This window comes from Cyclopterus lumpus, chromosome 18, assembly GCF_009769545.1.
Source record: "Cyclopterus lumpus isolate fCycLum1 chromosome 18, fCycLum1.pri, whole genome shotgun sequence".
Taxonomy (NCBI): Eukaryota; Metazoa; Chordata; class Actinopteri; order Perciformes; family Cyclopteridae; genus Cyclopterus; species Cyclopterus lumpus.
Window position 1 is genome coordinate 9,493,601 of NC_046983.1, and position 250,000 is coordinate 9,743,600.

At 40.0% G+C, this 250,000-nt stretch overlaps 2 protein-coding genes across 2 annotated transcripts in view; both read right to left on the reverse strand.

The window, feature by feature from the left end:
* Window positions 1-29,505: 29,505 nt before the first annotated feature.
* On the reverse strand, window positions 29,506-151,904 carry LOC117747635 (phospholipid-transporting ATPase ABCA1-like). The gene is made up of 49 exons (XM_034557023.1): window positions 151,839-151,904; window positions 148,052-148,145; window positions 147,653-147,794; window positions 147,374-147,501; window positions 145,285-145,412; window positions 144,198-144,395; window positions 141,639-141,725; window positions 141,331-141,505; window positions 133,468-133,607; window positions 132,602-132,718; window positions 128,965-129,162; window positions 125,822-126,027; window positions 125,128-125,304; window positions 116,005-116,227; window positions 114,917-115,138; window positions 111,296-111,500; window positions 110,925-111,041; window positions 110,008-110,179; window positions 109,045-109,176; window positions 108,250-108,389; window positions 107,367-107,504; window positions 101,904-102,118; window positions 100,795-100,873; window positions 98,750-98,952; window positions 96,621-96,669; window positions 95,604-95,711; window positions 95,394-95,426; window positions 94,631-94,770; window positions 91,142-91,269; window positions 87,235-87,333; window positions 86,408-86,597; window positions 76,399-76,493; window positions 75,827-75,932; window positions 73,088-73,162; window positions 69,494-69,663; window positions 65,107-65,284; window positions 63,886-64,001; window positions 62,195-62,339; window positions 56,744-56,867; window positions 55,679-55,808; window positions 55,121-55,241; window positions 50,989-51,051; window positions 49,371-49,477; window positions 47,484-47,625; window positions 46,419-46,553; window positions 44,397-44,500; window positions 43,183-43,275; window positions 34,733-34,976; window positions 29,506-29,634 (listed from the first exon to the last, which is right to left on the reverse strand). Exons 1-49 carry the CDS (start codon window positions 151,902-151,904, stop codon window positions 29,506-29,508), a joined length of 6,726 nt encoding a protein of 2,241 aa, XP_034412914.1.
* Window positions 151,905-186,212: 34,308 nt separating this feature from the next.
* LOC117748153 (adhesion G protein-coupled receptor L3-like) overlaps window positions 186,213-250,000 on the reverse strand; it is a 122,186-nt gene continuing 58,398 nt past the window's right edge. The window contains exons 8-24 of the mRNA XM_034557787.1: window positions 245,637-245,984; window positions 242,614-242,717; window positions 239,160-239,345; window positions 237,161-237,199; window positions 228,623-228,806; window positions 224,581-224,703; window positions 223,329-223,534; window positions 220,811-220,987; window positions 212,432-212,641; window positions 209,831-210,051; window positions 205,013-205,079; window positions 202,550-202,641; window positions 195,868-196,036; window positions 195,564-195,689; window positions 193,462-193,558; window positions 190,068-190,193; window positions 186,213-187,292 (exon numbers count right to left, since the gene is read on the reverse strand). Coding sequence (XP_034413678.1) covers window positions 186,346-187,292; window positions 190,068-190,193; window positions 193,462-193,558; window positions 195,564-195,689; window positions 195,868-196,036; window positions 202,550-202,641; window positions 205,013-205,079; window positions 209,831-210,051; window positions 212,432-212,641; window positions 220,811-220,987; window positions 223,329-223,534; window positions 224,581-224,703; window positions 228,623-228,806; window positions 237,161-237,199; window positions 239,160-239,345; window positions 242,614-242,717; window positions 245,637-245,984 — 3,422 coding nt within the window. The 3' untranslated portion in view covers window positions 186,213-186,345. The remainder of the gene's footprint in view (window positions 187,293-190,067; window positions 190,194-193,461; window positions 193,559-195,563; window positions 195,690-195,867; window positions 196,037-202,549; window positions 202,642-205,012; window positions 205,080-209,830; window positions 210,052-212,431; window positions 212,642-220,810; window positions 220,988-223,328; window positions 223,535-224,580; window positions 224,704-228,622; window positions 228,807-237,160; window positions 237,200-239,159; window positions 239,346-242,613; window positions 242,718-245,636; window positions 245,985-250,000) is intronic.

Below are 250,000 nucleotides of genomic sequence, written 5' to 3' on the forward strand. Positions count from 1 at the left end.
CCGCAAAAGCCATCATACCCACTGCCGCTGCTCATCTACATCGTTCAGGTTTTCACGTTTCAAATCAGACAGCACTATCCTCAATTGTAATGCATGTTTATGTGGAAGGAATTGACAAAGGAATGTGTGGTCAAATGCTAATGACACACGAGTAACACATGTTTGCAGCACTCAGGCAACGCCAATTATTATGCCAATAAAAAGATGTACATGTAAATATATAATGCATTGTGCATTACTCATAGACAATATACAACTGTGACTTGAAACATGAAACGGTGAAATTATAATTGTACATCGGTAAAATATGGCGCACGGATGTTTTTCTGTGGATATTCGTTACCAAAAGATAAGTTCACAGATATGATAACACTCTCTGACATGATCACAAAACACTGCGGATAAGATTGCATTTGAAGGATAGATATCCTCAGACAGGTTTGTGTTTAAATATAACAAGATAACATTCAACAATGATATCAACAACCACACAGAGAGCAACACAATCCTTATATGCCCGAAACAATCTGTTAACTTTACTTAAAGAACCAAACGATCCCCCGTCTGGGGCAGAATTAAATTACATTTCCCTCATAAAACACACTCGTCAGTATGTCATCCTTATTGCCACAGAGGTGGCCATGCGTTCTTCTTTAGCTGGACCGAGACACAACGGTTTCAAGGTGGTGACGACACCAGCAAGTTGTAAATCACTCTAATTGGCTTACCCGCCTCCGCCTAAAAAGGAGGCAGGAGCCAATGCAATGGCTGCCCGGGCGCCATGGCGACAGCTGTCTCCACATAATGCAGGTTGTTATCCTGATGCCATCCGCCAAATTATGCAGTGTATATGGTAGGAGGTGAGCATCGATCACAATCACATCAAAATGTGTTTCCTTTGCAACATCTGCTCCCATGTGTCTGGATATCACCTCGTTAAAAGGGCAATGATGGAGCAGGCCGCTGGTGATGGGGACATTGCATTTCGAGAGCCATGAAAAGGACCCGAACAAAACAACCGCATTCTGGATATGAGACTGTTAATTCAGAGACGTGTAGCAAAACCAATTTTACAATTACGGAGCAGAGTTTTGTGATAAGAGACATTTCTATTCACAATAGCACATTTTTGCATTTGTAAATTAGAGAATGCTCATAGAAATAGCATTTCATGATTCTCACGTCGTCTTCAATAGATTGTCTGTCAAAAACACATTCAAGGCTCTTTTGTGTCGTGAGGAAATGTGTCTAATCAAGAGATATTTTGCTAGTTTCTCTCATTTGATTTAGTTGCAAAATGCAAGTACAATGATGAATCACGGAAAGAAGCCACAATTGGAAATATTTCAAGTGAGATTAGAAAGCTGGAGGAGCTCACACCAAAGAAAACAAACAACGAAGTAAATTGCACACAAAAAAACATAGATTTTTTTTGTTCAAAAAACATTGAACAAAAAAAGCCAACCCATTACAAAATACATTCAATTCAATCTGGAGCAGGAAAAAACAATGACGTGATGTGTGTTGCATGTGTCATGGGGGAATCTGTATGGTGTTCAGACCTTGATTCTTTTTAAGATTTTACAGCTGTACACCTTTGGACTTTGCCCTTTATATTTAAATAAATATACATCTAAATATACATTTAGCATTGTGTGCAGAGTCATTACAGACAATTTCCCTAGAAATTCTGTGTTAATTTAACTTGGAGCACACAAATCAACCACGTTCTCGTGCTCCTGTACATCCACACTCGTGACAATTACTCATCTCAGCACTCGTGAACACCTTTCTTGAAGCCATATAAGTGTTAAGTGTGAACAGGCGACTCTCACATCGACACCTGTCCTTGACAAATCAACAGCGGGATTGTTTGGTGCAGAATAACAACTTCTCTGCCAGCTGAGAGGAGAGCCGAACTGTGGATCAGTTGACACAGACTAAGCCTCAGATAATGCTTTGCTTTAAAGATTTTTTTTATTTGTTTTGCTAATTATACCCCTAAATATAAAAAAAACACCTCTTGTTTTTTCTGCCAATGTGAGGTGTGAACGATTTGTATGCGCAAATGCATCGTTTTATTCAATATTTGAAGATAGGCCAAGTAGCAATATACAATTGTAATCAAAGAAATCGTTTGGGATTGTGAGTACAATAGTTGATTATTCAAAACGTATCCATCCCATGATGCAATCCAAACTGTTCCCACGCAGTCTTCCCGCTGGGAATTTCTCATGCGGTCTGTTTTGCTGTGTCTTTGAAAAGCGCGTCTCATGTCTAGTCCTTTGAGAATGAGTTCTTCTTCACGGACGTTGAGACGCCGTATTATCATGACACTGGCTCAAAGTTGTATAGCTATACAGATAATTGCCCTTCACTGAAGGGTTTGGAGATGAGTCTTCCAGAAATCTCCTGCTGTGGCTAAAGAGTCCACAGCGAAAGTGAGAAATGCTGCAGGTTTTTGCACCAATTAAATTTAACCAAGGTATATGAGTTGTCAGTAGGTGTGACATTTTAATCAGTGGACAATGGATTGTCTTAAAAAAACACTCTTCTCCACTTTTTTTTAGAAGTGCTTCTTTTGATACTCCCCTTGTATAAACTTCAGTTAATGGCTATGGACCACAAACGGTATCAAATAGCAAATGATAAAACAATTTTCACGACGTGCTCTGCAGGAAACCGGCGGATTGCTCCCTCCAGGTGGGGGCAAACTGCCTACCCCAAGCGAAGGAGTTCAAGTATCTCGGGGTCTTGTTCACGAGTGAGGGTAAGGTGGAGCGGGAGATCGACAGGCGGATCGGTGCGGCTGCAGCAGTAAAACAGGCGCTGTACCGGTCCGTCTTAGTGAAGAGGGAGCTGAGCCGGAAGGCAAAGCTCTCCATTTACTGGTCGGTCTACGTTCCAACCCTCACCTATGGTCACGAACTCTGGGTCGTGACCGAAAGAACGAGATCTCGGATACAAGCGGCCGAAATGAGCTTCCTCCGTAGGGTGGCCGGGCTCAGCCTTAGAGATAGGGTAAGGAGCTCGGACATCAGGGGGGAGCTTGGAGTCGAGTCGCTGCTCCTTCGTGTCGAAAGGAGTCAGCTGAGGTGGTTCGGGCATCTAGTCAGGATGCCTCCTGGACGCCTCCCATTAGAGGTTTTCCGGGCACGTCCAACTGGTAGGAGGCCCCGGGGAAGACCGAGGACACGCTGGAGGGATTATATCTCCCGGCTGGCCTTGGAACGCCTCGGGATCCTCGGGAGATGTTCTTTGTGACGTCGGTGGAGGGCAAAGTCGAAGTGTCTTGAACTACATCAGATGTGTACTCTTCAGTTACTTTATCTGCAATCTTGGCAGCTTCTCCTCGATGTTCCCGAGGCAGTCATGTCTCAAAAGTTTGCATCACGACGATCTCTCGAGGCTTTGTCTTATTCCAACAAGGCTGTGTGCACACTCGGTGCACTTTAACATGTCGAATTCAAACCTCGGCAGGCTCATGAATATTTTAAAGACACGTCCGCTGTAGTTTACACCGGCAGTAAAGAGAGTTTCTCTTTTGCCTTTAAAAACCCACCTGATTCAAACAACCTTCACTCATCAATGACCGCTGTTCCCGATGAGCTAGTTCTCCTACAAATCAGTGCGAGGTAGTTAATAGATATTTAATACACATCTCTGCCTTTCATTACTCAAGGCAACAACTGTGTACACACTGCCTTGTTTTCGCAGTCCTCTAACAAGCTGCCTTGCAGCACCGTGGAGAAAAGCTGCAACTTAAGTGAGAGCAATTGATGTTTAAGTTAACAACATGCCGAATGAGGGAAGCGGGAGAGCTGTTGTATTGTGACCCTGAGCCAGAAAGAGAGATTGGTTCTAGAGTGCCATTATGCAGTGTTTTTATGTGGCGCTATCAGTTGTTTTTTTAAGTCAGTGGACATTGAGTTGTCACTATTGTTTCTGAACTTTCAGAAAGATCCACAGGAAACAGTAGCTGACTCAAGTAAGGTAGCATGGCATTGCATGTAAATGGCTTCCCGTAACGTTCTTCCTCTACTCTTAAATTTCAAATTTGGTTTGCCAAACACCGTAATGCATTACTTTGACTGAGACCGACTTTTATTATATCTCCTGAGAGTTGGAGCAAATCCACGCTTCATTCCTCCATCCCAAGGAAAAATCTTCTCGAGAACATCCTTCTTAAATCTCTGGTGTACCCAAGGAAAATAAAAAAGAGGCTTTTTTCACATGCTGGTATGCATTTCACATACACCAGTCAAGTGATGTCAGTCATACTCATATTGCAGCTGTCACCACAGTAGTTTTTCTCTGCTGGGATAAGCTGCTCCCTACTCGGGCTATAAGCCTTGAAATTGTTTACTAAATAATAAGATAAAACAGTGCATTTCTTCACAGGACAGGCAGCGAGATAACGGAGTGGAAGTGGGATGAAAACGACACTGACGTGTCTCATCTGCACATGTTCATGTGGGAGCAGCTTAGGAATAAGCAACATGTAAAGGAGTGTGTGGGGAAAAGATATCTGGAACTCACCCCATCTGCACGCCTGCTGAGAAGGAGCAGTGAACTTTGGAGCTTCTTTGGAGCACAACCAGCAGCTCACTTGCAAAGGTTCCCATGAGCCGTGTTCGCCGTGCGTTGGAGTTAGCGAGCGTGAACAAGCAGGGAGAGATATAACCTGTCGGGTAGCAGGATAAGATGAGGACCAAGCACAGGATGGGATTTGGTCTTCCCTTCGCTTTGGCTTCAGTAATTGAGGGCTAAGACTGGGAGGGAAACTGACAGTATCTGGGCCCTCAAGGGTCAACCCTCAGCCTGCCAGACTCTTCGGGTACTGGTTCATTCCTGGGACACTCGGCCGAGGTTGAGCCCATACATTTCTCATTTAATAGACAGCGTAAATGGACTGGGATGAGATCCTTGTTTTCCGCTTGCTTTGAGATTGCCTGAAGCTACACACCACCTGGCTGCCTTCTTCAGCCAAAGTCAGAGCAACTTTCTCGGAATAAAAATAAGGTTAGCTGAAGAAAAAGACTAAACTGATTGGAGAGTAGAGACACCAGCGAATTAAGACATTTATGAATCCCACTGTTTCACCCAACACGCTGCATGCAAAATGTTTTATATCCACTCAACTCTATGACAAATGTCATATAGAGTTGTTAAATGTAGCTGTAATGTAGACAGAAACTGCTATCATTTCATACAATATTTGTATCAATGAACTGTAAAATTAATATTTGCAAAGAGAGAAAATCCATGTGTTAAGCCTGGTCATATCTTCTGTATAACTTGACCTTGTCACTGTCTTTTAAAAAAAGCAAACTGTAGCTAACAGGCACAACATGTTTTTCACTATTATCTTAAACAATTAAGCTCCAAAAAATTGTCAAAATATAAAAATACAAAATGCTCTGTAAATCCTTGCTGTAATGTTAAATGGTAATAACAATTTAATAAATACAAAAGAAGACATGTTTCGAATCCCCTTTCCACTCTATCAAATCAAGATTCACCATATAAAACATTTTAATACTTTTTATTATACCATCGTGTGTACTCATTCACTGGCAGGAATGCTGCAAATAACAGAAAAGTGTGATGCATCCTAAGGTAGCGTAGAAGGGACAAGCTTTTGCAGCAACCTTAAAGTATGACTGACATCAGCCAAGTCTGACATATTAGAGTCACTTCCAACTGTCAGAAGAATATTTACAGTCACATAAGCTCTGGATTTACCCATGACTAATTCTTTGAGCAATTCCTCCCCTGGCTCTATCTCTCTCAAATACTTTCTAAGAGGAAATGTGAATATATATATATATATATATATATATATATATATATATATATATATATATATATATATATTCCGCTTCAGCATATCTAGAGAGGAAGATATGTATTAAAGCTTTAAGAGGACTGGCATGGGTTCGTCTGCATTAAATATAGGTCTTACACTCAGAATTTCCATAGATGGCACTGTTTCATCGCAGAAGACAGAGTCTGGCTCCTCTTTGCTGCCCAGAAACAATGATGATGATGATGATGATGATGATGATGCAGCGGCCGACTCCGGTTCAACACGAGTATGATGTCATGCTGTGACAAACACTGAATCAACCTTTCTGGTGGTTCATGCAAGGTGTTGTTTAAAAGAAATGAACATGAAAATGCTTATAAAAAAACAGAATTATATATATTAATATGATTCCTGTTTGTCAGAGGCCTATCAAAGCGGTGGAAGAGAACAATTATTGTTCTCCCATGAGGCTCTGCAGATGGAAGAAGTGGGAGTGACTACTGAGGAGTCTGGTCAGTGTCTGGACCAAAATGTCTTTTGTGCATCTCAAGTGTATATTAATAGCCCCTCTGTATTAACTTTAGCGTACCATTCTCAGTTTCATTTTTGATTGAACCGAATGGCTATAAAACAAAGTTAATCATGGTGCAATTGATTTGCTTTAAGTGTTGACTGTGGCTGAGTACAATTTGGTGCTAACCGTGCAGGGCTGACTCATGCCATTAAGATTTATTTACAATATATCACTCCTGATATATTAAAAAAAAACCATCTTACTCATTGTAGTTTGAACTTAAATATTTTGTTGTGGATGCAATTAAGTATTTGTGGCATAACTCAATTTGCATCATGGATGTATTGAGCTTTAGCTGTACTGTGTTTAGTGCTAATTAGTGTTGCTAACATGCTAACCCTGAACTGGTGAACATGCTACCATTGTCATTGTGAGTATGCTAGCATGTTGACGTTAGCATTTAGCACAAAGCACCATCTGTCCATAGTGGTCTCAGTAACATTAATATCAATTCAGTTGGTAACAAAAGTAATAATAGTTACAACACTTAAAGAAATAGCATTGACATAAATTAAATACTAATGAATATGATGTGCCACTTTTGACTGTTGTATATAAGTTATAACAAGCAGTAATTTAATTTGGGTCTTTTTTCTTCAGATACAAATTGAAATTGTACTATTGCACAATCAGGATAGCAAAACATCGATAAGGTCTAAGAATCGATGTAGAAATAAATGTATGAATGTGTCACTCAAAGGGGAATAACTACATAATGATTGAATGCAAAGAGAGTGGATAGGAGCCCAGAGTTTTCCCCACCCTTAACATTGGTAGTTAAGGTGCCATTGGGCAGGACACACACACACACACACACACACACACACACACACACACACACACACACACACACACACACACACACACACACACACACACACACACACACACACACACACACACACACACACACACACACACACACACACACACACACACACACACACAGAACACACGTTATAGGGCAATATCAAATAGGCAGGACCTGGGTCTGTCATGCGCTGTCTATCAGCCGCCCTTCAGCTTTTTGCTTGGAGGAACAACAACAAAAAAGCCTCCAGTGAGCAGGCTGATGACTGATTATGCCTGACAATACCATTTCAAAAGCATCACGCCTCCTAAATATGACACAGCAAAGCGCTGGGTGTGGGCTGCTGCAATTCCCAAACTACTTTCAACTTCAACTGAGTGCTGCAAAACTACAAAATGCAATACATCACTGATGCTTTAACTATTGATGTTCTCCTGTCACTGGTCCACTGTGTACCCTCATCATCCATCACAAGTTCTTACCTGTCTCTTCTCTTTCTCCTTACACCTGTACTCTTTACAAATGAGCTCCCAGGATGGAGCCTGTCTATTCCCACCAATATTATACGTTTCACACTATTCCTCACAGTGGAGCTGAAGTGTTAGCTCAGATAAAACTGCTCTATATCTGAGCCAGTCAGATCAATATCTGCGGCGGATATGAATGTGGATAATGCTTTTGCGTCACTGTGAAAATGAAAAGACTCACAAATGAAGGCTAACAAAAAGCATTTCAGCTCATGACCTGAAATAGCACATCCTGATTTTGTTTTTACAAACAGAACTGCAGATTATAAATCTGCATATTAATCTGAGAAAACACATCACGAATACGCATTAAGAAACCTGATAATACTTCACTGGATGTGACCTCATGTGTTTCTACATTTCAATCTGCTGTGGTGACCAATTTTGAGGCCCATCTAAATTGTAAAATACAGATGTCTAAATTGGGAACATATTTCCTGTGGTGTTTGCACACTTTTCTGTTTTTCACACACAGAAATGGTGCCAATTCCCAAAATAAGGTATCAGTAAAAGGCAAAGTTATGGGTGGGAATACCTTCAAACAATTAAGAATCTGTGATGTCTACAAGTTTTCGTCTTACTGTTCATTTACTAAAATGGAAGAGATCGGGGAAAAAATGCACATGCAAAGATTTATCTGAAATGTTGCTGAAATTTGCTAAAACAAATTAGAGGCTTCAGCAGTTGAGTTAGATAAATCAAAAGGATATTTTTAGAACAACATTTTTTTTGTGTCTGATGTCATAAAATAATGGCTGCTCTTAAAACTTTTTTCAATATTTGTATCGCATAGTTTATGGTGTAATTTTTCAGGCTGTCATTCTTTTAAACCTGGGTTGAGTGAATAAAACAATTGACGCTACTGTATCGCCAAAGTGACGCACCCATTTCAAATGTTATTAGCCGATCAAATGAGACTTATCTGTGGTGATCACTTTCATTCTAATGCTTCATACGGGCTTAATGGCACCTTCCACGTTGTGAGAGTGGGTCTGGAACGAGAAGGACAGACAGTGAATACGGAGTTTGAGAAAGAAAAGTGGGATGAATTTCCTGTAAGTTAAACACTTGTTTCATGGAAAATTATTATTTTGTTGCCGCCATGCCACGGATACATAGTTGGATGACTTGTTGATCTTTTGATATATTTTCACTGCAAAGGTCTCAAGATCATACTGACCAAATTTTAAATCAATTGGATTACATCTCCATTGGGAGTTAGTTAAAATTAGTCAAGGGTCAAAAAACGTTAAGAAATTCCAAATGGCCGACTTCCTGTTAGGTTTAGGGGAGACCTCTAAGAGCCTTTTTTGTAGGTCCCATTGTGTTACATATAACAACCATATTTAATGCAGCTTGGTGAAACGCAATGTTAGGGCGACTCAAAAGGGAGCGTGATCGAGCAAATTTGTTACACTCCACACCCAAATCAGAAGGCTATTTGAGTTGCCCAAGTACTTAATGTTCACGCTCAAATAAAAAGAATAAAAACATTAAAAGAACAATAGGTCCTAATAATCTACTGTACTGATACCGTCCGCAAAGCAGACGGGCGTGGCTTCACCCCATTGACATGGCAGATCATGGCTTTGATGGAGCAGCCTAACCTAATGTCCCTGTGTCCTACACCGCTTGGCATGACCTGCTCATTAGCAGGTCCAAGGGTCCAAACCCGCCATCTGTCCTGAGTTCACAGGGGCACCCCACTGTGCCCCATTGCACTCTGCGTGGCCCTTCCAGTCGAGATGCCAAGGAGCAGAAGGTGACATTCCAACTTTCTGTCTCTCTCGCTCAAACTCTATTCAACTCCGGGTTCGAAGTATTCCGAAAAAGCTTGAATCCAAGTGCGGCATTGCACTGCACTGACTACAAAAAGAGGTGGAGAGAGTCTGGTGTGTTTGTTTACGATTTAAAGAGAGAGCAGGGGAGGGTGCGTCTCCTCACGAGTCTCAAATTGACAGCATCTGGCTTTGAAAGTCTCAATGCGTGTTCCTGTGAACATGCTCTCCCTATGCACATTTACTTGTATCCACTGGCAGTGTCTACAGGGTGTGATGAGGATGGACCGAAAGATGTTCAAAATACCTCTCTTTTCCCGAAAACACTTTCCTGAGGGCATTGATACTTGATAGAGATGTGCAAGCCTAGCTCAGCAGGACAACGCTCGCTCTCTCCTCTAAAAGTCACACAGACTGACAGAGGGGAGGTAAGAAAAAGAGGAGGACCAAAAGTGGTGGGAGGCAAGTGAGGGATGGGAGACAGTGCTGCAACTCTCCTGTCAGAGCCACAAGCCTGACTAGTGCTGACGCTCATCTCATGTGTCACCCAGAGTGGAATTAAGATGGGCTTTGACAGTCATAAATCCGGGGCAGAGCCTTTGCAACTGTTGCGGCTATAAATTAATTTCACCATTTAATCACTTTTAATCTTCCTTCTCTACAGGTACATCCTCTCCTCAACTGGTCTTAAACTGAAAATAGATTTTATAACGAATGTAAGTAATGTCTTTAAAGGACAGTCCAATTCATTTTCCTCACTCCATTAGATGTGATAGAGTTATCCATTTGTTTGCAATCACAGTAATGAAGGATTTGAATGCTACTGTAAGAAGTAGAGGGAAAAACAACCTGTCCTTTTGGGAAGTGTTTCCTTGCTTTGCTGCCATGTGCAGTAGGTACAGCATGTCCTGCTAAATCACCAGCGATATAAACTACATTTAAAGAGTTTCACATAAACCCTAATGTATTGGTTATCCAGCAGAACTGCTGGATAGATTTCCCAGCAGAATACAAGTTTACATTCTTTTTCGCTGGACAGGTCAAGAATGAGTGCTTCAACTTTCATACTGTATATTCACTTCTTTCCTAAACACCATAACCAGCCTACTGTACAGTACAAAGATGATCCACAGTGTATCCACACTTACCACTGCAATCTCATTCCTGACCTGAACCACAAGGGGCCAGTAACAGAACATCTAATCAATATGTGCACAGCAATTTAACAATACAGAATGCACCTCAACACCTCTCACTGGTGGACAGTTTACAGAAGAAGAGCTTTTTTTCCAAAGTGATTATCTGAAATGTACAAAAGTGCACAAACTGTACTTCTGATGTGTAAGATGTATGGTTATTGTCCAATTCTGTTCATGATGTCACATGAAAACAATACGGTGTATCCCTCACTATGACATATTCTAGTGGTTAGCGCAGGTATCCAAGCCAGGCCGGCAGCAGGATGAGAGGATCTGATGGGAGGATGCTGTGCCGAAAAGATGAAATGCAACACAGCATCAATGTTGTGTTGCAAATGACTCCACCTTTGATTCCAAACGGCCTCCTCTTTGTCTCCCTCTCTCTCCTGTTTTCTCTCTGGTGACAAACTCCAGCCCAAGTCTTATATGTGAGGTTTCTATAGCAACCAGCTGGCATGATCTCATCAGTTAATTTCCCCAAAGGCTGTCTGACAAAGAGAGGAAAAACAAAAAAGACTTAGGACATCAGGTTGACTTTGCAGTTGAGAGGCCTGCTTCTTGAACTGTCACTGTTATCCAGGGGAAAAAGGCGCCCTGGGAGATAACCAGTTTTTGATTAATTCAATCACAAGCATCACAGCAAAAACAACCCAAAGAAAGAAGCAATGTCAGCAGTCACTGCGAGATTGAAAATAACTTTGTCTGGATTTGTTCCCGTAGGCGCCTCAAAGCAACGATGCCACGTCAGTCAGCTCTACCCAGGAAGAGCATCGAGAGAACGCAGTAAACAGTCAACAAGAGTGTGAGTGCAGAGGACAGGGCACAACCTGCCTTGTTAATGTCTCCATGACAGCGGGAGATGCCTTATGTGGGTGGAACACACACAGCCTCGGCATTGATGGGCATTCAAGGGGGTCGCTTACACGACTGGAAATCCGGCAGCTTTTAGGCTCTGGCTGTGGCTCCAGAGGTCTTTGGAAATGTCAATCATGTGCCCTTCGACCCACATGCTGGGACCAGGGCTTTAAAACTGAACGCTGCCCTGCAATTCTCTTGCAATCAAAAACACCTCGACAGGAAACTTCTTCTAGTGGGCAATTGGAATTGGCTTAATGTTCAATTAAAACAATTAGGAGAATCTTGAGAATCCTTCCAACTTGATGAAGTGCCCTACCAGTGAAGTTGTCGTTTCAAAAAGTAAGAGCACAGAAATCTTTTCTTGGAAAAGCCGTTTTGCAGAGTAACTTCCAAGACTATGCCGATTCTTCAAATACAGTTATTGGAGGAATAGTTAGGCCTTTTGGGAAATATGCTCATTCGAGTTTCTTGCATGGAATGAGAAGATTAAATTACATGATTGATACAACTAGCACCTGTTGTATATGTATAAAACAAGACAGCAGCTATAGTTTCCACTATTACCAGTCTTTTATGCAAAGCTAACTGTCAGCTGGCTGTAGAGTGGGTTCAATCTCCTCCTCTAAAACTGGGTAAATATGACAATTTGTACATTTCCCAGAAAGTTGAACTTGAATCATTTATGTGTAATTTCCTAAAAATGACAAAGCAAGTTTCCCTGAAAAAAACTACGTCACTTGGCAATGATTAGGAATAAAATAGAGCCAGTGTCTTGGAGTTCTCTCTGCATATAAACCTCCACAAATAGCTAAAAAAGGAGGAATTTCTAGAACTCATAACATTTTAAAAGAAAGAAGTAAGTGCTTTTGAAGCATAGTTGTCATTAAACAATTTAAAAACACTATAAAACTTGAGAAAAGTGGCTGCATGGTTGAAATAGTCCAATAATCCTAATCCAAATGCAGGCCAATATTTTTTGTGTTATTGATTTTGCACTGCCGTTTTTTATGGAGCTTTCCAATTTTCCTGCAAGTTGACAAGAAGAAACATAAATGTGTCTGTGTATAATCACTGTGACTCCATTTGTTTCCACATATAAAGTAATATTGGTAATACTTATTGGAGCTCAATCATTTTATCTGCATCTGTAAATATTTTAAAACATCCGCCTGCCACTTGTCATAAATGATGTAGCCTAATAAGTTCAAGGCCGAGCCAGACACTCACATAGAAATTCTAATACAGCAGGACTAAATGGTTGTGCAAAAGTTATTAGTGCTGAAAGCTGGAATATGAGCATCGTAGAGGTGAGCTTTTAAAACGGTAGGTTATACATTGTTTTTCAAACGTGGGATTCATCAATGGAACAGCTATTTTGAACACATCTTTTCTTTCAGTTGGCTTCAAAATAAAATATATTTATGCTGTGTGACTCCACCTGTTTACTAATGTAAGAACAGTTATGTATGAGCTGCTGTCAAAGAACACCAATTAGTAAAAGCTCTGATTCAGAAGGAGGCAAAGTTTGCCATCCGTCTTCATGATTGTTCTCAATCGAAACAGTTTGGGTGAACAGAGCAAAGTCTCTTGGAAGTGCTATATTTCTCGGTATCTGCCTTTGGAGAGTGCTCTCTCCTTTGCCAGGGAAAAAGGCCTAATATAATCATATCGAGCCATGACAGTACTTCAAACCAAGCAGAACAGACAAGACTATAGAGGCATCAATAATATTCCAGTGCAAGGAAGACAGGAAAGCTTCTTAGACCTTTTACATAAATATCCAAACAATTTCATCACGAGTCTCGTATGGATGGCTCGGTCATGCCAGGTAAAAGCTTTGACATTGCCACCGGCGCATCATAATATAAACTGTACCGATGTGCTTCTGCCTCTGTGGCCGTGACACCGTCATCTCCATCTTTTCCGTTGTGGATGGTGCTCCCACTCTGCGCTCCCCGCCACCTGTCAATCACACGTTTCACCGGCACATTAATGACCCTCATTATGTGGCTTGTCCATATGGCACTGTGCTCTCTGTGTGTGTGTGTGTGTGTATGTGTGTGTATGAGCATCCATGCCCATGCCACCGTGCATGCTCTGCCGTCCTGAAAGCAGATTGCACTGGAGACGAGGCCAAGCTCTTGGTCACCTCCCTCAGAATCTCATCGCCCTGGTTGCACTGACAGAGGAAATATTGCTGCAGAGCTGGGGGGCAACAGTAATGGACTCTTTGCATCTGCTTCAGAATGTCATCCCAGATGTCCCCTTCTGTGTGAATGAGCAACGGGCAGAGTCGTATAATCTCCACGTGAGGCCACCGAGGGGTGACTGGAAGCATCTGAGTGGTACTGAGGGTGCAAGTCATAGTGAACTTTTAACCCTTTGAATATTAAAGTGTCAATCTCTGTGACAGTCATTTCTGTTTGAAAAGGGGGGTTTATGTGAGTTCTGCATCAGAAAATGATCCAACTGGAGGTGCGTCAATCAGAACGGCACAGCATTTAACCTCCAATATCAGTGTCGCCTACAGAGAAGATTAAAACTGTTATTGATTTGAAAATTGGTCAACCCTGTGGACACCCCTGTATCTTACACTTTGCTTTGCAACGGGAAGTCTTCTTCTTCCTAAAAAAAAAAGTTTTAGAAGTTCCACCGAGACAAAAGTTTTCCTGGAAAAATAATTCACACGTTTTCTTTTTGCAAAGCAAACCGCAAGATATCCGGATTACACCCCTTATTAAAAACCCGGTTATTCGCATTCCAGCAGGGAGTTAGATGAGAAGATCAATGTGTATGTGCAGTGTCTCCCCTGATTGCTTGGTAACCTGCAGTGATGACAAGTAAATGTCCCTGGCAGTCTTTATGCTAAGCTAGGCTAATTGCCTCCAACACCCCACTGTGTCTTCACGGCTCCCAAAGCAAAAGCAGCCCCTTCGCAGGGCAGCAGCTCCGTCTGTGTCTACACATGATGTGTTCAGGCACAGTACTGAGCATAGGTTATCCGTGTTTTGGCAGCACTCAGATTCCAGCCCACAAACACTAGAGTAAGGAAAATTGCGTACAAATATGCTTCCTTGGAATTACGCAAGTAAAACACAAGCCTTGAGGTGGCCTGTGTAGACAGTTGGTTTTAATTAAATGAAGGCACACCGTAACTAAGTGGTTTCATCTTCTCACTTAACTAATTTCACATTTAAATGTGCTCCTCAAAATGTAGAACTATTCCTTTAAAATACTGAGGTTCAGATGCATAATTAGGTCACATGAGGGCATGGCTTGCATAGCAGTTCAGACAAATAAGACTTGTATGTATGTCATCACTTAATGGTACAGCTAGATGTCTATTAAGAGTTTTAATTTGTCTCTTAATTATATGATGAATTAAATGTTTCTGTAATTGTCCAACACTGTACAGCTCTCATTCTTTAACAATTATACAGTACATATTTATAAAGTGTGTTTCTATAATAGATTTTTCTTTTCTATCCTATTTGTGTTATTTGAAGAATGTAGTACCTCTCCAGTATTTTTATTTCCTCTAAATAGATTATTTGTATGCACAAATGACTGAGGCAAATTCCTTGTAAATGAATAACCTACTTTGATATATATCTTATTCTGATTCTGACCAAAAACCAATCAGTATATTTTATTCTTCTGAGAGAAACATAGTGGTTCCTGTCTGTGATACTTGCTCCAGGCTGTTGGAAATGCACAGGAAATGTCCTGGAAAATTAATTCTCTGTAATGCGTTTGCTTTTTGGTGGATTCTTCTTCTAAAATAATAATAAACAAAATTAAAACCTCTCTGTCTAGTGAAGCAGGATTTCAGGCCCATTGCAGCCAGACGTAATGACTCCACTGGTCAGATTGAACTATGCTGACTGACTTCCTCCTTTCAAGAGGATTTTACTTCGCCAGTCCTATTTCATCTGTATGTATCCTCTAATGAGCCTCATCTGTCTCCTCTTATACATTGAATGCTGCTTTAACATTGTGGATAGTATGAAAAGCAAATACACATACATTCGTGCAACCTGGTACTCATTTTTCACTGAAATAGTATTGCGAGAAGAAACACATCTTGGCTGGCAGAGCTGATCCAATTCCATGAATAGGCTTTCTTTATTCACACCAATTTAATTATCTGCTAAACATACCCTGACAAGACATTTTCAATTTAAAAAAAAAGAAAATTGACATTTACACTGTTAATTTAGTGTCAACCGGATATGGATTAGAAGTCAGGTTGTCATTACCGTTGACTTGCGCCTCATGATGCCACCAGTGTGTTTATTTTTAGACCCCAGTATCAAAAGTGCGTATTCCTCTTCAGTGAGCCTTGTCCTCAGAGACAAGTACACACAGAGGAGCTTCGCCTCCTCTACTGTCAATAATATATTCCAGTGATTTGGGACACCAAGTGGGCTAGAGCGGCGTAATCAAAGCAGCCAGAAACACAAACAACCAGCAGCGAGACTGAGACCAGATATTCAGGCGTTGCAGAGACCTCAGGGCCGTGAGCCATTGTGCTGGGTTGGTAGCTGAACCATTTGATAAGCAAAGTGGTTTGATTAACTGTCTGACAGTGAGGTTAAGATATGTGCAGGTTGTAACACTCTGTGAATGACTCCAAAAATGTGGTTTCGGCTGATAACGAATGACCTGACTCTGAGAAGCAATCAATTGCTGGTAACAACTTGAAAGTAGGTTTGTTGGCTAACGACATTTTCAGAAGAAGAAAGTATTTTTTGGTTGCAAATATCCAACCCGCTTCCCTTCAAAACACTAAAAGAGTTCATGATATGTGAGATTTTTCTTTATCTACATAGTGGGTTTTTTTTTACCATCAAAATATATCACAATCTTTTATAGATAAATCAGTGACTCAAGCACAAGGTGTCAACAATAAAAACCTGCTAGGATTTGGGCCACGACCCCTCACTGGAGCTGTGCTCAGGCCACATGTTTCTTTACATTCTTCAGATGCAGTAGGACAACTCGTAGGCGGTGAAGAGAGAAGACTTGCTGAATCCAAAAGTCCACACTTACCCAGACTTGCTTCGACTTGCGGGCTTTGCAGAGGGGTTAGGGCAGGCCTTTGCCAAAATGCATTTAGTCTGCAAGGGCTCTCATGCGAATATTTGGTGTGGGCTGTCTGTGGACCTCCAGAGACTGCTAGCCTGTACACAGTACACGTTAGATTTCTCACAGATCACTGCTCTGCTGATATGATCATAAAAGACATCAGGTAGGGGCTCCCTGGTAGCTGACTAGGTACTGTAGAGCTTGTACCATTAAGGCTGAGTCCTTACCGCAGCGGCCTGTGTTACAGTTAGGCCTGAAGTTAGCTTTTTCATTCTTGCTGAACAAAACATGTAAGTATCAGAAACTTATGTTTGCCACAGAGCTCATTGGCAGGTTTGTGGATGCAATAATCAAAAATCTAGTGTTTTTTTTGCAGAGGGAACCGGTGCAATGTTCACTTCTTGGGTTGGCCTACAAAAATGTGTCCCTGCAGCACTCGATGGCGGGGAGCTATAGAATACATCTGTTGTTCTGTAGTCCGAACATTGAACTGTGAGCCGTGGGGATGCGTCTGTATTGTTTTCCTAGGGAGGTCGCGTCCGCCATTATTGTCGCTGTTTACGTGCCACCATCAGCTGACGCCGAGGAAGCAGTGGACACCATCCAATCTACTGTGTCTGGACTGCTGAGTCAACATACTGGTGCATTTTTGGCAATCACTGGTGATTTTATCCACACCAGCCTGGATAAAGCCCTGCCAACTTTTCACCAGTATGTTGACTGCCCCACACGGAACAATACAACTCTGACCTACTGTATGCCAATGTAAGGATGCAGTGCCACTGCCACACAACACAACACAATAAATATGTTCCTCTTGTGCAGAGGCTGCCTGTGACCACCACGACTGTTAGGAGGTGGTCTCGGGAGGTTAATGACGCCCTGCATTGTTTTGAATCAACGGACTGGGATGTGCTCTGTGGAACACATGGGGACTGCAAGACCAGAGAGATGGTGGTCGACTTTAGGAGGAAGACGACAGCTCCACAACCGCTGAGCGTTCTGGGAGAGGATGGTGGAGGAGTACAGGTTCCTGGGTGTCTCCATCGACAACAGACTGAACTGGAAGGCCAACATCAACACTGTGTACAAGAAGGGGATGAGTCGACTCTTTTTATTGAGGAAACTTCAATCCTTCAATGTGTGCAGCAAGATGTTGGAGATGTTCTACCAGTCTGTTGTGGCGAGTGCTCTGGACTTCTCCGTAGTCTGCTGGGGGAGCAGCATTGGAGCCGGAGACACCAACAGACTCACTAAACTGGTGAGGAAGGCCCGCTCCATCATTGGCTGCAAACAGGACGGACTGATTCAGCTCCGCTGTCACAAGGACAGATACAGGAGATCATTCCTGCCAACTGCTATAAGACGTTATAATAAATCACCTCTGGCCAGATCCTCCTCCAATTGAATCAACATCAATAACCCTTGCACCCCTTCACTTTATATACTCACTTGTATACACTATATACTTATTATATTATTATTATTATATATTATTATATTATATTTTCTTCTAATTTTCTTTATTATTTAATTGATAGATGTCCTGCTCTGCTATTTTATTTTAGTGTATTGTATATATTGTAAACTCGTTTGCTGCTGCTACAAAGAAATTGAATGCAGTATCTATCTATCTATCTATCTATCTATCTATCTATCTATCTATCTATCTATCTATCTATCTATCTATCTATCTATCTATCTATCTATCTATCTATCATTAAGGTTCCCTTTGACAGCTTTGTAAAACTCTTAGGTTAAAATGTGTGATCTGTATCTATCATGAAATGCAAGCACGACAGAGAGAAAATCCTTTAACTCCTCGACACGCTTTTGACCTTCATCAAGGCAGCATCTTAGAGCAGCCTTGCATCCGTGCAAACTAACGCTTTCACAACGAGCACTTCACTCATTGTCAGACGCCCTAAAATCTTAGTCCACCAGGGCTCAGTCTGCGCATCCTGAGTCCATTTGAATTCACCAATAGAACAACCACGGCACAGGAAGCCCACAGCGCTGAGCAGCAAGCCGAAATGTGCTCTTTGACTAGAGCTGTTAAGCCCCTGCTGATCGATTGGCCTGGCCTTTTATTGGCACTGTAAACACACACACACACACACACACACACACGCAGTAGGACATTGTTCCCTCTCGCCCATACATGCATGAACAGACCCCGATACAAGCGTGCACCCACGTCAAAACGACCCTCACCCTGACCCAACACCACTGTTGTTCTGAATACCATTCAACACTCTCAACAGCTCATCTACCCATTCAAGTAAGTTGTCTGGGTAGGATCTGTTGACGAAGGAGTGGTGCCAAGGACAAGGCAGCTACAATGATACTTGTGCATTCAACATTACGGCTGACATAACTAACAATTTATACCTTTGCTCTGTAGAGTTGCTCATCAGGAGGGAAACAGAGTGAAATGCAAAAAAACAGAGCAAAAAAGATGTTGGCAGGGCAATGTCTAAAATAGTTCTAGTCAACTGGTTTTGGGATGGAATTTAAATCAGAATCCAAATAATAATCCACTTATATAAAAGGTATAAAAAGGACATTGGCTTTTGATGACAAGGATGGCAGACTTACCATCATGACTTCTTCATTTGTTTTTTTAAATAAACTCATTCAGAGGTGACCACTAAAGTAGCATTGGGATTTTGATACAGCAAAATATTTCTTATATTTCTTTATTTAAACTACCCTTACATTTCTTGATGTGTTTTTATCAAAAATATCAATACTAGCCTCTGCCTTTCATTAAAAAAAATAAGGCTCATTTGACGGTGTTTGTCCAGCTGCCGCAGCATTTTCAAGGTCAGCCTTTTTCTGTGTCCTTAATTTTTTTTTCCCTGAGGCAGCGAAGTCTAGTGATGGTAAACATATGTATCTCTTTCTTTTTTAGCCGACTTTGCTTATCTGTGAGAGTGCAGGGTGCTGATACTGTTTGTTTCCAAGCTGTGGCACCCCACTCAGATATGGCTTTAAACAGGGGCCCTCTGTCTCGCTCACTTTGTATTCCAATGACAAAACTCATTGGATTTAAGGGAGGAGGAAATATATTTAGATATAAAATCCCCCCTGGTGTTTCATGAGGGGACTCGCGCCCAAAGGGAGACCAAGGTGGCACTTCAAGTGTGGCCCTGAATCGCTCCATCAAAATAAAAGCCTGGGTGAATCATCCTGAGCTCAATGACGCTTTGCTGATCAGTATGCACCTGCAGGCAGATGTGTGTGATGCATTAATAGGTTCTTTCCTGGCTTTCTTTTTTTTTTTAACCTCATAACCATGCACTGCATAACAATTAAATTGGGAATAAAACGTTGTGTTTATTTCCCCTGTATGGGCTGCGTTTTTTTGTTCTGGCTTGACTATTGTGTCATCCCATCAGCTATGATTCTGTTCAGATAAACACTGATCCCAACACCAACCAGCTAATTTGTCTCTCAGTTTATTTACTACAGAAGTTTAGTGGAAGATGCTTCCTGAGTCAGTTTGATAACAGAGCCCCAGCTACAGAATCAAGCATCTGCTCATGCTCCCAGAACAAGTCAGGGCGTAGCTGCTGGGTCATACAACCCTGTCAAAGTGAATAATGAGGTGGTCTCCGAGGCTGAGTCCGTGCCAGACCAGGTAGGTGACGTGCTGGGGGCAAAGCATGCTAGGAGCCGCGTGGTTCTGCCGACAGGCTCAGCAGCGCTTTGTCATCTGCCGAGTTGGCTTATGTGTGCACTCTGAAGAGTTTGGGCTGTCATTGGAATCGAGGGAAGTCGAAACCCTTCATGATGTCAGATAAACACTGGGAGTGCAGTAGGACGCTCAGCTACAAAACAGATTGGAAAGCGCTGGGAGGCTTTGGGAAGAGAGAGAAGAGAGAGAGAAGAGAAACAGCCCGGCATGAGAGGGTCCGGGCCGTAAGCTCTCCTTTAGTTTTCTTTCTCCTCTCTTTTACTCTCCTTCCCCCCACTTCAGCAACCTTGTTGGCAAGCCGAGCCTCTTCACCAACCCATTAGACGGTGAGGATTTGAAGTGGCAAAAGCCGGTGAGAGCCTGCTCGTTATTTCACCTTGTCCATTGTCAACGAGATCACTGGCACCCTTTTCAACCGAGTGCATCCCTTTCCAGACAAGATTACATACAAAGACTCGACCACGACTGAGACTTCAAGGGACCCTTTAGGGGACAAGACAAAACGATACACGGCCAACTAGATGATAGAGTAGGATTCTAGGATTAAAAAACAGCGATACGGCTTCCAAGCACATGTCAGCATGCTCAAAATACTGTTTAAATCCTCAAACCGGCCTGATTGGACGGACAACATAACTTTTTTATGATCTATGTATTCGTGTGTTCAGGCTTGGACGTCAGCCCGCAAAGGTCCATCATGCATTTCTAATGTTACAGTGACTACATTCAGATTTGTTTCGACTCACCCAACTGCCAAGCATCCCAACCTTACTGGGCTATGAGCAAAACAAACTGTCCAGGAAATTAATTATTTAAGTGAGCTTTGTTGCTGAGCCCTCGTGGCAACATGAATTGAAACAAAAAAAAAGCTCACACACACTCAAGCAAAGACAAAACCAATCACAAATTCAACCCTGTCTCCTTAAGTATGTTTGTACACGTTGTGTTGTATTGGGAAATGCCATTTCTGCTAGGATAATGTTATGTTGTTGATTGTGTTAAACAGGGACATGTTGTTATATTTTCACACTAAGGTCTTGATGAGGATATGTAAGGTTATGTAAAGGACCTTTCAACAAGGAGATCATTGTGTATTGTTGTTAAATATTGAAAGAAAACCAAATACAATGTTACCATGTTTCTATTTATCTTCATTATCCCTCATTTATTTGCTTTACATGTGTTGTTTTTTAAGCCTCAGTGTTGCATGTCTTAATAGTACTTGACAATGTAGTATAAGTGTGTCCTAAATGCTGTTTCTACTAATATTAATATTCTCTCTTCTTGTATTTTTATAGCTGCATGCTTAGAAAGGATAGATGATGGGACTACAGATGAAAAATAGCATCTTGGCTAACTGGCAAATTTTTTAAGATGTTTTATTAAGCTGCAACGTCCTTACCAAAAACACCAATAATAAATTTACTCATTCCTAGTCCCATATCATAAAACTGCAACTTGCAACTGAGAATAAGCTGAGAATTGAGGGAACAGCTACAGCAGCAATTGCAATTGACATAAGCAAGTCCAAAAGGAGACATGGCGTATTGTGGGAAGGAAAAGTAATTCACCATTGTTTGCAAAGTAGACTTAAAGAAAGCTGAATAATTAAAATGGCTATAATCAGTCAGCTCACCAGACAAATCCATACCTGATGCTACCGTGACAGCGAAACCCACCTTCAAAGACAAGCAGGACTCTGGAGGCGTCGGCCGGGCAGGAAAATAATCGCTTGAGGTTGCTGAGAAATGTCTTCGCAGCGTTGTTGAAGCATTCATCGCGGCGAGAGATGCTAAATGAACACCAATCAAAAGGGAGTCTGAACCCTCATCATCCCTCAGCATGCAGCCCCAGAGAGGTGGGTGGCTGTTGAGAAAAAGACATATGGTGTAACTTAAATAGCCCGGGACTTTAAAGCGTGACAATACTCGGGTCATAGCAGATATTTCTTGAAGATTAGAGATTTGATTAAAGTGAACCCTGTCACAGAAAGTGTCATCACAACCCCCGAAGTACCTCAATACCGCAGCTTCCACAGAGGTCAGTCAGCCACATATAGTAATAGACACTATGACGCTCTGAACCAAAGCAGCGCCGAGTACAAATTACTGACTCGCTCAGCGTGAGCTTTGCTGTGTCTGCAACACGTCGGAGGGGAGCATGGGAATTAAACCAATGCCACGAACTTAATAAAACAGAAATATCAGTAACAAAAACTATAATGGCCGCCATAAAAGAGAGGCTGTGAAACAGCAGTTATTTCCTATCTTAAACTGGGAGAGAAAAAAAAGAACAGTGAGGGAAAAAAAAAAAAGAGGAGATGTTAGTTTCGTCCCTTTAAATCAAACCGGGAGACAAGATGGAGGGTTCCGCGTGACGGGTATGCATAAAAATGTCAACAAAGGCAATTAACTGCAGGAGGAGAGGAGACGCCTTTTCCACAAGGCAACAAAAAGCAAACACAATGTTTTACACAATAGCACACATTGGGGTTTGACGCTGTGTGAAATGCAGGGGCGCCAAAAGTCCAAAGTTAAAGTTATTTTTCCCTTTTTCTTTTGTCTACAAGATGCTGCTGACATTCATTTCCACAGAATCCGCCTGCACACAGATTTGAATATGCAACATTCAAAACATACATACCTGATTTTTAAACATTGGCCATCATGAAAAGGACCTACTGCACACATGAGTGATGTACAATTCTGAGCGTAATAAGCCTGTTTTGTTTTCAGCAATTATCATAAAAAGAGCTTGATTCAGCTTTGAGTGACTGCGTGCACGCCGTTCTTATGTAGATGCTTTTTGGTGTCCCGGTAAGTCATGACAGTGTGACAGTGAGCAGACATAATACACCGACCCGGAAACTAAAGCAGCTCAATGAACTTTAGGAATTATTAATCTCATTATTTACACCTGTGTCAAAATGTGGTCTCACTATAACATGTGATCACTCCCCCTCCCCGCAAACCTTCAGCGGTTTCTTTGAAGCTCAAAAGCGCAGCAGTCGATATGGGCTTCTTGCTGAAATAACTTCATTAATAAAAATAGAAATATGTGCAATGAAAATGTCAAATCACATAAGAATAACACAATGTTAAGAGATTTCATGAGGTCATTATTTACAAACAGGCCCGCCTTTCTTCTCTAGAAGAAAGTCGAGACATCATTTTATCAAGACAAAAAAAATGTAATACATAATAAAACATCAAACAAATACCTAAAGTAAGAACATAAATATGCAACAACTCCGAGCCATAATTAGGTTTTAAAATAGTTTCCTGATCACAACAAAGGCTTTAAAAGGGCAGATTTGGGGAACTTGTGGAAGCTATTCCCAAATGTCAGCTTCTTTCTTTAAAGTAAGGAACAGCTTCAGGCAGCAGATTGTTATAGCCACAGGTCATATGAATATCATATTTGTCTTCAGGAGATATAGAGCTTTGGTTGCCTGCAAAGATTTACCATCTTGGCATTGGAGTGAGTCTCCTACATCAAACCTGATTTTCAGTTTTAATATATTAGTGAGCTGTAATGCATTTTTCAACATAAGAAAGGTTAATATTAAAACCCCTGATGAACACTCCTGAAGACCTTAAAAGCACGAGGCCCATTGAAAGAAGATCAGCCCACTGCTTACCCTGCGGAGACCTCTCAATTCTGAAATTGATGAGATGTTTTTCTTATATCTTTTTTTTAAATGAATGCAATTGCTATAAGTTCAAGGACTTCCAGTATGAAAGTCAATGTGTTTTTCAGAAATTACAGCACTTTGTTGTTGTTGTTGCAGTATTTAAATGCTTAAGTTAGCTTTAGCACAAGTTCAAAGTACAGTTGTTTCACACTTTACTGCCCCAAACTACACCCTGTGCGCTTTAAAATACATTTAATTTATGCAAGTGTGGCGTAATATACAGTAAACCTACTATATGTGCCAGTCTGTTTCACAACGCAGAGACATAATATATTAATAAATGCTTTTTTTGTCAGCTTTGGTCTGAATGAGCAGACTGACAATCACTTACATTAGCTGGCTCCATTCGTTTGTCATGACTGACAGATGAATACTGTTTTTATTGTGGTAAAAAGAGTCATTATGACATGAAAAAGTTATAAGGAAAAATTAGGTCGTGAAATAACTTAAGTCTGAAAATGAATAAAAAAGCATTTTAAAGCATTGATTGTGTTTACAAGTTCACGGTTATATGAATATATTCTGTCACACTATTTTAAAACAAGCATCTTAACATTTTCCAAGATAAAACATTTTGAAAGATTTATGACCTACATCTTTCATATGCCACAGGTTTCACATGTTTTCTACCCACAGTCCAAAGACATGCAGGTTAGGTTAGCTGTTGACTCGAGGTGCGAATGGTTGTCTGTCTCTATGTGTCAGCCCTGTGATAGGCTGACAACCTGTCCACGGTGTGCCCCGCCCCGCCTTCATCCAATGTCCGTTGGGACCGATAATGGATGGATGGATGGATCTTTCTAATGAGTCGATGTAAGTTCATGGTTTCCAAATAACCCAAAGACTGAGACAAGTAATGGAAGCAACACGAAAACACAATCATTAAAAAGAAAAATATATCTAAGAAAAGAAAAATCACTCCAGACAGGCAGAACATAACAAGGTCCTCTAGAGTTGAACTGCAGTGAGATAAACAGGCAGCCTCTATCACAGGAAGCCCGAAGCAAGAACAGCAATCTCAGTACAGAAGGGTGATTACAGTCTGAAAGGGAGGCAGGAGCTCTCTGTAAAGCTCGCCCGTTGAGAAGATCATTGATCACAGATCATCTCCTCTAACTCCTGTAATCTTCCCATTCCGGCTGACAATGCCTTTCGTTTATTCTGGTAACTTGACACTGAGACTGGCAAGAAGCCAAGTCCTGAGAAAGATTATGTATAGAATGAGCTATAACATCATATTGTCGGCATAATGAGTGGTGGTTTGCGAACTAAACAAAATCAAAGCCAAATAATTTGAGGAGAAATGAGGATACACTCCAAACATATTTCTGCAGCATTCAATTTACTGAAATGGAAAATACCTTTCATGTGTCATCCTCTGTGTATTTTTCCATTCTCTATCAATCAATCAAACTTTTATTTCAGACTCAAGGTCCAGATAGTAACACACATTAAATAGAATAAAATACATACAAAATCACAAGTAAAATACATAGACCTAGGAATGCCTTATAAATAGACAGCTGTACCAATGTCTCCAGAGCTGGGACTGGTAGAACTAAACTTTATATTTGATAAAACCATGATTATTTCATTTTTGAAGTCATTAACCCGGCAGATAATTTTCTACATAAGATTTCTTAAAACAGCTTGGAAAGTATTAACTCCTGCAGCCACAAACATATCACTGGCACTACTCCATCTTTCATTTCATAGCAAATAATAATGCTTACTACTGCACCAAAAAAGAAGACATTTTCTTTTACAAATGGTCACCAAGGACAACCAACTAGACATAAGGCCACCAATAGCTCTGAATGGGAAAAAAAAAACCCAGGTCTGGCTCTGGAAATCTAAATCTCTCTCTCTCTATATATATATATATATATATTAAAGAAACATTCAGTGATTCAACGACTCAAATTAATTAACAGCCCTCACACACTCACCACTCCTGCTCTGTAATGTAATGTGACCTCTGCCTTCGCAGTATTACACTCAGACGTAAAGTGCAAGGGAATAATGGCGGAATGTGACAAGTAATCTTACCGTAGGACGTGTTTTTTATCGCCTCCGTGAAGTTCCCACCTGACTGATTGCCTCTGGCGGTGTGCCCCAGAGCGTGGCGCTCTAATGAGCAGAGAGACAAGAGGTGTGATACATGCAGAAAAAGACCAAACATCAACTCAAGATACTGCAGTTAAAGCAACAGTTTGCCAAGATTAAGCCTTCTTACCGCACAAGGGAAATATGAGTGGTGGATTTGAGGGAGCCATCGAAGAACAATAGAGATCATTTTAGAGTCATACAATTAGAGGATTTGCTAATTCTTGTAGACCGTTAATGGCCCTTGAAATCAAGCTCTTCACTTAAAATAATCTTAAGGAAATTCATAACATTGCATATCAAATTTAATTATATTGTATATAAAGCCTATTGCATATGTAATTAAATGTCTTTATATCACACAATTAATATCATATTAATGATTTTTTTTTTCATTCAGACTGGAGCTTTGTACATCTTGTACATCATGACACAACAGAGAAAGTCATTAAAACTTTAAGAAATAAACATGACACATACTTATTAAAATAAATGAATATATATTGTATAGCTCTGAGTCATCATGGATCTCTTTTATTCAGATGTGCATCCCAAGAAGATAGGGAGTAAATACTTCATCTGGGTGAAAGACAGAAAACTTACAGAGGATCGCAGCTATCCTCAACCCCCTCTGACTGCCACTCACAAGCAAACACAAACACATGTGTAGCTGAGAGGGAAAAGAAAACACATATACATGTATATCTATAATTTAGACGTAAAAGTAGAGCAGGCACTTAAATAGATCAGGCGAGCTTTGTCTGTCTAATCCAGAAGGAAAAAAAAGGCAGGAAATCAGTATAGGAAATGTTTAAAAAAAATATACAGAAAAATGAAACGTCTTCATGAATTATTGGAAGGAAAGCTGCTCCAAAACAAGAGCTAGATATGTTGTGATATATAAACAAAATCGAGAAAAAGAAACCTAAGGAATACTGGTTTTGAATTTGCTGGGCTAAAAGGAACATAAAAAAAGAAACACAGTAAAAGCATCCGTGTAATATAGTTTGACAAGAAATTGAATTCATGCTCAGGCATCTGGCAGACAGAATGTCCCCTCCCATCCCACTAAATGTGACATACAAAATGCCTTCCCCACTCTGGTGCAATCAGTATCTGGCATCCCACGGTCTCAGCTAAAGGATGGATGTGTGATGGAGTCTGCAACTTACCGCTACACTCAAAGTGAAAGACACGAAGGAGTGAAAAGAAAGACAATAAAACTGCAACGTTGAACTCAGTGTACAAATAAAGCAATGTGCAAAAATCGAAATCCAAGTCACGTTACAATTTGTGCAAATGTTTAATTTGTCTTGGCAGGATTCAGTGTAGATAGGATTCATTATTCTTTGCGACCGGCATGACAGTCAAATGATGTCAAGTTATCAAAGAAAACCAGAACTGACGAAGGATTTACATTCTGGACTAAGTGCCAAGTAATGTAAGCAGCATCGGGTTTGTAATCAAAGGCCATTTACGGTGTCTCACCGTTACACTACAGAAGATAATGTTGAAAAAGAATGCAGCAAGAACTATTCTCGACATTTAAATGTAGAGATTCCTGAGGCAAAATTGCACATATTACAGATATGTTGTGTAATTTAATTAAAACATCGATGACATACATTCCATGTTACAGTTTCCAAAAAATTGCAAACATTATCATTTTTAACTGCTTTATGTAAATGGTAAAAAAAAAAAAATAGCAACAGGAAATAACATCAATATAATGTTACACATCTGAAAGGTACACTTCACCCACAAAATGATTGTTTTTAAATCAATTACTCATCCCGTCTAAACCATATTACAACATCCCTTTACAAACTCTCACACAACTCGTGCAGTATATTCCAAGTCTCATTAAACTAGTTGCATGCGCACTATTTCCCAAACATGAACACACAATCACACGCGGTGAGTAACTGATATACAAATGGGTTTTGTGGGCGAAGTATTTCTTTAACATGGTAAACAAGACGTGCTGCTTGGGCCCATTTCCACACGCGCGGGTGTTTAAAAGGCACATTGTGACAACATGTATCGACTGTAACTGCAGTTACAGTCTCAAAAGCGCTGAAAATTAGTTATCTGTAAGCACACATGGGATGTGTTGTCTTTCTTGCAGCCCCAACATGTTTAACAGCTGGCTGACTCATCGTTCCTCTGCTGTAACCTCAATGTCTTTGATTGAACACCATCTACAGCTGATTGGAGGCTCATTAAATTGTTCAAAGCCATCACATCAGAGAGAGTTGCTATTATTCTCTTTTTTTTTTTAAACAAAGTCAATCATTAAAGTGCCTTTCAGAAAATCACAATATGAGGTAGGACCTAACTGTGGATCAATGTGTTGACAAACATTCCTACATGTAGTCGCTTGTTGATGTGTATTAATATGTATATGTGTGTAACCTATCTAAAACATCAGGGCAAGCGCCTCTCTATTACACCGTTTTACATTTCAGAATATGATCATAATAAGCAACAAAACATCTCAAACATAATTCAATTTGAAGTTCAACCCTGAGGTGTCCTAAATAATCTGCAAAGTGTGATGCTTTTGGAAGATCATTTGGTCCTTGCACTCTCCTCCACTAATGCTGAGGTCAGCGATATATTCCAAACTAAATCCAAGTGGCGTCGTCTTGGTTGTTGAATATAAGGATCTAGGTGTCTGCATGTGACCGGTAGGGTCGTGTCCCTATGTATGTTTGGGAGGACAGAATCATCCCTACCAAAACCTGAGCTAACTTGTTTGCATTATCTTTGTTTCAACAGTACGGGGGTTGGATCTTTATGCAACACACACGTTTGAATTATATTAAGGCTTGAAGCTGAAATGATTGAGGGCAGGTGGGTGCCGGTTCCCTAGCTGTAACTTATCTGCTGCATCACCTCAGTTCCTCTGACGAGCCACGTCTTTACCCAAGTTGGAGCCTGCCTGAGCCACACACTTTGAGCTTTACAACAGCTCTTCAGAGACCTATGGGAGAGGTTACGGAGACTACATCCATATTCTCTAGTCTATGGTGTGGACTTTGCAGAGACAGCATTAACTGAGAAAAATATGATCTGCAGGAGAATAAATATTTGAAGGCAATACAAAACGCCTGAAAGCATAAAAGTGTTTGCAGTGTACTCACTGCAACTCGAGATATAGACGAGTTGTGTTAAAGATGGTTATGGAAAACAACACAAACAATTACAGTCTGTCGCCAATGGTGCACTTGGGGACTGACCAATGCAAAAGAGGTTGAGCCCATCCTGGCGCCTGTGGAAATGACACAAATGTACGCTTGTTTGAAGTAGATTGCCAGCCCGCTGTAAGTGTAATGTGTGTCACGCGTATGATGAGGTGTTACACCATCTCTGCTTCTTGGGAGGTCTTCACGCACTGCATTGGCATCTCATCTGAAGTGTCCACTGCGTTGTCATAGGCCTGAGAGTTCTCTTCCCCGTGCTGGTGCCTCGCAAAGTTAACAAAGACCTGGAATATCAACGGGGACAAGAAGGTACTTAAAGTCAAATGCAAGATAAAAAACGTAGAATACACACAAGGCTGAAGGGCCTGTGGACATTTCTCCACCCATCTCATTTTTGCTCTCCCCCACCCTCTGCCTCAAAAACAAACAGAAATAGCAGTACAGACAACGGGGTGCATGTGAATGAGTTGCCAGACAAGGGCTATGGAGCATCAAGTCAGCGTCGAGGCTCACACAGTGAATGTCAGTTTGACATCTTTGACCAGCTGAGAAGGAGAATAAAACAATCATTCTTCTCTCTGTGATACCCATTTAATGTCAGAAGAAATCAATCCTATGGCATTCATAAAAAGCGCTGTGTATTTTGCCGTCCACATCGCTGTAGTCCAGGCTTTTTATTCTCTTAGCATTAGCTGTCTGTTGTGATAAAGCCACACACAATGTTTTAGTCCACAGGAAGAAAAGAGGGTCATAAAAAAAATGATAAGAGCATTGCTTTTTCATTCAAAGATTTGTAGTGGCTGTGTGAATGTAAAAGGATATGCCAATTAATAGATTGTATTAACATTTTCACTGGAGGAAAAAACATCATCCAGACCAATTCAAAATGAATGTTTTTTCATAGCTGCATCGCCAATAAATGAAATGGGATGGAAAGTAAATACCTGCGATAGAGCATAAATGAACAGGAATAAACAGTAGTGCCCTTTCAGGCTTTTTTTGTTTTTGAGAGACTCAGCTAATTAAAACAGGGTGAGAAAGATCTACCCTCTCAGTCTTTGAAGGTTCGGTTTTTAATTAGCCAATTTATATAATCGGTTCCCTTAAAATGTAATGTTAATGATAAAGAAAAAGCCTATAGACTTAAAAAACTTTGTTTTCTGAACAAAGGAAGAGGTTTGCCTATTACTCTGAAGTTGTACCGTTGCTGCTGCAGCAAAAATATGGACAGGAGGCATTTGTTTGCTATATTATTGTATTTACATCGGAACCTTTAAATATTAGTCGGACATTTTGAGAAACATGAATTTGTTAAACACAAGACGGACAATCTCCCTCTAATGTCTGTGCATTAAATATGGACCTTGAGCACTGAAACAATTAACTTAGCTTAGCTCTCTGCTTACAAACTAAAAACTAATAATAAAAAGCAAATATGTGTACCGAATAAACAAACACCGTACAAACTATACATAAACACATTTCACTGGTGCTTGTCGGCACACTTTTAAGTATAATGTAATTTGTAAAGTACATCTTGGGTGCATGGCAGTAATAAGTGTGACAATTTATAATTGACCATCAAACATAAAGTCCTGCTCACAGCCTTGACAATATGGTCCTAGTGTTATTACAGTTGATACGTTTAAGTAAGTAAGTAATTAAGTTTACTGAGCAAACATATTTGTTTACAGGAAAAAAACACAGCACACTCTTGGAAGCAACCCAGTACAGACAAAGCCTGAAGCATATCACTTATTCTACTCAGGGTCAAGGGTGGGCTGGAGCCAATCCCAGCTAACATAGGACAGAGGTAGGGCACGGGGGGGGGGGGGGGGGGGGGGGAGAACATGTAAACCCCACACAGAGGAGCCAGCCAGAGGGTTCAAACACAGCCTGCTTGCTGTGTGGAGATAGTGGAGTTAAAGGCATCGCTCAAGGGCTGCTTGGTGGCAAATTCTGCTTTTTTACTAAGGAGTTTGATTGTTTAAACTAGGGATTTCATTGAATCTATTTGGGTGTTTCCATTCAGGATTTGTAATGCACAGATTATGGTCCTTTGTTCACGCCAATGTAAAACAGGCTTTTGCAACTTTGTGTACTGTACATCCAAAGCTTTAGCAACATTTTCTTTCCCCCAGACAAATACAAATACTGTTTGTTCCATTTAATTGGAATTTGGTACCTACATATGTAAAGCTTCTTGACCTCAAAACTCGTGGAGCTGCTGGCGCGTTAAAAGTAAAACAGCAGACTACTTTGTAATGGAAGAACAAGCTACGGCTGCAGAATGCCTGAGGCTAAAGTATGCCTCTGAGTGTGTGCGGACCATCAGCGGTATGTATCAAGGTCATAGATGTCAAGGCATCTTATCAGGGGAGAATGAGTTGGAGGACAAGAATGACAGTCGCTACAAACACAGCCTCCACCCATCTCTCTCGGCCTCTGACCTTGCCACTGGCTTGATGTGCTGAGGCATGCAAGGCATTTCATATTCATAGTCATGGCTGTATAGTTTTGCAATAGAATTACGAAGTACTGTTTGTATTTAAGTGTTTATAGGAATCCTAATAGGGTTGAAAAAAAGTGCTACCACGGTTAATTCATTGCTTGACTTTCCTCATAATCTACACTTTCTGTATTTAGCCAACCACTCATGACCTGAATGTCATACAGCAGTGCTGTCGAGTGCTGTTTTCTTAATAACAGATGGATGCCGCCATGAATTACATTGCAGAGGCAACATTTAGGTGTTTATTTAATGCCTGTTGAGACAGAACAGAGGAGGGCAAGGACGTGAATCACCCAATAATCCTCTTCTGTATGTTAAAGGAGCTTTTGCAGAATGAAATATGGTTATTCTTACATACACGTCATCCACATGTTCATGCTCTACTGCTTAATACCACACAAACTTTGCAAATGTTCTTTAGCGGCAGAAGAGCTTGTTTTTGTTAGAGTGGAAAAAAATAATTTCACAATGCAGTCGAGGTCGTTTGTACATGCCGAGTCCATCCATTGAATGCTATTTGGCATTTGAAAGTAATTTTTTTTTGTGGGTAATTTGGGGGCAGTGCAACAAGTCTTAAATACAACTTTGACATATTATCACTTTAAACATACACTTGTCTTTTTTATATGCAAATATGAGGCAACAATATCATTGATTTGGCGTTGTGTTCCTGGACACCTGTAAGTAAAACCTGTCAAAATGTAAGATAATTATCTACAGGTTTTTTACAACAAGCAACCCTTTCTACAATACCTTTCCAAATGATGCATACTACATGTAGTAAAATGATTTCTAAATACTTAAAGTTCACATTGGCTTGTAAGCATCATTACACCTTATCATTTACCCATAATTGTTCATTCTCTAGAAAAATGTACACATTTATATTAGGGTTGCGTCTTTTCTATAAATAAGAAGTAATTGGACGTATATATTATCTATACAATACTCAGTGTGTGAGCATGTGAGGGGAAGGAATTCAAATAGCACTTTATAACTTAATTAATTAAAAGATTTAATAGACAGGATAGGTTTGTGTCCCATTAACTCTGAGGGTTATAAAGAGGACAGGTTACTTTAAATTATTATTATCATATAGTGTGTAATGCAACTATATTGTTATTAAGGTTGAATACAATTTTAGTTAGGACCACATATAAAATGTAACTTAAAGGTTGAATGTGGACCATTGTCAACACGTAAAGCAGCAAAGTCCTTCCACACAATCTGCTCCGATAAGACCATTTAGAAAGTCACTTTTCCTTTCAAAAGCTCCATCTGCTCTGCTCTGTCTCGGCCATCAGTGCTAATGCCTGAGCTGCAGGCTGTGTGGATCAATATTAATTGTAGTGCAAGTCTTGTGTTATACTATAGGTCAAGGCTCCTCTCTATAAATCACCAGCTGAAAGGTGACAGTCTGGGTCTCCACAGGTTCTCCAGTCCTCCCCTATGTGTTTTAATAACGTGACCTCCTGGTCAAAGTATGATTTATTTACTACCTCTTATCTGGTAAATATTGACCAGTGCCGAATGTGGGGTTAGTTGACGAAAAATCTTAAAACTAAAATCACACGGTTGGAGGCGGCAGTACGGCTGAACACCAATGATCTGTGAGTTCTGTTAGAAATCCTGAAAAGAAACCAACCCGACTGTAAACGGGGCTCAGTTAAAGCATTTAGCTTAACGAATAAATCCCTTCACCTTCCGTTCTCTGAAGGGCATATTCTACTTAAATAATGTTACAAAATATGGTTTTAGCTTCAATTTCAGGTTCTCTGCAGGGAGATCAAGTTGATAATGAAATGCTTAACATTCCTGGAATTCTTTATATCACATCATTTGATTCAAATACAACAGTGCAAATACACAGATGAATTTGCATTACCCCCTCCCGCCCCGCCCCCCTTTGAACCCATTGTAGAGTGGACCGAGAAGTGTCTGGACCCCTCAGAGGTCATCTCCCACCTGGTCTACTGTTGCTGAGCTAATGCTGGGCTTGCAAGACCAGACACACTTTCCTCTGAGCGGCTGATTGCATCAGGTCCCTGGGGCCATTTGGAAAACACAAGGTGAAGCCAGCCCGTAACCTGCCAGGGCTCCGTTTATCTCACCATTCAGGGGGTCTAGCTAGTGCACTTGGACTGGAAATAATAAACAACTGTCACTGGCTGGGGGAGCTTTTTATATAAAAAAAGGACACCTCAGTCCAGATTCTTGATCAATACTGGGACCTGGCAGCTGAACTATCAGTCTGACAGCCTAAATGGGAGAGGACAAAGCGTAGGCAATGATAGATCTTAAATCTTATCCTAAACTGAGCAGACTTGCATTAACTGAGAGCACTTAAAATGCTGCAGGCAGTGACACTTGCCCTAATGATGTGTTAAACTGAGCTGGCAGTCCACAGAATTACAGTGGGACAAAGAACATGGCCAGAAGTGAAATGTGGATTCTAATTGTGCATCCCCTGCTACTGTACAAGCATAAATCAGCAAACACTGATGCTCTTCTGCCAAGAATACTACATTACAGTACATCTGGATAAAAGAACATGTCACCACCAACTCTTTGCTGTGAATAAACCTTTGGAAACAACCAAATGCATGGCTTGTTTGTTCTACTTTTGTTCTTTTGAGAGCCTGCCAGGTCCCCAAATGCATAGCCACAACTGTGCAAAGCATGTGTAAACATGGACCCCGTGTGGGTAAAGCATTATTAACATGTTTTGTAAATATATTGCTTGAAAAGATGATTGATGAATAAATGCATTGCCGAATTTGTATAGTAGTAACAATGGAATGATACTATGGATTGCTGGTCAAAGGAACAGTATATCAGTTTGAGAAATGACAGATTTGTTGGGGCCTTACCTGATCGAGCGTGGTCTGGGACACCGAATAGTCCTCCACACCCAGCCTCTGCTGATGGCGAGTGAACTGGCTGAAGATGTTGGCCAAAGCTCCCTGTGTGTACGGGAGATGATACTGCAGAGTGTTGTGATGCGTCTCCTTCAGGACGCTGCCCAGGAACGACTGCTGGACGAAGTCCTCTACTGGCTTCAATGCAGGAGAAGAGCCACCAACCTTCACAATCACCGTGTAGCCATCACCAAATCTAGAATAAGAAGCCACAATTAACCCTTACGCATGACGAGCGGCACTTTTGGCTTGGTAACATTTTAGGATGTTAATGGTTATTGCATATGGCAATCATTTTGGCAAGGGTGTGAATTTTTGAAGTTCAACCTCAGCTCCAATAATAAGTACATCATAAACAGTGTAGAAACTGGTACCAATATGTACTATCTTTACAGCGGTTATATGAAGGGAACACTTTTGTCCTCTCAAAATCCCCCAAAAATCAGGGGTGTTCCCAATCGTTGACATAACCGAGCTTGTGAAAAAATTAATCCCCCTTGAAATTAGTATACAGAAATAAATAGACATTTTCAGCATTTTTTAACAAAAACAATGTCAGTGAAAGTGGAAAATAATTGTATGGCAATTCTTTGACAGACATTTGTTGTCCTCTAAGGACATAAGAGCTAGACATCAGGTTAAGCTTTCTGTAATTGCAAACATGAATGCCACGCCAGTGCCAAATTGCTCACGGCTGGTCATCTAAATAATGAACTTTTCTTTTCTTCTGTGATCACGGCATGGGGATGAATAATAAGGTGGTGCACTGGAAGGAAGAGACGAGACGGGAAGCAAGAAAGATGACAAAATATAATTGGTCTTCTATTCTCTGGATGTGGTGAGCTAGAGGAGCTGGTGAGACGCAAGCACCTGAAAGCAAAAGCAGCTTGACTTCAACAATACAAGAACTGGATCAACTTTGTGAGGTAATAATAGGTTTCAACACAATCGTCTGCACCAAATGTCAAAGAAAGCGTCAATTTGTGTCAAGCAAAACAGCCAAAGGAGACAGAAATTGCTTTTAAGGGCCGACAACCTATGAAAACTTAAAAGCTAACTATCAAAGGAACAAGAAACTCCAAGCGTTAATATCCTCTCTGCTTTACTTAGTATACAATATACTACCCATGGCGTCGAACAGCCACAGTTTTGAAAATGTGTCAACATGCTACTGGTATAGCTCTACAACATGAACAATATGCCCGGACATAAAATATTGTCACAGCTAAGCTCTAAAGCTAATTTGCATTCTGCATCTTCCTAGCTGTATGCAACGTCTGGTGAGTTCCAAATAAGACTCTGTGCCTTGTTATTCTGTCGTTAGCACTCTTATGACCCATTGTTTTCTGCCTAATTAATTCCCTAATGTTGGATTTACTTATGGAAATGTCCATTGTGGGCTAGTACAGAGCAACAAGCAATGAGAATCAGAGGCTCCCTTAGTGGCAATTAGAGATATGGTGACTAAACTGCATGCCTACACGATCCCTAAGGGAGTGAGAGTGGAAGTGAGGCTCAGTGCTGGTACTGAGAAGCACAATGAATGGAGCCTGTGGGCAGCAGAGTCCCTTTAGTTAAACATGACTGCTTGAAGTTGAAGAGCAACAAAGCAAGACTAGTGTGACTCTGCATTAATTGTATATGGGAATGCTTATTTAATATTCATTTTCATTGAGAATGCATGAGTGTCTCTTTAATGCGACTTTTAGAATCACATTGACTGGCAGGTCTGAACCCTGCTTAGCTGGAATTTTATGGTATTATGATTGGACGAGCCAGACTTCTATCTTCTACTAGAAGTCAGAAGTGTGTTGACATAAATCTACAGCTGGCATTTGAACCAATCAACCGTGCAATATCATTATGTAACCATGCTCAGTGACTTCTTCCTCCTGCTACAAGGAGTACGTTAGATTTGGTATTTGTTAGCATTGTGGTCTGATACCAGAGTTAAGCAAATAATATAAATAAACAACAAATAACATAGTTTAAACATACACACACTTAGATTGGCTAAAACCCAAGGGAGAAATTAAACATTAAAATGCACACACAAATGCAGACATGGCTTCTTCCCATTTCGTGATGCAGCTGACCGAACTGCATGCTATCCACAACCACTATATAGGGAGGATCTGAGAATTACGCTTGTACTCTGATCTCTTAAGGGGCGGCACACCACGGGTGACCAAAAGCATCCCTGTGAACCTCGGAGACATATTATTAATCACACATCATGTGGATAAAACTATGGGTGCCCTGCATGTATCAGCGTTTTAGCACTTCATTAAGCAGCTGCCCTTTAGACAGCCCTTCAACCGTTCCACACAATACTCCACACTGACCTGAGCCCTGCTCAACCTCGCTATGAAATGCCGTGCTTTTGAGGGTCGTTTATTGTGTACATATAGCCTCATCATCTCAAAGTGCAAATGGAAAAGCAGGATTATCATCAGAGGAGTAGGGGTCTCAGCAACTCTGGTATTATAGCACCAAACAGCCATCGCAGCAGTGCTTTGTCCTTCTTTAAGATGCTCCCTTTAGTTGAAATTCAAACTATTTAATTTCTTATTTTCATGTCTTCATTCCATTCTATTCAAATGTTTATGATTCATATTTTCTAATGAAATTATGCATAAAGGGACTATAATAATTAGGAATATTAGTAGGACTATGAACTTGTATGTACAGTAATTATTTATAATGGGGAAACACATGCAATTATTGGCAAGGTACTCATTGAATTTTTCTTTGAATAAATCTCCTATTAGAATGTTCTACATTTTGAGCCCAAATTGGCTTTGTAAGGTACAGAGTAGTCCTGTGCAACATTGAGAGTCCTGTAAAAAAAAATCTAATGATTTTTATTTCCTACTGTCAAAAACAAAAAATATAAAATATTCAGTATAATCGTCGTGCTTTGATTTGCACACGCAGCACCATCTTCCATGAGCTTAATGTTTATCCAGGACGCAGCCACATCATTTTTGATGATTTTTACAAGACTCCACAGTCTGTAATCAGACACCACCACCAACACATCACAGCCATCCTCACAGATCGAGCTTAATTCATCATCCAATCAAGACTGTGACCATAATCCTGTTGTGTTTATTATAGCTGCCGGCTCAGGAAATGTGCTTTGTCCAAGGACTGCCAAGATTCAACAAACATTTTTGCAAACATCCAATAATGCCAGGAAGCCTTGTGGCTAAAAGGGTTGGCGATATGGTTTGGGGTGTACGTGAGTAATGAAATGCTGCTCCTCAGCGAAGGTAAAAGGGCTTAGCGATTAGCATTCTGTCATTCTTTCTTCATGCTTAACTTATTTATATTTCTTCTCTGTCTGCAGCCACACAGGGGCTTCAGGCAACACTTTGGAGAAAATATCTTTCTTTTATATTCATCATTTTTACTCTCCCTGTGTATTCAAAACAAAACAAGATCTTTCATCTTTGATACACTGCCTGTCTCTGCTCTCCTCGAATCAACTCTGCCCGTGTAAGGAAAGTTTTGCGGAGATATCTTTAAACAATCGTGCAGCAAGCTTGAAACAATTAATAAGCTTTCAGCCGGCGACTGGTGATTTTAAAGCTAAAAGCAAGATATTTGCAATTTGGGGTTGGACATAGCAAAGAGGAAATAATGAATGGATTATGTCATTGCTGCACCGCATTGTCACAACTAATCCGTTCATATTGTTTTACATTAGGGAAATGATACAGCAGCTCAACACAGCATGGCAGAGACACTGTAATAGCTGCAGTTCTCTCCTTCATTTTCATTATTCTGCCTTGATCCTGCTGGAAAGTCGTTCTTCCATGTAATTTAAAACAAACAACAGCCAGACACAGAGATAAGGGCATGACAGGCAGAAAATAATTCTGCTGCCTTCCTTCATCTAACGACGTCTAGAAAGGTCACCCTCGCCACTGCCAAACCTTGTATTTGTGTCCGCAGGGGGGAAGGGCGGACGCGGGGCAAGAGGTCACGCCGTGGCTACGGGTGTTCGGACGCTTTGATCAGGCAGGAAGTCATCCAAAAAACGTCCTTAGTTCCTGGAGGGGGAGCTAACAGAGCTCTAAGCCGAGGCTCCACGGGCAGTGGGAGGGGAGTCCGGTGGATGAATGGATGGAGGGATTGATGGATAGGTTATCTTTGTCCACTCAGAACATTGTTATTATAGCTTTGATCTTTCATCTAAAATGAATGTGTACAAATTAATGATGTGCTTGCTAACCGGGGGCCTCTGGCACTGTAACACATTGGAGTTTTCAGTGTTATCATTGTGGTTGGAGTGGCAAGTGTGCTTTAAGTCAGGGCCTTCAAGCAATCATGAGATTTCTGTGTGAGATTGCGAGCGGCTAAAGTAACCAAGAATGAAACTTCATTCAATAATGAACTTTGTCTTTGACCTTGGATATAGTCATAGTGTGCAGACACTGTGTTAAGATGCAGTTGACAGCTTCACATAAAAAAGTAGATTGGACCTTGAGTGAAGATTATTGTGTTCAAATAAAACTGTTAAATCTGTCCTTGCTGTTAGTTTTCAGAAGTGACAGTCTGCTTCTATCTACAAGGCATATTTGTTTATGTCATTGTGTTTTAAAAGTAATCTCACATGAATGCCATCATCTGCCCTGTGCAATTATTAGTACAGGATTTTCAAGCGTGCATGGTTCATCCAATGAAAAGGCATCTAGCCATGTAGCAATTTCTGTAGACCATGAAGGATCAAATATAGATGCTAGCCTGCCTTTAAAAAATAAGCTATGATGAAACTGATACAGCAGGTATATATGGAGAGCTCTCAGATATGTATACTACATAATACAGTGTACCATCTGTGTCTGTCAGTGTTCGAGCAGTCCTAATTACACCTACTTTGCTGATGCATCATAAACCGTAGAGAGAATTATTTTGTCATCCATCTCCGCCGGTGACACACACTTAAAAGCCATACACTATTTAGTTAATGGCACACCTGCAGAGCGGATGCAGAAGGAGTGGGAAGAAGTTTATTGGACTTCTCAACGTCATCTTCAGGGGATTGATCCAAACTTTTAGACACCACTCTTGTAAAAACTCTTCAGTGCCCACATCACATTACCTTAATGCACTTAAGGCACTTTTACCCTCCACTTTTATATCATGACGTGCTTTAAGGAAGGAGTAAATAAGACTCCAAGCTGTGGTGTGTGCTTACTGCAGGTACTTTATGAAGAGGGGATATGAATGATATCAATCAGTGAAAAATCCGCCACCGGCTAGCGGGTGTCCTTTCTAACTGACATGATTATAGGGGATCTTTGAAGCCACTTTTATTGGTTCCTCCACTTCATTTGGGTTTACTTAACACCTGGGAGCTTTCATACCAGCACACTGCTGTACTAATTTACAGCCTCTCATACATTTTTTTTTTGCTTATATATTCCCCCCCTTCTCTGTCAGCTTTCATAAATTCCTAGGAGTGTGATTGTTGAGGGATGGAGGACGATGTTTTTAACAGCCATGGAGGACAATAATGAAAGGGCTTCTTAAAATGGCCGCCCTAATGTTCAGAATTCACCGGCTAAACCAATTCTTCAGCCCCTCTCTCATGCTGACCACCTCTTCAGCAGTTTGAATGGACTATGTGGGCTCATTTGGGCCTTGATTGATATGTAGAGGCGGGGGTTGTTAAAGTAGCAGAAGGGCATCTCAGTGATAAAGACAGGGTCACAACTGAACTAAAGGGGGGCAGCACTAACAAGCACTTGCATGGCTGGGTTGGAAGCCTTGCCACCTGAGAGTAGCAGAGGGAGGAATAAATAAGGGTAATATGGTGAGAGGTTTTTGAAGGAGAGGAGGCGATGGGGGAGCAAGGGGCTGCGAATGTGGGAGAGTGAGCAATAGGGGGTCAAAATGTGAGCGCTTCCCCCGCGGTGAGATTCTGCACTCCTTCCAGGGGCCTGTGATGAAAAAGAGATGGAGACGTTGGGGGTGGGGGGGGGGAAGGAGCGCGAGCGCCCCCCCCCCTCCTCCAGCCTCGCAGGTCAAGCGCTCACGACGTGTGACGATGGCGTACAGCACCTGCCTCTATCGGCATGCTTCCCCTCTCTACTTCAACCCCTGCTGTGTGATGGAACTCTTCCCATCTGCAAACTGGCAACAGCTTGTGCATTCATGAGAAGCAGCCCCTCCATTCTTATATCATGGAGTCAGATGTGGAGACAAACATGACATGTTCAGTGTATACCCTACAAAGCTGGATTAATGAGGCTCACAACGACTTAAATGATGGTGGACCACATACTAAACCAGTGTGTGTGTGTGTGTGTGTGTGTGTGTGTGTGTCTGTTGTTGTGTGTGATGGGTGGGGGGGGGTGGGGGGGGGGGGGGGTGGGGGGGGCAACATAGCAGTGGCAGAATAGTGACGAGAAAAGAAAACAAATGGAAGACGGCCCTTAATTGCCTTTTCAGTCATTAACAGGGTCCCACACCTCATGAAACATTAATTACATCAAGCGTTGAGGAGATAGGGACGCTTAATTAGAAATTATTCACTGCGTGGCAAGAGCTGATAGCATGTAAATTGTCCGTGTGAGATCTAAAATAAGCACGGCAAAAATCGGTGTCGACGTCATGCTTATCTCATGTCTCATGTCTTATGACGTGTGATTCCCTTTTACCCGATAGCATGCTAAGTGAAGTAGGACATGTGTTAACCCTCTGTTCTCCTCCCTTGTTTCGCTGCTTTTTACCATCACCCCCTTGCTCCAATGGCTCTTACCTATATCCCCTGCATGGTTCATTCATTATTTACACCACCATGCTCTTCCCCCTACAGACAGGATGTAATTGACACATCGGATCTGTCAATTACCCTAACATCTGGGACGGACTGATTGGTACGTCGCTCTCCCACTTTAGCCCTTTGCTTCTCAACTGTCCCTCCTCACTCCTTTTTAGCCCCATCCACAATCTACCTCTTCTCTCTCCACAGTGAGACAGTGGCCAGTGATATGACATTAGTACTCTTGAAGTGAAATACCCTTGATACGGTTGCACCCCCCCACCCCCTTGTTGTTCCAGGCCTTTCCCCTAATCCCCGGCCCAACTTTTAAAAAAATGGTCTGCTCCTCCCCTCATCCCAGGTGTATTGATCTTTCTCTCCACCCAACGATTGCCACCACATCTTCCTGTTGTATGTGTGTGTGTGTGTGTAGAATCATAGAACATCGCACAATGGAGTGGTAATAATGTCACCAGACTGTACCTAAGGTAATGGATCGGTCTCACTGCTACTTGCAGGGCCCCGGGACATAAGTGCTGGCCTTGGGAAATGTCAGATGAATATCAGAGAGGAGGTCCGAGTTCTAGAAGTTAGGGGCGAATGCACAAAGCCTATTAAGGATGTGCATAACGACAAGCATGGTGGAAATAGAATGTATGGGTTTGGAGAGAAACACATGTGAAATTGAGATAATGGTGAAATACTTGGGACACTAACCTGAGGCCGATAGACCCGACTGTCTGCCCATTTGCCTCATATATGGATCTTTTCATGTAAAATCAATACAATCAAGTTGATGAGTCTCGAAACGTCCACCAAAATATATAGGGCATATATGTGGGTTTATTAAGACGAAGCTTCATGGTAAGCAAAACAAATGAATACACTATCATTACATAGCCACTGAACCTCGAAAATCAGATTTAGAAACTTGGAGCTGTATATAATATTAACATATAAAGTTAAACAGTTTCACATTTTGGGAGATACCTTAATTGTTATTGTTCGTATGATTGACAGTGAGATGAGAGGACTGATGACATTATCATGCCAAGCAGCTGGTTAGCTTAGCTTAGCATAAAGACTGAAAACAGGGCAAAGCAGCTAGCCCGGCTCTATCCGGAGATAAACAACATCTACCAGAACCTCGAAAGCACTTTGATGACATAGTATATCTGGTTTATTAACTTTAATTCATACAAAACCAAAGTATACAAATATGCCAGGCTCGTAGTATTCAGTCTTTAATCGAAGATAAGCTCATTTGTTTCTGCTAGGCAAGAAAGCTTATATAAAAATGTTGAAGCATTCCTTTTATAATGACATTGTGAAGTTTAACTGCAAACCTTTTGATGCATTCTGTTATTCTTTATGTATCTCCCATAGAGTCTTTCTCAGCTGGAGTAATACAGGATGAAAGAAAAATATGCATTTCTTCCTTTTCCTTCCTGGAAAAACCTGAATAATTGTCTTGTTATTACCAATACACATGACCTTATATATAAATAACATAACACCTCAGTGGGACACAGAGATGTCTTTCATCTCAATTCAAGGAGCTGCAAAGATAATTTGTTTTAGTCTCCTCCTGGTGTAACGGACGCGGTCGTAAAAGAAGGACGCTTACCTGCTCTTGAGATGCTGGATGCTTCCGAGACACTTGAAGCGTCCATTGACCATGATGGCCATGCGTGTGCACAGGGCTTCACACTCCTCCATACTATTGAAAGAAAAGAGGCGATATTGCATTGAAGAGAAGCAGCAATAATATCATATGCTTGAGCCTCCTGCTTACCAGATGAAATACAATATCCTAAAACTAGTCTTCTTAGTATGATGGGGGTATTTAAAGGATTCTTGTAATATCTTACCTCATTCAAGCTCTAAAATGTTATGTATTTAAGACGAGAACATTCATCGCAGAACTCAATCAATCTCACATTATTTTTGCTGAGAAATATCTCCGCTGATTTACTGTGACCTCTTCTTCTAATGTTGGAGTTTGGATTAGAGCATTTGTACATGTTTACTTTGACACCTTAAATGGACGACAAATCTGGTTATTAGAGGGATGGGAAAGGGCCATCTGTAGTTCTCTTTCTGCATTGGGCTGGAGCAGGATTCATTTGTAGTGGAGGCAAAACCTGTGAAGCCTTTCTGAGGAATGGTCCAATTAGGATTATGACTTTGTAAAACCTGGTGAATCTGCCACTTAACAAAACACAACCACCTGGTCATGCCATGGACGATTGGATGCGGCTCAGCCACATTGCCATGGCGGAAAACAAATGCTTTCATTTCTCCATGAAGGGGAAAACATGAAAGAAAATAAATAAACAACAGCAGATTATTCATACGCACTGCTAGGGGCACAAATTATTTAAAAAAACCTAAGCAATTTAGGAAATAGTCAAATGAATAGGCACGTCAATTGTTAAATCTTTCATATCGACCCGGGCCATCAAGTTTTAAGTTCCACAAAAAAATAGGCATTCAATCTTTTTCTCCTCTCTCGTCTAAAATATTGGGAGTAACTTTGCTCCAGGAAGTCTTGGATAAGGAGAGGACTCCAGTAAGGATATTGACAGTTTCTCTTTTCATGGAGGCGGAAAAAGCTGCAGTCAGTCAATATGCCCTCATGCCAACCAGTGTGTTTCCAAACATTAACACAGGAAACAATACCTTGCAACTAAAGTGTACCTCAATCAATTCAAACTACAATATCTGCAGCTCACGTTCATTTTATGGTTTTCGGTTGCTCTGCTATATCCTGGTGAAGGTTCAAAATATTGAAGTGTGAATCCATCAGAGAAAATGTGAAGATTTAGAGTGACGTCGCACCTGTGTGATGTGAGAATGACTGAGCGTCCCTCTTTGATGACGCTGAGGATGCAGTCCCACAGGAAGCGCCTGGCTTTGGGATCCATCCCAGTCGTTGGTTCATCCTGTAATGAATGTACACTGTTTACTTTCACAGATCATTTAAAAAACATGCGTGTTTGAACAGACATGAAGACGGGAAATGAAAACACCTGAATAGATGTGTGGATAAACATAATGGGCACCTTACAAGCAACATAAAGCACATCTCAACACAGCTGAAAGATTACGGCTTTTGAGATACCGTCAACAAAACATCAAATGGAGAAACTTTTTTTTTTTTTTTTTTTTTTTTTAAAAGAAGAACGGTGTTCAATCTGTCCAGCGAAGGCCCAGAGACTTGTCCAACTTGGCCAAGGTACGTTGAAGCTGTTCTGACCCGATTACATTACATTTAGCTGACGCTTTTATCCAAAGCGACTTACAATCATGTTACATTCATACACCGTAGACACCGCTACAGGGAACAATGCTGGGTTAAGTGTCTTGCTCAAGGACACATCGATTAGGGCGGGGATTGAACCACCAACCCCCTGATTGAAAGACGGACCTGATAACCACTGACCCACAGTCGCCCCAACACATTAATAACACACTTGCTTTGTCAATCTTATGTTGCGTGTTTACAAACACATAAGTAAGATATAGAAGTGTAAGGAACAATACACATATGAGTCTGGGAGAATTCTGAGTATAGCCATGTACACATATCGAAAACACATCCTGGAGCACTCTCCCACATAGCACCACACACACACACACACACACACACATAGCACCACACGCACACACACACACACACACACGCACACACACAGTCTCAGTGACTTGGTGTTTCTTCTTCCTCAGGGCTAGTCTGTCCATGCATGATTAGAGAGTGACAGTACTCAGTCCATTGGCTGGTTTCGTTCCAGGCCTGGTTCTCTCTCACTAGCAGAATCCTACAAATCCCATGGGGCATTTCCACCACCGTGCCCAATGTGTCCCTGTGCAAACCCTACGTGGCACAGCCTCAAGGCCGCCTCGACTCCCCCTCGGCTAGCACACAATACTGAAATTGACACAGACAACACATTATCCCACAGCCTCAAAGTGAAGGCTAGCCTGGCTCAAGGCGGGTAAACAAGTAGGTTTGGAACAGTGCAGCTCGATAGGCTAAGCACTGAGCCAAAAAGGAGACATGGTTGGAAAGATTATTCTGTAAATGAACAGTAAACTTCATTACCTGACTAAAATTGTTATTAGCAGCATCATCTGATGGGTTACTTTAAATCATGCTAAGTAAAGCATGTATTGCAGTTTCCAGGCACCAAATCAGACTACAATAATGTGGCATATTGGAAGATATCTGTGGGCTAGAAGTTATGTTAAGATATATTCATATAATGCAATATGTCTAAATTATTGGACCGTGTGAAGTGGTGGGTAGGACATGGGGATAACAAGTCCAAAATCTAACTTCCCTAATGCACATTAAAGCTGCTTAATTGAAGGCATGTGATGCAGTGTATTCTGAGTCACGCCTTCATTAATCTTCCATCAGCCAGAAAATGCTTTTGCCCTCAGTTTAAGTCCTGATGAATACGAAATTAACACGTGCAAATACTGTTCTGTGTGCTCTGCGTTTTTTTAATTGCTTCTCTCTTGAAAAAAAATCATTAAAAGAGGACCAGTGAGTGACCGCTGAAAAATACACCTTTTCGTCCACAAGTGATTCTTCCAGATTAATCCAAAACGTGTCTTTTGCTACTCATTTCTGAAAGCGTACATTATCCCAAATGCCTGTTCTCCGTCAGCTTCTCACTGCGAGTCGCGTCTTTGCGTGCTTGTTAAAGAGAAACAGAACTGATCTGCTCTAACCAAACATCTGCACCACATCAATATTGATTTACAGTATTACACTCGTAAGTCTCAATAAAACAGCATCTCATAGACTATCACATTTTTCCCCACGTACAACACATCAATAAATATATATCTCACCAGGAAAATTACTTGCGGACAACCGATCAGGGCTATCGCTGTAGAAAGTTTGCGTTTGTTCCCACCACTGTAGGTTCCTGCCGACTTGCTGGAATATTTGACCAGCCCCAATTTCTGGATCCCCCACTCGGCCACCTTTTGAAAAGAGAAATCAAAAGTGACCAAAGCTATTATGGTGTCAAGAAGATTGTTCACATAAATGTTTTGACTTAAATCTCCAATGTATTTAAGCGTTCTGGTTGTGACAGCTGGCATCACTTCAGGACCTTAACCACAGGTTGTCAAGGAACTATTCTCTTTTCTGCTTAAACAGCGTCTTGTCGAACATCTGCGATAAGCAACATTGGCACAATATCATGTCGAGGTGTCACAAAAAAAAACAGGCACTTGCATTTGGCATCTAGTACCTTTCTTGATTATACGTGTGACATTTCTGTTTACTGATAATACAAATGTGAATTCTCAAGGCCTCAATTTGGATCGAGCATTGTCACCAAAAACAAAGCGCATCACAATGGGCCACATTCAAATGAAGAGTTATTCTAGCAGCGCCAGAAATTGTATCCATTTTGCAGTGCAGCTACGAGATCAAAGCCCTGGCGCCCGGGTCTGAGGACTATGGTCGCCGCCAGCCTATTCCTCTTTTGATCTTGTTGTAGAAGAGGGCGGTGGAAAAGGAGGGCAGGGAGGCCGCATAGGACCGGCCACACCACTGGGCATGGTAAATAATGTAGAGCCATAACCCACAGCTGATACTTTTCCACCACTGGCCATTTTTCATTATGTATGGCTTCTCCCATTGAGGTTTTCTATCACTTCGACATGTACTTCAGCTTGCCCTGCATGTATTCTAGTTGAAATCATTTGTTGGTAAAAAAAAATATAGCAAAAAACATTCTGGAAGCAAAGTAAGTAGCTGTGCTTTTTTTCTGAAATAAGCACAATTCTACATTTGCTAGTTATTTTAAAAACATAATGCCTCACAGCAGCAGCCATTAGTAGAGCAACGCCTTACCCTGTTTACAATGTACATGGACAAGATGTAGAAAAGGATGTAACGGTTACCATGGTGACCTCTTTTTCTGGTACCCCTCGTAATCTGGCGTAAAACTCAAGGTGCTCTCGTCCAGTCAGCAGGTCATCAATAGCATCAAACTGGGGACAATAGCCCATGTTCTGGTGCACCTCGCTCATTTCTGTTTGTATGCTGGGGATGAGAATATAATTAGAGAGAAATGGATTTAATCAAGGTTATATTAAATGCCTTTGCCTGACGGAGTATGATATCAAGTAGACAACAGTTAGAAGGCCAAAAAGCATGCAAGTCAACTATGTTGCCTATTTAATTTCAAAGAGGACTGAGATTAAAATTGATTTGCTTGGAGAGATTCCTCAAACATTCACTATCTTGATACGAAAGAAACAAATATTGTAAACTAATACAGAGCAAAAGAGTGGTTCATTTTATATTCTGTTACCTATCTATCTATCTATCTATCTATCTTATATTATGTTTTATATTTGATAAAGCATATTTAATGCGCTTCCAACTATTAATACAACGTCAACAGTGCAGATGAATATAATTGAATACAATCTATCATACAATAGGTATCAATGTTGTCCCAGCCATACAACGGGTCCTAAACTATTGGCTAACATTTTTGCTATCAGCACATTTCAATTTTCAATGTGCTGATAAAAAAATGCTTTTAGACAAACAATAACACTGTTTGGCTAAAAGCATACCGGCTAAATTTGACTTTTTTATAAATCCAACGCTTGGAAAGAAAGAGTAGAAGAAAAATAATAATGGTAAATGTGTGGCTGAGAGGCCACTTACACACACGGCAATCATTGAAAAGGTGTTAGAAATGTATTAAACACAATCACAACCGAGGTAATAAGTTTGTTTTTTAGGTTGTTTTTCAGGTTGTTTTATATAACAAGAGACTGCCAATGTTACACCGGCAAGCTTTTGTCTTTTGCATTCTACAGACAGAAACACACCAGGTGGTGAGGAGATGCCGAATGCGGGTATGAAAAACTATTCCTTGTGATAAGACAGACAGTCGTCAGGAGAGCAAGAACATCCATTGAAAAGATGCTGCTTCTTCTCTTCTGACGATCATTTTTCTTGCCAATGCACAGAAAGACAAAAACCGAAGAGTAGGCGTACTGCCATCTGTTTTTTTTTAAACTCTTTTCAGTTTTTATTCCCCCTAAAGGTCTCTGGATTTGTCTTTGATCTTCGTTGCCCACATTCATCAACATTAACACAGTTGTGTTAAGCCTTGCTTTATTCAGCTATCTTCCTTTGTTGAACACCAAGTCAATTACCAGATGTATAAATTAACAACTACAGGAACCGTTGTGATGCAAAAAAACCAACCGCAGCTACACAACGACCATGTTTCGGATGTGCAGCCTGAGAGATGCATGTCGAGGCAAAGAAACACAGTCGTTTCTTTCTAAAAATAAAGAAGAGCAAGACTGCCTTCGCTCAAGCCTCATATGGTTGGTGTCAAGGTGTTTTTCTTTTCTTTTTTTTTTTTGGCAAAGATTTCTTATGACTGATTCTGTAAGGCAGAGACAAAAAAAAAAAAAACAGCAAGGTACAGGGCGAGGATGTGAAAAGGAATGAAATATGTGCAAGAGGCAGAAAGAAAGCGAGTTTTCAGCATTTCTGAGAATATCGCAGTGAGATGACATGAGAGAAACCAAAGTTGAAAAGGCAGAGACGGCAGAACCTATAAAAGATATCAAAACTACCAAGAAAAAAGAGAGGGAGAAATAGAAAGCTGAGTTATGCAGAACAAGAGAAGCGAAGAAACGGTGTGAGCTATAAAAGAAGAAGAAAAAACACCTCTGCTTGATCCCCATATGAGCAGCCATCTTGGGTGGCTAATTATGATGAGTTACTTGGTGCGCTAGTGGGAGTTAGCGCCTCACCTGTATCCATTTAGGAAGGCCTCTCCACTGGAGACCGGGATGTCTCCTGTCAGCATCTTGAACGTGGTGGTTTTCCCAGCCCCGTTGATTCCCAGCAAGCCGAAACACTGACGGAGACAATGGGGAGGCTTCACACAGTGTTTGGTGGATACAGACAGCAGACAATGCTGCTGGATGACATTTCAAATGCTCTGCATGTACACACGTTTTCTTTTGAATAAACACAACCCATTAACACCTTTAATGAAGTGTATCTATATACTGTAAATATTTGCTCACGACATACAGAATACTTGAACCTACAATATATAGAGTATGCATGACCGGTTCGGTGTTTAGCAAAAACAACAAATTAATGTCCTGATTTCTGTACGTAAACAAGACAACAGACACTAAATCAACATGGCAGGCACACAGGAATTAATACTGTAAAAAAAACAAAACAACGCCCACCCCCAACAACATTTCTACTCCCTTTACATTTCTACAACAATTCTCTCTCTCTCTCGCTCTCTCTCTCTGATGCTGCTGATTTTTACCTCCCTCTGGAGGGCATTGGGCAGGAAGTCTTTACGCAACCCCGCGGTCATGCGACCCGCCTTAGGTGCTCTGGCTCCGGCATAAATATTTGATTTCTGTCATTCATTGATCCCTGCTTGTTTGTGACCTGTGCTGTGAATGCATAGTTTGAGGACTAAGCTCGATGTAAATAATGCATGGAAATGCAGTGTGTGATCAGTCGAGCCCTGTGAATCACAATATTCCACTGGCATTTACATTGGGCTTTGAGTAAACAGTAGCTGGGAGGATTGATACCACCGGAAAGCCCATCGAGCACGACTGCCTGTCAGCATTTGAGATTATCTTTAAATGAAGCTTCCAGCGGTGTGTGTGCGCACGCACGCGCGTGTGTGTGTGTGTGTATGGGTATGTGTAATGTATAACATGTTATAATGTATAAGGATGCTTTACATTGATAGAACACCAATTTCACACAAAGGTTCCGGAGTTAAAAAAAAGTGTATTCTTTGTTGTATTTGGTGGATGTCGTTTCCCACTGCTAATTTGGCAGTGCTTTGAAGTCAACAGCACTGGGTCCTCATTCCTTTGCTTGACAGACTGCGTTGCTCTGGCAATGCTCTTCTACTAGCCTGCTTGTGTGTTTTTAGCACACACATGCTTGGCAGTAATACAATGGCAGAAAACAAGCCCGATAAGGAGATTAGTGTTTCTCCTAACGCCTCCTGTAATCAGCATTTGGAAGATATTTTTATTCGACTCAGTAAAAACAAGACGGAGCCAAACAACAATTCAAATCTTCAAGAAATAACTGGAAAAATGCAAATCAAAGCGCAGACAGCGTAAATCTGCTCATTGCTCCCTGCTCTCGTGTGTCAACATGTCATTATTATACAATTTTACTCGAAGATGTATACTTTTTGTCAATTCGTATTCAAATGTTATTTTCACAGCCAACAGAGAATGGAATGATTGGCGGCTGGTGAATTTTGAAAACTAATCAAATGTTGAGGTGCCGCAAAGTCGTCTTGCACGGACAAAATCAAAGGGACTCTCGGCTTGAAGAGGTGCATGTGGGATTCGGCAGCATTTGGCTCACCTCTGCGGCAGCTACTCCAACACATAGCCCGTCCACAGCAGGGCTGCTCTTCCGAGAGTATACCTGCAGGGAGCCGACAATAAAATGAATTAACCAGCCAGCCAGAGGAAGAGAAGGCAGGGGGAAGGACCGGGTGGGGAGCAGACAATAAGGAAGACAACAGAGGGGATAGCCTGACGAAATATGGAGCGATAGCCCAGAGCAGCAGGGAAGAGCAGAGATGGAGGGAGCAGGTGGGAAAAGCAGAAGAGAGAGAGACAGAGAAAGAGGAGGACAATAAATGATCAAGAAAGGATCATTTGCAACATTTATAGCCATCCAGTTGGGAAAAGGTAGTAAAAAGTTAAGACACTTCCACAAGGGAGGAGAAGAGGAGGACCTAGACATTAGTATTTGTGACCGCATGACAGTATTCATGAGGAAATCTGTCTCCACTTTGAGTACCACTTCAGTAGCCTCAATGACCTTCAGCACACTCACAAGTCACCCAACATCCTATGTATGGACACCAGCTTTACTGCAGCTGCATTTAGTGGTGTCAATATACAGAGATGACTTTGGTGAAAAAGCATGTTGTCCTTAATCTTAAAAAGTACTTTATGAAATCTAATACAAATGGTATAAGTCTATAGCCAAACCATGGACAGTGTAAGGACGTGATGTCGAACTTAAACAGGTGCCTGTTGCTGCTGGAAATGCCCCTGATAAGAGCGTAACACTGAAAGAAAAACAAACAAACAAAGTCACAGGCGGTGAAGCCAAACCATTGAGCTTAATGAAGCACATCGCACCCTTTATCTGTATGAAAATCTGGAAAATTGCAGCTATGATAACTAATACATTTAGCATATTGTTGTTAAGATTGTAATGTAAAGACAACATGAGCGTATTAGCATGCTATGTTGACATTAGTGACAAAAAAAAGGCTGATTTTAGCTTTAGAGATTTCCTGTTATGAACCGTTGGTAGTAAATCTCATCCGTTATTAAAACACAACGTCTAGTGACCACGAATATGTACACCATATTCCACATTTATCCAATTGACATTAACCAAACGGAAGGACGGTGCGGCGGATGAACACCGCCATCCCTAAAAATCCAACCTTTGCTAAAAAAGAAAACTAGAAAACTAGAAAAGAAAAGGAAAAGGCCATCGGAGTCCCATCTCTCAGGGGAAAAAGAACAACACTTCTCACATTCTGATTATTCGCCAGCATCCCGCTAAGACCATTAAGTGACACTGGAAACGAGAAGGTGATGTTGTACCACATCTTTCCATGCTGCATCCCTCCCCCGCTGACCAGCCTGATTCATGCACATTTGCATTCTAGTCTGCATCATCCAAAACATTGTAAAAAAAAAAGTAACTCCCACTTGAAGCGGCCAGGATTATTATAATTAGTTTGTGTATTTTTGACAACCGTAAGAGAATTTCACCAGTCGAACATTCAACAAAATGAGATATTTAGTGCATGAGGTATTTCTCCACATCCAAGACTACCAGCGGTGTTAGTGTTTGACATGTTTTGAAAGCAGCGTTGTCTTACTGGAGCACAAAAAGACAAGACAAGACAAGGCCTTTGTTGTTGCTGACTGTGACAGTCAAGACATTAACTATTCTAAATCAAGGACAGCACTGTGCCCCTTTGGGTTATGAAAGAGTGACTACTGTTGGCTGTTTCTCGATGAGCGCTATGTGTGTTTACAAGCCCGTATGTGAGTGTCAGAGGCTCAAAGTGTGGATGTCAAAAGAGAGAAAGTGACAACGTACATTTCCAAGTATGAAGGCTACATTTCCTGTATGGAATCTCCTGACTAAATAGTATCCACCATTAAAGAAAAAGAAGAAGTTAAAAAAAAAACATCCCAGATACATTCAGAATGCTACCAGGCAAACATATTAATTTAGAACTGCCACTTCAAACCTGACAAACAATGACATTGCATTTATTACACAGTTGGCACATCAAAAGCATTAGATAAAAGCAGGAGTTGCATAGATCCACCATTATTTCAGTGCCATCTGGCAGCTGCACTCAGTACTTATCAACCTGGATTACGCATACTACTTTTTAGTGACAGTTTGGAGTGCTAAAGCCACATCAAAGCAACATATACGTGTATGGAGGAAGGCAATTAAAGGATAATTCCCCTCTGACTCGAGCACCACAGCAGCTGTCAGGATGAGCAGGCTGACGTCTAATCAGATGAGATAGTTGGGAGAACGTGATGGCAGCAGTTGTGCAAACCTAAAATATATATATATATAGAAAATCACCAGCTTCAAATGCCAAATGCTACAGCTGAGGTAGTAAACCATGACATTGACACTGCTGTATTCATAAAGGACCCAAATAATAAAAATATTAGTTCTGAAAATGTCATTCAAATACATACAAGTACAAGAAAAAAAGACCAGTATCCAGTAAAAAAAAACAGGCTGTAAACACTGTTTTTAACAGATCATATATCTATACATAAATATATGCCCACAAAGGCAACCGTTATGTCACCATACGGCACACAGCTCTCGTCTCAATCAAACCACTCATATGCCCAGAGCAAATATAATAACATGGGTACACTTGAAGTATTTCAAGGTGCAACTCATCACTCTTTAGTCTCCTGGACTCAAACAGCTGTCACAAGGTACTGTAAAACTTCCCTCTGTCAACTTAGTGAGTGACTGGAAGGTTAAAGCGACAGCTCTGGGCCTGGAAAATGCTCACAGACGGACACACTTCCATTACAGTCTCCATCGATTACAGTGCCGACGCTAATGCAGCAGCTAAGTGGAGGCTAGCAGGTGGGGTGGCGTTGCAAAATGCTCGTGTTCAGAGCAGCAGGAAAAGGAAGGGGAGGAGCAGGAATCTGACAGATGATTGATAGGCTGTCGATCGCTTCAGAGGCATGCTTAGATTAATGACAGGGCTCAGCCTGTGGCGCATGGCCACCGAAGCCATGCGCTCATTGATCAATTTGTTATCTACATCCCCAATGGATGGGGCACAGCTGTGGTGGGAGTCAATGGGGGCACTGCAGGTACAATCCTGATGCCTTCTGCCACTGCACTGCTGTTTTGTGTGATGACGGGCCACTGGGTCTCATCTCAGGCATATTGAAAACAAAAGGTGTGCCTGTCAACAGCAGACAAGCACAATCCAATCTAGTTCTTAACATTTTGTCATCATTTTGAGCTGTATGTAGAGTAGAGATTTGAGCATTTTCACAAGTTTGGAGAATATGAAAAACTTTTCGCTGCTAAAGGATCATTTCACCTGGCGAAATGATTTGTCAGACATTACCCATCCAACTGATTTACCCAGCGCTTGTTCGGTAATTACCCGAGGGAGTGTGGAGCACGTCTGTGTCCGTGAGCAATGAGTGAAAGATTAAGTATAGTGAGACTGCGAAGACAGAGGGAGTCGAGGAGCGAAGAAGGGTGGTGAGAAAGCAAGAGGCTGTTAGATTGTCCAGCTGTCGGCAGTGGAGCTGCAAAGCAGGCTGCTGCAGTGACACTTCCTGCTGCCATGCCGCCCGCAGTGAGGAAACATCTGCCGATGGATGAAGCGTTAATCTCAGCTGTGTTAAGGCATGCACCATCGCGGCATGCTTGACTTCACCTGCTGCAATGTGGGACGGGCCTGTATAGCAGTGCGGACCTTTACGCCCTTAAAAGGCAATCTTAGTTTAGTTCTGAAGCCCACTCATGATGTTTGGGAAATGTCCACAGCTGCGCGGTCGCAATCTGTCTTTCTCATTTGCCTTGCAAACTGAATTATGCAGGTGGAAGGAAAAAACTCCTCCCACCCACTTGCACAGATAAAGTGGATTACGGCCTTTTTAAACGCTGTTAATTACAGGGGGGAAAAACACACACTGTGTAGTTTGTTTTCTTCTTCTTCAAATTTATTTTTTATGCTCATAAAATATGTATCTCTATGTTGGTCTTTTCACAAAGTTTAAAGCAAAGTTATAAACTATTTCACATTTCACAAAAAATAAGGAAAATCAAATAAAACAATCAATGAAAAAAAACATAAAATAAAGGACTGAATAACAAAGTTGGAAATGCGCACGACAATCCGTGCAATACTTTAGCAATAACTCAAATATGCACGACACAATACCTTAGTGAGGTCACAGATCCTCAGAAGGTCGTTCTGGGCCTTGCCGTCATACAAGCGCTTGCGTTCCCGAGCAACATCAATATCCTCTTCCTCTGAAGACAATGATTTTCCTGAAATAAGCCTGGCAGAAAGAAGTAAACCACAGTTGGCATAACACTATTCATTCAAATTAACACGGTCTCACATGACAAATTATCTCGGTGAAAGTTTAAACTCAATGAAACCATCTCGGCAAATTTCACAGGCATTAGCTTCCATGGCAACCGCACTATTGAAATAACTAAACACACAAAAAAAGGAAACAAAAATCGTCGTACTTTCCAAACAGATTCACAGTGCAACATGTGTTTGTTTTGTATGAAATCACAATGAAGTACATTACTAATTCAAATGGGAGAGAATAGGGGTATGTTTTATCTGACTGAAACAAATACCAGATGGAAGTGTACTGAAGACATGAAGAAAATGTCAGAAATATGAGTGTCGTGTAAGGAACTTTCTTCGGACAGTTTTGGACACATTTTTTCTGAAATAACATATTTTGACAGCTTCCTTTACCTTGGTTTGCAGAAAAACTTATACTGGATGAGGATTGTGGTGGTAAACATGACAACTCCCTGGATGGACATCGCACAAAGGTTCTTTCCCACCATGTCCCAACTGAGTGGGTCCTTGAAACGGTCTTCCCCTGAAAAAGTTTTTAAAAAGTAAAAAACAAAGATATGGTGATAAACAATGCCAATACACACTGCAAATGGGAAGCAATTAAATGCTGTATTGCTGGGTGTCAATTCATGTTAATATCCAGCCCTTATCTACAAGCTCAGAGTAGGATTTAGCAGAAATGTCTTTAAAAAAAAAAAGGAATTTGAAAAGAAGATGTGTGTTTTCTTTCATGGACAGCCAAATATGTCTTTGTCAAAAGTTAGAGAGCAGGAATTTGTCAGCACTTTGAAGTGTTTTGAGACATATTCATTGCTGAAAGCCAGCAGTTTAAAATGCCACTTAGCCTTAAAAAATAAAATGTAAAAAGGTGCTGTCATGTATCTCATGTGCGGAAATCAATGATAGCCAGTCCTTTTCATGTTGAGGCCTTTTTTGGTCTAATTAACACTCAAGTAAACCGGTGACAGCCCCACACTCTGATCATTTTAAATTCTTCTCTCTGTCTTTCCTCCCTCTTTCAGCTTCTACAACCCTTGAGCCTGAGGGGGCAGAGTAAGTAGACAAGTAAAACGAAAGTGTTTGCAGTCTCATCCTCTGGTAAATAGCAGTTCTCCACACTAGCCCCTTTAGGTTGTGATTGCTTTCCCGTCCTGCTCTCCGCCACCGTCTCAAATGATTCCTCAAGCCACTATTTCCTGCTCCATCTCTCACCAGATAAGACTCCTCTTCCTCTTTCATGTGCCTCTTCGCCTCTTGATGGCCTCATCAACCCTGCCTACGCCTCTACAAACCTGGTCCCCTCTTCTCCATGTCTGCTGTGTAAATGTAACACATCTAGGGTGGAATAGAGCTCTGCGGGAGGTGTGTGGATCTGTGGTAGTGCTCAAATATTGTTATGCTACAAACATGCTGATGATGAAGACCAGTTATGCTGTCATAGTGGCGGTGGCTTCTTACCAAAACTGCTGAAGAGGGTGGCCATCGCCTGGTTCTTGGACATGTCAATTAAGCCTCTGCCCAGACAGAAATGTGGGAATATGAGCAGCACGTTTTTCACAATGTCATTGATGCGGGAGACATTCTGTTGAGGAAAATGCACACAATCACACAAATAAGATAAGAATGAATGGCAAGTAAACACTTTGAATATTTAAGCCCAGACTGGGAATTAGCCAGCAGAAGCCTAATATGTTGACTTGAATCAGCAGGGCCAGTGGTGCAAGAGGCCACGAGCGCAGATAATTAAAAAAACATCCTGCACTACATTTGCACGCTGCGAGCTGCTGTGCCGGTTCTAAATGGCCCGCTGAGGAAGCGCAGAGCATCTAAGTTCATCTACCTTCTTGATGTTGGGATTCAGCGAACATTAGGGAACATACTGTGTGATCTGTGAGGTAGCACACGGACAGAATGTGTAAACACAAATTGATGAAGTTGTGCTCAGGTAAGCAGATGTTCATCCTTAAAATCCTAACTAAGGGTAGAAGGAGCACCCTGAGACCAGACATAGCTGGCAAAAGACCAAAACTGTGAAAACACCGACAGCAACTCTGTGTCTGCCTCTGTTCTTTATTCTGATGCTGTATACAAGAACAAAGAGATAAATACACACAAACACAAAGCCAAAGCATACTGTTTCACAAGGCATACATAAAACGCTAGTCTTATCTTGACAGGGCATTTCCCGGCTACAACTTGTCTCTCCCCCAAACATTGTTCCGTCCCTTTCTCACGTTCCTCCTTCCTGAGGCTGCAATTCAAAAGGGCCAGAGTAAAGCACAAAGGAAATAATAAATTTAATGAACACACAATGGAATGGGCTATAACAAACTGGCTCAACTAAGGAAGGAAGTACAGTAAGTCAGGGAGGAAGGAAGGTATGTGAGAGGGAAGACTAAATATGACTACATTTGGCATGTTCAAAAGCAACTTCATGCATTATGCATGATATACTGCTTCATTGCAGCATAGTCTTCAAAGCTCTTGCATATATGGAGGAACAACATAAATTCATCATTTCTGTTTTTCGTCGAGCGCAAGCAAAGAGTCGGGGGTGGCTGTGCATTTTGTTTAGGCTGTGTGCAATATTTCCAGATGACAGCAATGGTTGTCGCAACATATATTCATGGGTATGTGTACCTGCTCTGTGATTTATGAGTTTCACTAAGTAAGACTTCAATTGGCAGTTAACGATGAGTGCATGAAGCCTGTCTGCCTAAAAACAATTGCTAGAATAAAACATATTTTTATCGAATAGTAACTTTACTGCATCTCTGACATTTTTGTTGAATTATTTGCTTTCTTGCAAAGAGTGAGATGAGATTGAGAACACTACTCTGTCTCTACGGTGAATATCATAGGCAGCAGCTGGTTAGCTTAGCTTAGCGAAAGGACTGCAAATAGGGGGAAGAACTAGCCTGGCTCTGTCCAAAGGTAATAAAATCCCTTAACCAGCACGTCTAAAGTTCACTAATTATCATATTATATATTGTGGTAGTAACTTCCAGGTGTTTTCCACAGGTTGCCTGGCAACTGGTCCCTGCCAAGAAATAGTCAGGCCGTGAAATGGCTAATTGTCATTTTCGTGAATTGCCTATGGGTGGATTTTGTCACCCTTGGAGAGAGCCAGGTTACGTCTTGATGCTACTTCATATGTCCATAGTTTTATATTATATTATACAGCAGGCAGACATAATAAGGTCTTGATCTTCTCAACTAACTCATACATACATATATATATATATATATATATATATATATATATATATATATATATATATATAATTTTTCATAAAACATCATACAAGGGCTTCTATGTCGAAAAGAAGAAAGAAATCAAACTTGAACAGACACGAAAGCGGGCACATGCATATGGAGAGATGACTACGTTTCTCCAAGGGACATATGAGAGTGTGATAAGAATGCCTCATTGATCATGGTGTCAAATCAAACCGTCATATGTCCGCCAATGTCTTCAACAATAATGCATCACTGCTTTTATCTTCGTTTAACCATTTTCTTAAAGACGAAAGGGTACAAACAAATGAAATTACAATTCATATTAAGACTAAAATAGGGCGCATTTAAAAAAAAATGTATCTCTGCCTCTCATCAATGAATGAAAACATAAATATTCCTAACATTCAGAACTAGAGACCAGATTGTGATAGGATCACACAAGCTGCGAAGCCAAATCGGGCCAGCGGCCAACTTCCTCCTGCCTTACTTCCAAGCACCCTTGCTCGGACCACACCCATCTTCAAAGTCGGCTTTCATTTTGATCCAAACTACACACCTGGAAAGTGTTGTGTATGCATCTATCACGGGGACAATATCTGACCAAAGAAAGACAGATACATGGACATATGGCAAACCTACAACAAACAATTTGCCATGATGACTCACACAGAGACTCACAAGGTGAAACAAATACCAGCCACACTCTGCCTCGGCTGACAATGTTTCAGATAATGCCAATAACAGCACAACGGTGACATATTCTATGTCTAACTATTCTAATAGCTCATACTATTTCTAGCTGAGGTGCGTTCAGGCACATTGTCTGACAAATCCAATAAACAGATTAAATATGGAAACTAAAACAATCTTTGCATCGGCAGTTCAATGTAACAGAGGAATGAATACCTCAAAATGCGTTAACACTATCTTTCCCTAAGGTTTGCAAACATTTAATGTCAAACATATTTGTATCCCTGTATGTAAATATTGAAATACACACACGTCTTGGGATTTGTTGAAGACACCTCTGTTCTAAACATTCAGTTATACTGAGATAAATAAAGTTGAATAAATCAACAGCAACGACCTTGGCTGAATGCGGCCCATCTGTCTGGCAGAGGAATGCGAAGAAAGCCAGACCTAATTTGAGATCAGTACATGAAGTAAAACATCTTCATTCACTGGGTGTTCATCAAGAAGACCTGACAGGCTCTTGGTTGGGGATGATGAAATGCTAGACAATCTTCCTCCTTACTTTTTGTGCCGTATGCCTATGAATCATTTTCAAATGGTTTTAAAGGTGGTATAGTGGGCGAGGCACGCATCTGACCCATATCGCTACATGTGCTTATTCCCACAACACGGCTCCATTCGTAATGCTGGGAATTACAAGGAGAGCAAACTGACACAATATATGGCTCAACTGTCTAGTTTGATATTTCTGCTGACGATATTCATGTTTTTCTAAACTACTGCAGCTTCTTTGGAAATGTGGCAGCGCTATCAACCACCAAGTTCAAGAATGTTGATGTAAATCTGGCTAAATTATTGCTTTTCTTGTGAGACTATACTTAGATATTTAAAATGGGGTGGAGACTTAACTGGAGCAGCATTGCTTCTGTAATGCTATATAAAAGGACTGATTATAATGCCTATTTTAAACACCCTGCTGATAAAGGATAATGGACTTCACACAATTACACTACATGAGGTTGGTAGTACCTGCTCCCTCCTTTATGTTTGTCCAGGAAAATCTATCTGTGCCTGTGGTTATCTATGAGTGGCACGTGGTGGAGGTATTGACTCAGACTGCTTCAAGCATACAAGGCAGCCTGGGATTGCAATCCACAGGGAGCTGGACAGTCCTGAGGGGAAGAAAATCTCCCATTGGTCTCGGGACAAAACTGGGGCATCAAGTCTGTAACACTGCAGCTCTTCTTCCTCTCTTGGAAAAATAGCGCTATGCCCAAAAGGGATCTAAATTTACCCTGTGCTTGAAAACAGAGAACATATTGAGGCCTGTGGCTTTACTTTTGAGTGACATTGTTTGACTAATGCCACCGCTGAGGAGTCTAAAAATGACGAGACAAAGAAAAACAGTCGAAGTAGCAACAGGGGAAGACTAGGTTGATCTGTCAGATGGAGGATCTGTCCTTTCTGGCCAACTTGGGCACACTGTCGTACTGTTGTATCGAAGCTAGAATTTTTTGTGAAGAGTCTTTTCCCCGAAAGAGATCCACGCTGAACATGGAAACTTGGAGAGTTGTGACATTTGTTGATTGATGTTGACCCATCAGGCTCTCTTATCGGCAGTGAAATCAAGTCAGATTAGCAGAATTACCACGGACCTTTGTCACCGTCAAACACTTTCCCTCACGCCTTGGACAAGAGAAGAGCACAATAAATATGTCCCTTTACACTGCCAGTGGGCAACATGCTGTCCATTAAATTATTACCAATGGCACCCTGTATGAAGAATACGCTCCTCTAAAGTCGTATCAATAAATAAAGTGGATGCAGAGACAACCAAATGGAAATAATGACAGACAATGACGGACAAGACTTGCCAGATGAACAATACAAATTGATAATGGATGTTTGGTGATAATGAAATCCCAATGCAAATGAGGCCGCCTCGTTAGGAGACAGGAAACCGCCATGCCATAGACGAGTGGCGCCAGAGGAAACATCAAGTCAGAGGCAGGCGTGTCGGAGGGGACAGAGTGTGCAGAGGCAAAGTCTTCCAGACAACATTATGCTCAGTCTGAAGTGTGCGATCAGAGCTGTGGGAGACATTCCGATGAAGCATCAGATGGATAAGCAGCTTGTCAGAGAGCGAAGTGACATTGTGTCTGTTGACAAGCAATGACGGATCAGCACATGGCTAAAAATACAAAGTGAAAAAAACAAACATCCTGAAGTAGGTGATGTATGCTAATTGCGCAAATAACAATCAAGTCTCCAAATCGAATTAGTCGCATTTAGTTCAGAGACCAACATAAAAAGACAGAGAGCGAAGAGGATAATTTTCTAAATCATTACAACCTGTAAGGCACATTGAGGGCTCTGGCTGTGACACAAATTGTAGAATCAGAATAGACTAATTTCTCACCGTTTATATATACATATTTAAATGAAATGTCACTTAAATTCTAATGCTAAGTAAAATGACTGACAGTCAACATCCTTGTTTCTCGCTCTCTTTCTCTTCCTAAGCTCCCCATTACTTATGCAGGTCTTTTTTGGTGTCTTTGTCTTTTGATTCCCCTGAGACCGAAGCAGCTTGCAGTTAAAATGAATACTTGCTGAAAGATGGATGAGGAAAGTTCTCCAAAGACCCAATTCTCACCAAACGATTAAACATTAAAGAGAATAGGGAAAATAACTCCTTTGAAAAATCCTTGAGAGGATAAAAGAAAGAAATTAAAAGTTATACCAGGTGGGTACACACTTCACCCACATGTATATGGAAGCAGCACAGCATTTATCTATGATTCAAGTCAATAAGCCATCCACTGCTATAGCCCCTAAATATATTGTTCATGCAGCTATTGGAGCCTGGATGCCTGTGCTTGCTGTTTCACAGGAAGTGTGGCTTCCAACCTGTTAAAATTGTGCATATATACGTGAGTGTACGTGTATGCGTGCTTGTGTGTGGCAGCCACTCACGTCATCGTCAAAGAGCTCCAAAACAAAGGTTGCGATGCTGCCGTTAATACCAATGAAGAGGTTGATGCAGGTTAACACCACGTAGGCCGTGCTGGGCACGCTGAAGAAGAAGGAGGCGGGGTACATCATGGGGGTGATGGCCCACCTAAAGAACACAAGACACTGTCACACAAACAGACGGAGAGGGCCAACAAGGATCCTCTGACAGGATTTAGTAATACTACTGTATAGACAAAGTCAACATTTAAATATATTTAGGAAAAATAGCCCGAGTTAGAACTCTAATTAAACTCAACAACCAGTGACAATTGCCATGTTAGCAGTATTTATAATTCATAAACCAGGTAGATTACCAGGTCAATTGTACAGTTTCATGGCATCACCAAACAGCCTCTTGTGGTCATTTGCATGTACAGTAAGTGACTCATAAAACACTGCTGATCAATAAAAGCCACCCACACTTGGCCTGCAGTAGCTCAAGGTCAATATTAGAGGTAGTATAAGTGAGGATCAGCTCTAAGGAATCCCTAAAGTAGTTAAACAACAGCTCAATATTTCATATAACATTTTATGAATGAGTTCAGTATGATGATGGGCGCGTAGGCAGGAATACAAAATCGAATTGACCACAGAACTTTACCTGTTTAATAATATTTTATCTGTAGATAAAACAGAATGTAAAGGTCAGTCTCCAAATCTCTCTGATACTTTTTAGACATCATGTGACCCATTAACGTGATTCATGATATGGCTGGTCATGTTGGGTGCTTTACGATTAACACCTCGTTAACTTATTGATTTTCATTAGTTTTCACTTGGGAACTCCAACATACAATGATGCATTAACCACGACGTTGATCAATATCTCCAACATCTAGATGTACTTTGACAATTTAATTTTGTCAACCAAGAACTCATATTTGCCCTAATGCCTGTCAAAGTATGATCATTTCTTCCACTCTGCATTTTATTATTTCATTAAATATACAAAGTGTAGTGTCAATTTGTAGCTTACATAAAGTGCTCAAACTAGTGGATGCATAATACATTATACAGCAGTGGTCGCCAACGGTTGGAAGTGTTCTCCACCGAATGAGGATTCTTAAATTGAACGTGCGTTCTCGTGCACCTGGATTTGCATACAAAACGCCCCGCCAGCTCCTTATAAGGGCATGCAACTGAGAGACTTGTGCACAATCGACAGACTCCACAGGTAACACGAGAGCAACTTCAGACAGATTAAAATCATGTCACAGATATAAGCCACGCCCCCTCTCCTCCGTTAAAGAGAATGACGCGAATAAACCACAAATAGTCGGTCGAGTAAACTCACGCGAGTAAAGCGACTTGGAGATGGTTGATATGCACAAAGACATAGAGCTTAAAGCCAGGTCAAGGGTCATGTGACTCCAGTCAGTGTTCAGTGACTGGAGTCACATGACTTCTGATGGCATTGTGATGGCACACAGAGCTGAACTGCACTTACATTAGTTGCACTGACTGAGAATGTTGTCAGTGTTGTGTTGTAACTTCAGTTCATAATGAGTTCATCCAGCCTGCTCATTGCAAATGGCTTTTTTCTTGTTCATAATTGTGGTTAATTTAATTTCCTTTTCATGTTGCACTGAAATAAACTGGCTGAAAGGAAATTTAAGATGGTATTGAAAGTATTGAGCTTGTGATTGACTTACCCATACAAAATAAGCAGCAGAATCAAAGCAGGCAGGTTAGGAGGTGAAACGTAGGCTTTTTGTTGGAAGCAGAGGAAGATCACGATCACAATCAAGCATGGGATGATGTAGTTACACTGCCGGAACAAACATAAATGAGCACACACAAACATAAGCAGCTACCCCCATCAGAAATAGAGGCCAGTGCATGATTAAGAAATACATTTTTCTTCAAGGCATTAGTGACAGCATAAAAACATATTCAATCATTGACATTATCCATTTTCTTTCACACAGAAAGGACGTGTACTTATCATTAGCACTAAAATACATCCCCCTTTAATTTTCTAATCAATGACCTGAATAATAGACCCATCCAATTCTCTTCTTTGAGGACAAGTGTCCCCGATGATTTTGAAAGAAATTTCAACTAAGAGACTTATATTGATTAAATATTCAAAGAAGGCTCGAAACAAGAGCTTTTAATTGTAGGTGTAATATTCCAATAGCTGCCGAGCTCTTTAAAAACAAATCTACATGTTCCCACAGGTAACAGAGTAAACTATGCAGTATAGATACAATAAATAGAATGTATCAAGATACAATAATACATATTTATTTACAATTCACAGAAAAAGTTTAAACTAAAACCTGGAGTCCCTGTAATATCACCCTTTGATAGAGTGTGTATATTAATAAAGATAGCTTCGGGCTAAACACTTTAGACTGGCTCGTTAGGTGCATTTTGTTTTCCACTCAGACAGCATTTATCCACCATAATGATGAGCGTCCTGGTGCCTTTCTTTACCAAAGGTACCTGATAAAATGTTTACTCCCATTATGCCTCAGGGAAACAGTCAGTAAGCCTGTTGAGTGTAACCAGCGGGGGCAGCCAGCATCAATAATTACGCCTCAGCCAATAACTGTTTCTCAGAGGAAGCTTTTTCCCAGAAGCCACCGGTGTCAAAGCTACATTATCAATTACAGCAAATCGGTATTTTTAGTTGTTCTGCCTTAAATGGATACAAATCTGCTGGATAGTATAGTATAAAGTAACAAAATAGGGTAAATTGAGGCCCATGGCACTGAAACCAGAGTTGCATGAGATGCATTATCATGCATATCTTGCAGTTTTGACCCAAATTTAATTAAACACGTAACAAACTGTCAATGCCAAATGTGGCACCTCAAGTTATGTTCAATTAAAAGGTGATAAAGCAGCCTGAAAAAGCTGATACTTACCATGTCCCATGCAAAATTGGCCAGCCAATAGACAGCTGGGTTTACTCCACTGACAAATTGCAGATGTTTGGCTTTGTTCACCCTCTCTTGGATGAGGAAGAGGACAAAGCTGGCAGGGATGAAGGACATGGCAAAGATAACGCAGATGGACACCACCACGTCAGTAGAGGTTGTGGCCCTGTGATTGAATGGAGAACAGCAAACAGGAAGTTGAGTGAAGAGCTATTAGTGTGTATCAGGCCACTGACAATAAAACACCAAAATAGAAGCAGAGATGTCCATTTAAACTCTCAACAGAACGTTTCATTTCTGTGAAGACTCTGACGTACAGGATGTGTTTTGGATCCTAAAATATCCTTTTTGATGTGAACAAACAAGGTCACGAAGACGGAAATTATTTAATTACAGCACAGATGAATTGGATGATCATATTGTTTCCACTGTGTTTACATACGATATGTAAGCCGTTACCTCAGGCTACTGTAAGTGGATCAAACCGTAGACACGGATTGGAACATGAAATATCTTTAGTAATTACAGGACCTAAGTCAACTGAAATCGTAATTAAATAGTCTTGTGCTTTCAATCCGAGTGATAAAAGCTCTAATAATAATAATAAACTTCATTCATATAGCACCTTTCAAAACACTGTAACAGAGTTCTTTACAATATAAATAGAACACATTTAAAAAACAAAGAACTAAGTTAACTAAAATCCAGGAGCTAAACGCATCAAAAATTACAACAAATAAAAACACAAATAAAATCACTGAGGTGTTTTTACAAGTTATTTAAAAGACGAGACAGAGAAAGCAACCCGAGTCCCTTTAGGCAAGTGAAAGGCTCTCTATTTGAATCTAGACCTTGTTACAACAAGGACCGATATAACTGAGGGTGTCAGGTTGGGGAAGGGACATAGGGCAATATGTGATCCGACAGATAACTCTCAGGGCTTTGTACATAATCAATAATATCTTCAAATCAATTCTAAAAGTAACAGGTAGTGTAAGGAAGCAAGGATCGGTTAATGTGTTCATATTTCCTAGATGTCAAAATCCTCGCAGCAGAGTTTTGGATGAGTTGAAGGCGGGAGAGGGATTTTTCTGAAAAGTGAAAAGTAATTGCAGTAATCTAATCTACTAATTATGAAGGCGTGGATAATGGTTTCTATGACTTCTTAACTATCATTTCTTAGGGCAGACTGGTTCACACTGTTTTCAATCTCAGTGGTGCATTTCTTATCAGTGTATCCCAAAGCATTAACAGTCACCTCTTTTCACAAAAAGACCAACACTGCTGGTGTAGGTGAGAAAAATAGAAAATGGTAGTGTACTGTGTTTAGGAAAAAGGGAACGCAAAATTCTATGGGATAAAAACATGATTTAGATGACACTTTAACAACGTCGAAGCAGCATTTGGCTCTTTTCCTGTAATGCAAAAAACACATTACATTATTACTTTGCAATAATTATGAAGCCTTTAAACACATGTTGTTACACCTACAGAAATAATCTATAAAACTAATGTTTCAGGTGTGTGTCAGTATTAATGACTTCAATAGACATTAGCACTACATTAATGGAAAGCATGGAAAATGCTGTTTATATATAATAAAAGGGCTTTTAAAGTTCATTAACCTTCTGAAACAATGATAAGTTCACCTTCTAACCGTATCTCCAGGTAAAGAGAATGTAGGAGCAGATTATTTAAGTCTTCGCCAGACTTCTTTCTATGCAACAGTCTCCTTCTTTCATGTTCGGAACAAATTGTCCCTTTCACCTCCAAGACGTTGACCTCCGTTTCACTGTTGTGTCTTCATTTATGCCATCCTAGCTTTGACAACGTCCTCCGTGGTGTCTGCCCAATTAGCATTGGATAACACTGGGGTGTATTCTTTAAACCCCCACGGTCATCCTCTCCTTTAACCGACATAATCTCTTCGGCAATCTCCTGCTGCGTAATTAGCATATTAAATAAGTTACCCTGTGTGGCAACATGGCTGTATTTATCATCGGCAACGAGACACAATTAAAACATATAAATATGAATAAATGTACCGTAGTGAGTCTACATTTCAACAGGTTTCAATAGGCCATGCTCTGGTTGGGTGGTTTGATAATGAAGGGGACAATGCTGTGAATGATCTAACCCTAAATGCTTGAAGCTGGCTAATTGCTGTGAAGAAGAGGACAAGCAATCTGCTAATTAACTAATAATGGGAGAGCAAGAAAGATGAGCAGCGGGACTACAGCTTTACAGGATCTATTGCTTTCCTTTAGTTTTTTTTAATGACAAGGGCTGCAGGGCTCAGTCTTCAATGTTAAAGTGTAGGAGGTCTGAAAGCATGAGCTAATTATCAAATCTGAAGCTCTTGGCACAACATCCGGGTTGTCGTTTGTATAGTATAGTATTATGTAGAACCATTTCCATTTTGATAGAAGCATATGACAAATAATTTGGATCCTCAACCATATAGGGTTTTTAAATGGGATATTTTTTTGCAGATAGCATGCGGCAATCAGAAACAATATTAATTTGTGTGTAACCAAATTACACATCAAATTCAACCGGGGCGGAGGAGCAGAAGTTTTTGTCAGTTGCCAAATTGATATTCCTGAGCAATTAAGAAGTGATACATACTGTGTATCTCCATAATGAAATGGTGCCAAAGCCTGACATTTCTGAAAATTAATTGGAATGTCCTATTTTTGCGCCGGTGCAGATGAAGCACAGGGACCTTGCGCAAATTAAGTGAGAATTTTCGTAAAGTTGTATGGATCGCCTTTCTTTCCCTCTGCATATGTTCACATTTTTAACGGCTCGTGACGTCACCCGCATTGAGGGTGCACTAGACGGGATGGTCACTTCAAATTAGATGGTGCAGTGCAATTTTTGTTATTCGTGTCAAAGGAATTATTAAACAACGGCTCAAACAATTGTCTATATATGACTGATTTTCCATCAAAGTTACTCCAAAGAACTTTTATTTTGTGTTGATTTTGTGAGCACGAGCTTAGCTTTGTTCTTCACTTCTATAAAAGATCTAAATATTGAAGACTTTCTTCAGATCTTTTTTACAGATAAAGCTACTACTAAAAATCAGATAAAACGTAACAAAAATCTTAAACAGGCTAACTCTAAAAACAACAGTTCTTTATGGTTTTATCTTTTCTCACATTACACATTGTCATTTCATCCACTGCTCAAATGAAACTAATTGAAGTGGAGCTTAAAACATCTCATCTGCAACCTGCACACTCATTCAACAGTGAAGAAGTGTCCAAGCCGATCTGGAAATCATAGTTCATAAATTGTAATTGTCACACTCTGCAGAGAGAAGTCGAGAGGGAAAGAGGCTCATCCTAAATCTGTGGCAGCCAGGCCATCGTAATTATCTCTTAACTATGCCGCAGTCTCCCTCTCTAACTCAGGGCTGTCGTCGGCACCTGATCACTACATAAATACCTGAGGATTGGCCTGGAGCGACGGCGGAGTACGGAATAAAACTGCTCCTACGTGGTGATTGGTAGCCGCCGCTGGATTGCCTTTATAATGTCAGGAGTTGTGGCCACGACACTGTAACAGTAATTGGCTGCGAGTTGGATATATTCCAATTTCCTTTGAAAGTCTCGATCAAAAATCTCTGAACAGACCAAATGCATAATATCAACAGCAGATCACAAAACAGTACACAGCACACAGAGAACTGTTAGATCCATATGTTGTGATTTAACACACCATTAATCTCTGCCTCTCATGGGGAGCTGCTCTACTGCAAGCCCTGGGATAAAGCAGAAAAAAGGGCATATCCTCATAAAGGGCTCATACAAATCCCTCATCTATCCATCTGTCTTGCGCTTTCTATTGTATTGTCTCCTACTCGTCTGTTCTCCCTTTGTCTATGCTGTCGCCACTTTTCTTTCTCCCACTCCATTGCTCTGTCCCTCTCACTGGGCTTCATCTCCCTCAGTTCCCCAGTCACCAACAGTCTCTCTCCTCTCCATCTCCTGATGTATTGTTAGAAAGTCAAAAACTCTGTCTTCCAGCGAGATAAAAATAGTATGTAGCAGCACGAAATATTGAATTTAGGAAAAAATAGGATGCAGTTTCTGGAAATAAATGCAGCATACACTGTAGACACCATACACCATTTCATTCAACACGATTAGATCCTGAACACATGTTATCCAGATAAAATACGTTTTTTTTTCAGAGGCCTTGTTCCTTCCTACCGTTTTCTCTGAACTGGACCACTACGAGGCACATGTGATGTATTAATAACTAACAGCGAGGAATTTTCAAGTTGCGCCTTTGCTCCACACAAAGCTAAAGCACAGCAGCATCTTCCCTTCATCGCAGGTTTTTTCCCCCAAGTCAGATGACTCACATGGCTACAAAGGAGAGCTGCTCCTTGGTGAGGTTGAGGGGGTGATTGGACACAGAGATGCCGTACTGGCTGGGATCCTGTCCTGTTGGCAGATTTCCCCTCAGGATGGCGTTGTTTGACACACTGAGGAAGGACGCCATGCCGTGCCATGCCTCGTTGTAGAACCACACCTGGAGAGGTAGAGACACGCATTAGAACTGAGAACAGCATTTTTGCGCTCGCTTTGGATGTCTCCAACGGTAACAAACTACATCCAACATCGATTCATTTGACTCTGGACGTATAATGGAGAAAGATTTACCATGCAGGTTATGAATTAGGAGACATTTATTTTTAGAGATTGATGTCTTCATCAAAAAGGTAACCAAGACATTTGTCCAATTGTTTTGCAGCACTGAGTCCCAATTCAAGTCGTCTCAGTTTATTAAAAGACATGGCTTTGTTTCTTTGCTTTGTTGGATATCTGACTAGCCAGGAAAGTAGCCCAGACAGTTACAAAAGAATGGTTAAGCAGCATCAGTGTGCTAGTTGTAAAGCAAGTTGTAAACAATCAGCTTTTTAGAAGGGCTTATAAGACCTCTGTACCGCTTTTATGGCAAGAGAAAGTATGTAGAATCACCTAATTCACAGATGAAGACATGGAGAACACATTGCCATTTTAAGATACACCAAGCTTCTTGTGCAATGGGGAAATGTCCAGCACAGTGTTGGGCTACGCTGAATTCACCTGTATATTTTTGTCTCGGAATGATAAAGAGTAAGTGATAACAATTGATTAGTGTCCACTTAGTGCACAAAACGCACTCCGAAGAGCGAGGGGTCAAATAATCACTCAAAACTTTTTTCAGGACAACGTGCTGATCTATGAGATTAAGCAATTGAGCTGAAAAACATTCCTTTTATATTCAACAGAAGATAAAAGCCCTGCAATGAATGCCAAATCCCAATGCGAACTGCAGAGCCAGAGAAAAAAACACTTTTGCACAAAAAAATGTATGTAAGTGATTCTCTGACTCTGTGGCTGCTGGGGTTGAGAAGAAAAAGAATGTTATGATAGAGAGTGGGAGTGAGAGGAATCCCTGCTGATAGTGCATTGCTAATTAAGAGTGGATGGTGGTTGAATGTCAGACTAACATAACACTGCATCACAGAGGAGGATATGGAGTACACCAACAGATGTGAACGCACACACACACACTTGCCTTTCCGTCTCTTCTCGTTGTATCTCAGATACACACATCGACCAATATTTATATTATTTTCACTCTCATATTTTCTTCAGCCTGTAGTTTCTGAAAGGTCTGCGGATAAAATATAATTTGATCAAATCAGTAGAGATTTAAGAGCACATGCTTGGAGAGGAAATCTTGAGAAGATATAGGATAATGGCAATCCACATTGCATTCCAGAAATCCGGAATGGAACCCGGACAATCTGGAACAGAACTCTTAGACACTTTAAACTTTAAACAGAAGCCTGATATATTTGTAAGATTTAATGAAGGTAAACACAGTGACACTGTGCTCAGATGTGGCACTTTTTTCAGAGGCTGCAGGTTTATCAACACTCCATGTTTTATGGGGCCAAACCACCCAATCAGATTTTAGGAGAGGATTGCTGAATCGATGAAATCAAAAATACCTTGGAGAGGATATTTGGTGTTGGTGGGGCAGACTTCGCTTGTGATCCTACAACTGCATCATTGTTAAACCTAGATTCATCTCAACCAACTTACACATTGATGCATTAGCAATCTAATAATGTCATATATAATAATATATCAGTCACAAGGGCCACCTTTCTACTAAGTACTTTTTCTTTTAATAGAAACAGCAGTGAAATAGTAGCAGTGAAATAGGCCTACAGGTAAAACCAACAGGGGCAGACTGAACCAACCTCCAACTAAAAGGGCCCTAAACAGCTATAGATGTATGATGTTTAGATATATACAAATAGTATTATTCTAACTCATTGTACCCCCCAAAAAAGGCCCCAACAGCACGAAAATAAATATCACTTGAAGTTAACGTTTGAATGCAGGACTGTTACTTCTTCTACTACCACTGCCAATACTAACATTCCCAGTTATAGAAAGGGTGAAAAGTATAGCAAGATACACTGGATCTGTCCAAAACATCACGGTCAGCCTTTACTAGAAATGTAAGCAACTGTAACTCAATATTAATTTAACTATCGAGCATTAGAAATTGAATGTTAAACCTTCAACAGACGGTAAATATATTTAAGCACATTGAACTGATAATGCCTCTCTTTCAAATTGGAATGGAACGGTATTCAGAGGACTACTTTTAGTACTGTTAATAATAAAAGCTATACATATCCATCCATCCATTTTCAATACCGCTTATCCTCATTAGGGTCGCGGGGGCGCTGGAGCCTATCCCAGTTGACATAGGGCGAAGGCAGGGGACACCCTGGACAGGCCGCCAGTCCATCGAGGGCACATGTAGGGACATACAACCATTCACTCTCACATTCACACCTATGGGCAATTTAGAGATCAATTAACCTGCAGCATGTCTTTGGACTGTGGGAGGAAGCCGGAGAGCCCGGAGAGAACCCACGCTGCCACGGGGAGAACATGCAAACTCCACACCGACCGGGAATCGAACCCGCGGCCCTCTTGCTGTGAGGCGACAGTGCTAGCCACTACACCACCGTGCAGCCAGCTATACATATGTCATATTTAATTAAGTTTTGATATGTTTCCATGCGAGAAAGTAAATGTTTAGATTCAATATGTGATCAGTTTGTCCAAATAAAGCCTTTTCTGAAACTTCTCCTAACATGTAGAAGAACTACAGTGGCGAAAACAAGACTGGCCCTATTTAGAGCCAGTGTGTGTCTGTTCTGGCTCCATGTAGAGGACCTGCTCCATATGTAAATATAAACAGCTTGTTCTAAGGTTGTTGTTGTTAACGATTCTTAGTTAGTTACGATTCTTATTTTCAGTTGATTTTACGGAAGACAAAGTTGTGAATATTATGTTTTATTTCTGCTAATAGATCCCTAAATGCTACATACAGTTCCTTTAAGTAGGAATTTGAACACAGGACTTCTATTCGTAGTGGAGTGTTTTTAGATTGTTGCATTGGTACTTTTACTTAAATAAATGATGTGTGTACTTCTTCCACAACTGATATAGTCAAAGTACACACTATCCTAAGCTTTGAGACTGCGTGTTACGTCATTGCACACCCTTTCCCATTCTGTACAAAGATTAAGGACACACTATTTGCATTAGTAGACTGAGCCATCGTGCCGTATCCTACCTTTACAGTAATCTACTCATGAGCCAAGGTGTCATTATTAACCCGCCACCGTATGATTTTTTTATTATGTCGGCATTAGAATTTCTAATTAAGTAAATTGCACGAGTAGAAAGATGAGTAGACACGTTTTATGTGGGTATGCACCTTGACTGGCTCCGAATACATCCCGTTTCTCATAATCACCAGTGTTCCTCCGTAGAAATCTGAACTGCAGCTGAATTATTTCACCTCAGAGATCATTAAACTTTAATCTCATCATAATCCCAAACAGCAGAGCAAACGGGCGCACTGCAATTACTACCTTTAGGTTGTCTCTGGTTCCCAGCTTCTTCAGCAGCGTCGCAGACTTCTGGAGGATCTGGTCAGTCAAATTATCCTAATGAAGATGAGGAAAACAAGACAACAACAACAACAGTTGGAGTCTTAATTGGATACACTTGGAACACCACTGCTCTTTGAAATGCAAAGCATAAGGCAGAGGGAGACAAGAATTAAGACTTCCCGGGAGCACTTGGGTGCTGAGACACCCAATTTTCCTCAGACTTGTGAGAAATGTACTCCACTCATGTTGCATATGAAATGAGCCTTGGGATGAGGGCTTGAGATGACAGGCGATTTCCAAAGTGTCATGTTGATACCATGCTGTTCAGCATAAGAGCTCTGAGCACATTACTCATGTGATATAAATGCAAATGGACCCCCTGTTGGACCCTGCCCTCATAGGGGCGGGAGTGGATGTGGCATGGTGAGTAGTGGTCGGTGGAGGGAAAGTGTCGGTGACATCTGGGGAGAGAGGTTGGGGGTAGACGAAATGAGAGGAGAAATATCAAGAGAGACATCCCAAGAATGCAGGAGTTTGCTCAGGTGCAAGTGCTTGTCCCCTCTGAGTGAGAGTGGAAAGGAATAGACACAAAAGATATCGCAGTCCCCAGGACGAGGACCATCATGCCAGTCGAGGTCTCACTTTTTCTACCCGGCAATCCTTCACTCAGCCAATCCTAACCGACATCCTGACATTCTCAGAAATTTGACAACATTTAAAGTGTATTCAGATGCTTTTTATCTGCCCTGCCATACATCTAGTATGCTTTCAGTAACATAGCATAAACTCTTCATCACTTTTCCATAACACCGCATAAAAGCTGGGAACCCTCCTCTGCCCCCGCAAAGAAAAGCCTCCATCAAATAACATCAACTCTGCTCCAAGACATAACCTATTCCTACACCGGGCACAGAGCAAGTCTTCTACTCTTGCCTGCAATGCTAACCTTTACAGCATTTATATATTTTTTTTTTTTGACTTCACCCCGGTTTGCATTGTGCCAAGAAGCAACGGGCAGCGTCATTAGGCGGCCTTACTGAGGATTAGCGGAGGCTGAGACAAGATGAGAAGTGGGCAAGCAGCTGCCCGGGTCTAATCCTTGACAAACTCCTCCCCGCTCAAGGACAATGACAAGGCTGGTTTGGCCAGTGGACCTGCCCCGTGCCACGGCTAACGACACAGCAATAAAGCCACTCGAGTGTGTGGCGACTTTCTTGGCTTCTATTCCAAAGTGGCCTGCACAGTTCAGTGGTCAAGTGCTCCCGGTGACTGACTGGTCACATGGTCCGTGGGACCGTGTGGTAATATGTTTCTGCATGTGTGCGTGTGTGTGTGTGTGTGTGTACTGAAAGCTTGCCAGGAAGGAGAACTTTTGTTAATTAAGGGGCTTATTTCTGGGAAAACTATAAATGGGGAAGAAAATGTTGTTTGAGAAAATTACCATAGATTACAGGGAACAGTAATGACATTAATACCATCTACATAACACACATTATGGGATAACATTGTAGGGCCTAATTTGACAATTTCCAGCACACAGGCTTTCTTGTTCTAACCGTCCCCTTCACTTCTTGCAACACCAAACCTTCTTTCTCCACAGGAAATGCAATTCAACTGAACTTTCAGAGCTCGCTTCCCAGCCTGCACAGGTGGCTCAGAAGAGAGCCAGACACATGCACTTTAACAACATGGAATGCAGAGCTGGGACGGTTAATGCTCGGCCATTAGGGTTACATCATCGCTGCTGCACGAATTAAAGTCACATTAGCGAGGCGATCCAAGAGACAGAAAAGGGAGTCTGTGTAGGGATGAGACCGGAGACGCCTGAGGGCAAAGCAATGTGCTGATCTCAAAGTAGTTTGAGGGTCCAAAAATCTGAAATGTTAATGAGAGACTGTGTGTATGCAAGAGAGAGATACAAGGTGGGGACAAGTGCGTTGCCGTGTAGATCACGAAACACGGTGCCGAATTAAAAGTGTATGGATGTAATGAAATGGGTTACATTTCATTACATCCATACGAATTGAGGTGGTGAAAGTAGCAAAAAGGTTTGCAGGATTGCGTGTGTTCTTGTGCGATAAAGACCAAGGTTCCTTGATTTCTTCAAGGCAATGCACATACAATCGGAGCCTGTTGCCATGGACACTCAACAGAATGGATTTGAAGAATGTAGCCCTCCTCTCCTCTTTGCTTTCATTCTTTTTTGTCAATCATTCAAGAATACAGCGGGGTCCAAAAGTCCCCAACAAATAACATCACCTGTGCCCGAGATACAAAGCGAACTGAACAAAGAAAGCCATGCTCCAATTCGGAGCAACTGGCAAACTGCAGAGTTGATAGGATAAAATTTATTTCGAACCACTTCTTCAGGCACTAAACTAGTTAAAACATTCAGTGTTGGAGAAGGACTTACAATGCAACAGAACAACCAACCCACAAGGCCAGATTCCGCCGACATGGGTGAGAAATCTCAATTAAAATTCAAAAACCTAGGTGTATTATCTTGATTGAAGATACAAATGTGGGTTTCTTTTTGAAAGGTTAACCTTTTTTTGTGGTTTCAGGGAATCTATAAACAACACATTTAAAGATCAGCACAATGGTGCCATGAGGGAGGTGTTATTAAAGTTTTAGCGTTGCAGATGAACAAATAGACTATTCAAATAATGCTTTGGTATCAACAAGTTCGCCTTGCGAATGCCAATATATATTACATACCTGAGAGGAACTGAATAGGTCTTTTAGATCCCTGAATGAAGCTTCGATTGCTGCCTCGCTCATACGGACTTGGGAGTTGACACCTCCGACAGAGATGCCGCCGTACCTGGAGTGGGGGCAAAAAGCAGAAAGAGAGGGAGGTTCAGGTGGAGCTAAGGGCATGTGAGTAATGTCAAGGATACACACACTCATGGATGTTTTACACTTGCTCTGTATAGCTACACACACTCTCTTTGTGATAAGAAAAAAGACAGCAACCCACAAAATGCCTGAGGAAAGTCACTCGGTTCTAAAGTGCGACAAGAATAAAATATTATTTAAGTATTTAAAACCTTAAATGCTGCGGCATATTTAAACGAGAATTACCGCCACATGTCCGTCCAAAACCATAATGTCATAATTAACATACAAATTCTGGAGTGCCCTTGACGTATGACCACCCAATTCAAATCAGTTTATCCTTGAGTATAATATGTTAACACAAATGGGACATTCATATATGGGGACAGACAACCAGACAACAAAATAAAAACTCTTGAGAAAAGTTGATATTCACAATATCCTTAAGTTACCTTGTTTTACCCGAGTGTTCAAAAGTCTTGACCAAGAAGTCTGTCATGTTCCGTCCAGTTAGATTCAACAATGTGTCTGTTGTGTTCTGGATCCTCTGTTAGAAAGAGAAAAAAACAAAAAGAAAGAAGTTGAAATGTTGGAAGTCGAAAAAAATAAATCAACACTATTGGTTTGCCATTTGTTATTGTAATAGTGAGGTTAAACCTTAATAGATTTTTGGGGCACTCGCTTTAAACACATAACTGACATATTATCACCTTATTAAGTTTATATATCGGCTGAATATATAAGCTTTCTTCTGCTGAAAACATGAATCAAAACAAAACAAAATAAGTTGATAGATGCCAAAATGCTCCGCAGTGTAACGCCTTTCACATTATACATAGTCAAATCATCCAAAGGTATTACAACATATTGCTTAGAGCTACTGTACATTTAATATTGCTTGCTACATTTGAAGTTTACATGCTGTGATCGAGGGATTGCCTCCACACGGCAGAAAAATTGTTTCAAAACGTTGGTTTGCAAAGCTAATCTGAAGATTTTCGTGCAAAAAGCGACACTTTTTCTTTTACTTATGGAAGGATCTAAAACGTGCGCATGCACTGCAGCACTTAACTGTGGCTGTAGTGCAGCATCATGAGCAGAGAGGCTCACCCCAGAGACACTCAGCTGCTCAGCCACCCATGAAAACTCACCCGGTAGATGTAAAATCAACAAAACTTAACAGAACATTTGGCAGGTGATATCTGTTTGCAGTACTATGGAACATATTACCCTTATCATAATAGTCAGTAATGCCTGGCTAAGGGAGGACTGGCTGAAATCGAGACCCCCCCCAGCCAATGCTGTGTCTAATGTCAAAGCACCCTTATTAGATGCCCTTCTGTGGATAAATGGGTACATTCAAACATCCAATTAAGGGAGGGTGCGACTCACCACCCTGAATGCACTCTACGATGCGTGGACTGATACTTTACACACACACACACACTCCTGCTGACACCAAGCTGCTTTAGCCTTGCTTATTCAGAGAGGTAACGCAATGCTAATTAGCAACGTGATCCTTGATAAAAGAATTGAGACCCCTGACTGCAAGGCAATTTACCAGCAACACCCCCTAGTTATGCTGGTTATCTATCCTTCTGTACACACAGCTTGATGTGCATGCTTTGGGTACACACGGTGTGTTGTGTGTTACGTTTGTGCGTAGACCAATTCTTTATCACATATAGCATCTAGTAGACACATGGCATGGCAGTGTCAAGGGCTATAGAAGCAGCATTAAAGCAAAAAGAGGAGATGAGAATATGCTGGAGTAAATCAAGGAGGAGGAGACGAATAAAGAGAGTTTAGAGGGTTAAAAACAAATAGGATGAATAAGAAAGCAGAGCAAGAGCAGATTGGTGATAGAAACGTAAGTTACAAAGAGAGCACATGGAGGAAAGAGAAAGAGGAGGTGCACTGGAATCACAAGGAAAAGAACAAACAGAAGGAGAAAGCAGAGGAAGAAGAGGACCCATCTGGCTTATGAATCAGAGATAAGGAGAAGGAATGGCACATCCACCTTGGCTTATCTCTGAACAAACATGCTTCTCTTTCAAAAAGCCACAGGAACTCGGGGAAACAAATACAACCAAAAATAAGAGCTTTTACACTCCGCTGTGTGTACATTGAGTTATACAGGAGTATACAGTCAGTGTGGGTCTAATTATATTGGCCGTGGTCCATATCCCCATCAAAAAGACTGAAATTGGAACACAAGGTGATTGCACAATACCCGGTCCTCTATCTCTTGTTCATTACCTGGGAACAGCTTCATAGTGCTTGGCATTCTGTACATGATATCAGTTCCCCACAACACAGTCGTAGCTTGATAGCTCGGGAAGCAAACAGGGGTGAGGGAAATGTAAACTAAGGAGTAATCAAATCTGTTGAATGAGCTGGCATACTGGAGCACTGACGAGATAAGAGGCCGTGCTGTGTTCATATTAATCTTGGCATTGTTTACGTCGCGCTGCACCTCGAAGGTAAAATTAAAATGTTATCTTGTGTGCGAAATAAAATAGAAAAAGCAATGTCGGGAAAGCTGAATCATCTATAATGTTATGTTAAGTTGTCACTGTATGATGATCAGGTTAATTGTTTTGTTGTTGCTGCAAAGCAAATAGATTTCTGCCAGTCTGAAGTTGTTACTAATATTTAACTTATTATAACATGATGTGTTTGTAGTGACAGTGACAGGTGGCCCTCTGTGAATGCGTGTGTATTAAAGGAGCTGCATTTCATTGTGTTGTGTGATCATACCACAACGATCCGTTCAAAACAATACCATTCGATAATAGCTGGAGTAGTGTGGGATGCGCTCGCCGGGTAGCAACACACAGTTATTAACCACAGCTAAAAGCTGCTCCGGCTATTCTGTCCGAGATCATGAGAGATTGAGTTGCACACATCCACGCCCGATGACAGATTTTCCTCCGGAGCCTTTCTGTTCCGTTTAGCCGTAACAAAGGGAAAGCGCCGCCTCATCAACCATGTGCCTCACCTCACAATTCAATGACCTTTCTGCTTTTGTTTGAGCATCTCTTGCCTTCCAGTGAGAGGGTTGCTCTGGACAGGTACTTTTACACTAAAATGGATCTGCGGGTGTTGAGAGTGAAAGTGACAAATCAACAGGGCCCAGCAGAGAAAGGATGTGTCAGCCTGTTGTGTTCGCCAGGTTGAGTATCGGCCGGCGGGCTTTGGAACTGATCTGCAGTTAGTTGGATTTGTTCTTTGCCAACAGCTGTTGTTGGAGAAAAAAAAACGCTATCAGATTTCAAGTTTACAAGTTTGTTGTGGGTTCAGTGAATACGTTATGACATTAACTGGCAAAAATATGTCTGCTCTGCTCTAAGGATTTTTTTACATTGTAAATGAATACTAATTATGCTGCATTGTACAATAATCACTTTCTTTTCTGAAGGTACAACAAATACTCTTGCTGTAAAGACTTATTTCCTGTTAACAAGGTTTTTCTCCCCCCTCAAACTGACAAACTATAGTAGATAATGGTGTTTGTATTTCCTCTGCAGAACTTCTCTTTTTTCCCACACCAATGGTCAGCCAATGGCCAACTTCAATACACTGATTGATGAGACCAAGGAGAGTAATTTGTAAGCAAGCTCTCTTGTTAGGCGAGTCTCCAAATGATAAATACATCAATCGTAATTCTGTGAACGTGGCGGCTTTATCAATTCCTCTGCACACATGATGGCCTATTCATCTATGAAGGTTAAATATCACCAGTGAATGGGAGTCAATACCTCAGAATTGATAATGGGCTGTTGCCTGCCATTTCCATGGAAACACTCCCTCCTGTGGTGATGTGTCTGTGTTTTTTTTCCCCCTTTCTCGTCTTTTCTCAAGGGCATATTCGGAGGATGGGCAAGATAAAAGAAGAAATTTTTTTTTTTTAAAAGTAAAGTGCGAAGCTGGTACACTTTGTCAAGATTTATTCAGCAGGGGAAGCTTTCAGGTCAAAGGGAATACATCCTCACAATGTACTCGGCTTCTGTGGGTGGTCTCTGCCTTGGATTTGTATTGAATTCGTAGCCCCCGTGTGATGGGCCACAGTCTACAGGTAAGCAAAGCATATATGTTCCCACACACATGAAATAAACTCAGTGCATATTTATATCAAGCAGCCTGTCACAATCCATATCTGTAACAATATTCATCCTACCTCACAAGCAACGCTTCTCTGCAAAAATGATATTCTCAGAGTTCATGCTGTATATCTGAGCATGACAGCCACACTAAAGTTTCTATGCCATGACCTTACACTTCATTTCAAACTGTAAACTGTAGGTTGTGGCCCACTGGTGGATTGCCGTTAAAAGCAGGGAGGCAACGCAAATCGGAGAAGTGTGGAGGGTTATGGTCTACAGTTACTCACTGAACCAGACCAATGCGCCGGGGTCTTTTCACTAACACTGGGACAAACAAGTGACCACGAGCAACCATTTCACCTCATAATCACACTGTATGTTTCTGCCATATTAACTCACACACCCCAGTGGTGTAAATCTTTCAATGTTTCAGATGAAGAAATAAAAGTCTGCAAAGCTTGCTGGCTTTCTGTGTTACAAAGACTGACCCCACTGCCACATAAATAAAGTGTTTCATTATGCAAAATGATGGTAATGAACGGAGAAATGTGACTATTGGAAGTATGTGCATTGCATACAAATGCTTTCCCTTTCTCACTTGTCTTCTGCTATATTCTCTTTTCTTGTAGAAGCTTCTTATTCTTCGTCTACAGTTCTTCTCACACAGCGGGAGATGACCGGCAATAATCTTGTTGCATCATTATGACTCAATGTCCTCAAGGTTGTTACCATGCAAAAATGAGAGTGCCATGTAATATCCTTTTACAGGATCTGGATTGGAAGTTGTAAATAAAAGAGCAATGATGCAAGTGAATGTAACAAGATGTAGACAATAATTGGCCTTTGTAAATGGTCTTTTTTATTGAGGCTAAGTGTACTAAAAATGCCAGCTACATGTAAAATGACACAATAAAGAAGAAATCCAGCAAAGTAGTGAAAACTCATAGAATAACAGAAATTGATTCAGGCTGAGAAACACTGAAATGAAAGAATGAGTGAGGTTGTATACAATGGGAGAAGCAGGTGGTAAGGAAAATAGCAAAATAAAATAGAGGGTTAGAAAAAAAAAAAGACCTTGATGGCCTTGCACGATAAAGAATGATACAAAGATACAAGTAGCGCCTCAACAAATGGGGGTTTCCTTGACAGTGCTGTCATGAGCTAGGAACAAAAACGTCAGGGAAAAGAAAAAGGTTACACAAAGGGCACATCTCTTGTTTGGCTGTCTCAACAATCATCCTATAACATGATACCTGGACAGTTGCTCCTTTAAAGTGGCCCTTGATGGCCTTGTCACAGGAAGGAGCACACAGCAAGACTCATACAAGTTCAACGAGCCATTACAGATCTGTAGAGAGTGCGAAATGGCACATAACATAGTGTTGGATATTGTATAGAGGAGGTATAGGGGGTGGGAAAGAGTGGGAGTGAGTGGCATATGAGTGCAGCAGTTTCAAATTGTGTCATTTCACATCCTGCCTCTCTGTGTGTCGTCTTTGTTCAAATATTCGGTGGGCAATTCCATGACAACTATGAGACCAAATTATTTTAGATATATCTCTATTTGACGGAGTGGTTTCTAACAGGGCAATCTTTTTTTCTTTTTGTTTTAAACACTCCCTCACTTTCCCCTTAATAACTGAGATATAAAGGCGCTTTGCTACTTCGCAACTTTGCTTTGCAAATTAAACTTACAATGACGTTTAAAACTTATATAATATGCATAAAAGAGCTGACAATTAAAAAACAACTTGTAAGGCTATTTCATCCACAGTGAGGGTTGACTTTGTAACTGTCCATTGTGTCATTAGACCCCCTGACAAAGTGATACATTTATTTGATATAATGGTATTTTAAATCTATAAATACAACTATATTACCACAAAAGGCTTTAGGCCATGTTGCTGTATTTTAATTGTAATTATTATGTTTAATTAAAGTAAGTAATAAAAAACTCAAATAGTATCGCTGGAAAGTGAAATATATAACCACATTACTACGACACATTTTTGTTAATGTCACTTGAAAATGTGGTTCAGACTAATTAAATTGTATGTAGGTGAAGTTCGAGTGGGAAGCGTTGATAAGGTTGTCTGCTCTTGATGTGCAATCGAAAGATAAGTGTTCAACTTCATTATTATGAAGTGCTGATGATGACAACTGCTAGCTGTAGCACCAACAACCATCAGACAGCAGGCATTTAAATGTTCCTCAAAATAAAGGTTGACACTGTGGTTGTTGTTTATTCACTGAAGTGGAAATTCCTCTGGAATAATAACCCATAATATCCATTCAAAGTTGAAGAACACATATCAGGCAATTTTGTTAACGGGCATGTTAGAAAGCACAAGAAAGAGCTAGTTATACCGCACTTGAAATGTCGGGAGAACGGCAGAAAGAAAATCAACCTTTTTGAAAAGTGTTTGACATGATGAATATTATAGTATTTCTTTTTAAACCTGATAAAAAAAAAAGAAAAAGTGAAACGTTTGGAAACAGTGTGCAGACATTAGTCTTTAGCATAATACTATCAACGCGTCTATGCCATTTTTTACACCGACCTACACACACAGGATCTGCCACACCCTCCCACATCTGCAATCTGATTACACTGAACCAAGGCCCTCACGTTTCACATGTCACATGCACAACAATTACAAAGTGGCAGTCCAAGTGCCAGTCATTACCTTATGTCCCCAAATGAGGGATGATTGAACGCACTTGAAATAATTTGCTGAGATGTTATTGAAGTATGATGATCTGTTATCATTTTCAAACTGTTTCATAATAGCAGTTTGTCTGGCATGCTATTGCTTGTGAACGAAAAGCTATCCAAAGTGCACCACGACTGCACATTATCTATCTGTCTGTCTGTCTGTCTGTCTGTCTGTCTGTCTGTCTGTCTGTCTGTTCAATTCAATTCAGTTTATTTTGTATAGCCCAATATCGCAAATTACAAATTTGCCTCAGAGGGCTTTACAATATGTACACATACGACATCCCTGTCCCTGGACCTCACATCGGATCAGGAAAAACTCCCCAAAAATAACCTTTCACAGGGAAAAAAAAGGGAAGAAACCTTCAGGAGAGCAACAGAGGAGGATCCCTCTCCCCGGATGGACAGATGCAATAGATGTCATGTGTACAGAATGAACAGCATTACAGAGTTACATAAACACATTACATGAATATGACAATGTATGAATGGAACTCCAATCCATGAAACAGAAGGAGGTCTATCTATCTATCTATCTATCTATCTCTCTGTCTGTCTGTCTATCTATCTATATATCTATCTATCTCTCTGTCTATCTATATATCTGTCTATCTATCTATCTATCTTTCTTTCTATCTATCTATCTATCTTTGTATCTGTCTTTCTATCTATATATCTATCTATCTATCTATCTGTCTATCTATCTATCTATCTATCTATCTATCTATCTATCTATCTATCTATCTGCCTATCTATCTATCTATCTGTCTATCTATCTATCTATCTATCTATCTATCTATCTATCTGCCTATCTATCTATCTATCTGTCTATCTATCTGTCTATCTATCTATCTATCTATCTATCTGCCTATCTATCTATCTATCTTTGTATATATCTATCTCTCTGTCTATCTATCTGTCTATCTATCTATCTGTCTATCTATCTTTGTATATATCTATCTATCTGTCTATCTATCTATCTATCTATCTATCTATCTATCTATCTATCTGCCTATCTATCTATCTATCTGTCTATCTATCTGTCTATCTATCTATCTATCTATCTATCTGCCTATCTATCTATCTATCTTTGTATATATCTATCTCTCTGTCTATCTATCTATCTATCTATCTATCTATCTGCCTATCTATCTATCTATCTTTGTATATATCTATCTCTCTGTCTATCTATCTCTCTGTCTATCTATCTGTCTGTCTATCTATCTATCTATCTATCTTCTATCAATCTATCTGTCTATCTATCTATCTGTCTATCTATCTATCTTTTTAGCTGTCTATCTATCTATCTATCTCTCTGTCTATCTATCTATCTATCTATCTGCCTATCTATCTATCTATCTATCTTTGTATATATCTATCTCTCTGTCTATCTATCTGTCTATCTATCTATCTGTCTATCTATCTTTGTATATATCTATCTCTCTGTCTATCTATCTGTCTATCTATCTATCTATCTATATATCTATCTCTCTGTCTATATATCTGTCTGTCTATCTATCTATCTATCTATCTTCTATCTATCTATCTGTCTATCTATCTATCTGTCTATCTATCTATCTTTTTATCTGTCTATCTATCTATCTATCTATCTATCTCTCTGTCTATCTATCTATCTATCTATCTATCTGTCTATCTATCTATCTTTGTATCTGTCTTTCTTTCTATCTATCTATCTATCTATCTATCTATCTGTCTGTCTGTCTGTCTATCTATCTATCTATCTATCTATCTATCTATCTATCTATCTATCTATCTATCTTTGTATATATCTATCTATCTATCTATCCGTCTATCTATCTATCGTTTTATCTGTCTATCTATCTATCTATCTATCTATCTATCTATCTATCTATCTTTGTATATATCTATCTATCTATCTATCCGTCTATCTATCTATCGTTTTATCTGTCTATCTATCTATCTATCTATCTATCTATCTATCTATCTATCTATCTATCTATCTATCTATCTATCTATCTATCTGTCTATCTATCTATCTATCTATCTATCTATATATCTTTGTATATATCTATCCATCTTGCTGTCTATCTATCTGTCTGTCTATCTATCTATCTATCTTTATATTTATCTATCCATCTCCCTTTTTCTCTATCTACCTATCTAGTTTTATCAAAATGAAGTTGGAAGTGCACAATTGTGAATTAGCTATCTTGTGATGTTTTGCAGCCAAATCTCAGGTATCAGACAAAAATCCGTCCTGACCGTGAATCAACCTGCACAGATTTTGTCAAAGCCGACCCAAGCCTGAACCACAGCTGCAGTTTCTTTAAATGAATACAAATGAAACTGTAATTTGAATGGAAACTTATCTTACCAAATGCATAGCACAGCCCCAAAAGTGTTATTTGCTTCATTCAAGGCCAGGGGAATTTTGAGAAATTACAGCCCGGCCCGGTGGGTCGAGCCCAATTGGTTTCTGGCAGAGAATCAAAGCTCTAATCAGATACCAGAACTCCCCCGCTGCTTTCCTCTCTTCATCGGGGGAAAAGAACGACAAATGAAATGCTTAACTGTCTCCAAGACGAAGAAGATATTGGCAGATTTAGGTGGGGTTAAGAAGTAGACTTTGAAATTAAAATCCCCTAAAAAGGCAGGCACATGCCATAACGCCTGAGTATGCAGACGTAGCCATTTGTAATAAAATGACTTTGGATGAAGGTGGCGAGTTCTCCTTAAATTCTCTCTCAAGCTTATATTCCTCATTATCATTGGGAGACAACAGTGCAAACCATTTAGGTCGAAATGAGCTACTTTCTCTTCTTCTTTCTCTCTGTGATGTGATTAGTTCAGCCAGCAGATGGTGGCTAGTAGGCGGGGATGCAGGGTCTCTCACTTGCCCATCTCTAGACCATGCAACAGTTGTATATATTGTTCAAGTAATATCAAAGATTGGTATTGACTTCTGAAGGTTAAGTGACCCAAACCTCCCAGAAATCATGATGTAAGCAGAAAAGGGGAAGTCCTTTGCAGAGTCTATACTGGCAGTGCATGCAATACAATGTCCTAAAAGGCTTGACAAAGTGAGAGGTCGGCATGTACCTGGACATGACAAACTATGGATATATTGTAACTGAATTTTTAGCAGGAATTGGGAACTGGATGAATCCCTGGCAATGTCCAAATTTAGGGTATTTGCAGTGGAATCAATTTTGGCCCTACCTTCATGCATGCGCGCTAGCTCAGAAAAGGGAGCACAAAAGGCTAATTTACATTTTGCAATGCAATGCAAATTCCTTGTTAGTAAGTACCTTTACATTTTCAAATCAAAATGATGCTGACTGGGACTTTCAGACAGCAAGCCAAAAGCTTCCTTGATAAGCATTTTTTATTGTACTGTTTTGTCATTGATTTTTTTTTTTTACATTAAGACCATTCCAATCTCTTGCTGCAGTATATCCTACTGTGACACACATACAGGGTGCACAGGAAGCCAGGATCAGTTCCCCTGGTTCAGGTCTTGCTCAAGGAACCTAGGGCAGAGACTGACACACTGGCTGTTGCAGGGCACCAAATAGATGACCCTATTACATAATGGTGGCTCCATTTACAACACCACCCTGTCACCAAATGGTGCACGCTCCAGATTAAGAGACTTACCTGAGATGGAGGGCGCCCTCCTGCACCAGGTGGACAGTCAGGAAACATGATTGTCCGTTTGGGCGTGCTACACTGACAGGGGGGGGAGGGGTTAGACATGCTCCAGTTCCCATTGAGAAAGATGTCAGTGACAGACTGATCCACGGATGGAGTGAACCAATCTGAGCCAGTGGAAGAACAAGGTAACGTCCTAAGAGCAAACAATGAAGGGGATAAGAGTGTTTAACTGGTAACAATGCCAACCACACCTGCTGAAACACAATATGTTTTCTAATCTTAACCAGCCTTGTAATGTTTGTGAAGGAGGAAAAAACCAACAACGTTATAAGTAGCGAAGGTATTATATTCACTTGTATGCCATTGTACATGAGTAACAAGTAATATATTAACATATGTGTGGTTTGTGAAGAACTTCAGCAGAGTAAAATGCACACGCTCGTGTGAACTATGTGGGCTCCAAGATAATACTGTAATTTCATTTCGTTTTTAGGTTTATAAAGGTATTCATTATTAAACGTATTCTGATCAGGATGATCTGGAGAGTATGAAAAGCTAATCATTTATTGATCAAATGGATTCTCAGAAATATCATGCAGAGCACTCCTTTCCAATGCTCTGGGTTATTTTGCTTTTTTACAGCTGGTTCCATTTCTGCAGCACTTCTTGACGGAGGCAGAGACATGCTCTGACATGCATGCCTCTGTGTGTTTACACTTATGTGACCAGTAGCCACACATACAAAGCATGCGAAGATGAACACTTTACAAGTGCCATTTGGCATGACTGCATATGCATATTATTTTGGCTTCTTGAGTATAAACACTTACGGTATTGGGTCTCCATTCATGCAGCGACTCCCAAAGCCAGGCTTGTTAACCAAGGTTTCCACCACCTTAGACACCTCCACATTATCTGGCCCATCATTGCTGTAAATATTGGGGGATATTATCAATACAAATACAAATTCAAACATTTCAGTGTGCAATAAGGATTTCAGTTGTATCTCTCATGGCAGGTGCACGACAGTTAAATCCTAGAGCATCAGTCAATCTGTCACAATGTCAATAAAACAAACTACAATGTCTCATTTGGGTATTATGCTCTGACATAAGCACAAAAAAAAACTGTTGGTAGATCCGTGGTAGAACTGTCCTTATTAGAAACTGATATTATAAAAACAGGAATTTAAAGGTTAAATGCGAAGTGACACTTGACGTAGTTTATTAAACGTGCTGTAGCATTGATTGGTTCAAGGAGAGCTTGAGCAAGACAACCTCTCGCCTGAATCAAAGTGGAATTACCCAAATAGACGTTCAAAATGGAAACCCTAATCGTGGTCTTGGTGGTCATGATCTGTGATCGCTTCAGATCTATCAGTCCATTGGACCATCTTGGAGTCTATCTTAAACAGCTGAATCGATTTACAGAATCATCTGTACAGCCTTTATTTCATCTAAATGCTTGATATTTGCAACCAAACATCTTCAAGGTTCTCTATTGGAGACCACACATTCACTTCCAAAAGAGAAGACTGTCAACAGTCAATAAAAGCTGAGTTAACAGAAAAGTGAGATATTCTGACTCACACCTCTACTACTAGGATTATTTGAGATTACGGGCCCTGAAATATCCAACCAGAAGAAGTGAGTGATATGTCTCCACAAGTTTGGGCCAAAATGCATTGTCACTATTAGTTCAGTTTTCTAAGTATTCTAATCCGTCTCCAATCACAATTGGTTAGAATTTTACACGTTTTATAATCTGTTTCCCTTCACAAACGATTAACATTTTACAAGCCATCTAATCTGTCTTCCACATTGGCAGAGCACAGGAGTTTAGATGATCATTAATCTTAAACGTGTCTTGACATATGAGAAGGCCTAAAAGGAAATGGCGTGCATCAGTGGTGCATTTCAAATAAATACTCTCTGGCAATGCAGCATGCGAATGGGGCAATCTCAATCAAGATTGAGAGAGAAATCTTTGAGTTCGCCAGCTTTTTTCTTTGGGCCAAGAGTCAAGACATGAATTCCCAAAACACCGTTGACAGTTCAGTGATCCACACTGTTTCTCTATGGTTTGAGTCCAGCTCTGCCCTCATGAGTGTGCAAGCACGTTCCAATATGAGCCTGTTCAATATTCTGTGTACAGTAAAGGTTCTTCCCAGCTTTTCATTATTATCTGAGTGTCCTGTGCATATCTACGGCCAGTGTCTCAGTTAAACAATCTTCCATTTCCAATTTCATTCTCATTACTAACCACACACATTCTGCCCTTTATCTTAAAGGTGCCATGGGAGTTAAAGCACAGTATTTCATAAAGACCATTGTGATGGCCTTCTGCCAGCAGTGGCCACAGCCCAGCCAGCCATTTGGATTAATACGGTGTTCACGCTCTCATTTAGAGGCGTCTCCATGAAGGTCACACAGTCACTTCCGTGGCCACCAGTGAGCGCAATTGAAGTAGCCCGATTGTAAAAATGGATTATGTGCAGCCATCTGTTTCACAATTAACAATGGCTGGGTTACCACGTTATTTGAGATAATAAAACTATTGGACAGTTTCAAAATGAAGACTTGTGCATACACATAAATAGTGGAACTAATGAGAAGAAGTATGAACTGAGACAACAGAAAGTCAAATTAAGGCTACACTATATTACATGAATAACCCCTTTGGAGAATAATAAACCAAGGAGTATTATTCAGTGTAAATATTACTGTTCATATTCTGATATTGCATTTCAATTTCTAAAACAAGAATTACACTAAATACAAACTAGAAATACCAACGGTAATTAATGGACATTGTTGCCACAGTTGTACATCATACAATAGTGACCTACAACTTCTAAATCAGATCAATCGTTATCTTCAGTCACTCTCAGCTCAAATGGATCATTGGCATGCATGATGTACATAATGCCGAATGCTCCTCTGAATAAACCGTTGAGATGAAAAGGCACACTACTTTTAATCACGCTCTCATCATCAGGCTGTGTGTTTTAAAAGTGACTTAAGAAAAAAGACTATATTTACTAATTGGCCAGAGGGAATGTCAGAAAAATTAAGAACACTCCAGTTTTATAATGCATGATACAAGAACCATTCCAAGGAATTCCCAAGAAAACCAAATGTGCAGTTCAAGTTTAGTCACAAGAGACTATGTGACAAAGTAGACAAGTCAGGCTCTACAAATCCCATTTACTACAATGAAATCATTATTGGATAAGTGACTCCCAAGGTGTTGTTTTCTTGGTTGTTTTTTAGTGTATAGCTTTGGCTCTGCTAGGTTGTTGCTAAGTGCTCACGACAACTCGTTGTACACCATGCATTGGTCATAAAGGCAGTAATAATACTTGGTAGCGAATAAACTGGATTTGACTATTTCAGCACCAAGAAGAGAGACAGACTTGAATGTTTTAACACTGTGGACAGTAGTTATATTACATGTCTGACAATGGTAAAATACAGTCAAAGAAAAGCACAGCGTTGTACTTTTAGACATGTAATGACATTTTCTAAAAACAAAGTGTTGTGGATTGTCTCAAGATTCTAGCTTCAACTTCAAAAGAGAGTAACAATGTTTTGCTTCATATTGAACCTTTTACAGAGTTGCACAACAAAAAACTATCACATATCAATATAGTGGACTGGTACTATGTGGTACTAACCAAATACATGAAAGGTTCATGAAGTGTTTGTCGTTTGCATTAAGTATCATTCCACAACAAAGTATTACATATATCCACCACGATGTTGAATGGAAACAAAAGTGTATAAATACATAACGAAAAATGCAATAAGGTTTCCAGTAACAGTTTATTGTGTCTTGACATCTTCAAAGTGCTGCCAGGGGAAATGAAACACCTGCAGGGTGGATAAGCAACGACAGCTTCATGTCCAAAAGAACATAGTATGAATACGGTGTCAAGATCTGTTTGATGGTTTGGACAGATGCGGTAACGATTGATGCATATTAGAATTCAACTTTTTCCACCACTGTTTTTCCACCACTGCAATTCGGAGCCTACTAATGGGAATATGGAGACATTTTCTGTAAACAAATTATAATAAAAAGACAGTGGAGAAATAAATAAAATAATTTATTAGATGGTCATTATTATGCACTATACTTTCTACGGAATTTTTTTTTTTTTCGATAAAAAAATCCATTTACAGTGTGGCACATCTATGTATTTTTTATGTTTGTGTCCTTTGCAATAACTCAAGCTTGTATTCAGTGGGTGTTGAAGTCCACCAAGGCCGTGCTCTGCCACCACATATGTGTCTTCTCAATGACAGAGTAGCAAGCTGCCACCAAGGAGGGGACAGTGTCCAGATTGATGACCTCAGCAGTGTAACAATCCCTTGGTGATCACACAGCACTGTGACATCTTCTTCCTTTGATTTTCTGTCATCAAAGCTTAAGTTTCTGACAGCGTATTGTTCATCTATTCGTGCTACTATAACTAGGCAGCTCTTCTCCAAAATGATTTACGCCCTCTCTTCCTCTGATAATAGTAAACATCATTCTCTAGAAAAAAATATTTCCCTGGACAAATCTTGTTGCCTCTGGGTAATTATATTATTTGGTGTTTTACAACATTCTGCAATATTAAACTTGAAAACATTCACTAAATTAAAACCAGTGCTGAATTGGGTCAACATGCCATAATTAACTATAACAAACTAAACTGACAACTCATTCTAGGCTATATCATAAAGTGGTTACCTGTAAAAGGTGGTTTGAGGCAGATCATACATCCAGGGTTGCAGCTCCAGACTCGGATATTCAGTGAATGGTGGGATGATGAGCGAGAAGATCAGAGACAGGCACACAAACACAGCAGGCAGGACAACCTAGGAGGATGGTAACAATGCCAAAAACTGCTCAAGACATTTATCCTGTTACATCTGAAGATCTCTGAGGTAAAATGCGATAGATGTGGTAGAAGTCACGAAATACAGAGGAAACTTCACGAAAACTAGCACATTTTGATTTCAATGTGTACCACCTATACCAAATGAACAAAACAGTACTTGCAACTAAAAAGAAAAAGTATCAGAATGCAACCAAAGAAAAATTTAATAATTTGACTGAAAATCCTGATCATGGACCTACTGTGCAGGGCAGCAGTACAGTAATATGTTTGTCATTTAAATGATTAAGACCTTTGTAATTACAACATACAATGACATCATTCTCAGCGATAATATTAAAGGTGGCCCCCTGAAAAGAAAGAAAAAACGTTGACATGGGCGTTACAAATGTTTATCAGTGCACTTGGAGGCACATCAGCACAAGATTCAATGCAAGATCAATTTGATCCTACCCTACCCGAGCCTCCTCGCTGTCATTATGTGCTGCAAAATGACTGATGCGATCCACAATAACGCGGGCTGCTGTGATAATGTGTGCACATTAATATGCTCGACGCACACTTGTTTGGGCTCTTCTGCATGCTTTATGAGTTTGATTAAACACTTCCACCATCATCTGGCCACTCAGATATAATTAGTTTCTCAACATTCAGTTTGATTTTGAATTCTTTAACCAGACGCTGCCACGCTTCTCCTATCCTCCTCCCCCCCCCCCCCCCCCCCCACACACACACACACACACACACACACACACACACACACACACACACACACACACACACACACACACACACACACACACACACACACACACACACACACACACCTCTTTTCTCCGTCATGTAATTCTCTTTTCAATTCTCTTTTCATTTCCTTGTACGAGCTGACAAAAAGGTCAGTGGGAAAAATGCAAGCTATCTTTAATGTTTAATCACTTGTAGGTTGGAGCGCACTTGGTAGCAGGGGGAGGTTTGCGCACACTTGATTAATTGCAGGGCCTGCAATTTGCCAGGCCAATTCAAGATGCTACAATTGAAAATTCTAAATTTACTGCACGGAGCGACGGCCATGGAAATGTGCTTGGAAGAAAGATAAAGAGAGTGCAATGAGAGTGAAAAAGCTTAATGGCATGCCGCAAAAGAAATAACTCTTTTTTTCTTGTTGCCCTCCCTCTATTTTTATTTCAACAGTAATTGCAGGTGACAGCTGGCATTTATGCCATTGAGAGAAATCTGGGAAAGAAGGGGAGAAGTTCTTATGCGCACTAAGCCAAGGCACTCCGATGAACAATGTGTGCGTTTAGCGCATTTTAAAATTCAGTGGGGATTTAAAGAGGAGGACAGGATTATATGGAAACTGGGTAAAAACACCAAAATACAATTAAGATATGTGTTTTATTTCCTAGCATGTCCAACGGCTCATTAGATTTAGTTTGTTTCCTCAACAAACAGTCATGTCTTTCCTATTTTATTTGTGAAGTCAATGCTGGAGCTTGCGTTACAAGTGCATAATAGCTTTGGATATTTTCACTGACGTGTTAATGTGGTCTTTTGTGTTCATAAAAAACATGACAAATACTTTGTCTAAACTTATTGTTAAGCGTAAACACAAATAAAACAGAAACAATTGAATGCGTCATGCTGTAGCTATGATTAGGTTGAAAAACAACATACATTCTGAATTACGAAATGTAAATCATCTGCAACCTCAAAGCAAGGTGGCTGGAAAAAGCTTGGTAGTCAGTTCAGTTTGAGCTCCAAACACTAGAGCCCTTCAACTCATCCACCGTAACACAACCACTAACGGCTTCTCCCTGATTCTGACATTGCCAGCACTCCAATGTCCCCAACTTTCATCCCCATAAATCACTGCTTTTGTGTTACATGTCATAATCTCTTTTATATCCCCCTAACCGCTTGTATTCGAAGAGATTACCTCACCACACAATCATATCTGCTGACAATGGGAGCTGTTGACATGACGGGAAAGAAAAACCTTTCGCCAAATGAATAAAGAGGTAGGAGGTGCGCCGTTGCAGACAATGTGCACCTTTGTACATCCACACTCACACACTTATCCCGCTACCCTGCTCTGCGTCCCCACTAAAGAAGGACGTCCAAGAATGACAGTGACGAATGAGGATTGGTGCTGCAGCAAATTAGAAGCAGAACCCATACACCTCAGAAAGGTGAACATTGCTCTCTCTCTCTCTCTCTCTCTCACCCCCCCCCCCCCCCCATCCCCCCCACCCACACACACACACACACTCACACACACACAGCACAAAAGAGTGAGCTGCGTGAACTTTTTCAGTTATGATAATTTTAGCATCATGGCAGCTGTCATAACTGATGGCATTACAAGATATTCACAAACACTCTATGAATCTAGATGGGTAGTCTGTCAATACAATTTAAGTCAGAACACACCTTTTAGAACTTGGGGGACAAAAATCACCTAAGTCCCTTGGAAATTGCTACTTACCAAAATTGTTTTTGACTTGTTTAAATTAGGCCTGTTTATTGGTTTTGACTTTTTAAATTATGTTTATGAGGAACAAAATGATATAGACGTGCACTTAATAGGCTAATAGCAGTCTGTCATCTCTGTAATTGTTAAGCGGTCACATTTAATACATAGCTAACGAAAACACATGATTAGCATACAGTGAAATGAAGGGGAAACAAATCATGTGTCACTTTGCGTTTCTGGTGACAATCACAGTATCAGGTGAAACTAAAGGAACTCTAACTGAGACCTATAATAGACTGACTCTGTCCCAAATGTATGAACAGTTTCTTGCCAACACCAGGCATGGTGTCAACATGCAAAGGTGAAACCTCATGAATTGACCCTACTTGAGCTTAAACAAGTCTGGCTCCAGCTATCGACACGTTTTCCACTCACAGAAAGTGATTTATGAAAACCAAAAAGGAAGTCTCCTCCACAACAGCAATAAACACGTTGCTCATGTCGTCTCCAGCCTCTGTAGTCCCTCAAGTATTCCTTTGGGAGTAATGATGATTATTGTACGTGCAGTTCACTTATGATATTACATCATCCTTGGTGCTGCGCTTCACATTTTAAAAACTTTTTTCCTTTTCGATACACTACCCTCGGTGTCGAGTTGCTTCTCACACAACTTAAATTCCACAACTATTGAGCAAATCAAGATGGATGACATTTCCCTGAAGATCGTAAATGAGCTTACTCTGTCATATTTGTCATTAACTGATTTCGAAAGGCAACATGTATTTCATACGATCCTACCTTGATCCTCCTATGCAACCCTCCGTCTACAAACCTTCAATTCATCAATATGACAGACTGAGGCCATTACCTGGGCAATGAGTCCCTTGCGGCTCCTTCTGGCGTGGTGGAAGCGCTTGATAAAAAGCGCCAGGAACTGCCTCCTGATCAGCTCCCAACCGGTGATGACCGTGGATCCCTTCCCATTGACACTGGCGTTCTTCTTGAAGTCTGGAGTGGACATTAACCCACCATGTCATTTATCATCAATGCATATGTAAAATAGCTGGAAAGCACACTAATTGGCTGATCAAATATAACTTAAGTATAAAACCTGCCGGCTTCACGAGCAAATTCCACAGTGTAGCAGCTATTTTCTTTTAATAGATCATGATTTGTTAATTGGGCATTACTAAGAAGGGAAAAGGTGATCAACAAGGGTTTTGAAGACGCCTTGGTTTTATGTCTCACATTCTCCAAGAATATCTGCTAGAAAGGACTATTTTACCACAGTAGTTATTAAAAGAATAAAGCATATTCTGATTGAAAACCGTTTTCATGACGAAGACATTGTATGAAAGTGAATTTCTTTCATTAGGGCACAATTGAAAAACTGAAGAGACAGGTTAGATAATGTTGTACTGATTTGAAGGAAATTATGTTAGAGAATTCAGACAGAGACAGAGCCCTTGTTTATTCCCTCTTTTCAAAATGCCCACTGAAGTGAAACAGTCAAATTGAAGCCAAAGTAAATTAGGTTATTATCTGAAGAATAAAAGGCGTATGGAAAACAGACATTTGCGAGCATAATCAAACTAAGATTGTCAGTACAAAGGATGAAGTACAGTACCTACCTTCCACTTTACTTGTGAACCTTTCCTTTAAGTCTGCATGAGAAAGAAACAAGCCTCAAGCAGGAATTATGGTTCATTTTAAGTTTCTTTTTGAAATAGCACCCATACATATTAGTATTAGTCAACTTTCTGCATTGAGCAAATTCACAAATGTTTAATTGAGCTTCCTTCATTAAAACATAACTGCGAGATAAATGTGGATAGACTTGCCACTCCTTCCAGAGACCGGCTCTGTTTTCATGTGGACGCTGGCGATGCTGTTCCGCTTGGTTGTGTGGGAGCCTCTTCTGCAGTCTCTCACCAACAGCTCCTTTGTTGCTGTGGGAATACAAATAAGATATGTTGTTTTGGCCTGACCCAATTTAGGGTTATAAATAACAATACGAATAGCTACCTGGACTGCAAGATGCTGTATTGTTGTCTGAAAAAGCAAAAATCCATGTGTTTTAGGAACGTGAGGAAATGGGTTGTTAGATTAAACTGAAAAGGGAAGTTGTTTGCTGATAGATGGTAGATGTATTCACTGAGATCGATCGATGAGAAATAAGAACGGATTGGTAACCACAATATCATTCTGTATGAGTATGAATGCATCGTACTATATACATTGTCATATTCATGTAATGTGTTTATGTAACTCTGTAATGCTGTTCGTTCTGTACACATGACATGGTTATTTTTGGGGAGTTTTTCATGATTCGATGTGAGGTCCAGGGACAGGGATGTCGTATGTGTACAGATTGTAAAGCCCTCTGAGGGAAATTTGTAATTTGCGATATTGAATTGAATTGAATCGTGTATAGGGGTAAGAAAAGCAGCTGGGAAAAATGACTTTTTCCATTGAAATGGTGAGCTAATATCTTTAAACATTGCCACAAAGTCTGCCAGTCACCTGTTGTTTACTTTCACTCCATAATAAGTTTGACTGTTAATGCAGTTTGTTTGTGTTCAGCTTTTTTGTATACATATTTGCATATTTTAAATGCTATTTTCTGTTTGTATGTTTGACTATTTGACTGCAGTGTAGACGCAACTGAACTGGCCTCTCAGACAGTGTGAATGTATTTTCTCATCACAGATATAAAACACAATGTTTTAAATATGTTGTGAATATTACCAACATTTTAACAGTGGTTGTTAAGCTACACGAGTTTCCTAAAAGATGTTATACATCACACCGTTTATCCCCGTAAGAAGTGATAGCATGCAAACATCTTGTCACCTTACTTGGTATTTCTGCATCCACTCCAGTATCTTCTGCCACTTTAAGAAATATCTGTGAAATTAAGAAATTACGAATTCATAAGGGAGCCACAGTATGTTTCCTGTCATCTTATATGTAAGCATGCACACAAGCAGGCAAACTAATGATACATAAGTCACCTGTTGTTTACTAAGCTGTTATAATATATATATATATATCATTTTTTTGTTACACTTAAAAGCAAACACATAATGTATTCAATAAGTGATGCAGATGGAAGTTACACTTCTAAGTTTCTGCTGAGAATAAGATCAAGGTTGTGCATCCACAGAGATCCTAACCTTTGCTTGAGCACCTGCCAATTGGCCTCTCCCCAAGAGAAGTGCCCTCCTTGACATCATTTATTAATTCAGGCCATATGTAAAAAATAAATAAATCTGCATATTTGAGAAACATCTCAGAGTGACCTTCCGTTATTTTATTCTGCTGTCTGGGTTAAGCCCCGTTTCAACATCTGCCTTCTAAAAAGTATCTGAATACCCCTGGCAAGGCCTACAAAATGTGTACTGAATGTGATTTTATGTGGTGAAGTCAAAAACATAAAATCTAACTGCTGACATCAATAAAAAGTCAAAGAGTCCTTTAAGAGGTTATTTATAACAATAACCAGGATCAATTGTATTATATGACCAACTTCCATGAAACATCCCATTCATCAGCACTTGTTTATTAGTGCCTTAACTTGAAAATCACTGCGTATTTCAACTGAAGTGTAGTTGGACTTCAAAGAAAACAAGGATGGATGAAATAACCTTGTCTTGTCTGAATTTTAGAAATGCAAAAGGAATAATTTAGATTGCTTGCAGGCCATGACTGTCTGATTCATGTCTGAGTTACACAAAGAGTTTTAACCAACAGTCACTCAGTTTTATGATCCAAGATAAGTCTGAATGGCAAAATACTGTGTGAGTCATAGGAAAAAACTAGACTGTGTATATCGAGACTTTCATTGCACTTCCTTTTGCTGATATATGCAACACCTGTTTATGTCTCATGGATGCTAGATATACTAACGCAACAACCAGAATCTTCTTCACTTTCCTAAAGTCAACACAGACGTCTTTCAATCAGTAGATCGGCATGAATGGGTGTGAGAAGTTGACACCTTGCATGGTAGCCCCTGCCGTCAGTGTATGAATGGGTGTCAATGGGTGAATGACATGTCGTGTACAAGCACTTTGAGTGGTTGCTAGAGTAGAAAGGCTCTATACAAATACAGGTCCATTTACCATTCAAACACAAGCAGATAGCCAACGGGAAGCAGAAATAAACCAGAGTGTTTCTGATTGTGAGTAGGCCGCGACTTGGGTGTGTTTTCCTACATTTCCCTGGTGTAAATACTTAGAACACTAATGATAGCATAACAATAATACCTTTACCACCTGCAAAATACAGTACCTCTGCTATTTGAACCGCCCGTTAAGTGTATTGTCACTGACTGCAAGTAACCCCGACCTGGGTGTGTTTTGTTTTTCAGGTACAGATTTAGAGATGATTTGGGGCACAAGGCAAACATTGTCTTGCTTTACTTTCAGCCATTATTCGGAATGTTGATATTGGGAGTGGTAGAAGAAAAAGGCTCTCAAAACTTTCTTTCTGAAGTCAAACTATTAAGTTTCAAGTACAGAGGGAAAAAGAGGTATAATCGGCACAATGTACTAAAAAATCTGTTTCAGGTGGAGCTTTCAATTCCAATATGTTGTTGGTTAGTTTAATGACTAATAATGTATCATATGGCAATTGTTATATTTTGTGAGTCAAATCTGAATTGGTAAGTTAAGTTGACTTCCATTGCAATACTTATTTTGGGGTAAAGTGATAGCTGTTAGGGTCCCTTTTAGTTGTTGCCTAGTAAACCAGAAAGTATTTTGTCCGTGTTTCTGACCCAAATTGACTCGTTTTCTAGTTGCTTGTTCTACTGCATGACGCCATTTGAAAACTGTCCATCAACATTTTGGATGGGGAGGATGAGGAGAAGGAGTAAAAATAGTACAAAGCATAATAAAAAAAACCTGTGTGTGTGGAGGCAGCCGCTCTATATGTGTGCATGCTTATATCTTTAGCTAGGTTTTCAATCCCACGCTTAGTGTACCTCCTCCAGCGTGGTGTCAGAGATCCCGTAGCTGGTCAGGCCAAGGTCAGCCATGCCCAGGTCAAGCCCTTGGAACAACAGAGCAAAGGTCCCATCCCTGGCTCCGCCATAAGGCAGTATGTAAGTGATCTCCTGACCGATGCTCTCCAAGAAGACCGCCTCAGGGACATGGCGCCGCACAATTTGATCCAGAGCTGTCAAATCTGCCGGACGAAGAGCTGTAAAATTACACATTAAGAACAACAACAAAAGGATGGTAAAATCGCACGCACACAAACACATATTTATATCCCTCCTTTCAACCCTCCTTCATCCTTTTTAATTAAGTTGTTTGTTAGATTTATGTAACACGGACAGGGGATTCAAGAGCAACCCCCACTAAAGGCTGAATACAGGGACTAACAGCACATTTCTAAACCCAATTTCCAAACATACCTGATGCTGTGACCTTTAAACATACTGAAACAGATTAGTGGACATAATTCTCTTGTCTCATCCATTCTGAAGCTGGGTCTTAGTGAGAATCAATCAAGGACAGTGTTGCAGAACACATCACATCCATTATCGATCCAGAACCTCTCATACATAATTACTCCAGCTTAACAACCAACGGCTTGGTACTTTATGAAGAAGTAAATGGATCGGCCTCACACATAAGACTGAATTATTTGTGAAAATGAGCTTGTGTTTCTGTCTGTATTACCGGTATGTGCTATGTAATACAGAGAAATGTGCTGTCACTTGTAGAAATCTGATTTTTTTTACGGCATTTTTCTATCTTATCTTATCTTTTATATTTAACCATCTTGTGTATACTCATTGTGACAGTATGAGCATCGATTTTCCATCGATAATAAACTTTAGCCGACCTAAGATTTTTCTTAGTACTTTTGTTTACTTGCTCAAGGCTGAAGATAACAAAAACAAATCCAATCACCAGCATCACATGTTTTAAGTTGTGTCTATATCTGTTCCGCTCCTGAGGTGTCATTTTATTATTCTTAATTGAGTCAATCCAGAAAAACTGACGCGATGTTCTGGAAAATCTGATCTGATCATTTACCCGACACACTCAACTGTAAGGTCAATGCATATTTGGTTGATAACTTGTATGAGGATTTTGTCTGGAAATGGTGTGCAAAATCCACAATTCCATTTACCCTCCAACATTACTGTAGAACACAGGAAAAAGTAATTGGGTTTAATTAAAAAATGTAAAAGACACCTAAAGGAGAAATAAATCAAACTATATTACAACATCCTAGACTTAAAACCTGCCATATGATTTTTTTTCCAGGCCTCTTTGGGGCAAGTAAACATATTATCTCTCTTTTACTAAATTGGCTAACTTGTTTTAAAAAAAACAAACAGTTGCTTATTTAAACATCCAGCAGAAAGTCATCACTCATTTTGAGTCATGTCTCATGTCATGACTGGACGTCCATTATTCACTCTCCTGTTCGTTGTGTTTTTGCTCACCACCAATTACCTTGGTTAATATCTGGCTCTTCAGCTCTAAAATGCTTTTGATCAAGAACATCATTCAATTGCAGGGCATTTGTCATACTTTCAGAATATTATGGTCAATGTCCATAATTTTCTATTTTCTATTTTTCTATTTCAATAAAGGGATATCACGAACAATTCTGCAGAGAAAACTTGTTATTTTACAGATTCTTCCTGTATTATAACGATCAAACACCTTCAATAAAGGGATATCACAAACAATTCTGCAGAGAAAACTTGTTATTTTACAGATTCTTCCTGTATTATAACGATCAAACACCTGCAGCAGCTTCTTTACTACTCCTGTGGTGTCTGTTGGTTTCACATTGAAAAGGTACAAAATAAATCTATAAGCACATGGATCATCAGATCACACAAGTTCCAATAGTCTTGTGTTATTTAAAAGAAGGTTGCCAACTGTATAATACTGTTATACAGTATACTGTATACAATATACTGTTGATTAAGTGTAGATTAACAGGTACGGTTAGGTGCTAATCTTGAAATACGACTGGCACTGACAGAGATAACGTTTCTACCTGAGGGATCACAGTTGTCCCAGATCTGGCTGCCGATGCCATCATCCAGGCTGCTGTTCCTCGAAGGACAGTCTTCCTCCTGTTAATCAGAATTGGATTAGAAGAGTCTTATCAGCCATTGCCACTTAGAATAATGAACACCGCCTCCCTGACAACTCCTTTCTTACATTAATGTAATAAGGGATGCCATTCATGACTTTCTATTTAATTGCCCCAAAAAAACATGCATGCATGAGACATCAGCCGGTAATGCAACACTCTTTTCAGTCTAAGACAACACACCAAAAGGAAAACTACATTTTAAATCCAACAAAGGTTGAATAAACCTCACTGCGAGAACTTTATGATGTTCATTAAATGGAGTTTAATCACAGTAAATGAGAGCAGGACAATCAAACTTTATCCAGCTCTTTTTCAGAGTTATATCGCCCGTGTAATTGCAAAATCTTCCACTGGATTACAAAGTCGTCATCTAGAAAAGGAGGGTTCTGTTCTACCTCACCCACAAGGTGTTTGCATGCTTAGTTATTTATTTCAAACAAATGGCTCTGCTCACCTCAAAGAGACTGCATACTAATGGTAATTGCTCTAGCCCTGCTGGCATCAGTGCATCTTGTTCATTTGCTCCTATTGATTAAAACTAAATGTGCAAGGCACCATAGGCGAGAAAAAGCGAAAATCACCCCTCTCCCCGGTGACAATTAGTATCATCCAGCATGTAGGCATTTGCCAATTCTCATGCTGGGAGAGACTAAACACAGATCATTACAGGGGGAGGGCAGCAAGGGAGACAGAGAGCACTCAGGGAAGTCGTGAGAGGGAGCCATGTTCAAGACCAGACGAGAGATGGGTTACTGTTGTGTCAAGTTCTTTTCTTTACACGTGAAGCCAAACTATGATCCACTTCCAATTACAGCAGGTTTATGTAAAGTTATTTCAATGGGGATACAACTAATTGTCTGGTTATCTGGAAATAATGAGATCATACACAGCCAATCTTTCTGTCGACAGCCATATGCACAAACATAATGTTTTTTGACTGAGGAATATTGTGTTTGATGAGTCCCATCAAAATATTAGTAACCAGTAACTACACATTCTGTTCGTACCTCTTTGGCCTGATGGTGTATGATACCATTACGCTGAGCTGTCATCTTCTCATTCCCATCTCGGACCAGAGTGAGGTAGTAGCCGCTGCCAAAACGTTTCTTTAGGAAGAGGGAGGAGCCACAGCAACGCATCTTGCCGTGCGAGATGATGGCAATGCGATCCCCTAAGATGTCTGCCTCATCCATGTGGTGTGTAGACAATATTATGGTGCGACCTGAAGAGAGACAAAGAGTCATGGCCATGAAGCGAAGTATAAAAACACTGGATTGCGAATATAAAATAGTTGAGGCACAACCTGGAAATTCAAAAAAGAAAGAGCACTTCTGAAGCATTTTTCTCTTTAGAATTTGCTTGTTTTGACAACTGTGGTTACGAATGGAAAGCCTGACGCGAAAAGATGCTTCGGATCCAAAGTGTTCAAAATCAAGCCAATATCACAATCTGTCTCTGCGTGGTAGTCACTTATCTTCTTATTGCCAATTTCAGTGTTTTTCTACCCAACAAAGAAAACTCCAGAGGAGTGCGTGGGCATGAATCTGTGACTAAATTACAATTATGATAAAGGCCACCCTCAGCCTACTTTACAGGCCACATTTTATTTCAGCTGTCTTTGGCGCTGCAAGTCCTTTGATTGGAGAGGCATCAAACTGAGCACAATTGCAATGACAAATACAGCATGCATTGCAAGGTTATTCACAGGTGTTCTAATCCGTTAACATAACGTTGCATCTCATATCACATATTAATTATCACGTACCCCAGAAATCAGAAAAACAGTACTAGATCTGTAATGAAGTCACAGCATGGTTTCCTGTCTGCAGTCGACATGAAAGCAGTATCACAGAGCACTGGGTAACTTTTGATCCATTCAATTTTAAAGCGGCAAAAACATTTAACCCGATGCCTTTATCATTAATTGACAAAGAGAGCAACGTGCTTAGAAGTCAGTAACTGTGAAAAGAGAGTTAACGCAAGAGAATTACATTTTTTACAGCTAACAAGTTCAAAAGAGTCAACAAATGTTAATTACAGATCTTGTTTTTGTTGGCTATGCTGGTGGAATGGTTGCGTAGATGGCAAAGCCAGGCTGGCTTTAGGCGGTTTCTGAGTCCACCACTTTGGTCTAAGTATCCTAACTACTGAATGGAATGCTATGAACTTTATTACAGATGGTGGCCAGAGGATGACTTTACTGATCTTCTATCACAACAACGTGTCTATAATTGTAATCATTATTGCACCAATTCATTATCATTCCCTATATCAGTACTCACTCTGTGATCCCTTGAATTTGTGTAGAAAAGTAAAAAAAACACATTGTCCAACAGCAAAACTATGCATTTGCAAACACTCACATAACTCATACAGTACAATCCAGGTCTCATTTCTTCAGTCGTATGCTAACTACCCCCCCTACCCCCCCCCCCCCCCCCCCCATGCGGAAGTGTGGAAATGAAAATGAACAGGTGAGCATACGACTAGATGAATGACACTTAGATTATACTGCACGAGTTGTGTGAGAGTTTGTAAACAGATGTTTTTATATAGTTTTACTGCTGTTAGACAAGTCTTTTCTTAGTCTTTTGATTCTCTGTTCACCATTGAGACATGCGAGACAAGCGAAGACGAGTAATTGGTGAAGTATGACTAATTAGTATCACTTATGAGGTCAAAATTTAAATTTGGCCAATCATTTAGTTGCGAAAACTAATGACATTCCCATCGGCCTTAGCTGCACTGTACCGTGTTAACATGCTATATTAAGATGGTGAACCATACTGGGCATTAAGAGATTGCTTCTTAATGTGCTCCGTGTAAGTACAGGGGGATAAAAGAAGATATTTTCCAAAGATAATCAGAAGCTAATATGATTCTTTAACCGACGGTGAATGTTAGCATTTCCATTGCGAGCATGCGTTAGCATTTAAGCTGCCGACTCTTTTGTTTTATTTTTGAAAAGCAAGTTTAAGATCACATCAATTCCCTTCAGAGATTACAGGTGTGTCATATCAATCATATCGACCTCAAAACATGGCAAGGAGATGTACACTCAGTATTTGGCTGATTGGATAGAGTTTTCATTCCGTATTCATTTAATAAGGTGTTTTTTTAAGTCAGGTGCTTTGCTCAGCTTGGCTGCTTTTTTTTTTTTTACATAGAGCTAGTTAAATCTGTATCCTCACAGGTCACATTATGCCAGGGACAAGGACACACTTAGAGGTCATTAACTGCAGCCCAATGCAGCCATTTTGATTGGCCAACTATTTCCACTCTGTCTCCCCTCCTTCCATCTCCCACCTCCCACACTTTCTTTGCCCTGCTACCAGCTAAGCTGCTAAATCCATCCCTTCTCAGTTAAGTATTGCTGCCTTATGCTATGCCAAGCAAGTCTGGATCCCTCTAAATACAAACTCCAACAAAATGCCCAAGTTGAATGAATGCCCACAGCCCAGTCAATTTAACATATGTGGGGGAAACGCTATGCTTATGAAGGGGGTGGGTTGAGGATATTGCTTGATGTTTAGTTTGACTGCGCCAGCTCATTTTGTATGGGATGCTCAAACTCACAGATGATCTTCCTGGGGATTTGTTGTGCTTTACAAAAAGGAAAAAACCAAATTGCACTGCATCATCCGAGAGTTGGTTGTAAAATAAATGTGTTTGGACTGCAGATGGCCCACAAAGGTATGCTGATTTATAGTGTGTTGTGGTGCATTAGAGCACAAAGTCATGTATCAAATGGAGTTTCTTGTTCAGGTAAATTGGTTGTACTCGCACTCCGTACAGCAAAGTAAGGCTGGGAATCGTGTTTCTGTTATTTAGCTTGCTTCCCTCTAAATCAAGTTGATAGAAATGGATTTCACAGTGGGTGAGTAAGCCTGGACATATTATGAACATCGGCAGTAAGATGAATTACTGGCCAAAACTGTATTAACTGCTGTTTGTGGCAATCATGCATCCATCCATCCATTAGCTATACCTGCTGAAAGGGGAACATCCCAGCTGACACAGGGTGAGAGGTGAGGAACATCCTGTCCAGGGTGCCAACAGACAAATACTCATGCTCAAATTTGCACCCATTGGCACATTTAAACTTGCCTGTTAATTTAACCTTCATGAAACCTAGACTGTGGGAGGTAAAATGGAGCAAAACCCACGCAGGTGTGGGGAAGGCCATAGCCAGCAGGTTTGAATCCTGCAATCAATTTAGGTCAATACATTTCTAAATGACCTTGAGGCCATATCCAGCCTGCCCACAGAGTTACAAGATACAGTGGGCCTATTGTTTTGATCAAATATGACCAACTATAAGAAGAAGACAACGGACTGGTAGAAACGCAGCTGCATGGTAAATATGTTTTGTTCACTGTTACAATTTAACAACTGAAACTCAGACATTGTGGTTATTCCAAGGCATCTGTAACTATTTACTGAATGTTACATGTGTAAGTGTTGTGTTACATGTTATATGATGTTTATAGCCCGCTACAGTCTTCCCCTCTCCAACATATTTGACATTAATACATAGCATACATAGCATTTTCTGTCATGAAAACAATTTTAGTATGATCGCATAGGAAGCAGAAATAAGAAAAAATAGCCTGGATGCATTTTTACACCATTTGTGCTTCAACCCTACATTAATTTGTATTCTTGGGAAGAATGCATTATTTATGGTATTTCAACTTTTCACGAATCCCAAAGTACATGTAATTGCAATCAGAGTCTACAATAAATAGACCTGCTCTGAAAATATGAACTGTTTACCACATTTGCATCCCTTGTTTATCACAAACTGAATCACCTTCCTACATGTGTTAGGTCTAATCTCAGCCTAAAAGCAGCATTTGTGTTGTCAGTATTCACCATAGGATTTCATATGCTCAAAGTTGGAATATACTATGGGATTTTTGAGGAGGTGTTTTATCTTATTCAACTGCATGTACGCCATTTAAATCCCAATAATTTAACTAATGTTTTTACTTCCAGTGATTACATGGCTGCCGATAGAAGCTGATCAAATGAGAAAAACAGTATGAAAGTGGGAGACATCATTATACAACAAGTTGTACTAGCTAAGTAATCTCAAATATGTTATAATGGGTATAATAGGCATCACTGAGAAATAAAATGTGATATTAATGACACAGTAAACTAAAGTAAGGTAAGTAAGGTAAGAGAACCAGGTCGTTCAAGGCATCAGATTAGTCTTGTTCAATTATCAATTACAAACAATATAACAGGTAATATAAAATGATGCTGTCACAGCTAAAACACACCAGCTGAATGTAAAAAATCCATTATATAAATAGCATCCTCAAGGCTCATTCCATAACATAATGAATGGGGTCATTTAAAAGTAATCGACTTCCAATAATGGAAAAGAATTTAAATTTCCACTTTCTACGGTAATTTTCTCACGGCACATGACAAAAGAAATTAAAGCCAACTTAAATGCAAAGATCTAAGGAATAGTGAAATAACAAGAGGCCACATTATGCATATATGATATACATTCCCTTTCTACGACAATATATATTTAGCACCTATTAACCTATTAACGCATGTTCCTTATGTCCATGTACCTTTATACTTTAAGCAATTGTATGACCAAATAAGCCCCAACTGAATTTAATCAAAACAATACCCACTTTGGGCAATCCAGTCAACCATTCTGTGTGAAAAACCTCCATGCTTAATTAGCTATGAAGAACCGCAATATTAAGTCCAATTTCAGCCTTCAGTTTTTTCAAACAAATAGACAGCCTGCAGCCTTTTTTTCCTTAATGACAAACCTTAGTAACACTGTCACGCAAATAAGACTGGAGAGGTACAAAACATGAGTCATTCAAGCAGCCAGGATGTGGGTGTTCTCATTATAACGGAGTTATCTCCGCCTCCCAATTTGAGTGAAAGGACTTGATAAGAGAAAGAGAAGCTAATGACACAGTGAGGGCGGAATGTCACTCAATGCACATTAAACATTTAGACATCTGTTGAGAGTTATGTCATACTATAATGTCTATGTCCTGCTTAAAGCCACTAGCAACCACAACGTATATAAGGCCAGGGAGTGACAAGCAGACTGATAGAACAGACAATTAGGGACTCTGTTAAATTGCAATGTCAATTAAAGCTTCTTGGATTCACTTGTCTTCACTTCCATTTCAATCTGTTCCAGTACAAATTATAGTTTATCTCCACCCAGAGTGTCACATAGGGGCAAGGCAAAAGAAAACTTGTGCTGGCAACTCGAGATGGTTCATTACCTTAACAGCTTTCATATTGGATATATTTGAGCCATTACAGATAAAAGTCTACCTTGAACTCAGCTCAGTTTGGGAAAGTTTATAAGCTTGAAACAGATCAAACATGCACTCTGTGCATTCAAGCCAATTCTACAAACTTGCAAGATTTCAAAGCCTTCAGTGGAGCCTTGGTTCTTACCACCGGTTCCATACCTTGTTTGTATTTTAACAGCAGTTCCCAGATACCCCTTCGGGCATAGGGGTCCACTCCTGCTGTGGGTTCATCTAAGATGACGACTTTTGAGCCGCCGACAAATGCTATAGCCACGGACAGCTTCCTCTGCATCCCACCTAGAACACAGAACAATCTCCATCAGAAATGGCATCCTAGTAATATATTTTGGCCTGTACATGTGCTTTTATGACAAAAAGAAAAGTTAAAAACTGCGTCTGACATTAAATGGATACTCATCTTTGTTCTGGGTATTCTGCCTGTTATCACTGAAAAATCCTACACGACCATCCGTCAACATTAGGTTTTACATGTGGAATGGATTAAATATTGAGAACTGTTTATTGAATAAATGTGTCAAGATGTCTCTCTCCAGGTTTTACATGATACAGTAAAATGATTGATAGCAGAGAGGTAGATACACTTTCCTTGGGTTATTCCAATCTCCACTCTCATAGCCAGCTCTTCAAAATGCATCCAATGTAGTGCTAATGTAGTGGAAATGTCAGCATAGCACAACCTTGAAAGTCATATTTCAGTGATTTTGCACACAAGCAATCCGTGACTGGGGACAATTTATCAAGCAGGACTTGCTCATGCCCCCCAGACAATGAATTACAACCTGTGACACACAGGGACAGCGCATGTGTACGTTTAGACAGCTGCATGAAATGCACATTTCACTGGGCAGCTTTATTCAGAATAGAAAGCATAATCTACAGACGATATTCCTTCCCAGGGAAAATGAATGCACTGAGCACAGAAACTGATAAAAACATCAAAAACAAAATGTACATTTCCTTCATAATTCCAATCAAATACACACATCCAAAACTCGTCACACATGCACACATTCAGACATACCTGACAAGTTCTTCGCAAGCTCCTTCCGCTTATGTGGTAAACCGACATCCTTAATTATCTGGTCCATCTCAATTGTCACCTCGTCGCGGCTGCGTCCTTTCAACCGGGCGTAGAAGTAGATATGCTCCTCCACTGTCAGGCTGTAAAGGTGAAAATAATATCGCAACGGCCATTTGATTGACATGTGAGGCGGAACGAGTGACACAAGAGGCCATCACCTCCCACTAATTCATATGCAAGTGTCTGCAATTTCAAAAATGTCACATTTATGCATTTTGCAAGATGATCCTGCTCCATTCTAAATGCACTTTTGTGAAGTGACGTAAAGAACAGTCCTAAGTTTCATTATAACTGTCCTGATCATATGTCTATCTCTATGTTTGCATGAATATTTTAACCCGTACTTAGTGTTGATGCTTTGACTGTCTGGGATTAATATTAATGAAAGTGATTTGCAGGTGCTAAGCCATAATTATGATGTAGGACTTGTGTCGAGATGCAGGTAACTAGTTTGTGGGAGAGAGAAATAGAGGGGACTTTAAAAGTGAAATTAAAAAAAAAACTGAATAATGGTCCGCAATAATGCCATTAAGAGAAATTTTGGGGGAAAAAGGGAGCGAGATAATGATGTGTTGATGTGAAACATAAGCCAAGACTGAGCCCTCATTATGCATATTAACAAATTGTATTATAATGATCTTTTTTCTCCTTCTTCCTTTTTTTAAATACACCAGAAGCAACACATAATTATACTAATAATCAGTGGAGAACAGGGATGGTTTGAAATCCACTCACTCATTGAATAAGACATTGTGCTGTGGGCACATTCCCAAGTACTTTCGGATGCTGTCCATGTCAGTGAGGATGTCATATCCGTTGATGAGAGCTGTTCCTGATGTAGGTGGGAACAGTCCTGTCAGAATTGACCTATGGAGAAAAAAACACACAGACAAGACACAGAAATGCTGATTTTAGAGCTAGATTTAAAATTCAGAAAATAGGAAAAAGAATTTCACTGAAAAAGAAGCTGGGAAAAAATGGAACCAGTGCTGTAATGCTGTGACAATGATTATCCATATAATCTCCATCAACTGACATCTCATTAATTATGTATTAATAGAGACTAACCTGGGCAGAGCATTTCCATCAAATTGTGACAAAACAACATTGAATATTGAGTGTTTTGATAGTGGGGATGCGATGTGGGATGTGACACGATTTTCTGCATATGAAAAAACAAAAAGCTACAGGATGTTTGGTTGTTTCGTGTGGCTCTACTCAATTGTAACACTGCATCTCACAGATACTGTGCTGTGGAAATGCATCCACCGAGAACGCCGGTGTGTGACAGAGTCCTTCCTCTGTCCTCTCGGCTATTGTGCTCTGTTATGTTTCGTTACAGTAGCTCAGAGCGGATGTCGTCCCTTCGGCCCTTAGTCTTGCATTACTCGCTCAATCTCTCACTCATTCTTTCTGGGCCAATGGGTTTCAGTTATTTGCTGATATCTTAAAGGCCTTCTAACCTTTCCGAAAAAGAAAAAAAATGTAAACAGCAATTAGAGAAGTTCCGCTATCAAAACAGCAGCTGACTCTGTGGGATAAATGTCCTCTCAGAAGATGTCACTCTTTGAAAGCACGGGCCACCGCATTAATGCAGCTCCACTACAGTCGGCATTGTTGGATTAGTTGCACCCTGTGAAAATACATGATAATTGAGCCAAGTGGCAAAGCATGAGAGAAATAGATAATGAAACTCACATTGTGGTTGTTTTTCCGGCTCCATTGTGGCCAAGAAAAGATGTGATCTGATTCTCGTAGAAGTCCATACTCAGTCCGTCCACAGCGAGCTTCTTTCCGGTCTTGTATATTTTAACGAGATTGCGGACTGAGACCCCTGCTTTCATATTGGGTGATGGATTCTCCAGATACTCTGAAGAAACACAATGCATATATTCGTAAACACACACAATTCTTAGCTTAATTTGGTGCGCATTAGTCTCTTCCTCTTCTCTCCATTTTCTTCTCGTTTTCCTATTGTCAATCATGTGTAAAGCACTTTGAATTGCATTACATTTGTTTGAAACGTGCTTTATAAATAAAACATGATTGTATGATTGAGATCTAAAAACAACCTTAACAACAGGTACAAATTAAATATATCAAAGACATAAATTATCCAAATGTAAAAAAAAGAATGAAATAACTTTCAGAACCAAAAAATACAAAAATGGTAATATCTATTGATGCTGCAAACAGTTTCTTTCCATCAGTAACATTTGTATTTGTATTTTGTTTTAATTAGGTATGGTATTATTCCTTTAATTCTTTTTGTCAAAAACACAGCTTGGTAGAAAGAAACATTGCTGAGGACTAAAAGACAAAAATAGCTCACTCCCCTGAATGTTAATTGGAAACAGTTTTTTTTAACAAGTTCCAGACTTGAAACTCACCTCTGTTCTTCACCTTCACAAAGCGCAAAACTCCATTAGCACCCAAAGTGAAAAATAAGGTGCTAATGTTTGTTTGCGATCCATCCCGATTAACTTCCAGTTGTTATCAGGACTATGTTCCCTCTAGTACATGGCTGAGCGATTGAGAATGTGACACACATAATAATTGCGTTGGATACACTACAGTTACTCAGGGTGAGAATTGAAAATGATATGGCAATTTACCATTATGTTCAGTCGAGTTCTTCAGCACGCCGGGGTCAATGTCAATCGCTGAAGCTGTCCCACACCAGTAGGATGCAGTGAATGGGAAGTACCACGGCTTCGGGATTCCATATTGGCCTGGCATCAAATGTGGAGAACATTACTACAGCGTGGCTTGAGGGAATATGGTACTTTACAGTGTATTTCCAGAGCACAAATCCTATCTTCTTTTAATTAGAATCAATGAGAAAAGCAATAAATCTAGCCTGTCAAGACGCCTGCATTTGGCTATTGAGTTAAGTTGTGCTAGGGGAGAGGATCTCATGCAAGAAGAGTAAAGTAGATAGTGTACAAATAACACAACGCTAATTAATCTGCTTAAAAATGAATACCTGGAAAGACATTCTCAATGTACCAGGTGAGCACCCAGTAAAAGGCAGCATCAAAGAGCATCATGATGATGGACACGATGAAGGTGTAGCGTTCTCCATCTTCCGGACTCTTGTTGATGTTGTACCAGTGGATACCGATGCCTTGCTCCTCGAACTTGGCAAAGTTCTCACAGCCATAGCCAAAGGCCACACATGACAACAAACTCTGGGAATGAAAGCCGTTCAAGGTTAAAGACACACAGAGTTAAAAGGAGTACTTTGCAATCCCGATCGATTGACACCACATTCTTGTCTCTACGATAAATAAGAAGTTGGAGCCAGAGGCTAGTGAGCCACAGCTCGTCTAACTTCTACTTCCTGGAGTCTGTGCAGTTCTGGAAACTGGTCGCAGACAATGAATCACAAGACCCCCTGTGTAACAGTGGTTTAGACAAAAACACTACAAAGAGTGCTCACTGTTGCTCGTCTTTATGCAAAGCAACGCTTTGAAACTTCTGGATAGCCACATATTTAACTAACATGAGAATGGTGTCCATCTGCTCATCAAATTCTCGGTAGGAAAGGAGATCTGTGTACTCCCAAAGTGTCTTTTAAAATCTATGAAGTATGGTCTCAAAGAATATTTCATTAAATAACTCAGGTTTGTATTACCACCCAAGGTCACACTCAACTGATCAATAAACTGCTGCTGCAGACAGAGGAAGACTATCCACACAGGCATCATCAGCTGCTTTAATTGCTGTGTTGCCTTTGTGAAAATCTCTCGAGACTTCATTTTAGACGCGATCAAAGATGGAGACTAAAACGTGTGTGCTGAAACAAAGATTCGTTGGAGATTTCATACGGAAGGATATTGCAAATGATGCTTTGCCCGTGAGACATCATCGACCATGGCCTATCACTCTGCATGGCCATGTTGCCTGCCAGCTGTTTTCTCACGCCTCATTTGCTCACAGCATTTTCACTCCGGTAGAAGAAGCCTTTGCTGAAGCTATAGAGACGAACAATCATGGATTCCTGTCTACTCGTCGTTACATCCGGAAAGCCCTGCAGTGACACTAAACCTCTGGCCTGGCTTCTAACACTGCTTGCAACTTCATGTGTTGTCCTCCACTGCCCATCTCCTGACAAGCAATCAACAGTGAGTCAGTAGATGAGGGGTGACAGCAGTGCTAGTGGGCACCCATCCTTGACCTCAGTATGAACGGCTGACAAAACCACAGGAGCCACTTATTTGGCATTTGAGAAAAAGGCTTGAGTTGGGAGGCAGACAAATAAGGCCCCTCTGTTGAACACATGTCAACACTGCAAATCCAACTACTGGCTGCGGACAAAGAGCATTGTTAAGAGGATGTGTCATTAGCATTCCAGCTCTGTCTAGGAAGTCATTTTCCAGGAAAATCTATTTTTAAAACTACAGCTTGAATGGCAGATCGCATCACAGAGACAATTGTCTGAAAAATCAGTCTGAAGACATTTCCTTTAAAATCTGCATTAGTCAGTTCTTAGTCTGCCGTGGAAATACCAGATCTTTGTGTTTGAGGTAAAATCTACTGAAAATTGGCTTAAATTGTGTTAATCAACTAATTGTTTGTAATTTTTATATCAAAGATTCCCTTGTTTTAGCTTGTCAAATTTGTGGATTATCATGAATTCAAAAATCCTTTAAAAACTGGTATTTAATAAATATTCTATCAAATATAAGTGTAAGTTCATAAACTGAATTGTATATATTCTATAATCAGACAGTGACGGCACAGCGCTGAGTCTTTGTGCCGGTTAGGGGGTACGTGGCTGGAAAAGAAATGTCCACGGGGTGTACATCACTGAAAAAAGGTTGAGAACCACTTATCTAGACCAAACAATGTATCAATGAATTAAGAGAGAATACAGCAGGCCACTGTAAGAGCGGGTTGGTCAAGGCTGATACCACATAACTACAAAGTGCCCAGTTCGATTCCAGCTGGCGGCGTTGCATGTCATTCCCCTTCTCTCCCCCCTTGTTTCCTGTCTGCCTCTTTACTGTCTACTGTTGATGAAATGTAGTATACATTTACAGTATACTATATATTTAAATGTCAGTCATATTACTGCAAAAAAGGTTTGAACAAAAAACATATGCTTAAGTGAGCTGCTAGATGTTGCAAAAGCATAGATCAATTAATTGACTTTAGCGAAGAAAAACCCGAGAATTTGTCCTGGACTAAAAGATTAATTGAACATACTTTCTGTTGTTAGGAACTCTGGGCTTTCTACCTCATTAAAAGTACAGGAGATAGGTGGTTGGATAGTGATTATGTCCTGTCTTATAGTGGCCCTCCGATAAACTGTGATACTCACACAGCTGCAATCAAAACCTGTTCATATAAATTCAGGTGATCTTTTGAAATTCTGTTCCGATTAAAGGCTTCATTATCAAGGACAATGTGGTATGAATTGGTATGCGTTGGAACGATGTAGCTTCATCCGAGTTAGGGGAAAGAAAAACCTCTGTGTGCACACACACATTGGATAGTGGTTTGGTCAGAGGAGCATTGCTCATGCTAATTAGAGGGCTAGAGGGCTATCCATCTCGTTGGAGCAGGGGAAGGAAGACCCAGCAATAGCACTTTGTGTATAGATTAAATGAGGTTTGTAAAATGCCTACCTAACCTGCCTGAGTCTGTTAAAGAAAATTAAAAAATTTTAAAGGAAAAGAATGACACAACTTTAAAATGACCTTTCAGCATGGTATGTTGGCACTGCTGGTTATAAAAAGTAAGGTCTACAAAGTGTAAGAACATGAAAGGTGAGAGCAGGCGTGCCTCCTGTCAGGTGGCAATGTAAGATATTATTGACTGCCACTATTTCAATTCAATAAATAAGAAACACAAGACTGTTTGCCTTGGCCACCTGGCACCTGATACCGCATTGCTGAAATTGACAAATAAGAAAACATGAGCTGATTACAATTCTAGGGAGATCTAGTGGCACAGCAATGGAGATTCAAGATTTTGTGTGTCTTTGTCTGCAGAAAGGACAGCTGGGGGACAAATGATACCCGCACCGCCATAAAGGTCAGCCAGAAAGGCTACACTGAAAGTTGAGCAATGGTGTACCATTTATCGTTATCTCTTAGAGGATAAGAGAAAATCACAAACTTCCTCACGATGTCCTTCTAGTCTCTACTTTTATGGAAATGCTTCATGTCTAGTTTTTTGACATAATTATTCTGTTTTCTGCCAAAATATATCAGCACAAATGGGGAACAAATGCATCATGACAGTACGGATATTTAAAACAATTCCTAAAAGCTTTTGTGTTTAAACTTCAAAGGACCTTTAAATTCATCTTGCAGACACACCTTCCATCTCATTATCAGGGGAATTGGGCAGGTAGGATAAAGGCAAATCCCTCACAGATATTATTGACAGTGAGAGTGAATTCTCTTCATTTTATAACAACCAGAACCAATCAAATCAGTTTGGAATTGAATGTAAAAGATCAGGAATTAATGACAAATTGTGTGATTATGGTGGTAAAAAAATAACCTAAGAATATACAGTAACTCAAAAGACAGTCATGTATGAGAACAGCTGGTGAAGATATTAAAAACCATGTCAGAGCTAAAGACGGACTTACCACTGCAACCTTGGCCTGAAAAGCCATGACGTCCCTCCAGGCGTAGCAAAGGAGGTGCGGCAGGTAGAGGACAAAGTAGATGAGGCCACCGCACGCCGCTGCTAGATTGGCCTTAGAGAAGAAGACGCTAATGAAGAAGCACTGAGTGATGGTGGCCAGGCAGAACACCAGCAGGAAGACAAAGATTACCGAGGGGTCGCTGTATTGCAGCACTTTGCCATACTGTGTGAGGAGACAAGAGAACAAAATTATGTGGATCTGTCAAAAGAACCCTTAAAAGTTTGAGCCGTGGTCGAGGAGGTTGTCTTGGCAGATAACTTGTCAAGGAAACAAAGAGATTCAGGAAATGTGATTATTAAAGTAAATTGTTACACAACAGTGGGCAGAGTAAAAGAGGGTTTTGAAAGGGGTGCTCAATATAGAATTCAGACTGCAGCATATCTAGGGCCTCCACACGGCTCTCAAGCGGGTAGCAGCTGATGTTCAGTCTATGTTCGGGTAGTCATTATTCTGCTATATCTTTACATTGCAAATTGTTGTGTGATGCTATCGTGTTGCTTTGAATCCAGTATATAGAATGTATCACATATCTGGTGTATCAATATTTCTGAGACAACTGAACATGTTTACAGTTGACTGATATTATTTTACATAATCTAATAAACCTCTCACTCTTTTTACTCTGCCAGTGTTGAAGGAGGACCCGTCTCTGCTTTTAGTGAGCTACTCGATCCATTCTCCCACATTACACCCTAATGCTGATGTCTTCTCCAAGCCTAATTCCAAAAGGCTCTTGAACTGTTGGGCTAATGGTGCTATTGTAACGGATGCATTTATGATTACAATCCTTACAGAAGACACTGTTACATGGAGCTGTATGAATGTTCATTATATCAATCAACTTTCAAGTACAACTGTGCTAGCTTCAAGTACAATTATATAATTGTAGTGATTAGGTTTCTCCTCGGTTTAACATCTTCTGTGTTTGTAAACAAAAGTCTCATCACTGCATTAGACTTGATAGGCATAACTCTCCAAAAGAAGGGTTGGGTCCTCCTTGAATCATTGTTAAATCATTTTGAAATCACCTTCAGTATAAGGCAAAGGAGGATAGCACTGAAGGCCAGCGGCAGCAGACTGGACACTGCCCAGCTCAGCCAATAGATGGAACCTCTGAGGCCCATGATCCTCACGGTCTCCTTCAGCCTCGCCTCTTTCTCTGCGACGATGCCCTTAATGATCATGGCCACTGAGTATATCCAGGCTAAAGTCATGTATAAGGGGAGCGAGCTTGCCAGAAACCGGAGGAACCTGAAGGGTGGAGGAGCCAAGACCAGACAAGACAATGACTCCATTTACATCTCGTATTCACATGTAATCTGTATTTGAACACTTTATGTGGATAATGGACATCTAATAGCAGAACTTAACATGTATACTCATTTAAACCCAAAAAGAGCTTAAAGATGCTCAAAGGCTTAGTAGAGCTGAGGGCAGGGAGACCATTATTTGCCGGTTCCTCACTATAAGCATCGGCTTTCACATGCACAGAGCCATTTGATCCAATGCTGATATATAGAATTATTGATTACAAATGCTTTAAGAATGTGGCCAAACTGTGCAGACTGCATTTGCACCTGGCTGAGATCTTATCACACTGCAATCCATAAGCACTCTGATTGCAATGTGCTCTGCATGCATGTACACCTTGAACACCTATGGTGTTTTTTTTTCCTTTCCAGATGAAATACTCAGATATAGATTTCTTGTTAGTACCTGGCGTCATCATTATAGTGATGATTGAAAAAAGCACTTGCACGTGACAGTACTGTTGAACATTCTCACTGTGGAAGTTTAATACAGGTGTGACCCGTAGTCAGTGGTGTAAGCAGAACTCAGAGAAAGACAGTAAAAGTATGTATTTTACAATGTCAATTTACAAGTAGATGTCCAGCTTTAAACTTGTTACTGCAATGAAAGTATGTAAGCATTATCAGCAAAATGTTCTCGGGGTATTAAAAGTAAAAGTATTCATTATGCCGGCAAAATGGCCCACTTAATATGTATCTGTAAGTAGCATTTTAATGTTGGAGCTGTTGAAGGTGGTTTTAATTACAAAAGGTAGTTTATTTTATAACGACGTATCATATTTTAAACCACTGAAGCTGTCAAATAAGTGTTGAACTGAATGTAAAGTAGCATTATGCTTTAAACTATATAACTATTGTAAATGTAATGCTCAGCTACGATTCCGTTCTGTATCAATGTCTAATTTTATCAATTAAATTCAGTCTTGTCTGCAAAAGTGATTCCAACTGTGAAGGTGGTCTCTAACCCTGTCATTTGCATTCTTTTCTCACTGTCGCTGTTGTTGTGCACAATAAATTAATTACATTTTAATGATGAGTGCAAACATGACTGAGCATTTAAAAGGTGGTCTCACGTTGTTAACACGAGGACATACGGTTCGGGCGAAGGAAACGTGTATTGATCACTGATCAGTGTTAGCTTTCATGAAAACAACACCTTAATTCAGCTGGTTTGAGACGGCAGCCAAACGTGGAAATACATCAGCTGGATGCCAAATAATAAATGCATTACCTCCTCTGTAATGGAAGAGAAAACAAGTGTAAAATGACAGAGGACTCAGGTGCAGCAGACAAAACCGGTTGTTGTCAACCCGTATCCAGATATAGCCTTACGATAATTACCATTTGATTTGCTATTATTATTAATGTGGTGGAAATGGCTGTGAAATTATCATTTAGAATGGGCCTGTGATCTGAATAAACATCATGTTTGCGGTTGCTCCTTGAAGGCACTCGACTAACTCAATTTATTGTTATTAATGTTTACAAATTGTTGATAGCTTGCAAACACATTAGGCTGTTAGGAAATTACATTTCAACCAGCTGTTCAAATTTCAGTTTTTATTTACCAGCCGCATCTCCCACTTAAACTGCATAAATTGATTAGGTCGACCTAAAATAACAATTCTTTTTAATTTCACGAACGACGACTACAAAAGTCGTTGGAAGATGGGCTCCGTCTAAAGGAGAGCAATAATAAGGCTGCTGCATGGTAAATCACACACGGCCCAAAGGGGTTCCCTTTTGTGATGCCTTGTGCATCTTCTCTCATCGATCCTTAAGCAGGATCTTTCCAACAGATAAGCAAGTCCATTATATCGCACAGAATCATTGATTCAACAGAGCGATCAGTAAATAAACAACTAAAAACACATACTTCCAGTAGGTAGACATGCGTACTGCACATAACTAATGTTGGCCACATTGTTTCTTGCCTCTTTTCTGGGATTAACACCAACAGCCATTTTCTTTTGCAAAATGTTTCCTGCGATTGATGACGTTAGACCCATAAGTGATGACTCTACTTACATTGTATTATACATAATGCTGAGATAGGCCGCGTATTGTTCTTTCATATCGTTCCAACTTGTGTACAGTATAATGATAATCCCGGTACAATAAATCTAAACACGGTGCTTTGACGAGTAGTCTGGACTTCAAATTACTTCTGAGGTGTTAACTTTTGTTTTAGTCAGCACAGGAAAAAGCACAATATTAATCGTGTTTGGCCATATTTTTCTCACATTACAGTTTAATTATCTTTCTCTTTTGATACATAGCAGAGTCTTGTGTATTACAAAATCAAAACTCCAGGGCTGCCAAAGGTATTTGTGTACACACAATTGAGCCCCTTTCTTAACTTGAGGTCTTTGGTGCACCACTATTCCTCCCACTTAGGGTAATTACCCCGCACATTTTATTTGACATGATGTAACATATGGTGGCCAAAGATTAAACATTACCATTGCAATCATGGAAATATATTGTGACAATCATTCACTAATTAAATCATATAACGGCCTTGCCTATGTATGAGGCACAGAGGAAGAAGTGATGCAATTACAGGAACTGAAGGGTCAATACTGCTGCCGTGGTTGTTATTTGACTAAATTCCAGTTTGGCTTGCTCAATTAATTTAGAACAAGGAAGCTGATTTGAAGAATCATGGATACTGATTTGATTGTGTGCTCATTAATTGGTTATGATTAATAACAGCAAAACTACCAAAACACAAAGCATGACAAATTCCCTTTTCATGCAAAGTATGCAGAAACACGTAGCTACATTGAGGACGCCGCGATTCTCACGACACACAGTAGCACATTTTTTTGAACACAACTTTGTCAGAGAAATAGGCGGCTTTACTTTTTGATGAATCTTCTGATTTGGGGACAAAATCGCATGCATTAGACGCATGCATTATATTATTAACATTGTATGATTTGTGTTTTGATACTTTGATCCACGGAGTAAGTCACTTTCTACTGACCTTAACCAAGACACTCATGAGCGCACAGGGAACCGTGAGCAGAACAATGTTCTCTGTGAACCTCGCAGACCACAGGGGACCGTTCTGAACGCCGACAACACGCAGCACTTCCTTGAGCCGGAGTTCCTTCTCCAGCACAAGGTCTTTGATGGTCATGCACACAGTGTACATGAAGGCCAGCACCAGGAACATGGGGAGGATGCCTCCAATACTATGGATGAAGCTGGTTGTAAAAGAAAGCAATCAAAAAGGTCAGGGCTGCACATTGAAGAAAGGAGCATGTGGAGTGTACAAGGTTGTCTATAATAGGGGGTTAGCACTGCCAGATGAGTGTCAGTATGCTTTTAATATGCTGCATACCACTCCTGATAGTTTATATATAACGTAGATGTTTGCAGCTCAGTGAAAAAGTACTATATAATTATTGATATTTTTCAGGCATTTTTTGTAGAATGAAATGAGAAATGAGATATACGTCATGAAGATTTCTTTTGCCAGGATTTTTTATTTTGGTCAAAATATGTTGAGGAGTGCAGTTCTCTTTTTTAAATTATTGTACACAAACACATGGATTACTACACTGACGGTTGGTGATATAAGGAGCTGTATTAATTAATTTGTCCATCAACAAAAAATTGAACTGCATCCAACTGGTTATTAAAGTCCTTTTTCAAACCACATGCAGATTAGTTCATTTTCTTTTTCTGATGAATATATTTTCAATAACTGACATCATCTTTGGCTTCAGTGGAGTGCGACGTGCATTTTTGACTAATTAAGAACATTTGATAGAAAAAATTTGAGAAAAAATATGAATTGTTGATAAAGATAATGGCCTTAAGGATATCGAAGAAAGAGTCAGCTTTTGACATGCATACTAAAAGGTTGCCTTTTGCAATCTTAACCGGTACTTGCCCCGGTTATGTAAACTAAATGTTTATGAGAGGGACAATCAACAATCTGAGTTGTATTCGTGGACTCGATGCCACGAGTCCTTTTTATTTTCACAGTGAGCTAACCTTCATAAACCTGGTGCATCAGCTCAAACAAGCCATTTAGTGCTCCATCTCATGCCAGATATGATGATGCTGTTAAAATACAATAAGGCAATATTAAACTGGCTTCATAATGCCACCAAAATGCCATGTCAATATCATTTCCGCTGCCAATATAACAAAGTGCTTATTTTGCTTTATTAGACACAGAAGGTGAAATATCAAATAGATTTTGACAAAGTATAGATTTCACATATAACTTGTGCATACATTCCATGAATAATAACGATATAATGTAAGCAACGCCTTGTTCAGCATGGACAAAGCACAAAGTGAATACACAGTCATTTTTAGAATATTGCTCCTCTTTCAAGCTATTTAAGTCAATGGGGATGCAACATTTGTTCATACATTCATTTTAAGTTTCAGTCAAGCAAAATATTGTTTTGCACGGAAAGTTTTGTTATAAGCACTTGAATAAGAGAGAGAGACAGACTCATTTTCTAGGACACTTTCCCTGCATGTGAGATTGATCCCTTTCAAACAAGGCCTTGATAAGCAGTAAGAAGGGATCATAAAGTAAAGTTTCATAAAGTTCAGACCCAAAGCAAAACAAAAATCCGTTACAATATTACATGAATAAAATTGCCTCTTTGCGCCTGGAATTACAAACTTCGAGAGCTTGACATCTATATACTTCAACAAATAAAGCTAACTCGCACACATTAACATCTTTTCTAGGGAGGTAAGCAGTCTCAAGTTGCAAAGGCATCCAGTTGAATACTAATTCTGGTATTATCTGCTTCCGATTCCACCCCAACATCTCTGTAACAGCTGACAGCTTGTGTGAGTTAACTCCTTCTGTGACTTGTAGTGCTGAAGGGGGAGAGATCAGTCATGCACACCGTGTCTGACACGTACAACCTTGCCACCAGATGCTCTTGAATTATACATTCGCTGATCGATCAAGGGTGCTTAAGTAATAGAACTCCGGGCAGGTCTGTGTTACGGGGCTCCCGTTACATTGGCAGCCTGACCTAAATTTAGGCAAGCTAGAAGACTGATTCCTCAGTAAATCGAGAGATAGTAGAGCACAATCTCCCCAGAGGTTGGTGTTCTATGCAAAAAAAACAAAAAAAGAAGCTTCCACTTGTCTCATTATGAACAAATATACTGTTGAGTTCCTTGGCTGGCTGGAAATGAGCAATTCATTGAAAGGAACCGACTTTATTATTCAATGTGGATTATCTCTTCGCTGGTAGGCCTACAAATGATTGCTTAAGAAAAACTGTGCATGCAGTTATGGCATAAAGAGCACTTAGGGACCTATATGTCGTGTTTTTCGGGGGGTTTCGTAACAGAAAAATCTATAAAAACGAACAAAAGTTCTATGAGCCAACAGTGAAGCAACACTTTGAGGAACAATGAGAGTTTAAAGATTATTTTATAGTTTTAAAATTCATATCTCAGCTATACATCTACGGGAAAAATCAATAAAACTGTTCGCCATTGATAGTGATACACTGCATGTTCACACAAAGTTATTTCAAAGTGGAAGAAGTTTTGTATTATGTTTCACTTAATACCTTTAGCGGGTACAAAACGTTTTATAATATTGAAGTTTTAACTTTATAACACACAATAGCTATGAATGTTTTTTATATATCTTCATCCAAACTATTCTTAATTGCCAATCTGCAAGCAGATAGATAAAAACATATTATATTGTGAAATTTGATACGTGATCAAATGTACAAGAACTTTGTGCTTCATGTGCTTTTGTGATATGAATTCTGCAACATAAAAAATGTCATTGGCTACACATTTAGACTTTGCATAGTGACCATTTAGCATCCATTTAGCATGCTTAAAATACAGTATGTGGGCATCTTGGTATCTAGATTGTTAAAATTAACCAAAATACAGGATATTATTATATATGCAAGAATAAACAATAATTGGAAAGCTTTAATAACAGCACATGTTAAGCCCTTTTTTTCGGGCCGTGGCTAAGAAGGGGTCTCTCAACAGGTGGGGAGACACACAGGGAATATTTTCACCACAGCATGTCAGCGAGCACAGGCACTAGCAACACATCACTAGCTGTTTAGGAGCTTCAGATGTCCCAAATATGCTTAACTATCTTTGTCTGTCTTCACGCCCACTGTGGCCCTATGTCATGTATGAAAGCAGTCTTAGATCTCACATCAAGCTGGAGCATAGCCTCAGTATCCAAACAATAGAAGTGTCCAATTCAGCAGCGTGCATTGGCGCACATGCCGCTGATAAAGTGACAATTTACGCGCGATCAGACCCTGCAAGGGTCAATCTTTATCCCACCCGTCATCTCAGGCCAATGTGACTATGAAGACAGTGGGAGCTAATACAGGTTGGTTATCTCACGTTGCAAATGCCAACGGGGTCGGCTGTGGTTGAAGTGGCCCAGATTGCTCGTAGTCCATCAGGTGTATTACAGGCAGCGAGGAAAAAATGACGAACGCAAAAAACAGTCAGGTCTAATAATAGTAGTTCAGCGTTGAGGTCAGTGCAGAAAATACTGCTTTGCTAGTTGAAAGTCAGTATCAGTGAAGTAGAAATATTGTTTTCGTGAGACTGAAAGGAACCAGGCAAAGATCTTTCAAAAAGGACAGTGATTACATGTCATTTTTTTGTGATAATGAAGGCTTCTTACAGAAACTAATTAGCAACAGCTTATTGTATAAATATGTTACAAAGTAACGTTCAATTTCCCAAATTTCTAAACTTGTTAAAACTCATACTTTGCATTTAACATTGCTACTGTAACATACGTATTAGCCCAGAAGGGTATGTATATCTTTGATTGTATATACCTGTATATTATTTATCTCATATTTCCCAACTGGAGAACATTTTTTTATTCCGTGTGTCACATGTGAAAGTAACTAAATGCTGAAACAGAAAAACAGTTCCAGCAGACGGCAGGCACAATGTTCTTTCCTTCCTCCTGGCTTACGACACTACCCAATTTGAGATGAAAATAATTACCACCAAGGTTCTTCCCTTTCATGCCTCTCTGTGTTGTAGCACATCCTTCCTTTGTGTGATTTCACTTTTAATTATTTATAAATGAAATAGCAGTTTTCAAGTGTTAATAATTTATAGAAATGCCCAAATGGCTAGGCAGGCGAAAGAGTAAATGGTGGGGGGATTTGGGATATTGCAGGGCTTTATGGCTCCAATTTCTCTTATGTAATTATTAATCCTTTGTGTTAGGAAGATGGATCTGAGGCTATGGGACCAGCATTAGCAAATAGGCTGTATCAAGTCAGATTTCAGATCATTATCACAACAGTAAGCTGCAAATGACGACGATCAGCAATGCTCTATATTCAGCATGCCACCTCTGAAAGTGCTGCGCGTTACTAGAATATTAACAAATATGGTGTTTTGGTTGTTTTTGTACTGGAATGAACAGGTACAGTAATAAAAGGTATTGTTCTAACTGCAGTGTGTCTATTCTTTAATGTATAGAGGGGGTGATTTTGCACTGTAGTTAATTCAAAATGCTAAAATGTAACTTTCCACTGGGCACAATATTTAGTTCAACATTCCACCAATTAGTTTCTTCTGGAACTTTCCTATGCCGAACCAAGCAAACCCAGTTAGGCAGTTAAAACAAATATGAAATATGTGTCTTAAATTAAGTTTACTACAGCATACAAACAATGTACATATACATCAGAAGGAAAACATAGAAAACCCAGATAATAAAAGACATATCAATAAAGCCATTACATATATTTTGGTTTTCATAGCAGGGATTTCTTCTTGTCTCCAAGACGTGGTATAAAATAGGGCATTATGTATCTTCAATTTGAAGTTAGAATTTGTATGCTTCTTCTTGCTTAGATTTCTTTGAATATGTTGATTCAAAAGCACTCTCTCAGTAGCTTTATAATAAATGCTATGTCTAAATGATATACTATTTTAAAATGAGATCCCTAATCTATGGAACTACATTTTCCTATGAACATTTGCTGTGTCTACTGAAATTGAATTGTGTTGTTGGGTTTAAATCTCCTTGGTAATTATCTTCGCTCGTGATGGCATCATTGGGCTTTTCCATTATTATTAGAGCTCATAATGTTTTGTGGATGGGAGTAATTTTCCAGACTCTGAGGAAATCTTTGCTTTGAAAGATTAAGAGACATCATTTCGGTCCTTAGGTGAATAATCTAACATGTTGGTAGCCAGTGCTATTGATGGATACATCACAACACAGCTGGAGTCCTGCTCTCAATGTATGCACATGATGGAGCTATGAGTCTTTGTTGAGAAAGAATTGCCTCGGAAATACAAGAAAGGAAGCGAGTCATGGTGGTTGGTTAAATAATTTAGCATCCATCAACTATTCACGAATTTCCTGTGGTTTTCCTCAAATCAATAATTTTGGCCCACTGATTCCCTTCTTGCTGGCTTAATTTATTTATTTTCCCTTGCTGGGAATTTATTATTAATTCATGATTGATCCTCAAGGATGTTACATTTTTATCACAGACTGTTCCCTGTGATATCATGAGAGGAGTTGCTTACCTTTGTCCCTTCATAGGTAATCAGCAATAGCATAAGACACTTACAGACGAGCAACACAGATCAAAAAGAAACGTTAAGTTAGACAAATAATAAGAGGGAGCATCTGGAAGTTTCCACAGGGAAATCTGGAAGGCCTGAGTGACTGGTACAACCATAACTCAACTAAGTGTTGGCAGTGAGTGGCAACTCCCCAGAGTGATCAGAATGGTATTGCTGTGTTACCACCTTCCTCTTCAAGTAATCAAAAGGCTGAAAGATTTAAAAAAAAACGTTTGTACTCACGGGTCATCCACGAAGCAGGGGTATGGCATTTGCTGTGCAAAAACGCCAAGTGGTTGAGTCTTTGACGTTTGTACTCTTATAATACCGTGGTCCATCATGTCCTGCAGGTAGGCGAAGCCTCCCCATATATAGCGCATGTCGTTAAAGGCATTGTCTCGAGCCCCGGGAGACCATAACCTTATTAAAAGCAGACACACCATGATCTGTCTTAGCAAAGGGCAAGTGAACTACAACCAGAATGGTCAGAAATACTGTCAAGGTTTCATGACTGTTTATAGAGGTCGTATTTTTAGACAGTAAACTTTGAAAGACAGAGAAAATATCAGATCTTTTGGTGAGCAGAAAAGACAGTAAAATCACGTTCTTCATCTCTATGCTTAAAGGAATACTTGCTTGCTATTTCTCCCTCTTTTCAGTCTTTATGCTAACCTCAGTTAACCAGGATGGCTCTAGGCTCATATTTAGCGTAACAATATGAACATTGTATAAATTTAACGCACAGCCAAAGCAGGTAAGCACAATTCCCTAAATGTCAAATGATTCCTTTAACAAAGGCTATGTAATGTGATACGTAAGAGTGTCAGCAAGAAACAAAGACAGTGACAGTTTCTTAGTAAGTAAATGTACTATTGTAGGAGGTATGATAGCGATTGCTTATTTGTGTTAAACAGAGAGCCTGAGCTGTGTCACATACCTGTCTTTCACTTTGTTGGTACGCTCTGCATCTTCAATGTCCATGCGGATTTTGTATTTGACGTACGGAGAGGGGTGGCTGGAGTTGGGCTGTAGGTTTTCAAAGACAACGGCAGCCCAGAACGTATCGTTCTTCAGAAGCTCCTGTGCTCTGCTCACCAGATGGCTTTCGGTGGGCACTGCCTCAAACTTATTCAGGTTTAAACACTGAAAACACAACAAATACAGAGGTATCACAAAGGATGGCTTCTTTAATATAATATTCCTTATAGTAAACCATTCCTGTTGTATATACATCTTTAGTAGCCACAAAAACCGAGGCAGGCATGAACTCACTGACAAAATGGCAGATGTATATTTTTTGCAAAGTATCACTCAGCTATTGACGAAATCGCGCTGAGTGCAGTTCCAAATTATCTGGAGCTGCCAGGGGGTGGGAAATGTTTTGGGCTTCAGCAGAGAGAAGCAAATGAGATACCGCCTCGCTAGCACTCCCAGTTCTGTAGCCTTGTCCCCCTGTTTCATGAAACGATAATGAGCTAGCCATCCTGGGAGGCAGTCACACCTGACAGCTGTCCACACATCCCGGTGCTGCAGTAGTTGTATCATTTCTCCCTCAGGATTCTCTAGTCTGTATTCTATATCAAGCTCTGGTGGTAAACAAAATATTACAGCATTTGCTCAGTACATGCTATTGAGGATATCACAGCTGTGGAATGGCGACGTGAGCCCAAAGTTCGAACCAAAGTGAAATATATGGAATAAAATGCTCTACACATAAACCAGGTGATAGGAGCTACACGTCTGATAACTACTGTAAATCATAATAGATCAGAACAATCGTCCTTACAAGTCTATTTGAGTATTAAGTAATACATATCTCAGTCTACTGCAGCATTCTGAGACTTTCTTGTCTCTATTTAATCTTTAAATAACAGCACTATTCACTGTGAGGAAAAGCTGCACCAACCATGATGTTTCTAAAAGAGCAAGATTGTCTGTGCATTTTGGGTTTTCTATGGTCTTTGACCACAGAAGGACCACCAGCAGCCAAGGCTAATCTGTCTGATATCAACAATCTCACCTGGCTCTGGACTGACAAACGCACCCCATTAATAGCTCCCCGATCCCATCTTGGCCTCATTCAGAGGAACATCCAGGAAAACACGTTGAGTTGTTGTGGTTGCATCATGCTTGTTGAGGATAAACATTGAAAATCTACTTTATTTACTCAAGTTGGAGAGACTACATGAGTTATAGTAGCTCATACAGTAGATTCATCCTTATATACAATACTCAAGTGCCCTAAATGTGTATGCAATACATTACTATAGTACAATGCAACATTCTCAATGAGCTACCGTGTCATCTGAAGCTGTTAATGGATAAGGAAGATGGCTCAACGGTACTGTTTACTACCGTTACTGCTGCCATGAACACATTCATAATGACCCGTTATGCCGTTTACACGACTATTGCCACTCTTCTTTTTTTAATTATTAATATCCAATATTATTATTTCCACTATTAATATCTTAATCCTATCACATTGTGGGGCAGTCATTAATAGGGCAGTGGCAATCTATGTGCTACGAAAGAGATGCAGCCAGATTCTTCTGTGGCTACGCTGTTGGTGAGCCATGCCAATTATAAAATGACCACAGATTCCTGGGCATTGATCTTGAGTTATTCATTTTATAAATTCATTTTCCTAATTTGAATGTCCATAATTAAAGTTTATATACTGTATCATGGTGGTCCTAAGTTGTATTACTATTGGATTTGTACCTGGCCAGTGTATTGTCAGTGCTGAAAGTATATACTATTCTGCCCTAGACTGAAAGGAGCTCTCAATTTCCCTACAGATGTATTCACCTAGACAAGAGGACACCGCAGTAAAGGTTGTCTAATAACTGTCTCTATCCTGATATCCATTTTGAGCTGTGCAATTTCCATTAGGGCAGAAAATAGATTGCATTATGTTGGAATTTCATTGGCCATGTATGGCTAACCCCAAGAGCCCCACCTGCCATCTAACCTGCCTGTAGATTGATAGAATGTGTGTGTAGGTGAGTGTTACTGGGTGTGTGTGTGTGTGTGTAATCACACATCGAGAAATAAGGATTTAGCTTCAAACTGTGCCAGAGATCAATATATCACTGTCAAACTGTGTGTGTGTTCTTCCTTAGAGACTCCACATTGTTTGATACAGATTCACTATAGTTTTGGGGATTATCATGGAAGCAATGTAGTGACAGATCTTCCTGTGTGTTTGACAGTTCGCTAACTTAAGGACATTAAAATGTAATGAATAAAACGACCAGTCTTTTTTAGCTAGTTTTTAAAAATGAAAAATAAACACAAGAACTGATAGTGTGCAAGATGACATATCATCTGCACAAATCCTCATTTTGGTTTTAACAGCAGCAGAGCACAGCCATTGCATCAAAAGAGCTAAGAAACAAAACCCATTGTACTAAACAAGGACGCATCGTGTCTTAGATGTTAGGCACCCTGCTTATTCAGCAGCACCGCACTGTTTTGCCAGAGTGGTGTCACAGTCGTGAACGACACAGGAGTAAAAGAAAGAGCAGCAATTATGTCAGGGATACAGGACTTTTACAGAACCACTGTCTTAGTCTGTAGGTAAAAGTATCTGTCGTAATGTTAAATTGTTCACATGCCACGATTGGGAAATTACAATTGGCGCTGTAAAATAAAGTTATCATTATTTAATGTGTAAAATTGGCATTGCTCACCTGGATCATGTTTTAAGCATACCAACAAACCAGAAAGGAAAACTGATGAATTAGAATCTAAAAACGTATTTTTACCAAAAGACTGTTTTTGTTTGAGATGCTGCAGAAGTCACATATGTAATATCAGTTGAATTGTATAAATAACACAAAAGGGTGAGGCTAAAAGAGGCGAACAGTGGAGGGCAGAAGAAAAAAAAAAGATTTCCAATTTCCTCACCGGTGACAAATATTATAGGTTATCAAATCTTAAATGTCAGAGGACAGAATATTATTTCAAATCAAATCTCACACTTAACTGAAGAGGTCACACAACCCTCCCCTCCACTGCATGAGGTTCGCAAGGTGCCGAGCATTTCATAAAAGCACAGACAAAAGAATGACATACACCGAGGAAGCTGGAGAGAAGCTTCAGGATTTCGGAAGTGGTGTTGTAAGCGTTTCGCCAGTCGTAGGGCGGCATGCCGGGTGGACGATCCTCTGGAGGCCCGTTGTACAGGAAGTTGGCCAACAGCTCGCCGGTCCATCCCGTGCTGTTGACACTCTGGTTGAGGACAGCAGCAAACACTGGATTTGCCAGCAAAGCCTGATTTCAAAGGCAAGGAGATGGGTTTAATTAGTTACACTGGTTACTCGTGATGGGTTTAGAATGAATGTGGCATGAATGCAATGGAATCGGAGCAAGCGAGCTAATTCTTTTAGAGGAGAAAGCATGGGAGATCAGAGTTGTGCTTTGGTGGCAGTGACATTCATTCTTCTGTAACATTAATTAGGAGCATCAAGATAGATGGCCCTGTTGTATGTCAAGCTCTGGAGTGCACATTGACTATGCTCATGGCCAAGAAGAGCTCCTGTGCAGTAGCACACACTATGAATGCACAGCACACACACACACACACACACACACACACACACACACACACACACACACACACACACACACACACACAGATGAATATTAAGGACCAGAGTGTGAAAAATTAGGAACACATAGGAACGGACAATTCAAGAGATGTACGTGAATGGTCAGCGCCCCTCCTCACAATCCTCCGCAGTAACATGATAACAAAACATATCTATGAAGCTGAGTCATCTCAGGTCATGGATCAAGCTGTAACTGCTCTCATCATGCAGTGAATTAATAAAAGTGATATCCTGACCTGGGAGCCACTGTAACCTTGTACCTAAACTACACACAGTATACACAAATACATGAACACGTATATGCTTTTTTGTTGCAAGAAGTAAATGGTTCTAAGCTCCTTAAAACAATAGCTCTAACATAATTAGATATATTTACTCCCACATGTTTGTTGTAATGTGTTATCCTCTATTTAAGGCGGCTATGGGAATAATGCCCAATTAGTTATATGAAACTGTTCCTGTAATGACAGTGTTACAATACTACATACACTCAAATTAAACATAACAGTGATAATGTACCTGTCATGTACACTGAAAAGGAACCTCTCCCCACTGAGATAACATGTTACTTAAATTACACAACCATTTATTAGTTCATGGGTGAAACAATTCTCCCTTGAAAACCAAAAATTCCAGCCGTTAATTGTGTACGGTTCACACCCCCATGTGGACTCTGACTCTTGTAACGAAAAGGGCGCAGGATGTCAGCAGAGAATTGGGCCTCTAAAGTGTGACACTTCTGAGTTGAGATTCAGATATATTCTGGCCAGTGTGCTCAGTGGCATTTCAGTGTCAACACTCCTGATGTTATTCTGCTTAACCTTAAGACAAAGTGTCAAATTAAGTAATCTCTATGCTGCATGTGACCTTTTAAAAAAAAAATCAACACATCCATTTTTAGTGGGTGCTACATTAAAGACACGACCCATCAAAAATGTGCGTATTCTGTAAGTCATCCTGAAATAGCAGGAGCAGAGTCCCGTTGGCAAATTGACTGTGACTGTTAGACAGGCTCAGGATTTGAAATCTTCATCCGCCTAAGATTTGAAATCCGCCTAAGACTGCATTTGGCAGAAATTTCAGTGGCATTTGGGTCAATGAGTTGGAAATATGCCATTTAACCTTGTTGATCGTGTGTCAAATGTTTGTCATGTTCGTGATTTTCTAGTGAGGAATGTATTTGCTTGCTTTTCTAAATGGTCAGAACCTTGTAGCAATTGTTAAAATGTTAGCATATCTGCAAATGTCAAGATTTGTGGACTAACACGCGTGTGACTCGTGTAAGTTTATCTTACACCATTTTTATGTTTAATTTTATCTAACTATCTATTGATAACAGCCTGACTGTTTACTGTTTAGAGCTGTGTTCAGTCACTGCTCACGCAAACACAATGTGCTGCTGCTGCCTCATAATAAAAGCATTAATGCGGTGTATTTGTTACTGCAGTGCAACTGCAATCACCAAAAAAGCAATCACCTCTAAATACAATATATACAGGGGGTGGTGGAACAAGGAGGACCAGCCACGGTGAGCTGTCAGATAAAGAGTTGCGTTCTTAAACTTCTCAGAAAAGAAACCCACATTACTGTCCCCTGCTGTTGTTTGGAAAACTACTTGCGTCAAGAGCAGCATGAAATCATATTGCAGTTGCTCGTGGCCTGATGGAAAAAGGCAGATTATTGACATCTTTATTAAAACAAAGTGAGTCTGTTTGGCTGCAATGTAATTCTGGCTGTTCCCATAGTAACATTAACTCAACCAGGAATTACATCGTAAGGATTTCAGCTCTATGCAAAGCCATATGTAGTTGTGTGAAACAAGTATACTTGAAAGCCATCTATATACGGTATGTCCTACACCCTGGAACTTCTATCTCAAATGTATTTGTTATGGGAATTGGTCCATCAACGTAAAACACGTCTGCGACCTTGAAGAACCTCTGAAGATGACAGACCTCCGACGCAACCCACTTCGAAGCAAGATGTGGATAGAGAGAGAGAGAGAGAGAGAGAGACAGAGAGAGGGGAGAAAATGAAGACAAAGGAGGATTGCCGGCCCATTTGTGTAAAGGTTAGGGCTAGGGTAATGAATACCCTGGCTATATGGAGCTCCCAATGTCTGCTTCCCTCCAGCTGCCTATAAGCTCATTTGGAGTGACACTGGAGTAATGTCAGTGTCAAAGAAATACGGGGAGAGGCAAAGAGAGAGAGAGAGACGAAGAGAGGGAGTGAGGGAGTGAGAGAAGCCGTGAGTCCGTGTCCTCTACTTCTATAGATAATCCTTTCTGCCAGGACGAAAATTATCCTGCACTTATCCATAATTACTTTTCCTCTTTCGGTTTCCATATCTAACAGAAGGTACAACTAATTGCTATACAAAACATGTCTCACCTACAGAATTTATATATGTACATATATATATTTTAGCTAAAAATGTTTTGTTAAAGAGGCTGATGTATTTTCTACAAATACATATTTAAAGGTTGGTGCATTTTCTGTAGCAAAAACACACAGGGAAGGAGGTTGTTATACACCTAACCCAGCTCGGAAGATGCAGTCAATGTGCCTGTGACACTATCTGCGCTATCTATTTTACAAGGTTGCTGTCGCTTAACGCCGCTCCAGACCACTGTGATCGGTTAGAGACATAAAAACAAGCCAGAGAGTATTTTTCCCGTATATCCGAATAATAATGTGTGGTGTTGGGCAGATCTGGCGATGCAAGACTAGGCAACCAGCAGAGACCCCAGGAGGTCAGTGCTCGACTAAGAAATAGTCCAGCAGCTCACCCTTACTTTTACACTTTTGAATACAACTCACTGACGAATCTGCAACATTTAATTAGTGAGCTTTAGAGATGCTGGCCGGTTACTAGCTGTTTGCACCTGTTCACATGTGTTGTGTGAAGCTAATGCTATCCTAGCTGTAGCTTCATCGTGGTATCAATGCTACTCAGGGCAAAGCTTATTTCCCAAAATGACGTTTTGAAATCTAAAACTTGTCACCTGTTGAGAAAGTAGGAACTAACCTCTGCACACAAAAGAAAACAACAAAAACAATGTGGTCATTTTGTTGTATTGCTTCTCAGTGCCGAGTCTTACCCGTAATGCGTTGACTTGGCGGCTGTTTTGAAGAAAATCCCAGACACGTGGCCCGAGTTCATCCCACAAATCGGTGAGCTCTTTAAGCATAGCCAGGGCATTGAATGTGCTATTTGCCTAAAAACAAAAACAATATTTGATAATTTGACAACAATAATGATCTCACCTTTCTCTGACTGAGAGCATACCCACTGAGCCTCTTCCTTTCGCTGCGAGCCGATCCAAACATGAAAGCGCTCCTCATCTGCACATTTCGGCTAATCCCTAGAGGAACTCATCACATTGTAACACCGTCACCCCCCATGGTGATGAATGTAAATGGGGTTATTTACCCCTGAACATTGACTTGTAAACAATCTGACTATGTCGGGTGTGAAAAGGGCCCTCTGTGCCAGCACCGGACCACTTGCTGTGAAGTCGGCAAATTGTGCTCGTGCTCATTATGTATTCTCAATGCAAAATCTTCACAGTCTGCCTGTTGTTTGTTTTGCTCACGCAGTTATCAAAATAATGCTAATATCTTAGGGAAATATCCTGTCATGGAAATGCATTACATTCACCACGTTCTATGAACAGGCCTCCTGACTCACTATTGTATTAGATTTATTTTCCTTCCCCAGGTGGTAACTTTGTGTGACAGCCAGTGTTATTAATTTCACCCTTTCTTCTTCACACTTTTTTTTACTAATACCATAAATTGGCCTGATCCTGTGGACAGAAGATTACTGTACAAACAAATCAAAAAAATAATGGTTTCGCTTTCATTAAACTTGCTCGTATCACACACTGATGCGAGCGACGCATTCATCTACTTTACAAGTGCATGAAAAGTTTGCGTGCATGCACACAAGTTACATTTTTCTTACCTCTTTCACCATGAGGCGGACAGCAGGTGTATCAGGTGTGTAGAGGACTTTCCCTTGCAATAACTGCTTGAAGGTGCTCCAAATGTAGCGCAGACCAGGTGTGCCCTCCAGGGTGTCGACAAGAGTCTGACAAAAAGCATCTACACAAGAGCAGAACAGAGGGGAGGAGACGGGGAAAGTCAGGCCAAGACCGAGAAAACAGTCCTGTGTGCAAACTGTACATAGTGTCTTTCTTGGGACAGGATGGAAGAGGAGAAACAATCTGTTTGATCTGTAAGAAGTCATAGAATGTGCAGCTCCCAAAAAGCAAACATGATAAATATTGCATATGAGTTTGAAATTCAGATGTGGCAACCTTCCAAACCAGAGAGAGCAAATATGAAAATAGAAGATGAAATTAAGCACACATCTTGCCCATTTCATTTTCTAAACTAAACCAGACGTCATTTTAAAAGTAATTGAGCATTTATAAACTATACAAATAGTGCCGTACTGGTACGGCAGGAGAAATCATATTTCAATTAAACCTTTTCCTATAATCAAAGTTTGCATGCTTTTCACGTGAATAGTGTTGAGAAATGACATCGTACAATCAGAAATAAGAAAATCTAAATCTATTAACGGAAAAAGCATAAAAACACATCACTTGTACTGATGCGTGAAAACCGTCGGTAAGGTTGAGTAACATACACACACTGTAACATACATATAGTGCCAGTGAAATGCTAAATAAACTAATAAATCACACGACAGACCGAGTTTACGCCGTAGGGAAAGTATCGACACAATCATTGCACTTCAGAACAAATACAAAAAAATACTTTTTTAAAAGTACTTTGGCTCAACAGGACTGAAAGCGGCTCCTGTTATTTTAACCCTTTTTTCGTCTTCATGCATTACTCATAAGAAAAAGCCTTTATACTTGAGTTAAATGCTTGTTCTGGTCTTACTGCTGCACTCATATGTTCTTGTACACCTAGAAGTGATCGTTGCCCCCTGGGTGTTCTGTGGTTTATTGTTTTACTTGTTGTTTGTATGCCTACGTGTTATTATTCCCTTTATAGTACTTTGGAGTTTTTTTTTTCCCGAAAAGAGCTATATAAATAAAGATTAATATCCTCTCCCTAATTAGGGAGGGATGGGAGTTTTGGGACAAAAGGGGGGTTCTAACACGTTTGGAAACTTTCTTGGGGACGGCTCTGATACTGCCACTCAACACGTGCAAACGCCTCCAAGATAAACTAAACAATTACCCAATCAACAACATTTTGTTTATGTCAATTGAAAAGCTCTCCTGAAGTGGATATTGTGTCAGAAACTGGTACTCAATTACAAATCAGCGACCGCTGAGCAAAGTAGATGCATTTACAAAAAGTGTGGGATGATTACTTACACGCACACGCAGCGCGCGCACACACGCACACACACACACACACACACACAGGCAGAGGAAAAAACAAACCAAGAGGTAACACCTGAGTCCATGAGGAAAGGCTTCTATGGAGAAGAGAGAGAAAGTCAATATGCTCAGTGGCAGTACGATCATTACTAATTTAACTTATCTGCCAACGTGAATTTTGTCAGTTTGGGAGAGTGCTGAATAGGTTACATGAGGACCTGCACTGCAAATAATGTAGCCTGGAGTAGCTCGTGCTTGGATTGTCCCCGCCCCTTGTTTTTACTGAAAATATGTGATTCTCGCAGTGCTGCAGTTCATCTGACTGTGATCATCGATTCTATGTGTCGCCTGTCAGTCAATCGGACCGTCTGCTTTGTTGATCTGTTGCTAACTGTCCCTTTTTGCTCAGACACATGTCATTACATCAGTGCTTTACCCCGTCTCTCTTCTTGTTTTCCCCCTGTCAAGACCGCAACCTCGACCCTCCACTTCTTTTCATCTCACCAGGGTGACCATTTCCCCCATCAGAGAGATTTTAGCGGCCATTTTCAGTGCAATTAAATGTTAGCCTTTCTGTCTCCTGGCCATCTTTACTTGGTGCTCCTGGCAGGTCTGTGTGCAGGCAGCTAATGGCCACCCCTTAGTCTGAGTCGGGCCAGCTGTTCCCTCTACAGACTGCACAGATGCTACTTCTTGCCATCATAACACTTGAGAGGAAAAATGAGTTTGACACTGCTCAGTCGCTCTCTGCGGGGAGGTGTCTCTTGTGAGTCCAAATTGTAGGATTTTTAGTACTTCAAAAAAGAAAAGAGTTTAATTCATTGACATCATGTTATATTATGTCAATATCGCTAACACAAAGGGGCATAACATTATCATGGAATAAGACCACAAAAGGACTGATTAATAAGGAACTGATATAATGAACATGAGTGGGCATAGTAGTGGAGATCTGGACCCGCTATGGGAGGGGTCACAAAAGGATTAAAGACTGAAGAACCAAACATGTAGATATGTATGAGACACAATTATGGTTATCTTTTACAGCTTCTCTTTAGGCCTCTAGCAGAAGATTGCTAGCTAGCAAACATAGATAGGTGTAGGATAAGTGACAGGCAAGTGGGGATGTGGCAGGAACATTTCCATTTAATTAACACCTGAAAGTGTCATTTCGTGCAATACTTAAAGTATGACCAATAATGCTGCACTTTCACTAGCTCAGTTTATATTGCACTATATATCAGAGTGTTTCCAACAGGATTTTGTGACACTGTTGTGGGTGGAACTTCTTGAAGAAAATGTTGTGCAATTTAAAGTTAAATTCATCAATCTGGTGCACTTTGAGAGAGAAAATTAAGAGGCTAGATCCGTGAATAACTTTGTGCTCTTGTAAACAGCTTTGTGCTCTAGTTAACAATTTATTCACAAACACATTTGTTGAAAAGAAATTAATTGTGATGACACCGCAAAAATTATCCAAAACCACAAAGCATGGTAAACGAGACGGGGTCTGTGTTTCAAGACTCGTCGGGTGGGTTACCGACACGGCAGCGGACCCCTGACACACTGATGACAGTCCTCCGCAAGCTTCAAGTCCACGGTACCAGGAAGCTGTGAGTTGTGCCGGGGTCCGGATCTTTCTAAACTGACCTAGAGCCAGTCATGGCGCATAGCCACAGAGGAAATGTGTGTTCAGGGCCAGCCAGAGTTCATATGAAAAAAAAGCTTGAGGATAGATTGAGGATTGTTATTTATACACCTACATATGAAACAGACAGCTATAACTATTTGTGGATTTAACAGCAGCGTTTGTTGAAGACATCTAGTGTGTGCAGTCGAGCACACTGCATATCCAATTCCAACTTGTGGTAAACTTTTGCACCCAATATACCAATGAAAGAAAATTAAGTAAACCCTATTCCACACAAAAACAACGCTAAAGCTGAATATGGTGAACCACTCCAATCGCGAGTCACTTCAATTGCTGTTTCATCACAAGATCTAAAATATTGTCCTTGCAACAAAGGAGATATCCCTATGGTCTGTAGCGCACTAATCTATTCATCATTTACCCACATTTTTCAGCACATCCAGTTCAATATGGATGTCTGCAACACACCTCCCTCTGTGTATACAGTATGCTACTTTGTTTTATAAATATGTTGTTTTATAATATCTGATTATGAGAGTGATTGTGAGAATGGACAGCAATGCAAATTGACCTTCAACAAAATACTCTGGCCAAGACACAAAGAATATAGAATTATAGTCAACGATGGAGAATGAATGTCGTTAGCAGTGGCAAATACATACTACCATACTTTGAATACCACTCAAACATTTGTATCTTTGGGAAGATATATCAGTATTGTATATTGTGTCTGCTAAAGGGAGTATCAGATTAGAGGGGTTAGCCATTCTCCAGAGGTGTGAGCTGTGCAGTTCTTTTTGAAAACAGCTCTTTCTTTTTTTTCCTCCACAAAACAGCAATAGAAGAGAATCTGTTCTTTGCACCAGGTTTAGCCACAGACAAATAATTGCATGGAGCCTCAAGTCAGCTCCTCAACTTACCTGGCAAATTTAATCAATTTGAGTTGCACCCTAGAGATAAGCTCAGTTCAGCACTACGGCGAGTCGGTATCATCGACAATGCCGGCGCGCACACACACATGCAATCACGTGTGCAGACCGGGACGTGCGCAAAAACCCACACACCTAAAAGGATTTTACTCTGTGTTCGCAATGCTCATATTTCAGGCATTTCATGCAATGCAGAATCAAAGGCACACAAGCATGTGCACACTCGGACAGGCATACACACACATACACCAAATGTGGCATAGCAGTCTGAAGTGAACTACCCAATGCAATCAATTCAGGAGCACTTATTTCTTACAAGCAGTACAAATCAAGTACTATCTTGCAGCCTTCCAACATAAAGTCAAATAAGCTTGAATAAATGTCATTGAAGTCACTCTCTCATAAAAGACAGAGGGAAGACGTTTTGACATTCAGTAGTACAAGACGAGCTTTCTTCACTCCACGCAAGTAAAAGATTCCTCCTTTACCGGTTCCAGTATATATACTAAAAGGGATTTGCTTAAAACGAGAAATAAAGGTTACCAGTTACATTCAAAGCGAATTGCAAATACTCAGAGGATGATAACATGAGTCTTGAGATAATTGGGAATATCACAGCAGTGAAAATAGGACGATGCAAAATGAAAGACTATTGTGACAGATCAACAGAAGATGTGTTTATTTTGAAAGGTTGATGTTTGGTGTGCGTACAAAATACATACACTCTACGGTGAGCAAAGTTAAAGTTTCACTTTGTAAACGGTATCAAGTCAAATCACGACTTTTACAGGGATGGCTCTAGTGCTTTATTTGTTTAGCCAATCCATTCAAATCTTCCGTATGGTACCAAATACCAAATAGTCAAAGCAACCAGTAAAACGAGCCATGTGTATAAGAACCTCCTACTACATTTGCAAATCATCATTTAACTAATTTCTTCAACAAATGCATACATGTAAGTGTTTACCATTGCAGAGCCATGGAACCACTTCTTATTTGTGTTTATATGTTAAGCAAATTCTAAAAATGACTAACTTAAAATTACCATTGTGGAAGAACAGATACAACCCCAACAATTCTGTATAATGGCCGTCAACGATTAATTGGGATAGGAACACTGCTGTGCCATTAAAAAAAACTCTGTGTTGGCTTTTATTGTTGCTATTCTGCTATTCCTTTGAGTGTACTTTTACATGTATAAAGGAGTTGTAATTGGCCATTATACCAGCGCGCTGCATATTCCAGATTCATTTAACTGTACATAGACCAACAGAATGAAATGCCACGGCAAATCCAAAACAGCCATTAGCATGCTAACAGAGATGTTAGTGCTTATTTTCGGCGGATGATACAATGTTTTTGCTAATTTGCACTGGCGCAAGCATGCAATTCTACTTTGCAGTGTAACTTTATTCCCAGGAAATAAGGGCGTCTTATTAAAATCTAATTTTGTGCAGTTGTCTCCAAAGAACAGGCATTTAATGAAACAGGAATGCTTGGTCTCTAATGAGCATGAGCCTGCAAGAAGTTACACTGAAGATCTAATTCTCAAGGATTTCATGGAACAAACACATTCATTGATATTCAAAGCTGTCTCCACCAACACGTACAATGGATGTGCTGCTCTTATTTAATTGTTTTCCTTTTTAATTACAGCACCAGTAGGAAATTATAATATTTTTGGCAAGAGTGTGATAATTTCTTTGACTGCTTCAACATGAATTAAACAATTATTCCATATTGTTTTAATGTAAGGGAACAAGTTTATATTATACATGACAACAAATGTATATCTTTATAAGTTTGTTCTATTATATGATATAACTTTGTTGAATTTTCATTGCGCTCCTTTTTGTTAAGAAAATAAATTCATGGAACTCATTTTAAAGTGTAATGTGTTATTGACGAAACCATTATTTTTATATTAGATTATTAACTTGGGATTTAATTAGGAAGTATTCATGTACTTAAAGCAAAAAAGAATGATTATCTCCATTTGGAAAAAGTGACCCTCCCTTTAATGATTCAAAACAGAATCAGGTGTACTTAAAGAGGTGCAAATGATAAAACAGTGTGTTTGTTTTCAAAGGTCCACCCATACATCAAAATCAGACACATGGTCATGATTCTTTATACATGTTCAGGTGTGTGATAATCCTACAGGCTCTTCAAAGATGAAAATACAGAAACACAGTAATAATGTACCAACAATATCTCAAATTTGATCTACATGGATAGCTCAGGAAGGTCTGCCAAACAACAGCTGGGTGAAGAACAACACTTCAAAAAGATCCCCCATACTTATTTGTGAAGCATTAAACAGAAGTTTGGGGATGCCTTTCTGCCTCAGGTCCTGAGCTGAAGGCCTCAGTCAACCATGTGTCACATGCAGCATGGTCAACAAGTAACCTTACGCCTTTTTACTTTCATATCAAGTCCGTAACCACTGTGCAAATGTAAGCATTTTAAAAACACTTTGATGCAGTAATGCCAGCAAAGTGTGTTCTGGGTTGGATCTAAGCGTGATTCATATCAGTACTTGACTCTATCTGTCATCCACAAATGCTTGTAGAATATGTCTTCCTTCATTAATTGAATCCTTTCCGCCATGGGAACGCTCATTCACGACTATACTGAAGGTGGGTGGAGCCTGGATCTTCAAAGCAGTGTGAATGTACCACAGATTCTTCAAATGTGGCTACCTGATTGACACATTTCATAGCGCCAGGCACACAACTGTGGCTGGCAGGAGCTGTGGAGGATGTACCATGTTTCCATGTTTATACACTGCTATAATTAGCAGTATGGGAGACAACAACATCATGGGGATGCACTGGGCCCCCGCAATATAGGCTAACGGACATTTTAAAGGCATTACTGAACTCCATCGAGACTGCCTTTTCCCAAAACTCTTCAAACACTGAGCACGGTTCAGAGAAATCTATACAGAGTGAGGGAATTTGTGTCCATGGTGGAATCAGAATCAGCTTCACTGAACAAGTATGACAACAAACACCAGGAATTTGACGCCGGTTATTTGGCTCTCATTGTACATACACAGAACAAACTAATACAGCTTAAAACTAAGGGCAAAATGGTTGAATAAGTGTACAAATAAACAGCTATTGTGTACATACCAATTAAATGAAAATTGGTATGTACAATAAGGAAAAACAACATAAACACATGTATATACATGTGCTAACAATAAGGTATAAACCACCCTTGTTGAATATAACAAAATACCAGTTTAGAACTCAAGAAAGTATTTTAGAGACACATCTGTCATCTTTGAGAAGTTTGGGTTGCCATATGTTCTTATTTAGGATGTTATATATTCGCGCCTTGGGACTCTGCACTACCCAGACAACAACATCAATTTCCACTTGCTATCCGTTGCTCTGGACTTTCCTCTCCATTAAGAAAACGTCATCGTGTCAATGTGGGCAGTGAGTGCACAGCTATTAAATGGTATGCGGGCAGCTGATTTGATTGGCTAAGATTGATGCCAGCCCCTGACACAGCCGCCAATAATGTATTCCTAATCAAACCCAATTCCCGGATCTGGCACAGGTGCCAACTTTGCCACAGGTGCATGTTCGTCCGTGTGCTTCTCACGTAGACACGTCCTGTGCACCCGGTACAGTTGAATGCACCATGCGTCTCTTATTCATGTAAATAGGAACCGTTGTTTCGACAAGGAACACTTGGGTTCACACTGTCTGTGCCGAGTACATGATCTAATAAAAAATACTTTTAGTCTTTGTCCATAAACAACACATATAACCCCTCAAACTGCCTAAGAACCTTGATGTAGTCATGAGTCATGCAATACATAAATGTAGATAGAAGATGAAGACGGAGGAGTTTGCTGCTGCACTTACCGGAACTGTTGCTTGTAATAAAGACAGACGTCTCGTTATCCATCTGTCTAGTTGAGCGTAAACTGATGTCTGGCTGCTTTCCACAAAGGAGCATATTGATACTGCCAATCATGTTCTTTTGGAAATCCAAAGAACCAGCAGCCTTAAAGATCATGGAGTTCTGCAATCTGTCCATCTGAAGACCAGAATGTAATACTCGTGAATTCTTAAAATACTGAAAAATAGCCATGTCATCAGAAAGTAAATATATATATATAAATAGAGTACGTATTCCAGAAAGGTGTGCTTGACACAGTTGCAACACTAACCTCTTCAATCACTGGTAATGCATGTTGAATGGTTTTCCCCACCAGTGTGACTGTGTCTGTTACATTGGGATCCAAAGATGAAGGTACCTAAAGTAGGGCATGGCCAGTTAGTGTTCAGAACAACAAATGATCTACCAAATGAATGGCCAAAAATCTTTTCATTTTCAGAAAAAAATACAATATATCATGCATAGCCATTAGCTACAGTTAACATATATTTACAATAATTTATGTGTATAGATTTTATGAGATCAACTGGTGTCCACACCGTAGCAAAAATTACAAGCTCCATTTCAGCCTTTCCACTGAAGATACTATATGATGGTAATACACACACACTCATCTGTGCATCTCAACCTGACCATTGTATCCTAACATCATCATCATGGTTAATACAAACGACATTACAATGACAAGTGTTACTGTGTGTTACAGTGACATTCTGAAGGTACACAACATGAGTCCAATTACTAGAACTAAATGGCATGCCCTTTTAACCTTTGTCATTTTCATGCATCAAGTGTCAAGTAAAGGCTGCAGTAGGAGGCCTGCATTGTCTTTCAGCTAATAAAATTACCAAGCCTAGAAACGTATGCAATATATAGGTCTAGAAAGACAGGTCTCATCAGGAGGCTGAGAGAGGGTCAAAGAAGGGTATCACTGCTTTTACAACAACAAAAAAATGTTCACAAATAGAAGCCCATTCAAGCCCATTTTGGACAACAGCCTGGCTATTGATTGAGTCTCAAGGAAATTCATTAAGGATAACTTTTGTTGTGTGAAGAGCAGACGTTGAGAAGGAAACCTAGTAAAAATAAGTTCAGTAGTGAGTCTCAGACAATGCTGAGTTAAACAACAGAAAATCACAAATCGATGAAAACTTTGAGCAATGTCCCATTAGGACATATAAGAGATTTCTCAAGCTCATTTGTTGAACTCAAATTTTAAAGCAATTTGTAACAGTTGAAGAGATCAATGGTTTCTTTTGACAACCAGGTATGTGGATTACTGAAATATAATTCAACATACCTGGCAAATTCTTACTGAACAATCAACAAGAATGATAGAACCATACATATGTTGAATGGAACACAATGTTACAATGTGTTGAGTTGATAAACTGCAAAGGAGAATATGCATCAAAGACAGACTAAAAAACACACACTTTGACATTTGAATGACCTGTGAGCCACATACATTCAAATGTTTTTTGGTTACCCTCTGCTCTGTGCATTGTGGTTGGAAGTGATTTCCAGAAAAACAACAAAGTTGTGGAACCACTGTCTAAATCACCCTATGCCACTCCCTACATCAGTGATAGACCCCGAATTCTTCCCTTGTCCTGTTCTTTATGTTGTTGTTGTTGTTGCTATCACAATCACTCAGCAACGTCAAGCTTTAAGTGTGAAGGCTTGATGTTCTTTTCCATCCATTTGCTTGGGACGCTGAAGAGTCTGTCCGCCATATCTTGTCTGGGCTTTCTTTTTCCTGCATCTGAAAATGCCTGTGGGCTTAAATTGTTCAAATGCTCTCTCCTACGAACTTCCTTCCTTATCACTTATTTATTGGATTTGCTGTCCCATATATTTTCTTTAACAGATAAGCTCAAAGAAAAGCGCAGGCTTTCATCACCCCAAAGGGAACTCAGAGATGTAGAAGAATTCAACACCACAATGGTTCTAATAAATAATTCCCACCTAATTGCATGCATTCTAGTAAAATGACTGGAAGACACATGGGTGCACATGAACATGAACATTTTAAATGCTTAGAACCTATGGGACATAAAATCATTTCTCATTCAAGATAAAATAAACAAAAATACAATAACATAATGGTGCAGTAATAACATGTTGCCTGTAGGTTTTTGCATTAAAGAGGATGCACTAGCACGTTTTAAATGTGAAAGCTATTTCTTCATCTCTCCAAGTCACAAAGCAAGACAAGCATAGCATTTTAAATTGGTGACTCAATTGGCTGTCACAGAAATGCATTGCCTTTGAAATCTGCCAGCCATGCGATAATTATTGTTAGAACAGAGAATGATCTCCATATACTTGTAAACAGTATTACGCTGTGGAGTTACATCTTTTGTACCTAATTGATAGAATATTCATCCTGAAAATTACCATGTGCAGCAATGTTTACTTTTTCTTATTTATCTCTCAATTTAGGGTGAATACCGATCATAACCCCCAATGGCACAAGAAGGCTCAACAGAGTAAAAACATTACTCTGGCCAAAACTGCCAATGAAATATTGATGCAATATGACCAAAAAGAAAATGTCCAGTCCAAATGTTAGAAAGTCAAGACTTCCACTTTCTTTGTGGAAGCTGATTAGCCTAGCCTGCTAGCTTACGATTACCAACTCTCAAATGTCATTCTTGGCTGCTTTTGGAGGTAATTATTATAAAGACAGCTCCCAAATGTATTCACTCTCAACCCTTTTTCAAAATGAGATAAATTGTGTCCGGATTACTATGCAAAACACGCAAGTCTCATCAACATCAAATCAGATCAGTAGTGAGGTTTCTTTGCGGTAAGTTCGTTAGCTCACCTCAGAAAGCACTTTCCTCGCATCCAGGTTTTGCAGGAGTACTTGCTGAGCATTATTCAGTTGCTGTGGATCGCGGGAGCAGCTGACATTTTGAAAAGCCTCTTTTTCAGCTCGGCTGCTAAATTGGATATACTCGTCCAGGTCTGTCCCTTCACACAGGATGCTCTTCAGGTTGCCTGGCCTTGGGATGCCCACCATCTGAAAAATATATGCTAACTTTGATCAAAGTTGACTAGCAAGAGAAATTTGCATCTTAGCATATTATAATTATTGTGTGTATACATGTGTGACACAAGACAGGAATCAATGTTTTTCCGACCTTGTGCAGGCAGACAGTAAACTAAATCACACTTCAAAATCCGATATAAATGAATGTTTTGATTTGTCTTTGCTCATCCTTGAGTAAGGACTGATATACCGTGTGTGCACAAACATCCACAAAGTCACTTGAAACCAAAGTAAAAATGTGGCAGACACAAAAATGACCACCTCACACACACAGATGCATGTACACACATATATTTTCTATCATACTAGACAGTACACAATGACACCAAGAAAGACAGAATACATGGACAGAAGACAATGGCTTATGAACTACACTATGGACTTTTATTTTCTGGGCACAATTGCAACAGAGCCCAATGCAACCATCTTTTAATCACGACGCACTGTATTTATGCATCCTTGTCACTGTCAGTGAAGCAAAATTACCTTCTTGCAGCTCAACTGATACATGATACATATCATGGTATCAATTGGGGAGCATTTAGAGACAAGACATTGTTATTGCGAGTTCATTTCATTCCAAGTTACCTACTGTAGCCAGCTTCAAACAACTTTATTTTTCAAGCAAATGCTAGAGTTTGCTTTGATTAGGATTGTCAAGGCAAAGAGTCCCAAAAGCAGGTCTTGGCCATGATATTTTACATTTAAAATGCTCCAGAACAACACTCTTGTCTTTTGAATATTTTGGTTGACACTTAAATTCTTCTATTTACAAAAGGCGGTTTCAAAGCAGCAGGGATTCCTATTGGAGACTGTTTTCTGTTTTATCATGCAAGCAGTGTAGCAAAATGATACTCACTGGATTGAGTTTAATCTCAGCATTCATGAGGCTTTGGACCACCGTTGATGGCAGCGATAAATTCTCTTTCAGATGAGTCGAGAACGTTTCATTGTCTCTGAGAATACTCCTTAGGATCAGTGGTTGAGCTTCAAGATAAAGATGGAAAATCATTACTTTTGCAGAAAAGCATTTAATACACAACAATTGAAAATAGAGTGGACCACAGTGCAGTTAATGTTTACATGTGTGGTGCTGACAACTGGTAAGCAATGGAAAACTTAAAGGCAAATATGTGTGCTTTCTTTTAACCCAAATCTTATTTTCATAGTTTAAGTCGTAAATCCTCCTTACTCGCCATCTGCACTGCAGATATTTTGCAGCCAAGCCTGCAGTCTTTCTGCCTCTACCTCCCTTGCTTGGCTTTCCTCGTGCATTTTATTTATCACACCACTGTTCACAAATATGGATGCATGCAGAAACATGTGTGAGGCTTGTGTCATTTGCCCTCATGCACACCTATGCCAACCATGGAGGAGTGCCTGCCTTGTGACTAATAGGAGAGCAGCCCTTCCAGTGCAATGGAAGCCTGGTCTAACAAATAAACTGGAGAATGTATGCTGTTGTTGAAAGGAAAAGGTTGAAGCAAAAGTCCAAAAGTCCTAAATGATATAATGATAACAATGGCCAAATAAGACCTTAAACAAAAAGGAAATCCTTTAATTCTAAACTTTCTGACTTGGTTTTGTTGAACATGTTGCTTGTAGTGGTTTTACATGAATATGAGTTCAAAGGATGATTTCTAGATGGATGTTGCAATTAAATTATTCATTGGTGCAAGTGGGGTTGAGCACTTGAGTTGAATGAGTGTGTGAGAGGACACTTTGTTGCTTAACGTGTACCCGATTGTTCACCAGACATTTTCTTCTGAATAGTTGCCGACGTATAGTCAGGTTTTAAATAAATTAGCTTAAAAAACAATTAACTGTTCATTGTTACCTCCCTCACAATGCCTTGAGCCTAGCAGGGATCCCACTAAAGTATCTTCCCACACTGCACAAACTGCATCTATTCAACATGTGTTTTCTTCTCTCTCGGACTCCTGCATGTGCTGTTGAGATGATGAAGGGGCGACGTCATTTAATTAGATTAAATCCTTTTGCAATTGTAATGCATGCAGCTCATTGAATTGCCAAGATGAGGGGAGGAAGTGACTTTTATTGGGTTATTCAAGGTTCAATTAAGATAAATGTTTTGTACAAAAAAACAAATCATTCAGTTTAGTCTTGAGTATGCTGTTTGACGCAACCAACTAAACACACATTAATATGCCCCTCATGACTGTGCGAGCATCGGGGGGGATGGCCAGGGTTAGATTATGGGGAAAAAACATGCTCTGGGCTCTTCCAGAACACTGTTGCCTTTCTGATTGAAATGACCACCTGAGTCTTTTAATCAATCTATGGTAAAAACAAAAAAAGGGACAACACAATGACCTTTGCCATTCTAGTCTTTTGATACTACATCATTCCCCATTTTTGTTCTTGACCTTTAGTGCTCTTGCCTTCCGACAGTGAATGCCATTAATTATGCCCGGGTTTAGATCTTTGATGGATTTAATCTTGTATATTACAAGCCAGTGACCCCAAAATGCAAATAGCCCTCAAGCCGTTTGTTGAACAGCAGACCGCCCCCCCACCCTCTTGTCTCTTTGCAAATTAGGTGCCGTATGAAAATCTGAATATCATCAGGGTAAATGAGCCTAATGCAAAGCAGCAACTTATCAAGACAAACGATCTGTCAGTCTGCACAGCAAATTGCATCATAAATAATCATGCGCTATTGTTTTTGAGGGATAAAGGGAAATAACAAATCCTCCAACTTGTCATCCACATGAAGGGGATACTTTCCTTGATGGAGAGTACTTAACAAAGACATAGCAGAGTGATTGTTGCTGAGCCATTTTTTCTATACCTTTTACTTTTGGAACCTTCAGCAGCAATATAACTAGTATATCAAGAAACATCAATCTCGATGTAGATCCTGTTTGAACCTTAAAACTAGGTCATTTTGAGTGTTTTAAGGTCAGTGGATCAAGAAATGCTCTTACCATCACCAGGGTTAGCCTGTGACAGGATTGACTCCCACTGGTCGAGGTCATCTGCCAGCAACTGTGCATTGCTGAGAATAGATCTGTTCACGAGGAGGGTTTGCAGCTCTATCAACATCCCGGCAATTCTAGTTTAGCGGAAAGACAAAAAAGATCACAAAGTGTCTATAAATGTCACATCTTAGATAGAATCTGAAAGCATTACCAAAACTTTTAGTCCAAACCAAATGTACGCTATCTGAGAAGACGAGAGAGAAAAGGGCACATTAGAGTACGTACATGGAGCTGTTGAAGTTGTTGACTTGGCCTGGCGTCTCCCCCGGCGTTGGAGAGTTCAAACAGGGATTGTTGATGTTACACATCATACCTTGAAGCCAGGGAAGCACGCCAGCCGACGGCATGGCTTTATTTGGGTAGTGGCCTACAGGAATATAGATGGTTACTTACAGCTGAATTGTTAACAAATTGTTGTTTGGATATATAGATTCAGTGATGTCACAACAGAGGTTAGTATATTTTATGTTGTGTCTACATCATTATATTTTCCTCAACATTTTGATACATTAGCATTGCGATCTGAGTTATTATGGAAATACAAGTTAAGAACTGAGGAGTGGTTCTGCATCTTTATATGACTTGTGCAAAAGAGTTAAACATTAAAATGTGGCTTCTTCTTACATTGGCCTTTATGAAGAGGCTTATTGGTGGACCGCACCCACACCAGTATGACGAAGAGAAACAGAGGCCATATAACTTCAACGACCAGCCGCACCTGCACAAAGGAGAACATTGTCTCATTTTCATAATGTTTATGAAATACATCTTTGGAACATGTTTTGGCTCACAGCATTTGCATTGTATTTTCATTAGTGAAATGCGACATCACTCATGAAGTCAAAGAAAATCTAAAAGCTAAAGTGAGTGGACTATTAATTAAAAGGAAATGACTTAGTTGAGTCTCCGCCGTTGAGACACTGTTGATGATTGACAAAAATGAACTCATGAGGCTGTGTGTATCAATGTGAGTGTGTTTACAACGTAGCTGCTCATGATATAGTCCATATGTTATGCTTTTAGTTTTGCTTTTACTCTAAGCACTTGATGGATTGAGAGAGAAACCTCAGCGTGTGACTCCACAAGACGAAGCTATCACACAATCCCTATCATCTCATCCACACATTTAATCCTCTTCTGGATGAAGAATACCAACGACTTCCTGCTTTAATACAACCACTTCAATATCTGCCAGCAGGTAGCGGCCCATGTGACATGCCAGACATTTTATTTCAATCTCAGGGGATGGGGGAAGAGAGAAACCAACAAAGCACAAATGGATGACCTCAGGGCTTTACTTCTTCACTGGGTTGTTTCTCATTTTGTTCTACTCAGTTGGCCTTGAGGGGTATTCTAGAGGCAAAGTACCAGGACCTTAGAGTTATGAGGCGCACGCACACACACACACGCTCATTTTTACCATGGCTGTTACTGTGGAAACACCAACGTAATTCAGTTCCTTCATACATGAGTCAAGGTAATGCAGAGCTCTGACAGCTGAGGGCCAAGTAACATTTGTACATTTAAACAGCAGATGACTTCCAGTGAGATATGACAATGCTGCAGCTCATCCTTCCTTGAGTCTTCAACCCAACACCCTTTGCCATCAAGGCTTTTACACATCCCCAAACACACCATCGCTCAACATCAAAGTCCCTCCAGCCCTCAACCACCGAGCGCCCTCTCGCTCAGCTGACCTGACCTAGTCTGCCTGCACTCTCATCTTTTTCAGCGTCTTTGGCGGAGTGACTTGCTCAGAGGAATCAACTGGCAAGCTCTAGTCAGCCAACAACTTTGCTCCTGCTATGGTAACGTGTTCAGACATTGTATCTGATGACACGCTATAGCACAAATAATACAGGAGACATCTATGTTGACATTGTTGTCTTCATAATTAAACTGGAGGGAAGGCAGAGGTGAGGAAATACAAAAATGCATACTACATGTAATGTCACGTAATAAAGTGAGGTTCTTGCAGAGGAATAAGGATGAGGGGTGGGGTTTGACATTTGTATTCAGTTTTGTATAGGTGTAACAGAGTTCGAAATACACTTTGTTATTTCTTATTTTCAATGTATTATATTTTATTTTTGTGTATTATTCAACAATCCTGTTGAGTGTGTGTGAATTTTATTTTAATGAGTTCTTTTTATTTAGCGTTATTTCTAAAATCTGTTTCCTGTGGAAACTGAGTTTTGCCCCTTTTGTGCCTCATGAGTTTCCGTAGCCCTGTCTTTCCCTCATGTTGCTCAGAGTAAGTTGTGGGGGAAAGTGATGTTGCATTGTATCGTTACATTCTTTAGGAAAATTACCGTTTATGTTGCATACGGTAATGGTCGATGATACGATCACGGTGTCCACCTGTTGTGTGTCATTCAGTTGTTTGAAGTGTATGTTTTGAGGCTGTTCCATTTTGCCTCTTTGGCGCCCTTTGTGTTTGCTACTTCCGGCCGCCCTGTTGTATGTTTTCCTCGTATAATTTCTGTTTTGTTTGTTTAGGAAAAGAGGACAATTTGATGTTTCATTGTCTTCTGCAGGTATGTTTTTTTTCCTTTGTTTAATGTTATAATTTTCGCTGAGTCTGCTGAGTCACTCTAACTCATGCAGTTATTTATTTTGTCCACTAGGGGTCCCTTTGTATGTCATGAGTCATGTTTTTGATAATTTATATTTACATTTAATGAAGTCCTGTCTTCGGGAATAACGATTTGATGATGCTCAGAGAAAAGAGGACAATCTGATGTTTCATTGTCTTCTGCAGCAAATAAACACCACAAAAGAGACCATCTGAGTGGACTTCTTCCCTGCCCTTTACACATCTGTTACATAGGCATATAGTGGATTCGGTATGTCATTTTGTCAATGATTTACAGAAAAGAAAACCGCAGGTAAACGAAATGCACACATTTCAAAATTCTGTCCTTTAATTCCCTCCAGTCTGTGTGTCAGAGAGGATGTAGTTCTGCTGAGAGGGGGAATTATCATAATGTATTTCAAAGAAAAGACATGGAGAGGGAACATAGAGATCATGGGGACTTTCTCAATGTCTGGCACCCCAGGCATTTGCCATCGGACACCAGTGTCTTTGTGAATAGATAATCTCCTATGAAATTATGTGAAATACTGGACCATAAAATCAGTTTCATGCCTGTTATAAACTCTTAAAATGCTTGGTGAGGCATTCATATAATTGGTCATTAACCTCCACAAGCCCTCCAGCAGCACCATTGTCCTTGCTAACTCCCACTGGTTTTGTCTAATGCCAATATGTCATGTTGACATTGGCCAAATATCCCACGTTCCATGCACAAAACCACCACTGTCCCCTGACATATTCTAGGAGAAAAGCCAGTGCATATTTCTCCCTTATATAAAAGGGAACCACACAGTTCTTTCTGTTGGTTAATACAATTAACAAGGGGAATGTTTCACATATTCAAAGTTAGAACATTGAAAATGACTTTGCCTTGAGTTATTCCAAGAAAGTATGAACTTTGATGAAAGCAGATATCTTTTTGTGAAGATGTCTTTTGTTCTACTCTGGCAACAAGCACACTGCTGCGCTCGAACCCCTAGCAACACAAGTGGGTGGATGCAACTCCTATCATCACTGCAACAATGCAAATCAAAGAGCATACCGCAGCTTTTTGGAACCGCTCTATCTGCCTCAAAATGACACGAAAGACTAACTCGATTTCATGACAACTTGCTTTGACCCTTGAATTGCAGTTGTGACACATTGTGTAACTGTTATCTTCCCCCAGCAAGTGGCCTCTTGGCCATTGTGAGGGACATCCGAAGCAATAAAATACGCCATATATCACTGGGTGATCATGTGTAGGCTTATTTGAATAAGGGAGTAATGACTCTGGTTAAGGGAACTAGCCAGGGCAAAAGGACAATGACTCAGCTGTAAAATGACAGAAGGGGAAATGTCCGTTGGACTATTCCAATTTTCACTCCAACTTTGAATAGCAATGCTAAGGATGGGCAGTGAGTAGTTGTGAGAAGAGCCAGAAAGAGTATTTGCCCTTCAAACGAAGCATTGAACAATCGTCACTCCATATCTCGTTCCATTAGGCCAGAGACTGGCTCAGTTAGAACTAAAACACAGGCAATGTGACATAACGTGCACAAGAGATACATCTCCAAAAATTGAAGGTGACACTCTAAATTGGTGGGCATTAAGGTAAGATTGTTCTTGTTCTCTAGTGGGAGAGTTAAAGGCAGCTTTCTTCTATAGGGGACAATTTTGGTAGTAAATCCCTCCTATTACCGTCCCCTTTCATGAATAACTTAGTTGCCCTTGATGACACAGTCCTGGGACTGTATTCTCATTTTCCCTCCATTGCTGACCAATTTGATCAGATATACGTTGATTTGCGAAGGGGGTTGGTGAGCAGAAGTGTACCTTTTGTCTCTTCCGGAGAGTGAAGTTCTTCCACAGGAGCAGAGTGAACTGCGTCAGGAGACCCATTACGCCTAATCCTGGCAATATCCTGCCAAAGCGTCGCTATGGAAACTGGCCCACTTAATAAACCCTGAAGGGAATAAAAGGCAGAGTTTGGTTTTAATACAGAGGAGCAATGCATCTTGGGGGAGTGCCACTAATCATTCACTTCCCCAGGCCTTGGGGCTTATGGTGCAGCACCTGTTCTAAGAATTATTATCACCTACACTCAGCAAATCTCAGAACGGGGCAATGTCTCACATGGAGCTTGCAAATTTTGGATCTAGAGTAGAAAAATCTTGTTTAAAAAAACTGATGGTTGTTTTACTTAATTTACTGCATAACAAAAAATATTAGGTCAAACCTAAAATATAGTCTAATTATCAACCGCCACTGTGCTACACATTCTCTGTCTTTTTTTAGTGACTAGAGCAAAATAAAAGACAAAGCTTCATGGGCAACAGCCAAATATTGCTGTAAAAATATTTATTGTAGGCTTTACTACCCACTGAACACAGATTACACAGATAATAAACAAATAGATCTGCGATGGCATTTTTACACTGCTACATCAAGTATGACCTTTATAAAAAAAAATCTACAACTGAGAGTCTCTCCTTTGACTACAGTTCCTTCATTGGCCTGCTATGACTTCCCATTAATTATTACAGGACTTATAGTTGCCTTTAAGTGTAATTATACAAGTGGGAGTTACCAATTTACGGCCCCCATTTTAAATGTGTTCCAGTAAAGTTAAGGTTTCACCCATGATTAGGTTTGTTAATATCATGCATCGTATTCTAAGTTCAGTCCAGGCATATATCCTGCTATACTGTATATAACATGCATTTTCAAGCGCATTTTCTAAGAAAACTGTTTAGAGAAAAAACTTTATTGATTGGTAAAATGTTGTTGTATAAATATAGAAAAGGGTAGTTGGATCTAATAACTTGTAAGACCAACACTTTGAAACGTATCGAGAATAATATACATGTGTAATATATCAAAAGATACATTTGAATTTATTTTTCATACCTGAACACATAGTTAACAGCTAAGTTCTTCCGAGTGGTCATTTTTTATGAAGATCTGGAGGAAACTGCATTCTCTTATTATACAGCTTGAGCAGTAAATCATTTTAAAAAAGACTTAAAATTAGAAACATTTATATTCATTGATGAATCTCAGGGTATCATAAAGAATAGTGGTAGCTTTTTTTAAGTTAAACAACTTTTTTATGAAAAATGTTTTTGTATATCATGTTATATGCTTTGTATTGTATTGTTTTGTATTGTCTTGAAAAATATATATTTATAAAAAAAAATTTTTTAAATGTATGTATATATAAAATATGTATGGTTGAGTAACATTGGCAATATATAAATAAAACTGATATTCCCTGCACTAATTAACAAACAGATTTTTGTTATCTATTAAATAATTAACTCAAAATACGTTTTCAAATGTTTGTCGACTATATTTCAGATCTCAATATTGAAAATATATTTTAACTCGCAGTGGAGAGAAAGTTGGATTTGAGAGCATGAGCTCAACTACAAACACTTATGCGAGGAGGACTTTTAAATGCTCAAAATCATTAAAGAATATTAATTGTTTATTGTTAATATTTAATGGCTACACTAACAGGGTTGCAGAGCACTTCAACTGATGTTCTGTGGAGACTTTTAGGAATAGAGTATGTGTGCAAGATGGGTCAGGTGGGGATGGACTTTTTAGCCCAAGGGTAGTCCTGACAAAGTGCCACCTTTTAATGCTCCATTTCCTCTTTCTGTACAGCTTCCATCTCTCCTCTGTGTGTTTACATTATTTACTGCTACTTCATGGATGTTTTATTTACCGCCATGGGAAAGTTGAGGCTCCCTCACTACCAAACGGCCAAATAAGTGCTCTAATGGGCAGCGGACGCTCACGGCAGCTCAATAATCTATTACAGATCATTGGTCAAATGTAACATAGACTGCAGCATAGATTTTCCTGAAACATATTTCTTTATTGGCAATGCCAATTTGTACTATTATAAAAGCCAACTGCATTTGATCATGCCATTACATCTGTCGATTAGCTATGAGATTGCATATTTTAGACAATGAACAGAGAATGTTCAACACCTCCTCAGTACTGATTCTTGTAGAGTACTATTCACTATTTTCTCTCACCATCATTTTATGCCTTACTTTATATTTCTCCGGAAGAAGATGGTGATTATTAAATTGTACATGGGTAAACTGGCCTGGGTCTTTACAAAGAGGCCTAGTATGCGCATGCACAATAATTGAGTATCTGCTGCTTTGGCTAGCACGGCTTTTAAGCCTTATCTTTTGAAACATGTAATGTGCAAGAGAAGGACAGCTTGGTACCACCTCAACTCTGAAATCACGTCAAGCATGAAGGGTAAACAACATCTCTAAGAATAAACTCAACCCATCGGTCAGCAATGTGTGCGTGCTAGTTGTGTTGGTATTCTGTAAAAGATGGTGTACTGTGTGTGGGGGAGGGGGGGTGGAAAAGCCCAGCTCAAGGCCTCTTTTTAAATTCCACATCTAAAGAACAGATAACAAGTAACAAGAGGGGATATGATTGTGATTTGCATTGCAGACGCGGTGTTATAAAACACAATGAACACAGTTCTCCAGAGAACAAAAACCATACACTGTGAAGAGTGTTTTCCTGATCATCATTTTAATCTACAAATAGGAGCAAAGAGAATAATTGAAGTGAGAAGTTATTTTTGCCACTTTTGGCCATTAGGCGATCACGATATCATTAGTTCCATATGAAGCTCCAAGAAAGGATGAATGCGAGAGAGAATGTAGCGATACAAAAAAAAAAAAAGAAAAGAAAAGTTTTGAGAAAATATAAGTGCTGATGCTTGCCTGGTGTTTGGGGACCAGAGACAGCGAAGTGCATTATTTTAGCCCCTAGGATGATCGAAAGAGTACACAGATAATCTTCATAGAGCATGAGAGCGGAGGACGGCAGTGAATGCCTTTGACATCCGTTACAAGGGGGCAGCGATAGCCCTCTGAAGAGCATAATGGTCCCTGTGCTCCTTCATTCAATCTGTCTGTTCTCTCCTTCTAACTCTACTCTATCACACGCCTCACCACAGCCTCACCACGACAGGACGTCACACTGTATACTGTGAGAAAGTAGGGTCAAGGAGATATGTCATTTGTTTAATTACAGGTAATACACCTCAACACTTTTTCCCTTTGGATGTCATATTCAGGTTCTCATTTTACAAGAGAGCACTTGGGTTTTTTTGCAGATCTTTTTTGCTTAACATTTGCATGATCATGCTGGTTATTTAATTGCTGTACAATTTAATCACCAGCATGACCCCGGATCGTGCTGCTTTAGTTCATTGTAAAACAATAATCTGAACTGATAAAACGTTCGAGAAAGAGACATATTATGTGCATAATATGGTGTAAAAGATCCTTTAAATTGATACCTCTAGTTTTGGATAACAATAAAATAGCTCCAAAAAACGTTGGAAACAAGATAAAAACCAGTGCAACAATGTTCAATAGAAACTTATTTAAAAAAACAGCTTTCTGCAACCATACAAATGTAGCAAAACTGTAGCAAAGCAGCTCACTATCGCTAACCGTCAGTTAACTTTTGATGTTAATCAAACAAGTACCAACACAAATTATATAAATATTAGAAAGGTGCACTCAGTAGTGCAGGTCTCTGCCAGGTATGACTGCAATGACCACTGCTGCATATGGCAGAATAAATACAACTCAACTGGCCCTCTGCTTGGCAAGTATATTATATAGTGTCCCTTCTTCTGTCCTTAATTCAATATGTTTGTACTAAACACTCCCTTCAATTATGAAAACTTGAAACTGTTATTTTGGAGTCCGTCAAAACAATATCACAGAGTCTGTCATCATTACACGTAATTAGTTTGAGAGAAGTAATAGCTGGTAACTGGGCTTCCCAGGGCAACCTGTCAATCACTTTTAGCTGCTAATAACTCATTCATTAGAAACAAATGAAAATGATGAATACAAAAATTATTGGATGAACGTTAGCACTTAATGAATTATCAAGACATATCATTCAGAAATAGATTATTTTGCACATATAGAAGAAGGTAGGCAATATGCCGTATGCCATCTTTACTGCTTCTTACATCAGTCTAGGCTCACTGTTAATCATTAGCGTTGGAGTGTGATTGAGCAAACATGCCGTTAGAATATGAGCATGTTGGAAATTCTTCATATAGTCAACTTTAACTAAACCAACAATTAAGAACTTAACGTCCTGCTGTTATTGTATAAAACAAAGGTAACAATTGCAATCCATTTCCTTCTCAGCTTCTTTATTTCCATTTTAAATGCTTTCAAATAAGATTAACACTTCTCAAGGCACATCTGATTTACTTTCAATAACAGGCAAAACACGGCCGAGTGTATAGACACCGAGGCCTGAGCCCGATCTAGCCTCGGGAGCCGAGAGCGAGCCACAACAACAACAGCAGATGAGAGGCAGCAACACAGGAGACTTGGCTACAAAACATGTGTCCTGTTAGAGCAAACACACTGTCAAAATCAACCTACCTCTGAGCTGTTTGGTCTCCACCCGTCAGCACATCTGAGGGCCTGAAGATGGATTTGACCGGTTTTAACTGCTGGCTCTTATGAGTCACGCAAAAAGACACACTTTTACCATCTCTTTTACCACCCCCTCTCTCTCTCTCACACACACACACACACAGACTCCTTGCCTACCTCTCATGTCTCTGTCCTCTTTTACCTAGAGTCATAAAGTATGCAAATGACCTCCGCTGAGCCTGTCATAGCAACTGCAGCCACACTACCCCAGCCAGGAAGCACACAGGTGGTGTACATTGCACAGCATGCTCCCTTAAGCGCTGCCCTGTAGCAGAGCGCGTACGCCTGCGTCTTGTAGTCGTGTCTGAGTCACCTGGTGAGGCGAGGAGGGCCAACAGGAGCATTGCCCTACATTTCGCTGACCTTGTTTTTGCTTTCATGGGCTGTTTAAATTTGTCTCGCGGGGTCTCTCGCAGTAAATTTTCAAATATAGTCACCTATTGACTCAGTACAAATTATTCATGAGTCAATTAGTCCTAAAACTATTCCTTTAAAAAGAAAAAAGAAAAAAATGTTTACAAGAGAAACTTCAGTTAAAGAGGTTAGCGACCTGTAGGTGTCGTGGGAAGCGTTGTTGATAATCAACTGAGTGTGTGTGTGTGTGTGTGTGTGTGTGTGAGTGAGGTGGTGGGGCAGATAAGTGCAGTCACTGTAGGGTTTTATAGCAACTATATAATTTGGTAACAAGGGGGCTAAGACTTTATTACACCAGGTGATAAAGAATAATACCAACGCTGCACAGGGAGGACACAATTATGTTGATGAGAGGGGTGTTTAGACAGGGAATAAACAAGGATGCTTCACCCTCTGGATGATAGTACTGTGTTCATTATTATGTCATCCATTAATAGGTCACTGAAAACCTGATTTTTTTTCTTTTCAGACAAAAGATGAAGCAAGGTCATTACATCATTTTCTGAAAATAATTACCAATTTTTACATTTTCATTTGAGTGATATATATATATATATATATATATATATATATATATATATATATATATATATATATATATATATATATATTATTTCTTTTTTATCATTGCTGTCTAACTCTCTCCATGCTTTTAAAAATGTCATGATGAAAGTTTTTTGTCGCACTCAATCACTGCAGGGTTTCTGTGATTCTGGAGCTGTCGGTCTAAACTCTAAATTAGTTACACACACTCACGGTCATGGAACTCATGTGAAACCTCACCTGCCCAAAAGTAATTGCTTCGAATAATGAACTGCTGCCGCTCGAAGGAGACAGCACGGTGGAGTACACCTGCTGTTCCCAGGTCAGTAAACCCTATATTAGTCGAGCCATACTAATAGAAAATAAGGTGCACATTTGCAACAAGACTACCTTGTAATTTGTTTCTTGCATAGCTTAAAGAACACGTGATAATGGCAACACAACCTGAGCCTGACAAGAAGAAATGAGCCAAGGGCCACAAACTGAAGAGCTGGATGAGCAAACAGTACAGAACATACTGAGAAAGCTATGATGAAAGCAGCTATTCAGTGAAGCAAATAATGCATTTAATATTTTCCATGTCTGACTAGCTCAACTTCGCTACATTATTTGCAGTCCTTGGGATGTCTGGGATTTATTATTCCAAAATCGGAAGACAGAAAACTCAAATAACTTGCATGCTCACACAACTCCAAGAGTACCCACTGCTGCTCCAACTTAAACACCCTCATCACCATCTCGCCACTCAAATCTTTATAGGGCACTAATGTTTCCTGTGATCTGCAGAAGTAAAAATATTCCTTACATAACAAACTGGTAGGAGTAACAAGCTTCTTTGCAATCCTTGCTGATTTTATTGCCTGCTCAGGGGAACTCAAGTGCAGATAAGTTCACTGACTGACTTATTTATGTGCATCATAGTTCAAGCTGGCACTATTACTCGGTTAGACCCATGTGCGTTTGCACTTATTTAATAAAAAATTGAAAAATTACAGATGCTCAGCTGAATACCCAAGCAAAGTTAGTGAATATCCCAGGCTGCTGACTGAGAGCTTGCAAGATCGGACATCATAGAGATGTCCTGAGAGTCTAGCCAGCCGTTGTTCTTGTGCCCTCACTTTCTACAATGTCTCCCTCCCTGTTGATGAGTTGAGAGGTAAACACACAGGTGTTCATCCGGAAGGACCGGACAGCTGATGGACACAGGGCAGGGATAAACATTCAGCAGCCCTATAGGGTGCCAGTTGGCATTTTTAGTTGTCTGTGTTATGTCTACTTCTGAGCAGGTCGGTTGCCGTCCTGGGGAAAAGAAAACCAGCAGAGTTGTGGAAAACAAATAATAGCCTTCCTCGACAGACTCTGTTGCCTCTTCTTGACTGCCGGCCACCGGTACAATTGTGTTTGTTTCAACTTCAGCCAGAACAGCCCACACAGACTGTGCAGAGGAAGAACACTTTTTAAACTTATGTACCGCTGTACGGACTGCAGTGAGAACATGAGAAAAACAACACCTGGAAATCTGGACCCACAAGGCCATTAGATTCAAGCAGTAGACCTGTTCATTTACCAATGCTATACGATTTCAAAGATCCATATGAGATTAACCAAAATAAAAGCCTAATATTCAACTTTCAAGGTTGATCCAAAATGAAAAAAAGGATTTGACTACTGGACTCGCAGTTTTATGCCTCTGCCATCATGTCAAGTTGCAGTTTACAACCATATCATTTTCTGGATCATTTTGATCCTATTAGACATTTGTGTTTAATTGTCATTATTTGCATATGAATTCTTGAGCCATGGCCAAAAAGACCTTTGACTAATTTCTTTGTGCCATGTTTGACCAAATTCCCTCGAGACGAGGAGAGAAACTCAACTTTAAACCACAGAGATTCAGTTTGAAAAAAAACAGAAGGCCAGAGAGCTGAAGACACAGATACTTAAACAAATAGGAACTCCTGCCCAGACATTGCTCACACGTGCTCGTCTGCGGTAGAGAACGGTGACCACAGCCTGAGGGGCCGGCCCGCTCTGGCCAGACTCTGGAGATGGTCCATCTGAGGCACGGCTGGGAAACGACTCCTCAATCCATGTTGTTCTGTTCCTCCGCTGCCTTTTTGATACGCAACATCAGATTTGCTGCGGTACCATTAGTATGAAGAAGTTGCATTCCGCTAAGGGCCTTACACGTTTCCATCTTTGCTGACAAATCCAAAATGCTTCCACACATAGCTCCACACATTATCCATTCCGCACGACTCACTGGTTTACTTCATTTCGAATTAATTTAGCAAACAGAAACTGCCGAGGTTACTATGGGCGGCAGAGGAAACTGTTACAAGCCATCTACTCAAAAACGAGTGACCATGGCAACTTCCTCGCACAGTAGAGCCGTCCCAAATACCATTTTTGGGGCTTCGAAGCTTCAGTGAGAAATATTCGTTGATATTAGAAGCTTTGACGCATCACTGTTGGCCAACTGTATTAATCTCTCTCACAAATAGTGCACGCATATGTGTTTTTACACTCACACAGAGAGGAAAAGAGAGAGAGCGAAGGAGACAACCTCCTTATCTTCACGACTGGCGTCGTGAAGATAGGTTTTTTTCTCTTGTGGCATATTGTGTCAGAGCAAAAACCCCTCTGCTGTTGCATTTAAAGCTTCCTCAAACGTGTGGTCATTATTTACTTATATTGTACTTTACTTTGCAATGGTTGTCTAATAAGGGATGAGGATAACAAACTTCAAGGATTTTCCTTTTTATTAAAACGGAAAACGCTACAAATTGTGAAACAATCACATCAACTGAATTATAGCGATATAGCGTTATACCCTCTATTGCTACACAACTGGGGAGTGGACTGGCAGGTGTCGAACTACAGTTACTTTCTGACAACTGAAAATAATCAGCTGGTGACGTGAGTTTTTTTCTACTTTGTGCATGTCAACAGGGCGAATAGTCCGCAAGACAACAGCCAGGTGTGACACCTGCTGCCACAATGGCACAATCCACAAAAACAACAGTGCCAACACAGCTATTTACCAGCATATTGATATGGCCGAAGACAGCAATATTCTCATGTGCAGTGGTTGGTGCTGCTCCATCAGCTTCAATAGCTGGAGCACTCACTTGTATTGGTGGAGATTTTCATGTAACTACTTTTTAACAAATCCTGTGTGTTTTATCAATAGCTGCGTTCAATGATATTAACCTATTTTACATAGATGGCCTTGATGACTAACTCGACTTAAGCAGGATGCAGTGGTGTATGTTTTAGCATACATTGTACATTCATTAGGCACATTACATTTCATTTATGTGCTTAGTTTTAAGCCCAAAAACTAAACTAACTGCTCAGTAACCTTACAATTTGATTTATTTCGTGGAAGATGAATGTTTTCTTTCCAAGGTTAACCGATTCATAAATGAATGACAGACTTGTAACCGTAGGGTAACTTACTCTGGCTTGTGTTCAACATTTTCAACAACTACGACATTGTTCCAAACTTTTAACTCTAATAAATACATTTCCCAAATGAACACATGCTGTTTTACAGTTTTCTCTTTCAAAGGGAAAAGAACGTCCGACTTTTGCAACAAAGATAAAAGCAGCACTAATGAGAATTTCTTTTTTATCTCCATCCCTCATAAGAACATATAAATGATGCTTCACTGTGGAATTGCATTCCTGTGTTATCTGTAAATACCTAACTTTCAGTCCCAAAAGCTTAAACAAATAAATAAGTCAACAGAGCCCCAACATATAAAACAAGGTTACATTTTCATTTAAATCCAAATGACAAGCAGCCTTAATCAGGTTTAATATATTTAGTAAGAACATTTAATAGAACAAGCTCATATTTTAACAGGAATGAAAACAGTCAGTATACTGCATATTGATGGTGTGCTGCGTTACTATATTTTCTCTTTTTATTTTTCTCAAGTTTTACTCATGAATAGACATAGATAGTAGGATGTGCATTAATACTAGCACTGCTAACTTTGTATAAGTCAATTTACTTCAGTACACTCATCCCTGTACCTTAACTCTAATCTTGAGGCGTATCTATACAGTATCTACACAGTGTTTTAGAGCATCCCTTAAATAATCCTATGATGCTCCCAGCAGGTGAAATCCCAGCTAGACTTGCCTCTCTTTCCATTCAGAGGCCCAGCTGGATGGATCCACAACATATTATCTGGGAGTCACACAGATCTTGGCATCATCTATACTGATGGATGGCTCTAGAAATCTTATATTGTGAAGAAGTTCAAGACTCAATCTATTGGTGAGCAGCTGTAAAGTTGCCAATTGTATTTTCAAATATGCAGGGCAAAACATAAGGAAATATGCAGAAAATATCTGCCAATATCCTCCTCGGCTTGTAACTAAAATGAGAATAGCTCGAAGCTCGCCCACTTCAAGGCGAACTTCAGGTCTAACCCCCTTCATTTTGAAGAGCTCTAGCATTTATTCACAGACTAATAGCTCAAACTGTACATACAGTGCACTGATACAGTCACATTTATAATTTTAATGAGAACCTCTCTCGCCCTCTCTCTCGCGCTCTCTCTCTCTCTGCAGCAACTTCTAGCCTGTCGATATCCCATTCATCACCCTCTGAAATCTCCATCTGCTCCACACTCAACCCAACCAAACACACAGTATCTTCTCATTGCTGTATTAATATGATCATAATTAAACATCAGTTAAATCATGGATTATTATATACCAAAGCATATGGTATATAAAAGACAGTATCAGATCAAAGCGGGAGTGACACTTTTTTCTTGTCTGGTGCTCATGACGTTCCAATATTGTGACTGTGATAGAAAGGTGTTACTTTAAATCAATGCAATGTTGAGCTTTTACTTCAAGGTTTTCAATCAGATCAATACAGAAGATCATTAATCATCAATCCCCGATACATAAGGCCTCCAGACAGACGTGATTCAAAACCTTCTCTGATACTGTTCTATTCTATATTACGGGCTTCACAAGGCTAGCATTTATTGCATGGCTGTTGTATTGGATTGCAATATTCTGTGCAGAATGTGCCAGTAATGTTCACGCCCCCGTATGTCTACCTCCAGTGAAATTGCCAACATTTTGAAAGTGCTTGCAAATCATTTCTTTACAAGGTAAAATAAAAATAACAAACTCATTGCATATTGATTACTGCCAACAGGAACAATTAGAGGAAGGAATCGTGTCCCTGATCTCGCTGCAATGTTTTTGGAACTCATTGCGTCTTGTAGAGATAACAGAACCCTTTGAGGGTTCTCACAATCATATACGTTTGAGGAGAAGGATAAGGTTAGTGAATATTTCGCAATCTAGACCCTTATTTAAGGTATATATGGTGTTATGCGTGAGAGGAAACTGTCCAAAGTGTTCCATATCACATCAGCAAACAAAGGCTACCTTGGTCTGGGTCAATCATTATTTGCACTGAATGGCCACATATCGCCCTCTGAGGCAAATAAGCCCTCTGAGGCACATTTTTAATTTGTGATATTGGGCTATAGAAAATAAATTGAATTGAATTGAATTACATATTGGAGGTCTTGACAAAGAGGCTTGAGTGATGCTTATGTCTCAATGAGGTCAACTAGTGGTTTGTTCTATTAAACTTCACCAGGATAAACAAATATATATGTGTCATATTGGCAGCTGTCACTAACTCAATGAGGGAAGGCATGTTGCTTATAGGAGACAAAACAAAATATTGCAAATGCGAAGGGTGCACACTGAGGTATCGAAGCAAGTAATGGAAGTAATGGAATTGCTATTGGTGAGGGAAACATCGTGGGTAGTTACTATCTTTCTCATTCTTCCAGTTTACAGTACTGGGCTCAGTAGATGGGACAATGTGTAGAGGGGAGAAAAATGGATTGTATGATTATTTACAAAAATATTCAGCATAAAAGTACTCAAAAGTGTATGATTAATTAATTAATTAATGATTTTCTGATGATATTGAATCTGGATGTATTCTAAGGGCAAAACATTTTTAAGGGGCTTTTTTTCTATACTGCAAACAACTTTGAAATTGACATTATTTATCATACTATAAAGCCTTCAAAGTGAATTAGTGTTTTAATTTGGTGAGTAGTGCGCTATGCCCACTGTTTATGGTTCCATGTCAAAGAAAATAGCAGAGTGGTAATGGCAGGCCATGTTCCCAGAGAAAGCACTCCACCAACTCAGACACAAATAGAGATGTATTAATGTCAATTAGTACAACAGTCAAATCAGCTGTTAACCTGCTTCGTATTGCTTTTCAGAAGTTAGGTACAGAGGATGGTGCTCTTCGTTAATCAAATCATTTAACCGTACATGTTTTATTTTAATGCCGTCAAAAGAAAAAAAAGTGACTTGAAAACCAATGTGTTGGTGGAGCAATGAAAAAAAAGGTGAAAGAAGTAGCTGCAATCATGTTTACAACATATCATTTCAATTAGCCAACAATTAATATACAAACAAGTACAGGAAAGAAAAGAAAGACTAGTTAAGTCTCAACATAACCGCAAATTCTCTTTTCATATTGTATCTCTAAATCAACAAATAAGCCATTTGTGCAAACTTGTAAAGAAAAAACAAAAAAACATTTGTTTGGATGTGCTCCAATTATGGGGTTTCACACTGCTCCACCTTCCTGGAAGTATTCCAGGGTGCTGGAAAGGAGGCTCCGACTGATTGTCAAACCTCAGATCCAAGAGGAACAAAGCCGATTTCGTTCTCTGGTCGTGGAACAATTTTGAATTGTGTCTCTGCTCTTTGCAGATGATGTGGTGTTGGCTCCTTCAGAACTCGACCTTCACCACACACTGGGGTGGTTTGGATGAGACTCAGTACCTCAAAGTCTGAGACCATAGTTCTCTGCCTAAAAAAAGGTGGCTTGCCCCAAGTTCAAGTCTTGCGGTCTCGTTCATGAGTGGGGTTAAGATGGAGCGTGAGATGGACAGGCGGTTCAGTGTGGCATCAGCACTGATAAACAAATCGAAAACGGATGCTTGGTTGGATGGATGGATATTGTTGGATAGTGCACTTAAATACCACAATAAAATATATGTCTCGATGCAGATCCGATGGATTATACACTGCATCTTTCCTATTCACAAGACAGCAGTGTAATAATCTATGGCATTTAGATGTACTTTCTTGTGCATTATGATATGAAATGTGTTGCACAGACAACTTGAGAAGCATAAATGCTGTTATTGAACCATTTTTAAATTACAGCAAAGAAGCGAGTATTTTAGTATAAGATAAAATAGTGTTTTTTTCCACATAAGGCACAGCAGCCCTTAGTTGTTGTGGATTTTTGTGGAGGCAGCTTGAACTATTACATTTAGCCTTTATAAAGGTCCCATAATAAAGACTATCAAAAGGAGGTATTCAGTGATCAGAATGAAAAAAAAATGTTTTTTACATTCATTTCATTCCTTGCTCCGGCATGAATCACTATGTGGCAGACAACAAAACACAACAAAGGTGATCAAAATAAAATTCCCGTTCAGAGCCAAGCGATGAAAGAAATCATTTAATTTTCAAGCATTCTTTGGCTGTGAAGACGATGTCATCTTTATTTTTGTGAGCTTTACGACAAATTCATTCCTTTATAAATCGTTGTGAGATAATAATCCCCACAGTTTACACGCTCACTACAAACAAACAAAACCAACATTTGATTGACAGCCAAGTCACCCAAACGTTTGTTGAAGTCAAACCAAAAACGTACAGAATAACATTAAAATAACAGGTCTAGAAGGTGAGCAAATTAGGAATGAAATGAGCACAACAACTTACATAATAACAGGTCTAGAAGGTGAGCAAATTAGGAATGAAATGAGCACAACAACTTACATAATAACAGGTCTAGAAGGTGAGCAAATTAGGAACGAAATGAGCACAAAAACTTACTATATTGATGCCATGGCAACTTGTCTTGGGCACCCTTACTTTTGGCAGAATGTCATCGAGTTTTGACATTTTTCTTTTAGCAGTGTTGCTGTTATGGTGGGTAGAAAAAAGCCTAATCTACGATGTTATTTTGTCTGTGAATAGACACGGAATGTTTACATACAGGAATCCTCTGTTTGAATGCCAAAAAACTGCCATCTTACTCTGATACGTGAAGCAAGATTTGTTCCATGGTTCCATGTAAAAAATAAAAAGGACTTGCGATGCAGTTCAATAGAGCTGGAATTCAAATAAGCTGTTAACTCATCACAAAATGCAACCATCCAAGATCTTCCCCAACCTATTCTTTACATAATATGGCAGGAGTAACACAAACACAGGTGTTCCAAATTGATCTCAGAGTGATGTTACAGCCTTGAGCTCTCGCTGGGAATACAGGAAATTGACTTGTATCTTCATGCTGTATTTGAGAACAAGAGGTTGCTCTGATTCACCTCACTGCATGAGAGAAAAGAGTCGATAAAAGGTGGATAAACTGGCTGTAGGACATTTGCACGAGCAACATCCGTCTCTTAATAAAAACCAACACTGGAACACAGTTTGGAGCAGCATCTACATGCACGCCGTCTTCCCTGTTTCACAGTACAGTACCTAGCAGTGTATTAGAGACTTCAAAGGTAAATGATAAAGTCATTTGCTGACATACATCTGCAATGCACCACAGCTCTGTACAAGAAGAGATAAAGCATTACACAATCTAGAAGAGGAGCTTTTCACTAATTCACTCTGGAAAAAGAGCATTGAAGTTTTCAGCATCACTCAATTCTTAGGTGACGAGTTGGTAAACTACCATTAAATATTTCAAAAAGTCATCACTACTAGCTTCCATTAGGCACTCTGACAAGGTTTCTTTCTTGACATGTTTTTTATCTAGTCTTTCGAACTGTAAAGCTCTGGGTGACAATGGATTTCTAAAAGGTTTAACCTTAGATTCACACCGTTGAGTGCAAACGGCTCAGGCAGACCCAAATTGCCCTCGGTTCAAAGTCTGATTGGCATTTCATAAAAAAGAGCATCGATTTGCTCAGGTTATTTCCCCCACTGTGACACTCTCCCCAGGCTGTTATCCCAGCAGGAAGTTGACTTGCGGCGCAGTGAAAGAGCAGGAAGCATGAGCTGGCTAAAACCAACTCGTTACTACTCATGGATTAACTAAAACAGCAGTACTGGACACATGTTGACCGAGACATAAAGCTGCTCAGTGTTTATACGTGAGTCCGAGAGGCCTTTCAAAAGAAGAAAAAGAACATAAGGAAGTGCCAGAATGCTAAACTCACATGTCAATAAAGGTAGGGTGATGAAACCTTTCAGACATCAATGAGGCCCAGCCTCTTTAGGAATCTCTGATAATAAATCTGCTCTTGCAGGAAGGCTTCGGTATACACAAGGGATTGTAACAATGAGTAATGATGCTGTCCCATCTCCCACAGGATATGGACAACAATCTATCTATCTATGAATCTATGAAGCCTGGGATCGGTCTTTTCTACCCTCAGTTTTAAGCTTATAAACTTTTGACTGCTGGCTGGCTTACAAAAAGGGGTACGACTTGGTATTTCATTGGCATTGTCATGCTACACAGTACACATTAGAGCTGTATTTCCAGTAAATATCATAATTGTTTCACCATCTGTTGAAAAACACCAAAAGTCAGATGACAGCTAGTACTACTTATTACTACTGCTTGTGACATAACGTATCACATGTCGTTAGGACAGCGTGCCTCTCTCTCTGTGGCCGAGTTCTCTTTCATCATTACAGATGTTGAATTGTTCCTGGTTCAGCTTGACTAATCCCCAATGAAAGTGCAAGTCTCACAGAACATATCTGTTTTTCTTTACTTTTTGAACACATTCAATTTTAGAATATTTGTTGCCCGCCTTAATACATAAAATAGGTATTCTTTTGCAAAAGTCTAATACACCTAAATGTGAAAGAGTTATTGGTGCTCTGTTATATGGCAGCTATTAGGATGTCAAGTGAAGTTTACCGTTAATCGGTTGAGCACCGAGAATATTTGTGACTGTTTACGCATGTTGGTGTATACAGTAGGTTCATTTTTATGGGGGCCCATGGGACCAAATGGGCTGTTCGGCAGTGCTGCCCTCAGTGTGTAGGTCCAGCTGGGTTGCTCTCAGAGCAAATCAAAGTGCAGGAGAGGAAGCAGACAATTGAGTATTGAAAATGTTTCAATCTGATCGATCGCAGCACTCTGATCAAAGGCATACATTTAATTAAAATAAAAGGAAAGACATTTACACATGAAAAATGTCAGCACATCTAAATGGATAGCACTTTGAAATGGGGCTCCGAAGCTCAAGGAGTTGAAAGACTCAAGTCCAAAAAACATTTAATTGAATTAATTTAATTGAAACACTATTCAAGCCATGATGGATTTTAACTGTAAAACTAAAAATAAATCTTTTGTATATGCCTAATGTACACTTTTGTAATTGACTAATGTAAAGTGATTGACAATTGACATTGCTTTTGCAATCTGTTTTTACGTATTTTGGAAATATAAGAGCCTCTACATGTGTCCTCTTGTGCCCTGTGATTGCTTAAATCAAGGGCAGAGCAAAGACAAGCCTGGAGTCTGAGTTTCCAGAATGCTGTGTCCAAATCCAGACCAAAATGAACCCTTCAACCACATCTCTCCACAGTAGAGCCGCTGGCCTGACAAAAATATTTATCCCTGCCACTCTCTCGATATTGGATATGTCACCCTCCATTGCCTGTACCATGGACCAATGTCAAACTCCTTTTGCCTGTGGTGATTTACAATGAACAGCACAAAAGCTTTCGACGAGATGATGCCATCCATGAGAAAAATCTCAAAATAAGGTAAATACATGGTTGGCTCAAAGGGTACCATCTCTGAAACTGTAATGACATGTAGATGTTAAGTGGGCTGTTAACTGAATACAATGGAAATATATGAATTGTTTTACATACAACCAGACAGTTGATGCTCACTGTATTGTTGAAGCAAAGTAAATTACCTACACAAACATAGTAGACCCACACAAATATGTTCACATAAGTAGGGGTGTGCACAGATTTGGCTTCCTAACTTATCAGGACTACTTATACCATTAATAGTTATTGGTATATTGAGTTTGGTGACCTTGCATAATTTCCAGCACAGCTTCACTTGAGCAAAGGTGTGATCAACAAGAATAGCTGAAAACACCTTTGTGGTTGTGGATGGCTTGTCACAAAGCAATTGAACATGAACTGACACATCTTTCCATCTTTATAACACATTATTAGGCCCTTAGCCATTTAGCCAAAAGTGTTTTCCAATTACCCATTTTCTGTTTGTGTTTCTATTATCCTTTAATCATTTCCAGGACAAATACAAATCAAGACCCCTGAAGCCAGGCTGACAAGATACAAAGACCGACACGCAGTAGAAGGAGGAAATTATACTACCAACACCAAGACAACCAATTTGGCCAAACAGCCGCTGACTGGCTTCTGCAATATGATGTTTCACCAGTGGAAGAGAACTTTACATGAAATGTCGGGGTAAACATTGCCTGTGATGGGCTGACCATTGCGGTAATCCATTACTGGGTTCTGATAATGGCAGCTCCACAATCTCTCTGCTGGTCTCCCTCAACACCAATTGGAGGTTTGGTGTGGTGGGATGACTGAATGATATGAGTGATGACTGTGAAGATGAATGACTTTCATCGGAGCCACGCCTGAGCTACAGGGAGCGCACTGAGACGTGATACACTACCTTCAAATATGACTTGCGAGACCAGGAGCCAAGATCAACCCATCTGGTTTAGTTAGTGTGCCAACAGGCGTGGCATTGTTATAAAGGTGTATGCGGAGGGATGTGAACATGTATTGTCATTTCATTGTGTTAATACCTAATTAAATAAAAGTATAAAGAGATACAGCCTGGCAACACTGTCATATGAAATTCATTGAACACTGTTTGGAACATTCATTAAAGTTAAGCCAATGTATTTTAATACAACTAAATAGATCCTCTATAGACTATAGCACCAGACGTATGTTGCTTCTCTCATCATAATTCATTCATAAAGAGCCTCTCTGTCATTTCAACAGATGAAGATTAAAGCCATCTGTTACATCACTGCAAGAACTGTGAGCTTTAGATGTGGCCAGGAAAGCTATTATCCCATAAATGCCCCACACTGACTAAATGATATACATATGAAATCCAGCTCCCAACTGCGTTCTGTTAAAAATGAAATGGGATATCTATTAAACTTCTTATAACCAAATTCATGAGAATGCGATACCTGACTACAAGACTTAATCACACGCACAAATAGTTGTGTTGCTGCATGAAAAATAAAAGCAAGAAGAAGGAGAAAATTATTTTCTGGCATGTTGAAAATAAGATTAAAAAGACCTAGGAGCCCTAAAGCGAGCTGACCTGTCAATCCCAGAAAGTGTCACTTAAGTCTTGAGTAGGCATAGTATCATGGCTCCACTATTGAGGGAGGCAGTGTAAGACCCCAATTCCGGAAGGTGGAGCCCGTCTCCATTAGGCCTAAGCCAGCAACTAAGCAGCGAGAAAAAACATTCCTGGGACTTTTGGGATATAATCAATATGTTTTCCCTTACTTTGCTACCATTGCAGCCAAAACAAAACAAAACAATCATGTCCTTTGGAGTGCCGAAGTAGAGGAAGGACAATTTCTTTTTTGAATTACATTTTTTGGAATTATGTGTAAAAGCAACATTAATAAAATAAACATGGAACAAACCACTGAGGTATGAAATGATGAAAATAATATACACACATGTGCCACATTGAACTCATAAATGTAATAATTGCAGATCATTAGTTATATAATAGCTGTATGGATGGTTGATTACTCTGACCCTCTGGGGAAATAAATAAAATAATAAAATAATAATACCATATATTACACCCAATAATCTCTGATGCTGCTTTCGGTTTACATATAATGTGCAATATGGATTTCTTCTTTACGGTGCTAAGTGCTCATGTTAGAAGGGCCCTACGAATCCATACACAAGGCAAAGAAAAGTAAAATATTGTTGAACGTATTTGTGATCTAGAAGCATCCACAACGTATTGTTAACCGAGAGTGTATCTCTATAAGCAAGCTATCGTATGTTCACATATGTCACACCATTATTAAAAGTATCAATACATTGAGGGAATACACACGTACTGAAACAAATCTCATTTTTCTTCACCGCAGGTTTGCGGCCAGACAAGCCCATTCCATGGATACAATCATAGCTTCTCCAGAGCTCCCCACCGGCAGCTAGATTGGTTGCCACCCATCAATCCATTTGCTCCTAGTGTACATGTCCTTGTCTACAGAGCATGTGCTATCAAGATGCTCCTGAAGCAGGGATCTACATGGCTGCAATGCGCGAGCGCACACACACACACACACACATGCAGGTGCGCCTCCTTTTTCTTGTAACAATTTCAGTTTGAACAGTTCTTTCAGGCTGTGGCTAATATCTTTGAATGTGTTTGCACACTCCAGTGAGCAGGCTGCAAGCGCTTTGACTGACAACCTGTGTTTACAACAAAGTGGATCAAGGGTGGGAAGAGACAGTCACAGAAAGAGGAGAACTTGTTCAAGTTGAAATGCAAATTTGCCCACCATTGTGTTTCCTGTCGTCAGTATTCTGGGTCACTCTGAGATACTCCTTTATTTATTTTTATTCTGATTCTCACAAGGTCTGAGGCTTTTCATATCACGGTGTGATGGAATGTACCCATTGTTCCCCCCTTGGAGATTAAACACCATGAAATGTCAATTTGAAATAAACTGAGAAAAAAGCAATTCAAAATGCAACCCAACCACTTGGGAGGGAAGGAGGAATAGCGAGACAGAGGGGAGGGAACAGGAAGAAACCTGGGAGAGAGAACAGGGTGAGCAAAGGGTTTGGAGGGGGGTTCCAAGATGTCCTGTGAAAGCAAAGACATAGTGTTTTAATTCCATAAATACCAGTGCAGTAACTTATTTGACTATTTTAGAACGTGTGTATTCAGCTGTGAATGTTTGCTTCCGGTTGTTTAATTGCACTAATAAGGAGTAGCACTCCTAATTTCGCTCTATTCTATACTATTACAATAAAGGCTTTCCATGCCGTTCTATAAAAGGGAAAAAAGATTTGGGACTGAGCCGCCAAGCAAATCATTTTTTTATTCCTCGAGTAAAACAGCCATCTTGGAAGAAAAAGTGTTTCATTCCTTTACATCTTGCTACAGGAGATTGGACAAACCAGCAACCAATACGTCGTAAAAGTGCCACAGGAAGCTCGGGTGAGGAAGGTTAATGAACCCACCTTTTCCATCATCCCAGTGGGCATTTTTACGGGAGAAAAATTAATTACTTGTGACAAATACATCGGGTGCTTGGACTGCCATTTCTGCCAGGCGACCTGTGAACAAAAACATTTTTCCAATGCGGTTATATTAGCCATGGACTTGCCTAATCAGGGCCCTATGCAGAAACTTGTGTCAACACACACAAAAGCGAATAAAAAGCTCCATCCCTAGACTCAGTGAGAAAACATGACAGCCCATGAAAAATGCAAAGTTCACAAGCTGCGACACTGATGGCGTTTCCAGGGAAAAACACTATACGCCATTCTGCCGGTAATCTCTGGGGGAACAGCCATGTGAAATGACAGATGTTCGTCCTCTTGAGCTCGCGGCTCAACCGTATTCCGTCCCTGGCATCCTTACATGGGGAAAACTGAGGATTTCTTTCTTTACGCAGTGCAGCAAGATGCTCTGAAATGGTAATGAAATAATTTGTTCTTGTCTTATTGCCATGAAAATAAAATGATGTGTTTTAGTATCCCCCGTTAGCGGCATACTGACCCCATTAATCACGATACTAAACGCTGTTTCCTTTTCCGTAGTGGTCAGTTTGAGGAACTGTCCACTGGCTTAATGTGTTGCAGTGCCAGTGTCTGGACCATTATTATTAGGCTATTAAAGTCTGTGGAGTTTTAATAATTAAGATCAAGCTGGCGTGTGATTGCATTCATAGAAACCATGGAGACATGATATTGCATATAAATGAAGCACCAGCCTGTATGACAAAGTCAATATGGAACAACATGTTTAAAGATCACCTGACACCCAAGGAATAAACCATACGGGGAGTGCTGCCTACAAAATGAAGTAAACTGACTGTTCACATTGATCAATACACTCGTACTTCATCCACATGGCTCTGCTCTCCTCAAATCCTTTGAGCTGGTGTGTCCCCGAGGGAGTGCATCCATCCTCACATGTGACTCGTAACTTTGCATGATCCTGGGAGAGTGAAACAGGAAGACAGAGATATATATGAGCCAAGAAAGAGAAGTAGAAAAAGGTGAAGAATTTAATGTGGATGTCAGATCAAAATAAAGCAAAGGAGGTGATTCAACAAGGCATTAGACACTACTGTCATTGAAAGTATCACCACAGCAAGACAATTAAATAGCTATCAATTTCCTATAATGGTGGAGGAATGACAAATTAGAATCCAATGAAGTTGTACTTATTATAGCTGGATTCTTGCCTTTTAATGTATGTGCGGTGTGACGCTGAACTCACAGACAAATTACCCAGAACACCACAGCAACGAATGAATTATTGATTATGTTATACTGGATGACGGACACCTTAAGTTGAAACTTCCCCAAGAAAAATTAGGCAAACATTCCAAATTTAACTCAAAGCATCAAATATACTCACCCACTCTTAACATGAATACCCACGCATAACGTATGAGTCTATTGTTTTAACATTGCCTAGTTATAGCTGTAGAACTGTCTGACTACAAAATAATCTGTGAAGGGGAAACCACCAGTGAATACATTAGCTTTTTCCAAAATTGGCAAATCAAAGCAGATTTCTCTGTGTAATTTAATTTTCAGCATCACTGCAGCGTTCACACTTGAGCATAAAGCCCAAAGATATTGTTGTTGGAATCATCAATTTGGAGTGGCACAGTATACTGTAAAAGCATTTAGCATTAGTGTTTATTGCTGTATAGAAAATATTTGACATATTTGATCTACTCGAAAAAAATCAAGGTGATCATACTATAAGACAAAAACTAATTCTTACCAAACTATAAAAAAAAAGGCATCCATCTGCCAGTAGATATGTCAAAAAAAAAAAAGCCAACTAAATTAGCCAATGACTTCATTGCCAGCGCATACAACAACAAAAAAGCATTTAAACGTAAGGTCAAATGTAATCAAGCCACTCACTGTCTAGGTGGCCGGTTGGGAACCACACTTAATTGACAGTATTTGTGAAGGAATACTCCATATGAGTTGGCATAGATTGCCTTTAGCTCTCTTAGTGGGACATGCATAATTATGCACACACAGACACAGATGCTCTGGGTGATATAATGGCATCAGAAGGCTCACTTAATTTAATGCAGGCACATCATTTGTCCTATGGGAGCTTTATCCTAATACAGAAGCTTATTGCAGATTTAGTTAGATACTAATTTCAGTCATCACTCACTTATAGGACTCAGAATTGCTACTGCATGAAATGGATAGGACATTTACCACGGTTCTGATTGTATATTCAATTTGTTCCCAAGATGATGGAGGACATTACCTGATTGACAGGCAGAAAAATAGATGTTCTTGTTTAGTTGTTCTATACATAAACGTGCCTTTCCTACATTGTTTTTTGATTAAAGAAGGTAGTTTAGCTCCACCATAGTTTAACCCAAAAAAAAGTAATGGCAACAATATTTGTGTAATTGAATCCCTGTGTAGCTGTATTTTCCTTGAAGATATGATAATATCTGCAAAGGCTGAAGTCAACTTTCGATCTGGTAGGTCATTTGTTGCACTAAATTGCTCTTAAGACAAGGCCATTGGGTTCACTCAAGTATGATCTACTTGAAACGGTGCATCATCAAAGGCCTGGAGACTTGTCTTGGTTAGCCTTCCAGGGGAAGAGAATACCACAACTGTCCCTGCTATCAGATATAAATGAATAGATGCACTTCTGAATAGAAATAGGTCTTGATACGCTATGGGGTCATTACTTTAAGTTAGATGGAAGAAAAGGGATTTCGACTGAAACTCATATCTCAGGAGGCCATGTAAGGTCATGTCAGTAACATGGGAAGGGCCGTGTGTTGGAGGATTATGGATCATGTGCAGGAGGAGCACCATTTGTAACTTGGACTGATTTACAACACAACTATGTAGGTTGTCATGCTTCCAGCTGGACAACATGTATTACAAACAGGATGTTCAACAGTGAACAATAAAACAAATAATAGAAAATAGAAAACTGTTGCATGACACATGTTGTATGTTTGTTATTCTTTTGTGATTGACAACATATTTACAGTATGGCATCAAAAACAAAGAAATCTCTCAACGCAGGATCCCAAAAGTTCACTAGCCAATAACAAAATACTGATGATGCATTAAAAGGGAAGACGAACAGGAAAAGTAAGATATACAATGAAAAAGACACCTCATGCCTTCAGCAAAAGGGGAGGGACTTGTGTGGAAACCAGCTGTTTAATTGAATCAGCTGTTCGGAAATTTGAAAAGTGGCTTGAGCGTGAATTTGTTGTTTTCCTGTTGAATCAAAACAAGCATCGTTGCATTTAGTCTCCATGTATTCATGATGGCTCACGCTTAGATAGTTGGACACTTAGGCTAAATAATATACACGCAAATTATTAGAATAGTGTTAAGGAAAACAAAAAAGCAGACACAAATCTCTGTCAGATGACACTGTATTGCTGAAGCTGTATTTACATATTAGGGGCAATAATAACACACAATAATTGCAAACATGGTATGCTCATATCACTTCCTAAATAAAACATGTATTTGTCATGCCACCATGAGATAGCTCTGGCCTGTCTGCCTCCATTGTATAATGTTCCTTTGTCTCTTCATTGCAGTGCATTTCCACCATTACTCTGACTCATCATGTATATATATATATATATATATATATATACACACATATTATTTTCAGTATAAACAGTCCAGAACGTCAGCTCCCAACAATTAATCACTTTACTAACGGCTTGCTAGTTACACAATTATTTTATTAGCCTCCCTTCCAAAAACAGTAACTCATTTCGAATAACTGCCATTAACTCTGACAATTGCATAAGCAGACCCTCAGCATGAAAAATCAACGATATTACATAGTGGCTTTTTCTCCCCCGCCATCTGTGCGACAGTTCAATTTCCTGTGCAAAGCTTTCATTTGGAGCATCCTCTCTATAATGTATCTGGAATTTAGATCTTGCAAGGTCACCAAGGCATACAGAAGAAAAGGGCCACCGTGCAGATATTCATCTGCGGGGTGATTTTTTATTTTACCCTCGCACCACTGCAAAGACATGGCAGAACAACGCATATTTGCAGGGGATCACTCTTATCGGTATCCTCTTCAAACAGCCAGGGGTCATTTAGTTTTGACAGCTGCTGGTCAGAGCTGAACGAGTGATTACACAAATATCAAATAACTGAAGGCCAGGAGCCTCATGCAGAAATGCTGTTCGTCCCATTGGACCACTTCTTCTCAAAGGTGATGGCAGAGGCAAGACACTGACAACTAAAGAGCAATCTGTTTCGCAATGCTTCGCAAATGAAATACTTCAGTATATTTCAGTATATGCAGTATTCAGAGCCAAAAATATTAAGGTCAAATATTGCACAAAAACAACATATCTAACACAAAAAACTCTAGAGTAACATCGACCAAAGATGCTTAAAAAGCATCACACACATGCTCACACACACACACACACACACACACACACACACACACACACAAACACACACACCACCAAACTAGTGTTTTATTGATTGAGGAATGTTCTTAAATTAATCGCCTAAGGTCAGTCCATCGAAATGAACTGTTTTCTTGCTTCATTAAAGGAAACAACAACTTCTCCCTCAGTCATTAAATGTGAGTTATTGACTCCCAGTCCCATGACATTTTGATACAAAAGAAACGTCCTACAGATTTTAGATAAACTGATTGTGTTCGCTGCCCTTTGTCTTGTAAAAAATGTCTTTATCGGACGTAAAAACTCCCATTTGGTTCAGCGACTGCACGTCTGTAAATGCATCTTCAAAGAGGATGGATGGATATGACTCACAGCTTGATATACTGGATATCCTCTAGACCTGTAAGTAGAACGTGTACTGTATAAGTCAAAGTACCATTCAATTCGGATTTACAGTTCCCAAAATAAATAAAAAAGTATTCTAACCCATAATACTGCATCCACTGCACAACTGGCAACAAGTGGTTTGTATTCATTCAACTGAATTTGGAGAGCTGAGTGTGTTCAATCACAGTAAACATCATGCCCACTCTGCTTTTCATCGAAGTTACATTACTATTACAGAGCATTGCAGGTCATTGCAGATTCATTGGCAGAAAAAAAAGCACCTCTGCATTACTAATAAACTATAACATAAAAAAACTGCTGTGATGGATCAGTAAACTCAATCAAGTTTCAAAACGTAAGTGGGAATGGAAAATCAATGGCTGCCTTGAAGGTAAGAGAAACACAAATAATTGATATGCCATGGTGAATGGTCAGCAATAATATCTAAAGGACACGTCAGTTGTAGTTTAGTTGGTTGATACATACCAGGAAGTAGCATCACGGAGACTGGGATGTGCAGGTCTACCAAGACAATGACAATGGAGAGCTGGGTAAGAATAAACCACACATTTGCATATTAATGGCCAAAGTGCAAAACCTCCTATATCTGCACAATGATCCAGGAAAAGAGGGGGGAACCTCCTATCTGCATTTTCATAGATTTTTATTTTGGTATTTTGTATTATGTATTGGGAATCCTTAACAAATAGCATTCTGCAAGAAAACAAGTTTTTTTTTTTGTATTCTCAAAAAAGGGAATTTTTCAGATTTAGAGTTTTACTCTTTGGCCATCGATACACATTCAGCATTGCTTAGGCCACATATGACAAAACATATGACACACTTTATCTCGTTCAAAGTTTTGTTCCTACATTCTTCAAGATCTGAATAAATGTGTCAATGAATGCCAGAATTGACAATCCACAGCAGTCATAGCCACTGTAAGACCCTTTCCAGAGCATGCAATGAGCAGAGCGGGAGAGAGAAAGATATAACAAAATAAAAAAAGATAATCGTTATCTGTCCCATTACACATGCATCCATGAAACCGTGCAGCACTTAGTTAATACAGAGCATGCGTGATACCATTACAAACGTGTAGAAATGCTACTTTTTACCAAACAGAGTAAAACATGGGACTCAACTGCCAACCGGAATGACAAAATGTACTTTTCCTGCTTGCAATTTCTGACTTCACATGTTACTTCTTCATATTTGTACACTCAATTAAATTCACACTAAACATACATTTGACTCTCCATGGTGTTTCAGAGAGAAATTGATTGAAATTAAGCCAATTAAGGATGTACAAGGAAAGCCAGGCAATTAGTGATTTGAATGCGTTGTTCAAATCCTGGAATCAAACAAACTAATCACTACACAAATCCTCCGTCTCAGACCCTCTGATGTGGAGCAGGCAATTGCAGACTCAGACCAAAATATCCATTTGTGTGATAGCGGTGAAAACCGAGCTTTTGCACTGTGTAATGAAATGTAATATAAGTTGTATATAATTATGCCCTGAATATGTGAATGTGATTCCACTCGTATGAAAGAATTATATTCGGATATGGATTAAACGTCAACTGGTTTGACAGCAGGTTATTCAAAGTTTCTGATTCGGAAGATTTTATGAAACTTGAGCATCTCTGCTTCTCCAACAAGTCCAGACTCTGATGCTCTGCGACCCAATTAGAAAACATGGCAATTTACAACTTCCTCATTTATATCTAACTGCGTACAGCTACATGCCAGCGTCCATGATATAACCCGTGTTGGTATTAGCATCCAGCCATATCCGGCCCCTGTGATGAAAGCAGATGTGTACACATTAGTGAGAGCATCCCTTTAGGATATCTCATTAAATTGCTCAATCACAGCAGTGTCCAATGAACAGTATCCACAGAGAATCCAGAGGAATATATATTTATTATCTCAGCCGATGCTTCGTGGAGAGCTTATTTTGGGTTTTACGTTGTAAATCTTTTCATGCCTATTGAAACACTGACCTCTCAAGAGAAAGCCATATCTCTGGTCTCAATAGCATATTCTTGAAGGAACACTGACTATAACCACGCAAGGTCAAAAGATTAATGGATTAGTGAGCTCATTAGAACCACACACAGTGCTCTTGTGAACTAACATCAAGAAACTGTACACTTTCATCTTTCACTTTCAAGCCACACAGAAGAATATCTACAGTTTGGACGTGTGAAGAAAAGAAGAAAAAAAAGACATAGCCTGAATGTTTAACGGTTTTAAGATGCTGGTGGTGCGTCTGTGACCAGCGCAGCTACCCTGCCGTGACACTATCACCAGAGTCAATCTACAATATGCTGATTCTATCATAATAAAGAAAATTGGCTCAATCCCTGAGGAGAGGGGCCCTAATAGAAAATAATTCTGCCCTTGAAACACTCTGGGCCTGGCTTTGATTAGATGATGCTATCTTTGTTTAGACTTGAGCATCTGGCGCAGGACCATGTGTTCATATATTTAATTAAAATACCATTGCCTGCACTGACAAAGGGTACTTATCTCATCAAAGTGTTCACCCTGGATTTTGTTCTCTTAATTCAAAAGATTATCTTTGTTGATTGGCCATAGAGATGGGCTGGATGGGAGCAATGGTATGGAATCTATGGGCATGTCAGAATACTGGCTCATCTGCTGTCCACCTTGACTGCAAGCCAGACATCATCACTTCAAGCCACCTGGCACCGAGACGGAACTATTTTACCTTTATTGCCGCAATTTTATCATCCATCTAGAGGTTTGTGAGAGCATAATTACAGTGTCATTATGGATGGTTGTCACAACCTTGCCACAACATTTGTATTGCTGACCCACCAAACATGACCTTTGTATGCTTCTACAACAAGCCTCAGTTACTACTGATACACTTGCACAATGCAAACTGTGGGACACAAGGGACAGTTTTTTTATTGATATTTCTAAGTGGAATGCAACTATTGTTTCATTTTCTTGATTGATCAGTCTATTATTATTTTCCCTTTTATTTTCACAACTTATTTAATTGATCAGTTAGTTTATAACATATCAGCAAATAGTAAATATGTAATGTTATCATCTCTTTATTTGATGAGCAGTCCAAAGTCAAATAAAAGCAGAATATCCTCACATTTGAGAATTATAATGCTTCATAATAGTTGTGTTGACTAGATTTTCAGACTTTTACACCATAACTTAAAGTATCGATATTCTGTACCTTTTTGCAAAACCCCAGGACATATTGAAAAGACAATGGGGGCTTAAAATTGGATATTGATCAAATGTTGGACAGAAGAAAGCAGAACGCTCAGCTCGTACACACATGTGCGTATCGATGAGCAACAAATTAGTATTGACATTGTTTAAAAATATTCACTATTATTTTGTCTCAATTATATTTTTGACAGCACTAGTTACAACACTTTCACTATCAGCAGCCCGATCGGTTAATCAACTGATGGCACACCTATATTCATAAGCACGAAGTTATGTGATTGACTTTGGCATCAATCGTATGTGCTCTAGAAAAATAAAGACACATGTTTTACATTCAATTCAATTTCAATTCAGTTTATTTTGTATAAACAATATCACAAATTTGCCTCAGAGGGCTTTACAATCTGTACACATACAGATGTTGTTTAAAAGAACGCTTGTTAGATTTCAGGTGCTACTTACGTAGATATTTAGCGAAGCAGGGACATCACTCGAAAACATATTTTAAATACCAAAAGGGTTTCTACATGAAGACGTTTGTGAGGAATGTCGTCTTAATTGGAAAGACTGCCTTTTGACAACAAAGTGCAATTTAAATAAACAAATGTAATTGTTTTATGACAAACAGGAGAACGCAGTGGGCAACACGGTTGGTGAAATATAGGAACATCATATCCCAGTAAACCAAATATACAAACATAAGAGGGCCATTTTTGATCCCAAATAAAAACACGTCTAACCCAATCTCCACGAATGATCCAATCCAGTTGTTCAAGGTTAACTCGCGTCCAGAGCGACTGTAAACAAGACTCCCGCTGAGATGACTTACTTCAAGGCCGCTGAGACCGAACCAGGTATGAAGTAACAGGTGAACTACATCATGCTGCAGTAGTCTCTCTCTGGTTATGTATACAGGAGCACACTCCATCCTGTGACCTGCAGTAACACACACAAATTCCCCGGATAGCCATTACCGCATTCCCGGGTAGCGTGCGCTCCTTCTCCTGTGGCCTGTGCACTGAAGATTATCCTCTTAAATTAACTCACAGAGGATCCTTGTGAGTGTCACGTAACCTGTTTGCCCGTGGCGTGAGGGGCCCGTTTGCTTCTCCCAGGTGAGTAAGTGTTGTGCTACTGTCGGGCATTAAGGGGTACGAAGGGTTTCGCTGCGTCTCCCCTCCGTCATAAAACAAGGCTGCGATAGGACATGATGCAGTGTGTTTATAACGAAGGGGAACTGGGAGTGTGTTTACGACACAGAGCCATGCATGAGGGGAATTGTACAAGAATGTTTCAGGATGACATTCAGGTGATTTATGTAAATAAACAACTACACAAAAGAGACTATCTTTTCAGTGACTAACCCACGATGCAAACTCTGGTGAAACCCTAGTCAGCAGTATTCGTCAACTCCTGTTATTTTGAAAGTGATCAGTACATTTATGAATTAGTTGATCAGCAAAAACACAATCAATCATTTCATTGTTTTAAATCAAGCAAAAATGCCCCAAATTGACTTTGTTCCAGCATCTAAAATGTTAATATTTCCAGTCTTCCTTTCGTCTTATATGGCAGCGAACTAAATTTGTTTGGGGCTACTGGTTTGATAAAACAAGACATTTAGTTGACAGCTTGACTTCTGGAAAACTGACAAATAACAGACCAAATTATCAATGAAAAACAAGCATTATTGAAAAGGATTGTGGTTGCAGCCCCAATAGCATTAGATTCAGATTGTAACTGTGTTTCTTTTTTACCCTTAATATTTAATGTTTCCTGTGGTAAGTTTGACACCGGTTGGAACGTCAAAACTCGGGTAACATTTAACATTAGGCTACAAACAACCCACAATGCAACACTTTCTTAAACATCACTAGAGACTATAATGTTTTTTTTTGTGTACAATTTTTTATTCACAAAAGATATTGAGCAAATCAAACATTACATTTGATTGGAAAATAAGGAAGACCATTTTGTAATTGATAATGGTTTTATTTATACGTAAAAAGCTAATGAGGTAAATATGTTTTCAGGTCCTTCAAACTCACCTGTATTGGTTTACCAAAAGCGTACAGGACCTTTAAAATGATAACCCTGTCATGTATTTGATATGCATGATAATAATGTTATGTGACCTTCATTCTTATTGCAGTACAGACAAAGCTGTAATATCTCAAGTACAACAACAGTCCAAAGTCTTGAACACTTTGGGCCCCGAAGTGGCAAACATTGACCAAATCCTCCCCTCTATCTTAAATCAATGTTATCTTGGCTAAAAAAGCCAGAGAGGTATTTTCTTTTATGTGCTAAGGCTGTCACGTTGTCCCAATACACAAAGCTGGAGATGACATTGATTCACCTTTCATTTTGGAATTCTGCCAGGCATTCGGCCATTGATTTTTCACTAGGGGGCGAGATTTAACAAATGTGCCATCTTTTGTATCCTCATATACCGTTGTGTGTGCATACATGCAGACGCACGTCCTCAAACAGCATATGTGAGCACACATATGCACAGCTGCTGGTAAATACATGGTCTCTCCCAGAAACAAATGGACACCTGTCCTCATCAGCACACCCACAGTGCATAGCCTCCTGTGATACACGGTTCAACAGGCCTTTGCTGTGTAATTGGATGTTAGTCACATCAATGACGGCCAATGAAGGTTCCAAACATGTTCATCAAACACTGAAAACATCAACATGGTGTGTTTTAGAACCATTGGAAACACATCAGATTATATTGATTTTTCAGAGAAAAGTGCATCGGATGACTTGAACGTTCAGTCACATTGAAGATAAATTCAAACAAATCAGTCATGAATTAAGAGATGGTCCAGAGCTGGAGGTAGGATGCAGGGATTCACCCTTAACTGTCAGCAACAAGGATATCTCCAGTCACAGTCAGGGAATTAGGGATGAAACAGCTTGCCAGAGAGCTTCCTCGGGGGCTTGACAGGTGTAGTTATTTCTATCATTAGCATTTGCTCCATTGCATTGTACTTTCAACTGTGAAATAAGGACACAGACAATATTAAAGACTGATGTGAGTTCATGCAGTTTTCGCATCTTGAGAACAAATAGCACACACATTCTATAGTGATCATTTCTTTGGTTTCTCCTTGGAAGTGCTCTACTTCCAGAGCATTGAGCATAACTTACTTTGTGGTTAGCGAGCTAAGCAGAACATCTTAAGTTATGAAGGTTTGTAGTCTGAAGTCTGATGGCCTTGCCAGCACAAATTAATATACACTTGTGCTACTCAGAAACTGAGTAGACAGTGTGAAAGAAAGATAGCGCTTGAATTTAAAATATCATACACTTACTGCAATCTGCGTCCTTTTATGTATCAGTAAACATCTGTGCGCCATTATGCGTCTACAAAGCCAAAGGGAAGTGACCTGCAGCGCTGCTTATTCACTGTGGCATTTTGTGCCGCGCAAGCATGTTCCCAGCCAGTGTCGGGGCAGCTTATGAGCTTACGTACCAACTTATTAATAAAGTGGATAAGGAGCCAGAGTGGCATCTTCAGCACATTTCATGAACTCGCCCCAGTTTGTAAATGCCATTCAAAATGATGCAGCGGGGACAAACAGAGCTGTCCACCGAAGCCACATCTCAAAGTGAAGATGCATGCTTAAAGGGACAGTTCCTCCCAAAATCTAAAATACTGATTTGTCCTCCTACCTGTGGTGCAGTTTATCAATCCAGATTGGTTTGGTGTAATCTGCCTAGTTTGAGCGATCGGCCATAGAGATGACTGCCTTCTCTCCAATAGATTGGTACTATATTGGCAATTGGGTTAAGAGCCAACCTCCCCCCTCCCTGCCAAAATAAAACATTTGTAAATATCTACAGCAATGTCTCTCCAGAAGTCATGGCAGAGTTACTCAAAATAATCCACAGATATTATGAAGAGTTGCATGATTTCTGGAATACATTTTCAAATGTACCACAAGCCTCGTACCATGTAGTCCCATTTCATTGGAGATGCGGCACACACGTCGATGGTCGACGTCTCACACCCAAAGCAGATCTATACATAGCACCACAGGTAAATGGAGAAAATATGTGTTTTGGATTTTGGTATCAACTGTCCCTTTAAACCTACGGGCCAATGGAAGATCGCGGCTGTAATAAGAGGAGACAAACATCCCTGGCCATTTTTCACAAAGACTCAGCCATCAATCACAGAACCAGATCTGAACATTGCCTGAATTCTTCCTTTTCATCGCACAATACGTTACAACAGGATATTGAGAAATACAAAAGGCAAACATGAGAGAAAAGTACAGAAAGCTTGTGACCGCTGATTACAAAGTAGAACAATTAATTTATTAGTGCACTGGACGTCTAGAATACCAATATATGATGAGAGTAAACTAGGTTTATAGGTGCAGTGATACAATATTCAGTTTATTGTGCATATCAGGTGGGCCTTGAAATGAGTGGGTGTATTCTCTTACATTTGAAATGACCTACTTTATCTGTGTGAGCGGTTCAATGTAAGGCTTTGTTATGTTCACTAACTTTGTCAGTGTGTCATCTGGCGCTCGCTGATGAAAGCAGTGGCAACGGCATGCAACAATACAACACTATGACTTCATATTTACTTCTCAAGGCAAGGCATACTTACCTCTCTTCCTGTCCTTCTCCAGGAGTAATGGTCCGGGTGATTTTCATGTCTCCTGCTTAGTTTATCAAACTCATTTAAAACATACAGTATATGTAAAGAATGTATTGGTTACACCAGCAATGATATTGAAATATTTATTACAGCTTATGAAATCACTGCTTCTATTGTGAAGCAGACCAGAGCATACAGAGCACATCCACTGTTTCTGGGCCAAAATGTATTTGGCACTAAAATGGACAGAGGGCTAATGAGGGATATTAACTGAAAATTAAAACAAAATGAATGGATCGTTCCATCATTTGGAGGTCCTTCGCTGGAATCCATATTAAAGAGTTCCAAGACCCAGACAAAACTTTTGTCATAGCTAAGTGATGAATCTTAGTCAGTAATTTATTTGTTGGTAAACAAGTTTCACTGTTACAACAAATATTAGTTATGAAGTCATTCAACTTGGAAACCGTTACAAAAAGGAATAAATAAGAAGCCATAATCATAGCCGATAATAAAAACTTATCTGTACCACTAAACTTAGTTTCATCCTCCATTTCATTACTGTTTAGTAAACAGATAAATAAATATATTTTCTCCTTGAGGAAGAAAAACAAAAACACTTCCAGTTTTTTTTCTCACTCCAAAAGCTCTTTCTTTAATAAGTAAAACAACCATCTTTCTTTTTTGTACAAGTGCCTCGTGCTCATCAATGTTCAATTTGTTCTCTCTCTCGAAGCACAAAGGAATGCCAGTAGAGATGCAGAATGCACTGTGAACCTTTCTCATGATTAACTCGGACTTATTCTGTCTCCTTGACGATCTGCGAATCAGAGCTCTGCTATCTACACAGAAAAAAAGGGAAAAAGAAATCTATCTGAAACAGAAAGTAGACCTGAAAACAGAGATGAATATGTAGCACAAAAATGCCAGCACGATACGCGTTTTGTTGTGATATTTTGCTTCTATTCAGATGGTCAATTCTTGGAAAGTGGTAAAAGAGGAAAACTAAAAAACAGACTGGTACCAGAACACCAGAAAGGCCAGCACAACAGAACTAAATTGCTCCTAACCACTACATTTACAGAGACAAAGGGTTTGCTCGGAACACAAAATAAAAAGCATACTACTGTGTGCAATGCTAGTTATCTGTACAATTACATAGAAATATCTCATAATTATCTTATTAGTTTTTTTCCTCCCTCTTTTAACAACTGTTATTACAGGAAAATGAAAGAAAAAGAACAGCTATGCTTGAAAGCATACGATCAATAATTGCTGCATGTAATTGTTCAAAATGTGTGTTTGTGTTGTTGTTTTTTTCTTTTTTTCATCGAAGGGACACTTCAGCAAACAAAATGTGCTGCAACTCACCAAAGAGGAAGAAAATCTTTCAAAAAAGCAATATAGATACAGAAGTATAATAAAATAGTCCTTTTTTAAATTTCCCATTTATTCTGGTGAAGTCCATAGTTTAGACTTGTATAGTTTGGGGCTATGCAGTTCATTCTGACTATATCTCTGAGACCTAAAAATCCTGTGTGAGTAATTGTCTCTTTTCACACCGAGACAAAACACGCCAAACCACACAGGGTTGGAGGGAGGGGGGGGGGGGAACACAACATCAACAGATTCCCGCAATGTTTAACCAAATATAGTCACACATTAGGCCCCATACATAGCAATAATAGCCTGTTTGTGGTCAGTAAAAGCGAGTAGAGTCTTTTGCTCTGCTTCAGTCTTTGGGGCACAGATTAAAAAGAAAGGCTACCACTGCCAACGACTGAAGGAACAAGGGGACACGGTGAAGAGGACGACGGCAAGAGGAGGGACACTGGAGGAGCGGGAGGGTGTTGGGCCTATAGGCTGGTGACCAGGTGCGAGGGCTCCGGCTGGGCTTCTTCTGGAGACAGATCCTCTTTGTTTTGGGGCACGATGAAGCCATCGCTGCTTCCCCGCCCTAAGTGGTAATAGGAGTGCAGCTGATGGAGGTGGTTACGTGAGCCCAAGTTGGGCATGCTTTTGTAGTAAACGTCGTCCGAACTGGCCTCTGGGCTCTTGTCGTCCCCGCCGTCCTTGGAGCCGTCAGCAGATTCTGCAGACACATGTGGCAGTCCGGGCAGCATGGGCATGCTGGTATAGAGGGAGTCTCTCTGGTGGTTGTGGCTGGGTGATGAGCCCTCGTCGTCGGTGTGCTCGTTAGTAAGTAAGGGAAAGAAACTTTCGCTGTTCTCCTGGGGGATCCTCCTTCGAGACGAGGAAGTGGTGGCGGACGAGAAGGGGTGGTGGGGCAGAGGAAGGGGTGGAGGCGCTGACTGGTGGAGGTGATTGTTAAGGTTGTCCACCGCCTGCAGTGACGGGAGTGGTCTTTGAGGCAACAGGGGGGCATTGGACTCCTCACGGATTAACTCCAGGCCCAGGCCTTCGTCGTGGTGTGGACCAAAGGTGGAGTGGTCATCCAGGCTTAGCGCCACATTCATGCCCATCCCCATTCCCAAGCCCATCCCGTAGCCACTGTCCTTGCCACCGTTGCTGACATTATTGACCAGCTTATTCATAAGGTTCCGGTTCTGCTCAGTTGAGCGCTCGTGGGAATTGTTGAGGTAGGAGGGGATATAATTGGAGGTGAGCTCTTTCAGGATCTTCTTTTCCAGGGTGGTCTCCTTGTGGTTATAACCCCGATCAATGATCTGGACGCAGTCACTCATGTACTCAGCGCTGGCGATGCTGTAGCTGTTGCCATGGTTACCATTCAGTGGTAGAGTATCCATGACACTTGTATCCCGGGCATTGTTCAGGATTCCCTCTGGAATGACAAACATGGATTGGGTTGGGGGGTAGAGTGGGCAAATGAGAAGGATGAAATCTGATGGGATGTAATTGCAACAGATAAATGTCATCCACTTTTACAAACACAAATTACTTATCAAATTCCATAGCCCTTTTATTGTGAAATATATCCTGAATCCCAAGCACTCTCAAAACTGAATGTCACCCACACTTCTATAAAGCGCACTTTGTGGAAATTAAGACCCAACAGTATTTGGATTAGGAAAGCCATTAAGCACAATAAACAACACTATATCCTGTAAATATTAACATCATAGACACTTACCTTGTTACAAAAAGACAACTTTCTAACAGCCAATTTCACTTTTCATTATTCTACGGCAGTGGTGAAAACACTGATATATGTGGGACACAAAACAACACAAAGCTCAAGCACAGCACGAACACACAAAGCTTATGCACTAAATTCAAGCAAACAAGGACACAAATCATAGCCATGCATTTAACACTTAAAGTGAACACAAACCAGAGCAACAGCTGTAAATTTGGACCCCAGCCATATTGTCCCATTTGAGCATTGACACGTAATGTTGTAATACTGGAATATAAATATTTCTTAATGTCTGCTTTGCCTGTGTGAACATATCTAGTCCTCTTTCTAGACATTAATTATTCAAACATATCGACCCACATTGAAAGGAATGAGACTTTCTGTTCTCTCCGTTTTCATATTTTATCAGTTTGACCAAGTCTATGCCATCAGCATCAAAGCATGATTTTTGACAATAATTCAAACTACATCATTCAAGGCTATCCAACGTGTTACAAGTGTCAAGCCTACAAGTTTGACCTTTTGAAAACTTGACAAGACTCATTTCTGAGACCTTCAAAACATATGTTGGCTTGATCATAGTGAATAGTAACATATAATAAAATAAATGCATGAACAAAGGTTCAATATTCACTAATAATAAAAAATACTTGTATATTGATAGGCCTTATTTCATGTTAATGTGAGTGTAAAAGGTGACTAATTTAATTAACTTCATCAGAGTGCGATACATGTCAGAAGCAGCAAATGCCTGAAGTCTTTTTTTTACATCAAGAAGTGCAAAGTATAATAAGCAGTGAAGTCCAGGATGTGATTTAAACAGATTTGTACAGGTCTATTTGAAATGGTGAGGGCCTTTGTCATAAAGGAATGCTATTACTTCCAAAGGGAATGACATTTTGTTTTCATTACCCCTTTGTCAGCATCGAGTGAAAAGAAAGTAAAGCCAAAGTCAATTACATTTGATAAGCAATGTTTAGTTTGACTCCCATACTTGTCTCTCTGTAGGGCTCTTTTTTGGGACAGCATGAGGGGAAGGAAAGAAGAAAAGAAAACACAATAAGCATAACAGTGACAGGTAGAAGAGAAATGTGCACATACAGTATGCTGATGACGCATCAAGGAAATGCTGCTGGAATGCAATCGCTTTATACATCGTGAAGAACCAGCACAAGAAGAAAATATATAGAAGTAAAGACGTTTTGCAGAATCTTTGGGGAGAAACAGGGCAACTGTAGTCTAGTGTCAAATACACCAGTAAATCGTTTGATGCATTTGCATGTTCATCCTTCCAGATATGTCTTTCACATCTATGGCAATGTAGGTAAATTATAGCCCCGTCACAAGCTCCGAGGAAGTACTTGTATTGTATACATAAATTATTCCATGATCAAAGCTCTCTGAGTTTTTATCTCAGATTCACACAAGTTTCTCAGTTTTACAGCCTCAGAGTTACAGCGATCTCATATTGACTGCCAAAAGTTTGGGGGAAAATAACTGCTCTGCACACAGAAAAAATGTATTTCAATAGCCTGATCCCAGATTAAAATGAATATATTTTTGGTTTCTAATACTCAAATCTGACATTTGGATTGATGTTATATTCAAGTACCAATGATTCTAACCCCAAACCCCAAGAAAGCTAACCAACGGGTAGATCAAATTTACATTGACTTAATAACCCTCATTTTAAATATATGAATGAGCAATTTTTTACAATTATAAGTTCTAAATGGAAGGGCAATTTATTCTTTGAAGGAGTCGGACAATTTAACCATTTATGGCTTAAAATGGAAAGGATTATATTCATGAAACTATTTAAACACTAAGAGAATCAAATTAATGGTAATCCTCATTTTTGCTTTTCAGACTATTTTATGGAATAGAAATGAATTGCATTTTAAATTTAAATATTAGATCCAATTACAAATTGATCACAAACAATATTTGACGATCTAACAGGAGCAACAACAAAAAAAAAGGTAAAATAAGAGACAAAAGACATGGCACACAAGCTTCACTGACAACATTAGAGCACATGTCAAATAAATGCCCGGGGATGTATCTAGCTACCAACAGGCACACAGTTTTCATCATTTGTACAATGTCTAAGTTGGCCAAATGTCTGGGTGTGTACTTTGTAACTGATCTGAGACTCGATACACCCCCAATGAAAAACCCCACAGCAGAACAAACCTGTAGGATCTTTGTTACAAAGCTATAGTTTGTTCAATGCTAAGACACAACACGTAGAGCAGTGTTTTTTTTTTTTAAATCAAAGCCCTGTAAAAACGCTCACGGGTGAACACTGGTATTTCAGCTCAGTGCAAGTCTGTTACTTGTAACTCTCCAATCATAAAGTTGAACAAAGATCTGAAAACTTGCAGTTTCTCCAGGACCAGACAGGAAAAAAACACTGCCCTAGCCACAATGTTAAAGAATGAAAAGAAGCTAGCACACCTTGTGTGTTGTACATGCCCAGAGGGTTGTTATAGACTGCCGATTCCCCAAGCAATGTATTATAGGGATTGTTAGTGCCATGAGGACGTAGGAGTGCATTAGGTATAAGATGGTTAGCCATAGCCCCTGGAGCAGCCAGAAAGAGACAGAGTGAGACAGAAAAAAACAGAAGAGAAGAAGAGCGTTGAGACAGAAAAAGGTAGGTGGGTAGATAAAGTGAGATTTGGACAGAGAGGAAGAGAGAGAACATACATATCAGTTGGGCAGATGCAGCTGAGCAATGACAGCCATTAACACCCAAATGATCACATGATCATTAATGTAAGGGGTTTTGCTACATGAAAGTGGCAGCTGAACTGACATGGCTAATGGGCCCGATGGAAAGTCTGTTCATTGTATTGTTAAAGTAATAATATGCAACAATTTCCTACAAAAAAATGTATCGACCGATACAAAAATAGTAAACAACATTTGGAGCCCACATGGGGATGTAACCCCAACCAATAAGCAGGGTGTGCAGCCTGTTCTCATTCCTAAATCAAATACACAGAAGCATCGGCACAGCCAACACAACACATCAACTCTTACATTTCTAGACTCAAACAGGGCAAAATACAATAATCACTCGAGACACTGTTTGATCTTTGAGGCTGAGGTAATGGAAAAAAAATAGAGTGCTCTCAATTATTTTAATTGACTGTTTGCAAAACACCTTCCCCGAACAGAGATGGCAATGATTAGCTTTAACTAAGAACCAGATTTAAGTGGATTTGATGCAATCATTAGCATGACTGAGAAAAGTAGTGACTACAGCAGTGACCAGGAGGCAGAGGTCAAGCCTATGTGGAAGAGCCTTAGACTTGCAATGTTTCTAATAACCAGAAGGGGGCAACTATTGTGGTTGCAAAAATAAGTCAGTGTGTATAGAAGTCTAGGACGAAATGACTTCTCACTTGATCTATTACCTCAGTAAACACTATAAACATGAGTTTAGTTTAGCCCCACCCTGAGATATATGGACATGACCACAATGAATTCTACTGATCTCTATTTAGCCCGTTGTGTTTGTTTACATTAGATTAGAACATCACCAAATGAGAATAATATTGTTTATTTAATATATATAGTCCGACAAAATTACTAATTGTGACAGGCTTAGTGACATGTCCTCTCTTTAATCAAAATAGTTATTACTTTAACCTGGCTTCCCTCACAAGAACCGAACATTGGCTAATTTTCAATTCATGCGACACTTGTCATCGGGTACTTGTTGCTAGGATTTTGCCCAAATGACATAAGTTTCCCAACCACAGCATCGCACCATAGAAACATTCACAGTCTGAGCCCTGTGATTAGCTGCATATTTGAGAGCTGCAATCTTATACATGAATGGGGCAGATTCCCTGATGTTTTGGTTTTTCTTTGCCGTTGATAGAAACAATTAATTTGTTTATGTGTTTGAATACATTATGCTGAATATCCAATATGCCTGGAAACATTCACGTTCATTTCCTGTTTACAAAACCTGTCAACATGATATTATGCTATTAATTCTAAAGCAGCAAATTCAAGACTCATGAGGACAATACATGTGTGTGCTTCCAGTATGCTGTGCCACAACAAGTACAGGTATTTTATACGAGGTACAAGTACACAGCAATTAGATCCTCTGGCGTAATGTAGTGTGTAATGTTCTAATGCTCTGAATGTGTCAAACAAATGAAGAAATATTTGTATATGACCTTGCGACACTTAAAAAGTTGGTCTTTTACTTTTTGAGGTGGTTCTTATTGAATAAATATGTTCTAAGACTATCCTTAATGACTATTTTTTCAATAGTGCTATTTAGAGTCTTCTTTCAGCATTAATCAAACAATTTTTGAGTGGTGTATTTATTCGCCAAATTATAATTTAGCTTGGAAAACAGAATGTTTTTATTTTCAAACATTAATTTGTTGTTGCTGTTTGCCCTAATTACAGTGTATGCCATGAACACGAGCCCCTTTTGAATTCTCCCAGTGACAGAACCCACACTTATTGTGTCTATGTTGGATAAATTGGACAATTTCCAAAGCTTCACTGATTGCACTGATTGTGTGGTGCAATAATCCCGAATGCTGGCATAAATTCAACATGCAATGCTATCAAGATGAACGCATGACTTCGCTCACTTGAGGAACACAGCGAGAGTGTCAGCTGCAAGCTTGCTCTCAGGTGCCAAAGGGGGGAGAAGCCGAGATGAGGGAAATCAAAAGGACTAATCAACAAGAAAGAGTCGCTCCTCAACTCATAATAACAACACAGGAGCAGGAGCAGCCACGGATGAGTGGAATTCTATTTGTATCTGCTCCTTATGATACTTGTGATGGCTGGGCACCCTCTTAACTCTTGTGAGTGTTGTCACCATCAAATCCAGCCTGGTATGAAGCCGAGGGTATACAATTGCGTTCAGAATGACTAACTTCGCCTTTTGCCTTTATGAAAGATCTCGCTTTTCTTCAACTTTTCTACTGCCCCACCCTCCTGCCCCAATTTAGCTTCTCCACAATGGATCAAGACTGTGTCTGTTGATGGTGCTAAGCTGAGTGTCTAATTATTGAGATCTTGACACTTCTTCCCTGTGTCGAACATTAATCCATCATTGTAACTATGCATTAGTGTCAACGCAAGTAGGCGCCCAGAGCGAATTTAGAGAGCAAGTAGTGTGGAGCTGGAGCCCTCCATCAAGAGATGTGATGAGGGGCGAGAGTGTGAGGGATGGATGCCATCCAGGGCGGTATGTGCCACTCGATGTCAGATGTAGGCTGTGATCCATTTTCTCCTGAAGTTAACTCTATTTACTGCACTGCTGTAAACGATGGTAAAATACTTTTTATTAACGTGTCTCTGAGAGGGAATTCCACTGAATTGATTTTTTTTTGTCTGCTTTTCAGCACTTTTCCTGAGAGTCAGCCCAGCTTCCATATCAAGGTATTTCCAATAAGATGGGGGAGGGTAAAGAGGAAATGTCATTACATTCGATTGAATGAAATCATTTTTGTAAACTCCTTTACTTTGACTGATGCACCAAGCAATTTGAGTAGTTACATTGATTTATAATTAAAATTTGGGAAGAAAATGTGTGTTCTAATGAAACTTTAATCATTTTGAGTATCTGGTGAAAACTTTTGTGAAATGACTGATTTACATTGACTCAAGGTTTGTAGTTGAAAGCTATGCTTTCACACAAAAAAAGGTTTTCAAGTCTTTGTGTCCTATTAAATGGAAAGCTATTGCAACTACAAAATAAGAAATCTTTTGGGAAAAACTGTGACTTGCATTAGTAATAAAGTCTAATGTGAAGGCCGGTGTATTGAGAGTCATTCAAGTAAATATTTGGTGCAGGACCAAGTACCTCTGTTAAGTGATGCAGAGCTGTTGATGTCACCGGTCATGAAAGAAGACTCTGACTGTTTTCTGACTGTGTCATTCCACATTCGACGGATGCGACTCTGCAGGGACAACAAAAACATGTCAAAACACGTCAGAATTCACTCTGGACATTGTCAGAAATACAGCTAACAAGTCTGCACATGAACGATAACTTCATTTAAATGAAAATCAACCACACATAAGCAACATTATTAGATATTTGAAAAGTGCTATTACACTCACCTACTGTTAAGCATAATAAAGGGTAAGATATGAAGCAAGAAAAGTGAGCTTTTTAATCAAGTTTTTAAGCCATACCGTGGGTATAAGAAACCTCCAATTAAAGATGAGCACGAGTACTGGGATAGGTGAAGTCAATAATAAAGTCATCAGTCAAGCTCTCCGAATCAGTGTCTCAGGTTTTAAATGCTCAATCCAAAAGGGTTCATCCTGGTTAATTATGTTAGAGTCCCCATGGGCTGGTGCACAAGCTAAGTAACTGGGTATTCAACCACGGAGTTGAATTCTCTCGAATTCTATGCAAGACGGGCTTGGCAGAGGACTTCAGAGATTTACAGATCGAAACACGGATTGGTGATGGTGAAAATAAAATATTTAAAATGTTTTGTGATGAAATGCTTCACATAAAAGATAAATAATGGTCTTTTTTTGTGGTTTTACTAATCATTTCTGTTGTTAATAACATGGCACGGGTGTATCATCTTTACACTCCCATAGCACCAATTTATACATGCAAAATATAGCATAGCAGCAGGGACTGAAAGAAAAGTCATGCAATGAAGCAATGCTATTAAGTTATTAAGTTAATTAAGCTATTAAGCCTTCAAAGTCATCGACACTGCCAACATTATTATCTAAATTTGAAACAAATGTCACAGCACCATCACCTCCTGAAATTCTCTATTTGACATTCAGACCATGAGCATGTTTTTGAACTATCCTCTCAAAGGATGTGGAAAAAATGTCCACGCAGATGTGTTATGATCAGGACGGCACTTTTGTGTCACCCCCCAGGTGACACATAGCTCTTATAATCTAACAGGAACATATACTGACAGACGATTTCATTAACATATTGTACGTCATGTTGTCCCCAGCACTGAAGACACAGATGGGTTGGAAATGACACTGCTGCTACTTCTTGTTTTTTGGACGGATAGAAACTTGAACCATTCATAGCCAGCGGGTTCAAATGTACTTTGCTGATTACACATTCATTTAGATGCCTCAGAGTAAGCAATAAACAAGCACGTCTTTCTGAGTGTTTCCATTCCTGTCTTGCTCATATAAAGCGACTGAGCATGAGGTTAAAGCCATCTTGTCAAAGCACTGCGTATAATTAAACGCTTTGATCTGTGAGCAGAATCCAGCTTGTATCGTGGGTTGCCTCTGCACGCTTGACTAAGGACTATTTTTATAACTGGAAGGAAATCACAATCTTTAGAATATGGAAATTATGTTCAATTACAGTGTATGATGGCATTTCATCCTATACTTCATGTCAATGTGGGCGGAATCCATTAACAATTGACTTTACATGGGGACAGAATTCACATATTTTGGCAGAGGGAGTCCAATCTGCATCTGTGAGCGTGAAGAAATTCCTCACAAAGCTCGAGCCAATACTTTAGTCAGCGTCGCTGTACCAATGTGCAGCCTGCTCCACTGGAAATTAATTGCAGACTTGAAATAGTTTTTTAGCTTAACATGCACTACTATTTCCTGCTACCACTTCCGAACAAGAACATATGCTGTACTTCCTTGCAATCTATCATGCATACTTAGTCACAAAGGTTCTTAATAACTTAAGCTGTGGTCGGGCGACGTGCAACACATTACAGTTTCCTTGTATCTAAATTCTGTAAGGAGGTGCATGTCTAATGGATTATTATCTAGGAATAAGTCGCCCTCGCTGTGCCGACTGACGAGTCAAAGATAAAGTGCAGTGGTAATCTAAAACCAAATGAGAGCTAATTAGTCCTACTAAAGAAGATACTTTTAAGTGCAGTGAATCAAGAATGAAACAAAGAAAACCAAAAGGGGAGTATAACTTAATTTGGCCACCTGTGACCCAGTAGAGTAACGTCCTGGAGGACGAGAGGCGGTGCCTTTTCCAGAGCCGATGGAGCTGTCCACACTTTTTCCACTGCAGCAGTGAGTACGCAGGCATTTCCCATACTCCTTACGCACCTGTACGCAATACAAGCACAGTTACAGTCGATGCAAACCAACCACCGGACAAAATCCAAGGGTAACAATATCATGCTTGGTGCATTTGGAGGCGCTTTTCTGACATAATTGCTGAAGCATGAAATTAACCTAACGATCAACTGATTTCACACAGCACATCTTGAAAATAGCCCCATACCTTTTTCTGCAGCACACAGTGGAAGATGAAGATGAACATTCCTTGCAGGGAGTTGAAGATGGTGAACAGGTAGGCCATGACCACCGTGCTCTCGTTGACATACATCAGGCCAAAGGCCCAGGTCAGGCCCAGCAGGCACAGCAAGGCAATGGCCCCAATCACCCATGATCTGGAACAGAAAAAAACAGCCATCTTGGAAACCATTTGACAACGTTAGTATGCTAAAATCCAGTTAAAGGTTTTCCTATGCACAAAAATGAAGAAGGGGAAGAAATAAATTGATGAGAAATGACAGTGGCTTTAATCTTCATAAATAATGATAGATGGTCAAAAAACTGCATATTTGTATATATGATATACGTCTGTTTAAATAACAGAATAACAAATATGGCATTTTCATAAGAAGACTTTTTAAATGAGTACATTACATGTTGGATTCTATTACCTAAGGGTTGGGATAAGTGTCTTGTAAACTCTTGAACTGAGATTAATAACAACACAGAGTCTATTAAGAATGAAGGGCTCTATCTTCATGCAGGGTACACTGTGCAGAGAAATGGCAATTTTCCTTCACCTGCACCCTTTTGGTACAGAGGCAGAGGTAAGATTAATATCCAATTTTTGCCCACGTCGTGCCAACAGACTGCATGCATCCAGTCTTCCTTTTGAGTGAGATTAAGTCATTTAACAGCCATCTGAAGGAGGCAGATATCTTTTATCTCGGCAGCCTCTAATTTGAGTGGCACGCATTGTCAAAGCACAATAACGCACACAATCAGATCATCTTGATTGAGTATTGTGTATACAATAGCTGACTATCTAAACCATTGGCAAACTTCTCTGCTGTTGTGTACATCAGCGGTTGGATATGTCTCAGTATTCTAACACCCAGGTTAATGGAAGCGTTATTCTGAGGTTAATAAGGTTACATCAAAAATGATATACTAGTGGTAATGTAAACTGTTTGAATCATGTATTTATTAATTTCAGGTATTTCAAGTATTTATCTACTGCTTCTAGCTTATTATGTCAACTATTTTTTTCCACAATGGATGCAGATAGGGAAAAAAACTGACTGACAAGTGATATTACAGTGCTAAGATATCTATAGACTGCACTATGAAGATGCAGGTGCCATTTAAAACTAATCTTGCTCGTCACTTCTGTAGGCTTCGTATATCTAAGACAAGAGTGCTGTGTGCACACTAATGTGGCCTTCAACATGACTGAGTACTCCACAATAAATCATGTTAATGATTCAGAAAGGCATCTCGACGGATTTGGGTGCGGATTAGTTCATAAAAAGGAGCAAATGAAAGATGGAATTATGTGGAAATGGCCCTTCCAATTTTGTCTTACTTGATCTCAGGTTCATAGTCCTGATAGCTGAGTGATATGACAAGAGCAAAAATAACAAAAGAAAATGAACAGAAATCATTAAATTCACAGAACAAAACATGGACAGGCGTAATCAAAATGTATGGCTATAAATAAAACGTACAAATGTAGACATTAAGAGGGAAACAATACACCAAGAATGGAGATTACTTATTTTGGCAGGGTAGATTAAAGATAAATTCACAGCATTTACATCTAAACATCAACACCAGACATTCAATACATTTTGGGAGGGGATTTGTTTGTGATTTACAGGTGATAACCCTCATTATCCTGGTTCACTGAATTATCTAGCTCTCCTCATAAATGCTGGCAGACTTTCACATTTAGGCTGTTATAAATTGGCCAGGTGTGCGGCAAAATAAATGATTTATGAATTCACCAGGGCAACCATTAAACATAATTTTCCCAGGGCCGTCTTAATGACCTGGTGGGAGAGGTACTTCATCAAGACGACTGCCCCCGGAATGGACACAGAAACACAAGCAGTGGGCACAAAGAGAACAAAATATTGTCCTCTAACGAGTTAGTTTTGTTCGGCAAATGGTTTATGATAGAAACACAAGAAGTCATAAGAAATGCATCCGAGTGGACAGGATATGAACAGGCTACGACTCCTATTGCACATGGCCTATCTTCGTCTGGAGTTAGATACAAATATGGGAATGAGTTTGAGAGCTGCATGGAAGCAGCCTTAAGGCAAAACTTCAGAGACAGTCACTGAATAGCATAACACTTACGCTCACTTATGAACGAAGAGGGTGCATTTCAGTTGAGTTTTATCCCGGCAGGACTGCCGCATGCCTGAAAGCTGCTAATACAACAGTTACAAATCCTTTCGGTTCATATTTTTGCCATCAATACGCTCAAAAGTGTTTAAGTAAGGAGTAGTACTTGGTAAGGCAAATGCTATGTCATGGTATTTATTAATAATTCTAATTAAATGTGTAATTGAATCACATTTTTGAATGCTAAATATAGCATCAAATATAGTACTTACTCAACTGTGCTTTTCAGTAAACCATCTATTTATTCGAATGGCTGTGCAATATATAGATATGTCATCCCTCTCTGAGGGTTTGCAGCAGAGCACTTCTAGGCTTTCGAAATACACAAAAAAGAGACTTCATTGTGGCAATCGTCGACAAAAAATAGTAATTTTGAACAGAGAACCCCTTCAGACTGTGGTATCAAATTACCACCAATTTCCTTCAAAATGACTTCATTTGCAGAGATGCCATTCATTGCAATGTCTCAGATCATTTATGCATGAGATTGCAATTGGTCAATTCAACCTGTTTGAAATCTGTATGAAGTCTTTTTATAGGCCGTTTCTGGGAGGAAAAGAGGAAGTGATGTGATCAACGCGACAGGGTGTTAATTATTCAACCAAAGGTATGCTTAAAATGCTAATCACCTCAAAGTGTTTAAGACATCAATAGCGCCACGTGTTTGATGTTGGCAGAGCCGTTTTGTATCTTTGAATTCATCCTTGTTAGCATATTTCAATTGAAGTTTCTTATCTGTACGGGGAGGAAGCTATGAAAGTCAAAAGTCACACCTTTCTCCAAAAATATTTTTACAGTCCATCATATTCTAAATATACCACATTCAGAAACAAGTTAGGTATGTAAAATCACAAGAGTGCAAAAGTCATATTGTAATCCATGAATCACAGGGCAGTGGCAGCCACTGACTCTATTATGGGGTGAGGAGGGAAACAACACAAACACAATATCAATTCTACATCCTCTACTGAGAAATGTTGCATCTTACCAGTGCCATTCTACAATAACACATCCATCATAATAACGGTAGCTAAAGTGAAGAGGGGAAAAAAAAATGGAAGATGAAAAACAGAACGATGTTATAGATAAACACAGCCTCAGATGAAAAAAAAAGGCAGGATGTGTGTGCTAATCAAAAGAAGAATAGAGGGGAGGGAGAAAGATACACAGCGAAGAGGAGATGAAACATGCATATAAAAACAAGGCAGCGTGATGAAATCTGAACAGAAAATGTGACATCAAACCATTAAGAGGATGCAAATGGCAGAAATATAACACAAACAAATGCAAATCTCATTAAACAGAGATAGATTGACCTAATTAACCCGTAATATCATCATCATCAAACCGGTTCACCTTGGCGACTCGAAGAAAAGCTCATTGGGAAAGAACTGACTGCTAATCCACATTGGACACTAAATGGTCATTCAACCCATGTTAAAAACTAAAACACTTAATTTTCCATCATACTTACCAATTGTTTACGATGAAACAGACCGTGCCATGATGGGTTTGGCTTAGCAGTATTTTTAGTAAAGCTAGTCGTCTGAATGTATTTGCCGTGTGTTGAGACTTAAACACTGTGTCAGATGAATGAGGGCTGACAAAAGCAGCGCTACTTCATACTATTTTCCAATGGTCATTTGAAACATTGCAGACCGTTTCGGAGAGTGAGCAAGTCTCGGGGGTCAAGAGGTCACTTGTTTCGTACATTATGTGAGGCCGGTGTAATAAATCATACGACACTGAGAACTCCAGCAGTCAATATTTTACTGCACAACAAACTATGCAATGTATCTTGTAGCACCAAAGAACGGCAACATACAGAACCGCCTTGGCAAATATCATCAGAAAACTATTCCAGTCTTTTGGATCAGTGCTGGTCCAGTCGTGGACTGGAGCTTTATCAAGCTTCTCTGCAAAGCAATCTTTTTCCACACCATGTCTCGGTATATAAGCTGGAGAGACAATTCAGGGGGCTGCAGGTGGTCTGCCTGCGTTTCTGCCAGCGTTTGAATCACAATAAGTCTTAGTCCATTGTGGATGTTTGAGCTTGGGACTAAATTACTGTGCATATGTGGAAACAAGCACATGTTTGGGTTGGTTCCTAATAACAGATAACAGAGTACCTACAATGTTATTGCATTCAATAGGAAAGGCATGGGGAAAAGCCACAGATCACAGCCTGACATATATTTAGATCATTTGGAAGTCAAGTCTTGATGGCTGTGTCAATGCTCCAGGCATCTGCTTCAAAATTCTCCATTCATAACCCAATTGCTGTTCTTTCATTACTACAAAGTGCACACACGTGATCTAAGTTTTCTTTGTTACACTCCTGAATCAAATAGGACCAAAACACATAATCATATTACAAACTAGGACAAAAGAGAGGAAGATGTCAAGTTTGGACTGACCTCAAAATAGAGCAACGTCTGTGTTTCTCAGAAGTGACACATCTGGTGAACACTAAATGTCATCATGAGGTAACAGTGATGTCAGTGCCGGTCTCACTTTGGCCCTGCTCAAAAGCAGCACTTAAAAACCACAGCTCCACTCGGGAACATCCTGCAGTGAATTGGTGATTGAAAAACAAAGTATGGTCTGACATGGTGCTGCTTAAGCATGCTACATCATGCTTGCAGAAGATAGTTTTTTTATGTGTGTATCACTGTGCTGAGAGGAGCAGGGCAGACAGGGCCACTGTGCTGCTGAGACACAAACTGTGATGTGATGCCACAAAAAACAGCCAGAGCGCCGGCCATAAAGTAGACTAATGTGTCCAGAGTGGCTTAAAAAAAGTGAGGGAGACAGCAAAAAGAGAGCAGAGACCCTTATCCATCACAGCAAACGGGCTTCAAAACAACTTTACACCATCTGTAGAACGAGTGTGTACTGACACCAGGTAGCTGGAGCTTACACCAAAGGCAATGACCGAAAATGACCCTGTCATTCTGCAGGGCAACGGGACCTTAAAAACAACTTTTAAAACAGTTTATTCACATCCAGCCAGACAAGCTGAAATCTTTAGATGTTTAACTGATAGTTTAACTGAACCAATCTATAAAGGTAAATCTGTGGAGTTTAATGCACAAATGGTGGTATCTTTCCAACACTTCATGAGACGACAATACATGTAAAGCTTTAGTTCTTACAGCTGCACTAATCAATATGTTTAGTGAAACAATGGATCACATGACTGCCTTGATTTGAGTGTGAAGGCCTTTACACAATGGGGACAAGTCAAGCCAACACGAAAATGCGTAATACTTGAAATACTATAGTATATGTTTAGGGCTTTTATTGTGAAAGGTAAGAACAAGAGGAGTGAATCTGGTATGCGCTGCCTTTGTCAATACGGTTTGCCATCTTGGTTGGGACGATAAAGCCTCTGTGTTGTTTCATAAATATAGGTGCAACTGAAAAAAATATATGGATGTGCAAATGAATTGCTCGAAAAAACATCCCCAGTGTGCCAAGTCCTCAAGTCTGCACTTATTAACACTAAGGTTACTTTGTAAATATGATGGATTGCACAACTAAAGCTATTTGACTTTCGTATCATACGGAAATGAACAAGATTCTTGTAGTACAAACAAACAGCATTCTTTTGAATAAATAAGCTCTAACAAGCGAACCAATTATAAGGCCCTTGAATTTTAAACCGACATATTTTGTATGTTTCATTTCACAAGGGGATACACATTTTCATTACATATTACTGCACTTCCGGATGTCTTGCCTCTTGAAAAGCTATTTGAAACTTTTATGAGTTGAAACTTAGCTTAGCAAAAGTGAAATTAATTTCACACATACAATATATATATAGAACTTTTACTTGCAAACCTGTTAACAGCAAAGGAAGTTTGAATCTGAGTTTTATAATCGTTACTTTCCCTCAAGCTTTCATATCATCTGGAAGCAGCCAGGCAAACGCAGATAAACTCAAACACACACACACACACACACACACACACACACAATATGAATATTCATTGGCGGAATGTTGACATCAAGATAACACCAGTCATGTCTGTCAGATTGTCTCCAGGCCTTCTCCTGTACAGACAACAGTGTTCTTAAGAGTGGGGATGCAAAAAAATACCTGTTTGATTTTAACACTGCCTGACAACCTTTTATCCTAATTGGAAGGGCTTACCTTGCAGGCTCAGACTCCCAGACCCTTGGGTTGGGTGTTCACAACCGTAAGTGCTTTTAATTAGGTTTTAATAGCTAAAGGGGAGGGTGTTAAAATGTGAATTGCTCGGGAACATCGGTTTGAACATCCAAATGTTGCTCTTTAACCAGTGCTTCATTAAACTGAAGGAAACATGAGGAACAGTTGGACTCCAAAAGATACAATTCAGCTGTCTGAGTGCATTTGGTGGAAGCAATCGAGTCACATTGAAGCATTCTTTCCATCCATAACAAATGTCATAAGGAGTGCTATTTCTGTACGACTTTAATGGATATCTGGGTGATGGGAGTGCTCTTACTTGATGTTGTCCAGGCAACCGGAGTCTGGTTTCAAGATGGCCGTGTGATGGAACATCTTATAGAGAGCGATGCCCAGGAAGATGACATTGAGCTGAGAGACAGACAAAGATTCAGAGTGAGAGAGGGGGGGGGGGGAGAGAGAGAGAGAGAGAGAGAGAGAGAGAGAGAGAGAGAGAGAGAGAGAGAGAGAGAGAGAGAGAGAGAGGTTTCATGTTTCTTGTTTCAGTTCCATTCATTTTAAATCAGGGCACTTTGTAGCACAGAGCTGGAACGCTGCAGCCAGACTTGGTTTCCCACTTTGCCAAACAGAGCACAAAATCCCATGAAACCTCTACGGTGGTATAACCGACTAAACAGAGAACGGTGAGACAAGACAGCTGCATACTTGTATGAGGGAGCCTTTCCGTCTGACTTATTCAAAACCCGTCTCACACTTAGAGACAAGCACAGGGAATAAAAGAGGGAAAAAAACACATTCTATGACGTCCGGGTCTATAAGTCAATATAAACATCATTATGTGGTTATATTTTGCCTACTGCACTCTTGATTCTATTTATTTATTTTTTTGCTCATTTTGCTATGATCATGTATTTTAATTTACATAGCTCTAATGCATATAAATATATATATATAATCAGAGTTATAATGAGTTGTAATATGAACATAAATTACTCTAAGTAGTCAGTGTTTGTGTAAAGTGTACAACATATTTTTCCACATTTCTTTGTTCTTTCAGAAGATTTTTTAAATGTTTTTTTTTTAACCTTTTTCTTAAAGTAGACACTGAGTAACTTTTAATCACATATAATGTATTATAGTACTGATTGTAATGCATTATAATAATACTATGATGCATTACAACTATGGGAATTATAATACCGAAATATCAAGTCAGTGAGTGGCCAGAAATGATGATGTTTTATGATACCTAATAAGTAATCACAAATGCTTTATTATGTATAGTTATTATTGTAATGAATTATTATGAATAATACTATTTGTACAGTGCTATGAATAGATTACAATGCATAATAAGTGTATGATGCATTACCTGGGTGTATTTTAAGTATTGACAAAACAATGTGGCATTGAACGAAATTCCTGGCTTGACCTGTATTTATAAAATGTATCATAGCATTATTTATGTCCCCTGTTTTATCACGAGCCAAGACAACATTTAATGGGATGTAATTTCATTAACACTTTGATGTGGACTATTTGCTATAAAATAGGACATTCAATGCATACCTCTAAATTGACTATATTGTCTTCATGTACCAGATTTCTTATTCAAATAACTAACTTAACAATAAAAATCTAATTTGTGTAATCTCAATGAGTTTGAATTTTGCACCTAATTTGAACAGAAAAACAAACTGTTCATTCAATGCTCGCAAAGTCAGGGAAATCTTACCTGTGAAATCTTCTGAAAAGAAAGACTGAACAGTTCTTTTCAGAAGATTTCACAGGTAAGATTTTCCTGACTTTGCGAGCATTGCAACGTGTTTAACTGCTTAAAGTGCATCTTTGACCAAACCCTCACCAAAGTACAGGGGACTATTGGATCTGAGCTCCAGCATTCTTTCCAACATATATTTTTGTTTATAAATCTAAAAGAGAAAGGAGTGAGTCATGAGGTTAATGGTTTCACCAAACTGGAGCATGAAAGTGCTTTATGCATGTTGGGATTTAGCATCCAGCTGAGCATTAAGAGTTGCGTTAAGTTGTTCGAATTTCACATGTTGGGACCAGTGGGACAATACAATAATCACATTTGTAGTTGTTGAGGATATTTACTAGATAATTTACTGATTCCCAATATTAATTGGCTGACTGGTATCTTAGATAATAGGGAGCACATATCTTGTTGCGCAGCAATATTTACAGCTTTGCATTAGCTTAAACAGTTAGAAGAACATTATTCCGAAATCAGATTTAAAGCAGATGGATCAATAAATGAGATATTTCATTTGAAAACTGGGGCTGTCCTTGGTGGAAAAGACACAGAAAGTGTTTGTGCGTGTGTGTGTGTGTGTTTGTCCTCCTTGCATACAGCTTGTGTATCTGCACCCAATGCTGTCAGTGTGCCTGTGAGGAGGAGATGGAAGCAGGTAGTGGAGTACGAGTTGGAACAGGAACAAAATCAATCATAATCTCAGTGCGGATGACTCCAACACTGCATACTGTGCAGAGTTCACTCTCTTTCTCTCACCACACTCCTATCCCCCAATAATTGTCTTAGCCGGTGACTGCAGCGAGGTGACAAACTGCGATATATTTTCTACACCCCTCATTCGTTTCTCTGGACGGCTCCGTGTCCGGCGGTGGCATATATGCTCAACAGGGCAGAGAAAAGAGGGAGGATAGGAGCCAGAAAAAGAAATCTCGGTGGACCATTTAGGCGATGACCCGCAGGCTAAGCAGGGTTAATGAGCAGAAGGGGTGTGGGGGCAACGCTTACCATAATTATCAAGGTTGCTGGTCCTATGAAACTCCAAATGAAGTAGGTGTCCAGGCGAAGCCAGCAACTGCAATGAAAGAGACAAAGTGAGAGGAAAAGGGGTTTGGGGGGTTGGTGGGGGTGGGGGGGGGGGGGAGTACAGAGAGAGAGAGATTTTAGGTTATAACTTCATTCCCCTGCTCAGAGGATATACATCAAGTAGGAGGCTGGAGTGACACAGAGAAATAGGTACTTCAAAACATAGATTGTCGCAAGGGGCTTGGAGAATTATGGTCATCGGTAAGAATTTGGGGGAAAGAGGGCTTTTAGTGGCAATGACAGCAATAATGATGGGCTTTTATAGCCAAACAGATGTATCAAAGATAAAGAAAAAGACGGAGTGGGATGCAGCTAAAACTGTAAAGGATGTACCCTAAAGCAAGGAGTCGCCAGACTCTAGTTCGATTCTATTTCAATTTGTCGGGTTAAGAAAGGAAATTAACATTACAAATGATCATTTATGGTTGATTCAATTGGTTCTCAATTGAATCCTAGCTGTATCACTCCAAAGGAATTGGATTGACCTTGACCCTGTTCATGTTAACTGCGATGACTCTCTAGGACTGCTGTAATTATGTCAAGAATTAAATAACACACTCTCCTGACCTCAATTCATATCAACACAGAACAGATAGTCAATTCTTCTTTGCCGAGTAAAATTAAATACAGACCAGAAGGGCCGGTGGAAGGTGTCAGTGCCCCTTTGAAATGACAAAAGAAAAATTTTGATTCATGACCTGTGGATGCATTATTAATGTTTTAATCTCCGCCACTGCAGTAGATAGACGCCTCCATATTTGGCCACTGGAAAATTACAGTTCATACAGGCGTGTTGTCATTCAGGCTGACAAAGTGGAAGTAGAAGAGTATTAGCTGTAATTCAATAGCATTTAATGCAAATTAAGAATATGGATAACACACCACTAGCATTTAGACATTGACTGGTGTAAAAAAGTGTGTCACACAAAAATAAAAATAAAATATGTTTTCCCTTGAATAATGGCACAGAGCCTTGAAGTCTGATTTCTGAGGAAAGGTTAGGTGCCCTTTTCCCATAAAAAAACTAATTTGAAAGCAAAAGACAATGATATCATGGATGCTATTGTGGTCCTATTCTCTTGGAGGAAAAGCAGGATTTACAGCAAAATATCCCCAAAACCTCATCTGCAATAGACAAGTTTGTATATGTTTCACTTTTTGTCACCAAAGAACTCGCAGACAAATGAAAAAGAATACTGTATCCAAAGTGGCAGGACAAAAATTGACTGGTCTTTTGTTGTTCCTGGGACTTGATATGCCTCCCCCTCACTGATATCAATGGATGAGAGGAGGAAAAAAAACCCATATGGATGCATAAAGAAGTGAATACGCACAAAACAAAAATATATACAACATGCAGAGAACTCTGGCAGCTCATCAAAGCACATGCTCTGAACGTTTCGGTTTTAAATTATGCTGAAGGTTTCTATTGTCATTTGTTGCCTTTTTCAGATCATAGAAAGATTTAAAGACGTGGTGGGTGGTGGGAGCTGCGGGCTGTTATTTTGTTCTCCCGTCCTCTACCTCCCCTTATTCACTTGTGTCATGGTTTTGGGGCTTTTGGAGCACAACTAGTTTTAACTACCCTCCTGGTATGCTTCTTTGTGCACTATTCCATTAGTAACCAAGCAATACAAACCATAAACGTGTGCCGGTCAAAACACAAGCCGTGCTAGTGCCAACGGTTTGAGACAAGCTGTCCTTTGAGCCATGGCAGCTTAATCTGCAAAGAAGTCTTTGCAACACAGTCATTTCATTGGTGTGACAGGGAGCGGATGACCAAGAGAGTGAGTGAAGCAATGTGAAAGAATTGAGCCAAGATGATCACGAGCAGCCTTTTGTTTTGGTCTTAAGTCCTGGAGCACATTGTGCCTTAAACTATGATGAAAGTCTAGATGAAATGAAAAATGCCTTTTTGAACCCTTTCAGATCACATGGTCGGTGAAATCATGCAAATATATGCATATCAAAATAATAGATCAGTTTCTATGATTTATATCATCTTTTCTTGTTGTAAAACAAAGTAAGACGTGTGCTTAGGTGCGCTAGTATTGTTAGTAAACCAATTTCAACAAATAATAACATCCATCCACAATCAATCTATAATAAGGGAGGTGGACAAAACATTCGAAGACCGTACTTTTATCAGCGGTCCAATGAAATGCAAAATATTTGATTTAAATCCCTCTCGTAACACACAGTTTCACTGGGGAATAGTCCCAGTATACTGGGATGTAAAGACCTGTGCATGGTGTTTGGTAACACTGATGAAAGGTACACTGTGTGCTATGGAGCAATGTTTTTTATTTTCTATGTTGTGTTCCTCAAACGCCTGTCAATAGTTTTAAGAGGATACACCAGCCTTACTAGCTTAGGTACTCGAAAGTAAGAAGCCAACTAGTGAAGAAGCCTATACACAACTGCCCTGATAGTTTTGTTTTGCAAATAATCCATGCAAACATAACAATATATATGAGTATGAGAGGAACAAACTTACTTCCAATATATATTTTTGTTCACTATTATTTTTCAATTTCAATATTACAGTTTAAATTTACAGAAAAACATATTTCAAATGATGTTTTGTGTGGGTGTGTTGACACGCATACATAGTCAAACTCACCACTAGTGTGGTCTTAAGATAAAAATGGCTAACACGGCCAATAGTTTGATTTTGTACATGTCGCTAATGGCTAAATACGAGTAAATAGAAAAGATTTCAATATCAATAAACATAGTAAACAAAGTCAGCCCTGCAAATGTTTTATATGAAGTAAAATGCATTCAACGTGTTTGTTAGGCCTCTTGGATACAATGGTTATGGTAAGAGACTGCATGTAAACATAAGTTACTACTACTAACTTATTTGGAAGACACCTGACAACAGCCACCATTATTCTTCTTGCTCAATGGACTGGACTGTTACACCAACTCGATTGCTGGAACAAAGTTTCCATCTCCAGAGTTTACAGGTGGTTTGATGTATTACTTTCATTAAACTGGGGAAATTACATGGGATCACACCCCGTTTTTTGCTGAGCAATGGATGCCTTCACTGGACTCGAGCAGAGTCAAGTTCTTTGCTCAAAGGCACATTTAGAATAATCACTCAGAGTAATTGAATAGAGGTCCTACTACTTTCTTTGGTTCAGAGGTTCCTATTTGAACTCAGCCTTTGAACAGGTGACTTCACAAGCTTGCTGACTGTGCTGCAGCCTTTTTAATGTGCTCAGTTATTATGAGACACTGGGGCTCAGCTTTACCACCTACTAAACCTGCGTCACTTTTGACAGCAACTTGTTGGATATTTCTGCTCAAAGTGAGACCACCTAGGAAAGCGCTGCTACGGTCCCCAAATCAATTTGCAGCGGTACTATGTGCCGTCCCCCACCTTTTGCTATTCACAACGTATCACGCCTTGTCCTTTCCCTCATTCTTCAATGGCTGAGTATAATTGTTCCACCGGTGGCAGGTTTTAATTATTAACATGATGCCAAGGCTCAGGAGGTGGCAGCTATCACCTCATCCATCACCAAGAACTATGGCTCTGCCAATCTACAAATGCACTGTCCATCAATCGCATTGTGTGTAGCAATGTGTGTGTGTGTGCCATTTATGATACACATCTTTGAAGCAACCTGCTGATGCTGGTCTTCATTATTTTCAAATGGGTTTGAGATTAACAGAGAGGAATGGAGGCCAATCCTCTGCTTGGCATTACACTGCTTTATAGACCACTTTGTATTTCAGAGGAAAGCGCTTATGTAGCTTCTGTAGGAAATACAAAAAGGCAGTCTCTGTCACTGCCCATCTTTGTGTTAATCTCCTGTCTTTTTCTCTCTCATTCACTCTCCATCTCCCTGTTCATACTCACTCTCCCCCTCCTTTCCTCTTAATCTCTCCATGCCTGTGCTGTAATTTGTGCATCCTAAAATGCTGGAGACATTAACCGTAATAGCCCGCCATTCATCCAGCAATACCGTCACCTGAAGTGAGCATTGTTCACTGTCAAAACCATGTCAATTCAGCAGTGGGGAAATGTACGCAGCCTGAGTAACTGTTTCGGCTTCATTCAAAGGTGATGAGCAATGGCTTATTGGAGCGTCATCTGCAAGATTGTGAAAGCTCCTAAAACCAACACAAACAGTTGTCATGTTAGCAGGGTTTTCTGTGACTAGATACAGAATGGCTGTATTTAAAAAAAAAAATGTTGGCTTTCTGCTCCCAACTAAACCCAACCAATTCAAGGAGGAGACACAATCCCCAGATTCTAGATGAAATATCAACATTACAGTCAGTACCGTTTGGTATCCATGTCATATTTGACTAACTGTTTCATTCAGTTACACAGAGACAGAATAGGTCGAGGCGCCAGAGGAAGTGACCGGGTCCTCCTGTCTACATGCTGCTCAAGTGTCCACTGACTCGTTTGTCATTGTCCTCACAGTCCCTTCTGTTTGGTGTTCAAGCTATCTGATGCAAAATTTCTCCCAGATCACTCAAGCTTTAGTCTGGAACTTATTTCACATATGTCTAAATTTGCAGATGAACCAAAACATTATGTACTTGAAAAAAGATAATATTAATGACCAGTAGGATGCAGAGTGGTGTACATCTTATACCAGACACATATTAATTCAGAAGGAAGCCTGCACTGAAAGGTATAGAAATAATTGGGTGATAGAAATGGGGTTACCCCGCTAGAGGACTTTTGGGAAACATGTCTTATCGCGTACTCACACTCGGTCGGTGCCGTAACTCCGGTAGTCCACTGCGGCAGAAACGGCCACAATTAGCGCGGGAACCCCGTAGCCCACCAGGTAGAAGTAGCGCCGCCGTGAGTGCTCGCTCTCAAACACCTCCACCAGCATGATGTAGAGCTGCACACCCTCAAGGAACATCCATGTGAACGCTGCCAGGAAGAAGAAGTGGAGCAGGGCTGCAAAGACGGCGCACGCAATCTGGTAAAGGATTATAGTGACAGACACAAATGAGAGAGATAAAGAGGGGGGGAAACAAAGAAGGGAGATGTGAGCGTTTGAAAACATTTTAATTAAATCAGTTTTAATGCGTTGCTAGAGGTCGAAATATGACTTGCAAAATGTGTCCTCCAGGTGACTATAACTGAGCAGCATTTTCTGACCTCTGCAGATTTGTGTCTTCCCAACAATTAGCATTGCTAAGCTTTGTTTGGCTAAAGAGATTGGATGTTTGCCTGTGGTGACTGGCAGGAGAACGCTGCAGCTACTGAGCCCATGTGGTCTTGTTTGTTGCAGCTGGCATGGATGAAAGAGAGATATGACGAAGCGAAGTCAACAGTCCAAGAGCCATTTGGAGCTCAATGCACTGACACCTCGGCCAGGTGTGAGCGCATAACGCGTTACACACTGCCTGAGCTGGTAGAGATACGTATATTTTGTACCAGGTAAAATCAATTGAGAACCAATATGCAAGACTGTCCATCATGTGTATGCATGTGTCCACACTTTCTTAAAATAATAAGATACAGTACTTACATGGATTGATCTAATTATTGGCACAGTTGAACATAACTAGCGTATTTTGTCACTGAAACGTATCCAATAAAATAACTAAAAGGTTGAGTGGACATTAATTGCAGTCCAGGAGAGTGATCGTAGAGCCAGGCTGTGAATCTCATCCATAAAATGTTATGGAAGGGAAAGTTGTAGGGCCAAAGCATTATATTTAACTTCCCAGGGAAGTAGCATTGCAGCTAAACTATGGCATGTGTGTTTGGGTTTTGATAGTTATGCTGATTTTTGCATAGCAAAATATAGATAGGTTTTTCTTTCTCTATGAATTTTGTATTTATATAATAATTCCATAATTCCCCTGCACCGATAACACAGTTGTGAACTGTAGGTAATCTTGGGGTAATATTCTATAAGAAATGATTTCCCAACAAATGAATGAATGCAATTGTTAAAAAGACTATTAAACAATAATATATATTTCAGTGTCTGACCGAATTATAAATTCCCAGACACAGGAATAATTTCATAGTGTGCACAGACAATCACCCCAGCAAAGCTAACTGTGTACTCTGCCTCATTAGCAAGCACAAATGGCATGATTGCGAGAAGCTGTAGGTGGAATAAAGCCCTCCGCCATCCACATGTAATGACTCCCCATTTGTCTACAGTCTGAAGAGTGTTGAGCACACACACTTGAAGATGATTGTGCAGTGGCAGTCTGCCTCCACCTGCCACCACAGCTGAGCTCTTACAGGAAAGTAATGCCATCCAAGCTACAGTTATTATACTAGAAGATGGTTTTGTTTATTGAACAGTTAAATCCAAATTAATCTGAAGTGTTAACAAATTGAAAAAAACTGCACAAGGAGGTGGTTGAATTCATGTGCAATAGAAGAAGGATCCATATATGAGAATGTGAGTTGGCAGGTGTGTGTTGAGTATGTGAGAGTAATTGCAAGTATGTGTTTGCTTCTGTGCAACCGGGGGACCAAGAAGGAGTGTTTGTTGAATAAAGAGCATCCGATTTGTTCCTTTCAGTATGTCTTCTGAGCCTGGCAGAATCAAAAGAGTTCAGGGCCACTGGCACTCTCTGGGAAGTACCACTCACAGCACAGCAGGACACCAAAGGTTACGTTTTCTCAAGAAAATGCTTGGTTCTTAAATCTAGAGAAGAAGAGATGGTGCACACTCCTCAGTAAGGTTAATAGAAAGCTTTTAGAGAGCCCTTCTAACAGCCTCGAGGGACCATGGATTTGAAGAAAAGAAATGTGATTCTTAACAAATGTTGTGATTCAAGAGAGGGGCATGTCTATTTTTTTTCCATCTAGACACTTGCTAATGCTCCTCTTACTGACCAGATGTTCCAAATACTGCTCTGGATTTTGTTGCGTCTCAACAGAGCAAGTTGCAGTCACAAAAAAAGCTGCAAACCTTTTTTTTCCTTCAAGCAATATCTTTTTGTTGGGCCACTTACATGAAGTCCAGCACTGCTAAGCTTAGATGCACACAGGTGGACTTTGTTACACTACATGTGTGGCTATTGGTCAGATATTAAGGGGCTTCATATGCACACATTACTTTACATACAAATCCAAACAATAATCTACTTTAATTCCAGGTTTCTAATGCAACAAAATAGAAAAGAAAGTCCAAGCGGGGAGAATATTTTTGCAAGGTACTGTACAGAATTATGTTCTATTCCATTTCTGCCAATGCATCCCCCTAAATACTGCACACTGTACCTTTAAAGGGGTTCACTGTTTTACAGTACTTTGTGCAGAATGCTAAATGCAACAGTGCAAAATAAATCGATACTTAAGTAAGTATCCATCAGCAGTAGTCTTACCGGTTGGTCACCCCGATTGATTCCCACCAGGAACAGGGACTCGGCGATGAACAAGCTGATGCAGAGGTTCTTATGGATGGTGTTACGATCACTCTGGAGGCCGCGGAAGAAGCAGAAGGTGAAGAGGCTGATGAGCAGGCAGACCAGGGACAGGAGGATGCCAACCCAAGTAATGACATCAAGAAGCATGTCGTGAACAGGGTCTGTGTTCTGTAGGGGAGGTGACGAGAGAAAGTGGTCAACAACGCCCAGTCCATTGTTGGTTGATCATACTTTTAATGTAGTACTCTTCTTATTGCACTCATAACCATATTTGACACAACTTTAATGACACTATACTATGAGTATGTCATGTACATTGATTAGTTGGAAAAGCAAAAAAATAAATGAAAACATAAAATGAAAACATGACCATACAATTCATTCGTAATTTGTTATAGGATGTAAAGTGCATGCAACCATCCGATAAACCTCTACACAGCAAGCCACAGGTGGTAGATATGAATCATGAATTAGTCAGTGGGAATCAATCTAAAATGCCCCCCCCCCCCCTGTTTCATTTTGGTCAGGCAACAAAGTAGAACAAAGTGATCAGTCCAAAGGGCAGCAGGTGCCTAAGACCCACACAACATAAATACAATCAAACCACAACATGGTCAAGCTTTTACTGTCTCTTAGATTCCTTTCTCTTTTCAAATAGTAATTTACTACCACAGCCAGTTTGGGGCACTAAAACCCCTTTTGCTGACAATAAATGTATGCCTTTACGGGAGAGATAAGAATCAACACTGATTCCACTGCAGCCACAAAAGAAAATTTACATCAGTCCATAAAAGCAAAGTGCACATAGGGATACTCGGACAGAAGTGGTTAAATGAAACGCACTCTAAAACAGCACAATCTGCAGAATGACTGACTTCTGTGGCCTTAAACACATGAACATTCTGCCAAAGTCCTGTCCAGGGTCAAACGTAGGACTGTTAGGATTGGAGCTGTATTAGCAATGTGTAATAGGTGGCATCGTGTCACCAATTCCAGGCCCTGTGCCGTTCTTGCTTGATCGGCAAACTTCCCAGAAATCCCCCAAAACAGTGATTTCCCAAACAGGGGTTCCTCATTGGGTACCAACATTGAGGAGTAGCTCAACTAATGTGATGTAATAGAGATTGCAATTAGATTTCTAAATAAAAACAGATAATGAAATGCCTAATATATACACAATTAAAACAGATAGATAAAATAAATAGATAAACAAAGCTAAAAGTAATGGATACATTGTTGAACTGACCAGCTACTGCTGCTCCAAGTGGTAGTAGTACAAATAATATTTTAGTATCCACTTAAAATCATTAATAGTTAAATAATATCCAATTTAAAATGTAGCATGTGGTGTGCATGAAGGGGTTCTTGATTTATTTGACAAAGCTGTTGGGGGAACATCTGAAGATTTAACTGTGCACAAGCACACGTCAGTGAAACAGATGCCCATTTTCCCTGCACAATTTACATATGATATTAAGGACTGCACTGTCATCTGACAAGTTTGTATCATGCTACCTGTATGGAAGAAAAGACTTGCCGAGAGCTTAAATAGGCTTAAATAAGTGTCTCCTATATGTAAAACATGGGCATCAGAGAGATTATTACTGTATCCAAGCACTTTGGTCAGCTTTTAAGGCTTCCTAATTTCCCTAGGGGATCGTCCTCTTTTTCATCCTGCCGGGCTTTGATTCAAAGGAGGGAGGAAACGAGAGAAAGTGGAGGGGGTCATTTTAAAGAAATCTGCCAACCTCCAGACTCAAGTGCCATCTCAGTCCAACTTGAGTGTTGAATTGATGACTACGTCTGAATGCTAATGAAGATCAAACTGGAATTATTTAAACACAGAAGAATGTTGCATATACTTAATGGCAGACTTAACATTGACGGCCAGTTAAAGAAAAAAAACAGCACAGGTGAAAGCAAAGATAAACTCCTTTTAACTGCGTCTGTCAGGGACCGGCACCGTATATATTAACTACCAGACTTCAGAGTGCAGTTTGGCGCTTTGATATCAAAGATGTGTACGCAGCTTTGATATCAAAGATGTGTACGCAGCTTTGGCCTCCAGCAAATAATATATGACTGAGCTATAGTGTTGGACAAACCCAAGAAAATATTTGCTTACGTTGAAAAATACTTTCGCAAAAGCATACTATATGTCTAATATGTCTCTCAAACAATTGCTTCTTTAAATCATATTTCGACCATAGTCAGCAGTATTTTCCGCGGGGGCAGGGAAACACAGACATCAACATCCACGGGTGTTTTGTCTTTTCTTTTTTCTTCCTCACACCAGTCAAGTTAGAGTGAGGAAACTTGGGGGATGACGTATTGCACAAAAGCGTTGTTTAGTGGCAGCTCAGCTAATGCTAGTAGAGAGGGGAACAGATGCTGATCATTAAGGGGCTCTGGTACAATAACAGCCGCAGTGCTCCTCGAGTCTGGGGAGTGCGCTCTTTTGATTTTCCTGCCTGATGAGCCGTTGTGTATACGTTGGAGGGCTGGGGGGGCTGGCAAGATGTTACATAGAGCAGACGTCTGATTGTGTGTGTATGTCTGCATGAAAGTAAGGCTGATTTCAGCGCACACACTTTAGAGGGGTTTATACAGGACAGTATAGTATGTCCAAAAGTTGTAGCATGTTATATCAAATATTATATATATATTATAGCGGGGCATAAAAAAGGCAAACTATGTTGTTTTGTGTTTACATATTGTTTGTAGGTGCGTTGTGCATGTGACACATAAGTCTGTTTTCAGTCTGCTGCATTACAAAGGCATCGATGCGGTGGGTGGTACTAGCTGCGGCGCATTGGGAGGGGGCCCTAAGGTCTCCCGGGCTAGCGAGCTGTGCACTGGATGCAGGCTCTATCCATCACAATATCGCATTCAATTGGAGAGGGGCCAGGTCAGAGAGAAAGAGAAGCCAACAGAGCAAGAGAGAAAACAAGACAAAGCTATAGAAACAGAGAGAGATGTATGTGGAGTGTATCTACACCTGGGTGATGGATTTACTGAGGAATGATTTCTTTTTTCTGGGAGGTGGATGATGGCTGAGACTACGCCGGCTACAAAAGTTTCCTTTTACAGGCGGGTCTGCCCGGGCAGGATGGCAATTGGCAAATGATGTGATCTGCAGAGCCTTTGCACCTAACCTCACACCGACAGGTCTCAATGATGGGAATCAGTCTAGGGTTCTTTGAAGTGGACAGACGTAATTTGCTCTGAAATCCACTCCAAAGGGCGGTCGAGTCATACAGAATTCATGTTACTTAGCAGGGCGAGGCACATTTATTTGATTTGTCTTCCAATCTTTCTCTTCTACATTTTTCATTTTACATTTCGTAAACACACACATATTTTTCATTCCAGACGGACGCCTGAGGAGATTGACTTTGCCTCTGATCTGCTCGCACGCAGCACAAAATAAGGTGTCCAGGCACACAAGCCGTCTGACAAGCAGGAGCAGAGGTGGCAACCTCCGCACACTGGTCAATCCGACAGGCCATCTGAACTTCCCTTCACATCTTACACATCTATTTACCATAAACATTCCATGTCCAAAGCCAGAAACTCCTGAACCAACTCTCGGAAATGTGTAAGAGGGTGAAGTGAACGGAGCTTCAATCCTTTATACCCCAAAGAACCGCTCTCAGCATGGGGCCATGAAGCCAATCCAATTAAAAAGCATAACTCTCGCTATATGCCTCCAGAGCTGAGCTTTGACTCATAAAATATGGTCAGGCAGGGCAGACAGTTGCGCTAAGGGGTAGTGGCCCACTGCAGGGAGTCATGAGACAAGTTCACCTCCGGTATGACCAAGGATTTATGATCTGCACAGGGAAGAGGAACAGTTGCAGCGAGGGCATATGAATCAGGGGTCCTGGCAAATTCGTCACATTTAAAAAGGGCTGGGGGAGAGATTTCGCCTTGCTTGGCGGGAGTTGACATTCAACACATGCAGCTAATGTCACACTGTGTTCTAAGCTACAATAACCATGATAAAATGCCCAAGCAGGACTTTGTTTTTCTGTGGCAGTTAACGTGGCCTCCATCTTTTCTGTCTGTGCCTTAAACATATAAACAGACGTGTTTTGAAGCATCTCCCTAGCTGTGTGTACAGTACACAGCCCAGTACACAGTAGTATGCAACATCGTGGAATACACAACTGACCTTGACTGTCCTTTCTCATCATAGCTATTGTCTGATGGTGCCAGGGTGGACGTGTTCTATAAAGACAGTGATTAATGTTACCCAAATATCACCCTCTCCATCATCCAGTGGGATGTGCCATTGATTTATACAAACTAGTCTGTTGGGAATAGTGCCACTTACCAGTAGCTCAATGCCTCCCTGGTGCCTATCTTAGCACCCGCATCTATGACGTAAATAATAACCTTTAGATGGAACCACAGCAGGTCTATATTTCTTGAGCTGGGGCTTATACTCTTGCCCATATTTAAAACATTTGTTTTAATCTCAATGATATTCACAAATGGCGGACTTAAATTGAAAGGAAATGGTTCAGTAAAGAGCTTAAGGAGCTGGAGTGGGCATGACCCATTAGACCACATACATAGCCATGATGAAATAGTAGCCATTCATGGTTTGCTATTGTGACATTGTTAGAGCTTCTGCATCTGCTGAAGCAAGACCAAGTGACCCAGAAATAGCAAGCATCTTCAGTAAATGTGTTAGGCTCAGAAATGGGACATCTTGAGGTTAGAATCATCAGCGCTCTTAGCAAAGTCACATTCAAGTACACCCACTCTCACATCACTTGCTCCAAAAACCCTGTTTGCTATCATTCTGTAAATATACAAGAGACATATAATCTCTTACACGCAGCTGCCGTCTGTGAGTACAGTTTTAATTTGTTTATTTGGCCAACGGCGCTTCTCGGAGTTCGGGATCAGTCAAAGGCATCAGCTGTCTGGCTAGATAGCTAAAAATGGGCTAACAAAGGGCGACACAGGGAGCAGTGACAGCCCTTGATGCCCTTGAGATCACCTAAGTGACGGTTACCTGATTCCCTGTATCTGACAGATATCCTTTGAGTGGGTATGCTTCTGAAAAGTAGCAGGCTTGGTTTAGATATTTGATTTTAATGAGTTCTTGTGAGCCCGCCACTTGAAGGAAATGTCACATTTGGTAATTTGAAACAAGGACATGGCATTACTTCCAAGGCTCTAAACATCCTTGGGTACGCAGATATGCAAACATCTACAACATATGAATTGAAAATTATTCGGAGGAACTAATTGACTGCAAACATAATTAATCCCGATGAGACACAGTCTGGAGTTCCTCCACTGCTGAGTCTGTCTAGTAATCTCACAGTACATTCGAGTTCAAGGGATTCCTATGAATAGGTGGGCAATGTGTTCACCTTCCCCACACTCACAATCAAAGAGCATGATTCACGGCAGTTAGTGTTAACTGGAATATTTGTGTAAATTAGTTTGATAACAAAAGTTTAGTAAGTAAGACCTCGGAAATCTTAAAGTCTATGGTTGGTAACTGATCTAAAGATCATGAAGCATGCCAGGTATGATTATTTTCAGACAATCACATCTTATTTGGAGAAAATCAACATCTAGAAATAAACTTTTCCAGACAGGATTGTCATATTTTTCTACTAGATATAAGCTGGAATATAAAAACACATTTGTATTCTGCTCATCAAAAATGTTAAAGTTCAAGCGTCCAAAACCATGCGGCATCGTCAAATGACTGTCAAGGACAAAATGACACCGGTAATAATGTCACACGCACGAGTAGGGGCATTTTGCCACTTCTAATTTGAATGATGTATGTGGCACTTCAAATGCAATCCAAACTTGGTGCTAACAATGTAACACTAGAAAACGTAATACAGAGGACATCTTATTAAGCTGAATATAAAGATCCCTGAATATAACACTATCATTATTCCCAGCTAGGGTGCACACGATCCATCGACCAAAACAACAAGATGAAAGATGATGGTGATACTGTAGTGAGCATCTGTCCTCCAAACAAAATTGTAATTGCAGCTTGCCCATCTTTTTTTCTTTCAGCGATGCCGCTGAGAAATAAACAAGGTTAGAATATAATCTGTTGCTCCGAGGGTAATGAGTAATAACAATGCAGAGATCAGCAGTGGTATGTTCTGTTGCCATGGATACAAAAACAGATAGTCTCTTCAATTTCTGAAATTTCTTTCTCTGCCTGCCTCTCGCGTGCACACACATTCCCACTTTCTCTGCATGCAGTGTATTCTCAGATGTAACACTGTGACAGTTTGGCAAATGAAAAGCCTCCATATCTCCCATTCAGTGGCACCTTCCAACAAGCGGCCTTTTATAACATCCAAGTGGAAAAGATAAAGCATAAGGAGGTGGGGGGGGGGGAGGGAATCGCTGTCACTCAGCGCTGGGGTGTAACTACTGTCCACTTTCCTCTGGTGAATGCAGTGCAACAAGCAAGCAAAGCTTCCCAAAAATGTTAGGGATTGGCATGACTGAAAGCACTCCTTTCACTGCATCCTTTTTGTTTGCTGCTTTGCTTTCACTGCGTGAAGGATCCCATTCTTCGCGGCTCCCTCTCTATTCCAGACTCGGCTTCAGTCCTGCAGAGAACTTAGTGGGTCCAAAAGTCACGGTGCTGAGTGACAAATAGTCTCTCTCTCTCTAGCTAAAAGTGAACCATATCACCCGACCTCCCAGCAGAATTTCAGACTGTGTGTATGATCGTGTGCATGACTTTTAGTGGATGAGGGCCAACTGGGACGGCCTTTAGAGTGTTTTTCCCCCCACTGATTGAGAGGAGAGGTTCTGGAGAGAGATGCCATAGTGGATACCAAGAACTGCTCTGCCCTGTCAGCAGCAAGGTCCTCAGACTTCCTGTGACAGAAATGATTAAGCCGTCTGTCAGCATCAGAACTACGGCACAACTTCTCCCCTGACCGGCAATCCTCCTTCCCTTCCCTTATCCAACTCGTTATGTTTTTTCAACACACTTCTACTTTCTTTCTTTTTTTACTTCCATTAGCACCGTCCAATAAATTGAGCTCAAGTACTCAACATCTACATTCACACTTACTCTGAAGGCAAAAAAAGGTCCTGCAATGTCTCCTCTTTTCTGTCTTCACATAAATAAATAAATAAAAAGACATTCATGCATTAATAAAGGGGGCAGATATGAAAGGCTCGGACTCAAAATACATCTTGATGTTAGGTTTCAATCCCTTCATAAACATATTTATGTTTGGCTCTAAACTATTTTGAGAAATGAACAGGTTGTATTTCTTTATTTAGTCTTTGTCTTTGTTTAACTAGGTCTGTCCCATTGAGATCAGAGATCTCTTTTAAAAGAGACACCGAGCCAAGACCACTAGCAACACTCGTTTCACACTAATTCAGGGTTACTATGTTTTGCCAGTCTGTAGATCGTACCATGCAGTAGTTGCAGGTAATCTAAAAGCTTTCTTTCCAAAATGCGTACAGTACATATAAAAAAAAGTTCATTCACTGCCTTCCTGATAATTTGTGGTATCTATCATAGATACCGCTCAGTGTTCTCACCTCCAGTAATTCCTGGTAGTAAAGCAAATTGAATATTCTTTTAAAATGTACATTCAGGGAACTTAAAGTCCATTTTTGTCAGGGATTAGATATTTGCTATTTAGCTAAATGGAAGCATAAAGTGAGACACAGTAAGAAGATTCAAACAAATCCGGTTACACCAACACTTTCTCTTCCAAATGTGGCCACTCAAAGAGAGGTAGTTTAAGACATATTAACAGAAGTATGTTTTGATGTCATACATGGACTTTCAAAAAAGGTTTGAAGGCCAAAACAAATCATTACTTATAAAACCAATGTGTAAAAACCAAACACGCATTGTATGCTGTAGCTCTTAAAAAGCTGCGTACACAAAATACACCACCCACTGGAGCCAATCTTATATTTGGGCTGCTTCACTCACAGGACCTTTAAGGTGGCTGTGATCAATAGACACTTTACACTGACAGGATCACTCTTTACAATTATATGAATACAGTGTGTGTATTGGCACTTTAAATCTTAGTCTACAAAGTGCTTTGACGGTTCAAAAAACACTTATTCCATTTTACCCTGTAAACTAAAAAGCAAGGGAAATAAAACTATATATCGACAAACAGCCGCTGCCTGAACCTTACTTTTCTTGTCAACCCATTAACTTGGAATGGACTGGCTGGGTAAATCATCATGGATCAAAGCATTTTTTTTCTCTCAAATGCATTTGGTAAATTGCACATTTTGGTGGATACATATGTCCATTGAGAAGTACAATTAGGAAAAGAATTGGCCTACCTTGACATCCACATGGGCCATGAGGACAGCAAAATTGGTTAGATGGGTACAGGAGCATGTGGTGTGTGTCCTGTTGGTGCCGAGCAAGCGGCAGTCCTGCGTCGACCAGTAACCAGTCATGGTTCTCTTGGAATAACTCCAGAACGAACAGTTGGGGTTGAAGTTCTCCTCAGATTGCTGTTGGAGGGCAAAAACACGAGTCAAATCAGACACAGTGGAATTAATAACAGTTGGGCATACATGTCCCCTCGCTAGGTACAACAGGGGGGTCTGGAGTTAATCACATAATGGCTTTGTCCATTTCTACCTTCCTTTGCTTGCAGAATAAACACTCAAAGCAGCATAGTTTTCCCCTGCTGCAATCTGTATCCATTCTAAAGTGAATAGCAGGTGGTTTTACTGTCAGACAGCATCAAGCAGCCCCATGCCTGTCTTATTGTGGTTTTTGACCTTTCTCTTTAACTTTCACTGCATGCAAATTGCCTACCCCACTGTTTAATAGGTACCAACGCTGTCGATGCCGGGCTACGGCCCTAACGACAAGCACACATCTCTGCTAACTCGCTTGCCATTTTATAAACGTCAACCACGAGCAGTGATGTTGTTTAGCACACAAGCACAACTGCTGATAAATAGATACATCAACGGCCTTTCCCTCTTGAGCCCAATTTATTTTGTAGCTTCGGAGACAAAAGGAGAGTACACTCACACTCCTTTTCTTGGTGACTCGCAGCTTCCTAGCTTAAACAAGTCTAATGTCTTACTATTAACACCATGAGGAGCTGTAGTTTTTCATAGTTTCACACTTGCTGTAGGGTAATTAGTCTAATAAGGTTTATCCTCGGTGAATGTAAATTTGCCGCTGACTGAGTTTACCCTTCACACATCCAAACCCCGCGTATCATATTCCACAGCAAGGAGATAGGATGACCCTATTCCATTATTGGATTTAATTGGTCCCATTAAGTGGTGAGGCAAGGAAGCAAAACAATAACTAGAGGACACATCATCATCCCAGAAGACCAGTGATCCAAAACATCATGGTTGAGAAGCGGGCTTAAGTGTGGGAAGCCTAAAAACAGGAACCCCTGCTTGTTATGAGAGTTTAGGTTTATTTTCAAGGACAAAGTTGAAGTCAACTCAACAGACCTGGGATAACCTTTAATTCTGTCTGGGAGCATAATGTATATAATTTCATATGCCAACAATGTTCTCTATGCAGGAGCGACATTCACTTAACCTAGTCCATAATAATACAATCATTCCAATTATCTATTTGTCTTTAATTCTTAGAGCCAAATATAAATCAAGCTGAGATAAAACCCGTAATAATACAACAATAGTGTAATATAGTGTAGCGTACACCAAATAAAATGCACATTTTCTTAGTTATTCAAAGTGAGATCTTAACACCACCTCTAATGGTTTACCGGAGAATAGGGACCAGAACGCTGTATTGGCACTGTATGCAGAACACCAATATTGCATCCAATCAAATGTAATTCATTGCGCAAATTTGTAATCATTATTATTATTATTATATGATTAATTGTACAGCCCTTGGTGTACACAAAATGCACTCTATATGTAAATTATGTATGTCTGTGTCACTTTCTTTGCGATGACAATACAAGCAGCAGCTCTCTTGGTGCACGCCAGTGTTTTTGGCACAGAGGCTGCAGTGCAGAAAACACACTTTTCCAAAAGGGCAGTGTTTTATTGAAACGACTTGATCTGAGCAAGAAAAGGGTATGAAAGCTCCAGTGCCCCAACATTAGACGAACAGTAAAATGACTGAATCTAGGAGCCAAATTACAAATTACACTTAAAGCAGGTGAGTCACAGCAATAACGGCGCTGACATTGGCCCTTGACATTTTCCCACCATTTCATTTTGATATCCATAAGCTCTCCTCCTTTCACTCTTTATCTCTCAGTGCATTTTCTTCTGCCGCTGTTTCTTCCTTCCAGGTCCCTCCTACACATTAGACTCGCTGCAATTCTCTTATGGTTGTTCAACATCCTCGATAATCGCTGAGGGCGCTGTTTGTAGACAAAACAGGGATATTTCGAGTGCGGCAGAGAGTGGAGAAGATAATGGAGTCAAGAGGGAGAAGTTGCGACTCCCCACAATGACTAAGCAGCCTCCAGCGAGGCTCAATATGACTGATATTTGTTCAAGAGATCAGGCTGGTATTTGTTCAAACTAATAAACAACAACATGGATCTCCAGCGTCACCTTGTGAGCAATTTTTCACACCTCCCATTGAATAAGACGTCATATTAACTTAATTCTCTTGGTCTGAGACGGGATTTCTACATTTTTCTTGCACTTCAGGGATAGAGAACATTGTGATGAAAGGGTTCTATTCAGCAGGCACATTCAATATGCAAGTGTGTTTTTTTGTATAAAGTAAAGTAGAAAGAGACAAAAAGCCCATTAAATGCAAACACAGTCACTTCAAAGGGAAAACAAAACACATCTCAACTGAGAGACACATTCAAAGACAGAAGATTACCTGTAGATGTCTAATGGTAAAAATGACAGGGTCGGAGAGGTAGACTTTGTTCAAGTCCTTGTTGATGGCAGCCGTGATCACCGGTGAGTTGACAATGACAGAGTAATTGGTAGCCATGGCTTCGCTGCCCAGCTTCATGCTGGCATTCTCCGTTGAAAGGTAGACCCCGATGTGTTTGTACAGCACGAACGCTATCCGAATCTCACCTGCAAGAAGACGAGTAGTCAATCTTCCACCAGTGACACGGGAGTAAAGAATACGGGCAAAAGTATTTGGACATCCCATTATTAAACCATTAGTTAGGAAAATGAGCTATAATAATTAACTTCTGTTGCTTACCATTTCTTCAAGCCCTTGATAAGCTACAACCCACACTTAGCTGCTTGATACACAGTAGAAGTAAATAGCATCAGCTTATGGCTGTATGGTACATGTAGTTAGAAGGATGGGAGGTAGCTGTACATGGAAGCTGCGTCCTGCTGCCTTTCTTATTCATAATGTCTTTCACGCATGCAAACACACACACACACACACACACACACACACGCACGCACACACACACACTTCTTACCACTCCTGCTGCCTCAATATTCAGCATTGATATGAAAGAAATTTCCCTCCCCCTGTGACTGCGCTCACTCACTCATGAAAAGAAAACAATGTAGGTGCTATAACACTGGATGAGGGGGAAAGACCCGCCATCCTGCTCTAACGATGCGCCCGGGCACGGCTGGACATCATCCAGCTGAGTGGCACCGGGCGCAGTTTGAGTCGATTCTGATTTGCATGGGTTGATAATAAAGTCTAAAAATGAGGCTGTATTGCTCCTGGAAATAGCGTTGTATTTTGTCTAACGGCCTCATTCACAGTTTAGAGGCAGTGCTTGAATGTAACTAAGTCTACAGCCAGGGTGGTGTTTGAAGTCTTGGAACAATTCTCGTCCTTCATATACAGCCTGACAAAGGATTTGGGTGGCAAATTGAAAGTAATTTACATGCATCTGTAATGAAATTCCTATAAAAAAACTCTGCAGCCCCCAATACAATATTACATCAAGATACACAAAAACAACTTGTTTATTAATTACAGTTTATACACCAAATAATACAACAGTATTTCTGTTTTAGCAGAGTCAAGTTCTGTCTATTACATTTCTGTTATATTACAAACTTAAATAACACAAGGCATGATTGCATTTCAAACCAAAAACAGGGGACCAGTAAAAGAAGATTCAAAAGTTTTGACGACTCACCATTTCTTCCGTGCTGCTTTAGCGTGTTCGCTGAGAGGTGGATAGAGTTGCCCTGTCCTCCAGTTTGTGGGAACTTCAGATCAGGCAAGTTCCCATCTGTGCTCATCCTGGCCACTTCCAGCTCTTCACACATACAGAAACAAACCCAAGCATCAGCGGTTATTGATCAATACATTTGATTTGTACGATACACAATAGAAATAATAGACATACAATCTGCTGTAGACAATATATTGCACAGGCACAACAGTGCACAATATTAAAGCTGAGGCCTTCAAGGATTTGTCTAAATTATGTGCAATATGGTTGACCATTCACTGATTGTAAACAATCTTTTTATTTTTCAGTTAATGTGAAACTTGAATTTTTCCCGTCCCATATCAAATGAACCTAAAAACCTCAAAATGCAGTAATGCCTTAACAGAAGTGGAAAACTTACTGAACAATAAAACCGATCATGCTTTGAAGAGAACCTGACCTCCTTATGACTTTTTTGTTGTCGTTGCCATTAGGCAACACAGCAGCCAAAGGTAAACACATTTCTAATCACTTCACTGATTCCAAAAGCCATTCTCCTATATAGCTGATTGTATTAATCCAAGCATCTCCAACGAGCACTAAATGCAACACATCCACTCTTGATTCATGCAGTTTTGAAGGAATGCCTCCCTCTAAACTCTTCCTATAAAGGGGAGGTTTGTGTTTTGTGAGAGGCCTCAATCAAATCAAATGACTAACAAGTGTTCAGGTGACATTGTTTCCTCTTAAGTCTGTCTTTGGCATTTCTTTTTACAAATATTTTTTTTTTTCTCGAGAGGAGCAGAGAGAGCAAGAGATACAAGGAGATAAAGACCATCTACGGAAGACAAGCTCACTTCTGTGGCAGCTCAACAGCTGTTGTGTCTGAAGCGAGCTCCTAATTTATGGTTCAAAGACTCCGGCTTCATACAGCAGAGGAAAATGAGCTGCTGATAGGAGCCGAGCTGAAATGAAAAAAAAGCTAATTCCATCAGAGTTATAATTTTATGATACAATTCCGTTTGATACAGCAGTCGAGTGGGCTCTAATCTCGAGTATTGGTGACTTGCGCAAAGTCTGGGCATTCCTAAATGTCAAATTAACTCCCAAAGCACTGAGACGAATCCACTGAATTCCTTGCGAGGCAGAAGTATGGAAAACAAGTTGCACAAATGGCAAATTCCAAAAGATGAGGTGAGCAGTATGGACTTATACAGGTTATGGGAGTAAATAACTAAACGGCCATTACTGCTGCGGCAGATCATTTGTAAATTCAGATGACGTGCTGGGGCAATACGTGAGGTTATCTGCAAGGCTTTTTCTTGGCCAATGAAATGGTCAATGATTTACTGAAGTCTCGTCATCAGATTGAGGTTTCCTGATAACCAGCGGAGACTGCAGGAAGTTAAATGAGCTCGTCCAAAGTGTTGGAACTGTGTAACCTACTCTTGTCTCGGACTGAAACTATTGCAATGTTTCATTTTTTTACGAAGGTGATGTCATGACCAATTCTAGTTGAATGTTTTGGGTCTGAATACCATTTACTTCCCTGTTGGCTACCTTCATCTGTTTGACAGGGTGATTTCCGACCACCATCAGTCCAAACGTGTCACGGTCAATGACACCGCATTCGCTCATCTCTGGCGTAACACAAAAAAACGTCTGGCAGATTAGTCTGCAGTGGAAAATCTCAAACACAATTCCATCCAAGTGTAGGAAATATAAACTTTGTTAAGCCTGATAAGGCATTCAGCTGATGATCTGATGTCAGTGGACTATGACACCTGTGTCTTTGCTAAAGGTTAGTGCCCACGGAGAGCTACAAACGAGGCCACATTTAATCCTGGTCTCATACCAAGGCTTCCCATACTTTCTTTAAAAAACCCTTTGTATTAACATTCTCTGGTGCTTTTGCAAAGGCCATGGGGGTTTGGTGATCCATTCCTATTCAACTTAGCTAAGACAATACTCCAGATAGCTCACCATTCCTTGGATTCCAAGCCTGCCTTTGGAATAAAGAAAGCATTTTTCTTCTCCCTCTCCAACTCTCTTTTCCCTGTGTGGTTGTGCAAAAGAGCTTACGATGGGCTTTAGGGAATTCCTTTGATGCCATAGTCGTTGTTGGACCCAAAGGCTATACCTTCAAAGCCCGTCTAAATAACACACTAATCGGCAGAAATCTGCACATAAGATTATCATGTGGAGAGTGAAGCATACTCTTGTGCAGACAAAGCCCTCGACGAGCACATGCACTGTGACGTGTAAACACAAACACAGACACAATGGGTGAAGAAATATCCTTCTTCTTTGAAAGTGAAGAAAATAGATCTCATTATGAGCTTAAACCTAAAATTGGAACGAGGCTTTCTTACTGTTGAAGATTAATTTTAAAGCAGAACAAACGGCTCATCGAGAATGTGTAACCAGGTGCAATGAGCTACAGTAAACCTGCACACACAAAACCCGTCACTTTACATGCAATTCATTGTGAGAGATCAATAATTAGCTGCTGCAGTGATTACTGATGTTTAAACGGGCCCCTCTTGTTGTCATTTAACTACCCTGCATGGCATGACGGATAGTCGGGGCCAACTGGCTGAAAAACACAAGCCGAGCAAACAGAGAGATAAGGCCCAGTAAACATGTCACCAGCACATAATTAACCAGACTACCACAATGCGCTATAAAACCTCACTCCAGTTGAGCAGGCATCGTCTCATTCCCCTCTCCAAACGAGCACAGAATCTCCTTAATACCCACATGAATTGTGTGCCAGATACAATAACATCATTTTATTAATTCTCCTGTCTGTAGACCTATATTTTTAGGTTGCCATGGCAGCAGGAACTTAGAAAAGAAACTCCACTTCTTCTGAGAAGAGGACGATACATCATAAAATAAAATGTTTTTAATTCCCCTTGCCCTACTTGCCGCCCTGTGCAAAAAAGGTTATATAATTAAATTATATTTTGAGCTTTGTAAATGGCTCCCAATGTAAACGGCAGATTTAAGAGCTTCTACCGTTGAACAACTGATGTATCCAGTTTTGAAAAGCTCACCGAGGGAAAATATTGATGACAGTTGTTCCATTAGCTGTTCTCACTTTATACAGTGAATAGTGAGTACTGATCTGACTAGTGGGTCATTATGGCTAATAATTAACATAAGTAAAAGTACAATCATTTGAGATAATTATTCATTTACAGCTGACTGTCATCAGACATAAGCAGCCCTGCCAAATTTATAATTAATCCAGTGACCTCCACACTTGTTCCACCGCCTCAAGAGCACAGCTGTCAATATGAGCGTACCCTGAATCAATACCTGAATGGTGAACTTTGTAACCTCCGTACAAATGGCAAGACCAGAATGAAACCCTTCAGACACATAAGGGAAGGACTACTGGGAAACATCATGAAGACCAAAAACATTCAGCTCTTTAAATTTAGCTTCCAATTTTCTAAATAACATAACTGACAACGCAAAGCCAATCATCTGTTTCTCAGCAGCTTGAGAAGAAATTAACTTAATTCTGTCCAAAATGGTTTCCTCATGCAGACAGACCAAATTAAAGTGCAATTTGTTTGCTGGCATAGCATTTCCATTGCTTCTATAGCTATAAATAAAGAAATACAGATCTCTCCACCAATTAAATTAATCAGAATTTATGCCTTTACTTCTATTTAATTTGAAAAGTATAGTAGAGCCATTCTATTAGATTATTCTATGCCATGTACAGTAAGTGTGTGAGGAACCAACCAGAGCAGGAGGAAGTCTCTACGCTTTCAACTGGCTGGACTGGAGAAAGACTTTGGTGCCAGAACAGAACGGTCAAAACGTGGAAGCATAAAAAAAAAGAAACGTAGGCCTCCGTGTTCAGTTAACAACTTTCATAGGAATTCATGGTGTGCCATTTTCACACATTGTTATAAATGGGTGAAAAAAAACATTCCACCCATAGTATTCTCATATGTCTAAAAACAAATGACAAATTGACAATAAATGACATTTTGCTTGTACTCACGGATGTTGTCAGTGTTCTCTTGCACAATGTCCGTCTTCAGCAGGTTATCCGCCAGGACGAAGGCCCCTTGCTCAACAGTGTCCAGCAGCATGGTGGCGGCCCGCAGCTGCTCACCTGTGCTCAGCTCCTTCCATGCTGCCTGGGCCTGCGGCTGCAGCAGATTGTTGACCGTCTCCACCATCGCCTGGGGAGTCCAAATCATTGATTTAGTCAACAGAAGCCAAGCTGGCCCGGGACTGCTGATGTTTGACATGTTGATTTGGTAAACGGTGAGAGTGAAGGAAGTGAAATGAGAGTTCGGGACTAAAAAAGAAAAAACATGATTATGTGGGATGGTGCAAGGAAGAAGCATGAAGTGGGTTTGTTTCCACCATTTTAAATGTTATAATCATCTTTCTACTGAGCACTCTTTCAAAATAATGTACAAGTTGTGCGTTTGGACATGGATTGTAACTGGTAGCAGCAACACCTGAATCTGTAATGACATTGTAGTTGTCTCTAAATTGCTGTTGTTATTGGTTCCTTTTATCTAACTAGAAGCATAATTAATCATGTAAGTGAATCAGAAGCAATGCTTACAAGACTGGAGTCCAGTTCTTACATGACTTGAGGCTAGAGTCTTTAATTGATGTGATTCATGCTCTTCCATGCAGACGATCCCAATACACAACAACACAACACAAACAAAGACACATTGAGACACGAAAAGGTATTTGCTGGTACCAACAATCTGCAACTATTCAGCACACATCCTTCCTGCATATAAAGTACAGAGCACCTAACAACCAGTATGCCCTTTTTAATCTCCTCACAACAATGCTAAAGCCAATAAGTAAAGAAGGAAGAAACTAGAACATTATCAAGACATGATGAAAAATTAAGAGCTATTAAACATTAAAAAAAGTTTATACGAATGTAATACTAATTGGTCATTTTAATTCTTGATCACTGCACTAACGAGCAAAATGAGCCTGACTGCAAGTGGAAGAAAAGTTATTACTAGGCCAATACAATACAGCAGGTGTTCAAACCAATACTTCATAGATATGTTGGTTTTCTATGTCTATAATATATTATAAAGAACTTAATACATCCGATTATACAGCATCATATAATCATAGTTATAAGCACTGATAATGCTTTATAACAATAATCGTAAAGTATTATAAAGCATTGTATAATGACTTATGAGAGCAAATATCATAATACTGAGATTTTATTTGCAAGGATCATAGTGTGTAAGTAGTAAGTATACAAAAATTAAAGATCAAACACATTTTTCGTTTACTTAAAGCAAACACTGACCACTTACTCAAGAATTATTTAATCATGTTAGAGTGCATTGTAATACATTATAAATATACTATGTTGTATTATAACTATGTGATTTATAATTATAATTATAATTATAATAATAAATAACATTATACAGTGCTACAAACAGCTCATAATGCAGTATAAGTGACTTCTCTCTGAACTTTGCTTAGATCCCCTTTTTGATCAATGGATTATGAAAAGGAATAAGAGTTTTAGTATGACTCAAAATCAGCACGGGGATAAAGCCAAAGGCGATAAGAGAAATCATGTGCTCTACGCTATCAAATTAATTATTGATCAAAAGACAGAAAAGAAACCCCAAAAACTGTCTTTACCAACAATCAAATGTGTAATTGCCCCCCACGATTACCTTTTAATGTTAAAATGCTCGTTTGTTTCAAATCACTGTGATAGCAAGAGGAAACGGAGGACTGACTGTATTCAACTCACTGGCGCTGGAGGATAATTTCAAACAGCACCAGCTGGCTTTTCCTCATTCAAAACATACCCTGCACACATTAAGACGCCCACACCCAGACACAACCGCACACACACTGTGAGAGACTGACGCAATAGCGAACACACACCTCTGCACCTGCTAGGATACAAAAACACAAGACAAACTCGCAGGCGCCTGCACGTACCCACCCACCCACCCACCCACCCCCACCCACCCACCCACCCCCACACACACACACACACACACACACACACACACACACACACACACACACACACACACACACACACACACACACACACACACACACACACACACACACACACACACACACACACACACACACACACACACACACACACACACACACAGACTGTCTACCAACTTTGATGTAATTATTCATTATCTGCAGCCAATCTCCAATCACACCCTTTGACATTCTGCCAGAGGCAGAGGTTGATTCACTCTCAATTAAGGAGCTCTTTTTCTTCAGGCACTGACATTTTTTTCTCCCTTTTGTTCAACACTGCAAGATTCTTTTATTTTTTTTAGCACTTCTTAAAACACTGAAATAATGGTTATTGTGGGAAAGGATTGATGGACTTGCAGAGGAAGCAGTCTCGCTTTTCCGCATGCAGAAGAGACGTACGAAAAGAAACAAGGCAGAATGATAGCACACCCCAAAGACAGAGAGATGAGCAGGGATTATACGATGGATAACCAATAATAATAGTAATAATGTACACTTTATTGATCCCAGTGGGGAAATTCTTTGCATTTGACCCATCCTTAGTTATTAAGGAGCAGTGGGCTGCAGTGAAGCGCCCGGGGGACAACTGGGGGTTCAGTGCCTTGCTCAAGGACACTTTGACATGCAACTATGGGGAGAGCGGGGCTCGAACCGGGTACCTTGTGATTACGCGACAACTCTCCCCATGAGCTACAGCCGACCCAAAATCCCATAATCAAGAGTGAGTAAAGCAACCAAGGGCAGGGTCTACTTTATATATCAACACATTATATTGTAAAGGTCAATTTCCTTATGGGCCCATTAGGTATGTATAACATCATCCAAGGAAATGCAATAAAGCTGACATTCACTCACGATGCATCACTTGGACATGCAATAGATTACCAAATCACTGTAGTGCAAATTATTCATTACTGGTATTAATATGCGTGTAGCATGTCATGTTTTCACTCCTTCAAACCAAAGAAAGAGATGTTGATATCAAGACTGTACCGTCTCCATGTTGGAAACCAGTATGCTTCACAGATAAGACAATTATCTTAACTTGAGCTACAATACACACACTATATCATAGAGAAGAACAACATGTATTTTTTTGTTCATGATCACAAAAGGAAACTATGCGTTGCCTTTGCTGCAGAGGAAGAAAGCACTGCACTTCTGTGTTATTACTTTGTGCCCCTGAGAGTTTTGTTAAGCTGTCTGTCCAAAGATCAGTGGAGCTATCGCCTAAGACACCGTCTGGGACATTGGGCTTTTTACATTTTACAAAAGATGGCGAAACTCTGACATTTTAAGATAAACTCTCATTTGCTTTCTTGCAGATAGTTTATATGAGATACTTGATAACTCTCATGTCTGTACGGTAAATATGAAGGTAAGACCAGCAGCCAGTTAGTCTGTTTACGTATCTTAACGTGGATTCAACAATCAGTCAGTAATGTGTTAGTTGGTGAGCTTTAGAGGTCATTTCTAGTTGCTGCTGGAGAGAGGTATCGATCACCTTACCCAACTGTCAGCAAGAAAACCATCATATATATATATATATATATATATATATATATATATATATATATATATATATAGATAGATATAAACTTATGTCTATATATCTCGTGTCTGCATGGCAAGTATGAAGCCACAGCCAGCTGCCGGTTTGCTTGGCATGTGCACCGAAGCATCACAGTCTGTGCAGGTGAGACGTGATGGTGGCTTGCTGCTACCTTACTGTTATTAGCACACTGCCACTCCATCTGTCAAATGGAGCAGCTCAGTCTACTGCAGCAAACTCCCAATCTTTCCTCTGTTTATATATATATGACATTCCTATGCTGAAAGAAATAAGACAAAAAACTATATTCTGGTTCCTGGTAGATGAGGACATGCTAATCTTGAACTGGACTCACTGCAGGAATGTTCCTCTTGGAACAAGCATGATGACTGGGCGTGAAAAGCTGCAGTGCACAGGCCATTTATACCAATGCAAACGGAAAGAAGGGAGAGGTGGACATTAGCGTGCGCTTGGCAGGAGTCCAAGCCAGCCTATGGTGTGTGTGCTTTTATCTGTGTGCTGATTGATGAAATGAACTCTGGGTCTGGGAAATTGATTCTGGCTGAGGCTGATCTCCCTCTCTTCCCTTTCTGGCTTTCTGTGTACACTCGATTCTCCTCCCTCCTCCCATCCTGTTCACCAGTTGGTTCCTCTCACTTGTTTTCTTTCACTGACGTTGAAGGCAGATCTCAAAATGGGGGGAAAAACAACACAAACAATCTTGTTCTCTCTGTCCTCTATCTGACTAGATGTCTCTTGGCGCAGGTGAAGCTGTTGCATCATTTCTGTATTTCTTTTGCCTGTTTTATTTGACCTGCCAGCCAAATCCTTCTTTGAAAATCTCTGCAAGCTTCATGTTTAATATTTCATGAAACCTTCCCCCTCTTGTAAGTGGGTGGTTGTGTTTGTGAGTTACTGAGGGATTACCTTTATGTTTTTGGTTTTATGTGTTATGTTTAATCTTACAATTGTACAAGTCCCAAGTAGCATCCCTTTATATTATGTATCAATGGCAGAGAGAGGCAGACTTTGAGACTTAAAGTGTTGTTTCCACAGCACTAACTCCGTCAGCACGACCGCAACATCCAGATCTAAAATGTGATGCTAATGTGAAAGTGCCGTAAACATGCATTATTTCTATTGGTTTACAAAGATAAGTCTAAATGTTGATGAGAACATGGCCCTACTTCTCACTTGCTTTATTAACTCAGGAAACAATGTGAATATGAGTGTTAGGTCTCAATCGCAAGTTTCAAGTCATCTTCAACACAGCATGATATTCATTTAGTAAATGATGGTCCCATTGAGAGTAAAATAGGCAATAAAGCAGGGTATGCGTTAGGGTGTGTTTACCTTGTGATTGACAGGTTGCTACTGAGTTGCTATGTGTTTCAGTGTTTTGATTTAGTTCTAACATTTCCGTCTCCTGAAAATGTCCTGGACTAAGCATCACCCTCTCGTGTCACGCCAACGAACAAAAAACAAACTGTGGACGGATTATATGCAGAACTCGAGCCTTCAGAACCGTACTTCACAAACCAATGGGTGACGTCACGATGTCTACAACTCAGCACTCGTCTGCTAGAACATCGTTTTACCTTGAAAAAGACTTCATGACGTCTTTTAATTGAGATGAATTTGGATTAAAGCTCACATTGGTATGCAACATGGTGTGTGATTGCAGTTCTAATTTGAAACGTGCAAACGGTGTTCTTTTATTGAAGTAACATAACATCGCTAAGAAAAAGAAGGTATGGAATTAACTACTGAATGAGAACAGTTGTTTTGTTGAACAGGAGAAGTGCGTCACAGCATATTGGTGAGTATGACTTGTTGTGAAGATGAGCATTCAAATTCTAATTAATTTGCAATGAGAAGTAATGAGTGCAGGTAATTCTTCCCCTGCTCAAAATTTTACCCAGACATTCAGTTATTATGTGGGATTGGAGGATTTACGGTAAATATATATTTGTACTGTATGCGTATTAATAGAAAAAAAGAACAACATGAAAACCTAAGGATTTTCTTATGCTAAATTATACATACGTTGGTTGTAACAAATAAACATGAAATCCTGAGTGCTGGAGAAATCCTTCTCGATCCACTTAAGCAGAAACGCTTCATACAGACTGTTCAGGCAGAACGGTGCACTGCAGGACAGATGAAGAGGTCTCAGTTATGAGGATGTGGTTATCTTCATCTTTTAACAAATTGACTACCAGGGAAATGTTATCATCTTGTTACATTCTCGAACAAGGAGCCTCCCCTCGTTTCGCCTGCTCTAAGGTCATCCTGCGCTGTGACACTCCCCCTAGTCATCTTTGCATGCAGAGGTGTCATTATAATGAGGGCCCGGAAACTCAATATCCTCCCTTTATCCTGAAAATTCACAATCACTTGGCTCCCACAAGATATTCATTTGTGATATTATGTGTCTAAATGGCTTATGGATGCATCATTTAAACTTCTGCTTTAAAACAAAATAAATTCAAAGCTTGTGTGTTTGACTTTAGCTACAACATGGATGGAACTAATCACGGTAATTGGACCATAATGTCACCGCTTATGAACAAGCTGCGATTACTATAACCGAAAGGCACAGGAGGCTGGCCGCTATTTTCATCATGTTTATTCAAAATCAAAAAGGCACAACAGAGAAACATTCCTCCAGGGGAACGACGGAACATAGGGAGGTGATCACTATACAGTACGCTTTGTAGCTTTATCAAGGCCAAATCCTTTTGGGTGAATCAATATCAAGAGAGATTCAGGAGTCGTCATAATTCATGATTGTTTCATCTGCACAAGATCAACAGAGGCAGGGAGATTGGTGCAGGTTGAACTCTTTGTGAATATGTAATTGAATCAGCAAATTAAGCTGTTTCTATTGAAACTCCCAGATGATCTGAACAAGATGAAGACCGCCGTACCAAGTGAATTCCAGTGTCCTCTTGTTTTGTCATCTTGTTTACCACTTAAACAAGATAAAAGCCCTCAATCAAGCCGAGAATCCCTCCTCATCTCAATTCGACATCAACCTCAAGCCCAGCACTTTATTTTGCGCTTTGTCCCCCTTCACCACAACCGCACCTGCACTGACACAATCTGCATTTTCCCAATACTGTCAAAGTCTGTTTTCAGCACCGTCTCTGAGCAGAGGGACAGCAAAGGCAGGTGCGCCTCTCATTTACCTTGTATTCCTCTGCTAATCCCATCTATGTCAACCACCAGGGCCCTGTTGGAGAAAACATTGCCCAATTTACCTAATCAATGAAAGTCCCTCAAAGGCGTGTGCAGTCAATGCCTGTGTTTACCTAAGACCACAAATGGTGCTCCATTATTCCGGTTCGTCAAGTGAAAGCTCCACACTGTTTGTCAACCCAGCGAGGGAACGGATGAGAGGGGGAGGTGCACAGCCGAGCAGTGTGTACAGTTATGTATGGTAATGTACAATATATATATATATATATATATATATATATATATATATATATATATATATATATATATATATATATATATACACACACACACACACTATGGACACATGAAATGAACCCAGATGCGGCCGTAAAAGCACGTGCATGTGTGCAAATCAATTTGGATCTGTTGGTCATTTTCTTTGCTGTATGTATGGCAATACTGCTCGGCCAGTCCAACACTTTATTCCAGACTGAAACATCTTAAAGATAATTGGATTGACATGAACTTAGCAGATATTCATGGACTGGAACCCAATAACTATGAGGCTGACATTTTCATGTTTTAGTGAAATGGCTCACCTCTGAATGAGTGGTAATAAAATCTAGCGCTAATATATGTGCAGTTGATTCCGTGTCAATTAGCATATGTTAGCATGCTAACATGGACAAAGCCCTGATAATTAGGTTGCCTTTGGGAGTCTATGTCAGGGAAGAATATCATATTTCAGAATTTAACTACACAGACAATTGGCATTTGTTGCCAAAAGAGTGTACAGAAATAGGATACCACCAGCCTTATCCTATGAGCGTCTCACACTCACAAACCCATCTGCACATATGAGCACGCTCAGCCATATGAAAGCATTCCAGTTGTGTGTCATTTGCACAATCACATGACTATACATAACAAAGGGCCTTCTGACATGCCTCAGAGGAATCAAGGAAAATAAATGTTGCTGAACATGAGCACTGCAGAACATACATACAAAACAACATATGCCTTTAATGTGCAGGTTTATTGGAGCCATCTGTATGGCAGACAGGAATGTCAACGTATCCCATAGTTCTCTTGTCAAGGTAGAAATGATACTGATGACAGCTAGTATGTCACCCCAATGATAACAAAATAACTCAGTAGCCCGAGAAATAGCTGAGGGAAGCAATAGACACCCCCTTAAATTAGGACACACATGTATTATGCATCAGGGAGAATCATAACATGCCATGATGGTGGCTGACTTTGTAGTTAGAAGTTGAGTTGCTGGTATAATGAGGTCACTTCTTTTGGCTCTTAAGCATTTTCTGAGAGTGCATTACATCTCAGCGAGCCTAATTTTTGACTGATGCTATCCTCTTATGTGGGTTATTTCACGGGAAAGACAATTTGATGATTTCAGGGTGTGTTTTTTTATTTTTTATGATTGAGACCCTGAAGAAACCCACAAAGGATAAATGGCATTTTAAATAATTAAATTATCAACCTCATGCTGAAGCCAAACATATAAGGGGAGGTGGGAGAACATATTGACATACTGTATGCAAGGAAGGTACAATGATGACATATTAAATGTGGGTTTACTGATGTTCACTTAAAAATAGTTCAGTGAAATTTGACCTTTTAATTTAATAACATGTAAACATACATATATAGTTATTTTCACTTAAAAAGGTCAAACTTCAATGACAAGGTACAAATGTAAATGACAGTACAGCTTCCACAATGATGGAATGGAAAGTGGGTTGGGGGATAAAATACCTGAACATAAAACCGGCAAGAGCGCTCTCTTTTCTGCAGCTGCAACCCAAAGGAAATGCAAATAGTTAGCAAAAGGTCATCAATTCAAACAATCCCACTTGAACACATTTCCTCTGTTTTTGAAAAGAATTGTGTGCAAAGTAGTATATAAAGTACATGAATGATACACTACCATAGAAAAGCACTGAAATGAGACATACTATACATTTGGGAGCATACCTCTGACACTGGTCAATCTGATTTCAAGGTGTTTTGTTTCATTTATTTTTCACTTAAGAAGTTCTATGAGAACTCAGGAGAGCTATTTATCTTTTGAACGTCTGCCACCGTTGAAGGGGAGTTAGTGCTGACAACAATTAAGCAAACCTGAAAAATGACAGGAAGCTCAGGCTCAAAGAAAGGCTGTCAGCACTCCATGGAGAGTGGATGATTTTAATTGAGTTCTGATACAAGCAAGGTAGCCAACATTGCTACTATGTGGTTTAACAGTACCATGCTAAATCCCATGCAGATTAGCTCCAAAGAGTACCATCTCCCCATAAAGGAGCCTCTTGCTCTACATCACAGCCCACTCTTCTGGAAACGCTTCTGTCCGTACCGTTCGCCAGCAACCCTTTGATCATGAAAAGGAAACTGATCTCACCGTTTGCCAACTCAATCCTTTCATTGTCTGCTGGCAGAAAGCATTTTGCTTCGCTATCAAAAAGGAAAATCTTTAATTCGCTTAGCTCTTTGCAGATTGTGTCAAAATGATAGAACTCAGGGAGGTAAACATCAGCCACTGCCAGAGCAGCGAGCGAGAGTTCTGCGAGCTCTCACTAGCAAAGGACTTTGAAATCAAGAGAAAGATATTGACAGATTTCTCTCCATAGATGCACCAAAATGAAAGGACGGCGCATATATGCTGGGCATAAAAATTTAAATCACAAGTAATCTCATGACCTTTTGTTTGTGCCCTTTACGCGTCTTTACAAGAGAAGCTAAAGACTTCAGAAGCAAACGCAACCAGAGCAGCAGCCTCTATCTTGAATGGTGTGTTTTATGAGGAACCCTTTTTTCGAGAGGTATTATAAACTCTAGTTGCCCCTCAATGTGGATTCGCTCATCACAATCCCTTCTGAGGCCTTTTGGCTATCTTTACTGCCTCCCCCTCTCCATTGGAGAAAACTGGCACTAAAATCTCAATGGGAACATCTGTGTCTGCTGCAGCAATGAAACCAAAAACCTCCAGAAAAAACTATCTGCGAACAGGTGTTCATGTTTCTCTACAAGTGAAGCCGCTCCAGCAAATTAACGACTGACATTTAGAATTTCACTAATGTTTGCTTTTCTGTTGGCTGATCAGCAGACAGAAAGTATTATTTTAGATCGCTTCACCTGAGTGGCCCTAACTGTGCTCTGCTGTGAATTGGGGAGTAAATGTATTAGATTCAAGTTCAGCAAAAAATACAAACGCCTGCACTCCCACAGTTTAGATCCAGCCTAATGAAACCTCACCCTGTCTCATTAATAAAAACCAAGTGGTGCGTGGTTAGTGCTTTTGACGAGCATGGCATATGAATAACATCTTTGAAACTACATCAAAGTTAAATAAATAGCATAATACATGATACTCATGTAAGAGATATGTCGGAGCTTTCCACTGAACTTGAAGGACCACAGGAAAACGGAAGTCATTTTATCCTTCATGGTTTAATGCACTTATTGTAAGTCGCTTTGGATAAAAGCGTCAGCTAAATGACATGTAATGTAATGTAATGTAATGTTATCCGACACCATTACTGTTCAGGTTAGACTGGAGTGACGTTCTGTGGGAGGTAGGCCTCCAAATTTAAAGAGGTCTTGTAGTCAGAATTAAAATGCTGACTTAAAGATTGACATTTTTGAGTTACATCAGGGCAATGGATCCCCATTCCGGCAAGCCATATTTAACCAGCCTGATAGCAAAGGAGAAGTTAAGATAAACAAAGGGCAGCTTTCACATTTCTTCTTTCACTACCTTGTTCAGGCTTCGTGCTGCACTGTCTTTGCCACCTGGCGTGAGGTTCCTCAGCTGCACATCGAGGAGATCCACCAGCTGAACCATGGCCTTCACTGTGAAGGTGATGTCTCCTGCCTGAAGGTTACGCTTAGTTTGCTCCGCCAACTCCCTGGCAATGACTGCAGCCGTCTCTCCAGCTTTTAGCTGTGAAAAAGAACAAACGGATAACATTTATTCTTCTACAGTTGACCAAACAAGCCTCATATCCTTACTCTTTTGTTTACTGTATCATTGTTACAACCTATACAGTGGAAAACATAGGAAAATATGACAAATTGCACAAATGTGTGACCCCTTAAAATGAATGCCGTTTAGCCAGTACATTTTCCCCAACGGCTGCTATAGTGCACACAATTAATGTGGCAAGACGGTCCTCAGCTGAGTGTACATACTGGGGCCAATATTGTATCCAGAAGCAATTTTGAAATAAACTATTAAGGCGATTTCCCCAGATCCTTCCCAGAAATGATTCTCTTGTTCAAAAGCATACGGGATTTTTGCATCTCTGGATTTGTTGAAAATGGAACGATATCATTGATAATTTGTGAGCTTTTGCTTTTTGCTGTTGTAAGATTTAAAACAAGGTTTGCTTCAACTTTTCTGCTTTTTTTTCTCTCACATTTATATATCTGTCACCCAGAGACTCTACCAACATTACCATCCTCTTTTCTCTCATGTTACTGTTTCACTGACTCTCCCAAAATTATTAACCTGCATATATATATATATATATATATATATATATATATATATATATATATATATATATATATATATATATATATATATATATATATATATATAAGGACATTCCTCAGAACAAAACTGTCCATTGATAGCTGACGTAGCACGGCAAGTCTGTCAAGCTTTTAATGATTTAGTGATTTCCCACAACCAAATACACAAGAGTAAAAGTGTAATGAATTGATTATAGAGTGTCTTCATCCTCTAAAAATAAAACAGCAATTATTAGCATGTTGGCCTCCAATCTAAATTTGTTCCGGTTAGTATTTTTCCAAATATGCAGCTTGTCCTGCTACTTCTGGATTTGGGGAAGTTTACACTCCAGCAACACCATCCAACGTGACCGGAGATAACTTTTAGTTTGAAAAACACATCCATTAGTCAAATGTATCATGTAGTTTAGCTTTCGATAGAAGGGAGAGCCCCGATGCTGCTTTTCTCATCGGATAAACTACACAATATCTAACTTGTGAGCTTTGGAGGCATCTGTTTATTGGCTAATGAGGCTCACCACAAACCTTAAAAGGTTTGCTTACAAACTTTATACTTCGCACAGTTATATATCCTGGTTTTTAAATGAGTGTGTACATACAGTATCAACCCAGTGCTCGCTTCCTAATAATGTGCAGCGGTGCCCCTTGATGTCAACCATTTCTCACTTTTAATTTATGTGTATCTACTTGCCAGACAGTAAATAAATGGGTCTTAACACATAACAACTAATTATTTTCAGTGCAATGGCATGTTTTCTTTTCAATTAATATGAAATGCATAATGGTAAATAAAAGACTTTGATGAGTTAAAAGTAGACGTAGAAGTTATTTGAAAGTCACCAAATCAGACTGATCGACTCACTGTACCGAACACCGTTTTACTTATAACATAAGTAAATGCAGAACACCTTTTTGGTCTGATGTTGTCTTTCAAAGGTCCGGTACCTTCAGCATTCTCTAATAGTCTAGGTGTGGTAAATTGAGCCTAAAAAATGCAGTTACACCAACTATAACAGGCCAATTCTGATTTACTCTGGCATCACCTGCTGTCATCGCCTGTGAGTTTATTAGTCAAGCCAATTATGCTGCTTAAAGTGGTCTTCACAGAGAGGTGTATACAGGGGATCTTGTCTTTGCAAGATGTTTTCCTCATTTCCCTCCCTGCTCTTGTCTCTTAATGAGAGGACCTGCGGATGCAGGGTAGATATCTGCGTTCTCTCTCTCTCTCTCTCTCTCTCTCTCTCTCTCTCTCTCTCTCTCTCTCTCTCTCTCTCTCTCTCTCTCTCTCTCTCTCTCTCTCTCTCTCTCTCTCTCTCTCTCTCTCTCTCTCTCTCTCTCTCTCTCTCTCTCTCTCTCTCTCTCTCTCTCTCTCTCTCTCTCTCTCTCTCTCTCTCTCTCTCTCTCTCTCTCTCTCTCTCTCTCTATCTGATGTCATTTCATTCTCTTTTTAGTCTCTACAGTTTCCTTTCTCATTGTGTCTCCCAAACCATCTGGTAATGAGAGCAGTGCCACATTCAAAACAATGGCTCCAGATATAAAATAACGAAGTGCCAGATGGGCATTCCAGATCTCTGACATGTTGATCTTCATTAAAGCTGTCCTGTCTTCATACTGCTGTAGTGTGACTTGCTTATGAAAGATGTATATGCTACATTTGAAACACTGTTCCTGGTCAATGCATGTAACAATATAAGCAAGAGCCCTTATATAGCAAGCTCAGGAAGACATTGCTCTAGTTAATTTCTCCAAACAGCAGTCTGTAGTGGAGCTTTATTGCGGCACTCAAACGGTGCTGCGCTGTACAGAAATGCACCTGATAATTTCCCTCCCTTCTATTTTGTTCCCCAGCATCCATCCATCCAAATCTGCAAACTGCCGTTTGTTTAATGGGCCGAGCTTTGTGCTGTTGAGTAGATCATAAGTGTTATAACATGCACGCCTCAGGGCCCTATGAGTTTAAGGGAGAACATTGCCTGCAATTCATAACCTGGAACCCTGATTCTCCTCCTCTTCCTCTTCCTCCTCCTCCTCCTCCTCTTCCTCTTCCTCCTCTTCCTCCTCCTCTTCCTCCTCCTCCTCTTTTGATTTGATTCTATTGCAGATTTAAACATTGGAAGCTTTATGTGAGGCTTTGAATAATAACTTAACCGTAAGGGGAGGAGATACAAATCGTTTGTGCTTGAGAAATATGGAATGCAAATTGCTGCGTGTTGTAGGACAGAAAGTGGTCTGGATCAGCTGTTACCCAAAGCAGTCCACTCAACGATGGAGCTGTACTACTGGATTTCACTTCCCCTCCGTCCAACCACCGAAACACAAGCATTACCCTACTATTAAGTAAGCCCTCCGTGTAATCCGTAACATTAATTGACTAGTTAAGAAGAGACAAAGAACAAAAGAGATAACACATACACTAAAGCTCTCTTAGTGAAGGCAATATACACTCTAGGTTTGCATTGTGAGCTTTTGGTCAATGTTAAGTGGAAGAGGCACAGTTCTTTAAAAAGAAAACTCTCTACACATTGCAGTAACGTGCCATCCTTCAAGCCATTCATTTGACTTGTTCTATAGTTGTGTTCTAAAATAAATACAAAATGCACTTTCCAAATAAACCAACTTTTCATATTACTTTAAGAAGCAAATGTTCTGCTTATTCAAATCAGCCTGATTGATACCTTCTGGCTGATGAGGTTGACCCAAGGGGAAGTACAGTTGCTGATATTTGGTCCCTGGGAGTCCCAGTACCCCTCTGGACCCACGCACATGTATGAGGCCACCCCTAGAGAGAGAAGAAAGACAGTGGCTCGGTGAGAACAATGACATCAAATTGATTAGCTCAAGGGACACAACAATGTCAGTAACGAAAGAGCAGCTACAGTGACACATGCTTTGTGTAATCTTGACTCACGTACATAGACACATGTTACACATTTTTCCTACCCAGTTTTCTAATGAAAGAGTGATGGACGAGACTATACATTCAGTCTCGTCATCTCATGCCCAATTCTTCTGCATGTCAAGCACTTTTCTTATTTGTGATGTACCAAAGACACACAATACTTAAGTGATTAAATTAATGGGTGTAGCGAAATGTAATTGGATGGTTTTATCTTATTGTGACTTATTTATTGTGAAATTAAGTTGCTTCACTTGAGGCCAGCCAAACATGCCCAGACAGTGTATGTATTTAAATTATTGAAAGTCAGACAGTGTCTGCATGTGGCAGTTCAACTCCTGCATGAGAAAAATACACCAAATGAGGTGGCAATTAAGTCTGCCGTATCTGAATTCATCACGAAAGGTTAATTAAGTTGGTCTGAGAAAACTGTCTCTGCTGACAGTTTAGGAGTGTCAGTCTTACAATGTTCCATCTGGGCTAAAGAACCATAACACCTCCAGATATTGATCATCCATTCAGACTCTCTCTATTCCTACGTTCAATCTTATACTAATTAATAAATGAAATACACTTAATCCAGATATATAAAGTACAAACCAACAGTTTCTGTGCCATCAATCCAATGGATGTAATGTATTAAAAAAGAAAAAAAAAGTCTGTATTTGACTTGCTCTTCCACGTACCTCAACTACCTTGCTTCTATATTTTCAGAGATGACATTTAATTGCCCTTGCCCGTGCTTAGAGAGACGGTGTGTTGGCGGGTGTGACGACCGGCATTAGCGGATATACATTTTGATTGACATATAATTTCCTTCCCCAGTCCACCTTGGACAGCCTTATGTTTGATGGTTTTATAAGATAAGGGACTCTGCATTTCCTCCTATATTGAAAGGCAGGAGAAAAAGCGGGTGTAGAGGGAAACAGAATGACAGCGAGCAAAGTGAGGTAGATGGAAGGGGAGCTCGAGGAACTTTCAAAGACTGGCAGAGGAAGCTCACAGAGTTGTGTTCTGCTTGGCAGTGTCGTCTGAAGAGCAATGCTTTGAAGAATGTGCCGAGAGGAGGTGGGGTGTGTGTTCCTCTTATCTTGCCATATGACGGCTGTTAGTGAGGTCTCGGTGGGTGCTGGTGTTGCCCATTAATGAAGCTTGTGTGTGTCTGAGTCTGTGTGTGTGTGTGTGTGTGTGTGTGTGTGTGTGTATGTGTGTCTGGGTCTGTGTGCTGACTGATGAAATGGATAGATTTTTTGGGAGTTCGAGCCAGATTTGAGGCTATGATGTCACACCTCGATCTATAAAAAAATAAAAAATAAAAAATAATCAGATGGGAGTTTCAGAAAATTCCATAACAAAAGGCATAATTTGCAATTCAACATATCTGATTTGAATAACCTCTTATTTTTGGATTAACTAGCTAGTGCATTGCCTGTTCAGAAAGGGCAGATTGCTTCGCACTCGCCTCTTCGCTTCCTTGGTTCCTGAGCAATAGACATACCATGACATAGGCGCAAAAGCTCACATGAACATCAAAGAAAAGTGAGCTGTACCCAGAATGCTCAGCAGTGTCTCCCACCAGCCAGAGGGGCGGCGTTCCGACTGTGGCTGGCGACGCCTATCGCGACCACTCTCGACGATGTGATTCCACCAGACATGCAGCAGTGCGTTTCAGAGGCGTCCCAGAAGCAGCGACCTGCTCTACCCCTACAACACACTACACACTGTGTTCCCTTCATATCGAGAGGTCACACTTGACTCGACACTTCCTTGAATCCTAGGCAATACACCCGCCAAGTGTGATGTCGATTGGAAAAAAATCGAAGGACAGACAGACAGACTCCTTCCTTTCAAAAAGACGTATTACCACCACCGAGTTGCTTTATTAATGCAACAATACAGACAGCAGAAACCCACAACAGCAAGGTTTCTAGGCTACCTTCAGTTAAACTTTAATTCTTTAACCATATAACATCAAAGCCTTTACTTTAAAAAGTATATGCATTCAGTGGCCATGTCACATTGAAATATAAACTGCTGCTTGATCAGCACTTACATATATATTCATACTTTCTGAGGTAAAGCTTTTATATCTAAAGCCGTAAACAATGATTGTTATCTTAATGTAGACTTGACTTCCTTCTCTTAGTATTGATATAAAGACAGAGCTGCAACAACATATAGGGAAACAAATGCTTGATAAACAAAGTCTAACGGCCCTTTCAAAGTGTTGAGCCATTCATTAATTACACTAATTGTATTCTGAGCAATAGGATATACATATGGGGGTGTGGTGTACTCGTTACTAGTTTCCATACTGATGCAATTATAAACTATCTTTAGCCTTGTATCAGTGAGTCAGGAAAGAAGAGTGAGGTGAGAGGACAGGAAGCAAGACGACGAGAGCTGCAGGGGAAGTGTAAACATAAACAAAACACACACCAGCAACCAACATCAAGGAGAAGAGCCTGACTGTAGACTGTCTCTAAATGAGAGTATTGACATCCTTACAGAGGAAAAAAAAAAAGAAACAACATGCATATATATACATAAACATACACACACATATACATATATATATATAAATATAAATATATATATACATACATACAGATATATGTAAAAATATCCTCAAATTTCAGGGCAACCTTTTTGTAGCCTGTTGCAATCACAATTTGGACCCACAGAAATAGTGAATGAATGGAAGGCCCTCATTTGATCTTCCAGAGAGCCTGTGACCAAACTACAAAAAGAAAACTATAAAGACTCCCTTTTCCAATTTGACATTACAAAAATCCACATTACCTGTGGTCCCTGGTGGACAGGGCATCTTGGTCACCACACCCTGCTTGGTCTTGGGCCATGAGATGTCCATGATCACCAGGGGATTGCAGTACTCTACCCTAATGTTGGGAAGCTTGGAGGGAGGCGGCGCCCTGTTGTCTTCTGGGAGCAAACCCTTCACCAGCGTATGGACAGGGGCCACCGCTGTGGAGGTGGTCCGTGGCCACTGGGCCATTGATGTCATTGTGGCAGGCATCTTGGTAGTGGTTGTCCTGGCTGCTGTGGTTGTCAGGGTAACAGTGGTTGGTCGAGTGGTGGTCCTCGTCATGGTCGTTGTGTCCATGTACACCATGACAGAGGACGACGTTTCTGGTAAAGGAGAAAGAAGCAACAGAGTGAACTGACAGATTTATGGAACAATGCAGAGTTGGAGAAAAGAAGATTGAGAGTAAATATCATTATTTTTTCAGTAACACTTAATGTCTGAGGAAAATTTATTTCGGGGCTGCTGAAAAAAAAAAAGGCAGAGCACCCGCAGGTTTTTTTATTCTTCCCCCTTTCCACTCGTTGGCTTATTAGAAGATAGTTCCAAGAGGATCACATTGGAAATTGCAGGCATGACTTGCATGGGCATGCATGGTGTCTAGTTTTAGAACCCTGCTGGCAAAGCCAATAGACACACACCAAACATATACATGTATACACCTGTGCAGTATAACAGTTGCTGTTGATGAGGGCAGATCTCTGAGTCAATAGCTGGGTGTTGTAGCTACATGCTATTTCTGGGTCAGCCGGGACAAACTGAAATACCTATTTCCTGGATGCAAGTCTTCCCTGTGGTTACACTCCAGGAGGCGCTTGCTAATGACATTGTTTACCTAACAAGGGCTATCATACACACGCACGCACACCCAGACACACACACACACACACACCAAGATGCACTTACTCGGTAATCCTTCTCTCCCCACTCAAATTCATATACACCTCAACTCCCCGTCATCAATCACCCCATCTACTCAGCCATCTTGTTCCCTTTATATTCCCTCCCCTGTGTCACTGATTGAAAAATAGGGGCCCCAAATTAATTTAGCGACACGTTTTTTATGAATGGGTGGCCTTGGTTAAGCCACAGAGGGTGAGAGAAAACAGAGGTCATACTTCATAACATATCTTTAAAAAGTGGGAAGTAGCCAGTTTATTCCTATGAAACTGTGTCCTGTGGAATGTCATCATTTAGGAGCATTACTCTGTGGTACTCGTTACACATTTGCATTATTTTTGCTCAAAGATTCTCCAATATGCGATACTGGCATTTTCATATGCCATGATCTTATTACCGAGTGTACTGTAGTTTGGAATAAGGCATTGCTTTAGACCCTTTCAATAAAATCCTAGGAGAGAGCATTTCTCAAACACACACACACACAATATGGGCCTTTGCAAAAATGCAATTTGGGATAGTCGTCTTCTTCCACCCTGCTTAATGCAGAGATACAATCAAAATGACAGAAGTGACAAATGTGCCAATCTTTGCATGAAAGGGGAGCAAAACAAAATCTAATGAGGGTCAATTTCAGGTCGACAGGTGTAATGGACATCACACATCCAGAAAGCTTAGATAACGGACATCACTTCTGAAGTCCAGTTCAGCCAGATTCGATTTGCAATCGGGCGAATAATTCCTCAGTATGGTGAATTTGAAAGCAGTGAAATAAGACTCAATTAGTGCCACGGTTTGGGAATTTCCGAGACGCCTGTAGGCTGCAACGACACAAACAAGGCCGCTCTCAGCAGTCAATGCAGTCATCGCTTAATTCAAACGATAGCCAAGGTTGATTAAATAGGTTGCCACCACATCAACAGCTGATTGAGTATTTGTTTTCTTTTGCTAACGCAAGAGTTTGCTGTGTATCCGCAGGTATCTCGGGCACTCCTGTGGAGGCACTCCATCAGTAAAGTGGAACTATTACAAGAATCTCACCGAATTGCAGAGCAGAGCCTTTTTTTAAACTACCAACTGTCTGCAAATACAGGTTATACAAATGCAAAATATCAGTCAGACAGAAAAAAGAAATTACTTGAGTACACAAGTAAATGTTAAATGGAATACACAAAAACTTGGAAAAGATGTTATCACACGGGTGAATATGGATTCAAAAGCTTGAATAAGCTAGCAGAAAAGCAGTCACATGCTCGCACACTGGCAGCCACACATCAACCAACAGAAATTGACACTGCCAACCATCAACAGGGCTTTAAAAATCACATGAATACTCAAAGAAGGGATTTAACATTTTGATCAGCCACAGCGTCTTCACCATTTACATTCTATAACCACTATTAGACATCATCATCAATCTGCGCCCTGGCAGCCCAGTAGATCCTGTGGCTGCAATGATCATGAAAACAGGACGGGTGATATATCTCCAAGGACACCAGTCTATTTATTGTATTATTCATGAGTGAATGAATTTATCTATGCACCTGTATTTGAGAAGTGATGATAACCTCAAATGTGTTGTACAAACTCTTTTGGTTAAGGGCATGGCATTTATTTAAGTTGAATTGAAATCAGCCGGCGGTGCTTAAGCTGCAACTAGTAAAAGAGCTCATAAGAGAACTGCATGGAAATCTGATCATGGAAATTCCCTGCTCATATTGAGGTGAGTAAAGGTCACCTGGCACAGACTCAGATAAGGTAGTGGCTAAAAAAAGGTGTGCAGACAAGCCTATTAAGATAAGGGAAATATTGTACTGGTCAGGACGGCTGATACAGGAGCGATTCTGAATGTGTCAGATTTTGCTGAGGGAGTTTGTTGCTATAGCTGCCCAACATGCAAACTGATGCAAGTCAGTGAACTGCACATGGACATGTGATGCAATAAAAGTGCTGAATGTGGAATTCAAAGCATTAATATAGCAGCACCCAACTATTTGCTATGGAAAAATATAGTGGACTAATGCCGTCCTGAGCAGAGAATGAAGTTGCTCTCCCGCTGTGTGTGTGTGTGTGTGTGTGTGTGTGTGTGTGTGTGTGTGTGTGTGTGTGTGTGTGTGTGTGTGCCTTCTCATCCGGGCTTTTTTGGGTTTTGTGCACGTAGACCAGCAGCTGTGCTCTTAGTGCATGTGGGCCCCACTGGCCAGCTAATAACGCCGTCCCAGCCGACGGCGACACCCGTCAGCTCCATCAGCTCGGCTGCTGTTGTTGGTGCTGTTAGCGAGACAGACGTCAACACGTTGAGAGCCGTTTAGAGGCAATCGCTCAGTCATAATCCGAGTTTGGAATTTAAACATGTAGGAAGGCGCAACTATTAATAGGATACCAGACTATGTATTAGACACTGGGGCCATAAGCAACAGCCATGTTCCCAGTGAAGTGTTTACTTCTTTATTAAACATTTGTGATACAACCTTTTGAAATGTTTATCTGTGAAATGCTAAAATCACATTGTCATTTAGTCAGAAAATGGAGTCATTACTGTCAGTAACACTGCAACATCCATCTTTCTCAGTTTGCCATTTAGCCAACATTAGCAACAGTGTGTTGTATTGCTTATGAACTTCATTTGAAAGAGAAAGAAAGCACACTCTTGCTTTGTAGTTCATAGCAAGACAAATATCCAACTATCCCTCAATGTCAACGACTATGGAATAATTCAATAAACCGATCCTTTTTAAATAATCATAATAATACAAGTTCTATCACTTTCTTTAATGCTGGGTAACATGAGAGTAGAGAGAAATATGGCTTGAGGAAATCGCCATCCCAGCATGAGGTTAATTCAAAGTCACTAGGAACCATGTCTAGAATGTAATTCCACACTGCCAGAAGATCCCGTTGAGCCCACTGCTGAATTATTTTTTTTAACACCCAGCATGTTAAGAAACGCCTGCAAAGACACACAAGAGGCAGAGAGCAGGACTGGAAAAGAAAAAGTTGTCCTTGAGCAAACTTTTCCATGAGATGAGCACAAAGAAAAGGGAAAGCCAGCACGAGCACTAACGCCTTGAAGACAACACAAGGACATTTTGTTTTGCTCTGCCAGCTTCCCCATTCTCTCCAAAGAGATGGAGGGAGACAAAAAGCTCAAGAGCACCAACGAGGTTAAAAACATGTTGGTATTCTCAGTGGGACTCGTGAGTGACCTTAAAGGCAGATTTGAATGTGCGTAGTGTTTTAAGGTCTACAAAACTCGAGACCACAAAGACGACATTGAATAAAGAAAGACTATTGATTGGTGAATCCTTCTCAAGCTCTTGAACAAATTAAATTCTAATTTCAATGTCTACTTTACAAGTACAACCTCTTTGCAGTATTTTCTATAACAAATTAGGTCCAACTTTGTTAAGGTGTTTCACAATGATACAAGTTTAAGAATATC

Excerpts from the sequence above, each read along its gene's own strand:
- LOC117747635 (XM_034557023.1), bottom strand. The coding sequence starts at position 151,904 with ATGGGTCTCCTGACGCAGTTCACTCTGCTCCTGTGGAAGAACTTCACT. Across the intron at positions 145,413-147,373 it reads ACAGGCTAACCCTGGTGATG|CTCAACCACTGATCCTAAGG; the intron begins GTAAGAGCATTT and ends TTTATCTTGAAG. Across the intron at positions 65,285-69,493 it reads CAGCTCTCCTTTGTAGCCAT|GGCCACAACCTCTACTGACG; the intron begins GTGAGTCATCTG and ends ATTCAATCACAG.